Here is a 242,714-nt window from a genome sequence, read left to right on the forward strand (position 1 = left end):
ACCGTCCCTTATGGTGATTATGTTAGTAGCTGCTTTAAGTAGTTTATCAACAAATGTACGATTCGATTTCATATGTTAATTTTGGCTTATTTTGCAATTGCCAGTACCCTTAAATCGATGTATCTTTACAGCAAGGCTATGCATCATACGCCAAAAAAAACTATTGACAAATGCTTGTAAAGGGGGCATGTATTTAATTTAGTATTTGGAGTGTTTTTGGTTTTAGTATAATGTTTATCAATTTTGAGCCGGGCTGGCATACAGGATAAGATAATTCAGAGGGTATAAGGCCCAAGTTAGAAATTCATTCCAGCTCCTTTTGACCAAAATGACATGGCGTAGTATTGAGCTCACTGCGGTTCTGGTAATTATACACAGTTAATTATTTTTAAAATACTTTAAAAATACCAATCATACATATATATATATTGCAAATTTCGATATGATGTACACGATTTTCAAGGAGTAACCTCTCACCAGCAGCATTAAAATCATATGTAGGAAGATCTACAATGCAGTATCTTTAAAAAAAAAAAGATAGCCGACGCACTAAAGTTTTGTTCTTATTACTAAATAATTTTCTACATTTTATTCAAGAAAATAACACATGGCACGCAATTTCGATACAGTTTTTTCGAACGCCATTAATTTATCAGTATTTGGCCAATCGGGAAACATAATTGCGATCAGGTGACTTGTGTTTCCATAGAAGAGCGTCTTTAAGGTCAAAGGTTAAAAAACTATACCGACTGCGTCGGAAAAAGAAATGTATACAAAAAGAAATACTCAAAACCAAAATTATCGAAATAGAAAGCCAAATTTATCACTGAGATATTCTACCATGTGCTATACAAGAACGAAGCCTCAGTATTTTAATGTATTTTGAAGTTTTGTAAAACTGCAAATTAACCTCCGTTTTACTGATAGTTTATCGCTGTGTTTAATATATAATTACACTCAAGAACAAAGATATCAGGGAGTTATATACACATAAGAACCTGGTAGAGAATAATTACTCTGGAAAACTTGAGACTCTAACTACAATGTAATATTTCAGTAAACTTTGTGTAAGCTATTTAGCTTGTTTCTGAATCCTGGTATTGGTTTTGTATGTAAAATTTGCTTATGTATTTGCATGTGTTTACCTAAATAAATATGCTTAAACTAGTATTTCGGTATGCATCTTTTGTTGTAGGTGTTAAATATTGCCATTTATGATACATCCCGTAAACGTAAATGGCAATTTAGATATCGAGATGTCACAAAATTACACACGCACACACACACACCACCAACAGATACATATAGAGTTGGTACGAACAATAGATAACACGATATGTGATCCATCGGATCAAAGTGATACAGGTAAGATATAAACGTATAGAAAGGTACGATGGAGCAGTGTAGTGAATAGAGTCGTCGCATTCTGAGACGTTTGTATAATATTGATTTGTTGTGACATGCATCATTAATTTGATCCTCTCTCCTACATAATAACATCTAAAATGAACTGTCCCGTACTACCATACATCGTGTACTAAGTTACAGCCCTAGATTAATCCTACGAGGAGGAATGACCCGGCCAGCAAAAGCTATATTTAATATAGCCTAGCTGGCCGAGTGGTCTAGGGCGCAGGACTTTGTACAGGCGGTGTTGCCATAGATGTCACAGCGAATTCGAGTCCCGTGGAGGGAACGACCAAAAATTTGCATCGCAAATTTGACAGTTCTAACATCGTTGGGAATTTTTCAGACCTTTCTATACGTTTATATATCTTCCCTGTATCAATTTGATCCGATGGAGCAGTGTAGCGAATAGAGTCGTCACATTCTGAGACGTTTATATATATAGAAAGGTCTGAAAAAATTACACGTTTACGTTTACATATCTTCCCTGTATTTGTATCAATTTGATCCGATGGAGCAGTGTAGTGAATAAAGTCGTCACATTCTGAGACGTATATATATATATATATATATTAATAAACGTCTAAATATGTTTAACATTAGATTAGACGTTTATTTTATTTATTGTTATGTTTCGCATCGTTTTTAACGATCCATCACCCCGTAAGAGTGATTGTTGACTATTATTTAGACGATTATATATATGTACAATTCAATGTGTTCAGAACCATGAAGTTTAAGACGGTATCCGAGTTGGAATGTACCCAACTGCAATAGTCGTACATACAAAACCATTTAACATTTTGACTAGAATCTTTTGGACCTATTGTTTCGTTGTGTATCCTGTAATAACTTTGGCCATCTTCTTACAAGACCTATGGAAAATATATTCTTACTTTATTTGTATTCATGGCATCTGCAATAGAACATACTATTCCAGACTCTATATATTTAGCTTTTACTTTGAATATTATTGCTTCAATTTTAAAGAGATAAACAACTTAGGTGTTTCCTGCATCTAAGTCGTTAATCATTGAAGATTTCGTTTTTTAATATTATATGTGCATCAAATTTAACCTGCAATATAGCCTTTTCATTACATTTGGTACGAACAATAGATAACACGATTAGTATTGCAAGGCTACGTGATATTACTCACTATAGTGCTATGAAAAGTTGTGGGCATATCATTTTAGATATGCAAGTAAGTGGAAAACCATAAATCTGTACTATCCACTTTTGGTCTTTCTACCAAAGACGATGATTGTGATTTACCGTCAATGTACTGGATTCCTAAACTCCACAAGATTCTATACAAACAACGATACACAGCTGGATCTGCAAAATGTAACACCAAACCTCTTTCAAAGCTTTTAACTTCTCTACTCGCAGCTTTCAAAGAAGGTCTCAAGTCCTACCACAACACTCGTTTCTTCTGTAGTGGTATTAATTCGAAAGATCTTCTGGAAACCGTCAAGTCAAGATTATTATCAGAATATAATAAAAGCATTAAAACTTATGGTAGTTGTCCAGTGTAGTGGATGCGTTTTTTAACAAACGGTCGGCATTCAAGTGGAAACAAATCGTGCTCCTCTACTTGCTGAACTGTTCCTTCACTCTTATGAGGCTGACTTTATAGCTGATCTGATCCGAAAAAAGAGCATCGTTTAGCAAGATCCTTTTTATCTCAGTTTCCGCCATATAGATGACGTATTTTTATTAAACAATCGAAGTTTCCGCGATTTGATACATCGCATCTACCCCAAAGAACTTAAGATAAGGGATACTACAGACACTCTGAAGTCAGCCTAATATCATGACCTACACTTAGAGATCGATGGTAAACTATTGACCACACTATACGACCAACGTGATAACTTTTCATTCAGTATTGTCAACTTTCCTGTCATCTGTGGCAACATCCCTTCAGCACATGCGTACGGAGTGTTCATATCACAACTCATACGTTTTCCTACAGCTTGCCGAAACTATGCAGACTTTTTGTATCGCGCTAGACTTCTTACAATTAGATTTTTGAAACAGGGTTATGTTGCTACACGATTGAAGTCATCACTACATGAAGTTTTATGGTCGTCATCATGAACCGTAGAACGTTACGGTGTATCCATCTGCACCATGACAACTGACTTGTTCAACGTGTCATAGTTTTCCTTTCCTCTTTCGTCTGCCCCGTTTCTAGAAAAAACTAAGGACGCTTACCCTACCGGTCACTAGGTCCATGCACCAAGTTTTTGAGGAGTCCGAGTTGCTCATTCACTTTTGTTCCCTTGATAACTCTTTATTTGTTTGACATCTGTTCGTTCCTCGATTCATCATGAGCCTTTGTACATGTAAGACAACACCAAGTGGACATGACTTGGAATAATTAACTTTTTTCAGTGAACTCTGCATTTATTTTACATTCGCAATGCCTTGATATTAACAGAATACACATTATCTTTAACGATTATTTTGGTGCATCTCTTTATTCTTATTCAATGCTTTTTAGTTGGTCTCTTTTGTTATAAACTTTTTCGAATATAACTACCATAAAACACTGAAACGTCAAATAGACAAACAACGTACAATACCACACGATAATTTATTAGAACATCTGTTGATGTTTCTTTTTCCACTTAACAGATGTACTAGGTCTTAATAAAGCTCAGCAATAAACTATACTAATTGATTTCGTAACATAATTAATTCTTCAATAAGGGGCGTTAGTACAAAAATGTGCTGTATTTACAAATAACAAGCCAACAAACTGAAACCTGTGTGATATCACATGGTGTAAGTGTGACAGTTGTTACATTAATTATCTGATGGATTCATGTAGACATCATTTATGTTATAGTGAAACTTATTTTGGATCTATTCCTGTTAAAGTGGACGTAGAAGTAATCTGACAGTTATACTTATAGTAAATATTTATTACCTAATTATAAGGTTTTATCTTGTTTATTAAATATACACATATTTTTCTCTATTTTCAAAATTTATTCAGGACAGGGCGATCTATTGCACTGTCGATGTACTATTGCACGGTGCAACAGTCTCCTTGAAGAGTCTATTGCACTGACCCCATAATGACCTTTATCTAAGCCTTTTGATTGGTTGAACTTTTTTAAGCGCTTCATTGAATTGGAATTTATACACAAAAAACTCGTGTGTAAAAACGTAGATTTGACTCTCGTCTGCCAATTCGTAAACATGATTTATGATTTATTCCACTTCGTCCATGGGTGGACATAGAGCGACTACAATTTCTCTCCATTCGCTTCGGTTTTGGGCGATGGTGTTACAATTCTTCCACGTTAGTCCTACTCTCTTCAGTTCAGAGTTCAAACCCCTCCTCCAGGTGTTCTTTGGTCTTCCTCTTTTTCTTTGCCCTTGGGGATTCCAATCTAAAGCTTGCTTTGTAGTGTTTTTATTGTTCCTCCTTAAAGTATGACCAATCCATTTCCATTTTCGGGTTCGAATGGTGTTTTCTATTGGTTGTTGTTTTGTTCTTTGCCAGAGTTTCTTGTTTGTTATTTTTTCTGGCCATCTGATATTCAGTATATTTCTTAGGCACTTGTTAACAAAGACTTGTATAGATTTCATGGTGTTTTCTGTTTCTCTCCAGGTCTCGCAACCATATAACAGGACAGACTTAACATTGCTGTTGAAAATTCTGATCTTAGTAGCCGTTCTCAGTGTTCTACTTTTCCATACTGGCTTTAGAATGGAAAAAGCCTGTAATGCTTTCATCTTTCTGGCTTGTACATCTTCGTCAGTGCCTCCAGTTGTACTCATGACACTTCCAAGGTACGTAAATTTATCTACATTCTCTATCTGTTGGTTATTTACCAATATTGGATCCATCTGGTTTTGTTGGATTCTCATGGCTTTGGTTTTGGCTGTGTTGATATACAATCCTGTTCTTTTAGCTGTTTCTTCGAGATGGTTGACCTGATGTTGGGAATCTTGAAGACGATGCGATAGTGTGCATATGTCGTCTGCAAATTCGAGGTCTTCTAGACGAGATGTTAGTGTCCATTGTATACCATGAGGGTCGTTGTAAGCTGTTGTTGCTATCCAGTCGATGACTATGAGAAAGAGAAGGGGAGAGAGAATGCATCCTTGCCTTACTCCAGTTGTTACAGGGAAAGGATCCGTCAATGTACCAGCATGTATGACCTGACAAGAGAATTCTTCATACAGTAACTTAATCATGGAAATAATCTTAGGTGGAATCCCATAGTGTCCTAGAATGTTCCAGAAGACCTGATGATCTATGCTGTCAAATGCTTTCTGGAAGTCAATAAAGTTTAGATATAGGGATGACTGCCATTCGATCGTTTGCTCAATAATTATTCTGAGTGTAGCAATCTGGTCGACACATGATCTTTCTTGTCTAAATCCAGCTTGTTCATCTCTCAGCTTGCTATCAATCTCTTCTTTCATTCTTTGTAAGATTATACTGCATAGGATTTTACTAGGAATGGACAAAAGAGTTATTCTTCTCCAGTTGTTGCAATTGGATTTGTCCCCCTTTTTAGGTAGTTTTACCAAGAGTCCCTTTTGCCAGTCTTTTGGAATTTTTTTCTTTTTCCCATATCTGGTTTAATAGCCCAAGAAGATATTGAATGGTAGTGTCATTCATGGACTTGAGGGCTTCTGGTGGTATGCCATCGATTCCCGCTGCTTTCCCATTCTTAAGATGTTTTAGGGCTTTTCTTACTTCCTTTTCGGTAATTTTGTCAGTCTCTATGTTAAGTGTTGGACCTTCTTCAAGTATTGGTGGATTTGTTGGTGGTGGTCTGTTCAATACCTCACTAAAGTGTTCTTTCCATCTGTCAAGCTGATCTTCTAGCTTTGTGTGGGTATTGTTGTTTTTATCTTTGACTGGTAAATTTTCATTTTGAGAGATCTTTCCACTGAGTTGTCTTGTGATGTTATACAATGTTTTGATGGCTCCTTTTAAGCAGGCGTTTTCAGCTTCTACTGCTAACTTTTCAGCATGGTTTCTTTTATCTCTTTTACAGCTTTTCTTCACTTCTTTGTCTTTTGCGCTGTAAAGGTCTTCGTAAACAAGGAGCGGTCAATTTCCTATTCGTGGTCGAATGGTTGTCTCTTTGACATATTCCCCATGTCCATTCTTTATTATATCTCATAGACAAATTAGGTAATAAAACAGTTATTAAATGGGTTGGATACAATAGACAAGAACATTTGTCCTTTGGTACTGAGAGTGATCAAGTGTTCTCAGTACCTCAGGACAAATATTCTGGTCTATTGCATCCAACCAATTTAATAACTGTATAATATTACATTATAAATGGATCTATCATATAATTATACCACCATATACATGTATCTGTTAACAGTAGGAAACGTCTGTTGAGAGATGGCGTAGAAAAACCTATGGATCAGATGATGCTTTTTTGGTCTACATGATTCTATATATTAATGTGACAATAGTCATTCCTGTATTTAGATCTGTACTTTTGAGAAAACTATACTTCAGTCCCCCACTAAAATCAACCAAATCAAATCAAATCAAGAACAATAACTCTTGCAAAGTGCTAATTTCATGTACAATCTATATCAATTTTATCTCAAAAGCGCAACACCCAAATATTTGCTATTGATTATCATACATCAGTAATTCATTACAACATTTTATCGACGACTTTGTATTTACATGTCATACAAATTTAAGGCGAGATGTTCTAATTGAAGGGTAATAACAAAATTACCGAACTTATAAAATCTAGGCAATAGTCAAAAGGAAAGTCTGTATAGCAAATGGCAATAACAGGTTAAAAAAAAACAGGTAAGTTGGAAACAATCGCAATGGTCCTTGCAGGCATTTCCAATTTGAAAAGAAAAGAGGACACGAACAATAAATAAAAATTAAAGGAACTGAGTACAATTAAAATTATGTAAATCCAAATCACGAGATTGAAAAGAAGTCGCCTCAAAGTCAAGATGAAAATAATAGCTAGTAAAAACTACAAAAAATGAATTTGTTGACATTTTGAAAATCCATCATCTATAAACAGAAGATTTCTAAATAAGATCTTGAAATCGAAAATGAAACTTTTTTTTAGCAGCGTATGTTTTATTATAACAATGGCCCAAAAGCCCATCTTTCAGGCAATGATGGCGCATAAAAAAGTTATAAAAGTTGATACTAACTCTGGCATACCTTAACAACTGAGAAATATAAACACCATATGCAGGTGAAGCTGGTATATTATCGCACAAAAATGGACATTTATAATATCAAAATCAGAATAGTCTCGTATGCCATTTATTTTTGTACTGAGATGACTGTTCTCGTCAATTTGTAGGTGAATGTCTTGAAATGACGCGGAGGAGTAAGTTCTGGTGGATAAATAAACGCAAGTCATTCTCCAATTTTTGGATTATAATTCGAGAGAATAAAAGAATTTAGCCCTTCTATCCTTTTTGTCTTACACAATATTTTGAAAGAACCTTGATGTTTCTGAATAAAGAAACAGATTAGCTATGGGAGGGGCACAAGTAGTGCCCATATGAATGTCGATATTTTGTTGAAAAAGTGTCCCTACAAAGTGACAAATATGTTGCCAAGGAGAAACTCTAGCATAATGATCACCTGTTGCTCGGTGTGGCAACTGTTTTTCTTTTTTTTCTGTAGTGGTTGATATTACGTACAATGAAAACATGGCTTTTTGTGGGTTTGGAATGGTAGTGAGCTGGTATATCAATTTACTGCTTGTAGTTTTTTGTTTGTGCATTTGTGTGACAAGTGGTCAGTTTCTTAATTTCTATTTAAACAGGGAAAAAGACCTTCTTGGACTGATTTGTGGGTATGTTTGGTTGTGTGTTATTTTTCCGCGGTGGCCGGAGTTCAGGGGTTTGTGGTCACGCCGGGGATACGTTGGTCTCGTCGCATTTTTGCCCCTGTCCCGGGTCGGTAGTTTCTGGTCTCTGAATGTATTGTTGCGTCTTCCCTTTCGGTTTACTTTTGTGTTGCTGGAGTGTATGGGGACAGCTATTTTGGTGCTGTTTGGGGTTGGGTGCGAACTACCCTGCGGAGTTGGGGTTTCGTCGTAGTTCGACGAAGAATCAAGGGTGCCTTGTGCCGACACTTTTTCATCCCGGCGGGATTAATTTTTGTCTGTTTAACATATTCACCATATCTATTCTCGTTATATTATGGAAGTTACACTTTACACAATTAAGTACATGTATATACCAATGATGGCCTGCTACTGCCTTCCACATACACGGTTAATGACTTAACCAACTTGTTTGCTTATTTTTTGTCTTTCAAAACTGTAATCTAAATATAGTATATGATAATTTCACGACCTTATATCTATATTAAATTTTTACACGACCATTTCATAATGTTGCTGTTCTTTTATTCCTATCTAAACTTATTTCTCTGGTTATTACTAAGTTTTCCCAACCTCTTGATGTGTATGAGAGGAGAGAAAAGAGACATTTTTGTTTAATCTCGGCAGATGATAGGTTAGAATTTCATTGTGATTTGGCTTTATTTTGTGACGTTTGACAAGATTAGTTACAGTGATTAAGGACCTTTTACCGCATTCTGTTAAAAATACATTTCTACCATCTCGGCAAACCTCACTGAATTTGAAAATTTAGCTTGTTTAACACTGGTTGCAATTTAAGATCTTTTATGATACACGACGCTCGAAGTGAAACCGGGTCTGACAGTATTGAGTATATATGTTTGCACGAAAACGACAACTAAACCATGAAAAGGTGCAGTCAGCTGATTGTCAGCGTCACTCATTTCGTGCAATTGATTGACTAACACTGTATTACGAAAGATTTTTAGGAATTTCAGTGGTTTTTATCCACGAAGACAGTAAAATTATTTGCTAGAAGCAACGATGTACTAGCTTTATGATGCACGAAATGAGGTGTGTAACTGATATACAGAAAGTGCTACCTTTTTATCGTTATAGTGTTATTTAATAAATGAAAATATCAGTATAGGATTATTAAATATTGTTTGGTTGATTTTACAACGTTTGCACAAGACTTCCGTAATTTAAATGCTGGATTATTCAAAAGCTTGTTAATGGGATGGGACATCATAGGATCTCGTTGCGGGTTTATTTACGATTTTGTAGTGAATGTCCACGGTTTTGGTGACATTTTAGAATTAATTTTCTCGCCTTCATCCATTCGATATTTATACTTAGAGGCATGGAATAATCAAAGTTTATAATTTATTTTTTAAAGCATGCTATATACCTTAAAATTTTGGTGATTGAAGGAAAAGAAAAACAACAGTACTGATACGGTTTCAATGTATCCTTTGACAACATGCCATATGTTACAGACAGTTGACAATGTTTATATTTCAAAGCATGATTAGGTGTGGTTTGGTGATACTGAAAGATAAAATATGCTCTCGTTAACTCCTTAACACATTTCATAATAATTAACCTTCAATATTTGGCAATGATATTTAACATTGATTGTAATCAGAAATACGAAATCAAAACCTTCTGCTTTAAAATTCAAGTCACCTGTTCGACGTTAATTTAATTACAACCAGTGTATTGTCATTCATACCTCTGGAAAGCTCGGTTTGCAACAACTTGGTAACAAATCAATGCATAAAAAGGGAGAAATATAATAGCACAAAGAAAGAACGGTAAATCTTGAACAATTTGATCATGCTTTCAATCTAGGTATTCCTACAGTCATTTATACTATTCTTTGATTTCTTCGTATAAGACTTTTGTACAGAAGTTATTAGGTAATTAAAGATTGACTTACTACAGAATGGACTTTGTCCGTTGGTTTTAAGATAAAATGTTCCTGTTCGTGTTGATTTATCTGCGTCGTATCCCATCGAAGGACATGGTCCAGCTCCACATCCCATGCAGTGACCAGCTTGGAAATCGTCAGCAGTAGTACATGGCACAGCAGTGAACTTACAGGAACTAAGGATTGACTCGGTGAAATATTCGTAAGATCGTTGGTGACTACATGCTACTGTCATGAAGGCCTCTAAAGAAGAAACCAATTAAACTAAAAATCAAAAATATAAATATTTGTTTAGGTTGTTGTGATGTTTTGTTGACAAGTTGTCATGTATTAGTGTCTGAGTAAAATTTTAAATTCAGTATATATTTGTACATTTACCAGCGAAGTGGAGAGTGAGTAGTTCCTCAGCACTCGCTCGGTATGGAGGAGGACATCCTGGCTGGTGGTGACCACTGTTTGGGAAAAAGTCGATATGTCCACATGGTACCTTGGTTCCAAATCCTGTCAAGATTATTTGAGAATAAAGTTACACAAGCCATGTTTAGTAAGGGTAAGAATGTACTATAAAAGAAGCTTAACCAATCGAGAGAAAAAAACAACACAGCTTAGAGGAAATGAGAGATTTGTTATCATAAGTTAATTATTATTTTATATGCTTAAAATTAAGTTGGAGTTAATTGAATAGTCTTACCAGTTTCGGCTAATGGGACAGCGTCTGTGTGTATAACATCAACAAATTTAGCATCAGATTTATCTAACTTTACGTCGTCGCTGTAGCTCTCAAACAATGGACCCGCTGGATCCATTCCTGAAAAAAAAACAAGTACGCTTTATAAATCACATAAAATTCTTATATAGTTAACCATTATGTGGTTGGTAATGTAATCTTGATCTATGTCTGGTGTGCCCAAATTTCTGTGGTGTCTTTATATAGATAAATAGTTGGGTTTATAGGTGATAAAATGTGATAAATAGATAGTCAATCTTCACTTCTAACCTGTTATTCTACCTAGACCAGGAACTCTCTGGCCTATGTAACCAGAAGTCTGTGCTCCAAGACTATGCCCAATGACATGGATAGAATTTGGATCACAACTAAACTCATCCTTAAGTACATTCAGCATACGAGCGATAAAAGCAGCCACAAGTCTTGTATTTGCCGTAGCTTGGTTGTAAATCTTTCTAGCACCAATTCTCCAATCAACCGTCATCACGTTCATGTCTCCCTGTAAAAAAGTCTTCAGTGTCAACAATAATTATGACATTTCATAAACACTTCCTATAAACAAGTAAGGTGTATGACTTGTTTTTCTTGTGTTGTTTTGATTATAAAACATTATGGGATTTTGTTTTGTTGTCATGTATTTGTTGATGACAATTGAGAATGTTGGGTTTTGATTTTATTTTCTTGTATTTGTTGTTGATGGTAACCCAATATTATATTTTGCTTTTTTCTCCTGTTTGTTGTTATTGTAAATTATAGATATTGAATGCTTTTCTTGTTGATCGCATTCCAATCTTGGGTTTTCAATCATACTTCTTACTGAATTCTAAATCTGTTTCAAGAACACCAATGTGGCATTTAACCAGAATGAACAGAAAGTAATCTGTGATACTGATTTTGTGACATTAGCCAACCAAAAGCTACTGTCATATAAATTCGCTTCGTAACTAATGCTTTTTAAACAACACCTACTTTTTGAAGTAAAGCATTTTTCATGTTGATGACCCAATCAGCATCTCCTTGACTCATATATCCGTGAATCAATACTTTTAGAGGCTTGTTTGAGTCATATCCGGATGTACGGACAGTCTGTGGGTCATTGTAGATAAGGGGCATTCCCTGTGTTTTGTGGCTTCGTGTGAATAACAGAAGTTTAATCTGCATATCGTCTGGTGATTCCGGTAATGCACCGAACGAGTTAGTAAAGGGTGCATCTTTAGAGAAACAATCAAGATCTTTATAACACACTCTAGAGGAACCAAGGAAAAAACCTGTAATATATGAGAACTAAAATATGTGTGTTCACTAGAATTATGAAATGGGATGTTTTTATTGACATTACATACAGTAATATTTATAACTGTCTCAAATGGAATGTATGTTTGGACACTGACATAAAAGAAAATCGTGTTTTCGGTATATTTTGCAGATTTGTGTAAATACTGTTCTGTCTGACACATAATGAACTTCAAAGATATTTGCCAAACCATAAGAGACTATCAGTACAGTGTACATTGCTATTTTTGAAATGATCTATGAATGATTTTAGGCTACACATACTACACAATTATATTATCTGGGAGTGAAATAACAATTTAGTACTTTTTAATGACTTCGCTCTTTTATGAGGCATTCGTTTCAATTCCGATTTGTATAAGTTATAAGCAAATCATCAAGTTTTAATAAATGTCCTAACCTTCTACTGTCAATACTATAGATACAAGTCCTAGTACTGCTAAACTCGCCATTGTATTCACTTATGAAAAGTGTTTGTCAAAGATAAGACAGAACTCTTACGTCAGTTGTCCTAAATGTTGGCTTTTATAGCATGTCCTTATTTCCACTACAAGTAGAACGTTGATCAGGTTATAGTAGAAATAAAAACATTACCAAACGTCTTCATATTTGACTAGGCATTTCAGTCACACTTGGTGAGGTATTATAATTTTTTTCAAATGGTAGTAGAACACTTTTTAAAAGGACAAACCTTATATATATATCAAAGTCTGAGATTTAGAACTGGACATTTTGTCAAACATGCAGATGTCATCACAGCATTTCTTCATTCTGCGTTCGTTTCATTGTCGCGATGAAAGAATAAGTAAATACAATATAACTCCAAATATTTTTTTTAGTTCATACTTAATCGTAGTCGACTGCTGCATGTATACACTATAAGATCTGAAAAGATCATATGATGAAGTTTATTGCTTCGCAAAGGGCACTGACACTGCTAAATTTGGTCATTACTACCTCTATTATTATTATAGAAAACTAGAAAACCAGAATCTATGATTGCTTATGTTTATTTTTTATTTATAGATAGTTTTCTTGAAGTAGTGCTCCTTGTGTGTTTAGAAAGAAACTATGCTTTGTGGTTTTTGTAGTGATACAAAACAGGGCGGTTAACAGCACCATCATATGTAATGATCGAACTTCATAGATAATAATTCTGCTATCTATTTAATAATGTCCTTATTTTTTTTCTATTTGTACATCCTTGATATTTACGTTGGGAACTTTTTTTTCAAATCGTATGAAAGTCCCTCTTTTTACCGGACTTGAGTTTTAACGAAAAGCATGACAGACAGTTATTGAAATCGCCCTCATTTTTATGGGAATTCGTGCTGTTCATTTTTCTTGATGTGCACTTGTTTTGTTTTCGTTTCTTTTATGTTGAACGAGTTAAGTTGATCTTCGTCCTTTTGTTCCCGGCGTTGCTTTACATGGATTTATAGTGTTACACATGATCATTAGTAACAATGCAATACATCATATTTCACATGCATCATTCTCCAGCCTTAAGATACTATTTTTACAGGTGAAAGCCATAATAACAAGTAAAAGCTTTCCAGAAAAGCTTGCTCACTGTTATCATTTATTCATTTTTTGTAGTGCCGTCTTTCAATCAGACTGGATGTTTTTGTCGTAGATCCTATGAGCGTTAGGTCATTCAATTTCCAAAATCAAATATTAATATTCTCATCTTAACATAGTTCATGAAACTCAGTTTGCTTTGTTGGGAAATATATTTAGTTTTCATCGTTGTTTACATCGGCTCCACAAAAATGTGATTTACAAATATTAATGAACTTTATTCATTGGGAAAGTGATGATTTTGAGTTATATGAAAGTAGATGGCGTCACCAGACGGGTCGCTACAACCGAAGAAGAAGAAAAAGCGGACAAAAAGTAAAAAGGAAGAGCAAGGTCAGGCAGGTGTGTTCGATTGGTCCGCCATTACTGTACCGGCTATGAATTTAAATATGAACGGTCAACCTTACATGAACAATATGTCGATGCCAATGGTAGTTACCTCTCCAACCCAGCAAATGCAATTTGGGGGTTCTTTTATGTCCTACCCTTCAGCCACGCAGCCAACCTCCACGGCCACACCCATGTGGGTTAATGAACTTATGTCAAAATTTGAGGCCATATCTGTAAAAATTAACACTATTGATGAAATTAAATCATCTGTAAACAGTATTGACACAAAAATGACCGCGATGAGACGTGATTTAAACACGCTTACAATCCGAGTTAATGAAGTAGAAACAAGTCAATCATTCATCTCAAAAACATTCGATGACCATTTAAAAAATACAAAGGAGACTAATAAAACGATTGAATCCGAGATGAAAAAAATAAAGTCAAAATGTGTTGCGTTACGTACTGAAATTGCGTCAATGAAAGCAGAGACAAAAATCATAACAGAGTCAAAAAAGGAAATTACAAAAATAGTGAAAGCGAACGAAAGGCTAAATAGCGATATTGAAGTTATTCAGAGAGAATCAATGCGAGACAATTTACTTTTTCATGGAATAAAAGGATCAACCGATGAAGATTGTGTTGCGATTGTAAAAGAAATTTGTCAGCCAAAGCTTGAGATTGAGGATGACTTTAACATCAAAATGGCATTTCGTCTCGGTAAAGTTAAACGCTCTGAAAATGAGGATACGGTCAAAAACAAAGAACTAAGCAGGCCAATTCTTGTGAAATTTAGTGATAGGCAGAAACGTGATTCGGTTCGTAGAAAAAGTTTCAGGTTGAAGGGTTCCGACATCTCAATAACTGATCATTTCCCCAAAACGGTGGTGGATAAAAGGCGTTCATTAATTCCGTTACTGAAGCAAGCTCGGAGGTTAAAGCTGTTCTAATACGTGATAAGTTGTTCATTGGAGGTGTAGTATATTCTGGTGGTCCAATCGAGGACGCGATTAAAGAAGCCACAAGTCGAAAAATGAAAATTGTTGATAAAAATAATAATAAATCCCATGAAAAAAACGCAAGTGATGCTAGTGGGGACACGGGCGATCCTGACGATAATGCGATGACATAGGATTCGTCGGAATTATATGCTACAAATCTTAAGTGTTTAGCCTGGAATATAAATGGTGGTTTTGAAAATAAAATAAAAGATATCAGATTTTAAAATTTCTGAAGCACTTATGATATTGTATTTCTCTCTGAGTGTTGGATTAATGATACTTGTGATGTAGAAGTTAATGGGTATAAATGTAAATCAATCCCATCAGCCAGAAAAAAGTATAAACAAGGATGTAGTTTATTTGTTATGATTAGAAATTCACTTGACAAATTTGTTACTATACTTGATATTTTTTATGAAACTATAATATGGTTAAAAGTATCCAAGGAACTCACAGGCAATGAACATGACTATTTGTTATCTTGTGTGTATGTCCCACCGCAAAGATCTTCATTCTATAAGATACACGATATAGATTTGTTTAATGAACTAGAGGTCCAGGTTGCAAGATACTCTGATGTTAGCCCAAACATTTTTATTATAGGTGATTGTAATTCTAGAACTGGTAATTTATGTGATTTTGTTTGTAATGATGTAGTACATGATAATGTTTTAGATAGAATATGTGAATGTTTTACTTACGTTGCTGACGAGACTCTGCCTGACAGGAGTAATCCTGATTCTGCGACCAATGACTACGGTATACAGCTTATAAACTTATGTAAGAGCAGTGGTTTACGAATCTTGAACGGTCGTCATGTCGATGGTATGGCAAATGACATTACGTACAGTGGTCCTAGAGGTATGAGTGTGATTGACTATGTGCTATCAAAACCGGGTAACTTCAAGTTTGTATCACAATTTATAACTAGTAACTTCACAACATTAAGTGATCACGCACCTTTACATATTCAATTAGAAATAAACTTTTGTACAGAAAGTGTTAATAACGAACATAGTACTAACCCAGGGAATGAAGCTGTGATTTTCAAATGGAATGATGATTTTAAGGACCCGTGCCTTAATGCCCTGTTGGTTAATTCTGATATATTGAATGCAACAATTAATCATTTTGAATTTGCTTCCCAGGAACAAATAGACTATAGTATAAATCATTGTTCAGAGACCTTTGTAAATGTTATGTCTCCATTCTTCAGACAAAACAAAAGACAGAATCGTAAACCTGATACAATCCATGAAGATAAACCGTGGTTCGATCGAAGGTGTAAAGAACTTTATTCAAGCTATCATTCAGCGCTGTTTATATTTAACAGAGGCAAAACCCGTCTCAATCATAACGCTTTCAACAATGCTAAAAAAGAATACAAAGTCTATGAACGTAAATGTAACCATCTTTATAAACGACAGCAAGGTGATATGCTCAATAAACTGAGGATTAATAATCCAAAGCTGTTTTATGCAAAATTTAGGGAAAAAAATACTAGGAACTGTGATTTGAATGCAACTGATTTTTTTGAATATTTAAAAAATCTAGTTTCTGATGTATCAGATGGTGATGTTGATCTGGAGATGCCCGACAATGAATGTATTTTCGAAGTCTTGGACTCACATATTTCTTCTGATGAGATCGTCAGCGCCATTAGACAGTTGAAACGTGAGAAAAGTCATGGCCCTGATTGTTTCTTAAACGAATTTTTCATCGAATACAAGAACATTATGTTACCATATTTATGCACTATTTTTAACGCAGTGCTTGATTCTGGTTATTTTCCGTCATCATGGACTGATGCTATTCTTGTTCCTGTTTTTAAATCTGGTGATGTCAATGATCCAGGAAACTATCGTGGTATAAGTCTTGTCAGTAACCTAGGTAAATTGTTTACTACAATATTGAATCTTAGATTGCTAAAATGGGCATCGAGTAACGATATATTAACTGATGCACAATTTGGTTTTCGTAGTGGTTATAGTACTGCAGATGCAATATTTTGTGTATATTCTGCTATAGAAAATGTATTGTGCAAAGGAAATAGATTATATTGTTGTTTTGTAGATTATAAGAAGGCGTTCGGTTCAATAGATCGCATGTGTTTATGGTATAAAATTGCTAAATTGGGAATTAGAGGAAAATTACTTACAGTTCTGAAATCCATGTATAATAATGTTAGAACATGTATTCGCTATAATGGGTTTAATTCTGATTTTTTCACCAATAGTTTAGGTGTCATGCAAGGTGAAGTTCTTTCACCTATTTTATTTTCATTTTATGTTAATGATTTTGAGCTCAGTTTATCTCAGAAGGTATAACACCACTAGAATTTCAAAATATTGCACTTTTCTTATTAATGTATGCTGATGATATGATTTTAATGTCTGAATCAATTAATGGGTTGCAAAATATGCTTAACACTTTGTCGAACTATACAGAAAAATGGGGTCTTACTGTTAACATAAGGAAAACTAAGATAGTTATATTTCGTAGAGGTGGAGCTGTTAGAGCTCAAGAGGTTTTATAATGGTAATAGATTGGATATTGTAGACAAATTCTGTTATTTGGGTGTATTGTTGCATTACAATTGTAAATTTCTTATAACACAAAGGCATTGTGCTGAACAGGGTAGAAAAGCCATGTTTGGCTTACGGAAAACTACATCATCTTTATTTTTGAATGTTTTTACTATGCTGAATCTATTTGACACTTACGTAGTTAGTGTATTATTGTATGGTTGTGAAATATGGGGTGCACATAAAGCCCCAATGGTTGAAAAAGTACATTTAGATTATTGTAAGATGATACTTGGAGTGAAAAGGACAACATGTAACGTCATGATTTATCATGAACTTGGAAGATATCCTTTACAATATGAACGTTATTTTAGAATGATAAAATTGTGGTATAAAATTTTGAAAAGTGATAACTGTATTTTGCAGTCTTGCTACAAAGAATTGATAGATAATTGTGCCAATCATAACAACTGGACACGATGTATTAAGCAAATATTATATCGTATAGGTTTATATTACCTGTGGGACAATCAATTTGATATTACTTCAGATACGTTTTGTTTATATGATATCAAAAAACGTTTGTTTGTTCATGCTCAACAAGATCTTTACTCTGTATTAGATGCTACTTCAAAAGGTAGAATTTATAAATACGTAGTTTCTAATGTTGAACTTCAATTTTATTTGAAAAAAAATGTGTTATTCCAGTTGTTTATCGCAAATATATCACTAAAATCAGATTGTCTGCGCACAATCTGCTTATTGAAACAGGGCGGTATTATAATACTAGTAGAGATACTAGGTTTTGTAATATGTGTAAAATGAATGTAATTGAGGATGAGTTTCACTTCATTTTACAATGTAATTGTTTATTGATTTACGTAAAAGATTTATAAAAAAGTATTATTGGTCTAGGCCTTCCGCCTTTAAACTTGTTCAACTATTAGCTGTTGAAAACACAAAAGAGTTATGCAACTTAGGCAAATATTTATGTCATGCATTTACAATAAGAAACGCATTTATATAATATTGTAACAATAATTTCTGACGTCTATATGTCATTATATATTTTTTTTGTTCACTTTATACTGATAAACTGTAAAGTTTAAAGTTAATAAAGAATTGAAAATTGAAAATCTTATTACCAACCTCCTTTTCATACATGCAAATGAATACTTGTTAATTGATAGTACATATTAACAAGTGTTAGGCCATGATAGTCATGAAACCAAATTAGGCGCTGTTGAGCAATAGATTTGGCTTTCTCAATTAAGTGTCTCATTACCGGACTCTTATTGATCATACATTTTTGTTAATTGATAGTACATACCCAACATAACTAATCGATCAAACTGATCATCAATTATTGGTCACAAATCGAATGGTAATTGATTGATTATCTCTGTTAATCGAACACTTATCGATAAAATTCCCAACAGAGCTTGATTGCTGATACTGATGAGTAAAAATTAATCGATTTTTATTGATAAGTGATCTCTTACAGTATTTATTTTCTTTTTTCGAAGTGAGGAATAGTCCAAAATGTCCGAAAAAATATTTGTCCCCTTTTAATGTAATTTAATCAACAAAATCAATTTACTTCAACGATTTTTTTCAAAGTGTGATTGACAAGTGTTCGATTAGTTTAAACATATTTTATTTCATATAGTCGTAAATGTGATAACATACATATATAAGATATATAGGATCCAGAAACAAGCGTAGTTATGCTTACAAAAAGAAATGTATATATTGGAATAATCAGTTAATTTCCAAGAGAAAAAAATATTATAATTTTTCCCAATAAGTAAATAAATGTATGAATGTATGAGTATCAATAACAATTAAGTTATGTTTTAAACCTTTTACTTTTCAGAATGAATTTCTGGAAAAGCTTAAAAACCATAGAGTTTTGTTCATCTGATAGCTGCATAGATCCAAAGATAAATAAGCTCGTATCAATCCTAACATTGATATTACAATCTGTCATAGCATTAAACATATCTTGTCTTATAGTAGCATATATTTGACAGTGTAAGGTGATATGTTCAACTGTTTCTATTTGCCCACAAATACATCTTGGTGAGTCAGATAAATGTTTTAGGAAAAGATGCTCATTTAAGGAACTGCAATGCATTCTGAGACGTGCATGTAGGATATGACAAAGTCTACAACCAGAGTAATAGTAAGATGGGGTCTTTCTATTTTGATTTGACAACTGACGTTTAAAGGAGGCAACTGATTCAGTATTTCGTAACTCGGAAGGCAAAGTATTCCAGTCTTTTACTGTAGACGGAAGAAAATAATCTGAATAAAAATTTGTTCTTGTTCTCACTTCCTGAATATTGTTAGTCTGACGCATGTTGTGGTTGTGTAGAACTCCAACGGTATCTGGTATTAGATCTGTCAGATATTGCGGTGTTTTCCCATTTAACATCTTATGGAATAACAACAGTCTGTGGTTTTTCCGTCAGTCCGTCAGTTTTTCCCAGTAAGTTTCGTTGTACAGATTTTGGTGGGAGGTCAATTTGGTCCCACCTGTAACTATCCTGGCTGCTTCGAGTTGTATATTTTTTTATCTATCTGACCTAATTTTTTTGTATCCCAAATTACATCCGCATACTCTAGGATGGGGCGAATAAAAGAGATATAATTTATTTCTAGTGTAAACCGATTAAGCAAAAACTTTATATTTTTCAAAATATTCAATCTCCTGTAGGCTTTAGCAACGACATAATCTACATGTATATGACTGTGCTATAGACCATCACTGGAGAAAATGACACCGATGTGTTTGTAACTAGAAACATTTTTATCTGTGGCGAAAAGTGTTCGATTATCAGAGCTAATTACCATTTGTGACAGATGAGTGATTGATGATCAGTTTCATTGATTAGTTATGTAAGGTCAGTTAAAGTTGTTGAGTATTTTATCTCATAGTTGTGGTAATGAACGTGTGTGTGTGTGGCGCCGCTATTTCTACGTCGTAATACCATCGTCTCTAATTTTGTTTTGCCATTTGAATGACATTTGGGATTTCTTGATGTAAAACATGGTCTTGGTGCCCAATTAACCATAAGTACATGTGACGATTTAACCAAGTGCCGATTTGACTTGTTACCAACTGGTTCTGGTGCGGTGAAGGGCTGAACAAATAGATACGATATTCGGCAGGGAACTACTGCACGATGTTCTTGAAAAATATAATACCAAGGGAAACTATATTTACAAACCAACTCAAGGTTATAGTTTGGAAGAACATAAAATAATAAAATCCGATCAATGAAAAACTATTCTTCAGATTTGTTGGTAGATGAATTGAAAATGTTGATGATTGGGCAAAATGTATTTAGGGTCAATCAGTAGACGATTGTTTGAATAGTTTTAGAGTGTTATTCACTGGTGTTTTAGATATTGTATCGCCATTAAAAGAGATCAGGGTAAAACAAAATACTGAGCCCTGGATGACAAATGAAATTTTAAATATGATTAAAGAAAGAGATCTTTTTAAATAATACATACAGTTTTCTAGATCTGAAGATTACAAACAATTTTGTCAAAAAAGGAATTAAGTTCAAAGAGAGGTCAACAAAGCAGATCTAATTATTTTTCTGACAAAATTGAAGAAAATAAAGATGACACAAAAACAGTTATGGAAACAATTAAAAGATTTCGGATGTAAAGGGAAAAGTCAAGAGTCTAGTATTGTTCTTAAAATTGAAAACGATCTTTGTCACGACTCAAATACTATTGCAGACTATATTAATATTTTTTTAAAACTACTGTTGCATTAGAACTTGTTAAGAAGTTAGCTACATTTTTGGAAAGCAATAGGTTTATACAATGTCACCTCTCAATTATTTTTAGATTTTTATAAGAGGAGAAATCCAGATAACAAAAAAAAACTTTCATCTTGAAACGCTTCAAAAAGCACCGGATTAAACGAAATCCTGCCAGATTTATACGGGATAGTGCTAGAGTTTTAAAGTATCCAATTACATAAATAATAAACAAATCTACATCTTCTGGGGTTGTTCCCCTGAGTATGAAATATGCTAAGGTCAAACCTCTCTATAAGAAAATTAGTAAACTAGAAGTTGGAAATTATAGGCCAGTCAGCATTTTAAGTATTGTATCAAAAATTCTAGAAAAGAGTGTTTACAAACAACTCGTACAATTTTTACAAGATAATAATTTGTTATATAATTTACAATCTGGCTTTAAGCAAAAATATTCGACGGATACTTGTCTTATATATGTGTTAGATTATCTGAGAACAAACAATGTCAACGGTTTATACACTGGTATGATAATGTTGGACCTGCTAAAGGCTTTTGACACTGTCGATCGTAATATATTATGTTGTAAACTTAAAGTTATAAATATACAATTAATCGATTGGCTTCATTCATATTTGTTGCAAAGAGTACAATTTGTGTCTGTAAATAACACTATGTAACCAATGAATGTAATTGGTGGTGTACCCCAGAGTAGCATTCTGGGACCTCTGCTATTTTTAACTAACGTGAAGGAATTGTCAATAAGCATAGATAACAAATGTAAACTAATTTTATATGCAGACGATAGTGCAGTATTATTTCCACAAAAAGATCCAAATGTAATATCAATCAAACACATTAGGAAGTGTGTGAGAGCAGCGTTCAGACTGGCTGATTGATAATAAATTATTATTACATTTAGGTAAAACAGAATGTATGTTATTGGGTCCCAGAAGAAAAATCAAACAAATCTCAAATTTTTCTGTTAAATGTTATGATCATGTAATTAAAGCTACAGATGTTGTCAAATATCTCGGAGTTTATATTGACAGTAATTTGAATGTTGAAAAATTAGTGTCAAATATTGTTTCTAAAGTCAATGGAAGACTGAAATTTTTATATAGAAATGCTAAATGTCTTGATTCCAGATCGAGAATAACACTGTCAACGTCTTTGATACAACGCTATTTTGATTATTCATGTGCCTCTTGGTACAGTAGTTTAGGGGCAGGATTAGCCAAAAAGTTGCAAATCTTGCAAAACAAAGTTGTAAGGTTTATTCTCGGCCTGGGACCCAGAACAAGCGTAAATTTTGTAAAAATTGACAGTGTAAATATGCTTTCGGGGCCAGATAGAGTGAACCTACTTAGAATTGACCATGTTTTTAATATTTACCATGGTACTGCACCTGAATATTTGTGTGAAAATTTCAAAATGAATCAAGGGTACTTCAAATTTAAATTATAGTATACCTAATTGTAAATTATGTAGTAAAGATAGTTTCACTTATCATGTTATACAAACTTGGAACAAATTACCACTTACTGTTCAAAATATAACAAACAATTTTTTTTCAAACTGAAGTTAAACTCTTTATACAGGAAGAAGCCAGAGGGAGAGAAGAAAATGAATTTATTTATTTTTAACTACAAAATGTCACTTTTTAATATTATAAATTGTATTTACATAAACTGTTAATATTTTTAGCAAATGTGAAATGCTTCATGAGTAGATTCAAGTATTTTTCATGTATTCTTTTCTTTTTAAGGACCTCATTGGAAATAAGCCTTTTTTTTTATAAGTACGGCTTTATGGGCTATCCTTGAAGAGTTTCAAGGTAACATATAAATGCTAATTTTTATTCATGCCATGTCTTTGTCTGTGTACGTTTATGTATATGTATAGTTTATGTCTATATGTATATTGTATTTTATGTTTGTATTATATGTGCTTGACTATAAATAAATAAATAAGCACTGACAGCCTGATTCCAGTCAGGGGTGTAATGTAAAGTCCCTGTTCGGTCTGATACGAAGTCACGTCATACAATGTTCGGTGTTTTCGTATCTTTTTCACTAAAATGTGTATACTATATGGTCTTCAGTAATTATTTAAACACAGATACTTTTTTTTCGTTTCCGCCATAAGAGTGGGCATTTCTAGTCAGAAAGTACGAAGTACGAACGCTAAGTAATTTTAGCAACAAAAAATGTCAAGAAGCGTCAAGAATCACGTGTCAAGAATTGACAAGAAACATCAAGATGTTTAGAAAAATAGGGACAAGAATATTTCCCTATATATTCAAATTCCTTCTGTTACAGGTTACACCTGCCTCATATTACCTTAACATAACTGAATGTTTAAAGTGCAATCGGAACTACTCTACCTTTAAGTGTACATAGCGGAAATTACCGAGTAATTCCGATTGATCAAAGTGGTCGCCATTTCCCATTTCTACTACAAAGCAACACACCCAATAGTAACTACTTGCAACCATTTTTATCAATTTAGATCGAAGATCAGAATTGATATAGCAATCGCCAAAGTCTTCAGATTTGTAAAGCCTGTTAGCAACTGCAACTATCACACACTAACGCAGGAAAATCGTCCCACTTGCATAACCCATTAAGGTTCAAATGCAGAAAGTTAGGTCCACTCTATAGGTATTTCTAATATATCATATTTAATTCGATCTCGTATACGCCAATAAACAAATAATACAATAAACAACGTTTACTGCCAACTAAATATGCTGATTAATCTGGCCCGGTTTGTATTCACAACGATCCAATAAAAAATAGTTGACATCTAACTTTTTATCAGTTTTATTTAAATGCGTGTACCCGAATAAACCAATCGTTCACTGTCGATGTATCCAATTTGCCTACAAATGCTTTATTCTGCGCTATAGACGCATAACTAACCATTTGATGTTTAACTAGATATGAAAACACTGCGAGATTGTAAATAGTCATCAATCATAGGAATAAAATATAAAGAGGAATGCTTAGTACCAATAGGAAGCGCTGTGTTGAAGTGTCTTTCGATATTTCATGCAGACCCCGGCGGATCCATATATTTACCAAAATGGGACAGTGGTTCCAATCAAGAAACTAATAAAAAGAAAGAGGTTCCAGGCAGGGATTCACGCCCTGTTTCAGGCTTTTATCTGCTGCTCAAATTGCCAAACTTTCAATAAAAGGGTGGTATAACCCCCGAAACGATCCTGATATATCACTCACTGTATCGTACATATTTATTATGATTACCGCCTCGTGACATCGGAAGCCCGCAGATGACAAATAAAAATGAAACTTTGTTTAGACGAATTTCGGAAATGGTGTCAGTCTGTGGTCTGGTGGTATTGCTTTTTGTAATTATCATTCTATTTGCCTATTTTGGCCATGTGTTATTACAATAGAGCTGTTAGTGCTCCAGGGACTTACAAATGCATGGCTAGTGATTCTTGCACGAGACATTATTGTTGAAATTATATTCTAAGACTTTGGCGTTTATTTCAATATCAATGTACGTGTCGCTGGAACTATTCATTCAGAAAGACACGTAGGTGTCTATACAAAAACTTACCAACTGGGAAAGGCCAACTAGTAGTTAGTGGTGTAATACCACTATTTCGGGAACCAGTCGCCTGCCCATTCAAGAAAGTAGTTCAGAATGACACGAAGTAGTCCCAATATTGCACCATATCATTCTCATAGTTAAGTAGAGGTATACAAACTTAGTATCATCTGAAAGCTGAATTAATCAACAGTAGCCGTAAAAACTTCAGTTTCTGTTCGAAGTGTAGGGTAAGATAATTCTAAACAAAAATATAGGCCCTTGATATGGCTCAATTTTAAAACGAAAGTAGTGATTTCTGTACCCGGTTACATTCACGATTTTCCGGTTCTTTCCTAGGCAAGTAGTGTCCATCATGGTGAAACCGCCCCAGCATCATTTGTCCTCATGTAAAATTTGCTATGACCCTTATAAATAGCTGGATTTAACAGAAAGTAATGGGGACATAAATGGGTGCTATTACATCTTGTTCTATAACGCAGTATGTCGGAGTTTTATGTTTATCTATCAATGAACCTGAATATAACGCCAACTGGCGCACTGTTACGATGCACCATGAATTTCGATGTGTTCTCTTTTTTAAATGTCCTTCGTAGTCAGAAATGTCAATTTAAAAATTAATCAGAGTTCAATTTTGCAATTTGATGATGATTTGAGGCCTAATAATTCAAACGATCAATATAAATTGATTCAGTACACGGGTACTTTGATTGCACACTAAAATCATATGAAATGGATATGTTGCTTTAGAAAAAATGTTATTGGAAAAAAAACATGTTTTTTTAAAAAGACATGGACCAATATCCAAAGGAATTAGTTTCAGAAGTTGTTAAAATGCTCGAACTATTTATTGAAATATGTAGAAACAATCTTATTGTTACTATGTTTGTGAAAGATGAAGTTGACGAAAAGTACAAAAAATATTCACAAAAATAGTTTAACGCGTATGTAAGACATTTTGTTTAAATTTCAACAGATTCAGTCGGAATATTTGTAGCCATTACAATGTTTGTTTTTGTTTTCATTCTGCGGTACACAGTAGTTTCGGGTGAAAATATTCGAATAAACTTAATTTCCTATAGTTTTTTTTACAGTCGCCCTTTAAACTTAAGGTACAGTTCTTTAGTTCATACTTTTCCCCCTTTTTATTACTATAGAATTCAATCGTTATAATATCATGTAGTAAATTCAGTATTTAGTTATTTTTTCTGCTTCCCCGAATACTAGTTTCGCAATTTTGTTTGTTTGTTTGTATTTTATATTTATTATAATTTTTAAATGTTTATTGTGTTTTCTTTGTCTGGTTTATTTGTTGGTATGTGGATTGTGGATTTTTTTATCACTATAAAATACAAGAACACTTCTAAAGCATGAATTGTTACCTAGAATTGATAGGGAAGTGTAATTCGAATGTTAATCCCCGGTACTCCAGTCGGAAATGTCTAATTATCGTGACCCACCACTCAAAAACTAATCCGCAGTTGGCAAAGGATCTGTCGTGAAGAACAGATACAAATATGCTCGCCCAGATTTTTTGCTTACTGTTAGTTGACGTTGTCAGTGCAAGTGAGTATTTAATTTCTTATTTTCCAAGGTGTCTGTATCTTATCAACATGTTTTTTATCAATAAGAAATGAAATTTGTTTTCACTTTGTTTTCAGTTGGCATATTTATAATGAAAATAGAGGAAGATTAATTTTGATTCATCATACAATATTGGCATAGTAATGTTCGATTTCATATATTTTATCTTGTTTAACATCATTTGTATGTATGTGTTTTTTTATTCTCTCTTTTCAATACTATTTCTTCGCACAGGTGGCTGGTACAATGATTTGTTTTGGTGGTTAGGAGACAGGCGTGTCTGTTACGACGAACTGGGATGCTTCTCCACTAAGCATCCATTCTCTAACTCCGAGGGCCACCTACCTCAATCCCCAGAAACACTGAATATCAGGATACTTTTGTTTACCAGAGGACAGGGAGAAGCGGGATTCGATGCTACGGATAATGTTGGGCAAAATTTCGACCAAAACAAAAACATCAAAATGATTATTCATGGTTATTTCAACAATTTGAACGAAACATGGCTTAATGAGATGAAGAATGCTCTGTTAAGAAAGGTATTGTTTTTTGTATATTTTACGTATCTTATTATATTGAAATGTACATTTTTTAACGCGACCTTCTAATTATCTTTTACGATATGTAATATTTGAGGCAGGTACTTCACGTTGGACTTTGAACTCATTAGAAAGAATATACATGTATGAACAAATAAAACATGTAACGGGATTTCTTATTTCGTATACTCATTTGTCCTTTTTGCGGACAGGGGTTCATTTCTCTCTTTACTCTCGCACCTCTCTCCCCTTTTCTGTCCGCCATGCCATATCGAAATATTTCAATGCATAAACAGAGTTTAATGAAATGACAAAGATCTTGTAAATTTCAATATAATAATAATAATTTTTACATTGACAAAACATTTTGCATGTAATCTTTAACTCGGCTAATGATACGTTAATTGTATGATTATTAAGGAAGATGCTAATGTGTTTATATTGGATTGGAGCAAAGCTGCCGGGAGTCTAAGCTATCTACAGTCTGTAGCCAACTCTAGGCTCGTTGCGGCAATAACTGCTAGATACTTACAACGACTGGTAGATGATCGTCAAGTCGATGTCGCTAACATTCATCTTATTGGCTTTAGTCTAGGAGCTCATCTGGCGGGCTATATTGGCAATGCTATACCAAATGTGGGACGTATCACGGGTGAGGTCTTCCGTAAAACGAACATAACTGTTATAAAATCACCATTAGCTTAGCCTGTGGTCTGTTGAAATTGTTTATGCTTGATTTTTGTTTTGTTATTGTTTTATTTTTTTGGTTTTTTTGTTGTTTGTTCCCGGATCGTGAATACTTTGTACCCTGTTTTACTCAAGGTATTCACCCTCAGAAACTTTTAATTTGCCATAATCGACGAGCACTTGTTTACATTTTGTCCTTTTTTAAGGAAAAGAGGTACATATAACTATAAACGCTGGAAACACTGAGACGATCTGTTTACCTAGTCAAAGGGCATGGTTATGATTTTCGCGCTAAAAATTATACTCCAGCGTAATTTCATTTCTCTATGCAATTAAGCTATTTAGCAATTTCTGATGCAAGTTACTGCGGAATAAAAGAGTAATCAAGGGGACCAAGATTATAGCGGAAATCAAAAGAATATAATCCAGGGACAAAGACCAGACATGGAAAACAGACAAAAACAAAGAAGAACATAAAGTGACTTAAAATAATACATACAAAGTAACAAAAGCAAATGAGCAACTCAGACTCCACTAAAAACTGGGAGCATGGACCAGGTACACCGGTAGGGTAAGCGTCTTGTGCTTTTCTAGAAACACCCGTCGAGTTGCTCATAAAAGTCAAGTCCGAGGTAGACGAAAGAGGAAAGGAAAACTATGACACGTTGAACAAATCAGTTTTCATGGTGCAGATGGATACACCGTAACGATCCACGAGTTCATGATGATGACCATAAAACTTCTGTAGTGATGACTTCGAACTTGTAGCAACATAACCCTGTTCCAGAAGCCTAATTGTAAGAGGTCTAGGGCGATACAAAAGTTTGAATAGTCAGGACAAGTTCTGGCATAACGCAAGAGTTGTGATAAGAAAACACCATACGCAGGTGCTGAAAGAATGTTTCCATAGATGAAAGAAAAGTTTACAATTCTGAATGAAAAGTCGTTACGTTTGTTGTAAAGTTTGGTCAATAGTTTTCATTTACAATCAATTTCAAAGTGACTTCATGAAAAAAAAAATGAATGCGTAATAAAAAAAATGAGTTGCGTAAAAATATTGAGTTTAATTTTGAGTACGGAATAAACATTTTGATTGTGTGATTTTAAACGCATAATGTTCCCATACGTCTGACGAGAATGGTGTGCCATAGAATTTTATTTCTTTCACACAGTAACCACAAATACATTTGTCACTCTTAATTCATCATATGAAGTAGATTTCATGTTTTTTGTCATTACATTTAGTCGTGAATGAACACTCAAAGCAGGCATGGCACAGGTTCAAAATGAAGACTTGGAAATTTGTTTTATCCATGGTTATCATCAGTTGGACACAGCAGTACCGGTACGAGGATCTATAAACATAATTCAAGTGAAACGAGTTCCTGATTTTCAAGATATTTTCAGAATGTCTGATTTTGAAATCATAATTTTTGTTAAATTTAGGTCTTGATCCTGCAGGACCTGCCTTCGAGGGAAAAGATCACCGCGTTCGATTGGATGATACAGATGCAGTATTTGTTGACGTCATACATACTGACGGAGACACGCTGTTCAATTCTGGTTAGTAAATCTTTTCTGGTAACTCTAATAGGAGACATGTCCAACCTTAAATGCTTCAAGACTGAATATTTATTGATTGGTTGCCGTCTGTTTAACGTCCAGTTTCAACTACTTGATGCACGATCTGGACGAGAACAAGTTTAACAAGGATAAGTATATAAAATATAAAATGACAATATGATGAAATTGGAAACAAGAAAAAAGAACAGTTTATTGTAACCGGGGAATGACAGAATTAGGTAGGACATTTTTTTCTTCCTGCAGCGGTCCAAATGAGCCATCTGTGAAAGAGCACTACATGTGGGGATCTTTCGTGTTCATGAAGCGTGGCGCTCAGCACACGTTGGCCATAATGGTCCGCAGTCAGGCATTACTCTCATTACCAGACAACCCCAATGCAAGGGCTCCCCCTTACAGGAAACACCATGTTCTTTTAAGTCCTTGGAGTATCTACACCTCTATAATCATACATTTAGTTTTTAAATTACAGTTTCTTAACAATATGTTGCTTATGTCACAAATGCATGTTTTTGAACTAAAATGTAATAAAAGAAAAACATGACATATTTCGCTTAGCTATAGAACAGTAAAAAATCTACGCAATAATCCGAACTGGTATATTTAGAAGGGTTGTGCCGTATTATAATATATAGAAAAATATTGAAGAGACTGTCCTGCAATTAGAAACAGTTGATTCCTCCTTTTCATAAAAAGGCATTACATTCGCCAGTTTCCAGTCAGCTTTAGATATATTACACCACAGAGTAAAAATACATGACAAATAGTGTCCACCTGTTCACGGTCATTCTTCTTGCTCGACTGTGATGGGTGTGATCGAAATAACAGAAGTTACGGCCATCATTGATATTTTGTGTCATCATATCTTTGAATTACGACCATCATGGCTCGTGTTATTTTAGAGCAAAATGAACAACTTCGAGTTAAATGCATGGAAATGATGAAATAAACTGGCCGACAGAAGGGGTCGTCATGTGGAGAAATTTCGGTCACGACCATCTACTTTCTCGGTGTTTTACTTAAATTTTATTTACATGCAACATCTGTGAATGCTCACACGAGCAAAGTCAACGTTCGAAATAAGCTTTGTAGAAACTTACGACCAATCAGCAAATTTGTTGCAATGCTAGTAAAAATTATCCTAGTTTTTTCCACATTTACCAGAATCTTAATCAACATGTGAAAAGGAAATGATTGCTGCACAGAAACGTTGCAGATGTAGGTAGAATTATATCTTTGCTATTTCAGAATTATCGCCAGGTTTTGGAACAATACAAAGGATGGGCGATGCTGATTTCTATGTAAACGGTGGATCTGATCAGCCTGGCTGTGCTAATCATATGAACCAACACCTACTCGACATTCTCACAGGAAACTTTAGTAAGTTCATAATGGCTCAATCATTGGAAAACAAGGTGGCTACAAAACGATGAAGCCAATGAATAAATGATCGGAGTCATAAATATAAACCAGCTCTATAGATTAGTAAATTGTCTTTTTATATTAGGGTTAAACGTCAAATGGATCAATAGTGCAAGAATATCATGACTCAAATTAAGTTTACCAAAACAGTGACAATATAATAACTTAACCAGATAATAGTACAAGATTGTATACTTATTATATTTTTCAACTTATAGATTACAAAGAGAACTTCGGATGCAGCCATTTAAGGGCCCTGAATGTTTTTATCGAGTCTATCAATGCCGACAGAGACTGCTCCTTTAAATCGTGTCCTTGTGGTGTTGATATGTTAGAAAGTGGACGGTGTAGCATCTGTGAGGATAACGCTGCTAATTATCTCGGAGAAGGAGTCAATAAGGATAGACCAGGATCATTCTATACAAGAACCAGGCGTTCAAGTCCCTTTTGTTTTAGTTAGGAAAAAATACTATGTAGAGTAGATGTTTTTATTCTACATTATTAATTTTTAATGCTGTTGTCTTTTATATTCTGAATAATTTCCACAATTTACTTGTTTTGAATCGTGAACAAAGTTACAATATTTTGGCCTCTCAAAAAGTTACATATGTCATTTATTTCTCAGTGTAACAGTATGGCGGAGAGGTATTGGTATCAAAGTAATATCGACCTTGACCCCTGACTCTACCATTATATCCCATGTCAGCGCATCCATTATCACACTCTAGACACTGTCCGGATTCATAATCTGTTAATGAGCTGCATGAAGTACCAGTAAATACACAGTTAGAATTGATTGATTCTGTGAAGAGATCCAATACTCGCATATGACTACAAGCTATCGTGTTGGATAAATCTACAACAGAGTAAAGTAATCATTTTGATATAATTCCAAAATATATCGAATTTTGTAAGTTTCTGGGACAAGCATACTTCAGTGTATAATGGTAGGCTGGTATACTTCACCTAAAACGTTTGACATTTCATGCAGGTTCTAAAGATACACCGAGAATTCATTAAGCTTGAAACATATAAAGGGAATGTAAAATTGACATTTTTACGTTTTTTCATTTTAAGCAATATATCCCCTAATTATACATATAACATACACCAGTAAGGCCGCTTACCTCCTATTCGGCCTTGGATCAGCTGAAGAAGTTGGGTTCGTGAATTCCGTTCACAACCAGGCTGGTTTTGTCCTCCATTGGGGTAAAAATCTGCATGTCCAATCGCTTTTTCCAGTCCAAACCCTGCGAAACATTTATATTCATTTGATACATTACTTTCCATTAAATTGTTATGCATAATAAAATGAATACAGGAATAACACCGCTTTCATTTTAGTGATTATTATTTAACGCTTAAGAGTAATTTTTACAAACATTGTTAATAATAATTATAAATAATTATAGCTTTTGGCTTTTTAACCGCATTTTCCGAAGTAAAACTGGCGATATACGGCGGTCGGGCGGCTTCTCAACTTTGTCCATTTAATAAGTTGAAAAGTACTTAGCCGATTACTTTCAAATTCTTTATGAGGTTTGGAATAACAAAATAAAAGTCCAGTACGATTTTCACAAATCTCGGTTTTTTCGTTTCCATGCGTGGGTAATTTTTGTGGCGGAAATGGGGACTTGGAATCTGGAGCCATGTCAATAAAGTATATCGTCAAATAGACAGTAATCACGGGAACCAAGGTTATAGCGGTGATAAAAAGAATGTAATCCAGGGACAAAGACCAGACACGAGAAAAAGACATACACCACAAAGAACATAAAGTAACTAAAAATATACATACAAAGTACATGTAACAAATGCAATTGAGCAACTTGTACTCCACTAAAAACTGGGAACATGGACCAGGTGTACCGGTAGGGTAAGCGTCCTCTGCTTTTCTAGAAATACCCGTCGAGTTGCTCATAAAATGTCAAGTCCGCGGTAGACAAAAGAGGAAAGGAAAACTGACACGTTGAACAAATCAGATTTCATGTAGCAGATGAATACACCGTAACGATCCACGTGTTCATGATGACGACCATAAAACTGTAGTGATTACTTCAATCTTGTAGCAACATAAATCTGTTCATCCTAAGTTTTAGGAGTATCTTAAGATCATCTTGGGAGACTTACTTTAGGATAAATGTTAGGACGTATCTTAAGTTAAGAGACTTTTGTTGTGACGAATTAAGAAATAAAAAGATGTGTCCTAAGACCACCCTCAGACTGACACGTCCTATTCCTAAGAGCTTCATTGACATGGCCTCTTGTCCTATCAGGCATTGGGACTTTAAATTACTAGCAGGTTTTAGAAGAAAATGCATCTAAATGGGAAAGACTCTACATTATTACAAATAGTTCAAGACAGTTTCTGGGTCACTAACCACTATTCTAGTAAATATAACCATCGAGTTGATATTAGTGCACCAACTTACAGGGACTAGCATATTTGTGTAGGAAAATCCGGTTTGCTGTCTGCTTCTTGTTTCTAATTATAATCAAGTAAAATAAATTACAACATCCGGGTCAAAATTCCGAGCCGAGTTATCCGCCTAAAGATTCGAGTATCCTAAACCGTATATATCGACAGTAAATTAACTGAAATCCATATCAAAAATAAAAAGTATGCTATGACGTTACCTAGAGCTGTGAGAGATTCTTGGTCGGTATGTATTGCCTCCACATACTTTGCGTCAGTTGGATTCAATCGTGCTTCAGGCTCAGAGTTTTCGAATGAAAGCCCTGCAGGATCTAGACCTATCATGTAAAACAGTGATTTTAGGAAGGCACGTAACATGCATAGTAACATCAAAATCTTAAAAAGTACAGGTCAGAATCCTTATGATTGATCAAGGTCCCAACCAAGAATTCAACAGAGTGTTTAAGACTTCGTCACTACCTTCAGTAGTAACACATCGTGTCTAGGTTGTACCTTTTATTCTTCCAAGATGAGCTTTTGATATTTGGCATTTTGTAGACAAATCGTGATAATGTCACGTACCTGGTTTTTTCACCTATTACCAACTTCACAGTTGAGAGAAATTTTGTGTTAGCGGGAACTTTTTAAAGCTGCATTAGCTGCCAAATTTGTACAGATTTGATTCTACTGAATTTTGCTGATTCAATGAAACAAGTTTGTATTGGAGCAATTAATATCTACAATACCTATAGAATATTGTGAAAACAACGATTTTTTAACCAGAGAAGATCGATAAGTCTGATCTAATTATTTTTTGTCGTTGCTTCCGAAGATTGCCGACAGGACATTCACCTGGGTTAAAATATTTAAACAGGGGATATCCTTTAACCTTGTTAAAAAATAATAATAACGGATACGCAGGCAAGCACGTGTCTTGTTTTCATTTATTTTAACTATTTCTTGACAAGTTTTCAAATAAATAATGATCATACTTGAACCGCATTATATCACAATATAATCGTAAATTTCGATAGGATCTTTGCGTTATATTCGAACTTTTTTTCTTTTACAGCACGAGTCCGTTGGTCTTGCTTGCCGTTGAAAAACCACTTTCGGTTTGCAGTCAGATTTGTTATTAAAGAAGCGACCCTTACAGCACATGCGCGGATTAAGGTCACCAGAAGTCACATGCATACGAACTTGTCTAGGTCGATTTTTTGTCTTGCAAGGGGCAATAAATATATAGACCCCTATTTCATGTATCTAATGCATTTTATTTGTGGATATCAAATGAAACTGCACAAGAAAAGTACAATTTAGTAGAAATAATTCAAAGTTGAGGTATATTTCAAAAGAAACGAAAATGACAGCTAACGCAGCTTTACTCTAATAAGTTGTTTGCGATGTAACTGCTTTGTCTTGTAAAATTTTGACATTTAGCATGCGGTTTGACCAAGTTTTTCGTAGCAGGTTTCAAGGACTTTGACCATAGAATTTGACACCGAGATCAGATTTTGTGATTAGAACCATGCGGGATATGTGGGTAAAGAGATCAAAATATTTCGAATACGTGTTGAGAATGCTTTTCAAGTTTTTAAATTTAAATACAATTTAATTTCTTGATTTTTTTTTTTTTTTTTTTTTTTTTGGTTAGTTTTTAATGTAGTTTCATCGTTACAAAGACAATTACACGACATAAGCATTTTTAACTGTGTGTGTTCAACGTTTCACATGTCGATATTTATCAATTTCTCGCAGTAGACTTGAGAAAGATCCCTCAATAAAGTTCAATCCACAAAAAAACTGAATCAATGATTGTCTCACGTAAGCCAGTAAAGACACTACACCCACCTTTGATGATGAATGCCAGGATCTTTAGGAAGTTAAATTCCACAAGCATCTTGGTATCATTTTTCAAATAATGGTTCTTGGTATGACCACATTGATTACATAGTAAAAAAGGCTTATGGTAGGGTTAACATCTTACGAAATATGCGTTCCATTCTTGATAGACTCGCATAAGAGAAAATGTATTTTTCTTTTATACGACCAATTTTAGAATATGGTGAGGTTATATCTTTTTGTCTTCAGTTAACAAGCCAAGCTAGAAAGGGTTCAGATAGAAGCCATGTAATAGTGACGTGAGGGACCAAATTAACATCTATCAATAAACTTTGAGGAAACGGGATGAGAAAAACATAGAAATGTATATTGTTATGACAGATTATCAACAAGGAAACGCCAGAGTATTTGCAATCGCTAATTCCAAACTCGGTAGATTCCCTGCACGGGCATTATACTAGACAATTACAAAATATTTTAGAAATTCGCACTAGTACTAACTTCTACTCGGATTACTTCTTGTCACCATCAATTGAACTGTGGAACCAACTGCCGCAGATTATCAGGAGTTATAACTCCACAAACTTTTCAGAAAAAGGATTCAGGGACATTTGATAAAATGCCCGAATCTTTACTCTATTGGTAGAAGACTAGGGCAAATATTACATGCTCGATTGTGTATAAACAGTGCTTCACTCAACGAACATCTGTTCAATCGTAACCTTGTAAAGTTCCAAAATTACACACGTGGTCATGTCGAATCAACTTCCCATTTCTTACTCTTTTGTCTAAAATATACTCCATTACGAAGTGAAATAACATTTTCTATGGCACTTGATGTGCCTATTATTGTAAACGTATTGTTGTATGGCTCAAATGTTCTAAATTCTTAACAAAATGTAAAAGTTTTTCTCAAAGTTCTGAAGTTTATTATCTAAAGTAAAAGGTTTATAAATGAACTGCATCTTCACTAACTTCATTTTCTCTATTCCTTTGTTTTACTTACTAGTCAGTTAACAAAATCATTCCACACAGCATTTTATTTATAAGCAAAGACATCTTCTTGCAAATTTACTCTATAGGAACCTCGTATAAACTATTAAGCTTCTTCCCGAATTGGATCCCACCATGAGTTTTGTATGTAAATATGTATACTGCATTTGCTTGTGCTTATAATAAAAATGTTTAACCTAAAGATATATATTTCACATTTCTTTTCACTCACCATTGATACACATTTGTTTTTTTCAAGGTTTTGTTGTCGGTTTCCGTCTATACTGACCATTTTTATTGACGACCCATGGGTGGCCATGGCTGAGCTAACATTTTTCATCCTGATGGGGTTATCTCTTTCACATATTCACCATATCCAATCGTGTTATATGTGAGTGTCCCCATAAACAATTATTTGAATTCGGTTTTTGTATGGGAGTGAACCATTGTTAGGACATTAGTAGAACCTCTTTTCTTGTCGAATGTACGAATATACGCTTAAACTGCTTGTCGAATGTGCGAATATACGCTTAAACTGCTTGTCGAATGTGCGACAATACGCTTAAACTAAAAATAGCCCTAACACATGAAACAAGGAATCGAGTCATAAAAAGGATGTGATTTATTAAATCGTTTAATTGTTCAGATTTATAGGGCAAAATTTGTTTCATTAACTTAACCTTGTTGTACATAGTACCATCGTCAGTTTTAGAGGCGAAAACAAAACTTGCTATAACCTATTGACCTACGTATACCCACCAAATATTCTAGCTATTGTTCCGTTGACATATGCTCCAGCATAACCTGCAATGTGTGAACCAAGGCTATGTCCTACTAAAGTGAACATATCATATGATGTCGGACCGTTGGACACTAAAGTACGTAATAACTGGGCAATCGTTGCTCCTACTACACGCGTGTTGGCAGCAGATTGTTGGTATATCATACTGTCTGCTCCCTTCTCCCAGTCAACCACTATCACATTCAAGTCGTCCTGAAACCAAGACCAGATAATGTAAACCCTTGCCCATACACTGAAGTAAACGCACAATGTACAGAATACCATTAATTTTACAAATTAGTCGTACTAAGAATCGTCATTTAATTTTTAAGTTCCCGGTATATTTAACACTAATAAAAAAATGACAAGCTATGACGCGTTAGGTAATTTCTTTCTGTGAATATGAAATTTGTAAACCTAACAAAAACTTAATTCATTGTCTCTTCCATTTTGCCCTTGAAGACTGATCTATCGAATATCAACTCAATATCATCAAGTTTTAATTATATATTTTTTTTTGGTAAAATGGCCTCAAATAACCTTTGTAAGAAATTCCTGGGTCATACGTCGTTGCCAACTGGATGAACTTGGCGCACCACTGTCAGAATAACCGTGAATGACGAAGATCGACGGCTTTGTCCCGTCGAAGGTTGACTGCATTATACTGTCAGGACTATAGGGATCAATAAGAATTGGTATTTCCTGGTTATGACGAGTAAACAGATAGAACTGTATCTGTATATGATCCGGAGACTGTGGGACCCGCATCCCAGCTCTATTGAAAGGCGGTCTATTACTGAAGCATCCTATGTGGTCGTAACACTTCTCGGAGTACCAGAATAACCAACCTTAAAAGAAACACCAAGTCATATTGTTTTAACATAAAAAGAATCAAATTCAGTTCTAGTTTATTGATACTACAATACATTGTCGTTACAAGTTTAGTATTATTAGAAGTATATACTGTCTCATTTGATTTTTTTTAAGTACTCGATATTAAAGATTTTATTGACTTCAGTACTCTGTAAATCATAAACATGCTGCTTTTGAGCAACCTTAAAGATAAATACCTGACACTAAGGTTCTTGAGTTCACTGCTAGTATGGCAAACACAACTAACCACATCTTGTCAGAATATTCAACTGAATAGACAAAACACATTGTTATATTTATTCAATACAAGGATAAATATCCCTTATTTTTATCTGAATTTTATAAAACCAGAGTTATAATGAAAAGTTGATAATTTTGATACCTATTGTTTGGTCTTGTTTCAAAACTCAAGCTGCTGTATCTTTTACCTCAAATTACCAGGAGTCGCTTAGTACGAATCAAACTCCGTATTGAAGAGTCAACGGTGGCCTCTTTTTATTCTTGTTTATTTGTATTCTTGAATGATTTCAGAATATCTTAGACGAACTTTAAAAGTATTTGAATACACATACCACGGGGATGGTAATAAGTACAAAAATACAAAGGACAACATACATATTTGACATATTTATGTGTCATCATAAACTTTACACACATGTGAGCTTAATTTCCCTGCGCATCTAGCAAACATTAAACGCAAAGCATGCCTTTCCCCGTTTGTCTACCCCGGACTTGACTTTTTATGAGCAACTCGGCGGGTGTTTCTAGAAAAGCAGAGGACGCTTACCCTACCGGTGCACCTGGTCCATGCTCCAAGTTTTTAGTGGAGTCCGAGTTGCTCATTTACTTTTGTTACTTTGTATGTATGATTTTAGTTACTTTATGTTCTTTGTTGTGTATGTCTGTTTTTCATGTCTGGTCTTTGTCCCTGGATTACATTCTTTCGATTACCGCTATAACCTTGGTTCCCTTGATTACTCTTAGATATGAAAAATACGTTAATTAGATCTAAATAAAACTCCGACATGGTAATGGTAAAGTGATAGTAGTGCTTAAAAACCGAACAAACATGCGGTTGTTTTTCGGTCTCCGTATGCTATATTTGTTCAGAATTACTCCTTTCCAGATACAGATATGTATATTTTAGAAAACCTGACATCTCCCAAATAAGACAAATATATTAAGAACTACTCTTGCAAACTGTATGTTTCATACATAGTATACATATTTCTTATCTAAAAATGCAACGAATAAATGAGAAATTAAGACTGGTTGTGTGGCTTATAAAATTCTTAATTTAATTTAGTTCGTTTTTGACGCGTGTGATAATATATTTTTGCATATTTCATATTTGTGAATATTTTATGTTAAACATTTTGTTAATTTTATGAAATCAATTGTATAAATCAAAGTTCACTTAAAGATTATATCTTCTCAGGATTAGAAAGCAACTCAAAAAGATTTTATGAAGACGTCGATTAAGGAATAAGATTATCAATTAGTAGATATTAAACGGGATGCAGATACAGAGATAATTCGGTGTATAAAAAGGTGTTGCAGCCAGTTTAATCACTTCTGGTTCGTAATAAAATATATATCGGATTCTCTTCTCTCTCATTTACAGGTATATGATGGACTTTAATTCAAATAGATTTTGAATTCCTTTTGAATAAATTCATATTATTACGATTTTAAAGCAAAGCAAATTTAGATTTTATTCAGTAAATTCATTTTATCAGGAAAACAATTTAACCTTTTTTGCTTAGTTCGTTGGGTTTTATATATATATTGTTATTTTATCAATGACGTCTGGTTTGCAATAAAATATATATATATATATATATATATATCGGATTCTCTTCTCTCTCATTTACAGAGTGAGCTAGTTCTACCCAAAGCCTTTTCGGCAGTTTTGTTTATGCTTCAAGTCCAAAAACAAGCATAACACATGCATGAATCACCTCCTGTCTGATTTTTATAAAGATTGCTATTAAAATAATATGTTGTGCACAAGTGACTACTGTCCTTTTATTCACTGGCATTTGAACTGGAAAATAGCTCAACTTTATATGTAGGGAATGTATTTACATGTAACATCTCAAAATGTTTTCTATACTTATTTTATTTTGGCACTCTCAGCAGAATTGGTAAAAATGCATGTGGGAAATCAAGTTAAAATTTATACATTTTAAAATAGAAAAGTGTTTAAACAGACCATTCCGTACATATATAATAAGTCCGTTACGCGTATTCGTCAAACGGTACTGACGACATACGTATTGTCAGCTGCTATTTTTCCCTTTATGGCATAAAAAACCCTGTGTTTATTGACTTGTAACGGTCCAGTATACCATTTACATAGGTTTTCAGTCCAAGGGGCGGATTCATTAAATTTCAAACGGGGGGATTTACCAAAAGTACTAAAGGAACCCCGAGCCCGACACAATCATGTTAATATTGCTGAGCAATATGCCATGTTGTCATACGAGCAGTCGTTTTCCTCATCTTTAGCTTTGGAATAATACAAGGATTTATAGCTTCATGTGTAGTCATTTATTTCACTGTTGAGAAATCGAAAACCAAAGTTGAACTTACCTCTTCCCCGTCAGCTATACGACTGGATCGGTATTCGCTAGATACCCTATTATGTATGGGAACTGCACGATTATTTTTCTCCCGCCAAATGTACAACTGCGTCAGATCAAAACTGATCGATGAAAACAGTTCAATCTGTCAAATTACCTGTGATCACATGTACTATTTATAAATCTTCCAAAAAAAGTCTTAATTTTAACCTAGATGCATTGTATAGCACATACAAGCTTTGAATTTCGTTTTAGAATTTTATCTGAACAACCAAAAACAATCCTATTGGGCTTAATGTTAATTTGATTCTATATACACCTGAATTATAATATATCTTGATTTAATTTTTAGATGGACAACAATTACATGTAAAGGAATGGCAAAGTCCGGGATTTGTTCATACGATACCTAAAAACATTAAGATTAATTGGAGTTGTAGATATTCAATACTTATTGAAGATTCTGTAAGTTTTATTAAATTCCATTTAGTGATGTAATAGGAATAACGGGTAAGAGATGTCCAGTGTCCCATATATTTAGTGATGTAATAGGCATAACGGGTAAGAGATGCCCACTGTCTCATACATTTAGTGATGTAATAGGAATAACGGGTAAGAGATGTCCAGTGTCCCATATATTTAGTGATGTAATAGGCATAACGGGTAAGAGATGCCCACTGTCTCATACATTTAGTGATGTCATAGGAATAACGGGTAAGAGATGTCCAGTGTCCCATATATTTAGTCATGTAATAGGCATAACGGGTAAGAGATGTCCAGTGTCCCATATATTTAGTGATGTAATAGGCATAACGGGTAAGAGATGCCCACTGTCCCATACATTTAGTGATGTGATAGGAATAACGGGTAAGAGATGCCCACTGTCCCATACATTTAGTGATATGATAGGAATAACGGGTAAGAGATGCCCAGTGTCCCATATTCAGAAAGTCAATGTTTTACTATAAGCGCTAATGATCAAAATATAAAATAAGAGGTCTACAATGAGAATATATAATAAAGATTTCGTGAAATTTCATTAAATTCCATTCTTGGGTGAAGGAGGACTAACTGATTGGAGATGGCACCCCGTGTCCCCATATTCATAAATGGCATTGTCCATGTATTGATATGTGAAACCTCGAAATTAATTTGGATTAAAATCTTTTTTTGGAGATGCACAATTGAAATGTGTAATAAAGATTATGAGAAAGTGTCAAGGAATTCCATTCGACAAGTGCCCGTGGGTGTAGACGAAGTAACGGATACTCCACTGCGTAAGGAAAAGAGAAAATTACGAACTGACGAAGTAGCAAGTGGGGATATAAATTTGTAACTAACCCGAATAACATTGTTGTTTCTTGAAGAAACTAGAGCTTGTTAGCATTTGGTATATCTGTGAAATTAACGAATTTACAATAAAGAATCGTTTTGTTTACTATTTTTTATGGAATGCAGAAGGGTGCTGATGCCTTTGTTGTAAAGTAATATTTTCCGTGTCCTTTGTGAACTCCGTTAAATCCCATGTCTGCACAGCCCAACCCACATCTAGAACAGTGTCCAGTCTCAAAATCTTTCTTAGAATGACATGGGTAGCCGCTAAACAAACAGTTAGAGTTAATAGATTCCGTGAAGAAGTCAAGAACTCTCATGTGACTGCAAGCAATCGTCGAAGTGAATTCTGGAGAAAAAAAGTGTTAAAGATGAACATATCTATATAGAGAGATATGCAACCAAGCGGTCCAATGTCCGCATTTGATAAGTAGATAAATATTTATTATTAATTAGTCTATTGTTGACATATTCAAAAGGCTGTTTGTAGTTACATGCATATCAGAGTGAGAGTGCAGAGTGATGTTATTTCTTACGTTCGATTTTTCCCGTAATCAACTGAAATAAGTGTGTTCCAACATCGCGCTCACACCCTGGCTGATCATCTCCTCCATTAGGATAGAAGTCGGCGTGACCTATTGCCCTCTCCAAACCAAATCCTTAAAAATAAAGAAAATTCGGTAAAGATTTTTTTAAAACATTTATTGATTTTTTTTTCAGGTTTTGATAAAAGTTGGACCACGTGTTTTTGGTAATTTGTTGTCTTTTTTCAAGGAATTGTTCAAACCTCGATGGTGCAAATGAGAGAGTAATCAAGGGAACCAAGGTTATAGCGGTAATCAAAAGAATGCATTCCAGGGACAAAGAGCAGACATGGAAAACAGACATACACAACAAAGAACATAAAGTATCTAAAATCATACATACAAAGTAACAAAAGTAAACAAGCAACTCGGACTCCACTAAAAACTAGGAGCATGAACCAGGTGCACCGGTAGGGTAAGCGTCCTCTGCTTTTCTAGAAACACCTGCCGAGTTGCTCATAAAAAGTCATGTCCGGGGTAGACAAAGGAGGAAAGGAAAACTATGACCCGTTGAATAAATCAGTTTTCATGGTGCTGATGGATACACCATATGAGGAATACATTAACATAACTTCCGGCTAAGTTATTACTGTTTTTCTGCACATGTAATAAATCTACTGTTGTTTTTTTTTTTAAATAAATAAGTACCTGTATGAGACAGGGGATAAATCGGACTTACAACAGTGCTCAAAACAAATGATACAACTGAACAAAAAATGGTATGACTATAAATGTTTGAAAGGGTCTTAAATCCAGGTAATTATTCTTCCAGCTATTGGAAATGTGGCTTACACATATAGATCTAATCAGTGACTATAAGTGACAAAAATATATATGTAATGAAATACAGAAATTCTTTTTACATTTACTTGAGCAAAGCTATTACTCTTGTGTCATGGATATTTACATTTATTGTTTTATTAAATTGTTTTAGATAATATGCATTTCTATTTAAAGCCATAAAAAGTGAAATCAGTTATTACATAACATTTTCCATATCTCTTGTTTCAGCCATCGGGTATTTGCCGGTGTGATACGAGAATCCTGATGATACAAGGGGCCCTAAGGAAAATACCCAGTAATACTGTAATATTTTAGTTTCATGAAACCAGTTACAATAGAATAACACTGTAACAGTGTTGTAAGCCATATTCCAGTTTAAGTATAACTTCCCTTAAGATATCATTACTCACCAAGTTGTAGAAGAGAATCGCCATCTGAATGTATTGCTTCTACGTACTGAGCATCAGAAGGATCTAACCGTACAAGAGGTGCTGCATTCTCAAATAACGGTCCTGCTGGATCCAATCCTATTGTTGTAAAATAACAATAATTGTCAAAAAAAACGAAAACAAGCAAATAGTACATGAATACAAGTTTAAATATCATTTTATAAAATGTTTGTCTTACGTTGGTTTAGAATAATCAATACAAACAAATGAACAACGCATAACCTCTACTCAAACTTGCCAGTGATTTTTGCCACTGCACCATGTACATAAGCACCAGCATAACCAGATATGTGAGATCCTAAACTGTGGCCAACCAGATGAAATTTGTTGTAGTTTGAGTGACCAGAAGAATGTAGGACTTTCATTAGCTCCCCAATAGTTGCCCCTACCACACGTGTGTTAGCTGCAGCCTGCATGTAGTTGATGTTATCCGCACCTTTCTGCCAGTTAACGGCAATAACATTCATGTCACCCTACAGAATGAAACCAGCAGCTTCCGATTTACTGATTTGATTACTTTTATATCATTCTTTGGTATTTGCAGAATATCGATATTGTCAAATGAATGGAAGTTTGATACATTAATACAGAATTCTTTGGAGCTTGTGTTGTAAAATAGTCGTAGTTGTAACTATGTTTAAAGTGAATGAACAATATCTTAAATTATGCTATATAAAGTAACAAAACTTTCAGACCTACAATCAGAACTATACTAACGTAGGACATTTGAAGTAACAACCAACCTTTTTTAAGAATTCCTTGGTCATTGTTTTTATCCATGCAGTTCTTCCATCGTCCTGGTAACCATGAGTTATAAACACTGTGTTCTTAGTGCCATCAAAGTGCGAGTGTCTGATGGAGGCTTGGTCGTATGGATCAAGAAGAAATTCATGGTTAGGATTTTGTCGTGTGTATAGGAGAAATTGTGTTTGAATATGATCTGGAGATTCTGGGAGTTTCCCCTTGGCATTGTTAAATGGGGATCCGTTACTGAAGCATCCAATGTGATCATAGCAAACCTTTCGGCTGAACAGGAAACCTAATGGAGAGTGTTACATAGTTATGAAAATTATGTGTTGAGTCTTTCCCAAAAATGCAGAGCATTATTTCTGTAATTTAATTCTTGAATTCATGAAACTGCTGTTGGGAAATTTATAAAATATTGAGCTACAAAATATAAGAGGTTTGAATAATCTAACATAATAGATTTATTCGTATACCGTACTATAAAGGATACAATATTCAAACTATTGTCTATTGTTTGAACCTTTTTTGACCCTAGTTGCCTCCTTACGTAAAAACTAAGTCATTTTTTAAGCCGCAAAAACGAAGTTTTACGACGACTTATTGTTTTTGCTTTTTCTTCTGATGAACGTAAAGATGTCCAAGCGATTACTCCGGAGACCATTTAATTCATACCAAAATGGCCGCCTAAACGGGCAAAATTTCAATGGAGATTCATTTCTAGAGTGAACATGACATTCCGAATTCAATGGCGGTTTCAGATTTCGTCAAAATGCCACCAAAATCGTCAAAATTTCAACATTGTTCGATTTCAATGAAAATTTATTTCTAGGCTTCAGAATTTAACTAAATTCATTTTCCGGTTTTGGCGACTTCTGTGTTTTGCTTGCAAACACAGTATCACTTTTTAGTATTGCACTACACCTATAGTCTTGCCTATTTAGTATACTTGACCTCACTACTCTGAATACAGACCCCTGTAATTGAAGTGACCGATTATTATTAATTCTGGTTGTTTTGATGGTGATGTCATTCTTTAATATGTTCTGAGCTAGTTTGCAGCAACTGCGAGCATCTCATTTTGACTATATGGTGTCTGTTGAGGTATTCCATGGAGAGAATTTGATGTATTATTGAGTGAATATCATTGTATGTTTGTCGTTTCAGTTCATTTTTTACATTGCATTGAAAGACTGGTAAAGCGAGTCTTATATAACTAGTTTAACCCTACTGCAAACACGTCCATAGTCAGAAGATGTTGGTAATTGATATGTTTTGTGTCGTTATTTGACTTTTTAATTTATTTGGAAAAAGTGTCATCGTTCTGTTATCGTTGATTTTATTACTTATGTTGTCAGGGCCTTCCAGAGCTTACTTAAGGGTGTGTTTATACTTGTTGAAGATCTTTTGATGATCTCTGATAGTATTTACAATTTTGTATTTAGTTTATACGCTGGTGCAATTGTGTTTCACCACATCTGTTCTTTTGTTTCTAGTGTAGGGGGCGAAGTTCTCATAATGGCAATCAATGCGAACTTAACCTTTGACCTTAGAAGCACTAAGAGCCTGATTTCAGTCTGGCAGGAAGTTAACTTGCAATACCAAGGGTAATGCAAAGCAATGATCGTTTCAGTTTCGCATCTTTAACAACAATCCGGAAAATAAATCCTAGTTGATATGAAACTGCAAAAAGAATTATCATTATTTTTTTTCAATGGCATCATATTCAGCTTTGCCCTTTTATAGATTATACCTGCCTTATATTAGTCGAAAACAATTTCATTTTGTCCCTGTCCTATTTATTACAAAGACTGCTATATATGTAATGGTGTTATATCTAAATTCATGCGTATAATTTAGAATGCTTGTTTGTTCACTGTGCATTATAGTGTTACATCGGTGTCCTAAATTTAATCAACTCTCACATATTTTGTCGGTGTCATAAATTTAATCTACTCTCACATATTTTGTCGGTGTCCTAACTTCAATTTTGTCATGTTATGAGCAACTATCTGATTTCAATACCGCAAGTTTAACACGCTATTTTAAAATTGCAAAAGTTTACCTGACACAGAGACTGCAATGTTTAGGAAAATCAAACTAGTTGCCACCGACCGCATTTTGAAAGAAGAATGCGGTCGTTATCAGGAAAGTCCGGAGTTGGACACGTTTTGTTACTAGAACAAGGACACGTAAGTTTATGATAAGTTTAAAACAATGACCAAATAGTATAGTATTCTTAGATTTCAATTAGTTTGTCAATAACTAAAACTATATGCCTTATATTGTAATATTTTTGGTGGATTGCTTGGACCATATCCCTTTCATTTGCATTATTTTTCAAGTGTTCATTTCAGCGACTACAAAAATAAAGTAACAAGATATGAGGGAGAGAGTGTTGTTCAGTGCGCTGTAATACAGCTTTTCAACTGATATTTGGAATCCACGGCCAATTTTTGCAATGAAATCTCATGAAAATTGCAAAACTTTTTACTGCGCGAAAATTTAGTAAGTAAATTGAGATGACTTAATATACAGCTTTGAAGAAGGCTAAGTCAAAAATCAGGCGAAGTCTGAAAGCACATAGTTCCAGTGACAAAGAAAACACGAACAGTCAGAACAAAAAACTGTCAGGATGAACATACTTAAGGGAGACGAGTTGTTATGCGACCGTAAAAAATGTATCACCCTGTCGTCGTCATCTGTCAACTTTCGTTTATTTACGAGAATCTTATCCGGTCTTTTTAAATCTAACCACATTGTTTCTAGAAAAATTGCGGAAGGCCCTATAGATTTCGGAGGTTTTTGCCCAACCTGTTTAAAATAAGGGTCTGAAACGGGGGAAATAAATGTAATCATAAGAATTGATAGAAAAAATACTTAGATTGTTAATCTGAATATGATGACTTTTTTCAATGTACTGATATTTCTTTACTATTTCAAAGTTATCTACTATACCTAGTTAAAAATGAATGGCAATATTTGTTGACAAGTGACGCGGAATCGTGTTATTGTTGCTAGAGTTTAATCCTGGTTTGCCCACTTTTAATTACCCTAATTATCAATCAGTTATATGAACTACAAAAAGACAAAGGGTTCACTGACCATGAAGTTATATAGTCTAATCCAAATTTGTAGGTGTCATACATGTATCATGTGTCTATTTAGCATAATCTAAATAATCATGTAACAGCATTAGAAGTTCTATTGAATAAACTCCTATAATCAAACTTTCTCTAAAAAAAACTTATTCTAGGAGATATGAAGTGCTTAAGTAATTGTAGTTAAGCATTTGCCATACTTGGATTCAATGATTAGAACCTAATACTTATAATGCTTTGTGTTAAGAATTCATATCATTTTCAGAAGCAAATCTTGAATCTCAGCTTGGAGTTTTAATATTATTCACATTATGTTAATTACATGTATCAATCTTCAATGAGTATGTTAGTTTAAAAATACTTCTTATTCTTTTAGAAAGGAAAATACAGTAGAATACTACAGGTAAAAACGAAAAAACTTGGCCTACACTTATTCAGATATGGAGGAGCCACATGATGGAGTGAGCTGCCTGACAAGATCCGGAAAGGAACCAGTCTTGTACAATTCAAGAGTTATATTAATTAATAACTGGAATGGCAGCTTATGCAAATGTGGCTCTTGCAGATCTTACTAAGTTGGTTCAGTCATCTGTATTCTTATACAATATAACTAAATACTTAATTACAACTATAAAAATGTCTAAATGATACAATAATAATTCCATTTCATCTTTTAAGTTTTGTGCATTTAGCTTAATTTTGTAACTATTTTATCATATCTTGGCAAATTTGTTGCATATTTCAATTAAATAGTGCACATTTTGGCGAATTAGTTTGAAACATATACTTATACTGAAACAAATTTGAATAAATTTTGTCTGTTTTGTTTTTCATAATAAGCATTATGAGTTTAAGATTTATTTTCAAATGCACATTCCTCTTAATTTAATAGTAAATCATAGAATTACAGGTAAAATATAGGGAAATATCTACATTTTAGAAACAAACTTAAACCTAACCCACTATGTTCATTTAAACCTTCAATCCTGGATGACACCTTGGTGTCTTCCTCCAATGCCAACATTTTATATGTTACCTATTCCTTGAATGCCAACAAAAATATTTCACTAGATGTTTATATTACAACAAAAGGTGGTTTTATAACAATTAAAATGGTTTTATAAGTATTTAACTGTTGAGATTAATTAGTGAAGTAGATAAATGGAACATTTTCTGTTGAGATTAATTAGTGAAGTAGATAAATGGAACATTTTATACTTTTTTTTTATATGGAAAACAGCAGATTTTTAAAAATATGTAAGAATATGATAAAATTGAATTATTAAAAGTTTGTAAAAATATAATAAAATTTAACATTTTTTAACTTTTATTTTAAGAAATGTATAAATTATATACACAAATATTAAAGAAATTCAGAAATTTAACATCAATAAACATTATTTCAAACTCTGAAATTATATTAATGATTTATTTCATTCTTTATCATTCTAACGTTTTAACTAATTGATTAATTAATATGAATATATTTATTTTCTATTTTTTATGCCTCAAGTTATAGTAATAGGAGTATAGCCCTTCGACCACTTACATCAAGAATGGATTTTCTACATTGTGTAGCAATTACAAATATTTCATTACGAAACCAGGCTGGCGGGATACGGCCGCAAACTTTACCGAAGAGAGAAAAGTTTTAGTTTACATGTATCCCTACTTGGATTTATAATTTTTTATTGTAAATCGCCTGAAGCAACACTACATCAGACATTTTATCTTCCTTAACCTGTATATTACATCGTTCGAATGGTTCAACTGATGGTACTTGTTACTGGCACTAGTAATGATCAGCGAGAGGACGGATCTCACCAGTTTTTTTATGAAATTCGAACAAAGGGACTAATTCGTGAAAGTATGTGCTTATGGATATGGATATGATTAATTCGAATTTGTGAGTTTTTGCGCTCTATATAATTACTTTATCACGATTAAAGTAGGCATTACACAACCATTACAACTGCATTTCACAGCCAGCGATTTAAAGTTAAAGTCACCAACAACAAAGTAGCTCTCCAAATGTATTCCCGTATCAATACCAACCCCCCCTTTCCGGCGCCCCTCCCGCACATTTCAACCAATTTCAACCGCCCAGTTGGCCTGCGGTGTCAACCTTCGATAATAACATACTCAGTCAGCTTGTGTTCAAAATGACATCAACTCACTCCCGATTTGTTAAACTTGAGGAAATTGACAAAAAGTTGGACAAACTAGATGGGTTGTGTGAGTCTGTAGATAAGTTGTTCTCCCGCATTAAGATCTCTGAAGTCAATATCGGGAAACTCGATGATCAAATGTCTGACGTAAAAGAAATATGCGACAATCTGTCAACTAAATTTGACGAATTAAACGCGGAGAAGGACTGTTTATAGATAGTCGTGTCTGCTGGGGATGAGGTTAGCTCAGGAAAGGGATCGGCATTAAAGAAAAAAATAGAGGAGGTAAATAGACAAAATGGAGAATTGAAGTCAGCGGGGTCCGACCTACACTACGAATAGACAAAAAATAACTTTTTTTATGGTATAGTGGACCGTCCAGGTGAGAAAGTCCAAGAACTTTTGAAAGGTTTCATGCGTGACGAATTGAAAATATCTAATGAAATTAAATTGAAATTAAATAAGTATTCGTCGCATAAATAGCAACTCCAAACCTAGACCAATAATCCCGTCATTTGAAAACTTTAAATTGTAAAGTTTCCTGCGTATAAATCGAAGGGATCTCCTTTTGGCTTCAGTGAACAATTTCCCTCTGATGTAATCGCTAAGCGAAAGCATTCACTTCCGATTCAAAAAGAGGCACGTAACAAGGGCGCAAAGGTGGCGATGGTACGCGACAAACTTTATATTAATAATGAACTTTATGATCCAACGAAACATCACGAATTTGTGGTTGCCATAAACTCTAATAAATAACAGCAAACGAGACAAAATGACAACGATGAACTTAGTACTAACCCATGGATGATGACTCAGAACAAACTTACGTGAAAGGGACAGACACTAACGAGGGAAGGTAGTGTTTTTAAAAACTAACACAAACTATGAAAAACTCAAACTGTTAGTTTGGAACGTGAATGGTAGTTTACATAAAAAAAATAGAAACTAATGTATTCTGGAACCTTATTTGCACATATGATGATATATTTTTGACAGACAGCTGGTTAGACACAAATGTTACAATCAACATTCCAGATTTTTAACGTTTTTTGTTTCCTAGACAGAAATCAAAATCAGTTCAAGGAGGGGGTATGGTAATTATGATAATAGAGTTTTTTTTAGATGTTGTCACTGTTGAAAATAGTATCCACGGCTGTGTAATATGGTTAAATATCAAAAAGATTGTTTTGAAAAGGGATAAAACTATGTATTATTGCTTGTGTCTATATCCCCCAGCTAGGTCTACATATCACAAACTGTATGACTGTGATTTATTTGACGAATTAGAAAATGGTATTGAACTATATTCTTCACTAGGCGATGTGATGCTTGTAGACGATACGAATAGTCGAACTGGGGTATTAGATGACTTTGTTAGGGATGACATTATGTATACATCGGTAAGTGATAGACCCGGTAACATTTTTGAATACTTACCTGATGCAGAACTGTGTATTAGAACTAATCCTGATAAGAATACAAACTCTTACGGTCCGAAACTTTTGTCATTATGGCTAAAAACCACTAATTCCACTTCCCATAGGCTTCTATGCTAATTTCACAATATTCAATGGCTTCTCTGGACTTTACCTTAACTTTAACCTGCAGATGACTATATATCAGCATGATTCTACATATGTCAGCTCACAATCCTCAGAATGGCATGTGGGGTTAGCAGACTTGCAGTGCAGTACTGGTCACCGGAAGTGAAGGGTCTATAAATAGCATGGGAAATCCCAGTGTTTTCACAAGATAGGGGTATATTTAAAAATCATTATGGAGATTAGGCTTCACATCACAAGAAGCAAAATGCACCTATAAAATGTACAGAAATGTTTTTCCTTTCAGAAACTGTTTAAATTTTTTAAATAAGATGAGAACTTTTTTCACAGCACTATGAGGAACAGGGGTAATTTCTGCGTAGGACTATTTTTGCGTACGTTCCAAATGCTCATTGGTTGAATTGGTGGTCTGTAACCTAAATTATGTACAGCAACGAATTTGAGAATTTGAACGGTAGGCACAAAAACGGTTATGCGAATGACTTAACATTGTGGGGCAAATGGAATGAGCGTAATTGACTATCTCTTAGTACCAACTTCATTGTTTTCAACTATGCAACAATTTATTGTTTCTAACTAAGCGTTCTCCGACCATGCGTTTTTGCACTTTCATTTAAATCTACTGTGCAATGTGAATAAGCCTAATTCTCAGCCGGAAGATGAACATGGAACATTTCAAAGCCAGGATAAATACATGTGGAATGAAGATTATAAACAGCAATGTGCCGAATGCTTGCGATTAAATTCTGACAAGATTAATATTTATCATGGTCGTATAAACTTTGACAGTCAGATGTCGTTCGATGATTCTTTGGCCGAACTAACAGATGCATTAAACCACATTATGTCACCATTTTTTAAGAAGAAAAATCGAAGACGCGTCGCTGATAAAAAATCATACTGTAATGACAAACCTTGGTTTTCGGATCGTTGTAAGGAACTTCATCGTCAATATATAAACTTTTTGAATGTGTTTGATAATTCAAAAACAGACAATAACCACAGTAATTTAATTCGAGCGAAAAAGGAATATAAATCACTAGAAGTTCGTCTGAAACGTGAATGTATGAGGAATGAATATTAGACTCACTAATACTATCAAACCCAAAACTGTTCTACAAAGCCAACGTTACCACTGAATGCGTTTTATGATCACTTTAAGTCTTTGTGTTCTAATGATGTTGTACCTGATGATTCTTTTACAATGAATACTGATGGCGAATGTGTGTTTGAGGAACTCGATAGGGATATAACTGAAAATGATATTATACATGCAATTCGTAATTTAAAAAGCAATAAGAGTCATGGACCTGGTGGAATGCTAAACGAATATTTCATTGAATACTGGAAAGTGTTTATGCCAATTTTATCATCCTTATTTAATTGCATCCTACGATCTGAACTTTTTCCAACCGAGTTGTCAAAAGCTATTCTTGTACCTATTTTCAAGAAAGGTAACTCGAACGACCCGAACAATTATCGAGGCATTAGCTTAGTTAGCAAGTTAGGGTAGTTATTTACATCCGTCCTTAATCAAAGCTTAATTGAGTGGTCTGAATCTTTCGATATTATTACCGATGCCCAGTTTGGCTTTCGCTCCAGACTAGGAACAGCTGATGCTATTTTTGCACTTACATCCATTATTTTCAAATCTTTGTCAACGAAAAAGCGTTTATATTGCTGTTTTATAGACTTTATCCAATCGTTTGATACAATTCAAAGATATATGTTATGGTATAAGCTATCTAATATTGGTATTCAAGGAAAACTATTATCTATTTTTAAATCTACGTATGCAAATGTTAGCATATTAGTAGATAAATTTAGCTATCTTTGTATTCTTTTATATTAATAGTGTACTGAGTTATGATTGTGAAATGCTTTTTTCTTAATTTTTTATCAAACAACGTTTATATGATTGTAAGAAACAAGAGTTTGATAGTCTCTTGAGAAGTTCAAATGCATGTATTAGTTATCAATACATGGTTCAGAATTTATGCCTCCAATCGCATCTATGTAAACCTATACCATATGTATATAAAAATGTATTACTAAGTTGAGACTTAACAGTCATTATTTAGCTATTGAGTGGGGTCGTTTTACCGCAATCCCTAGAAACAATAGACTTTATTTTGTAAAGATGACACCAAGGATGAGATGCATTTTATTTTAAAATGTCCTCTCTACCGTGGTTTTAAGTCATATTTTATTAAACCTTATTACTGGAAGAAACCATATATGTTTAAATATGTTCAATTAATGAGTTCTTGTAATGTTAAAGAACTTTGTAATTTTGGTAAATTTATATATCGATCTATGAAACTACGACCAGACATGTTATAACTTTTCTCAACATTACCTTCTGCTTATTATTTAATATACATAATGTAACGAGTCTATTCGCTACACTGCTCCATCGGATCAAATTGATGCAGGGAAGATATTGTAAACTTATAGAAAGGTTTGAAAAATTCCCAACGATGTTAGAACTGTCAAATTTGCGATGCAAAATTTGGGTCGTTCCCTCCGCGGGACTCGAACTCGTACCGCTGTGACATCTATGGCAACACCGCCTGCACGAAGTCCAGCGCCCTAGACCACTCGGCCAGCTAGGCTATATAAAAATATAGCTTTCGCAGGCCGGGTCATTCCTCCTCGTAGGATTAATCTAGGGCTATAACTAAGTACACGATGTATGGTAGTACGGGACAGCTCAATTAGATGTTATCATGTAGGATAGAGGATCAAATTAATGATGTATGTCACAACAAATCTATATTATACAAACGTTTGATAGTTCTAACATCAGTTTACATTATCTTCCCTGTATCAATTTGATCCGATGGAGCAGTGTAGCGAATAGAGTCGTCATAATCTGAGACGTTTGTATAATATTGATTTGCATTTTACGGAGAAGTCGTTTTGTACGGGTCTCCGAATGAGACTTGATCTTTTTGTAATCAAAATCAATTTTGTGAGACAAAAGTCTATTTTGTAAAATTCAATTCTTTGAGACAAATTCAATTTCGTGTCACAAAAGTCAATTTTGTATACAAATTAGTTAGTTTAGTTGGATATGCAAATGAATTCAAAATGTGCAGCATCATGTACACGTGTATTACAAAGCATTGAAAGCATTCACTGCAATACAGTGGATAAGGTACGAATCTGCACGGTTATAATAAAGCACATAAGTGAAAGAAATATCGGATATCGTAATACAAATATTTTATTGGCTCAAACTAAGATATAAGAAATGGTTAAGGCCCAGTATATGCAAAGATATATATATGTGACATTATCAATATACATATATAATGTTGAGACTATAACAATAATTTGGCAATTACAATGAAATGTGAAATAATTATAATAAATTTTTCCTTAGATCAAGACATTTACATATGAAGAAGGAAGACATTTTAAGAACAGTAAGAGAGTTGCTATTTAAAATTAGATTTACTTTTATGGTTACATCTCTATTATTAAAATTTTTAAAGTAGTTGTAAATTTTATTTTGAAATATATTTCTTTTTGTATTATTTGCACTACAACTAAATAAAAAGTGTATTTCATCTTCAATGTTTTCACTATTACAAACTGGACATAATCTATTATTTGTAGGAATGTTCAAATGTCTTCCTTTTTCAATCATTAAATGATGTGCACTAATTTTTAGTTAGCACAGATTAGATCTATCAGATAAACAAAGATAATTTGTCTACGTAAGCTGGCCTTATACCCATTTCATAGACTCTTTGGAAAAATGACTATTTGGAAGAGCTATATATTCTGGAATTTTGTTCTTGGGTACACTGGTCAATAATTCTTTGTTTGATTTGCTCCAAGTGTAGCTTAAGCAAGCTTTGTTTATTTATTAAGTAACTATATCCCAGGGAGTTTAATAATCCTTCAATTTGTTTTGTCCATAAATTTGACAATCTGGTTGTATTATATATTTCATATATTAGAGTGTTTTGATCAGATAAAATGTCATTCAAATACCCAATAGCTGCAATGTTTATTTTACTTTTCAGGGGAAGTCTACCCGATTCAGCTCTACAAGGAGTGTTGTTTTTTTAAGAGTTTGTAAAATAAACCTATCCTCCAAATGGTATCAAATGCTTTCCTTAAATCATTGAAAGCAGCAAATAGTTTTTTGCGTTTTTGTTTGAAGTTGTCGACGATGGTTTTTAGTGTAAAGATATGGTCTGCTGTGCGACTTTTTTCTTTAAAGCCAATCTGATTTTTGGTAATGAGATTGTTACTGTATATAAATCTGGACAGTCTATTAAATACTATTTTATTAAAAAGTTTGTCTAAATTGGACTTAATAGAGATTCCTCTATAATTACTTGGGTCTAGCTTGCTACCTTTTTGGTATATTAGTACTAAAAGGCTTTCATTCCAAACTTTTGGGAATAGACCATTTTTTAAGATTAAGTTAAACAGTTTTTTTAAGTGGTTTCAACAAAACTGGAATAGCATTTTTCAGCATTTCATTTGATATCATATCTGATGAAGAAGATTTTCCATTTTGTACTGAGCGAATAGCTTTCAATATTTCCTCTTCTTTAATTTCCTCATATGTTGATAGGACAAACTTAGTGTTTAAATATTCAAATAAAGACATGAATTCTTTATTAATGTTGGTTGGTTCGAAAAGCATTATTTTTATCACATGCTTTATTAAGCTCTTTGTAAAAGTCAATAAAAGCATTATAATTGATGTTTGTTTCATTAGATTTAGGGTTTTTATTTTTATCAAGTTTATGCAATAAGTCCCAAAAATCTTTGGGATTTTTATTGATTATTTTATTAAGCTGGGTACATACAGAGGTCCTATACTGTTTTTCTTCAAACTTACATAACCGTCTCAATTTAGACCTAAGTGAATAAAATTTCTTTCGATATAAATGATTATGAGGAAATTTGTTTACAAGTTTTTCATAATTTTTAACTGACCTATAGAGATCTCTGCAGGATTCTGAGAAAGTTTGGGACAAATACATTAATACAAATTATCTTGTCAAATTTTAACAAATTTGGTTGCGATTAATAGGTCGGGCAAAAGCATTGTATAGTTGAATTGAAAGATGTCTGGAAATGATCATGTGATTCACCAGGGATAATCCCAATAAATCGAAAGTAGAAAAATCGCGTATTTTAAACCCTATTTTATCATACAAATCTGATAGTAAACGTATAATAGCAATTTTAGTAATTTCAAAACAGTTTTACTGTAGAATGCAACTTAAAAGATTTTTTTTTAATTTCACTTTAAACGGCCTTAACCGTCCTGCGTTGCTCTACGTAATCGGAAACATGTGACTGCGAGACCCGCGATTACTATATCCAATGAGAAACCTTCTTACAAAATTGTGACGAGAGAATTCATTTGCATATCCAAATGATTCTGTAAACAAATTTGCATACAAAATAGACTTTTGTGGCACAAAATTGTCTTTTGTGAAAAATTCAATTTTGTGACACAAAATAGTCTTTTGTGAAAAATTCAATTTTGTCTCACAAAAGTCAAATTTGTAGTATGTTATTAATTTTGTTAATCAGAATTCATTTTTGTTGAACCAAATTCACTTTTGTCTGTACAAAATTGAATTTTGAGTACAAAACCACAAGAGTCCCATTAGGCGCCCCGTATTTTGTGATATGAATGAGCAAGTTATTTAACACATTTTAAATATCGGTAGGTGTCAATAAAACTGTAGACCAGTTTTTATTTTAAATTTGAATGATATGTTGTATATGTGATGCCGAGTATAAGTCATCAGTATCTAGCCAATCGGAAAACAGAATTGCAATCAGGTGACTTGCGTTTCGATAGAAGAGCGTCCTTAAGTCAAATCGTAAAAAGCGAAACTATACCGACTGTGTCGGAGAAATGATTTTCCTATATTCATGTTGGTATTTAGGTGGACTATCGGTACATGGTAAAATATCTGAATTTATTTTAATTTCCAAAAACGACAATTTGTTCATGCAGTTCAATGACAGCGGTTAAAGGTATTCAATAGGCTTTTGAAAACGGACAATATCCTTAAGGTACAACTTCTTAGCACAGTGCAGTACCCACCATATACATCCATTACAACTATCTGTTTTATGTTCTTGTATTTCAGTCGATAAACCTCGCAAATTTTGTCTGGACTTCAGAAGCTGACAAAAACACATAACTTTAGACTTTGACATATCATTGCACATTGTGATAAAGTTTTTGTACGCAATTCTTGTATCCTTTTTATATAAGAGTCACTTAAAACGATTTTATCTTTCCGAACAGATAATGTTGCATGCCGAATACCACATAAATTTGGCGGTATAAGAAGCAGTGGCGTTATCATCATACACAGCCTCATCATACAGACATTACAAACACTTAATGTACATTCCTTATTGGGCATACTAATCGAAACATTTTATTTGATAAAGAAATCAAATATTCATTATCATTTTGTTACATTAGTTGATTTGATCTTATATATTGCTAGATGTATGTGATGTTTTATCTCCAGAGATTGTTCATAAAAGTGCCTGTAACTGAGAATTAAGAAATGACTCGACATAGGGAAAATTTTTACACACATTAACATGATCCCCAGATCATCATAGTCAATTTGAAACGTAATTAATTATTCATGTTGTACTTCTAGTTATTTACACACAGAACTTCCTATGGGATGCATTAATATGTATGTTTCCTTTTATATTATTCATTTTGACTACTGCCAATATTTTATCAGTTCGGTATTTTTGTTATTACCTTTCATTTATTGCAACCATGCCAATGTCTCTGCTGGTGCAATTACTCCCCCGAGGTCATTGCAACTTGGTAGCTTGACTTAAGCAATTATAAATAGCAGAACTATAATTTAATTACAATATAATATAATATAATATATTACATATATATCCAATCTTTTGACCCTCTGGACTCAGTGTACTAAAGAAAACGCAATTTACGGATTAGAGTGTACTTCCTGCGTTGATGAAATCAAACAAATGTTGGGAAACATAATGAACAAACATAGGTATGATGCTAAAGATCCACAATACAGGATTCAATATATCTATTTCAAATTACCAAATCAAGACCTGTGTTCGTCGATGAAAGTATGCATCATTGAGAAAATTTATTATCTTACCAATAGCTCAACGCTTAGTACACCTCTCTGTACAGAAAGAGAAAGTTGTTAGATAAGGGAGCTAGGTACTGTAATCCCTTACGTCTACAACGATAAAATCAAAGGTGTTGGAAATCTGTCAAGTACTCAATGCAGGGACAAACCATCTTCATGGTCGAAAACGATGTCAGCAACCTGGTGTTCGAAAACCATCAAAACCAATATTAATCTTTGACGACCTTCTTTCTCTTGATTACCCTTCCACCTACACCACTGAATGGAAAAGAATAATACTTGCACAGAATCTTAATTAAATTTTCCCATTGTGCATCTATTTCAGAATTTGATTCGAAATCAATATTGGGGTTTCAAATAGCAAAGAGTAATCAAGGGAACCAAGATTCTAGCGGAAATCAAAAGAATGTAATCTAGGGACAAAGACCAGACACGGAAAACAGACACACACAACAAAGAATATAAAATAACCAAAATAACACATACAAAGTAACAAAAGTAAATGAGCAACTCTGACTCCACCAAAAACTGGGAACATGGACCAGGTACACCGGTAGGGTAAGCGTCTTGTGCTTTTCTAGAAACACCTGCCGAGTTGCTCATAAAAAGTCAAGAGTAGAAGAAAGAGGAAAGGAAAACTATGATATGTTGAACAAATAAGTTTTCATGGTGCAGATGGATACACCGTAACGATCCACGAGTTCATGATGACAACCATAAAACTTCAACATAATCCTGTCCCTGAAACCTAGTAGTTAGGAGTCTAGCGCAATACAAAAAGTCTGCGTAGTTACGTCAAGCTCTGGCATAATTTTATAGGTCAGAAGAGGAGCACAATTTATTCCCATTGGAATTCCGCCCGTTTGTTGAAAAGTGCACCCACCACACTGGACAAAAATGTTGTCGATAAAAGATTTCAGCATTTTGGAAATATCTTCGGTATATTTGGAAGATGATTTGGAAATTTTTTTATAAAGTATGAGGAATCTCTATCAAGAACTACATATTTGTATCTAGATGTACCGTCTTTTGTTTTGGAGTAACAACGATATATACGCATATGCAAAAGTATGGACGTGTATTTATTTTGTGGATAATATTTATGAGAACATCATAAACTTAATATCAATGCAAAAGAAGACCAAACCTGGTAGGAAACGTAAAAGATTTAGTCAGACACGCTCCAACGTCGAGCACGAAGAACGCCTCGATTATCAGACACACGAGAAACAATCTGAAACGACCATGAGTAGTACCAGTAAAGTCTGAATTAAAAGACGAATAAGGTAAGTAAATGGAATTAATGCAGTTAGTTAGAATTAAACGTCTCTCAAAGAGCATTTCTAACACTAGTTTCACTTAGATTAGACGTAACTTATAAAATGAAAACAATGAAAAACGGGGTTAATATTGAATTCGAAAATATGGATGGAAAAATTAAAGAATTACAGGAAAAGATTGAACTGTTGGAAAGGGACAAAGAAAACACAACCAATACACGTCAAGTTCACACACCCGATAACACAACTCAAAACAAATTGGTATCTAAAGGTGTATCGCAAAGGACATAGACGGTGTTCATGTCCCGAGGGATTATGTGAACAGAACTATAGAAACGTTAGGACTCAACTTTAGTATATTGGCGGTGGACATTCTCGGTCAAACAGGTGCAGATCAGCCACGATAAAAACGTTTGATACTAGTAACACTTGAAAATGAATTGCAGCATAGAGAAACGAAATCTGGAAGACCACGAACAAGTTAAGCATATATACATAGAAACCGATAAATCTCTTCAAGGGAGAATTCAGGAAGCCAGTATTCGTCGCATAGTCCCTTCAATGCCCAATCTTCAACTTCGTGGTGGCCGTGTCTTGACTAAGTAAGATTTCAGCCAGCTTTTAGAAACTTAAACCCGAAAACTGGAATTGTAAGGGGAGGTACTTATCAGAAAAAAAACTGTTAACAGTAGAATTTTACATTCACTTACTTTAGACATTATTTGATTGTGTGTGACACATTTATCTAAAAAAAATATCGTTGAACTTAGTGGCTACAAGTGCTTTGAAATAATAGGAAAAACATTTCTGCAAATGCCTAGAGGGGCTCCGGGGGTGTTGGGGATTTAGTCTAAGATAAAACTCTGGGAAACTTTGATTGTGTTGTACTTAACGACGCCTGTGACGATATTCTGTGGATTATACTTGCGAGTATAATAATCAATTCATTGTCAGTTTGTTTGTAGTGTATCTACAACCCGATGTTCTAGCAGAGGAAATGTCGCTCAAGAATTTTTCGACGTTCTTCTCAAATGTACATGTACTTTGATGCACCAAATACATTTCTATGTGGAAATTTAAATGCCCGAATGAGTCATTCTAAAGATTTTCATGATTACATTGACCTCATTCCAAGAGAGAACAGCGTTGATGATGTAAAGAACAATTTTAGGCACTACTTAATCGACTTCCTGAAGTTTTTTATTCAAAATGGTAGAGGACCTACGGAAAATGACAACTTTACGCATGTGTCAACTTCTGGAAAATCTGTAGTGGATTATATGATAGTACCATATACCGAGCTCGGAAAATATTCAAACTTTTCAGTAAGCCTGATATCTGACGTAATCCGTATTCAGCCTGTTGATGGTGCGATAATGCCGGACAACTCCGTGCTCATGTGTGAATTGTTCATTACAGAATATTACGGACACATTAAATACAACTCTCGCCCGACAAGTACGACTTTGATGAGGAAAACACGAATTTACGACACTTGAAACATTCCGCACGACGTACTGAACAACGAGAGATGTAGAAATGCTCTCTTGAATGTTATTGACTCCATCAAACATGTAACATTGCATCAGAATCTATCGACAACGTTTACAAAAAGTTCGTTGAAACCTTGCATGACATTATGAATAATAACTTGCGTTATAAAGAGATGACGAGAAAAATACTTTGTGTGACGAACAAAACGGGTTCCGGAAATTAAGATAATGTGTTGATCTCATATTTACACTACACTTACACAAATGGTGACGTTGTGGTGCAGAGTAGTGAAAATGACGTGAAAAAGACAGAATACCGTTCAAAACATTATTATGGGAATACAACTTTTCCGTGAATCATAAAGATATATTGTCTAATCAAGTGAAATCGATTATGGATTGCAGTGGTCTCTATGGAATATTTGCACCCAAGACTACCCACGAATTGAGTGATACATTTATAGTTTGTATTGTCGAGGACTCGATGTTGCGCGAATATCGTGTTAACTGGTGTGAAAATCTGGAAAATATGCCGAAAATCAGAGCCTACAAATATTTGAATACTACGTACACTGTGCAACCATACGTCCGAATTAAACTATCGAGACAAGAAAGTTCAGCTGTGGCAAGATTGAGATGGGGAGATTTTCCATTGGTCGCTATCGTGGTATTCCAGCTGATAGACGATATTGTAAATTACGCAACTCTGGGCTGGTAGAAGATGAGACCTATTTCATGTTAAAATATAGAGCTTATTCAACAAAAAGGGACATTGTGTTAACTGACTTCTCGGTCCTCTATAACCTAATCCTCTATGGCTTTATTGAAACAGAAAAACTTGAGACATTGCTTCATGTTGATGTAAAGAAAATTGCGAAATATATCATTGACATCTCGAACATTCGATTTCAGACTCTATCTCTAGTTTAATTATCTTGCTCATTTAAATACTTTTGCACAAGACATTTAAAGTACCTCCATCTTTGTTTGTATTTAACATTCGATCTTTAAACCTTTAAACTGAAAGTGTTTCATAAGCCTTTTAAAGCTGGCTGATTTAAACTTATTTTAATTGTACTTTATTTGTAAAAGGATGGTAAAATTTACATTGAATATTTCGGATAACCGATATCCTTCTTCAGCATAAAATTAATAAAGTTCAAGATCAAAACATAGATGCAGAAGCTGAATAATGCACCCTCTGGGTGATTGTACCTTTATCAAAGGGACACAAAAGCAAATGATAAGGAATCTGAATGAAAACGAGAAATGGGGTATTTTTACCAAAAATTAGAAATGAATTAAGTGTGGAAAACAATTAAAAGAAAAGTCAAAATATAGTAGTACGGCGTATTTATGTATAGCATGTAGTGCTGTACCAGCCTTAAACCAAGACCTAAAAATAAATTAGTTGCTCTCGATTATTCCATCTGGAGAAGTTGTTTGTAATTTTTTAATCCAAAAGCTTTCCCGAGACACTCTTTTACATTTTGACCAGTTGTTATTATGTTCTATGATCGTAACAGCAATGTTGTGGAGATCCTCCTGGGTGTGTCCGGCAGATCTAAGATGGCGACTTAGAGGGAGGTCTGGTTTACATTTGTAGTCGCCCCGTGCAGGTCCGGGTGTTAAAAGAATAGGCCTGCAGCAGCGCTAAGCTTGTCGTACAAGGCGACTAAATAGTGCTCAGAAACCTAGCCGGGGGCTAGGCGCTCTGCCCACAGAGCAACTGGGATGTGTGCCCCAGGTGGTGGAATGGGGTACCCCTGGCGTGTTTCATGCTGGGGTTGTCAGGCTATAATACGGAAAACCTGACCGCAAACCATAGTGGTGCACCGTGTTGGGAAAGATGCCACGTTCCTCGCACGTTAAAGAACCCTGCTGTGTATTCGATAGGAGTAGGAACCTTTGCGCTCCGCCACAGGAGGCTAAATTGTCCGACCTTACCCATACCCCCTTTTTCCAGTGGCAATCAAAATTTGTCAACCCTATTGTCCTTGTGTCCCATCCTTTTTTTCATTTCATGTTCATTTTATCATCCATTTCATGTTCATCGTCTGAATATAGCTGAAATATTGCTGATCGGACGTTAAACCCCAACAAACAAACAAACAAACATTTGTAGTCAGTACTATGACCATTCATGCGACTGTTGAAATGTTGTTCTGTTTCGCCAACCTCTTTTTTTAAATAATTCATCACATTTATGTTATTGTTATATTGACTTGAAAGGTTTCTCATACTTTTGATGTTGTCATTGCACCCGTAAGGTATTTCAGTGCCTAGTCTGCCTACCCAGTACTCCTTTCTTTCCCTGCCATAGTTCGTCGATTTGCAACTCAAATTATCCTAGCATGACTACTTGTATGAAATGTTTTGTTCGTAAGTGAGAGTTGTAAACAATGAACAGTAATAACAAAAATTATTGAACTGATAAAATCTAAGCAACAGTTCGATGACTTTTCATTCCATATTGTCAACTTTCCTTTCATCTGTGGCAACATCCCTTCAGCACCTGCGAATGCAGTTTTCATATCATAACTCATACATTATGCCAGAGCTTGCCGTAACTACGTAGACTTTTTTTTATTGCGCTAGCTTCTTACAATTAGGCTTCTTGAACACGGTTATGTTGCTACAAGATTAAAGTCATCACTACATTTTAAACGTCGTCATCATGAACTCGCGGATCGTGACGGTGCTCGTTTTATAAAAACTGACGTGTCATAGTTTTCATTTCTTCTTTCGTCTACCCAGGACTTGACTTTTTATGAACAACTCGGCGAGTGTTTCTAGAAAAAGCAGGTAATGCTTACCATACCAGTGCACCTGGTCCATGCTCCTAGTTTTTAGTGGAGTCACAGTTTACTTTTGTTACTTTGATATTTTTGTTGTTTTTGTTCTTTGTTGCGTGTGTCTGTTTTCCATGTTTGGTATTTGTCCCTGGATTACATTCTTTTGGTTTCCGCTAGAATCTTGGTTTTCTTGCGGGTGTTTCTAGAAAAGCAGAGGACGCTTACCCTACCGGTGCACCTGGTCCTTGCTCCCAGTTATTAGTGGAGTTGCTCATTTACTTTTGTTACTTTGTATGTATAATTTTAGTTACTTTATGTTCTTTGTTGTGTATGTCTGTTTTCCATGTCTGGTCTTTGTCCCTGGATTACATTCTTTTGATTACCGCTATAACCTTGGTTCCCTTGATTACTCTTACCAAACAAAACATACCCTTTTGACAAAAAGAACGCAAGATTTCAAAATAATGTGAGTTTAATTAATCCATTGCATTTTGATTGATCTGCATATTAATGAAGAACTAAAGAACTTTGTAAAGTATAAAATGTTTGCCGATTAGATCTTATTGATATTAAATAATATCGATCCCTTTTCAAGTTATTACGGCTGCTGTGTTATGTCTGTACACGAAGTTATCTTACGTTTAAATTTTGCTTTTATTTTTGATATTCAATAGATTCCCATAACAATAAAGTATTTGATATTAATATCATTACTTTATGAAAATATATATATAGATGATTATTAAGACCACAAATGATACGTTTTTTTTTTCTTAAATCGCACTAGTCAAAAATCCTATTCCCGCCTGAATGAATTTCCATAATGTCTGAAAATATTTCGGACATACAGCGTCCTTTTCTCGTCAATGTATCTGACGATGTATACATTTCTGAAATAACTATTTATTATTTGTGTACAATAGTTGCTATAGTATGTTGTAGGAATGAAAAATATAAAATGCTTTCAAATTTCATGCAGAGTTTAAAAAAGACAATTCAAATTGCTTTACATTTAGCTATTCTGTTATAAATGTAAATCTACACCAACGTGTTGTTTTACGTTTTTTTTTTTTTTTTTGTTGCTTGTTTGTTTTGTTTTGTTTTGTTTTTGTTGTTGTTTTTGTTGTTGTTTTTGTATATTTTTTTGACAAAATAATCAATATCTTCGCATCAACAGTTCGATATGGAAAAAATTTAAAAAGGATTTTTCGACAAAACTACATTTTTAAAAGTAATCATAAAATTTAACGCTTGACTACAGGGCAATACTCCCATCTGTAGTCCGGATCCGTTGTGTAACACCATGGCGTTCCACTACCAGTCGATGGGTCACGGCAATAGTTTGTGTTAATGTCCTCAGGGCCAGGTGTATAGTAAGGAACATGAGGAGTCGAAGTGTTCCAGTATTGACAGGTAATTCCTGAATTCGTGCAAGATATTTTACCCTTGTAACTAGATCCCTCTGTGTAATAGTCGTCGGCTGCAAGAAAAATCTGGGTTTTATTACAGCTTTCGATTTTTTATCATTATCATTTATTTCTAACTTTAAATGAGAGTTCAACATTCATGTGATTCCATATATTTTTTATAATTTCTGAAAAGATACAGGTGTTTTAGAATTTATTTTCAAGTGTAACTATTTGTCTTGGGCATCTGTTCTGAAATGTGTCAATCTTCTTCTGGTCTCGCTCTGTTGTTTTCAAAGTTTTGCTTCAGTATGTAAGGACTGACACGACCAAGCTGTCAAATAATTGAATTTTTGTTCGGATTGAAAATTTGGTGGACTCTTAATTCTCTATAAACGCCTGAATTGTACTTTGGTTTCTCCTAATCTATTGGTAATGTCCTCATCGCAATTTCCGGTTGATGTTACATCGCCATTGAGGTAAGTAAATGTTTCTACATCCGTATATATTTTTTGGAGTTAAGTATCATTGCTTTAGTTTTTGATCTTGAGGTCTACCTTGTTTACATGTAGTCTTTGTGTCTTGGTTTGTATATCCTGGTATTTTGATGATGAAAAAGCCAGATCGTCAGCAAAGTCTACATCTTCTAATAAATTCAATGAATAAAAGGAAAAGAAATGCTGAAGTCTATGATGCTCTATCAATTTTGAAAACAACTACTTATTGAAAATGAAATGTTTTTTAAATTGTGTTATAATACTTACAGTAACAAGAAACAGTATAGTCTGTTGTCCATTCATTGTTTTTGTTACAAATAGAAACAGGGCAGTGGCTCTCAGACGTACCAGCATTGTATGACGTACATTCAAACACCGCTACTGGCAGATGAGTTACAAACAATCTAACACGTGTATTTTCTGGTTCAACTGGTAGATTTTCAGATACGTTACATGCAAAACCTGAAAAATCATGCACCTATTGGGATATTGTTGCGAAAAAAAAACGAATTGTAATTCTGATTTGTTTGTAAACAAATTAGTCTGATGTCATTTATCACATTAAGGAATATGTTAATAGGCTTCAATTTATTTTTGATAAACGACGTTGACTACTAGTATTTCTACCCAATACAAAAATCTGTATTAGTGTGAAGTCCTTTGTGAACAAACTCTCAAAGTATTAGTCTGCGAGTAACTTGGCCCAGTTACCAGTAAATTCCTTTAAAAGTTAAAATCGCGTTTTATATTTTGATAGTTTTATTCACTGAATCATTTACCTATCAAGCAATGGATAGGAATTCTTTCAAGATCAGTCAAGATCTAGAGCGCACACAACGCACATAAGATTTCCGATGCACATATTTTTTTTGGTGTTTTAGAATTTTTCAAATAATAGCAAGGCAGGGGAAATATATATTTCATTCTAAAATTTGTGTGACTGTACTGTTTCTTTGACATCTTGAGAAGATCCTCTTAATGTTTGTTTTATGGGGGAATACATTTAAGTAGAAATAAGTGATTTTCAAGCATTTCAAGGATCTCAACCAGATTTTCTTATACTCTAGTTCTCCCCTTGACTTGATTGAATACTGATTGTATTTTGATATGGTAAGGTGATTCATGGTATAGAAAAATCCACGGAAAAAAAACATGCATTTTTGGTCTATGTATGCTTTATATTTATGTGACAATAGACCTTTGTGTATTTACATCTGTCCTTTTGAGAAAACAACATTTCAACCTTCCACTAAAATCAACCAAATCAAACCAAATCAAGAACGGTAACTCTTGCGAAGTGCCAATTTCATACACAATCTATATAACTTTCATCTCAAAAATGCAAGTACCAAAGAAAAAATTGAGACTGGTTATGTGCTCAGAAACTGTTTCTGAACAAGTGAGATGGGTTTTTGACATGCCTGGATCACCTTTTGTCTGTTTTTTTTTTTTTTTTTTTTTTTTTTATATAAAGATTGATACTTATTATCGATGTTATTTTACTACACTGCAGGAATTATTAATTATGTTTTAATACAACTTTAATATTTTAATATATTATTTTCACAAAATTAAAAAAAAAAACAATGCAAACCATCGGAATCTACAAAACATAATATCATGGGATAAAGATAACATATACAGTCAGATTAATTTTGAATAACCACCTGATCAATGTAAATGAACTTCAATTAGAATTGAAAAACTAATTCATCAAAATTAAAACTATGAAATTAACATTCATGTTTCATGTCCTACAGGGGAATGAAATATGTTATTATTCAAAGGTTGTACCGTATAGTAAACGTTAAAAAGAGTTGTGGGAATGTTAAGTTAAACCACGACCAAAAACAGCAAAACTCTTATCAAAAATACAGTGAACCATTTAGCCATTAACTTTTGAATAAAAGTAAACGATATCGTCATTATCGTACAAATCATTTTCTGTTAACATCATTCAACAATAAATGAAAAGCAAACCGGGTAACCGAATGCTGGAAGAGACCTGAATCATGCGCCTGGATTTCTGGACATGAGCTAAAAACTCCAAAAAATCATTCTTCGCTTTTAATGAGCAATAACTTTTATAAGTAGTCGCCGTGCAACTTCAACTGATCAATTCATCGGTAAAAATAAAATGTTTCTTGTTTATAATAGTTTGTTTTTACGACACTTGTTACTCCTGTAGTTGTGTTAATTCTATGCGGGTCCTTGAAAAATTCGACAGATCTTCTAGAAACCCTCATTGCTAAATTATAGCATCCAGACCTGTGGTTTTTTAACTATTAATAATACTTTTCTCCTTACTTAGTTGAAATCCGACACAAAATCAATATAAACCGTTGTTAATCTGAAACCCCCAGACACGTATTATTTAATAGAGATTTTCACACTTTGTAAAAACGATGCCAAATCATCTTCTAAATAGACCGAAAAAAGATGTTGACGAAATGCTGGATTTTTTTTCATTGAAAACATGATTGTTCACTTTGATGAACGTGTTTTACAACAAACGGACGGCATTCTAATGGGAACAAATTGTGCGCGCTACTCTCTGTCTATCTTTTTGATCTAATCCAAAAGAACAAACATTGTTTAGACAGATTCTTTATCTCCGACTCAATTTCAGCAATATAGATGACGTTTTGTCTTTAAACAATCCTAGATTCGGAGATTTTATACATCGCATCTACCCCACATATTCGAGATAAAGGAAAACTACAGATACTATAAAGTCAGCCTCATATAATCATGACCTACTTTTAAAGATAAGTGAAAAGAGAAAATTCATTACCGATCTAAACGACATACTCGATGACTTCTCATACCGTATCGTCAACTTTCCTTTCATCTGTGGCAACACCCCCTCAGCGACCGGGTATGTTTTTTTTTTTTATAAAACTTACTTAAACCAAAGCATGCCAAAATTACGCGGACTTTTTGTACCGTTCTTAATTTCTTACAATTGGGTTTCTGGAAAAATGTTATATGGCTACAAGAGGAAGTCAACACCACACACATTTTTTGTATCATATATACTACTCTTTACTTTAAATGATTAGACATCAGGGTTCCGTTGAAAAGCGTGGAATAACCAATAAATGGTTTTTTTTTTGTTTATTTTTGTTTTGTTTTTTTTGTAAGTTAATTTTGTTGTAATTTTTGGTGGTCCTATATTGAAAAAAAAATGATGTAAAACATCGAAAAAAGTATTTTTGTGTATGAAAACATTGACTGAAAAGTGAAAATGACATGATAACAAAACAAAACAGATGAAAACTAAGTATATGATTCTACGTAAAACTTGCATGGAACAACAGGACAGTACTGCCATTTGTAAGCATTATTGGTACTAGTGGTATAGCACCACACTTCGCCGTCAATTTCTGACGCCCGACAATAGTTCGTTGTATAGTCGGCTTGATTGACTGGTTTTCTAGTCACCGTCCATGGATTATTATCATCCCATCCTTGGCATGTTAAACCTGTTATTGTCTTAGAGGCAGTACCAGCATAATTTTGGGAGCTACCCAAATAACAATCACGTGCTGAAAATAAGTGTATTAAATGCAAACATCTATACTGCTCCTTATACCAAAGGAAATTATATAGCATCAATTTACAAGTTTTTTTTTCTGTACGGAAGAGAAGTAATATTGAACTATTATTTCCAGTTGTTCAAAATACTTAGCAGTTTTGTAATTAATTATTTGTTATTGTGTTGGTTGCTGTCGATAATTTGGAAATTTGAATACTGTTAAAATCATTATTTTTGCTATTATTTAACTTAAATGCTTGACTAGCAACTATTTGTACTTTTAGATAATACCAATATACCAATTTTGAATCAGTGTTCATCAGACTAGAGGGGATTCGGTTTACACAAGTCATATTATTTGATGCGGGTCTTCGTTTTATCATTAAATTATAAATCTCGGGCAAAGAACTTTTAATTACGTTGCAATTAAGTTACCTCCATGCTGTTTCCAAGTACTGTTATATTGAAGTACGTTTACATCTGAAGAAAATAATAGAAGGTTCATTCAAAATCTTAGGTATATCTCTGCCTCTTTAAGATTTAAAGACATTTAAATTTAATAAAAGCAATCGGAACACACAGAAAGCAACCAAAATTATATGTTAGGCCACACTACAGGTAACTTTCATCTCCTAAGTTCTTTCGTTCCTTGTTTCTTGTGAATTAAAATCGATTTAGACTATGTGTACCAAACAAACCGGAACCCTTAGGTTTATATTAGCCGAACACATCAGGAATAAAATTATTTTAACCAAAGTAAAAGGTTTCGTCAAATTCGTAACTGTTACCTATTAATTATTCCAGTTTGCTTAACTCCAGTTCCAAAGGAATGCGATAGCCGAAAAGTTCAGTGTAAAATAAAAGCTGCGGTTAAGCTACATACTGCATAGCGTGAAAAAGTTCAATATCAGTCAAAGAAAGGCTTAGACAAAAAGTCAGTGTAACCATCATCTATGTGTCAGGACTGTTTAGTACTCCTTTAGCCAACGAACTTGGTTTCGAAGCTGTGACAGTGAATTGTGGTCAAATTTGGACTTGTACGTTATTTTCTCTTTTTCGGTGTTTATTTTGTTTGTTTGTTTGTGTTGTTTGTTTGTTTGTTTGTTTGTTTGTTTGTTTTTTGTTTTGTTTTGTTTGTGTGTGTGTGTGTGTGTGTGTGTGTGTGTGTGTGTGTGGACGATCATACTATTAAATTGTCACTTCTTAATTGTCCGTTATTTTTCATTACTTTTTTTAGTACTATTGTATATTTCAGCAATTTTTTTTTTGTTTTATTAATCAAAGATGGCTTCAGTAACTACAGGAAAATAATATGTCTTCGTATTCTACTATTAATAAAAATCATCGGTTTAAGGAGTCCAGCCTAATAGTTGAGTTACCTTTTATCTAAACAATGAAGCAGTGAAACGAAGTCAGCTTTATTAGGGCGATGGGAGACAAATAAACTCGCGCATAATTAATGAAATGAAATATGATGGATCATTATTACAAGTCCTTTCATTAATCAGTGACAAAATAATCCACAATGATTAATAATTTATTATTGACAACTTTTTCCTATCTTAGCAATTCGTTTATATCAGCGTGCAAATCTCAATCATTAAGTTTTATTAATGCGATATCTTTTTTTTTTTAATTTTACCCCTGTTATTATTTAAATTAAGTATCGATTTCAATTCCAAAGTATTAAATGTTCTCTTTTTCAAATAATTAAAAAATCGCTTGAAGATGGCAGTCTGTATATAAAGGATGATAATTAAGTTTTAAGTTTCACTTGAATTCATTTGTACTCTTTTTTATCGATAGTCTTACACAAAATGATGAACTCTATACCCGTCTAATTGTCTCGCATTGTTTTTTTCTGTACTTTCAAACTCCATTTATGTAACATTTCCCTGTTTGTAAATATTAACTTATTTAGATGTTTGTTTGTTTGTTTGTTTTCTTTCCTTATGTTGCTTCTTATTATTCTGCACGATTTAAGATGTCAGCGCGATAAACTTTTTGTTTTCATACAATGCAAAGGAGTTTTATTGACTAAAAATGACAGGACACTAGAACACAATATATTTTGCTAATGTGAAAACCAATCATATTTATATTGCAAATTTTGGTATGCTGAATACACATAAGTAATATTCGAAACAAATACATAAGAAGATGTAAATAAAGAAAAATGTTTTCAAGAAGTAACCAAAACCAAAAATAAAAAGCATAATTCAGCATCGAGAGATTCCTCCATGTACAATACAAGGAATGAGCCCTCGGTGTTTTAAGAATTTTATCATACTGTAAATTTCGGTAGAATAATTACAAAATAAATCGGGTCAGAAGACATCTATAACATAGGTTTGGCATTTATATTTTCATTTAACACCTCGCTGTTGCTCGGTGTTAAATAATTGAATATAAATGCCGTACCCATGTTGAAATGAGTACAAATCCACAACCTCCACGAATTATTTCTTAAGTATAATTATCATAAAAGGAATAATCTAAGACCTATAGAAAATTTGAATGAGCTTTTTTGTTATTTGAAATAGAAGGTTGCAAAAACGAAGGAGTGACATTTTCCATGCCTAAAAATATGTGTAAAAACAATTTTGTCTTTCATTGTTTAAAAGTGTTTTATAAAAAAAAAGTTCTGCAAATTTTCTGTAAGTCGAGTACATTCGTTTTGTGGCAGTTTTTCCTCTATAAATATATCATCAATAATTTTTAACAAGAGTACCGAGAAAGTTATAACTAGACGGGACATTTGATATTCCTTTCATAAGATTCATAATTTCTTGCATGTGTACAAAACCTTGTATACACATGGGCATACTCATAAAGGTATATTATGTTTCTTCTCCGTTTTCATAACAAATACAATTATTCGATGCTATATTTTATTAGAGTACGATAGTTCCAATGGCATTTGGAGTTGGTATTTTCTTTGTAAAATATCAAACATAATTTCATCACATGTATATACAAATAGGAAATAGCAAACTTGATATTTTTGCTAAATAAAATCGGGATCCATATATAAACCTATCTGAATAATATTTTTTAATTCGGTTGCCGTAGATATATTTCTTGTGTCGTCGGTGCCTATCAGAGCTTATATAAAGGTTTAAGCGGCCCACACTCCTAGCAATTTTATTAAGTAATCCATTTATGATTTGTTGTAACGAACCTGGGCTTTGAATACCAATATGTATAGTCTTGGTAGTTCAACTAAAGGTAAATCCATGTCGTATGCCAAGACTTTGAAAGTTATTTCAAACCCACGGATATTATGCAAATGTCTTTTTTGTTAATTATTTTTATTTATAAGTAAATGTAATGTATTCTTGGCAGAAAGTATGTGAAACCGATTAAATTAAAAAGATTGGGGCTTTGCGTATATTTGTCAAGAACGGTAAAAATGTTAGTTATAATGTGTACATGAAGTCAGTATTTCCGATTGTGTTTTGAAACAATCTATAATTTATGTTTCGAGTATTTCATATTTACTTCATTTCGTAGAAATCAATTGAAGCAGCAGTGGACGAGTCCACTTTGATACTTTAAAAAAGTTTTGTTTCATGATTTTGTGAGCTATGTGTTTTCATTATTGTAAGTTTAATTATTTGTTTTGTTTGTCTTTATGTGAAGCTTAACCCTTTTGCATCGCAAAAAAACCCTCAAATAACACTGGAAAAAACACATAGGGAAAGTTGTGATTTATTCGATAAATATTAAGACTTGGGCAGCCCTGATATTCTACAGAAATTAGTACTAGTAATCGCTGTACGTCATGACACTGTTAATTATTCATATCTCAATCGTATTTTGGTAATTCTAGTCGATATATAATTAGTTTGGTGTTCTTAGGTTCAATGACATTTTTTCTGGTTTGAACTAGTTAGTATTTATCATATCCAAAACAATTTCCATGTAAACAGATACACATGATATAATTCAGAAGATAGACTTTCAATACTACATGATTTTGATATGATAATTTATAATTTTATCTTTGCAATAACTTCCGCCCTAATGAACAACTCATTCATAATTTAGAATATTTTTAAAACCTTCAGCTGTTTATGGTCTAGAAACAAGCATAGCTGTGTACGTTATACCTCCCAGGTGACTGTATATGATTATCTACACAGTCAGTAGATTCTGCTGGAAGGTGGGGCGTTAGCTTATCTTTATCATTGGGAAATAAATTAATCTTTGTATTGAACTGTATTTCTTCGAAGTTTTTTTTTTTAGGGGGGGGGGATCATTCAATGGTTACTAAGTAAAATCTATTTTTGTCTTGGCGTCCAGGTAAAATAAACATACTAGCCGGTGGCTTTGTCACGACATTCATGTCAAATTGTTTGAAAGTGCACACTTAGCGTGCGTCATTTCATTGATAGAGCTATATTAGTCTCAATGTCATTCTGCAACTTAGGTTATTATTGGTGGATAGATTTTCCTTTCATGGTCATTTGCATATTGTTCATCCAAATATTTTCATCAATGGCGGATGGATTTTTCTTCATTTGCATATTGCTGCTTCGGTTATTTGAACGAATGATTTTATCCAATCACGAGTGGTCAACACAACGCAAAATCGTACAATATTATTTGTATAGCTGCGAAAAAAGTATATCCAGATCTTACTAGAAAATATTCTGTTTTGGACAAACAGATTATAATAAATGGTGGATTTTCAAAACATCAACAAATTTCTTTTCTTTACCCCCGTGTGGGTCCGGGTGTCAAAAGATTAGACCCACAACAGCGCCAGTAAATAGTGCTCAGAACCCAGGTAGGGGCTGGTGCGCACTGCCCACAAAGCAACTGGGTTGTGTGCCCCAGGTGGTGGAATGAGGGTACCCCTGGCATGCTACGTACTGGTGTCATCAACAGAACCCTGCTGTTGTATTCGATAGGAGTATGAACATTTGCGCTCCGCCGCAGAAGGCTAAATTGCCCTACCTTACCCCATCTACCAGTGACAATCAAAATTCGTCGACCCTAATATCCTGGTGTCCCATCCCATTTTTTATTTCATCATCATTTCGTGTTCATTTCATCACCCATTTCATGTTCATCGCCCGAATATAGCAGAAATATTGCTTGCTGCTTGGGCGTTAAACATCAACAATCAGTCAATCAACTGTACTTTTTTATCTGTATCTTGTCAATTCTATCTTGAACTTGGCGAATTTCCCCCACAAAATTCCAGACTAATTTTGAAGTTAGTGTCTTTTTTTAACTAGTATTTTACTAGTATCAAGTTCCTATTATTTTCACAAATTTATTGTTCATATTTTCTATGATCTTTGACTCTCGAGGTTTGACTACTAATTTTCCCAATTTTGACCGGTGGCAATTTTATGCTGCCCTCTTATATTGCAAATATTATTAAATAACACTATAACAATAAAGTTGTAAATGATAGCATTTTCCTTATATCCGTTACGTCCTTCATTTCATGCATTAGAAAGCTAGAACACCGTTGCATCTAGCAGATAATTCGACTGTCTTTGTGGATATAAAGCACCAAAATCCCTAAAAATCTTTCGTATAGTGTTAGCCAATCATTTACACGATATGAGTGACGCTGACAATCAGTTGACTGTTCCTATACTTGGTTAAATTTTCGTGTTCGTGCTAACTTATATACTCATTACTGATAGACCCGGTTTGCACTCATATGTGTAATACATGACGGACTGAGGTGTTTCTTAACGTCCTTGGCTATCGTTTGGGGTCTCTCATGGACGGTGTAAAGCATCAAAGCGTTTACAAAGTCCCCGGACATAGTCAAGCCCTTGAATGTGGGTCATTGTGTATTCAGGAAAATTAGTTGTCATGTGACCACGTTCATTCATTAAATTCATTAAAATTAATGCATTACCACGTGATTTAATGTCGATCGGTGACCTAGTGATTCAATTTGCAGAATCTTTGACCCAGCAAAATACTTTTTTGGGATAAAAGTAACACTTTCCAGTGCATGTAAGACAGATACTGGTGCATGCCAGTCAATTGATGAGAAATTTCCAAGGCCGAAAAAAATAATGTTATGTTTCCGAGCACTATTCTAAAATTTTGTAGGGTCGGTAGGTAGGGATTTTTATTTTCATTTGATATTTTTGAAATGAAATAAGTCATAAAGATACAATGAAAACCAAATATGCAAAGACCAAACATGTAATAGACTTAGTCGAAAGCCTAATCCCTTTTGGGATTCGGCGCATGAGCAAGTTTTTTGTGTTGACGGAGGTGGTAAAACAAAAAAAAAATATCTCAAGTGCCGAATTCCAAAAAGGAATTATCCACGACCAAGAGCACACTCATGGCATGTGTGTTTTCAATTTTCTTCTTTTTTTTCTGAAAGACAATTGGCAGAATTTTTTCGTTATTTTTTTTCTTCAAAATTTCAAATAAAAACTTATGAGTAGGGGGTCTGAAGGAGGGTCAGTAGGGTGACCGGAAACTTTTTTAGGCTTAAACAGAAGGTCTATTTATTACTCTAGTTGTGCTAGAGATTGTCTGGAAAGTTTTTTTTCTGGCTTGGCTTGGGGTATGAAAGAACAGACACATCAATTGTCTATATATATACAAATAAAGATTCTAAAGAAAAGTTAATGACAGCGTTGTGAAGTGCTGAATGTACATACACGATATGTTGGTTCTGAAACCAAATGATACTGACAGTGCCTCTGGGTATATTTTATACAGCTGCAAAACAAAAAGTTTTTGTCCAAAGAAACATTTTTCAGGCTACAAATGTATGTAACTACTTAGAATTAGATAAAATTGTTTGATACAAGATTTAGTTGAAATATTGATTTTGAAGTGTTAATTGTGAGTCAGTACCGATGGATTTAGCCTTAAAGTCCGTTATATACCGGTATTGCATTTTTGGTTAATAAGAATTTCGAATCTTTTTGGTTGAGTACATGACTGTAAGTGGAAAAATTTTTCATTATGCAGTTTTATTCTCCTTTTCAGGAGAATAGTTTAACTATGACTAATGTAAAAACAAAGACATTATAGATGTAAATTCTTAGCTAATCATACACTACTAATTTTGATATGATTTTACTAATTAATGATTGCTCCTGTCTAATTTTTTTAGTTTATGGTCCCTACCATTTTAAAATTAGGGCCATCCATGTAATTGACAGATACCACACTGTCGGTTTCTGTTAATCAAAAAAACTGAGAGCCCAGAATTTTACCAAGCTAACTTACATAAAGTGAAATGCCCAATCCTTATTAACATGACATAGCATTTTTGATATTAGTAGATATTTAGTAACACATGTTAATATATATTGATAAACATGTGCATAATTCAATTATTGATGTCAGTAAATGGAAGTGTTTTCTGGACGATGAAACACGTTCACCCTACAGGTGCGCCTGGGCCATGCTCCCAGTTTTAAGTGGATTTAACTATATTACATTCCTTTGATTTCCGATAGAATCTTGGTTCCATTGATTACTCTTTAAAGACAAAACGTATGTATGTTCTAGACACATTCAAATTTGCTCTTTGGGCAATACCAGTCTTCGTTCTTACTTGCCCCTCGGGCAATACCAGTCTGTCTCCACACTTGTTAATTAATATAATTTTAATAATTTCATTTTGTCTAAAGAAAGTCACATGGTTCGCTATATTTGGGAGGTTGCTCAGAATTCTTCGAATTCTTCAAAACGGCGGATCAAAAACGGCAGATTGCATGAACATATTGCACAGCTGCTAAATATAGTCGCGTATATTTTTATCGGCTAATCAAATCAGCTTTGTTTTCAGTCATTTCATAAGAAGTTGAGAGGTATAAATCTTTTATAGTATGTCAAAAGAAACAATGATCCATTCAGTATGTAAAAAATACTTTACACTGACATGTGACCGATATTCTGGTTGGGACAAAAGTCTACATGGCTTTCCTAATCTCTTTCATATTTGTGCAAGAAAACTGAAATTTTTATTAATTTGGAAATAATAATATAACAATTGTGGCCTTTCCATTGAGTCGATACGATGTGTATATCGACCTAGAAAAACATATCATCGTATCAAATCACATCGACTTTTGTCTATAGTTTATTAGTTCGATAATTGCGTTACAACCCTTCAGTGTATGAAAATTTCGCTCATATTCATCGTCTATTTCAGATTTTGATCTGAATGGTTTTTTTCAAAGCCCTACATGGACTTTACTTTTGTAAATATAAGTTCCACTTATCTTTTCCGTTACTCGCCCTACATCACTGTAGGTATCAATGAAACTTTCACAGAATATTTATTAAATGTTGAAGATGTGTAAAGTCGGTACATCAGTAGTCCTTATCAAAATCCTATGGACATTCAAGGTCATTAATAAAAACATGTGCTTGTTTCCAAATGGGAAAGTGGGGGTAAAATTTATAGTGAGTAATTTTAATATTCTTGTCTAATTCATTTCGAATTGTTTAACACCTTAGGTAACTTCGGCTTTGTCTTATTTTACTTGTAACAAAAGACAAAATTCAAGTAATATCAACGTACCTTAACATATAATACCGGCAAAAAATACCGTCAGTAATGGGACAATTCGATTGCATCAACATCCACGTACATGACCAGAACGAAAAAAATATGATTTCACTTTTTCAAAGTTCGTTATCTAAAATTTACTCAACAGCTATATGTATGTGCGTATTTGGTGGTCTAGGCTTACCGTTGGCTGTTAGAGCTTCACTTTTTGATTTACTATTGATAAATACATCTGTTGTTCTCCAATATTCCATTTGGAAGAGCTCACACATTAAAGTGTCTTTCCAGAAATTTGCCCCTATACACAAATCATGCCAGCTACAAAGGACTGCACAATAGGGTTTTTCAGAAACAGGAAATGTTCCTATAAGTACGACATTTGATTGTATCATACTATTGTCCCATACTGTATAAATAGTCTCCTTCACTGTTAAGGCTACAGCTGACGTCAGTATGAAAATGAAAGCAAACATAATGCTTAATGTAGTGTTGTCAAATGATTGGATTGCTGGGCTGGTATAAGTATTTATTAAAGCATCGATTTGGAATCAAGGTTTCGAACGAATCATAACTACGTCCTACAAGATTTAACAAGTACACATTAACTGTTACCAGAGGCTGATATATCTCTAATTTTTGCAAACGTCAATAGGTATGACAAGATATCTGATACTTGTGACTCGGGTATTATTTGTGGTATACATGTATGTACACGTCAGGCACACGTCAAAACCATGAATCGATAATTTAATTCTGAAATGTTATGAAAATAATGCTGTAAACTATTTTTGGAATGTTAAAAACTTATTTGAGGTATTACATCGACTTCGTAACTTTCATAACTCGTATGATTCTGCTGACTTCTCTACCCTATATTCAATGCTGCCACATAAAACTTATTAAAAGAAAATTATCATATTTATATGAATGATGCTTTGATACATCTTTCTCTCAATTCATTTTTATGTAATGATACAGAACTGATAGAGCTGAGTATATTATATGATCAATGCTTTGAATGACCTTACTGACAATATTTGTATTAAGTTTGGTAATACTCTATACTTGCATGTTGTTGATATTTCAATGGGGAACAATGGTGCTCCTCTTATATGCGGTTTGTTTCTCTACTTTTATGAATCGCATTTCATGGCCAAACTTTTCAAAAATCCTTCAAAACATTGTCTGTTACATACATTTGATAATAGTTTTAGATATCTTCATGATATTTTGTCCGTAAATAGTCCTAACTTGTTCAAGCTACTACCCAAAAGAACTTAAGTTGACTAAGTCTATCAATAATAGTACTCGTACACCATTTCTTAATTCAGGTATTACACCAGAAGATGGCAATCTTTATACTAAAATTTATGTCAAAACCGATGATTTTGATTTTCCTATTGTTAATTTCCCACTCCTAAATGGTGATATTCCAGACACACACTCCTATGGTATGCATACTTCACAACTGGTTTTGCCAGAATTTGTAATAAAGATTTTAATGAACGCAATAAATTCCTCTCAGAAAAGCTTTTCCACTATGGGTATCAAAATCACAAACTTATCAATACATTTACTAAGTTTTTCACTGTTTCAAAAAAAAAAATGTATAGTACATGTACTTGTAGGTTCTTAACTAAAAATGCTATTGCTCGCCCAGTTTTTTTTTAGAAATTTAGTTTATATAGCACATTCTTTCAAACAAAATCTGATGTGTTTATCGACTGCTCTCCGTAGATTTATTGGCAAAGGTTACGATTTTCAATTACGATATATTCTTTGAACCTTGTTTTCACAAATAGACATTCGACCCCTTATTGCATCCCGACGTAAAAACTAAGTCTTTTTTAATATTGCGCTACATCGAATCTTGCCTAATTAGTACCTGACGTTGCTACTCCAAATCGTGTAGTAACTATTATTTATAATGCTGGTAGACTTTAGTTTATTGTTTTTCTTTAATAAGTTCTGAGCTAGCTTTCAGTAACTGCGAGAATTCTTTCAGTGGATACCTCATTTTATCTAAATGGTGTATGTGGAGTAACTCCATTGAGAAAATTGGATGTATTTTTACATGAATTTTATGGTGTGTTTGTTTGTTGTTTCAGTTAATTTTTGACCTTACATTAGTAGAGATTGTTTAGACCTTACAAAACTAGTTTAACCCCACTGCAGATGTCGACAGTCAGCCTATGCTGGTCATTAAGTTATGTCGACAGTCAGCCTATGCTGGTCATTAATACGTCTTTCGTGCATTAAGTTTCTTCATAGTTTGATTTTAAAGCTGTATCATCGTTCAGTTACCGCGGATTTAATAACTTTTGTTGTCGAGGCCTTTCAGAGCTTTCTTAAAGGTGTTTTTACACTTATTGAAGACCGTTTTGGTGATATTTGAAAGTGTTTACAATTTCGTATTTAGCTTATACGCTGGTGCATTTGTTTCTATTATAACAATATCTTAACAAAAAAATACAAGAAAAATAAAAGATATGTCATGGTGAGGCTCGAACTAAAAACTTTAATTCTAACGAAGAAATACTAAACATTACAACAATTAAGTCAGTAGAGCTACGAGCTCAAAGTTAATATGTCGTTATAAGGTACGACCTCAAAGTTAATATGTCGTTATAAGGTACGAGCTCAAAGTTAATATGTCGTTATAAGGTACGAGCTCAAAGTTAATATGTCGTTATAAGGTACGACCTCAACGTTAATATGTCGTTATAAGGTACGAGCTCAAAGTTAATATGTCGTTATAAGGTACTTAAGGTTTTATGTTTCTGTGTTATGTTGTGTTTTTTTTCTCGTCAAAAGTTACATTTCCAAACATTTTGCTCCTAAAAATGTTATATTTCACTTAAATCAAAGGACGCAAAACCCCAGTACATTTTAATGGTCGGAGTGGTGCTTCTTTGGAAGTTCCTGACTTAAAGTGTTCAGTTTAGCGCAGAAATGTTGAAAATGTATTTTCAACTACTTTTGTTGTTGTTGTTTTAGTTTTTTTTTTTGTAATATTCATCCATCTGATTTTTTCACAAATTTGCATTTTTAGGAACGACATGGGGTTTTTCTACCGATTTTAATGAAAATTTTGGATATTTGAACAGGTCCAAATTTGACTAGGATTAATGATTTAGTAGCGTTGATCATTATCTTATTGTCTGTTTGTACTGAGCGGAAGGTCAAATAACACGGAGTTAAAAACAAAAGTATGGTAGAAGCGATATTCTATACCCTAAATTCAAGTGAAAAAGACTAAGCGGAAAACATAAAAAAATATATAAAAACAAAGCAGAACAACAGAAAAATAAATTTAATGAGCCACACAAAATAAAAGTGAAACAAATTGATCACTGGGGTACACCTGCTGTTTATTATTTCATTTACAAGGCCTGTATAAAAGGTAGTAATCGGCCTATCTCAATCACGTGGTGCACACTAAATAACTCCAGTGTGCACCACAGGTATCGAGGTTATTTCAAAATGGGAGAATCAACAAAATTTAGTTTTGTAATCCTTAGGGAACTACCATTTATTTTTTTTTATTGGGGGAGGGTTTCAGGAGAACTCATGATTAAAAAAAAGACAGATCTATTATGTCCTAATATTTTTTTGTCAAAATAATAAAAAATCCAAAGAAAAAACAAGCATTCTGACAGTATTGCTGATGCAGTACAGTGTCCCCTTTCGGCCTTTGAACTCATTGCCTTTATGAGATTTTTTTTATGTGTGAACTAACAATGGATGGTGTTATTTTTTAACAATCAAGAGAAAATAACTCTTGAACAGCAAAAGCAAATTCCATCAAAATCAAACCTGAGCTTCATTTTACAGTAGATAATAACATTTTTGCACTACAGAAAGCTGCATAAAGACATTCTCTTTCTATCACCTGGAAAGTTGAAAAAAAAACTTCGTTATTATGAATTAAAGGGCAAATAACTCTAGATCGACAGCAGCAATTTGCATCAAAATGATGAAACATAAAATTGTATGTAATTTTCTATGTCAAAGAGCCATAAGTTCCATACAAACCATTTTGCCGCAATAATATTTAAATTTAATTTGTAACTTGTCATGATAAGACTATATCCCAAATATGAAATCAATTGAATGAAGCATTACAAAAAAAGTCCGAAAAACATAAAATTTCGTGAAATTTTCTATGTCCAAGGGCCATAACTTCTGTAAAAATCGTTCAACCATAATGTCATTCGACCTTAACTTGTAACTTATCATGATAAGACTATATACAAAATATGAAATAAATTGGATGAGGCATTACAAAAAAAAGTCCGGAAAACCAAGTGTGCCTGGCGGACTGACAGACAGACTGACAGACTGACGGACAGACGGACGGACGGAGTGCAAACCTAATTGCCGAAAGGGGACAATAAAGCAAGACCTTTTATTATTTTCTCAAAATAAAAAGGCAGGATAAAAAAATTTGATCCACCCACACACAAAAAAAATAAATGATTGCTCCCTCTGAGCATCATAATGACTTGATGGAGGGAATAGCAAGACTATATGGATACGAATATCATCCAAATATTTAATTTTGAAAAAAATGTTGCATTTTTTCCGACGCAGTCGGTAGTTTCGCTTTTTACCCTTTGACCTTAAAGATGCTCTTCCATGGAAAAGCAAGTCATCTGATCAAAGTTCTGTTTCCTGATAGGCCAAATATAGCTAACTGATCAGTGGCGTTCGAAAAAAAAACTGTATCAGAAATTGAAATTGCGTGCCATGTAATATTTCCTGGTGAAAATTTTAAGTAAAAAGAACACATTTTGCTGCGTCGGCTATCTTTGTTTAAAGATAGTACTTGTTTTTAACTTGCCACTGTGTGACCCATTTTCAAACAATACATGCAGAACTGATTAGTATGAAGAGAAAAATTAGATTAAACACAACACAATAAACAAACTAACAAAATCAAACTGGTCAATGACAACATTCCATGTGCTGTGAATTTCATACTTAAAATAGCATCTACACTGCAAACCAATACAGTTCATATTAAAAATAAAGGTTTGACAGATGTATAACCATTTCAGGCATGAGTTGATAACTGGCATTCCAAGAGACTGTATTCTTCTACCCGAAAAGACAGTGATAAAAATTTACAAACAAATTTACAAAACCCAGGGCTGTCAACTTTTCAAGATGCAAATGTGTGAGATTTGGCTTAAGTTGGAAAGATCAAAGGAAAATGCATCCAAATGAACTTCAAAATGTGTGAGAGTAAAGGAAACATATCATGTACATGTACAATATTGGTAAAATTTTATCAATGAACAAACACTAACAGTTACCCCTGTTTGACAGACTCTTACTGGTGTAAATAATTCTGTTCAGTGTCTTCAAATATATGTACATGTATACACTACTTGTGTCAAATTTGTGTAGTTACAATCCAAATTCATGCAATACATTAAAAATATTTACCACTAGCTGAATACTTAAACCCCAAAACTGATGGACTCTGTGCAATCAAGTTATTTAGTTCCGTGAGGAAGATACTGACGCTCATTGAGAATGGAAAGTACTAGTAATCCGTACGAGAAGGTGAAAATAAGTGTTACTTACATGACGGGCCCAAAATCCCGTGTATTTTCGTAAAAAAAGATGTTTCATATTAGGTACCAAAAAAGTTACCGCAGGGATTTAAGCGATTATGGGTTCATTAAAATCTTTTAAATCAGAAGTCTTCATTGCGAATACTCCTTACGAGGGTCACGAAACTTCGTCACTTGGATTTTTGCAAAATAAAAAAATAAAAATTTTGGCACTTAATTTTAGTCAGACATTAAACGATTATTCTTGTGCTCCTGGGTTTATACTGACCTAGTTGTGGCTCTGATGTCCCATGTTATGATATTCTAACAGGCAGATCTGACTTTCTACCTAAGCAGTAACAAACAGACTGGGAATATGGAAAAAGGTGGGTCCCAAAATTTAATAAAAAAAAAACCGCCGCCATATTGGCTTCCTCAGCAACCACCTGTGGTTAGATATTTTCCTACGCAGGAGCTTCCAGTTGTCCCACTGATAGACCGAAAAAATATATAATAGTCATTTCTTATAATTGCCTGACGTCACGGTGTCAGGCATATCTAAGGATATCCTGGTTCCCGGGACTACGTTCCAAGTATTAGCTACTAGCAATACACTCTCACGAGTATATTAAATAAAATAATATTTGTATATGTGTAACGTACTGAATATTGAGATAAAGCATGGACCAGGTGCAACAAGTTCACATGATTCTATGACGATACACGCATGAGTAATTCGTAGTCGAACTCTTTTTTGTATCACCCGATCATGTGACCCGGCTAAGGGTTTATCGGCACCACCGTCTTACAAACGAAAAGAACATAAAAACCACGGACGCCATCTCGCTCTAGTCTGTCAATTATTCGTTTCCAACGGACCAGCCTGTTTCAATCGGCTTCCAATGAATTAAGAGTTCAGTCGGCTCAAAACCGGCGCGCTGGTAACTGGAAAATAATACGTACGGGCAAACCCATTCTTCATACTTGATTGACTGGTAATTTTTGCAATCATATCGATGTTAGGTCACTTTTCATGTTCGACTTGGTTTCTCAGATATTAGCTATGGTACCACCATTGATGAGTCTATCGACATCCCACCTAAAACAGGTCAAATGACCTACAAATAACACTTCATTCACAGAGTCAAGCTTAGGACTAGGCAAATTGTTTACATGAAACTAACTACTTCAACCTTACTTTGAATATTTCCTCTCAAAATAGTATCAAACATACTTGTAGACCACATAAGAGCAGCAACCAATTATTTTACAGATTTATCAGGGCCCCGCCACAAAAAGTGGCGGTCGCCCTATGTTATTGCTCTGTCCGCCCGTCCGTTACAAAATCTTGTACCGACTGTAACTCTTGTCTTTTGAATTAGGCTTTTTACATTTGGCATGTGGCTAGATCACCTCAAGACGAAGTGTCGCGTACTATCGATGATGAACTTCGACCTTGAGGTTAAATTACTGATTTTAAATGGTAATTTCTTGTCCGACCTGTAACTTTTTGAGATAGGCTTTTAATATTTTGCATGTAGATAGATCACCTTAAGACGAAGTGATGAAGGCATTGAACTTTGACCTTGAGATTAAATTATTAAGTCACCGACCACGAAGTGGCGGAGACTTATTGCTTTTACTGTGTTTCTTATTATTATTATTAAGTCGCCGACCGCGAAGTGGCGATGACTTATTGTTTTTACTGTGTTTCTTATTAAGTCGCCGACCACAAAGTGGCGGTGACTGATTGTTTTCACTATGTTTCTTCTTCTTCTTCTTCTTATCATTATTATTATTATTATTATTTTAATTCTCCTGTCATAAAAATTGTTGAAAGTGTCCGCCCTTTTTTTCAAAAGTGGCTGGTTTGATTGAGATGAAACTTTTCAAGATGTTAGAATTACTCTTCGAAGGATGCAGAATCTCTAAAAAAAAATTTCCAGCTGCCGCCATTTTTTCAAAATGGCCGCCCGACTAAAGGTACCCATTTTTTTACACCGGAAATTAGAACATCATTTATCTCGAGAACTGCTGATCAGAATTTAACGAAACTTGGTGTATACATTAAACTCAATAGTCCAAACAAAATCACGAAAAATATTGCGTGCGTCTCGGCCGCCATTTTCAAAATGGCCGCCACTGCGGTCGAAAATTTTAATTTGTCCGATTTTGATGAAAATTGATATCTAAGTTCTTTAAGTCGTCACGATTAAGAATCTGCGCTCAGTTGGAAATTTGAGCTATGTATCGACCGGCATTTTCAAAATGGCCGCCACCGCGGTCGAAAATTCAAACTTTTTTGGTTTCATTGAAATTTGATATCCAGGTTTTTTTTACATTGCCTCGATTAATAATAAGCAGTTCAATTGACAATATGTTTCTCAAAAGACAGATCATGAATCGGGAGGCGACTTCTACACGTTTCGTGGAAACGTAAATTTTAATTATTATTATTAAATCCCTGAACACGAAGTGTCGAGGACTTATTGTTTTTGTACGTTTTTTTACTGATGAACTTGTCCGCACGTTTTCTCGGAAACTACTGTAGGAAAAGCAACGAAACTTTTGCAGAAGTTTGGCTTTGCCCCACAGATGTGCACGGCACAAAAAATATTTGAAAGGAGGGGGCTTTGGCAGAAAAGGGGGATAGGTCATAATTTAGGACATTGCGATATCTCAGAAACCTAGGTGACCAGGAACTTGAAAATTGGTGTGGTGGTAGAGTCTGATATGCTCTACAATATTATCAATAAAAGTGAATCGATATATTTCGTGTTGCCATGGTAACAAAAACACCAAAAATGTTGCTTTTTTTGTGATATTTAAGATTTATTTTTAGATTAGCGTTTCCTTGATGTAATTTGCCGCATGGATGAGTGCTTCTTCTTCAGCCTTGTAGTTGGAGCAATGTAATCCTGTTGGTATTGCCATTGTTTGTTGTTCTCCATTTGGGTATTAAGCTGATTACCCTGAGCTTTGAACATTGACCTCAAGGTCAAATTATTTTATTTTCCATTTCTTTTTTTAATTTCAAAACATCTCTTCTCCACTATCTACAATGGTATGCATGTGACAGATATGTAGTGTCTATCCACCATGTTGTGCTGGGACAAAGACAAATAGAGAGTAGATATTGGGCCCCCACTGGCGAGGCCCAAAGAGATGTCTAGTTGCCTTTAAAAAATATTGTTAACAGATTCAGTGCAAGTACCAACCTAAATTTTAATTATACCAAATTAGCAAACTTATTAACTAATTATCTTGACATACACATTATATATGTGATCTAACATATTTATTAATGACGTCACGGTCACATTATAAAATTTTGTCTATAAGATGATGGACAAAAGTTTTTATCCTATCAGAAAGCGTGATACTTCTGAAATTAGATTATTGGCAATTATCCTTTACATATTTTTGTCAATGAAGCCACGACAATGGCTGAAATTGACCTAGGAATCACATGAAAATCTCGCTAAATATCATAATTTGCGGTAGCACTCACATGCATCCGCGATCAATACCATTGTGAATGGAAAAGAGTGTAACGTGAAATTGGAGTAAAAATAACCATGAAATTGATAATTAATCAAACAGCATGCAAGGGAAATTTCGCATTTTCCATTTTACTTAGAAATCCGTGTAATATTTACGCACTACTTAATGACTTGTTTCTTCGGACTGTTGATCACGTGGCGAAAAACTGTTACAGTCACCGGCCATCTCATGTGTATGAATATCTCACGGGACCTTAGAAGAAAAGTTTCTGAAGCTGAAGCGGACGCCAAACGGGAAATAGTTTGATTAAATAAGGTGGGTTACTGCACGAAAGCACTCACCAATGTAGACACAATTCTTTTATTTCAGGTACTTTTTGCGAACAAGTTTTGATTATCTTGAGGGAAAGAATAGACATTTTTTTCTTTATCTGTAGACCCCGCTAGGACCCTCCCGTCACCCCGCCATCTTGGATTTCTCCAGTTGAGCATCATGACAAATCTAAATATATTCTTTAATTTGCCTGTCAATTTTAGATGTAGACTTAAAATAGCTGAAAATAGTATTTGAGAGACAAAGTTTCATTTATACTAATATTGAAGGGATAATGAATCCTTTTTTTTCTGCCAGCCAACCCGTTAGTACAGTACTTTTGCGTCACCCCGCATGCATCTCCACAGACGAGAATCATGTCAAATCTTCTGTATTAATCCTGTTTAATTTTTTTATAGCACTGATGTACAATATTTGTAAAATGTTCTTTGTACTCTGTTAGTTTATTATAAATAGGTATGAATCTATCATGAGCTCATAGTTCTGATAATTTACCCTTTTTTGCTGTGTAATGCATGATTATATTCATGTTACGAACTTAAGAAGGTTTGAACTTTTTGAATCAATTCATAATTATTCAACAACAGCTAAAGTATATGTATTGCATGCTATACATACATTGTATGTACCAACAGATACTTGTAACATGTATTTTTTTTCCGACGCAGTTATTTCCAGAATGAAATGTAGAAAATTATAAGTAAAAAGAACACATTTTACTGCGTTGGCTGTCTTTTTTTTTTTGAAAGACTTGTTTACAATGTGTTACTTGTAAACAGTACAAAAACCTAGTTTCAATTGATGTATTCATATCATTGTTTGTCATCTTAATGCATATACACATATTTACAAATAACAACACATGTTGAAAACTGTTTAACGTACTTGTTTTTGTCTAAGTTTAGAATAGATAGTAAAAATGTTATTTACCAAAAGTTTTCAGTTTCTGTTTATTTAGAATATTTTGACAGCATTGCATTTAATAGGGATGGGACTTGCTAGTTATCTGATTTAGCCATTTAACAAATATATGGGGTCCATTAGTACTGAAAGATACAAGTTGTTTGAATGACATGAAAATACAGATTGTTTCTATCACAGTCTTGAATACCCTTTTTGCGTCTCTTAGGGCTACTCCATTCTATGTCTCGGTTAGAAACTCTATTTAGTAGAGGTGAAAGAACCTTGGTTTTGGGTGAACTATTATGTTGCTCTGATTGTATGGTCATAATTCATTTTGAAAGTAATTAGACACAAAAAATGGCAAATTTACATGCTTTGACACAGGAACACAGGATTCAACAGTGGTTTAACTAAAGAGTCTTTGTCCATGTATGACTAAGGGAGAACTTGGAGCTGTATAAATATTTGCTTCAATTCTATGATTAAGTAAAAATAAAAGCTATGTAGTGAAGTGATATAAAAAACCAAAAAAAACAAAAAAACCAAATGAAAAACATGGAAGAGTGAATTAACATGTATATTTTAAATGCGTATCGTCAAATCCCAGTGTGTGAAAAGTAAGAAAAGGTTGTGAGTCATTTTCCCCCGTTCGTCTTGTCAACTCAAGAAGCCATGGCTGCTCAGCTAATAAACGCTTTGACAAAAAATCTTTTAAAGGAAAGAACGGTAAAAACATTACTTTCCCCAGTTTAAAATATTACAATCCTATTTTATGATTAGAAATGTGATTGTGCAGTAAGAAACAGAGCAAAATATGAAAGCTTCATTGACTCAGTACTTTAGTACTTTGATTAATCTCATTTATGACGATATAAAGAATGAATGAACGAATGAAGGAATGTGATAAATAAGGGACTTTTAATTACTTTAACTAATTTATACGTTACAGCAGATAAGCGTTATTTGGAACTACACGTAATTCCTAAAATTAAGTTATTACGAGTACTCCCTAACAGGTTTAGTAAATACACGTATTTCCTGATTCTCTTTAGTTTAATATTTCGAGTAATTACTTAAATAATTCGACAATACTAAGCTTGATTAAAAATCTTTAAAATGTCATAAGTTATCTTAACAGTTTAGTTGATGAGTTTTTCTTTATAGCTGATCTGATCCGAAAGAAAGAATATCGTTTGGCTAGATCTTTCAATCTCAGTTTCCGCTATATAGATGACGTATTATCTTTAAACAATCCTAATTTCGGGGAATTGATACATTGCATCTACCCAAAAGAACTTGAGATAAAGGATACTACAGACACTGTGAAGTCAGCCTCATATCTTGACCTTAGAAATCGATGGTAAAGGAAAATTATTGACCAAACTTTACGACAAACGTGATGACTTTTCATTCAGAATTGTTAACTTTCCTTTCATCTGTGGCAACATCCCTTCGGCTCCTACGTATGGAGTATTCATATCACAACTCATACGTTATGCCAGAGCTTGCCGAAACTACGCAAACTTTTTGTATCGCGCTAGAACTCTAACAAATAGGCTTCTGGGACAGGATTATGTTGCTACAAGATTGAAGTCATCATTACAGAAGTTTTATGGTCGTTATCATGAACTCGTGGATCGTTAAGGTGTATCCATCAGCACCATGACTGATTTATTCAACGGGTCATGTTTTCCTTCCCTCGTTTGTCTACCCCGGACTTGACTTTTTATGAGCAACTCGGCATGTGTTTCTAGAAAAGCAGAGGACGCTTACCCTACCGGTGCGCCTGGTCCATGCTCCCAGTTTTTAGTGGAGTCCGGGTTGCTCATTTACTTTTGTTACTTTGTATGTATGGTTTTGGTTACTTTGTGTTCTTTGTTGTGTATGTCTGTTTTTCATGTCTGGTCTTTGTCCCTGGATTGTATTCTTTTGATTACCGCTATAACCTTGGTTCCTTTGGTTGCTCTTTCTTTTAATCAGATTTCAGATTTTATTATATACGCTGAGACACATACATAAATGTGTTACATGAGGTCAATTCAATACAATTTACATAGATACATAATATGCATAAGAAGTTGATTAGTGTACATGTATTGTAAGCAATAATATTGAGTCACATTCATGATGAGTTTCTATATACATAAATTAAGAGAACTAACCCGGAGACAACATCTCTCGAATATGTCGCATAAGTTTACATAAATTGTTGAAAACAGACGGTGATGAGCTCTTCATCAAAGCTTTAAACTTAATAATATTTGGTCTTAAAAGATTTTTTTATGCGAGAAGGATTTTTCAGTCACTATCAAACGATGTGCACTTAAATAATGGAACGCATCCCCAACATCTCTTGAATTACATAAATGACACTTTCTATTTTCTCTACTTGTATTTGTCAACGCCCACTTTCAATGGGAAGGTTCTTATTCAAGGTTCTAAATGTACAAAGATTATTAATATTTTTATCATCTAAAATTCTGAAATAGTTTTTCATTCCAAAATCTTCTATACACAGTCTGTAGTACAGATATTTAGGTGAGTTTTGCACTTTTGAGTTCCATGACTCTTGAAAATGGTCTAAAAGGCTTTGCTCGATTGTCAAAAATAATCCAAGATGCATTATGTTCGTTCCAAACAAAAGACAAACCACACTCATCCAGTAATGATTTAAACTTGTTTACCCAGAATATTCTATCCCCATATTTTTCTAACGGCAAGGTTAAATAAAGCATGTAGCTTTTAAGATTTCCCAATAACTAGTGAAGCAAAAAGTTAATGACCCTCAGTTCAATTTTTATTTTCAATGGATATCTGCCTAGTTCCTGGTAAACAATAAAAACACTTGGTTGACTTTCTGACATGTCTTACAAAATTTCAGATGTACCCTTTCTATAATAGTATTATTTACAATGCCTGTATAAGAGAATAGGTTGTATAACTCGGTCAAATAAATCTAACTGGCATTCTAGAGATAAGTTGTGAAATATGCATTTACGTAGAATATCGTAATTGGCTTGATTTACCTTTTGTACATTTGCCTTTTTGGCTACCTGTTCTTGACAACAATTTTCCTAACTACCAAACGTATCAAGAGATGCATCATTGTACTTAAAGCTAAGATTTTTAGACAAGGAACAAATCGGAATTCTTTCCCATTAAATACTGGAGACTTCATATTTTTGTACATTTTAACAATTACATTAAACATTGGACCATTTATTGTATTATTATTAAGTTATGACCCATGTCGCCATACAGAATCGAAGGCCTTAGCAATGTCAATAAAGGCACAAATAGTTTCTATTATAAATGAAGCGTAAAATGCTATCAATCGTAGAGCATCCTTTTCTGAAACCAAACTGGTTTTTCTTACAGAAGTGAAACTCGAGAAAGTCATTCAGCTTAGTATTCAATATTGCGGTGAATAATTTACAAAAACACCTCAAAATTGTGATCGGCTTATAGTTTGGGTCATTTTTTTATGACCCTTATTTTTGTATAAGGGAATAATATTGCCTATCAGCCATCATCCACCAGAGACAACTACTTAATTAAACAATAAGTTGAAGAGTTGAACATATAAAGGCATCAAAATATTTACCGTACTTTTAATATATTCATTGACAATCAACTCATCAACATTTGCTTTAGAGTTCTTAAGACCTTTGATACATTTAAATATTTCTGTTTCTGAAAATTCTTGATCTATATCATCATTTAATTCACATCTGGGGATCATAAAATGTTTAATCCGAATTCAAAGATTTAAAATACTCATAAAAACATCAATTGACACGGATATTCTGGTTCTATTAGATCTTTAATATATCCCAAAACTCTTTAGAATTAATCGATTTTAAGTCTTTGAGCTTATTTCTCATATGAGTGCTGTCGTTTTTCATAGCCTTGTTCATTTCATGAAAGGAACAGTAATAAATACAGAGATAAATAGAGAGCAAAGGATGATCAAGAGAACCACGATTCTAGCGGAAATCAAAAGAATGCAATCCAGAGACAAAGACCAGACATGAAAAACAGACACACACAACAAAGAACATGAAATAACCAAAGTAATACATACAAAGTAACAAAAGTAAATGAGTAACTCGTATTCCACTAAAAACTAGGAGCATGTACCAGATGCTTTTCTAGACACACCCGGCGAGTTGCTCATAAAAAGTCAAGTCCAGGGTAGACGAAAGAGGAAAAAAATACTATCACACATTGAACAAAACAGTTTTCATGGTGCTGAAGGGATTTTGCCACATATGAAAGGAAAGATGACAATAAATACGGAAAGAAAAAGTCGTATAGATAAGGTGATAAATACATCATAGCATAGCAGATATTTTTAATGAACACATGAAGTCTTTTTAACACATTCAAATCGCAAATAGAGTATAAACCATCCATTTAGTTACGATTTTGATACCCATAATAAAAGTTTTCAAATGCTCAGTCTTAGATATTTAACATTGACATTTTCACAAAAAAAATTCATGGATATCGTCGACAATAGTCTCGTTGCAAATAGAGCATAATCTGTCAAATTTTGGAATGTTATACCACCTTCCTTTTTCAATTGGTAAGTGGTGATTACAAGTGCATATTTTTGTGATCCTAGTCCTGTTATACTTTGGTATTTGATTACATAGTTTACAATACCGAAGGGTGTCTTGAAAAGCGAGCAGAAATTGCCTCTGGGTGAACCATAAATACGGTTATACCAAGATTGAATAATTTGATCTTGCAACACTTGCCTAATAAAGTTAACATTAAAAAATGGAAATTGGGTCACAAACATTTCACTCATACCTATATCATCGCAAGTATTTTTATAAGAATTCAATCCATTTGAATGTAAATGCTTTAGTGCCATGCAGTTAAATTTAGAAAATCTGAATCAAACAATTCGTCTGGCGGTAGAGTTAGAGGCTTTTTTCAAAGCAGAGCGACGTATTGACACAGGGAAAGGGCATTCAAGGGTCACAAAAATGATAGATGGGAATACCGAGACAAATGAGCAGATGTTGTCAATGATGAAATCATTCCAGGAGAAAATAGAAACGCTTCAAAGAGAAATGGATAGTTTCAAGAAGGAACTAATTGGAGGCAGAAAAAAAGAACACAGGCCTGGCTTGACGAAGCGACATAAAGTGTTTCAATTGTCACAAGTTAGGACATTTCAGAAGTGAGTGTACAGAACCGAAGAAAACACAAGAAGTTAACCAAGAAAAAGGAGCTGCTCGCCCGCTACATAACAGGAAACGCAGACGAACATCAAAGAGGCAGATGAGCTTGGGACAGCTTCATCAAATCTATAAGCTGGAGTAACGTAGACAGCAGGTTGAATGGGCTAAATGCCAAAATATTAGTTGACTTTGGTATCTCACCAATTAGCGCCCATATCTGCAAATATTAAAAAAGAGAATCATGTCAGCAAACGGAACAGAGCTTACTATTGCAGGGAAAGGATTCTTCAGCTTAGAAATTGGTGAAGAACAATTCCAGATTGAAGCATTGGTGGCAGATTTATCTATAGATGGTATACTTGGTTTGGACTTCATGAAGCAGCATCAGTGTAGCATTGACCTTCATCAAGACGTGTTAAAATTCCAGAACAGCTCTGTCAAGCTGCAGTTTGCTGGAAAAATGGGGTGCTACAGAGTTTCGGCTGCCAAGGTTATAACAATAACCTATATACAGAGACAGTGCTTTTTGGGATGATAAAAGATTTTAAAGACACTGCAGATGGTCAAGTAGGTATCGTAAAACCGAGTAACAAATTTGTTGAGCGGGACAGTACTCTTTAACCTAAAACTTTAGTATCAGTAAAGGAGTATGTCCCAATTCGTCTGATGGATGTATCAGGAAATGTAAAGATGATAAAGGCAGGGACAATCATAGGAGAAATAACTTCTATAGAAGCCATCGTGAATGCAGCTAGAGCAAACAAAGATTCAAGCGCCGATTTCGATCAAGAATTACAAAAACTTGTAAAGAAAGCTAGTAATGAACTGACCATTGAACAAAAGAAAAGAGTTACGCAGTTAGGAAGCATCAAGCTATATTTGCTCTTTCCGACAAAGATATAGGTTGCAATAATATTGTGCAACATAAAATTGACACTGGGTCTAATCAGCCAGTAAAGCAAACTCCACGAAGAACACCCGTAGCTATGCGTCAAGAAGTCGATCGTCATATGATGACATGTTACAACGTGGTGTCATCGAACCTGCAGATGGACCCTGGTCTTCGGGAATTGTTTTGGTACGAAAGAAAGATGAGTCTACTCGTTTTTGTGTTAATTATCGCAGGCTAAATGATCTAACAGTGAAAGATGCGTACCCACTTTCACGCATAGACGATTCACTGGAATAACTGAGTGGAAGTAAGTGGTTTTCGACCCTTGAGCTATGCTCAGGGTATTGGCAGGTGGGAGTAGAGGAAAGTGACAGACCAAAAACGGCATTTTTAACTCGCACGGGATTATTTCAGTTCCAGAAAATGCCATTTGGATTAGCTTGTGCACCCGCCTCGTTTGAACGCCTTATGGAGAAAGTCATGGCTGGATTGCAATGGAGTATTTGCTTAGTATATCTAGATGATATTATTGTCATAGGAAGAAGTTTTGAGGAAATGCTAGAAAACCTGGAACAAGTATTCAACCGTTTAAAGGAAGCAGGCTTCAAATTAAAACCTAAAAAGTGTCAATTATTTGCAAAGACAGTCAACTTTCTTGGACATGTGGTTAGTCAGGATGGTGTTGCAACCGATCCAGACAGATAGAAGCTATTAGAAGCTGGCCCGAACCAAAAGATGTCGCAGAGTTACGGTCTTTCCTTGGTCTGTGTGGGTACTATCGACGTTTTATAAAAAATTTTGTGCAGACATTTGGCTGTCTCCGCAAAGGAAAAGTTAAAGGAAAAGAATACCGTTGGACGGACAGAAGACTGTGAGCATGCTTTCGAAATACTGAAATCAAAGCTCATAAAAGCACCAATTCTTTGTCATCCAGACTTCAGCAAGACCTTTATTCTAGACGAAAGCCAGAGTTCCATTGGAGCTGTTCTGTCACAAGAAATTGATGGGACGGAAATGGTCATTGCATATGGCAGTAGAGTTCTCTCGAAAAGCGAGCGTAAGTACTGTGTTACTAGAAAAGAATTGCTCGCAGTCGTTCAGTTTGTTAAACATTTCCGACACTTCCTATATGGTAGGAGATTTCTTGTTAGGACAGACCACAGCTCCTTGCAGTGGTTAATGAACTTTAAAAATGCTGATGGTCAATTGGCGCGCTGGCTCGAAGTTCGAGTTCGTATGATATGGATATAAAATACAGAACTGGAAGTCGACATCGAAACGCAGATGCGCTTAGCAGGGTGCCTCGTAGACACCGTGGATTCGAACATGATTGGAAAGCGAAAATCAACGTCAATACTGTCACACCAGCGCTAGACATGACTAACATTACCCAAAAGGAGGCGTCCGAAGGAACGCTTGGACAACTCCGGGAAAAAGACAAAAACTTAAGCATTGTAAAGCAATGGGTAAGAGATGGACACAAACCAGACTTTAAACGCATAGGGAATCTCTGAATGGTCGAGAGATTCAATGGTACATTAGCAAAAATGCTGACTGCTTATGTAGATGAACATCATTCGAACTGGGATAGTTTATTACCTTATGCCATGATGGCCTATCGATCAGCAATCAATGAAACAACCGGCTGCACACCTAACCGTATGATGCTAGGTCGAGAGGTTGCTACACCAGTAGACATTATGTACGGGCTTCCGGATTATATCAAGAAAATTCCACATAATAATTGGGTTTGGGAACTCCAAGAACGCATGGAGGAAGCCCACCAATTTGTCAGCCAACACATTGGTCAGGAAATGGTACGCCAGAAAAAGTATGACAGAAAGTTAAATTGGCACGTTTTTCAAAAAGGGGATCAAGTTTTTATATTCTTTCCTATTCGGAAAATGGGCCAAGCTCCTAAATTTAAATCCTACTGGCGAGGTCCTTTTCGAGTACTCCAGAAATACTCAGAAGTAAATTACCTCGTTAATTGTGGTAGGCGTGGTCGAGCCCAAGTCGTTCACGTTGACCGGATGAGATTGTGTAAGGATCAGCTTTTGCGGGGTGAGGATGCCCAGGATGAACAAAAGTTTGACCGGACTGGTGCATCAGAAAATATTGAGTCGGACTTTCCAAAAGTTCAAATAATATTGACTCACTAACAGATTTAGAGAGTGATCCGCCAGACACGGCACGGCCGCTTAGGTTAACTAAGCAACCGAAGTGGCTTCATGATTTTGCGAGGTATTGATTTCATGACTGCGTTACAGTGTTTAAGGTAAAACTTTGTAAAATATTTACATTTAACTAAGACAGTTAATAATGTATGTACAGTTTTTAGATTCGCTACCTAGTTCGTCCAAAGGGATGTCTACGGCAGTACCATCTAGTGGCACATCTAAGGTGGACCATGTAGCACCTACACAGCTGAGACCTCTTTTCCCTACTGTAACTGTTGAAAGTACGGTTGTCCAAGCTGTAGGTACTCTATCCGGAAAAACTGTCAGCGAGGTAGGAACTCAGGCGAGTCAGAGTAGCCGTCACCACCGTATAAGAAGGAAGCGACATTTCCCGGACCAGAAGGGTATTTTTGTGTCAGAGAGTGAAAAGGAAGAATGGGATGAATTTTGAAACTTATTAGAGAAATTTTCTCCAGATGAATCATTGTTATCCAGCAGGGCAGGACGCTGCAGCTAACTTAGGATGCACAGCAGGGAGCTGTGGCTAGCGAGGAGACAGGCTAGACATTTGTATGTCATTAAATGCGAAGGAATCGCTGATCGGAATTGGTTGTTTGTTTTCTTTGTCATGATACTTGTATAGTGTGTGTGTGTCCTTCGGATGACACGTTAAACCGATGTCCTGTGTGTAGGAAAAGCTACGTCATATTCACGTTAACGACCCCTTTCAACAGCTCTTATGATGGTCCATCAGTGGCCAGTTGTTAGGCAAAATTATTCATCACCGGATTTTTGGAATGACATTTCAAAGTAGCTTAAAAAAATGATTTCTTTGGCATCAGTCGCTTTGGTCTAAATTTACAAAAATACTTGTAGTTTCATACCTTTTCTATTTGAACATAAAGCATTTTTCGAAGGTTTCGTAATGTTATCTTAGTTGAGTGGAAGCCCTGCATGTTTTAGACAATTCAAGTACCATGGCTTGGATATGCCGATGAATAAGCGGAGGTTGCTGAAGAAGCAACTGTATTTTGCTAATATAGGTACTACTGAAGAAACAGATGTTGCTGCACACGCCACAGTTTTCTTCAGAGACGCTGCTGAATAAGCGGAGGAAGTAAATGGTCATGGTATGCACTAACATGTCATGAGGTTAAACATTCGGAACTTTTATTTCAATGGATACCAAAGGAGGACGCATTTCTTGGAGGCGTGGGTGTTGCCTTGTAACTTATAAATTCTGCAAACTTTTAACTCTTTCCGTTTTCAAATACACCTGTTTATCCGTTGCTAGGCGATTCCGGAAATCAAACATACTAACAGTTACATTCCGTAAAGTATGCACTTCCTGTAATCTCCTGGTACGACAGCTGGTAGGTTCCGACATAAATCGGGACATATTATATCATTGGTTTAGAGATTAAAAATGTTTTTGCTTCGAGATTATTTTGGGTATATAAGCTGTGAATTTTAGTTTATCGATCAGTCAGTCTGTAGTCGTTGGATGATAAAGAAGACAGATTTTTGAGGTACGTAGTAAAGATTAGATTTGGAGGGTAATTCTGAAAAAGAATTACAGTGTATAATTCTGAAAAAGAATTATTGAAGTTTTTCTGTGTAAGGAACAAGAAATTAGACAACTTATTTTACCATTGCTGAAGACGCATTGGACACGTCTGAGCCGTGACATAAAGCGTACCTTTATCAGTGCAGCGGTTATTTAGAGTAAGCGACCTCTTTTTGCAGTGGCTACAGAATCGACAACACACCAGTAATTGACCTTAAAACGTTGCTTTTTAAGTAAGCTACCACTACTTAGATCATTAGGTTACGCACTGGTGTTGAACCATTGCTGATAAAACCACGCATTTGTTTTGTGGACTGTGCTAGTCAGATAACTGTACAATATATGACCAGTTCAGGAATGCGTTGTGTCCGTTTCCCATCTCGTTAAATCACGTGCGTTGATCTAAGGCATTAAGTTAAGCATTGTGCAATGGTAATTTTCATTTTACCATACGCTATATTACAATGCCGTCGCTGTATCCAGAGATATAACTCTGGTACGAACCCCAGAGCGCTTTGATCACTTACCCCCGGTATGTGACACATGCGCGGATTGAGGTCACATGCATACTGCAAACATTATCTAGGTCGATTTTTTGTCTTGCAAGACAATAAATACATGTATATAGACACCTATTTCATGTATTTAATGCATTTTATTTGTGGATATCAAATGAAGTTATACAGGAAAGTTACAATTTAGTAGAAATAATTCAAAGTTAAAAAACATTTCAACAGAAACAAAAATTTACGAAAATGACAGCTAATGCAGCTTTAAGCATCAGTCGCTTGAGAGAAATACATAATTTGCTCTCATTTTAAACCACCCTTGTCCAAAACGAAATCATGGGTTTCTTCAGAAATACCACAATCTAGGCATGGAATATAATCAATACCGTAGGAGGGTGCTTCAGGACCACAATCTAGGTATGGAATATAATCAGTACCGTAGGAGGGTGCTTCCGGACCACAATCTAGGCATGGAATATAATCAATACCGTAGGAGGATGGTTCAGGACCACAATCTAGGAATGGAATATAAACAATACCGTAGGAGGGTGCTTCAGGTATACCACAATCTAGGCATGGAATATAATCAATACCGTAGGAGGGTGGTTCAGGAATACCACCATCCAGGCATGGAATATAATCAATAGGAAAATCAAAGTCATCTCTTTTGTTATAATTTTTAGTACGAAGGTTGCCATTTTCTAGTTTTGTATCTAAATCATGAAAAGGCGTACGAGTACAATTATTGTTAGACTTGGTCAGCTTAAGTTCTTTTGGGTAGAATTTCGAAATTAGGATTATTTACGGCCAAAATATTATCAAGATATCTGAGAAAATTATTAAATTCATGCAACAGATTATGTTTAGAATGGTCTTCAAAGAGTGTAGCCATGAAGTGTGATTCGTAATAGTAATGACCAAAATCGCCTTTGGGAGGAGCACAATTAGTACCCATTGGTATACCAACAATCTTGGAAGTTATGAAGTCGACCTGATACCTCAAATGAATTTTTGAACACTACCAAAACAGCTCACCCCATTATTGTCGTAACATTTATCACAATAATTAATATTTTTTTCTTTTTTTTTTATAGTGGTCAAAGTAGAGGTCAATAATTTACAAACATTTGTAGTGTAATAATTGCTAGAAAACGAAACAAAACGTGATTTGAACGGCTTTCTGTGATGTTGGGTCATCCAGTATAAAGCCGCAACGGTCATGTTTGTACACAACAAAGCAGCTGATTTATGATCTTTAGTTGCCAGGGGCGGAATCAGACGCGGTGTGGCGGGCGTGCGCCCCCTAAAATTTACAAAGCATGGATTGTCATGATTAGATTTAGGCGGTTTTAGGTTGAAACTTTAATTTCTCGCTAATTTTACCACAAAAAATATTTACATTGCAACCACTCTAGAAGAATATTTCAAAAATTGAACCTAAAAAATTTTTTCGCCTCGCTCCGCTCCGCGAAATTTTCACATTGCGCCTCCATACTATAATATCCTGGATCCACCTCCGGTTGCCACGCTCTCGGTAGAATTTATGAAATTGAAAGTACTCGAGTTGGTCATTTATTTGCGAAGTACTTCTGTATAGTATTTACGTCATATAATAAATACGCTATTAGCCGCTTTGTCCATCGCCGCAAAAACAAAGCATTTCTGGTTCTAATTCCAGCTTTTTTTCTTATTTTAGATATTGGAAGATTAGTTTCAAAGGATATATAGCTCTTTTCGTGATGTTCAATTCTGATATCTACGATAACCCTTTTTAGAGAGGGAGTTTCAGATTTGTTTATTTTTCAATCTGTTATCAGTTCGTTCGCACAATTCGTAAAGAGTTTTTTTTCGTTTTTTTTTTTTTACTATTCAATAAACCTACGATCTTTTTGTTGGTGTGAGGAGGAGTAATCAAGGGAACCACGATTCTGGTGGAAATCAAAAGGAGCTGGACATTCATAACATAACTCATAACTCATGAGAGGTCATGGTTAAATGCAAGGACCATTATGGACAGTATTATTTAGATTTTTATTCAACCAGTTTCCCTATATAAACACATACCTGGTTTATGTTGTTTTAGTTGTTTAAAGCCTGCATTCTTTTCATGTCCGCATGTCTCTTTCATGCAATGACTCAATAGATCTAGTATTTTTAATTTTAAGTTAATGTGTTTCTGAGATTTTTTGCCCAAATTACAGAGGAACAAAAATCTCTGCACATGCATGCTATTGTTTTGTGTTTTTTTTTTTGTGTCACAACTAGAAGTCTTAATTGAGACCAAGTTTTTGAATCTGTAGTCAGTTATAAAAAGATTGTGCTGACTATTTCTAGCTAGAGTTAAATATATTTGGTTATGCAGAGAATATTGATCATAATTCCAATTCAGTTTTGATGAATACAAGTCTCAGAAACAACTAGTAATCGGTGACATGATTAATTGATGCCAATGTCTTAACTGTACATGGCTGTTATATTCCGCTGTCAACTTAAAGCATTCCTAGTTGAACATGATTATTGCAGCCCGATGAAGTCTTCGACAACAACACGTGAGTGCCAGAGTCGATTGATACATCGTTTCCACAGAACAGCACTCTGAAAAAAACACAGTTATATTTTTGGAATGGGAATGTTCTAAAACAATTTCAATTCTTTTTCATTACAAACTTGTTTTTTTTATGGATGTATATAGAAATTAAATATCCTTCAAAATACTTGTAAAATACTAAATAAGTACTTCAATTCATAGTAATATGTAATGAAAGAACAAACACTTTTTAACATAGACTAGGAAGCGACATAAGATGACAGTACCTCTCATTATTACGACTATCAGTCAAGACAATCATGTTTATCTGAACTCTTCCAGCCCATATCCACGACCATAAATTGCTGTTTTCCTTAAAACCAACGTGGACGGAATTAATAACTGATAAGTGAGACGGAGTCAAAATTAGACCACGGTACACCTGGCCACCTGCATATTCCTCACTGAAAGACAGAACAGTAGAATACATTGGTGTATATGATATAAAGGGAAACTCGTGGTAATTTTTAAAATGTACAGAATTCGTCAAAGCAAAGTATTCATTTCAAGCGTTGAGTAGATTTATCATTATGGTCATCTGAGCTATTTTACGATTGCAGTTTAGATCGCCAGAGGACTGTACTTTAAAAATAGCTTAACTATGTGAATTACGCTGTTTTATGGATAAATCGCCAAACATTTATATCAATTTACATAGTACCTGTAGAATGAATGATTAGCTTGATGCCCGTCTTGTCCAGTAAAGGATAAACCAATCAGACCTTCTGATGGCTGCATTCCATTGGACAGATGAAGTTCTACGGCGTAGGTGTATCCTTCAAATCAATCAACCACTACTAATTACATGTAAGATCCAAAAAATAAATAAGTTTGAGTTTGACTAACACAATTTAACGTTTGATCCATTGGAAAAGTATTCGTTTCAACTCGTTTCAAAGGTTATCTGGATATATAGTGAGATAAAGACCATTTGTTCCGAACGTGTTTTAAAAATATATTATTATTATTATTATTATTATTATTATTATTATTATTATTATTACTTGTTATTTCCTTGTTGGTTTGTCAATAACAAAATAAAAACCAGGAGGTTTGCTTACAGCGTCCTTGAATATTGATATGGTATAAATCTACAGAGTTGACAAGTATATTTCCATTGTTTCAGTTCCCTTCTTCCTTGTCCTATTAAAACTATAAAAATGATTTGGTATGAGTTTCATTATCTCCATTTTCAAGCTGTTTGATTGGTCGAAATTTTAGTTGAAGAAGAGACTGAGGAAAATCTCTATTCCTATTTTTTATGAAACCGGGCCTTGGACAAAATAAAACAAAAATAACGTACCACAGTAAGGATCAGCCTTTCCTGTAACCAAGTAGTACTTCCCGCGTGGTTTTATGTCTGATGTTTGGTGATCATCTGCCTGAAGTCCCATCATCGGACATTGGACATTACCACAACTTATGCAATCTCCTTGTTTAAAGCTACGAAAGTTGTCGCAAGGAAAGGCACGGAACTGACATACGCTGTTGATAGATTCCGTAAAGAGAAAGATTGACCTGCTATGGCTGCAGGACAAGATGTCAGTTGTACCTTTAATAAAAATAAGGTCTGTACTGTGTTACAAAATAAAACATTCAACCATATTACAAAGTAAGTCATCTGGTAATGCAAAAATTAATCAAAAGAAAAAGGTAAAATGAAACTATCAATATGTAACCTGACATGGTACACTCATATTTGAATAGAAACGATAACGTAACCCTGTGTCTGATACTCTCCCTTCATGTTGGGAGAGTATCGGACTCGGAGTTTTGCGTACATGTAAGTACTTTCAGCCGACGAAGTAACATTTTGTTCTTTTTCCACATTTCATTACCGGTATTTAAATAATATCTCATGAGACGCAAATTAAACTTTTCATAAGTTTTTCGCTGCTAGCTACGGGCGCCGAATCGGACTTGATCTTTTTGTAGTCAAAATCAATTTTGTGAGACAAAAGCCTATTTTCTGTCAAAAACAATCAATTTTGTGAGACAAAAGTCAATTTTTTGCCACAAAAGTCAATTTTGAGAGACGACATTCAATTTTGTGAGACAACATTCAGTTTTGTGTCACAAATTCAATTTTGTATGCAAATTAGTCTACAGAATCCCATGGATATGCAAATGAATTCTCTCATGACGAATTTTCAGTAAGGCCTCTCTTTGGATATAGTAAGCGCGGGTCTCGCAGGTTTCCAATTACTTCGAGCAGGGGCATAACATATGGTTGATGCGCTATTCTGCAAAAGTAAGTCGTACTTTCTTTATCATGTATTGCTTACTTTTGCACAACCGCTCTTCGAGACCCGCGATTACTATATCCAATGAGAAACCTTCTTACAAAATCGTGATGAAAGAATTGATTCGCAAATCCAAAGCGTTCTGTAAACAAATTTGCATACAAAATTGACTTTTGTGATACAAAATTGAATTTGTGTTGAATTGCATACAAAAATGATTTTGTTATTACAGAATTCAATTTTGTAAACACAAAGTTGAAATTTGTGACAAAATTTAATTTTGTCATGATATTTCAGTTTTGTATGCAAATTAGTATGCAGAATCCAAACGAAACTAAATTGCATACAAAACTGACTTTTGTTACCCAATGTTCAAATTAGGTAACAAAAGTAAGGTCTGTGATATAAAAATGAATTTTGTCATGACGAAAGTAACTTTTGTCCACTTACAGATTACTTTGTATGACAAAATTTAAATTTGTAGTACATGTATGTTATAAATTTTGTTAATCGTTTTTGTTAAACAAAATTCACTTTTGTCTGTACAAAATTAAATTTTGAGTATAAAACCACAAGAGTCCTATTCGGCGCCCCGTACTAGCGAGGTTACCAATATTTGGCCGGTCGGGCAACAGATGACTTTAATTTTAAATTGCGTTTTCATAGGTAAAATGGGTAAAAATACAGCTTATGAAATTTACTTATGCTAGGCAAAATCCCAAACCTTTTATTTAAAGATTCATTGAACCGGAACCAAAAGAAAACTTGATCTGTACATCGCTACACACTGGTATACCAATAGAATCACCTCAATATCCTGAAGTCCAGCAACCTGTTATTTTCATGGTATCATATTGCCACCACCATCAAAGTCTTAAATGACGTGGCCAAGTTTTAAGAAGAAAATATTCTAAAGATTTTTTAACAATAAAACCTGGACTCGCGCCTTCTTTTCTTTGAGTTTTGATAGGAATCAACAATAAGAATTGAGATTTTTGTAGAATGATATCATGATCTTTACAAAGCAAAAGGAAGGTGTCAGCTCGATAGAGATACATTGATTGAGGGTAGATCTATTGTATGAAATAATGTAAAATAAATTAAATGGAAATCAAATGAAATAAAAGCAAAGAAGAGAAATCAATGTCATCAATCGCTGATTTGTATGTTTTAGGTTATTTTCGTTCAAGAGCTAAGCTATTTTTTGTCTTCTCTGGGTGCAATACTTGTCGTACGAATTATTTTTTCCTACATGTATATCGATTAGTCTATTTTGGTATTTTTTGTAATAATGGATACGGTTTGTATGGACGATTTAAAGGTACATGACGAGGGAACGTTTTGTTTCCTAATACATACGCATTATTCCACTGTGATAGGATTGGCTTAGTATGTTGCTCCAGCTCTCTTTGGTGCAACCTGGTTGGTTTTCCCCTCCGTTTGGATAAAAATCTATATCTCCCATTGGATCTATCAAACCATATCCTAAAATTAAAAATTATATACAATATGGTAGACAGATCCATAATAGTGACTATTTAAACTACATTAATCTTACTGAAACAAACTGTAAAATAGAGTGTAGTTCGGGTTTTATTTCACATGATGCACGGTAATGTAAAGTTTATCAAATATTATCAGGGTTTGTGTCTCAGGGTGATTTGTTATTGAAAATATTGGCTGACGCAACTCCCATTTTAGAAAATTATTGATAACAGATCAGTGGACAATCAAAATCGTACTATTCTAACTTTGGGTCCAGGATTTTTTTAATCACAAAAAATATCATTAAATCATTTTGTTTGCATATTTGAGTTATCATGTGTGTTCTGAGACATGTCCGCTTGCTGTTTAATGTTGTTATACTATGCTCATATCAGAGAAGGAGATGGACAAAAAACTGGTCACAGTATAAACAGCGCTGATTAAACCCAAAGCGGACATGTCTGAGAACTCACATAATTACTCAAATACGGAAACAAAATGATTTAATGATTTAATGATTTTTGTTTTTTGTTTTGTTTTTTGTTTTTTTTGTGATAAAAAAATCCTGATCACAAGGGCCTGTGACTTTTACTATCGTTAACGTTAACATTTTCTCTATAAACACTGAAAGTCAGTCACCTGAAATGTCATCAAATGGCGATCCGTCCGTATGTATGATGTCAACAAATACTGCGTCATTTGGATCAAGGCGTACTCTGATGTCCGTGTCTTTGAAGTTTGGTTCAGCAGGATCAAGCCCGGTTATTCTACCTACTCGTCCACTTAATGCCTCGCCTGCGTAGCCAGACACATGAGCACCTAAGCTGTGTCCTATGAAATGAAACCTCGAAATATCACCATTTGATCGGGATATTAGGAACTCTACCATTTTAGCTACCTCAGCACCGACAACTCTCGTATTGGCCACTGCTTGTGTATATGGCCAACCAGAGCCATGTCCCCAATCAACGATGATGACATTGGTGGGTTCCTGAAAAAAAAAACGAAACTTTTGTATTCTTAGTAAACCAAATATTGACACTCAACTAGGTAGCCTGTCATGGTATACACGTGTCAATGCTTTGTGTTCTGTTCTGTGTATACCTGTAACATATTTAATACATGGATACGATTTTCGACAAACAGATGCACTGCATATAAATTGTTGTGTAAATGTCACCATGAATGTCAAACCAACCTCCAAGTATCCTAACTCCTGGTATCGATAGGCAAGTCTTGGTATTGAAGGAAGATACTAGGGAGTTCTTCGTACATAAAGATTTCTAGTATTTGTGATTTTGGGTTTAGGAGTAAGATCACGTGATGTTCTGTTTTTATGGTGTGACGTAATAGGCTGGAATGAAAACCAAGTTAACACAATATAACTTTATTAAAATAGATGTTTCTTGTATGGCGGCCGTTGTCCAAGTGGCCGAATTTACCAAACATAAAGTTATGTTTTCACTCCAGGTGAGGCCCATTGAAGGAAAATAGCTATATACACAAAAAGCAAATATATTAAAACCCCTTATTGAACCTCTATGAAAAAATATGTGAAAAGCCATTTCATGTCACCTAATCCACCTATGTTAAGTGCTAGGACGCAGTCCTTAATCCGGATATGCTATAATCTTATCCCTGATTTTGTATAGCCTTAATTATACAGTTAATTATCAAGTCTTGGTATCTATTTAGTCTTACGTAAGATATTTACATACTTAAAACATGTTGGCACTACAGCATTATGTTTCTTTTTTAAATATATGTTTATTAAAATACTTGTGAAACAATATTAAGTTTAGGTGACTGGCTTGGACATTACAATGTACAAACATGAAAAATATCAAATGAAACAATAAAGAAAATTTAGGTGACTGGCTTGGACATTACAATGTACAAACATGAAAAATATCAAATGAAACAATAAAGAAAAATATATGCATATTATGTACAAGAAGGGATGATGGCTTGTTTTCCCTATCACAAATACTCCCCTCATTAAGGTTTCTTTGTCCTCAAAGAACAAAGCTAATTGTCAAATAAATAGTAAAATGACTGATCAAAACAACATTCACATCCGATACCATCAGATGGCAAGTCACACGAAGAGGCAGAAGACCATGCCCAACGCATACAATGTTTATATATTGAGAACTTTAGCCAAAGAGGTACGTCTGTAAAAGATCTCCCTAGCTATGTGGTTGGTTTGTAAATTTTTTTTTTTTTTTTTATTTGACTACTTGGAAAAAGTTGTTATGCACTATCAATATATAACAAGTAAATGGTGACTTGAACATGTGTTTTAAGCATCTTGCTTTGATGGGATTTTTTGAAATTAGATCAGGTACATGTAAGGTGTGTTTAGTGTGTGTATTTATAATGTTGAGGCCTGACAATTGAATGTGTAATCTGGTGAAGATGGTGCCGGAGATTCTCATGTTAGAAATATTGTGTGGATTTGATATTTCCCAGTCTTGTGGACATAAAGGTAGATCTATAAGTGGAACAGTTATACAGTGTATACCATTACTGATCTCTAACAAAACTTTGGTACAATGTTTGGTGCAAAATTGTTTGTAAAAATAGTGAATAACACCAAAAAATGCAATAATGGTGAAAGCTGACATCGTGATGGAAGACCATTGATAGATGTGTGGTGTGAATGAAATTTGAATGCTTTCTGTGGTTGTCAGTGGTGAAAACTTGTAATGAAATGTTGGTGGTGTTTGAGGAGTAACAAAAGCATGTGTTGATGGTACTTTTTGCAGTAAGACTAATGCAGCTGTTAGTGCTCTAACCTTGTTAAACAGAATGACACAGCTAACACTTACTAAAAGTGATAAGCCTAGAGCAGCAATTGAAAAAATGCCATCTAGACTTGGCCATGAGTCATTAACATCTATGTCACCTTCCAGCAGAGGCTCTGACAAAGATGTAAATACTTTTCTATCTTGCTTTACTGCTGTGGCAATTCTTTTTAAACTTAAATGCAATTTACTGTCTTGTGCCAGCATGGATGAAAATGAGTGGTTGTATAACTGAATGTTTGGAAGTGAGATGTCTACTGGCTGTGTAAAAGTTGTATCTCCTAAAATGGAGTTGTAAGTGTCTGATGAAAAGAAGTGTTGTATTAACGCAAGGTTTACAGGGTGTACAATAGTTATTTTATCTGTGTGATTCTGACATTTTCCAATTTTAGCAGGAATAAACAATAAATCAGTTTTGACAGAGCATAAACATGGAACCTGTACAAGGCAAAATGCACATCCCTTGTTTATTTGGTGTCCTGAGGGACAATCGAATGAAATAGTTTTTGTTTGATAAACTAACAACATGTCAGAGGTTAATTCTTGTACCTCAGGTTGTATTGTATTTGTAATGAATCTGAAGTCGCATTCTGAATGTACTTTTTGTTTGTCATTGTACAGTAATGCAATTGAACAAGTGGGTGCAACCGAAGATAAAAGTGGAAATGAATTTTTGCAAAGTAATGTTTCTGATCCTTCACATGATTTAACATAGTTGTTTGTGAGCTCTGCAAATTGTCTGTTGTCTGATGAAATTATCAAGTATTCTGGAAGATTTAAAAGCTGTGTGGCATGATTGCTTGAAGTGTTTATAGGTACAGGGTATGTATGTATTTTGTATAATGTAAGAGGTGTTAAAAAGGTTGATATAGGAAATTTGATACTGATGAATAAAAAGTTGTGATGTTGTGCATATAGGATGTTCGCATGTGCATAGTAAAAAGATGGATCTGTGCTTGCTAGAAAAAATCCCTTGTACTTAGAATTCAAAATATTTTGAATATGTTGTAAGGTCATCTTTAGAATATGTGGCTTTAACAAAAATGGTGACAATTTTCCCTTAATTAATTCGTGTATTGCCCACTTGAGTTCTTCTAAATATTTGTTAATTTCTGTTGTTTCATTCATTTGCTTAATCAGAAAGTTTGACAGTTTCATGTTAATTCGTTCGAAATGGGCAACGAATTTAGCTGTTTCTTTTGTAATATTCTTAATACCTTCATAGTTGTTTTCAATACCTTTGATTACATTGTCAAACCTATCATTTGTTTTTTCCATGAATGAGGACAATAATTCATCATGATGTATAAGGTCTTTTGCAAAAGCATTGTTCTTATGGATCAAAATGTTTATGTGTTTAGCCAATCGGTTGACATCATCTACGGTTGCTGTGCCGAATAGAGATTTTGAAATGGATCCTATAAAATCAAACAATCCACGGCGAGTTCTAGATTCAGTGTCAGATTTAATTGTCACATCTGTATGCTTTAACATGTTATGCACCATGTCCACTGTTTGGTTTAAATTTGTCGATACTTGTGTCCTTATCGCTGATAACTGTGACACTACTTGATTTAAGATGAAACAATTGCTATGTATAATATCACACTGTTTAAATACTTCATGTCCTTGTTTTCTTGGTAAGGGTATTTTAAAAGTATGAGTCCAATATTCACAGCTGGGTAGTAGTTTAGCTTGTTTGGTAAAGAACACTCCATAGTTAATACGTTGTAAGCTCTCTCTGTCTGTTGACATACCCTCGACCATACTTATTATCATGAGAAGGCAGGCAAATCTTAGTACTCCTATTGAAAACAAAGATGAAGAAATTTTAAGACGGCAGTGTTTATCGTTTAAGGGAGGATCCATTCCCTAATAGCACTATGTAACATGAGAACGAGCTCATAATTTTGACAAACACTACACTAGAAATCATAGAAGAGAAAAATGTAAGAAGAGTACATAGGAAGTGCCTTACAATCTCACATCTAACTTGTAGATCAAATCAGGCATAGATGAGCAATCAAAAATGAAGTGAAGTTGTTTGCAATTGTTAAATGCAAAATGCTTTAATGTAAAATGAAAACACTTGAAAGTGAAATGCAAAACACTGTAGTGTGAATTGTAAAATGCTTCTATGTTAACTATAACAATAGACATGTAAAATGAAAAATGATTATCCAGTAAAAATGTGTAATGTAAAAATAAATTGTATTCCTATAAATGGCAATATGAAGTTTTCACTATTCCATTTATTTTGCCTTGTGTGTAAGACTCATTTTCTGAAGCAGGGATTTCTATGTGGACGTTTTCGTTTCCTACCCTGTTGTGTTTTTGTTGCATGGTAATGGGTAATGGTATCCTCTGACAAGTTTTCTGCAGGTTGCCATGATGAACCCGTATAACCTTTCCATTTGATGAGGTACTCCTTTTTACCATTGACCGTTTTTGAACGAAGGATTTTTTCTATGGGATATTCCCTGTCATCTATTTGAACCGCTGGCTCATTGTTTGTGTTTTCATTTTTGTCTATGTTTTCATTATTGTGTTGTTGCTGTGGTATGTTTGGTTGTACTGGTCTGGGTAATTCTGGACGTGGGACGTCTGGTCCTGGTGCATTTAAATTTTGTCTGTGATCTGGATCATGGTAATATTTGAGTCTATTTGCATTGATTAAACTCTTGATTTCTTTGTTTGTACCACACCTTCGAAGTTTGTAAGTGTAGTTTGGACCCTTGTCAACAATGTAAAATGGTCCATCTTGTTTTTTGTACAGTTTGGATGAGTACCCTACTGGAACTCTTGGAGTGTAAAGAAGCACTCTGTCATTGATTTTAAAGTCTGGAACTCCTGTGTTTTTGTCATAATGTTGTTTCTGTTGTTGTTGTGCAATGGCTAAGTTTTCAGTTGCAATTGTTTTGGCAATTTTCAAATTGTTGAGAATGTTGTCAATGTGTTTTTTCAAATTTTTGTTTAGATCTTCTCGTGGAATGAGATTTGCATCAAAAAATATGTTCATCTCTTTTCCAAAAACAAGATGATATGGTGAAAATTGTGATGATGCTGATGGTGTCATACGAAATGCCATGAGTACTCCTGGTAATAACTCAGGCCAGTTGGATTGTGACTCATCTACTACAGTTCGTAAGCATTGTATGATGGTTTTGTTTGTGCGTTCTGCTATGGAGTTTGTTTGTGGATGGTATGAACTTGTGAAACTATGTTTGACATTGAAAATGTGGTTAACTGCTGCCACAAGTTTGCTCATGAAACCTTGTCCTCTATCAGTGCAAATAGAGTGTGGACTTCCATAGCGTGTAAAAATTTCTTTGTACATGACTGTAGCAATTTCTTCAGCAGTTTCAGATCTAACAGGATGAGCTTCAACCCATTTACTGAAAGAATCTACTATGATCAATATAAAGCGATAACCTTGTTTTGTTTCTTTTTTGAATGGACCAATCAAGTCCATGTGCCATCTTGAAAAGGTGTCTGTGATTGGCATTGGTGTCATTGGAACTCTTTTTGAGTGTGGTGGGTACTTTGCTTTTTGACATGGATCACAAGCTTTACAGTAATCTGCTACAGCTTGATACATGCCTGGGAAGAAGTATTTTTGCTGTATTGACCTGTATGTGCGATCAAATCCAAAGTGTCCTTGATCATGGTATGCTTTCATAAGATCATTTCGAAGTGTGCGTGGTAATGCAAGTTGTTTAATGAATCTGTCATGTTTTTGTTTTCCCTTGTACCTTGGTTCATATTGGTGGTACAGGACTCCATCGTGCATGATGTACTGATTTGCTTCAATTGTGATTTTGCGTGCCATTTTTTCATCATCTGGTAAGTCTTGTGATTTAAGGTATGTGTACAAATGACAAAAGTCTGTACATTCACTTTGTAGTTTGCCTATGTCAACTGGTATAATGTCTGAAACTGTGACTTCCGCAATTGTTGGTGGTTTTGTTACTGTTGGTTCATTGTAAAGAAATGTCACTTCAAGTGCATCATTGTCTGTACTGTTCATGGAGTTGACAGTGGGTATGCTATCCTCTGGCTCAGTGACATCAACCTCCCGTGTCTCAGGATAGCTACGCCTTGAGAGACAGTCAGCAACTACATTGCTTTTGCCCTCTCTGTACAAAATCTCCATATCATACCCTTGTAACAGAACTGACCATCTAGCCAAACGACCAGAACTTTGTTTGATGTTGTTAAGAAATTTGAGTGCTCTGTGATCAGTGTAAACTTGGAAATGTTTGCATGCTAAATATACATGGTAGTGTTTTATTCCTTCTAGGATTGCTAAACATTCATGTTCACTAGCTGACCATTTTCTTTCAGCTTCTGTCATACTTCTACCACCATAAGCTATGACTTTTTCTTGTTTGTTTTCATGTAACTGTGAAAGGTAATAGCCGATAGCTGTGCCGCTTGCATCTGTGGTGAGAATGAAGTCTTTGGACATGTCTGGGTATGCTAGTATTGGTGCTGATGTAAGTGCATGTTTTAATGTGTCAAATGCCGATTGACATTGCTCTGTCCATTGAAATGTAACACTTTCTTTTGTTAAGTTTGTAAGTGGACTTGCAATTTTGCTGAAACCTTTGACAAACCGCCTGTAATACCCACATAAACCCAGAAAGCTTTTTATGTCCTTTTCATTTTTTGGAACTGGAAAAGATTTTACTGCTTCAATTTTTTCATGATCAACTTCAACACCTTGTTTTGATATTTTGTGGCCCAAGTAAATGACATTTTTGCGAGCGAACTGACATTTGCTTGGATTGAGTGTAAGGTTTGCTGCTATCAATCTATCAAAAACCAGTTGTAAATGTTTTAAATGTTCCTCAAATGTTTTACTGAACATCAAAATGTCATCAACATAGACTAGTGCAATTTGGTAGTTCAGACGATGTAGCACTTGTGTCAGCAGGTGTTGAAATGATGAAGGTGCTGCTGCTAAACCAAATGGTAGACGTTTCCATTGGTATACCCCACTAGGTGTAACAAAGGCTGATTTTTGTGCAGTAGCTGGATCTAATGGACATTGCCAATAGCCTGACAACAGATCCAGTGTGCTGAATATCTGAGCCTGGGAACGCCCTAGGGAGTCTAGCACATCTTCAATGCGTGGCAGTGGAAAAAATTTTGGCTTTGTAACTTTGTTCAGTGCACGAAAATCACAGCAAAATCTAAGTTCACCATTTTTCTTTTTGCACATTACCACTGGAGCTGCCCACTCACTGTTTGACTCTTCAATTATGTCATGTTTTAGCATTTTTTCTAGCTGTTTGTTCATTGTATCTAAGACTGTTGGTGATTGTCTGTAAAATCTTTTTCTGATTGGTGTTGCATCTCCTGTATCTATTGTGTGTTTGTATAGATCAGTTAAACCTAATTCACTTAGATCTCTTGCAAATGCTTTTCTGTTTTTGTGTAAAAATGCTAAAAGCAATGTTTTTTGTTCTTCTGTTAAGTCTGAGTGGCTCAAGTCAAAATCTAAACATGGTTGATCTTCGGTATGATTCATGGTACATGTAGTGTGTTGGTTTTCATCATTTGGTGGGTCTTGTAATGGTGTGATTGAATTGGATTCAACTTGACAGACTGATGCAACGACTACATTTGCTGGTAAATGTATGTTTTTCTTTGTTGGGTTCATGATCCTGATGCATGAGTCACCCGTTTCATCTAGTTTGACTAAGCATTTTGCGCCTGCGAGTGATTGTGTTGGTAGGTTTTGTAAAGGTTCTAGAAGTGCAATGGTATTCTTGAAATGTGACACTTTAATTGGTATATCAACTTGATGCATTGGTTTGATTTTCATGTGTCTTTTTGTTCTAGCTAAGCCACTGTCTAATGCAATAGAGTGTGTGATTGGAGTTTCTTCACTGTCTGGTTCTGGGATGTGTAAAGTATGTGTTGGACAATCAATGTTTGCTCTGTGTTTTGTTAAAAAGTCAAATCCAAGAATCAGACTCTGTTGCATTTTTGGAAAAACATGAAACTTGTATATGAAGGACATGTGTCCTATGTTGAAAGACAAAAGTATGAGACCTATGATTGAATGATGTTCACCTCCTACACCTACAGCATCTTGAACGTGGCATTTTTGTATTTGTGAGAGGTCAAAATTTAAAGATTTGAGAAGGTTGAGGGAACAACAACTGATGGTCGCTCCTGTGTCAACTAATGCCTTAACATTTTGACCTTTGACAGTGATGTGTACTGAATTGCCCCTTAATGCTGAGATTTGTAAAACATGATTTGAATTTGAGATGATTTCTTTGTTCAAAGATTTTGTAATGTTAGTCTGTTTTGTGATTTGCCTTTTTCTGACTAGTCAATTTTGGTTTTGTTGATTTTGTTGTTGTTCTCGTTCTCTTTGCCAGCATACCTCTTTGTAATGACCTAATTTTTCACAATGACGACATTTAACATTGAATGCAGGACACTTTCTCCTATCCCTTACATGTGACTTACCACAGTAGATGCACTTTGATTGTGACTGCTGTCCTGACCTGTCTTGACCCCTTGACCGGTACTGTCCCTTTTTTTCATGTGAAAATGCCATCACCTCTTCTTTAAATGCAGATCGAATACCTTCTACAATGGAAGAACATAAATCATTAATAGAAGTAGCATTGGAAGTATTGTTCGTACATGTATTTTGTGCTGCTTGATGCTGAACGGTCATATTTACTGGTACAGGTGTTGCTGGTGAACACTCTGCCACACTTGTTGCTAACTGTATAGCTTGTCTAAGCTGGTTCATGGTTTTGGGATCTTTTCCCACAACAAACGGTTTAATATTGTGCTGCAATCCATGAACTGTTAAACCTATAATTGTTTCTTCACTCATATTTTGCACTCCATTTTGTAAGTTTTGGACACGTGTTAAATATTGTATCCCAGTCTCATGTGGATATTGCTGCAACCTATACAGCTCAGTGTTGGTATTTCTTTGTTTAAATCTCTCTAGAAAGGAGGCTTTTAAAAGATCAATGTCCTTTTTCGTTCCCTCAGGCAACGAATGGTACCAGGTTAATGCCTGACCCTGAATGTGAAATGGAAAAGAGGCTGCTGCAGCCGGTTTATCATGACCATTTATTTGTATATAATTTTCAAACATGGTCCACCACAGTGATGGGACTTGGGTGGTCTCGTCATGAAAATGTTGTAGAATTATATGCGCCATATTTCGCCTTCTTAAATTATTAATGACTTGGATATTAGAATTTGTGTTACTGATACCACTTGATTCTGACTCTACAGGAGTAGGTTGACTAATCTGTCTAGACTGTTGCTGTTGGTCCAGTGAATCTGTAATTTCTTCGAGTAATTGGTCAACTGGATCCTGGGTCTCCTGGGCTGTTTGACTTCTGGTTTTGATGAAGTTAGTTGGTGTGGCCCCCTGTTTAGCACTGCCTTGATTTCTTGACATGTAGAGCGTCGTACAGGAATCACTTGTTCTCTACCATTTGTGATTTTGGGTTTAGGAGTAAGATCACGTGATGTTCTGTTTTTATGGTGTGACGTAATAGGCTGGAATGAAAACCAAGTTAACACAATATAACTTTATTAAAATAGATGTTTCTTGTATGGCGGCCGTTGTCCAAGTGGCCGAATTTACCAAACATAAAGTTATGTTTTCACTCCAGGTGAGGCCCATTGAAGGAAAATAGCTATATACACAAAAAGCAAATATATTAAAACCCCTTATTGAACCTCTATGAAAAAATATGTGAAAAGCCATTTCATGTCACCTAATCCACCTATGTTAAGTGCTAGGACGCAGTCCTTAATCCGGATATGCTATAATCTTATCCCTGATTTTGTATAGCCTTAATTATACAGTTAATTATCAAGTCTTGGTATCTATTTAGTCTTACGTAAGATATTTACATACTTAAAACATGTTGGCACTACAGCATTATGTTTCTTTTTTAAATATATGTTTATTAAAATACTTGTGAAACAATATTAAGTTTAGGTGACTGGCTTGGACATTACAATGTACAAACATGAAAAATATCAAATGAAACAATAAAGAAAATTTAGGTGACTGGCTTGGACATTACAATGTACAAACATGAAAAATATCAAATGAAACAATAAAGAAAAATATATGCATATTATGTACAAGAAGGGATGATGGCTTGTTTTCCCTATCACATATTAGACAAACCTATAGGTCCATTAGTATATATATATATGTTCTGAGCTAGCTTCCGAGGCTTTCAGTTCTTTAATTTAATAACTCATTTTGTCTATATGTTTTATGTTGAGGTATTCAATGAATGAGAATTGAACATGTTACTGAGTAAATTTTATAGTGTGTTTATTTTTTGTTTCAGTTCATTTTTTACCTTTCATTAAAAGGAGGTTAAGGCCTTATTGAACTAGTTTAACCCCATCGCAGACATGCGCCTCCACAGTCAGAAGATGTTGCATGGTCATTAATGTGTTTTCGGATCGTTATTTGACATTTGTTTGTTTTTAAGAAGTGTTATCGTTCTTTTTACTTTTCCTGATGGTGCCTTTCAGAGCAAACTTAAAGGTGTGTTAAAGGTCATTTGACGATTCAATACGTGACGGTTCACCATATATGTTCCTTTGCTTCTATATATTGACCTTTCTATCGCGGTTAACTGAAGTTATGTGACAGAAACAAGTTATGGGTCGATCAATAAAAAGCAAAATCATATTTTGGGGGAGTTGGGTACCGATCTCTCATTAAGAGTTTTCGATACTTAAGAGATTGGTGGGAAACCACCGTATTCCATAAGTTACATATCTTTCGAAGTATACACATACCTTCAAGATCAATTGTTTTGCCATGATTTTTGTCCATGGAACCATACCATACTGCTCAAATCCGTGTATGATGATTTTTGTAGGTTTACTTCCGTCATATCTGCTTCTCTGTAGTAATTCAGGTGAGTCCCTTCTGATTTGTTTAGGAAACCTGGCGTTTGTTGTTGTGAACAACAGGAATCTCGTTCTGATAAACTTAGGGTTCAATGGTAAGGCGTTGTCAGAATTGTTGAAAGGATATTCATTCGAAAAGCAACCGAGATCGCTGTAGCATTGCGTGCTTCGTTTCACTCGACCTGATCCCCATCGTCCTTGGAATGGTGGAGGTCCCCGCGGCGGGGCTTCACTACTTACAACTGAAATGATTGTTGTTCATGTGTCAGGTTTTTTTTCACTTTTAGAAATCTCTCTTGTTTATGAATTTGCATCATTGAAGCAGAGTGTATCATTCGGTATTATCTTTCACTTTACTTTTACTTTATATGGTGATATTCCAAAAAGTAATGTGTCGAACAATTTGAAAATGTTTGGATAACTGTTTTTGATAAATCATAATATATGGAGTATTTTATTTTCATATCCAGCTAAATAAATGAACTCGTGTAGTTTGAGTAACCAAAACATGTATTTTATCACATTTACTCTTCGTTTTGTAGATCTGGTATCTTGGGATCCTGACACCCAATACATTTGGCAGATCGTTTATTACTATCAAACTTACTACACCCTGAAAATTGTGTTAACCCGTTCGGTATGGTTTACAGTTTCAAATATATATATATTTAGTGATGCTTACGGATTTAATCACATAAAAAATAAATATTTTGATGTTCGTGGGATTAATCAAAGAAGCAGACTTACCAACTACGAACGCAATTAATAAAGTTCCAATAAAAACATTCATTTTGAGAATTCTTAAGGCGTATCTGTGGATGCCTTTATCGATTTTTTTTGTAAATTTGCCAAGGATGAATTTTTGTGTGCGAAGATGTTGATAAAAGTTTGGAAGTTAGAAACTAATCACAGGATATTAATTTACTAGGGAGGGTGCAATCACTGATTGCACGAAGCCATATCTTATCAACTTAAGTACATTAGCTACACTAATTCACGTTGTAACTTGCTAATGTAATAAAACCTACTGGCATACAGCCGGGTTGTCTTAACAGATGCTTGTGCTATCTGCTGAATGATTTTCCAATAAAATTAATTACCCCAAAACTAATAAGACAATGGAAACAAGGTTTGTAAAGACACCTAGTGTATAATTATTTGGACAAGAAGGTAAGGTCGTATATACTTAGACATACTGGTAACTATTTCGTTATTTATCTACTGAATGTATAGTGAGTTATAGGATTAATCACATAAAGGTACCATATGCATATTAAAGGTTTCCTAATAATTTGCTAGAAATACTAAAAAGATAGAAATATCGTGTTAAATGTACTAAAGTCAAGACGTTACCACAGCTTTAGTGAAAAGAAAAGTACTTATATTTGATGAGTAGTGATATGAAATATTAATACCTAAATTTTCAACATTTGTCAAAAAAGATGTCTTATTATTAATGTAATAACTTGCATTGATTCGTGATGATTTGTTTTTCAAACCCATTGTTTTTAATGGTTGTACAATAAATATTTGTTGTTTGTTGTTTTTTTGTAATGAAATGGAGGTTGTAAAAGCCATAGAGACAACTACCGACGATAAAAAAAATATCATACGATATGTTCGACGACTTTAAAATATCATCTAAATAAAAGAAAACTACATCGGTAGTTGCACCCCGCTTGACAAACAAAAAGTAAATATTTATAACATTAAACCATCGAGTATATGTCGATAGCCTACTCCAGCAATGCTAGAGGTTGTCTGGCAAGCCGGTATGGAGGAACGGAATTCCAATCTCTTCGGGACTGGTCATTTATAAAGGTAAAAGTGGGAGGAAATGATGGGGGATGGGTCCTGAAATTTATATTTTTGTACCACAAGAGTAGAGTGTCAATTTTGTTTTAATATATTGTCTATTTTAATACAGTCCATAACAGTAATATCTACAGTGTGCTTTCAGTTCATCAACACAAACTAATTTAGAATTAACTAAATTTTGAATAGTATGAATTATTTAAAAATTTTGTACAGTCTACTGGGAACAGCACATTATTCTTTCTACATTTCAATACATTTTACCAAACATTCTTCAAACGCATAGGCAAAAACATAGACCTGTAATATAGCAATAATTAAATAAGTTTTTAATTTAAGCTTGGTACGACTCTAGCATGGTACGTTTAGAAAAAGCTTGACAAATTTCGGCCCTTGACTGAGAAATGGAAAACAATGGCTGAAAATGGGAATTTTTTAGTTTTTATTTTGATTTTGTTTACTTGCGCCATTTTAATTGGTAAATTACTTTTAGCACTTGCTCATGTTTTCAGTAAATATTGAATAATATTAAATACAAATAGTCCAGTTACGTTAGATTAATATTGATTGTTAATTTCATCCACATTATTTCTGGGAGTGTTGCACTGAAATGCGATACCATCATCTGTTTATATTTTCGTTTTCTTTGGTCGTAGTTTTCCTTCTTGAATATTTATTACTAGGTTTTTTGTTCTATCATTCACAAGATATGTTTGATCTAATTGCGAAGTAGCAACGATCAAATTTCAGGCCTTTCATTAAGTGGCGGTACCAGGTACTTATACCCTCCTAAGCTACTGGAAGGTACCTCCTGAATTTTAAAATTTCATACATTTTTGTTATGGAAAATGATAAAAAGTACCTCCTACAAAACGAAAGGTACCTGCATTGCATTAAGTTAATGAAACCCCTGTAAATTGCAGTAGGTCAAAAGCTCACCAGATCTTATTTTTCTTATGACTTTATGAATTTTATGTCAACTCTTCAATATTTAACCCTACAGTAGAGTCCTATTTTGTGCTCCGTCACTGACTCACTACTCATTCATATTCAATGTTCATGTAAGGGGTTTTAATTCCTCCTTACCTCAACCTCTCACTTCCGAGTGCCATATTGTAAACCACTCCGTCTTTGAAATCTGCAGAATTATAGTGAAAAATTAACCATTTAAGGCATTTTTAATGGTGTCCTTACCCTAACACATGATAAGATGACTAAATTGAAGAAAAACAAATGATCTACCAGATGAGAAAAATCAAGCAATCCCGGAAATCCTATGCAAAAACAGTTTAAATGAACTTTACTTTTGGTTTTCAGCATTTTGATTAGGTATTTCTGATTAACAAACTCAAAGTTGCACGCTTTGGTTTGTAAAACAAGACTTTTATATTAACAATTGAATTACCATTACATATTCACTCTTTACATGTACATGTATTTCCTCTAATACAGAGATTTTATATTTAAATATTAGATACATGCAATTAATTATACATGTCAAGATAGAAAGAAGAGGGAAAAAGAATACAAACACATCAGTACAAAAATATAAACTATATGGATACATCACTGATGCCAATCAAAAAAGTCAAGAAGGAAAAATGCAATAAAAAGACCTGTATCAACCTAAGAACTACCGGATGTAGTTCATGCATCAGCACAACAATGTTATCTTTTCAGTCTATTAAATTCTGCCAAACATTTAATGACTTGTAAATTACAAAAATTGGAGAAGCTGTGCACATCAATATCTTGGGTAAGTGGTTTTTTGCCCAAGAGTACTTGGTATAGCTGTCATACATGTTTAGCTCAACAAATAATTTGATGGTGAAATGTTCCATTGTGATGTCCCACCATATATTTTGTGAAAATTCAGTTCCAGCACAGTTACAGCATGCATGTACAAAGATGTTATCAAACCGCCTTTCACATATAGTACAAATACCAGATGCACTGTTCGGGATATCAGTAAAAAGTTTTGTAATTGCATAACAGTTACCAATTTCAATTCTTGAAGATGCATGTTTCCAAAATGGAGCTATTACCACTGAGGAATGCTTCTAAATCTTGTAAAATCATGGTGTCAGTTGATTTGTTGATTCCATTTGTTGCCTTGGACAGAGTTCATAGCATTATTAACTTCAATTTTTCATGTATTTTTGTTTGGAATGTACCCTCAAACAAAAAGTTTATCATGTGACTATGAAGATCACATTTCAGCAATATGTCAAAAAACATTCATTTTGAGGATTGTTAAGGCATATCTGTGGATGCCTTTATCAAAATTTTTTGTAAATTTGCCAAGGATAAATTTTTGTATGCGAAGATGTCAGTGAAAGTTTGGAAGTTAGACACTAATCACAGGATATTAAGTTACTAAGGAGGGTGCATTCACTGATAGCACGAAGCCATATCTTATCAACTTAAAAACATTGGCTACACTAATTCACGTTGTAACTTGGTTAACTTCTTTCATATAAATGAAAACCCTAAAATATTCTATAACATATATTAAGCATGATACACATTTGCAGTGACTTGTCAGATGCTAGAGGTCAAGATGGCATCAAGTCAGAAAGTAGCTTGCTAGACAGCTGTAAATATGTGAATTTTTTCTTGTTTGTGTTACAGATGCAGATTGCCCATTAGGAACATTTGGGTTTAAATGTCAATTTCAGTGTGGATGTAAAAACAATGATAATTGTAATCCAGTAACAGGAGAATGTCCAGATGGTTGTAAGCCACATTATTATGGACGTCATTGCCTCTTGGGTAAGTTTATGGTGATCACTGCTTAATTAACACATGGATTTTAAGTTTATTAAAACAAAAAGAAAAGATATTGAAAAGATACCCTGGGATCTAAGTAGATCTGTCTGTGAGTGAAATCAGTACAACTATCAGTTCAATCAGTACTAAATAACTTTGTAGAAAAGTGACACATATATCATATACTACATATATTTTCGTACTACTAGTTCCAATTCAAAAATGTAACTTAGCCACATGATTATTTACTGCCTTAACAATGTATGCAGAATGTGCATATTGAGCGGCATCAAATGTACTTCACTTCTGCTTGTCTTTGACCATCTGTAAGATTCACCATGAGTGGTTAAGTTTTTTCATTTCCTATACAAGTGTATGCCACCATGTTATCTTGGGCCTACCTATGTGCCTCTTTCAGTTTGCCTCAGGTGTTCAGAAAAGGGCTGTCTTACAAGGTAAAAATAATATGAAAATAAGATATGTTGTGAAGTGGCTCAAATTAAACATAAATAAGAATAATGAATAAATGGACAATAGCCACGTTTAAAAGCTGAAAAGGAACTACATACAAATAAAATGTAAATAAAATGTTAAAAAATAAAGAATATGGGCCAAAGTTTTCGGCCTTACAGTCTTCATCAGGAGCAAAAAGTATTGATGAGAAAACTGACAAGTGTCAACCAATACCACAGAGACAAGGTGCCCTTCAAAATTAATCTTGATCATTGTGAAGATGTGTCAAGTTCAAGATGAAAAAAAATATATAATTGTAAGTGAGCTTACGAAAAGCAGTTGAAAACTGGGGTATGGTGACTAAATAATGTGGGTTTTGACAGTCATTCCAAAGGAGTTTGCAGTACCAAGAAAGCTGATGATAGTCTGTTCTTGGAACTTTCATTGTTTTTCGCCTGAATATATTTCCAAATTGACAGTTACTTTCATATCATCATCACTGTGGTTTGCATCCAGAAAATGTTCACCAACTAGACATTTCTTTCCATTGATGATGCTTTGTTTGTGTTCTACAAAACAATCACCCAACCTCTGATAGTTCTCACCCATGTAAACCATTTTACAGAATTTGCAAACCAAAGTGTTAGCGATGTTCCTGAGGTACAGGTGAAGTGCATTTGTATAAGTACATTTGCTCCCCCTAAAGCTTTGTGGTTATGCAATTAGCTCACATAACCAAATGGTCGTTAATCTTTTCATGGGTTAAAAATGTCTACAGAGCTTATTGTTGACTTGTGCACATGCGTATTCACTGATGTTAAATATAATTTACCTAACATGTATTCCATATTGAAGCAACATATTCTCAGTGGTTTATTGTGAAATAAGCGAAAATAAATTGGTTTCAAGTATTATGTAAAGGATAAAGGAAGGTACATGTATTAGGGAAATTATTTTATTTTAAATGTTCAAAAACATTTTACATTGAGCTAATAGTAAAACAATCTGGACTAAAATTTGTTTAGGGTAGAGGCAAAAAAATAGTGTAGATACAGGAAACAGACATATAAATATTTTTTGGCCTAACCCAATTTCTGTCAGAGATGCTGTATAGTGCATGCTATTTTACAGTATTTGACCAATATTTCCTGGACTAAAGAACAAGCCTTTTTGCATCTTTAAGACATCTACACTATGTTTTTTACCATTTCAGCTAACATTTTCATTTATGATCCACAAGGAAAGCACTATATGGGTACTATGAATGTAACAAGGTCATTCACACCCTGTAAATCATGGAATAATAGTGTAATAAAAGAATTCTTGGGCTTAAATGGAGATATGTTTGCTGATAGAAAGATTCCTGGAGCTGTATGTAGAAACCCTGATGTTCCAAGCAAAACAAATCCTTCACCTTGGTGTATAGTTGACATAGATACCTTGAAAGAAGAACTTTGTGATTTAACTGAAGGCAGTGAGTATTAGTTGGTTTTTATCATATAATTAAGAATACTGTCACGTGAAATAGCTATAGGGGAATTCAGGGAATTTTGAGGTGTTATATTCCCAAAACTGAAATTTGAAGCTTCTGCTTCCCTGTCAAACAAAAAGATGAAAAAGTGAAGACATTTAACACTTTATCTGAAATTGATGGGTATAGAATGTGATTGTTATACACACTGTTAAATTGTTGAGTTCAAGACATTTTTAATTTAATTTGATAGGTTGTATTAATGGTTTATATGGAGACAATTGCAGGAATGAATGCCATTGCAAGGACCTAAAACCATGTGATAAGCAGACTGGGAAATGTGATCAGTGTTATGACGGATGGATTGGACCTGCTTGTCAGAAAAGTATGTAGAAACGATTGCTCCCTTTGTATCGCCAGTGATCAATTTCATAAAATGTCTCAAGTGTAAAATTTGTTATTCGTTTTGACATCACAATATAAAGAGAATTGATATGATGAGTATGTCAAAAAGACAACAAGCCTACCAGGATGGAAAATGTCAGCTCAAGGCCACCCATTGTTCTTAAATAAAGAATAAGGAAAACCTCATACGACAGGGTAGTATGTAGCTGTTCCCAAAACAACATTATACACAGGTACAGCAAAATAGTTGCTGTCATAGACTCCAAAAAAAAAAATAAACATCAAGTGAGTAAGAAACAAAGCATACAAATGCCAGAAATTTCTGTCTTGGGTCATGTGCAAATATGTGGCAAGGTCAAAGTACTTTGGCGTGATCACAACCCTCCCCCTTTAAAATTTGGCCACTGTGGAAAAAATATTACACAGTCACAAACCTAAAAATCACTTCTAAAAGGTCTGAGTCCCCTGTTAAAACAGAAATAAAGAAACCGATTATAATAGTTACACAAATGTACAAACAAAGGACTACTAGCAGTTAACTGACATGCCAGCTCCAGTCCAGTTTAAACCTACAAATAGTTATATCATCATAATATCACAATACTTTTTTCAAGGTTGATGTCATTACTTACAACTACTTTCTTACTTACTGATACTAGGGAAATAGACTGTTGAGATTCCATTTATATTTATCAATATCCTGTTGACCAAATTGTAGCTATCTGTTGGCTACCTGAAAAAGGCTTCTGTAAATTTACTATAGCTAAAGGTTGAAATAAACAAATAAATGTATTATAATCTATTTTCACAAGATGTTTCATTGTGTCTAGATGACAATTCTTTAATGTTACTTATCCATTTATGCAAATTTGAACTTATCTGTCGGTAGAATGTCAGGCTGGTAAATATGGACCTGATTGTGCTGAGAAGTGTGGTCATTGTAAACAGAGACCATGTGACCATGAAACAGGGTACTGTGAAGGTGGATGTCAGGCTGGATGGAAAGGAAAACTCTGTAATCAAGGTAACAAGAGGGGGCTGCATAGAAAGGAAAACTCTGTAATCAAGGTAACCAGAGGGGGGCTGGATGGAAAGGAAAACTCTGTAATCAAGGTAACCAGATGGGGGATGGTTGGAAAGGAAAACTCTATACCGTATTTTAGTGTGTATACTGCACATTTATGTATTGTGCACATTGCAATTTTGAAGGTCAAAACTTGTGAAAAAAAGTTTTTTAGACATAGATTGCAGTAGAATTTTGTAAGGCATAAGATTGATATTTTGCAATTGATCGGTCAGTTTATTTACTTTGATCAAGTACTTTCTACATAGATGTGAAGGAAAGAAACTTCTATTCACACTTACAACACTTAAACATTAAACTTAGTTACATGTACATAATTTGGATAATTTTAATTTCGAAGCATGATAAATTTGACACAGGATGTATGAAATGGCTTATAAAAAATAAAATAAAAAATTGGACATTATGTAATTTTTCATTTTAAAACTTTGAAGAAAGAAAATTGTTAGAAACAATTTAACTTTCAAAATAATCATTTTCAGCTGTAAAAACATTAGATAAGGAGGGTTTTACAAAACACGACTTAGTTACTTTTGGGTTTTTTGGTTTCATTTTAATCTCTAACCCTGTTTTAGAAGAAAAAAATATTGTACAACCTCTGTCTGAGACATGTTATTAAGACATTTGAACTGGATTTTTCAGTAACATTTCACTTCCTGTTTGTTTGTTTACATTACGCAATCTTTTTTCTCTTATAAAAATCTTTTATTTCTAGGCCAAACCTTATATATTGATGCATTTTACACATCTCCATGCTCTGGAAATTATTTATATGTAAAGATATGTGCATTATACACACCAAAATATTGTAATCAAGGTAATATTGAGGTCTGTATGGAAAGGAAAAACTCACAATTGGGGTCCTTTGGAAATAACAGGCTAAAAGTGAGAAAATGGGTGTTATCATTAGAATTGATAGGGAAAGCTTATTGTTGATCTGATTTTCATGATTCAGATGCCAATCTGTTCCTTTTGAAAGTTTTCATTTACAGGATAGGCTAATCATTAACCGTTTTGGAGTTAAAAGGATAAAAAAAAATGAACTTTTTTATTGTTCGTCCAATTTCAAATTTATTTTATTGGATTCCTTATGAAAATTCCTGCCTGTGCTTTTCAGTCAGATTTCAGATATCTCTTACAGTTTTTGAGTTATAAGGGGTCAAAGGGGCCACACCCTAGAAAATCTTATTTATTTTTGGTTGGAATTTCGAAGATTTTTGTTCAAATTTTAAATTTTGTGTTGTATTGTGTCCAAAGTTGTTGTTGTGTCCATAATTAACTGTAAGTCCTTAATCTTAAGTGTGTCAAAAACTAGCTTTGTTTCCATACTTGACCATCAGTGTTCGACATGCTGTGCTCCATGAAGCTCTGTAATAGTACTGTAATCATTCAGTTTTAACTCTAACATAAACTATAGAAAGGAGTGATATTCTTTTGTAGATGAATTTTGTATAGGCTCAGAATACAATATTCATCTAATGATTTGTCTTAAATATTGACCCAACTAATAAATACAATGAAATAGACAAGCTGTTTAGCTTAAAATGTTATGTTTGGTAGTAACCATTTCACAGAATATAAGCAAAGAAAATTGTTCCTTTTTACAGAATGTTTAAATGGAGAGTATGGGGAGAATTGTTCTGGTAAATGTGGTCAGTGTAGATACAGCCAGCCATGTAATACTCTGACAGGGAAATGTCCAAAAGGCTGTAAAGATGGATATACTGGAACATATTGTAATGATAGTAAGTAACAGAGAAATAAACAAGTTTTTTATAACATGTGTAAATGATTGTTTTTAAAATTATTATAAGGCAAAAAAATTGTATGTCTGTTTCTTATTACCATTCTTATCCATTTTTTGTGTGCCTACCCTAAAACATTTTATTGTTATTTTAGCACCAGCATCATTGAAGTCCAGTGAAATCCGTGACATTTTATACCCTTTGTGAATAAAAGTTTGAAGGTTATTTAGGAATCATCCTGTCTGTCTATCTCTTCCTCCTCTGTCCACATTTCGTGTAACTCATCCTTAACCACTCAAGATATTTTGATGAAAATTTAAATGAATGGTTTGATATTATGATGTGAACATGTATGAGGACATATTGTTGGATTTCAATCGTTAGGTTAGCATAACTTGGCAAAATGAAGAATAATCCTTTCAATTTCAATCTAGTTCAGTTAAAGAAATTATCCTTTATTTAAATGATATTAAGTTAAGGGTTAGTTGAATCATAAACTGCAGTCCAATCAATATTTGTGACATAACAGTACCAAATTAGTTTATGAAATACATATGTAGAAGCAACCAAGAAAAGACTTGTAACAAATCAAATTTCTTTGTCAGCATAATAAGTGTTATGGATATGACATTACCATTGATGTCCTCTGTCTCTTTTACAAAACCTATTTGTCTTTTTCAGAATGTAAATCTCAATACTATGGATACAACTGTTCTCAGAGATGTGGTAACTGTAAAGATGGTGTTCCCTGTAATTTTGTTGATGGCACCTGTCCAGATCAGTGTGACCCTGGATGGACAGGTTCTGATTGTCATGATCGTAAGTTATCTCCATTTATCCAATACTTTAAAAAAAAATTATTGTTTTGGTCAGGAGAATTTATTTGTAGCCTTTTTTTGGATAAAAAAGGTGTAAAATTTTTTTCCCTGACACATCAGTTTTAGTCTTCCCTACAAAACCTAGTAATGTAAGGTACAGAATCTGTAGAAATCAATATGTTTAATGAACTTACATGTTAAGTTCAAAGACTGATTATATTAATTTTATTTCTAATAGATATGTTTTCTTCAAAATTGAATTCAAAATGCAATGTTTTTTTGTTTGATGAAAAAGAGAAACAATTTTACAGATACAAAAATACAGTTTGAAATAATTATCTGCATATAGATAATGTCTGTTGTTTCAGCTTGTAGGCAATGTTTTATTTCTAATGACAGCTTGTGATCATGGTTTCTATGGACAGAACTGTTCCTTAGATTGTGGTAGATGTTCTCATAATGAGACATGTGACAGAGTGACAGGTCAATGTCCTGGTGGTCTATGCTTAACAGGGTATTCTGGTGATTTATGTAAATCTAGTAAGTATGAATATAACACTGTGTACATGGCTTGGATTAGGAGTATTGTGCATGTATTTACATACAGAAGTAAAAAAAATGTCAACTAAATTCAATAAAGTGGAATGTTTGCATTCTCAGACATCAATTGTAAATGTATGAAATATTTGTATAAATATGTTTTTTATCTGCTTTTAAAACACATAAGTAAATTTGTACTACATTTTCAGTAACAATCTTTGCTCCTGAGGAGACCAGTAGTGCAGGAAGCAGTGCAGTTATAGTATCAATAATTATTATCATGGTGTTGGTTTTGATGGTTATTGGATTTATCCTCTGGTAAGTCCTCTCTACTATACACTGTGGTGGTGGAGTCACAATGTCTCCACCCAACAAAGTGGACGCATCATTTGACATGTCTTTAGCTTTCTTTTGCAAACATTCAGATATACATTTAATAATTCTGTTAGTTAAACAATCTTTGTATAGATAAAAGATTTGAAAGAAGTTAAATTGAAATAATATTACCCCAGATTTTTTTTGGTTGAGACACAGTGGAGTGAACTTTTACTGTTGAGAGATACAAATTTATGCTGATGGCAGTGAAATTATCAGTGTTTATTCAGAGAATTATGATAAAGGCCATTCTAGTTAATTTCTTGGTTCGAAGGGCACTTTTCGTGGTAACAAAGTATGTAAGGATGCATTTCAATTTTACGTATTTATTACTTCCAAGAAAATGATGTGGTTGCTTCTTACATTGTTTATAACCAGGACAAAATTTTGTTATGTTAGCATAACCCTACCATAAACTGGGATATTTTTATCGTAGATTTATTTCGGTTTTTTGGCACCTTGCTTAAAAGTGCCGAAATTAAACAAACCTAAATCTAATGTATGCAAAAATTTAGATATATATTGGTGTAATGGTAGATGGTAATAAGAGCAAAATTAATGCTATTATCCCAGGTATTATAGGTGTCTGACTTTACATAGACATTCAGTTTCCTTAACCCTAGACCGATAAATGTTATCAACAATATTTAATTTAAAAGTTGTCAGATTCAATAATTAATTTCACCGACAAACATAAACTGTAAACAAGAACTGGTGCAGATTCACAAGCTAGTATTTTACTAATTATCATCTATGGCTTGGACAATGATACTTATTTTTTTACATTTATCTAATTGTAATAAAACAGTAATGATGGTCAGATTAGCCAGGCCACAGGTGTCAATTATCTACTCAAAAGTTCATCAGTCATAAAATTGGAGCAAATCAATTGTTGTGATTTGAGACAGCAGGTATCCTATGTTTACATTGCAGTTGAATTGACCCTTCACCTGCAATAATAAATGGGACAGTAATAGTTTTGTTTTTTAGGATGAAAAAAAACTTTTAATCTTTATATGTTTCTTACAGGAGACGTGGCAAGTTTCAACAGATTCTTAAGTTAAATGATACTTGCAAGACAGATGATTCCATCACTCAAGAAAAAGAAGAGGTCTCGTCTAAAGAAACAGATCATCTCATTCAAGAGAAAGGTATCTTGGTTACATGACATTTCACTTTTTTTAATTAAAAAAATCTTGAATTGAATGGGTTTCAGTACAATAAGAAAATTAAAAAAAGCTTGATCCAACTTCCTCCATTAAAGCGATTATTTTGTACTGCTAATACAAATGTCACTTTAATTTGTAGTTTAAGGTAAAATCTGTAGGTTAAACCTACTCAATGGTATTATTCACATTGAAATGGTCCGTAGAGAGAACAATTAATCTTGTGAATATGATTATTGTAATAATTATCTATAACAGCATTCTAAGTGATTTATTGGTATGGTAGTTGGCCAATTTTATAAAAGCTTTGAAAATGCATTTTATGATATTAATGCAGTCCATGTGAAATTTTGCAGATGATCCTGAAGTTGTTGGCAATGGTTATGACATTAATGTTAATGAACCCATCTATGCCAATGTTAATACTAAGAAACAAAGTAGTCCTGTACAGGTCCCAGAATTACTTGAGTACATCAGGAAAAATAAATTGAATGAGTGCACTGGCTTCAAAAAGGAATTTGAGGTTTGTATATTGAATTATGTTTGGCGGTGTAGGTGTACATGTAATTTCACTTTCCGGAATTTTTTGTTTATATATAACAATCAAACCCCTCCTGAAAAATTTGTTAGGGATTAGGATTCATTGTCTCTGTTCATCTGTCCTTCTGCCTATCTATGCATAATGCCTTTTTATGTTTTTTTGGCCTTGTTCATATTAATATATAGAGGTGCTTGAAGCAAGCCAATTTATGTAATGGTACTTGCATAGGGAGATACTGCCAATCTAAATTTATAGCCATAAGGGCTTGTCATGTAGATAGCTTGGAAGTGCAATGCCTTCTAGAGATTTCTATAATATATTAATTTTGAAGCATACATGTCATTAATGTTATAGCTAGTTTAAGATGATTGTCTTTTTACAGGAATTGCCCTTGGGCATGTTGGCATTACATGAAGCTGCTAAGAAACCAGAGAACAGACCTAAGAATAGATATGGCAATATTATAGCATGTATATATCTGTAGTAGTGGTGTAAAATATACCATTGTACCATCTTGTGATGAAAGTTTATATTTCATTACAAGTTTACTTTAATTTTTAGTTATTTATCAATTTATGAACGCTAATACAGTCGACTCCACTTAATCGCATATCACTTTATTGCATATTTCGGTTATTAGCATAATTTTCTCCTGCACAAAACCATTTCCTATTATTCTATTAGGGAAAAAATCGCTTATTTGCATAGGCCTTGCAGGTGCCTTTTGGTTTATTGCATAGAGAATTTTCCTCATCCAGGTAAAGACAGGTTTTCCCAAATTCTATTTTAAGCCTTCAGGTAATAAATATGTCAGTCATATTTATTGTTGTAAAAACTAGATTATCATCAATCAGGAGCTGTTAATAATGGATTAAAAACATAATGGACATAGAAGACAATTTAAATGATTTCTAATTACATTAAAATAAACAAGCACCTAGGTGAACAATGACTTCTGACAACATGCCAAACATCACCTTATGATGCGGCTTGGGGTATTTTTTGTCCCTATTTAAATTCTTCCAACTACAAATGATTATCAATGTAAATTTAATTTTCTTTAATGAGCTGAACAGTTTTTAGTGAGCTTGGGTTACTAGGCATAAATATCAACCGAAAATTAAAAGTCATCTTTCATTCAGTACAATGTCTAATGAAATTCAACTACCCTAAGGTGCCCCATACTATCCACACTTCATAGGAATATATCGAGGTCAAGAGGTCAATGACACGTATAATACACAACTATCAGTGTACAATGGTGATTGAACAGAGGAATAAAAACGCACAGACCATTTCAAAAGCCCAGAAACTACAAACATTGATGAATATTACACTGAATCCTGGCTGAAATTTGAAATATGGGATTTTCTTTCAAAGAAAGGTCAGGAAATTACTTGACTATTTATAGATGAGAAACACGTGGTTTTACTTATAAATACACACAACGTAAAGAAGGTCAATAAACAAGACAAACACAATATATATTATTATTTATTGATAAAAGAGCAATACATTGAGAAAGTCTATAACAATTAAATACCAGATCAGAAATGTTGAACAGTGATATCCCTGGTTGATCCTCAGTACAGTCGTCTTACCTGAACTCACACTTCCGGTAAAATCGTAATTTCGGTTATAAAAATAGCCCGGTTATTTGCATAATTTTTACTGGCAAATAGGCTATGCAATTAAGCGGAATCCACTATAATGTGTCAGTTTTCTTTATCAGAAAAGCTTTTAAATGCAAGACATCTTCCTTGGTCTACTTAAATGTACTAAAATTAAAAGAATATTTTATCATGTGAAAAAAGTTTGGTATGAAAGATAAGTTTCAAGTTTTGAAAGAAATCTAAATTTATATTTATTTTTTTGAAAGATATTTATACTTTAATGTTCTATATTTCAGATGACCATTCTAGAGTTGTTTTGACACCAATTGCTTCTGAACCCAACTCAGACTACATAAATGCTAATTATATTGATGTAAGTTCTACAATGGGAGATCTGTTATGATTTTATTATCGATATAGGATGATAACGTAGTGGCTTAAACCAGTTAAATGCCTCAAAGTTTCTATGTTTACAGTGTTCGATACTTACATTGAATTTCTCAAATGGTGTTAAAACATAGAGAAACCTTATTATGTACCTGAAATGAAGTGGGGCAACATTTTGTTTTTTATTCTGTTACTTGTTATTCTTCTTTTCCATATACTTTTGTCCATGTATCATCTAAAAACAAAACAGCCCTATGGATTGGTGTAAAAATAGGTCACCATGTGCAGATGTGATGTGCAATGGCAATCTGAATTTTCAAACATGGTCGTCATTAAAAAATGAATGAAAAACATAAAATATAGGAAAAAAATCAGAGATATATATTTGGTTTAAAAATAGGTCACCATAAGGATATCTGGTAGGCCACGTTGAAATTTAAGAAATGGCCTTAATTCCAAAATTATAATTATGAAATATGAAACATATCATAGAACTGTAGACACTGATTTTGGGAGCTCCTTTGACAATGGGAATGTTTGGGGAACATCTGTGTAGGTATCCAATGCAGTACTAGTTTTTATTTTTTTACTTTTTAAAAATCAAATGTCTATTTAACAAATTCAACAAATGTTTTACAGGGATACAAGAAGAAGAATGCATACATAGCCTCACAAGGTAGTGTTTTAAAAAATTAAAATAAACCTGAAAATATTCACTGTAATTACCAGATGAGTTCAAGTTTGACCATTTACACAGGAAAATGTTCACAAATTACTACTTTTTTTCTTAAACCATTTGATTGCATTCATGAAAAAATTCCTAGTACACTTTAAACCTGCTTGTCTTGTGCTTATAAAACTTGTCAAAAGATTCTATGGTAATTCCATCTAATTTATAAGTTTCTTTGACTAATCTTTGAATTATTGTTACCATGTGTTACATTTTTTTTATTCAAATGTGAGACGAAGTGATATATGTTTTTTGCAGGTCCAATGAAGGTTATGTTCCGTGATTTCTGGAGAATGATTTGGCAAAAACAATGTTGTAAAATTGTCATGCTTACTAATCTAATGGAAGCTTGCAAAGTAAGTAAAGAACACCCTACGTAATTATTTGTAAAAGTAAAGTGATTTCACTGAGTCTTAATTGAGAGATAGTGATAACTGGCAAAGATAGATTTATGCAGTCTATGGGCCTTCAATAAATGCTGAGAAATTTCCCATGCCAGGACTCTACCTTGGCCTGGCCCCTGAAACAACAAATATACCAGATCAATGTCACACTAAACCATAAACATATTTTAACTCCAAAATAACACAAGATTAACAAAGGCTAGAGGTTCCTCACTTGGGACTGGCGCAAAATATGAGGTAGCTCCTCTACCTCAAGCAAATGTAGACAACTAAGTACACAATTAAATTAAATTCAAAAGAGTTTCGAGTCCAATGAATAATGGTGAATAAAAGTATGAAATAGCTTTGTTCAGAAGTGTTTAGCTTTTACATAGTAGTAGCTCTATGCCTTATTGCAGGTTGTATAAGTTTAATGTGCATAACCTTATTTGCAGACTAAATGTGAACAATACTGGCCAGAGGAAGGATCACTAACATATGGGACAGTAACAGTGGAAATGATTAAAACTACAGTGTACACAAACTTCACTATCAGGACTTTAAAGATTACTAATGTAAGTTATATTGATAACATGTTAAGGATTCAGAATGATGCAAGGATTACACTAAAATCTCTTTTCATGTAAATATGATATCATACAAAGTTGTAAAGGCTTGAATAAAAAAGTCTATAATAATGGTGTTTCAGGCTTAGTTGCTGATACTGTGAAAATGTCCATTAACAGATCTGTTATAGTATATTTGTACAAATTGCAAAATAAATGCTATAAATATTATGTTAAGAACTTGTTAGAGTTATCTTTAACTATCAGTGAACTATATTTGTAAAACTTCTCCAAGATTTCATTTTTGGTGTGGTGTAGAATTCATTTATATGAATTTTGTGTCTAATGATTTAAACTTTGAACTATGCTGATTGCTGTACATATTACAGAATGGTCAGAGTAGAGAAGTAAAACAGTTCCATTTCACCAGCTGGTCTGATCATGGTACACTCATCTCTTCTACACCTCTCCTGTGTTTCAAACATAAAGTAGACTCCTACAACAAGGAGAGTACAGCACCCATTGTTGTACACTGCAGGTATGCTGCTATTTACCCATACTGATATGTAGTTGAAATATTGTTTGAGGGGAATCTGTAATACAGTAGATTTTTTGCTTTATGACTTATTAACTGCAAATAACCAAAGAATGTAAGGCATCAATTACTGTTAAAAAATAATTTGTTATTCTGGCATTGGATGAATTATTATTTTATACTGTCATAAAATGAATAGTCCATGTACATTGTAGTTTTGTTCTTTTTGTTCATACTATTTTTCTTCTATATTTCCCTGAAATACCCTTTTTCAGGTGGTAATGCACATGTCCTGACTATCACATAAACAAATACAAAATAGAAATGGTATTAAATATTGACGATTCTTGAAGCTATATAATACTGAAGCTTGTTTAAAAAATGTCTAATAGATATCTCTAATTTTCTATAATTTTTAATAAGTTCATTTAAGATAACAGAGAAGTGTAATCAAATGTACTATGCGTATTTCAGTTAATTGATCAACATGTAAAGTTACATGGAAGAGGTTATGACGATTTCATGTCAGAATTTTACAATATTTCCTGAAAATTTCACATGCTATAGAATACAAAATAGACTTCTATAAAATTGCTCTATTATTTCCCATATAATTTACATTAAAGGTTATTCCGTAGTTCTGGGATGGGAAGATCTGTTGACATTAATGGTTATTTTGTTGTGCTGGGATGGGAAGATCTATTGGCATTAATGGTTATTTTGTTGTGCTGGGATTGGAAGATCTATTTACATTAATGGTTATTTTGTTGTGCTGGGATGGGAAGATCTGTTGACATTAATGGTTATTTTGTTGTGCTGGGATGGGAAGATCTGTTGACATTAATGGTTATTTTGTTGTGCTGGGATGGGAAGATCTGTTGACATTAATGGTTATTTTGTTGTGCTGGGATGGGAAGATCTGTTGACATTAATGGTTATTTTGTTGTGCTGGGATGGGAAGATCTGTTGACATTAATGGTTATTTTGTTGTGCTGGGATGGGAAGATCTGTTGACATTAATCATTATTTTGTTGTGCTGGGATGGGAAGATCTGTTGACATTAATCATTATTTTGTTGTGCTGGGATGGGAAGATCTGTTGACATTAATCATTATTTTGTTGTGCTGGGATGGGAAGATCTGTTGACATTAATCGTTATTTTGTTGTGCTGGGATGGAAAGATCTATTTACATTAATCGTTATTTTGTTGTGCTGGGATGGGAAGATCTTTTGACATTAATCGTTATTTTGTTGTGCTGGGATGGGAAAATCTATTGACATTAATCGTTATTTTGTAGTGCTGGGCTTGGAAAATCTATTGATATTAATGATTACTTAGTAGTGCTGGATTTGGAAGATCTATTGACATTTATCGTTGTTTTTTTAGTGCTGGGATTGGGAGATCTGGTACCTATATAGGTCTGGACTATGGTATAGAACAGGCTAATGCTGAAGGTCTGGTAGATGTACTCAGATGTGCCCAGCTGATGAGATCTAATAGAACCAATATGATACAGACATGGGTAAGACTTTAAATTAGGGTTTGACACATTTCTCCTACTGTCTCACTTTTACATATTTTCAAAACAGATATAAGAGTTAATAGCAGCAATATTTTATAGTTTGATCTCTTAGAGGACACATCTTAAAATATTGAAGGAATGTTTTCAATTTTTGAACAGTTTATTTTGTAACATTCATTATGATTTAATTTATAATGGATTTGATTCATTATCAAAACATTATTTTGTTTAAATTGTGGAGTGTAGACTATTCAATATTAATAATGTCATAGTATTAAACAAAGTTAAATAAAAAAACCTGGTTTCCTCAGAGAATCAACCAATGAGAGAGTTTGTTATAAATCAATTAAATTATCAATTTAAGATGTTTTTAGTACATGTATAACCTTTTTTGTTACAAAATCTTCAATAATAAAGAGATTGTCAATTATTGTTGATAGTAATTTCTTATTACAGGAGCAATACATGTTTATGTATGATGCATTGTTAGAAGCTATACTAGCAGGGGACACTACCATTCCTGTCAAAGGGTTTGAATCTCGATATCAAGAAATGTGCATACCTAAATCAGGCTTTACTCTGTCAGCATTGGATAAACAGTATGAGGTATTATTGGCAGAATATAAGCTTTAGATAGATAAATGTTGTCCTTGTAGTAAAAAATGGTAAAATACACGAATGCAACAAAATATCGGTCCCAATATGTCGTTTTAGTCTTAACAATCTGACATATTGGAATGGTTAATCAATAAAGGTACAATTGTTCCATACTGGTCTACAGCTGTACCTCTGTGATATGGCACGCCTCTGACCAATAAATTAGCCAATAGAAATAGAATATTTGTTGTATGTATTTACAAAAATTAAGTATTTTAATGATTGTATTAAAACACATTATTTATTTTGTAAAATACACAAAACAGTGAAATATTTGTGTATTTAAACATTTTCAGTCATTGTCTGATAGTTCACATATGTTTGTTTTTACTATTTAATAATACAACCTACTGTAGACTTTGGTATTTTTTTATTTTAGATTGCACAGAAATTATTACCTAACATAGAGAATACTGAGTTTAAAGCAGCACTAGCACCTGACAATATAAATAAAAACAGGGTGAAAAATGTTCTGCCTGGTAAGTAGTACCTAATGTTTTATAATTTTTACATGTATTTAGTTCTACATCAGTTGATACATGTATATAATGACAAGCATGCATTGCAAGAAAAATGCATCATAGCGAACATAAGAATTTGGTATATTATGGCAAAGCTGTTTCATTGATTATATTTGAAATCCAAAGAAAATATTACTTTATTAATTTTATCAAAGGTTTATCTTGCATTGAAAAAAAAAGATGGCTGATTCCTTTGTCCATCTGAGGCTCAATGAATTTTATTCATTTAGACTTTCAAGGATAGGTATTTTTTAGAAGTGAAGTATTTGCATGTTGACTAGTTTTCTTCATTATATAACAGACATGATTTTTTTTTCCACTTTTTAGTGGAATTCTGCTGTATCAAATCCGGATTTCACCACTATGATTCTTTTTTACTGTATATTTACTTCAGATTTTGCCAATTTCCGCTTTGTAGACCTCATAAATCATCTCTGATATAATGAGACAAACTTCAATATTTGGATCATATGATGTAATAAATTTTGTATTGTATTAGCTGACCGATACAGACCACACCTGTACACACAAGTTGAGGGGTCAAATGATTACATCAATGCTGTGTTCCTACCTGTAAGTACATACCAGCATTTTCTAACCATGCAAGCTTTTGAAAAAAATTTCAGTGATAAAATTTCAATTTTTTTAACTTTTTTTAAAATATCAAGTGATTCAATATCATGTGTTTTTTTTGGTAAGTTATAGTTTTGGATTATTTCAGGGATACACTCACCAAGATAATTGTTTTTTTCGGGTGAAGTTATGATATTGTATAATTGCAGGGTTACACTCACAGAGATAGATTTATTGTAACACAGATGCCATTACCCACAACAGTAGCAGATTTCTGGAGGATGTTATATGATTATAATTCCAACACTGTCATTATGCTGAATGACTTTGATAGGAATGACAAGGTATGTCATGGCCAAAAGGGGCCAGCTTTTGCTGAGGTGATCTGATAGGAAGGATAAAGAATATCAAGGTGGATTTTTGCTCTTTTGTATTCAGAAAAAAATATGATACATTGTCTGTATTGTACCTGGTCAATATTTCTTAAGGCATGTATATATATATCAGAGCAACATCACTACACTGTATTCTATGATTAATTATTTTTCCTCAGACATGTGCCTTATATTGTCCAGAAGAACATGGCAATAGTGTCCCATGATAATGTTGTTTTTTTTTCAGACATGTGCCTTATATTGGCAAGAGCGTTCTATGATAATGTTTTTTTCTCAGACATATGCGTTATATTGACTAGAAGAACATGGCTATATAGCGTTCTACGGTAATGTTTTTTTAGACATGTGCTTTATATTGACCAGAAGAACATGGCTATATAGCGTTCTACGGTAATGTTTTTTTAGACATGTGCTTTATATTGACCAGAAGAACATGGCAATAGTGTCCCATGATAATGTTGTTTTTTTTTTCAGACATGTGCCTTATATTGGCAAGAGTGTTCTATGATAATGTTTTTTTCTCAGACATATGCGTTATATTGACTAGAAGAACATGGCTATATAGCGTTCTACGGTAATGTTTTTTTAGACATGTGCTTTATATTGACCAGAAGAACATGGCTATATAGCGTTCTACGGTAATGTTTTTTTAGACATGTGCTTTATATTGACCAGAAGAACATGGCTATATAGCGTTCTACGGTAATGTTTTTTTAGACATGTGCTTTATATTGACCAGAAGAACATGGCTATATAGCGTTCTACGGTAATGTTTTTTTAGACATGTGCTTTATATTGACCAGAAGAACATGGCTATATAGCGTTCTACGGTAATGTTTTTTCAGACATGTGCCTTATATTGGCCAGAAGAACACGGCTATACAGTATCCTATGATCCTCTCAGTATAGAGCTGTTGTCTTCCACTGAATCAAAGAACATCACAGAAAGAATATTTAAACTTAGCAATAAAATCAAGGTAACACAAATTATAAAAGATGGTGCACTTGAGTATATATTATATGACCACATAGAATAATGCTAATGGTATAACCCTGTTGTTATCTTCCTCATTGTCTGAATATAGCTGAAATACTGCTGCTCGGAAGTTAAACCCCATCAAACAAACAAACAAACCTTCTCCCTCAACTCTGATTTCTGTGTGCTAACTTAGGCTGTATAAAACTTAAACAGAAGATTCCTTACTACCAAAGGAAAAGGTTGTAATGTTATTGGGAGATGTGGCCAAAATGTTCAGGAATAAGGGGTCAGGAGAGAATAAAAATTGCATTGTATAAAACTTGGTGCAGACTGCTAACTTCTTGACCTGTATGATTTAAAGTCTTGTGTTTACACATATTTTAATATGTATGCTGTGTAGTTAACATCTGAGTTAAACGGATGAAAAATTAAATTAAGGTTGATTGGAAGGAAAGTTTTTTTTAGGGGTTTTCAATATACTTAATCCAGTCATGTATACAGTATTCAGATTTTTGACAAAACTTTGTCCAAGCTTCGTACTTGGGAACAATTTATTGAGAAGAAGACTGAAAAAGCTTTTTACTGTTATTACATGTGTTTTGATGGAATAACATTCTGGATGATTCCTTAAAATTTTGGTAACGATGCATCATTTTTGTTATCTTCCAACTCTTAATAAGAAAAACAAGTGTTTGTTTTAACAAGCACCCAAAAATTGTCTTCATGCTAAAAGGACCACAATTTGACGCAATCTTAATATTCTATGATCTATATTTCTAGAGTGAAGATCGGGCTGTAAAGCAGTTTGAGTTTAACTGGGGAGACAAAAACATTCCATCAACAGCTGATTCACTGATTGACCTACTTACCAAGATAGATGATTGGACAAGCCGTAGTGGAAGAGGACCAATCACTGTTCACTGCATGTATGTGTTCATAAACAAACCTTGTTGAACGACAGCATTTTTTTTCTACAGTTTCTTACAGTTTCTTTCTAAGTTAGTAAAAGCTGATGTTATTACAGTTGGTGATTTTCACTAAAAAATACTTTATTATAAAATCATTGAGTAAATGCAGTGACTGCTATGTTGTCATGGTGATATAAAGATGTAAGGCTGTTAGTCATGAGAAATATAAAATTATTTTCAGGAATGGTGCCAGTAGAAGTGGGTTGATGTGTGCCATAAGTCTGTTGTTAGAGAGAATAGAAATGGACCAGGAGGTAGACGTCTTCCAAACTGTCAAAACGATACGTACAGTTAGACCTCAATTTATAGAGGATAAGGTAAGACCTCAATTAATAGAGGATAAGGTAAGACCTCAATTTATAGAGGATAAGGTAAGACCTCAGTTGATATGTTATAGTGTGGCTTAACACATCCATGATAAGGTTGACCCACAGGTCATCATCTGTGGAAATAAGATAAAAAATCCATTGGTGGATATAAATATTCATGGTTTTGGGAATTTATTAGTTTCTTTGATTGTTGATTTTTTTTATTTCTTGATAGCATCATAGTTTTGTTTATCAATGAAATTTTACATTTTTTTTATTTGGCTGGCCTGTGTAAACTATTGGTGCCTCGAATACTGTATGAATAGAACCCGTAGCATAATGCATCTTAAGATGACAACAACATACATGAATATGTAATGTATGTTTAAAATAATCAGTAACATTACTTAGTATATTTCACTAACAATACATGTGTACATTGTACAATAGATTTGAAAATAATACTTCAGTCTAAATGCAGATATACAGTCCCAAAATAACATATGATATAATTGTATTACAGTTACTGACTCTATACTTGATATCTAATTTATTTGTGGATGATTTTATTGTAGGACCAATACCAGTTTTGTTATAAGGTAGCAGAGTTGTATATACAGTCTCCAGTGTGATAGACTTAATCAAAACCAGGTCCTTAATTGCCAAAGAATTCTCTATTTTTGTAATTTTGTTGATTTATTCATTGTATAGAATCAAATGTTTGGTATGCAGAACAAGATTTGTTATAAACAGCATTGGCCAAGTCTTTCTTTATATCAGTGACTTTCTAGCAAGTCTTTCTGTGTATCACTGACTTTCTCCCTTTTTATCACTTTGGAGTAGTGAAGTTTCTTATAAATCTTGCAATTCATTTTAGTTACAAGATATTTGTTTCTAGTCTTAAGGTTGTAATTTTTGTAGGGTGTGATTTTAATTAACATTTTTTTCTGACTTTGTTGTGACATGTGAATGAGCCTTACAAGAGGTATACTTGATTGAATTCTAAACAAAGATAGCAATACACATTTCAACTATTTAAAAGTATTAAGACAAAATTCCTTGCATGAATTTAACTCATTTTTTATAGAAATATACATTTAACAATTTACTTTGTAAGTTATATTTTATTGTGATTATAAAACACTAAATAAATTATGATTGTTTTTACTGTAGATCTGCAGTTTATAAGTACTAAATATACATGTATTCCAATACATAACTGTGCTACATGTAGCGTTTTAATATGTATATAGTTGTGATATATACCTCTATATTCTGCTTAATAACACATTCCTGTACAATTTAATGTATTCTGCTTTTGATGTGCTTGAAAGACCATTCCAATGTTTTTACTGATATACCATTCATATTCATCAAGATCTGATATACATGTGAAAATTTATTTTTGACAAGTGCAATAACTGCTGGACAGTGATTAAAGTCATACACAGCAAATGTTTGTGTGAATCTCCTTTAAATAGAGATCTTTGTGTACCACCTTACCACTGTAGAATGTGTACAGCTAATGATTTTTTATGTAAACAAATGTATTGTAATTGTACTTTTTTCTTGGAATATTTATTTTTCATGATTTTCAAAAATTTCAAAAGAACAAATTACAAATGTACTTGACAAGTTATGTTTATTAAACCAACCCATACAACTACATAATAAACAATTGATCAGTGATATCAATTCAATCAGAAGATTTTATATTTTGCGACTTGTAGTACACTAAGTGACAATTTGAACCATTATTTTACTTAACCAAGTATCACGATTGAAGTCTTTCAACTAGAGGATTAGCAAATGTGTGTAAATAATCTTTTGACTGTACATTGAAAAACTTGTAATGAAAAATATGGTAATATTTTATTGAATCAATGGTGGGTCTTAAACAGCAATACAGTGGAATGAATACTCATGAAATAGGTGAAAACGATACTGTGAAAATAAATAACAGTGAAAAAAGTACAATAATTATGTCATAAGATGATTATTTCACTAATGATTACCTCGGAAAATTTATAACCTGTATTCTATGCTTTTATTTTTTTCTGTTTTTATAGTAAAAGGTTGTATTTAAGATTAATTAAGGTTGACACAAATTGTAAAAGTTGAACAGAAAGAACCATAGATACTGCTTATAAGCATATCTTGAACTTTTCAAATCATTTACAGAAATTATCAACAATGACTGACTTTGTAATTAATAAAAACATGAAATAATCTTGTGCATGAATTCCCAAGCTGGTATTTTTTTCTATATTTTTTTATTATGTACAGTATTTATGTTTGTATACAACTTCAAGGTTAAATGTGACGTGTTTTAAATAACCCCCAAAATCATGTTTCAGTTTGAGAATTTTTTTTATTACTGGTACTCTGGAAAAATTGCAGCATATGTTTTAAAACATGGAAACATGTTTGGGACCAGTATGGAAATATTTCTATGTTTGCACATTAGAACTTCTGCCCTGATCCAGGTGAAAATATACTACTGGGAAACATTTGTTTATCTATTAATTTTATAATGAAAGATTATCATATATTTGTATTTGATTTGAAAACATGTTTTTCATGTTTTTCTTGGTGGTCCTAAACATATGAAACACACATGAAAAATATGTTGCAATTTTTCTTGTGTGCATAAAGGTTGTTAGACATGAAATTTATCTAATTTTAGACATATTGCAATATAATATATCATTACAGATTATACAACCACAGAAATGAAAGATAAATTCTGCTTCAATGTTTAAGTATTAGTGGTTGTGATTAGAATGTGATATTTTTGTTGATGTTTTATCATTCCAGTGTGTTCTTCATTTTATCATTAATATGGTGCTTATTGGTACAATCATTATGTCAGCCGTTCTTAACCAATAAGTGTTGTGAAGCATTTATAATTTAGAATGTTGTCAAAACCCACTATAAATATCAAAATCAGGTAGTTTATATTTCACTACAGGTAATAATCCTGATATTACATATACCCTATTTTTGATTTTCTGCTTTTTTTCATGAAAGCTAAAGATTTATGAAGAATAATTAATCTATGTTTAAAATATAAAATTTGAGAACAATAAAGAAATTGCTGAAATCTTAATGTACAACTTGTTAAAAAGGTGAATTACTTGAAAGCATTCATATCTCTGCTTTGTATTTACATGAAATATAAACTCTAAAGATAGAACAAATTTGTGTAGAATAATTTTAGGTTGTCTATTGTTAATATTAGATTTTTTTTGCTTGTTACTACCAGTGTTATGTTTGCTAACTCAGTCACAATAAAAGATTATACATCTTTATTTTTTTTTCCTTAGTCCTTTATTACACTCTGCTTTAATTTGAACTTTAACAGGTACTATCTTTAAAAAAAAAGATACCCGACGCATTATTTTTTTTTTCTTTTTACTTAAAATTTTCTACATTTCATTCAAGAATTAACAAATGGCGAGCAAATTCAATTTTCGATACATTTTTATGAACGCCACTATGTTGTCAGTATTTGGCCAGTCAAAAAAACAGAATTGAGGTCAGGTGACTTGCGTTTCCATGGAAGAGCATCTTTAAGGTCAAATGGTACGAAGCTGCATCAGAAAAAAAAGTTGAGATTCTGAGATATGACAGATAACTCCAAAGATGCTATTCTGTATGATTTCTTCAGAGAATTATTTAACTTACTTTTAAACGAAATGGGTTTATATCACATACAAGAAGAGTTGGGTCTTCCCTTGATTAAATCTCCCCATCAATTGCCCAGTTCACTGCTTAAGGATTGTCATTCATTTAAACAACATTAACTCAATCCCCAGAGCATCATTATTGTACAATTGTATGTGCTATAAAATCATTTAAAAATACCTCTCACAGCTCTAATTAACAATCAACCCCATACATATGAAATATGCAGCAGAGAAGCAGTTGTTGAATTACAAAGAAAGCTGACTCCATTACCGTAAACTTTACAACTGGTCATCACTACTTCACGAAACATTAACATGAAAACAGGAGTCAAAATAACATTAGAATTCAGGTGATAGCCTTTCCAAAAGTCTGGCTAAGCTTCTTGGTCTTGTGGATTTAAGGGATAGCTCAATTGATCATGAAATGCCATTTAACTACAATCAACCTATTAATTCACCAGATCAATGACAAGTAATACTGTACATGAGGTGACAGTCTTCACATTATTAGAATGAAGTGAAAAGGCCTCGGTTTCATGAAATATTTCCTCTAATCAAATTTTAATCCGCTTGCTTGAAATTTTATTGTAATTTTGAAGAAAACAGGGATTTGAGGGAATCTCAATTTGAATTTTTTTTTTATGAAATCTGGCCCAGGATTTACAAAACAGTTATTTGTCATGAAAATAGTTATGGAAGATCACATTGCACACTATCTTTCTCCCATTTGTTTCATATAAGTAAGCAAAATGTTTTAAACATAAACTGTTATTTGCATTTAATATCAAGTAGAACAAAGAAGAAACAAACATTTTTCAATATTTTATTAATATCACAGTTACATGATTTATACATCTCCTCCAAGAGTTTCCTTTTAATAATGAATCAGGGTGTAATAATGAAATCTTAACTTTTTCTTGGTTACCATACATAGAGGACCTCTCAATAATTAGCACCTACATAATATAGACGGATCTTTATCAATTATAAAACCATATCGGTAATTTTCTTACTACAGACACATAATTTGAGACAAATATTTAGAAAAATAGGGATATAGAGAATAGAGTATAGATTAGCTTAGATTAGCTTTGAGTAAATTTGAGTGTAATCCATGGGTAAATGGTAATAAGAAAGGATCCTTTCGTCAATAACTTTCCATCTACTTGTAGAGAGGGTAAAACAAACACTATCTAAAATGGTATGACTAAGTGGTTGAAAAAAAAGCAGTCATTAGACTGATTTATTTAAGTAACATTATAATTTACACTGATGAAAATATATATTTACTTGTTTTTCTTGCTAAGCTAATTCACCCTGCTGCTATTACAGTCACAAAAGCAAGCAATGACCTTGAAATGTACTTTATTTGCAATAAATGTTTCATAGTTTAATAAAGTTCATGGTTTCTAAGAAATATCTGTTGAATTATATATAAAATAGTCCTAATCAACTGTCACATTTTACACCAAAATATTGCACATTCTAATGAAATTTTATAATTATACTGTAAAAGAGGAATTTTGAAATTAATGCTGTACATGGAATTAAAAAAAAAAGACAACTGATTTTGTCTTTAATAACATGTAGACTTAATAATTACTTAGGATTACAAAAATTCTTTAATGGCCAAAAAATTGATTTTATACAAAACAATATAAAATGGAAAGATATTCACATTATTGCACCTTTAACATAATTCTGTAACCATTAAAAAGAGCATTTTCTTGTTGAGACAAATCCTTGAAAAACTTAATGAGCACTAAATTTCACTTAAGTACATGTATCCCAATGCATGTTAAGTAAAATGAATTACAAACATAGATTAGAAACTGCTTTGATTGAAAGATTAAAATATAAGAAAAAATAAAGCGCATTTTTAGTGTTTACAAGTCTCCAGCCACCATTACATTAAAGTGTGCTGACATAAAGTCATGTGATACACTATGTGTACAATCAGCTTGAATCACAGATAAATGTAATGTATTCTGTATTTTACAATAATGTACTATTTTTTATTAAAGTGCAAGTAAAACATATCTTATGAGTCACAAACCAGATATCATAATACAAATTACACTTTAAAAACTTACACTTAAATTAGAAAAGTTGTGAAATTTTTCGAAGATATTAAGGTCCCAGTCTATAGTTATTTGAGACAAGATGACAGATTGTTCGATCTGTCACAAAGTTGCACTTGATGAAGAGTTTTTAACTCGCTTTAGTAATGGTCTGTCATAAACCCAATGTTCCCCTTCTTCATGGAAAAACTGAAAAACAAAGACAGTTTAATTAACAATAGAGCTAAATACATAATGGCACATACATGTACATATAAACCTGTAATAAATTAACAGTAGTCTACATCAATATATATACAGGACTATAATATGGAATACTATTATCTGGTATCAATACCTGTTTTTTTTTATTTTTTTGTTTCTTAAAGTACACATTTGTTAAAGTGCAAAATTAATACACAGATAATGATGTAATCTGAATTGATTTTTGGATAAAGTTTGACTTATTTAAGGACACTGGATAGTTATATACATTTAAACTCATGGCTATCATTTTTTGTGGTTTGATAAGAAAAATATCAAGCCAGTTATTAGAATATTCTTGTACATATCAAATAAAACACATAAGCTGTAACAATAACAAAAGTAAAAAGACAAAATTCTACACATAAACAACTGATATTTAATCAACAAGTCGGTGGGAATAGAACAAAGTATAGTATAGATATTGATTCATCATTTTCCCAAGTAATTTAAAAGAAAAAAAAGCAATTACCCATATCTTTACTCATTGAAACTTTTTCTGAGTACCGTATTTTGGTATGTATTGTGCACACTTTTTTACCAGGAAACTAATTTCAGAACATGGGGTGCGTATAATACACCCATATATCGTTTCAACACATTTTTACAGACCTTAGATCGGTCGAAAATTAACGATCTCGAGGGAGTCAACGTCAAATCATAGACCACTTATGAGCTGCCAAAGCATATTTATGGATTTTTCATGAGTATTTTGTTGACTTGTTACCTTTGTAAACATAGATTGTCAATAAAATCTTCTTGAACTGAATCTGGTTTTAATTTATTTCCTCCCAAAAGAACATGGCAGATTATGTTTACAACTGCCATACTTTCATTTTTGTGTGTCGATTAACTAATGTTGTCACGTGCTTATTGAGGCATTGCAAAGGGCATTTAGATGTCACTAATTATGGTTTCACCTGTTAATTTTATATCTAACAAGCAACTGACATATTTATTGAGAGGATTAATTAATCATGACGAAGACACAAGACAATTAGTTACCAGTATTATCAAAGGAGATTGTAAATTGTTTTGCGATGTGTATATAATTATGTCTTTACAATGTACACGACTTGTTAACAATTTGAAAGAAGTAATTAAAATACAAACAAGTTTAAACAATTTAATTACTGAAAAATAAAATCTTGGGCACATTGCTCATAGAGCCCTAAAATATTTCCATTGGACAAAGTAGTCAGTTTTAAAAAAATATCGTTATTTACGCATCATGTTGAACTCTACTTCATAGTTATTGGATACTCTACTTCTTGAAAATATTGGCTTCCTTTTGTCAGTGAACTAATATCAAAATCCTTATCCAACGTAAAAACTAAAATTTTTAAACATAAACCCTACATGTATCCCTGATACACATCAGAGAAAATTCTGTATCTCGTTATCACGCTTGCCCAAGCTATCAACACACATGTCCTATTTGATGACCATCTGCATTGTTTGCTCTGACCCCTTAATTGATTGTAGTAAAAACAGTCTTTCTTCTAGAATTAGCAATCTTTGGAAATTTATTACTCTCAATAGAAACCTTTCAAAGATAATCAAAACATATGTCCAAGCTGACAATTTCAGCTATTGTCTACGTTACACATTTATTACCTGAACAGTAAATGAATACACATAAACACTGACAAAACAGATAAATACAAAAAGTAACAAAAACAATATTCTTTATTGAGAATAAATACACAAAACAGACGAAATGGTCCCTTCTATTCAAAAATAAATTAAAGCCAGAAATGTTCGTGGTTCTAACAAGTTACACTATTTTCACTGCATAAAATACATACATACATTGGTAAAAAAGTTTTTTACATCAACTTTTAAAGGAAAAACCACCCTGCGCATTATACACAAATGCGCACTATACACACCAAAATATGGTACTTGTTTTTGTTACAGGTAAGCTAAAAATCTAACAATCTATTGATCGTACAGCTGATGAAGCTCATTCCAACAGACCATCTATAGATACTACAGCTGGTGAAGTTCATTCCAACAGACAATCTATAGATAGCACACCTGGTGAAGTTCATTCCAACAGACAATCTATAGATAGTACAGCTGGTGAAGTTCAATTCAACAGACAATCTATAGATAGTACAGCTGGTGAAGTTCAATCCAACAGACAATCTATAGATAGCACACCTGGTGAAGTTCATTCCAACAGACAATCTATAGATAGCACACCTGGTGAAGTTCATTCCAACAGACAATCTATAGATAGTACAGCTGGTGAAGTTCAATTCAACAGACAATCTATAGATAGTACAGCTGATGAAGCTCAATCCAACAGACAATCTATAGATAGTACAGCTGGTGAAGTTCAATTCAACAGACAATCTATAGATAGTACAGCTGGTGAAGTTCAATCGGACAGACAATCTATTGATCATACAGCTGGTGATGTTCAATCTAACAGACAATCTATAGATAGCACACCTGGTGAAGTTCATTCCAACAGACAATCTATAGATAGTACAGCTGGTGAAGTTCAATTCAACAGACAATCTATAGATAGTACAGCTGGTGAAGTTCAATCGGACAGACAATCTATTGATCATACAGCTGGTGATGTTCAATCTAACAGACAATCTATAGATAGCACACCTGGTGAAGTTCATTCCAACAGACAATCTATAGATAGTACAGCTGATGAAGCTCAATCCAACAGACAATCTATAGATAGTACAGCTGGTGAAGTTCAATTCAACAGACAATCTGTTCAGAGTACAGCTGGTGAAGTTCATTCCAACAGACCATCTATAGATAGTCCAGCTGGTGAAGTTCAATGGAACAGACAATCTATAGATAGTCCAGCTGGTGATGTTCAATCTAACAGACAATCTGTACAGAGTACAGCTGGTGAAGTTCAATCCAACAGACAATCTATAGATAGTACAGCTGGTGATGTTCAATCCAACAGACAATCTATAGATAGTACAGCTGGTGATGTTCAATCTAACAGACAATCTATAGATAGTACAGCTGGTGAAGTTCAATCCAACAGACAATCTGTACAGAGTACAGCTGGTGAAGTTCAATCCGACAGACAATCTATAGATAGTACAGCTGGTGAAGTTCATTTAAACAGACAATCTATTGATCGTACAGCTGGTGATGTTCATTTAAACAGACAATCTATTGATCGTACAGCTGGTGAAGTCCAATCCGACAGACAATCTATAGATAGTACAGCTGGTGATGTTCCTTAATTCTAGAGAAAACAATAAGTTTATGACCAGTTCTGTGTCTCAAAATACCTGGCATGAATATTAGCATGAATGTTATTCATTTTTGTATGGTGGTTTGAGCTAAAATGAAGAAATAATTAGATCCGTTAGTCCTAAAACAATCATTCTTTCACAAGTTACAAAAAATACCTTAGTTTCTACTTTCAATCCTTTTTCTTTCCTTTCCTTTGCCTCATTTCTCTGTCTTTGTTCTAATCGTTGTTTATGTTCTGTTGCCACTTCAATATTCTTGTTTTTTAAATTGTATGTTACTTCTTTCCACAGCCTTAGAGATGACATTTGAAGTTAGAGATCACATTTAATCTTATAAATACATTCTTGTCTACACATTTAACAACTGGGTCAAAATAAAAAAAAACAACTTGAGAACTTAGTCTGAATTGGCTGAAAACATAGAAATAATTTTAAATGGCTAACTATAGGTGAATTAATATTTTGGTTAACAGTTATTTGATTATCTCCCTTTTTATCTCTGACCAAAAAGAAAAAAAACAAAAACATTGACATCACCAAAACACATTGCCCAATGGTCAATAAATAATGGTCATAATATAATCTTATTTTAGTACTTCATCAAATAAAAAATGACAATTGTTGCATGTCTATTATTCTATCAAAGTCATGTTATATATTATACAGCATAAATGATACTGTAGTATTTTACCTTCTAGATTCAAATTCTGTTTGTTGGTCTGTAGGCTTCACACACTTCTTCATTATTGGCATTTTCTTGGTATCAACAAACACTTCATTCATCTGAAAGAAAATAAAAGTGTTAAAAGAAAGGAAAGATATGTTTTGGATTACTTCCCTTGTCCGGTAAAGTTATTTCTAGAAATCCAACATTTGCAGTCTTTTTCCAGGAACCATATAAATTTATCTATATTAACCTAATATAAATAGTTTTCATACTTTAAAACCCTTAATTTTATCATAATATTTGTACCTTAAAATAAGAATGCAGCTGACCTTTCTCTATGTATTTACTAAATACATTATATGGCTTTCTAACACACTTTAAATCTTGTCATTAGGTAGAGATAATTCTTGCCTGTTGGGCTTCAAGCTCTTCAGACACATGATGACACTGAGATTATGACCTTAATGAGTTATAACCCATAGGCTCCCCTGGGACTTGCAACGCTCAGGGGGTCTAGTCTGATCTCTCTGCCTGATGACTACAGATATACTAAACTAAGGGTAGTGTAGGGAATTTAATGCAATTTAAAATGACATCCTGCCATGTTCTTTATTTAAAACATGATTTTAGGCTAAACCTATGATTGTTTGTTGGGGTTTAACGTCCGAGCAGCAATATTTCAGCTATATTCAGACGATGAACATGAAATTGATGATAAAATGAACATGAAATGATGATGAAATGAAAAAGGGATGGGACACAAGGACAATGAGGTCGACAAAATTTGATTGCCACTGGAAATAGGGAGAGGTGGGTAGGGTCGGGCAATTTAGCCTCCTGTGGCGCAGCCCTATGGTTCCTACTCCAGGAGAATACCACAGTAGGGTTCTTTAGTGTGCGAGAAACGTGACATTTTTCCCAACACGGTGCACCACTATGGTTTGCGGTCAGGTTTCCCGTTTATAGCCTGACAAGCCCAGCATGTAACACGCCAGGGATACCCCATTCCACCACCTGGGGCACACATCCCAGTTGCTCTGTGGGCAGAGCACCCTAGCCCCTGGCTAGGGCTAAACCTATGATGGTGGAAGCTCAGTGTCATATTAAAAGACAACAGTCTCCAGACTTGTGCAATTGTCTACTTTCAGATCAACAAATTTTGTCACTTCCATCAGAATACTTTTTAGCCATTCATAGTTCTGGTCTTACATTCTACATATACAAGACATCAGTGATGCTCTATCCATATAAATATAGGATTTAAAAAGAGTAAAACTCAAAAAGTATTTTTTGGACTTAGCCGAAAACTGAACTTTATTTCAAAGTACTAAACAACTATGTAGTTTCAAAGCAATTTTTTTCATTCATTCTCAAGTAATCTGGAATCATGAGAAATGGCATAATTTGGAAAATATTTTTTTTTTTTTTTAATTTACATGCAAGTTTATCTTAATCTATATTTAATAGTCCTAAACAACTGTGCAAAATTTCAAAACAATTCACTGATTTTTTTCTCAATTATGTATTGGTAAAAAAGGGGGATGGTAAAAAGTGAAAAATGGCATAACTATTTTTGGAAACAGCTGAAATTTAACTTAACCTGTATTTTAGAGTACCAAACAACTGTGCAGAGTTTCAAAATCATTAATTGATCCGTTCTCAATCTATTATCTGGAAACAGTGGGGCATGGACAGACAGACAGACGAACATGCAACCACACAATTTTTCTGAGAGTATCACCTAATACCCAGCCACTACATATGGCAAGGTATTAAAACACTAGGCAATAGTCAAAAGAAGGAAAACAGCGTAGTTTGGTTTAAAAGTGGCTATACTTCTAAAACCCATAAATCAAGAAAGACCCAATTGGACTCAAGTAAACTTACACCAGTATTATATTTAGCATACATAACACCATTCCATTCCCCATCTATGTTGGCAAAAGGCTTCTTCTCATTTGGTTCATATATCTCTGCAGTTACTCGGTGTTTCTTACCACCATAAAAAGGCTACAAAAGCCAAATAACTAATATTAAAATTCAACTGAATTTATGCACTTAAGAGCTTTGAAACACAAAACACAAATGTGGCATCAAGTAAAAATGAATGTTTTCCATAAAGGTGGAGCATTCTGTGGGGACTTTCCATAAAGATGAGCATTGTGTGGGGATTAAGTTGTAAAGAAATTCTGCAAAATTAGATAGTGAAATACACACCAGCTAGTGTGAAAGTTATTCAAATACAAACAATTTACATGTAAAAGACTAGAACTTCTATACAATTGACAGAAAAGCCACATTCATTTTAATACAAATGGGAATTCATGTTTCAGAGATTCAAAAGAAGTAAAAAATTAATTTCAGGGTGTGACAGTGATTCCCACTATGACAGTCAAATTTGACCTATGTGTAAACAGTATAAGGAATACACAGATGAACTTTTATCAACATTTTTTCAATAGATTCACTTCCTAGGACAATGTGTACCAAAAGTTGGGAATGAAGGTAATTTGAAAATAATATTCTTCACTACAGACATTGTCATACATTTACCTTTTTTTACAATATGCTCTAGGTGTTGGGGGGGATCGCTTTTCAACTTGATAGAAATACCATTATCTTTAAAATGGTTTGAATTAAATTTCATTCTGATTTTTACAATATTATGCAGTTAACTAAAATAAAGTTTCGCTTCTGTTGCGTATGAATGTCAGTTTATATTGAATACTTTTATCACAACACATTCATATAGATGCTAACACCTAAATATTTAATGTTCTTGTAGAAATAAAAACATATGTCCAAAGAAAAATATCTTGTGTTCAAGTATTGACATGTTATTTATTCACAGATCATACCCATGCTCCATAAAGGTTACTTACTTAAATGTAGAATGTTGTAACATGTAAGATTATGTACATGTTTTCTCATTGTAAAATAAAAAAAGGATATAGAAAAAGGTAGCAGAGACTGATATGATTATTAGGAGAACTTCAGCAGTATAAAACAATAAAGGGTCCATTTGTAAACAATATCACATTTTAATTCACCTTAGTGTGAAACTCCACTACAGCACTGTATCCTGTTTTAGCACAGCCAAGATTACATTTTCCACCCAACTCAATCCATGGTACTGTTAAGATTGACCTTGAAAAAGTCCATAACTAAACATAATAGTTATTGGTACATAGTCATTCGTAACATCTAGCTTAAAATATAGCAATTTACAACTTTTTTTATTGACGGAATAATAAATAAGTCAGAAATGCCCTAATGAAAAGTTGCCTTTCGCCCATTAGAACTAAGTTGACATTGTTAATCTTTATACGCTTAAAACTACTAAAACTGCTGTTCGTTAGTAGGTATAGTTCTTAAGTCATGCACCTCATGATATCTGGTTCTCAAAATCTATTATTTACATAAAAAATTAAGTTTGAATAAAAGTTTCTGAGGTTTTGCTCAAAAAAAAAAAAACATCTTAAAATGCAAAATTGGAAATTAGTACAGTTTCATTTATTTTGAATGGTATCAATTTTCCTGGACATTTTGTTGTGTTCTAAACAGTTAATTTTTGTTCACTAAGTTAGTTTTGCATCAATAAGTAGGAACTGACATTCTTCTGGCTAGTCAATTATGTCATTTGAAAGAAACCACTTTGAAATAGACCAATAATGGAAAATAAATCTGTGAACTGTATAATGGAAAGCACCCCTTATATTATAGATTAACATCCTTTTCTGTGTTATCTACCAAATGGAACTGAGATTCATATTCTAAGGGGAAATAACAATTTTAGATTTTAAAGTTTCCACATCATGGTTGATCAGCAATGTCACAATTTAGCACCTCTAATCAAAAGACATCCTAGCCCTACTTACCTTCCATAGCCATTAGGGAATGTTATAGTATATTCTTCATCATGATCAATCACAGATATCACAGCTTGGCCAATCATATGTACACCAATAGATAGTCCTAAAAACTTGGATTTCGTCCAAATATAACCATCCAATGATATTTTCTTGTTAAAATGCTCTGCATAAAAAGCTGATACTACAAAACAAAAAAATTGTGTGCCAATGGAGTTCATTGGATAAGAAGCCTTGTCAATGAAGTTCACTGGATAAGAAGCCTTCTTCATCCAGTGATTTCAAATATTGAATTTTATATTTTCATTTCAAATTTATTAAAGGATTGAACAGCTATTTTCGGTCGTTCATGCATGTATGAATGGATCTCAGAGCTCCCAAACTCAATGACATGTAATGTTTGGGGGTGGAGAGATCCCTTCATACATGCATGAATGACCGAAAACAGCTGTTCAATCCTTATAATTCTATCTGACAGTCTAAGTTACCTCAGTCGGTTATATTGATACACTGTGTTTTTACGCTTCAATACACACACATTCCTTTGCACATGTATGGGAGCACGGACGAATATTCACACATAATCGGCTGCACAACACCAGTGAAGGCGGCATGGATAAAGTGATAGTTGGCATTGAAAAATATGAGATGTAAACAATTCAACAAGAATATAATTATTAAGGCAATACAAGGAAGAAGGAAAATTATAACAAGGTGTTTTCAAGGGTTATAAGTTTCTTTCCCCAAGCTGAAAATTACTCTCTGTAAACAAACTTGACTGCTAAAAATTAATGTGCATGCTATATTATGCCGTTCAGTTCATTGCCACACTCTTTCGAACTACAGGGCCACCATATTGGTTTCAAGTTGACTGGCATTCATGCATGTATGAACAATCTGGCAAAGTTCATGCATGTATGAACTTTCTGGCAATGACGTTCTCAACCAATCAAAAACAGCTATAAGCATGAAGAATCTCACGATTAGAATTATTACCAAATAACTTTAAATAAATGTGTAAAAACAATGACATATATCTTTGTGTCTTAAAATAGGAAGAGATAAAAAAACTCATACTTGGAGGATGATGTGAAACTTGTTCTGCTATAAAAGCCAAATTATCTTTCTTAGCCCACGCCACTGGTCCTTCTTCAGCTAATTCCTGAAAATATTGTCAAAAATGTAATTAATGCCATGTGTGGTTTCCAAATAGCTCTATAAAAAAAACTATGACTCTAGAACATAATAACATTTTCCAAAATACATCAGTGTGACATGTGTAGCAGAATACACCAAATACTTTGCTAAATAGACTTATGACTAATTTAAACATTAAGTTTTATTGTTTTGTTTGTTTGTTGCGGTTTAACGTCCGAGCAGCAATATTTCAGCTATATTCAGACGATGAACATGAAATAGATGATAAAATGAACATGAAATGAAAAAAAAAAGGATGGGACACAAGGATAATAGGGTTGACAAATTTTGATTGCCACTGGAAAAAGGGGGGATGGGCAAGATCTGGCAATTCAGCCTCCTGTGGCGGAGCGCAAAGGTTCCTACTCCTATCGAATACCACAGCAGGGTTCTTTAACGTGCGAGGAACGTGGCATATTTCCCAACACGGTGCACCACTATGGTTTGCGGTCAGGTTTTCCATATTATAGCCTGACAACCCCAGCATGTAACATGCCAGGGGTACCCCATACCACGACCTGGGGCACACATCCCAGTTGCTCTGTAGGCAGAGCGCCTAGCCCCCGGCTAGGTTTCTGAGCACTATTTAGTCGCCTCATACGACAAGCTTAGCGCTGCTGCAGGCCTATTCTTTTAACACCCGGACCTGCACAGGGCCATTAAGTTTTAAAGTTTCCATATGATTTATTTCTACTATATGTACAAAATTCAGTTTGACTCACTGTATTGCTGCCAGCATCAGGTGGCTTCCAGAAACAAGTGAAGGTTTCTCCTAATATTGGGTTATATGGTTTTTTGGCTATTTCACTATTTCTACCTGCATGGAATGCAGATAAATACCACCGAACAAGCTGCACCATTCTTTCTTTTGGAGTACTTAAATCTGGAATTCTGAAATTATAGTTATAGAATAAGACATTCCAAGTAAAATTGTTAAGTGGACAATTGGTAAGTAACATTATACAACAAGACCACTCGTTTCATGAGTAATTATAATAATATTCTTGTGGTTTTTTTTTACATTGTGACATTCTTCACTTTACAAACTATGGTATTTAGAAAGAGTAATCAAGGGAACCAAGGTTATAGCGGTAATCAAAAGAATGTAATCCAGGGACAAAGACCAGACATGGAAAATAGACATTCACAACAAAGAGCATAAAGTAACTAAAATCATACATACAAAGTAACAAAAGTAAATGAGCAACTCGACTCCACTAAAAACTGGGAGCATGGACCATGTGCACCAGTAGGGTAAGCGTCCTCTGCTTTTCTAGAAACATCCGCGGAGTTGCTCATAAAAAGTCAAGTCCGGGGTAGACAAACGAGGAAAGGAAAACTATGACCCGTTGAATACATCAGTTTTCATGGTGCTGATGGATACACCATAACCATCCACGAGTTCATGATGACGACCATAAAAATTTATTGAAATGAGGGATTCAAATGGTAATAAGGCCTTTTTCACATGAATTTTGTTATGCTTTGTTACTGCAGTATAAGTTGCACTTCTTTATTATCTCCCTTTTCTAAAATTAAAATTATTGTTCTGTAACTTTCATTATTATAAAAATTGTAGCAACATACCATTTATTATATTAACACTAACATGTGACATATACATTGGTCTTTAAAGAGTTAATAAAGTATTAGGAGACCTACTAATCTATGGAAATTTATACATTTGGCATTTACCATAATGGTTATTATTACCTAATTATAAGAATAAAGTTTTATCTTGTTTATTAAATATACACATATTTTTCTCTATTTTCAAAATTTATTCAGGACAGGGCGATCTATTGCACTGTCAATGTACTATTGCACGGTACAATAGTCTCCTTGAAGTCTATTGCACTGACCCCATAATGACCTTTATCTAAGCCTTTTGATTGGTTGAACTTTTTTAAGCACTTCATTAAATTGGAATTTACACACAAAAAACTTGTGTGTAAAAATTTAGCCTGCCAATTCGTAAACATGGAGTGGTCAATTTCCTATTCCTGGTCGAATGGTTGTCTCTTTGACATATTCCCCATTTCCATTCTTTATTATACCTCATAGACAAATTAGGTAATAAAACAGTTATTGCATCCAACCCATTTAATGACTGTATACTATCATCTGTTTATGATGTCACCCGTTCTTACAAGAGAACAACATAAGGAATGTCACAACCTTCCTTTCGACCAATCAGATTTTATCAACAATGCATCAGAATCACACAGCAGCCAACCACAACAGTGAATTTTTCATATCCCATCATGTGACATAAAAAAAATATAAGAAAAAGTTAAATGATCAAAACATAAACACTAACATCAAACTTACTTTAAAAATAAATCTGGGTGTGCAAAAAAATCAGCATACATTTCTAACAATGATCGTCTTTCCAGTATAAAAGTAGGTAATACAACTTTGGTTAAATCCATTCCTATTCTGACTTGTGACAATAAATGGGCTATAATACTGCCATGTTTTTCTAATGATCCTACTGTAAATAAATATTTTCTCTCCATTAATACATTCTAACTATGTAACATTCATACATTCTCACTATGTACCATTCATACATTCTAACTATATACCATTTATACATTCTCACTATGTACCATTTGTACATTCTCACTATGTACCATTCATCCATTCTCACTATGTACCATTTGTACATTCTCACTATGTACCATTCATACATTCTCACTATGTACAATTCATACCTTCTAACTATGTACCATTGAAACATTTTCACTGTGTACCATTGATACATTCTCACTATGTACCATTGATACATTCTCATTATGTACCATTAATACATTCTAACTATGTACCATTAATATATTTGAACTATGTACCATTCTAACTATGTACCATTAATACATTCTAACTATGTACCATTCATACATTCTCACTATGTACCATTTATACATTCTAACTATGTACCATTTATACATTATCACTATGTACCATTGATAGATTCCAACTATGTACTATTTATACATTCTCAATATGTACCATTGATACATTCTCATTATGTACCATTAATACATTCTAACTATGTATCATTAATACATTTTCACTATGTACCATTGATAGATTATAACTATGTACCATTAATACATTTTAATATGTACCATTCATGCATTCTAACTATGTACCATTGATACATTCTCACTATGTGCCATTCATACATTCTAACTATGTAACATTTATACATTCTCACTATGTACCATTTGTACATTCTCACTATGTACCATTCATCCATTCTCACTATGTACCATTTGTACATTCTCACTATGTACCATTCATACATTCTCACTATGTACAATTCATACATTCTAACTATGTACCATTGATACATTCTCACTGTGTACCATTGATACATTCTCATTTTGTACCATTAATACATTCTAACTATGTACCATTGATACATTCTCACTATGTACCATTTGTACATTCTCACTATGTACCATTGATACATTCTCACTATGTACCATTGATACATTCTCATTTTGTACCATTAATACATTCTAACTATGTACCATTCATACATTCTCACTATGTACCATTTATTCATTACCATTTATACATTCTAACTATGTACCATTAATACATTTTAACTATGTACCATTCATACATTCTCACTATGTACCATTTATTCATTACCATTTATACATTCTCACTATGTACCATTGATAGATTATAACTATGTACCATTGATAGATTCTAACTATGTACCATTTATACATTCTCACTATGTACCATTTATACATTCTCACTATGTACCATTTATACATTTTCACTATGTACCATTTATACATTTTCACTATGTACAAATTATAATATTTTATCATTTATGATGTAATGTTTATTTTTATGATTGGTTGTTTGCTGTTTTTTTTCTGGTTTTTTTTCTGTCATTTTTACAAAAAAAAAAAACCACTTTGACATTTCAAATGATATCAATATGATATCAAACAAAACCATGTTTCTGTTTGTAACAAGTGAGTATAACATTCTAATGTCATTCAACCATGTTTCTGTTTGTAACAAGTGAGTATAACATTCTAATGTCATTCAACCATGTTTCTGTTTGTAACAAGTGAGTATAACATTCTGATGACATTAAACCATGTTTCTGTAGAATGAGTACAACATTCTGACGAAATTTTTAGCTGTTCTAGTTTAATGTTATCGAAATAAAAAAAAAATTGTATTATATATATTAATCAGCTGTAACATAATAACTTACAGTTTTCTACATCTAATTCATCGTACAGTTCTGAAAATAAGAAAAAAGAAACATATACATATATGAACTTTATCTTATTGTTGATTGCATCTTGCTTATAGTTTGGAAAAGATTGGTTGATTGGCCCAGTCAGAAGCCAAATAAGTATGTGACAGATGAATGGGTATCTCAGACTTGTTGAGTCTATAAGTTGATAGAAAAAGCAGTCTAAAATGAAAACGTAACGACCTTAAAAGATTTTACATCTGCAGGTACTGCTAAGTGTATGTACTATGTTTCTTATTCCTTTACATACCATCATAATAGTCATCATCAGAAGCAATCACTTGGGGTTGGACTATTTCTTTATTATCTTCTGAACTAGGTGTTGTTGATGGTGTGTTCCCTTTCCTACAAGAAAAATATATACATTGGTATATTTATTATTGAATTATTGTAAAAAATTGTACTTTAGAGGTTACATTACAACTATAGTACAATGCCATCATTCTATACTTTATTCATTTCTTATATTTTTCAAAGATTTAAAACTTACTACATATTTATATTTTTTTTCTTATAATTCAGTTATGAATAAACCAGAAATCTGTGAGTGATGGCTCACAAGTGATACTCCTGCTTTCAACCTCAATATCCGGAACAAAGTCCTTGGGAAACAGGAAGTTGTTGTTGAATTTTTTCTAAAAATGGATCCAACTATATGGCATACCTTCAGGAAGATGTTATTAAAATTTCAAGCCTCTGTGATGAGTAGTTGCTGAGAAAAATGCACAAAAATTTTAACTTTCAAAATATGTCAAAAGTAAACAAAGTGTTTGATAAACAAGAAGTTTCACTTAAAATTTTTCCAAAAATGTATCCCACCATTTCACATACCTACAGAAAAATGTGTTAAAATTTCAAGCCCCTGTGATGAGTAGTTGCAAAGAAAACTGTGATGAAAAAAATTGTTGCCATAAATGGACACAAGGAAACATAGAAACAGGAAGCACAGACACATGGAAACACAAACAAGGGTAAAATAGTATAACCCAAACCTTCGAAATTTTAATTCCAGCAGCTATGATAAAAAAAATGATGGCCGCTTATAAATAAAACATAAAACACAGAACGTACTGAGGTGTTGATGCAGCTGACTTGTATTCCTCAGCATCATAAAAGTCTTCATCTTCACTGCTAGAGTATGATCGTTCAGGAATGGTGTCTACCTGAGATACTGAATCCTCTTCTGTAAAGAAAATTCCTTGTTATCTAATAAAAGGGGGTAAACTATGATAGTAATTTACTTTTTTTACACCTGGAAATTTGTTCAAATTACATAAAACTATTTTGCTACCTTATTACCTGAAATACATTTTATAAAGGACTGAAATATATTCTTAATTTGACATTTTTAAACTTAGTTTTATTACAAAAAATCTATCAAGGAGATTGTAACCTTACAAGTAATAACAATTATAACTTTATAGTTCTTTAACACCACTACTGAAGAAAATGAGTGATAATCAAGAAAAAACAGGATACTGTAAACATATTAATTTTTATGGTTGTTAATTTTCATGGATTCTGTCAAGTGAACATATTCGCAGGTATCAATTTTCATGGTTTCATAATATGATAGACGTGCTATGGTGTTAAAACTCAATTAAGCGGGTAATATTTTTCACGCTTTTCTACACCGTGAAAATTAATACTTTTACAGTATTAAAAAGAATGAATCAGACAAAAAGATAGAATAAAGAGCTTTGCTGAGCACAGCATATGACCCCAGCACGTTGAACTCTATTCACTTCAGACAAGTGTGGACACTACATTAGGTTATGACAAACTAAGATAATAGGATGGACACAACAACTGGTCTAAACACAATACTGATATAAAATCAATTAAAGTTGAAAGAAGTTCTGCTTAAAGGTGCTCATCAAAGAACTTGCCCTTCAATACCTTAAACTTGAAATTTGTAAGAGATATCTGAAATCTGATAAGGAATCAAATAAAAAAGAATTCAAAATCTGACCAAAAGTAAAAAAAAAATTACAAAAAAATTATTACAGAAATCCATTAAAGCCCTTATTTTCAAGGAAGGAGAAAATCTCAAGAAAACTATAGGGCCCAATGTCCCAAGAAACAACGTGTTTAAAATCTCAAAAAAACTATAGGGCCCAATGTCCCAAGAAACAACGTGTTTAAAATCTCATAAAAACTATAGGACCCAATGTCCCAAGAAACAACGGGTTTAAAATCTCATAAAAAACTATAGGACCCAATGTCCCAAGAAACAACGGGTTTAAAATCTCATAAAAAACTATAGGACCCAATGTCCCAAGAAACAACGGGTTTAAAATCTCATAAAAAACTATAGGACCCAATGTCCCAAGAAACAACGTGTTTAAAATCTCAAAAAAACTATAGGACCCAATGTCCCAAGTAACAACGTGTTTAAAATCTCAAAAAAACTATAGGGCCCAATGTCCCAAGTAACAATGTGTTTAAAATCTCAAAAAAACTATAGGACCCAATGTCCCAAGAAACAACGTGTTTAAAATTTCAAAAAGATTCAATAATTTTTACTTAAGATAACATAAAGAAACAAAAGTAAATGAGAAGCCGATGAGAACAATGACACTGGGATACCATTAAACAATCACAAAAATTTTGCAGTCTTCTGAAAGTGAAAAAGGTGACACATGATGTCATAGATAAAGAATAAATTACTTGTTTGTTTTGTTATACTGGCAGCACGTAGAAGCATCATGCAACACAATATCAATACAAACAAAATTTGCACGCTTTGAAATACCACATAAATACACAAATTTCAGAGCAAATAAAATACAGCTAATCTTCCTCATTTACCATGCAAGACATACATAGTATGGCACAAAAATTAGCAACAAATAGTTTTACTGCATTATTGCATGTTTAAAAACAAAGTAATACCAACAACATTACATGCACAGCTTACAATATGCAACAAGACCCAATCAGCATGCACTTTATATATCTTGACAAATATGACAAAATTTCAGCCATTTCAAAACTTGTTGGGCAGTTAAAGTTCTTTGCCTGTAATAATTTACAACTCTGAAATTGATTTAATCAGATGAGAACTTTAATTTAAAAAAATCGCTAGTGGACAATTTTAATTCAGAATCTACAGCGTTTTACCTAAGCAATTCAAACAGGTCATGCTTATCAAGATATACGACCTTTGACCTACCAGGGGACAAAGTCTGCACTGATGGTTTCACTGCTATAACTTTGCTCCTTAAACCTGAAGCATATATAGGTATATATGTAGACTTAACATGATGAAACTGATAATAGATCATGATTTTCACAAAACTTCATGTACCTTAACTTTGAAATTTTGGGGGGATGTGAATTGCATTATATACAGTAAATTTGCTTTACATGTGTAAAAAAGGAACAGACTGTAAGATTAGTTCTATTATACTGCAATCTAATTAGAGTTAGACAAATTAATTGTTCCATCAAGTCTAACAACTTTCTATTCATATGAACTTTTCAGAAACCTTCCATCTTCCCTTTTAATACAATGTCCACAATCATGAAATCTGAAATCTAATTGTCTGATCAGAAAAAATGATTCCACTTCATGCAGTGACAGAATGGAACAATTAATAGGTGCAAACATATGTAATTTTAATTTAAATTTTCGTTAGATTAATGTTAACGCACTGATCTACATTATCATTAAGTGCTACAGAGAAACTTATTTTCTTGCTGGTAGTGGGCTAGTGATATTGACCAAATTGGGTGTTTCAAAACAGATTAAAATCTAATGCAGAGTGGAAAGATGATGAACATTGAAGTGCAGGAGTGGTCACACCAAGCAAAATTTGATCTTATGTCAAAGATGTTTTATTGAGTGAATTAGAATAAAAACTGTTACATGTACTGACGTGATTATACATGTAAGTAGTAAAACTATCATCTATGGTAACCCTTATTGGTTTTGAACCTGACTCACTGTCAGAAATCAGGGCTGAAAAACATTTAAATTTAAACAGTTTACATCTAATAATAAAAAGTCTAAAAATAACTAGTCCTAACATTCTTATGCAGATATGTTTTACATGATAAACTATGTATATGACCTGATGCAACCAGAAGTTAGTAGAAATTGTTAGTACCACACACCTGGTTTTTTACCTCCAAAGTAATCAAAGTCAGCATCATTGGTCAGGATACTTTCATGGATAGATCCATTCATCACAGGACCTTTCAAACTCTCCTATATAAAAGACAACATCCACATTACAAACGATCACCTACAGTGAAATCGATTTATCAAAAGGGACTAGAACAAACAAAAACAGTACATGCGTACTGACCATAGCATAAAAAATTAACTCAATTAAATTCACATTTACTACAGGGTCCATCTGAGTTAAACATAAATCTGCTATAATTATGTTTCTGTTGAAATTTCTTGATTTTGAAAAAGTTAACAATTTCTTCCATTTATTTTTTCACGTTGAAAGAAATATAACCATATCAATGTTTAACTTTCTTTTAAATTACCTTTGATATTTGTAACATGACAATAGCATGTTTAATGGCTTCTATCATAGCCTGAAAAATAGTCATAATTATCACATCTGTATATCATTTGGATTATTGTAAATGACTTATATTTCTTCTATATGCTATATGTAAGTGTAGCTACTGGAAATAAAACCCTGTATAGGCACTGCTGGATTATATTATGGGCAAGGGCTTGATTGTTGAAACTGACAATGGAGTTTATTGAAACAATGAAAAATGGCAATACAAAATGTAATACAAGAAGTCAAAAGAAAATGAGCAGCATCATATGCAAAATACAAGGAACCCATTAAGATTGTCAATATTTACAAATGCATTCATCTTTAATGGACCATACATACATATATTTATAAAGTATTGTATGAACATGAACGAACTTCTTGATGGAAAAAAAATCAAAAAGTTTACTGTTAAATACTTCTTCATTGTTTATATGATAACTGTTATCTATATTTACTTAGGTCTATTTTTGTCATTGTTAGGAGAAAATGATGAAGGGATAATTCATATCAGTCCAGCATCCTCTGATCAATATCAGCTCTAAATATTTCTGGCTGATATGGCGGGGTCTCAGTACGCTACATGGGCCAATAAGGACTTGCCAATGAATTACCAATGATCTACAGGTATAACTTAGTACTAAATTGACTTGTTCTGATTTTACATTATCCATTTTAAAATATTGTGGCAAAAATATTTCATACTAAAATCTTCATATAAGCCAAGAAGCACTAATTTTTAAATGATCCAAAAACCTTTTAAGACTTCAAAGGAAAACTTTAAAAAGTAATTGTCTGCAGATGAAAAGAACGATAAACCAACCTCGGCTGTGACCTTTATTACATTATATCTCTCCCTTGTTGCTTCATCTTCACATGCTTCAATTCTTTCCTCTAATGTCTATAAATTAAACATTGCATGATATATATTTGCAAGACTAAACAACTATTAACCTAAAATATCCTTGTAAAGCCTTCATATTTTTGCTTTTTTTTTCAAAACATTAATTAAAAATATACTCGGACTCCCAATTTTATTTTGTCAACACAGATTCAATTGTAAAATACCTCACTACCACTTACTTTGGCTAAGCTTGGGTTATAAAAAATACAATGTAACTAATCATTAAAAAATTTCCTTTTTTTTCCTTCATTTGTTGCATGTCAATGCTGTATAAAACTCAGTCAAAGTTGGCTTCAGAACAGTAAACAAAAGTAAAGATGCAAAGGGTTGCAGAGTTAGCCAGCAAAAATATGAATTATTTTGCATAAAATCTAGATTCCTATGCATCATAAAACCCCCAAAAAATGGTTAACTGCTCAGCATTTTTAAACAATCCCCCCGCCATTTTCTTCTAACCTGAAATCCTGTATCCACCCCTAAACTGAGTGTTTCCTTCCAATGTCTAATTTTTCAAGACTTCATAAAATCTTTATAGTTACCTTGACTTGGTCAATCATTAACTGAAGATATGCATCAGTTTCTGAGAGTTTGTATTCAAACTCTGCTTCTGTAGGAACTGCAACAACTTCTTTCCTCTGAAATTTAATCAATCTTAATCAATATGCATGAATATACACCCATTAGTGATACTTGTCAAACTTGAAGCCCAAAATCAAATTCATGATAAACATGAAGTTCAATACACTGTTGTGCTAGGTAAACTTCCATTGAACGTCAACTGAAATCATATGCCCCTTTTATATATTTACTGCCCACCTGTATGCATAGGAAATCTCAAATAACTTCTCTGAAAAGTTCCCAAGTTTTGAGTTATAAAAATCACTATGATAGATGTACACACAAATAAACCCACAGCTCTCAACACCTTATATACATGCAGAATGTCAATGGTATAATACCAACACCAGAAACAGATTTATAGCACTGGTGAGTAGCTGTCCAATATATGCTTACATTGTATTAAACCTGGCACTTAGAATTTTAAATTGCAAATTAAGCCATTTTGTTAATGTTTTTGAGATCTATAATAATATTATGTTTAAATAAACAATAATTAAATTCTCTATATGATATAACATATGATACCTGGTGGTCAGTAGAGTGTCGTAATATGGCATTCTCTAGTCCTTGTATCCATTTCTCTCTCTCATCTCCATCTCTTGCTAAAAATGAATCATATCATAGTAGATCATACCTAATATTTTTAGATTTAATAGTATACTTATTAAACAGGACAGTACTGCCTGTTTTGTTGAAAGGCATGAACAAAACAGTGATACTGAAATGCTATCCAACAAACATGTAGAAGAATTTTTTTTAAATATGGTCACCTGTAATTTTGTTTCATTATGACAGTGTTGGTGATCATTAGGCTAACATCAACTTTTAACAAGACTTCAGTTTTTTTCTGTCAAATTCTGTACAATATGGAGTTAATGCAAAAAGATGCATTTTTCATGACTTCAGATTGAATAAAATACAGGAAATTCAATACTGCAGTATGTCATACCAACCTTGGAAATGGAATGTTTTCTGGTCAACAGATAATGTAAATGTACTATCATCTTCATCATCTATCCCTATTACAGCACCCTGAAAATAAAATATACATGTTAACTAATCATCCTGAATTCTAAAATTCAAATTCCCATAAGCCTAAAACAAAATATTTTTTTTACAATTACATGAAACAGAAAAATTATGATGCTATTATGTTATCTTATTTTCACCTTAATATGATTTACATGTACCTTTCATTGATATTAGAAATTACAAATACTTGTCTTTTCTTGTCCATAATTTTTTGTGGAGTTCAATATTTAACCTTTTCACCATAATAATGTATTAACAGTAACTTCAGTAGGAATTTGAGCTATAATAGTCTTCACATTTATATCTACATGTATCTTCATTGTAGAAATCTCAGGATGCAATGAAAGTGAACAGACCTTTAATCTAACACACCCTCTTCTGGAACCTCTCATCATTTTCTCTTTGGACTGAAAAAGAAAATTAATGACAATCTTGAACTGCTTGTAAAAAGCAATATTTTTATTTCATGTTTTTTCAAATTCAAAAATTTACTACAATTAGATAAATAATAGATCACCATGATTATTCCAAATTTATTTAATTTTTATATTTTTATTCCTGAAAAGATTTTTCAAAATTGTATTTATAATGATCTTTTACTGAAAAAAAGAAGGTTTTGAACTCAATATAACATTAAGGTGCTGATATCTGTTTTTTTTCTCTGTGGTTTGCTAAACTTTCTTTGTTCGTAAAGTTTGAATAGAGCCTGTACTTTTTCAATTGAGATTTCACATTTTGTTGGTAATTTAAATTCATGGTTTGATTCAACCACTAAAATCACAAAAAAATGATAACTTGCAAACAATAATTCTTCCCTACTGACATGAAACTGAAGAGAGCATATTATCAAAAACACAGTGTTCCATCTACAAATTTGTCACATGGAGTCAAATTTGCCCACAAGCTTTTTTGTACATGTATATTGTATTGTGAATCAATATCCTAAAATCCATATACTTTAACTGAAGTTTTGTGTTTAAAACCTTGTAAATTTCTTAAGCAACAAATTTTAGAGTTAAAGCCCAAATTTAAGTATCTACGGGAAACAATGACAACATTGTCATACTATTACATTACCACAATTTTATTTTGGTGGTCATATAGAGGAGACAACACACATAAAATGGTGGTACGGTGAAAATCAGAAGATCAACATTGTCTCATGACAACGTGTGTCTTTCTAGGGTGTGCATGTATTTTCTGAAAATGAAACACCAAGCAAAAAAGAGGATTTTTACTACATTTAATGGTTATACATGAACATGTAAAAGCTTGAAATCTTATCAATAAATACAATATTAGAATTCATTATAAAAAGGAACTTCTCTCATATCCACAGGCTTCATACAGAATTCATAGATTAGGTTTCAAGATTCAAAGGCTTTAATGCACAAAGGGTACATATTTGTCATTTTTCATTGTCATGCTGATAAGGCATGCTGCAGATATCCAGCTTTTGCATTTATGTCTAAATTATTTAAAACGAATATGTAATTGAATAACATATAGGACTTAACAGATGAACTGTTTGACCGGTCCCAAGTTACCTTGAAGCTTCACAATCTGACAGTGTGAATCTGATGCATGTACATCAATACATGTGATGTATTTATCATGTAATGATGTATGATTTGTAGATTAATTCGGTAATTTTAAAAAGAAAGATAACTTACGGTGTAGTATGACAATAGACCTGCCGCTTCATCAAGAACAAACCATCGATACTGCCATCCTTTCATTACATTGGTCCACTTGCTTAGTGGACCTTCCAAAACACCACTTCCAGCCATTTTTTTAGACCGGAAGTGGGAAGAGAAAATTTGTTCCGAAGCCCCTCGGATCTTTTCGTCATTTGTCAGGGTAAAAGTCTGTCAACAAATGAACAGCCAATCAGTTCAGAGAGGTAATTTCAAATGAAGTATTCACAGGTGCTTGTTTGTGTATTGTGTTTTCCTTAAACTTTCGAGAATGCCAAAGATGAAATCGAAGTAAAAATGGACTCAAAAAGTAGCCTTGCGGATAATTCTGTGCCATACACCGGTCCATATAGGGCTACAAAACTGGTAAGTCATCAGTTAGTGAACACTTCAGATTAAAATATTTCATAATGTAATATTTTTGTAGTTACAAGAACTACTCTACTAGTCCTAATTAATATGGGTTAGGCATTGCTTAAATCAGCGAACACCGTGAGCTTTTCTATACATGTACCGTCTTTGTGAGACTCGTCAAAATAATAATGGACATGACATGAAAGGGTGGTCGACCCGGATGAAAATTTTTGCTTCGCTAATTCAATATTTTTATTTATATTTATATTTAAGCAGCAAGCGAATATTTTCATTTGATGTTGGATTTTTTTTTCAATAAATGAATAACTCGTGAAATTTTTTGTCTCCAAAATTCCAACCCTTTCCCCTTTCTCTGAGTCTGAAAATGGTCGATAACTTTATTGCACTTCGCAATACTTTACTTATTTTATCCCTTAATGACATCTCTAGCAACATCCTCAGGAGCGGATCCAGGATTTTAGATTAAGGGCACACAGTTAAAATTTCGCCAAGCGGAGGAAGGTGAAAATGTTTTTGAGATTAAATTTTTGAAGAGTGGATGCAATGTAGATATTTTTTGTGGTAAAATTAGTGAGAAATTAAAGTTTTTAACCTAATACTGCCTAAGTCTACCCCTGACAACCCATGCTTTGCAAATTTTAGTGGAGGAGGCATTCCTGCCACACCCCCATCTGAATTCCTTTTCAGTTTTGGCCTGTCAGATCAATCTGTACAGATACCAGAAATATTGCAGTTCTCCACAGATGGTGGGAATATTTTACACAAATCATGTGACATAAACAAAATTCAGGCAATAGCTCAAATTCCAAACAAGAAAATGATTGCCTTTCCTATCTTAGAAAGCTATGCTTCGATTTGAATAAAATAATCAGAGTTATATTTTTTTCCAAGGTGGGTTAGGTTCTTGACAACAGCGAAGATCCACGTATGTGCATCCACATGTTTCACGAACTTTTTAATTCGTAAAAAAAAATAGAGAAAGACTAGAAACCATCAGAAAAGATGAATTTATTTTTACTGAAACGTAATCTTAACCTATGTATTTTATTTGTTTTGTTTAAGGAAGCGATGAATCTTTTCCGTAAGGATAGTTGCTTTTTGTTACTTCCGGGACATGACTTTTTTTCGTTAGTATATTGAGGAACCTTAAGGGAAAGTTAGATAACACATGCACAATGTAATAACCGTAGAGCTCACACTGCTTCACAGTGCTTGCTATAAGTATGCTGTCTTGAGAGGCTAATTTTTATTTGGCTTGGTCGCCTCCCATTGCATAAATATCAGATTTAAAAAATGCCTCAGTAAATGTCATGATTATCTGGCCTCTACACTTCTAGGCAAAATAGACATATTTGCTCTTGTTGATGCCATTGAGGAATATAAAATATTTTCCCATTGTTTTCATACTGAATTCTCCTTCATCTTATAGATTATTATGGCACTATGTGAAATTACATCGTTTATCTGGCCCCGTGCAGGTCCGGGTGTCAAACGAATAGGCCTGCAGCAGCGCTAAGCTTGTCGTAAAAGGCGACTAAATAGTGCTCAGAAACCTAGCCGGGGGCTAGGCGCTCTGCCCACAGAGCAACTGGGATGTGTGCCCCAGGTGGTGGAATGGGGTACCCCTGGCGTGTTACATGCTGGGGTTGTCAGGCTATTATACGGAAAACCTGACCGCAAACCATAGCGGTGCACCGTGTTGGGAAAGATGCCACGTTCATGGCATGTTAAAGAAACCTGCTGTGGTATTCGATAGGAGGAGGAACCTTTGCGCTCCGCCACAGGAGGCTAAATTGCCCGACCTTACCCATCCCTCCCTTTTGCTAGTGGTAATCAAAATTTTCGACCCTACTCTCCTTATGTCACATCCCGTTTTTCATTTCATCATCATTTCATGTCCATTTTATCATCCGTTTCATGTTCATCGTCTGAATATAGCTGAAATATTGCTGCTCGGACGTTAAACCCAAACAATCAATCAATCAATCAATCATCGTTTGTCTGATGTCAAAAGGTTATTCAGAGACAAATCTGGGATCATTCAGAGCAAAAGGAATAGACCAAATTATTCTGTCATCTGAAAGCTCATTTAACATTTCATATTCATCTTTTACCGATCTGATGTTTAATTTTTTATTTTTATTACAGCAAAAAAATGATAAAAATAAAAATTAAAAGTCAGATTAATAAAATATGAATGTGAAATGTTAAATGAGCTTTCAGATGACAGAATTATTTGGTGTACAAAAGAACAAATGTGAATTCATGTACATTTTGTCTGTAAATTGTTGAAACCTTGCAGTTGCACATGTAACACTGAGTTGCTGTATCACCTCATGAAGGCTGAGACAATTTTCACTGTGCAGTGGAAGATCCTGGGAATCACCTAAGTGGGCCCACAAAATATATATTTTAAACTCTGTTTTTGCTTGTATATACACACAAAAAACAGTGTTTTCACTAAGTTTTAGAATAGCTGGAATTTAAAAATGAATAGCCCCCAAGCGGGTCCAGGGGGACAAAGCCCCTAGCTGAAGACGAATTTAAGCTTTTTCAGTTCATTTTTTTTTACCTCTTATTAACTGGGGTGCCTCTAATCCAGCTTGTGTTTTTTTCTTAAAATGATAGATATTGTAATAGCCATAATGTATATTCACTGTAATCAGAAACGTTGTGTGTTTATAATATTCGAAATCATTGGTTATTACCCTCCACGTCGAACAGTATTGCCGAGATGCATGGCTGATTAAACACAGATCTGTATCTGGATTCAAATTCCATCTTTACTAACATTGGCCAAACAATGTTTTTTTTTTATCCGAAATTTCATAGCCAAAAAAACTCAACAACCTTTTTTTTGTTTTTCACAGGCTCTACAAATAATTTATGAGCCACTAGTCAATAAATCCATCTTGCAACTGTCCATTTCTAATGTTTATTTTAACAAACTTTTTGTTTTTATTTTCAATTCGGATTCAGAATTGTCATAAATTCCATAAAACTATGCATTATTTTTTTTTTAAATAAAATGTTGCGAAAAACATAGCAAAGCTGCGATTTTTTAAAAAAAATGACTCTGTTGATAACTTATCATAGATTTTGATTCTCTGTTGAGAGTTTCACTTACGATTTTTGTTTTTTCTTATTCATAAAATTGTGTGTCTACAGCTAAATGTAAAAAAAGAACTCTTGTATAGAGTTAACTATGATTGAATATAAGCCTCACAATCAGCATTTATTGACACAGAAAAAAACACCAACAAAAATGCTGAATGTATGCAAGTTGGAATGCTTGTAGGTGTAATTATTGTAGGATTTGATGTTCGAGTAGATCAATTAACTGTCTTGACCATTTATTTAATTTTGGGTTAGTTCTCACAAACTCAAGATAGAAACAGGAAGGTATACCAAGCCTTTCACTTAGATAATAGAATATGTGAAAATTAACACCTTAATCAAATTGAAGTGAACTCCATTTCTTTGACTCTTGTCCCTAATATGAAAATATTAAGAGAGCAGATTTTTTAACTTAATCATTAAACTAACAAGAACTTTCTTAAACTTTCCTCCTTCAATAAACTCTTTTGGATTATTAATTAGGAAAATTTTGAAATCCTTTCCTAATTTGGCTTTTATTACTTTATGAAGTCTGGTATCATTTAAATGTCTTAAGTCTAATACTTATATCATGAATGATATTTATGTTGATGCCCCTTGAGAGCCCTTGATTGAAAAAAAAACTTGTATTTCTGGTATTCATAGTTAAGAATTAAGACTGACTATCTGTTCTTCTAAACTGGAACTTGACCAGTGACCACTGTGATGTTTAAATAATTATAGTTTTACTCACATACACTGCATGACATAATATCTAAATAAGGAAAACCCATACTCTTAGATTCTCTAGATTTTTTTCAGATTTAAGTAAACTCACAAGTGTGTCAGTAGTAAAGTAAATGTGTAGGGCAAATGTCCATGAGACAGTTAATGAGTATATTGGCCATGTGCAGGTCAGCAATCTGTTACAATTAAATCAGAAAATCTCACTGTATCTAAATGAGCAATTTTTTACTGAATACAAATTATTATAATTGTTTTCCTTTTAGTGGAATGAAATAATATCAACATTTAGAAATGGCATGCCCCTAGGAAGGCACAGCAGATTTATGAAGACTTATGATAATTGTTTCTCTTCATCACAAGCAATTGATTGGTTACATAACTACCTGAAATCAGACAAAAACTATGGACCAGATGTGACCAGGTAAGTCCAACACCTTCCCCGAACAGGGTGACAGCACAGGTGAAAATAACAATTTCTTCCCTTTTTGTTATTTTTATTTAATAGAGCAATTATCATGGTGTTTATCTAGTGAAAAGGTAATTTATTGGCACACTCCAAAATATAATCAAACTTAATTGATCCTCAGTGTCCTATGGGCAGAGTAAACAGATGTTTGGCAGTTGGATTCTTGTCAAGTTGTCAAAGACATACATTAAAGGCAATTAAACTTGCTAAATTGACCATTACTCAAAGATTCCACAGGATATATTTTTAATATAATACCTTTCATTATTTATATATTAAGATAATACATGAACAATGATGAAGCCATGTATTTACATTCTTTTTTGAGAAAAAGTTTATTTTATGATGCATACATTTGTACATGTAAATTCTTAGTTGTGGTTTTGATGGTTTCCATTAAATCAAGTTTTTGAAATTTATTTCAATTAATTGATGCAAATTACCTTTACTAAGGGATATTGTAAATATTTCATCACTTTTAGTTCTTTTACACATCATTACCATTAGCAATGATGACATTATCAAATATTCCTCTTAGTAGGGGTCAATCTTATATATCCTTTTCCTCCTCTTTATGTATATAATTTTAAATAAATTAAAATTCAACTAATGTTTTGTTTAATGAATTTTAATGGGTCAGAAATCATGTATTTTCTCATTACCTATGAAGCATGTTTTATTGAGGTTAATATATCTCAGTTATAATATTACACATTTAGGGCGCAGACTACCCTGTTATTACAGAAGCTACACAAAGCTCGTGTGATAGAAGATGTACGAGGCAATAAACATACGTCTGACATTAGTGACAATGGCAGACTTTTCAGGTTAGATTTATTATGTTTAAAAGCATGTTAGAAAGTGACTGCTGTGAAGATACTTGTTGATGGGATGATCAGTTTTGTGGTTTTTTAACACTATGTTAGTTTGTGGGGTTTCTTAAGGTCATCACAGTTTTTTATATTAATTGAAATTTTACTTTGGCTTCCAAGGGAATTTTATTTTTTGTTTTGACTGAAAACATGAGAACCAGATAACATGGTACATGTACTACATGAAAAATAATTTTTTTTTATCTCTATATCCCTGTCATATTCATTATGAGAGCATCATGGTCCCAATTAATGAAGGAATAGATCTGTCCCATACTACAACTAGTACCACTAGATAAAATGTCAATGTATTTGTACCTATGGTTAAAGAAATTAACAACCATAGGCTAAAAATATTAGAGGCTTTAAGACGTTGGTCAAATATACATTACCGCTATAACTTTGGTTCCCTTGATTACTCTTTCACACATACCAAAAATAGTTTGATATCTCTAGTTTCTTTTAAAACACATTTGTTTTGTTTAGGGTTTTGAGATTTTCTCTAGAATCTGACATGATTTGTGGAATAGAACATTATTCTGAAGCATCTTTTTAACAATCTGATACCACTTATAATAGTTTTATGTGATTGATTTGCATGTTTAATATGGCTTTTGTAGATTTGTGCATGCATCTCCAAACAGAACTGTGCACTCACGAACACCACTCACTAACAGGCATGATTTGATCAATAAGGACCAGGGCCCTATAAACCTGGACCTTGATCATGAAAAACCAGCACAGATGTCACCTATTAAAGTCCTGCAGGACTGCCATCTAGTCGCCAAGCATCTCAATACTGCTGACATAGAAGATGCATGGAAGAACCTGATTCTTGACAGGTAATTTTTGTACATGTACTTAGAGTTATAAATGTTTGATGATGTGTATATGTATCTGATTATGAATGTTCAGTAATGCCAACTTCCATAGAAATTTTTATATATTGTTACTTAAGGTACATGTAAGTTGAAATTCAGAATTCTGTATGTTTTTGTCTGTAATTGTATGGTAGATGATACCACTATCAAAAGTTTATTTAATTATTAGCATATATCAATGTTTCATGAAAATGGAAGTTTCTATTCTTGAAATATTTATGGAATTCAAAGAACAAGAAATAAGTAGTTTATACATATTATTAGGTGTAAAGACTAAACAATTAAACCTACATTTGACTGAAGTAAGGTTTGATGAACATATTCACTTGCCACAGATGTTTACTTTATGTTATATAACTTTTGACCGTTGCTTTTGTTTGTTGCTGTAGTTGATTAAAATTCATCAAAAGTTGATTGTATAGTGATGTAATCACTGTAATGTTGTAGGTTACAAGATACACTGGGAATAGATGATATGGCTAATATACTTGATAGTAATTTTGTATCTGGTAGGAATATTATGCACAACTGTGTATACCTCAACAAGAATGGAATTGTAACTAACATTGACCAGAAAGGTAAAATACATGAGTAGATGCTAACCTATACCTATACCTTTAACTTTAACTTATACAGCACTGCTTTCCTAATGTTATGAATAAATCAACCATCCCTGCTAAATTCTCCTAGTAAGAATTTTTTTCTGGTTCAAGTATTTTAAACAGGACAGAAGCACAGACAATTCTTGAAATTAATAGTTTATTTATCAGTTATCAGTTATGATTGTTTTTTAGATCAGCTTCCTCACTGGGCTTTATCAGCTATGAAATGCTTAGCACATTGTAAGTATGATGGTTACATCAACTCAAATTACAGAATTACCAAACACTAAAAATAGCTCAGTTGACTGTGAGTAGATGCTATTTTTTTCATTTTGAATTGTATTTGAATTATTTCATATTAATCTATGACTAGTATTTAGGTTACAATTTAACACATGTCAGTATTGAATGGAAAATGTCAACCATTTCAGTAGAGTGTCATACGAAGAGATGAACCAATGTTAGAAGTCATATGAGCTTAGAATTTAATGTAGTTAGTATTTGATTGTATTTTCTAAAACATTATAAGCATGAAGTATTATTTCAGGGCCAGAAAGAGAGGATGACAACCTACCAAGCTATCCTGGGTTTGAGAGAGATGTTTTTCTTGTAGTTAAGGATTATTTCTGTAGTCTGTTAGAACCCCTTACAACTTATGATATGTATGAAGTCATTTTAAATGTTTTTGGTAAGATATTTGCCTAGAGTAATTGGATCAGGAAAAAACTATATGGTAATAAAATTTTGTTTCCTTTTTCAAGTTAAAAACTTGAAAAGTCTTACTGTTTATCAAACTGAAAAAGTAAATCAATTGATTATAAATATTCAGGTAATATTTTTATTGATCTATTAAGAGTATTTAGTATGATGTAAAATGTTTGGTTGTATTGTCTTCAATGACTGGATTTCCTTTTCCCTATCAATTTTTAGTTATTGCTGAAGGACTTATACAAGATGACTGTGATAATGATGAAGAAATTGCCATTGAAAACAAGACCTCACCATCAGCTAGGAGTACCAACTCATTTGAGTCAGTAGAGAATCTTCTTTTAAATCTTACAAGTGTTTGTAATACATCAGATGTGGGTGCAACACCTGAGGTGAGGTCAACCCCTGAGGTTGGCATACCAAGGGTTTGTAGTTCTTCTGCTTTAGAGCTATCTCCTATTTATCCTGTTGAGGATGGTCTTAAAAGAAAACGTCAAAAAAGTGTGTCCAGTTCTAGTCTTCCTGTGGCTGCTAAGTATGAAACTGCATTTGGACCTGAGAATAAAACTGTTACCAAAGTTTACTATAGAGGGGGTGTACAGACTGAGTATGGATTTACAAATGGACCAGAAGAATTGTCTCAGACACCAATAGAAACTCATTTTAAGACTTCTCAAGAACTACCAGAGTTTCCTGATTCAGAAAACTGTTATGATTCTTATGCAGTTAATTTTGCAAGAGTCAGATCTATGAAGGAAAAGAAATCAGAGACATGCAAAAATACAATCGATCAAAAGCGTAGAAAGAGTTGCCATTCAAACTTACAGAATGTTCTTCCTGATGGTAGTAATAAACAAGACAGTGTCAAAACCCATCATTACACGAAGAATAAACAGCATTCCCAATATAGACGTTCCTGTAGTGACTCATCAAACCGTCCTACACCAAAATATGTTGAACCTCCTCCTTATCATGATTTGTTCCCTGAGGGATACAAACCGGTGATCAATGGTGCGTCACGAAGATCTTTAAATAGATCAGTTTCTAGTCAAGCTTTACATTTGTTAAACTTTGCATGTGAAGATGAGGATGGACAACAAAGTCATCCAGAGTATACTCAAACCTTAGGTCGCATTCCTATCCGGGGTTCATTAGATAGCAACTTGAATAGTAGAACTCTAGGAAGGCGACTTAGTCATGGTGCTATAAACAGTCAACCAGACACTTATGGACAGAAAATTAACAGTTGTGCAAAATTAAATAAATTTGAAAGTCACGAGTCTCTGAATGGTAGAAGTTTGAGTCTGAGTGATCTAATGCATGGTGAATACAGGAATAAACTATGTCGAAGCCGCAGTGATGCAGGTTTGTTGTTAAATATAATAAATTTTGTTTCAGCTTTTAAAATGTGAAATAAAGAAGTATTTACACTGTTTGTCAACTTTGTCTTCAGAAATTAAGATAAATGCAAAATTTTGTTCCTGTTCAAAGTCTGGGTGCTAATGTTCATTTATAAACTGGTTTTCATTTCATCTTAAGTATTTAAAAACAAAACTATATGAGAAGTGTTTTGTTCAAACTACATGTACATAACCACTTTTATTTGAGGTCAAATAAAATAGATTTTTTAATATATTAATCATGGTCTATATTTTTAACAGGACAAGTAAAGAATATTGTAGAGAGAATTAAGCAGTCCTTACAACTAATCTTTCTGCTGTTACCTCCACCAAACAGAAGAAAACTTCACATTCTACTAAAACTGATGCACAAGATTGCTAACAATGTTGACTTACAGCTGGATAATGATATCAATACAAGAACTCTGGTATTCTATGTTATAAAGATTATAAATCTGGCTACACTTAAAATAATGTTTGTTTCCCCTTACGGTTACCTGACCTACCTCCTTGCTTTGGGTACATGAAGGTAGGTGGGGAAATTTTTACCCAAAGTTCATCTGATTCTGTAAATACCATGATCGGAGAAGTCAAAAATGTTGTTTGAATTCCCTTTTTTTTTTTAATCTTGTCAGAGAATGGCAATAAAATTATTTGTGGGACAAATTTTTATGAGTAGGTAGGGTGAGGGGAAACAAACCTAATTTTAATTTTGGCATCTGTACTTTTATATAGTATTTTTGCGAATTAAGATGAGATATAAACAGCATGTGATAAATCTTCTGGATATAATATAAAGTCTTAAGTTTATTTAGAGACTGCAATTATCAGTATTTCTCCAAGAGTTTAATACATGGGCTATACATGTTTTTCCTTAAATGGTTAGATAAAAAATAGAAAATTCAGGAATCATAGGTAATAATAATGATTGATAAGACCGACCAATGTTGTGTTGATTTGGGTGGGAAAACTTAGGAATATTCAGATCATTTAAGATTATTATCAATCTCATAAAAATCCATTGGGCTGTTCTAACAAAAATTTCAATATAAAACACTACTGGTAATGAAGTAGGATTTAAAATTAAATTGAGCTTTGGAATACTTCTTAACCAACATTTATCATTTTGCCACAGTTGCTGGAGACATTTTACAGATCTATAATCAGTTGTCAGGATGAGGCAGACATGGAAGATCTCCTGGTTATGAGAATCATTTCTTTCCTGATAGATCATGGAGTTGATATAATGATGGTTCCAAAAGACCTAAAAATAGCTGTTGATGAAAAGTTGTGTCATATGTCAAAAACACAGGTAGCAACATATACAGTATTCTATATCATGTTTGGCACAATTAAACATTTATATTCAGCTTATAACTTACAGAGCATGCAATATATATCATTCATTTATATGGTTGTTTCTCCATAAACACAGATTATTGTTAACGTTCTCAAATCATATCATTTTACACTCATTAGATTTTTTTTGGGTTATCTGCAATGAAATGAACATACTTAAGTTTAGAAAGGAATATCTTTTTTTATTGTTGTTGAAAAGATCTTTAAGTTTTTATAACTCTGCTCTAAGCATTTGTCTAAATTAATCTTTATACTAATGACAAAACCTGTAACATGGTTAAATATGTACATACTAGCATGCTCTTTCTTCATATTGTAAACTTATATTTAATATCTTGCATGTGTACTTGGTGATGGCTTGTAGATGCTTTTCTAGTCTTTGTCTTCTATCAATGTATCTATGCTAGCATGCTCAAATGATTCTGCTGTAAACTAAGTCATTGATTATGGCTTATATTTGCTAGATCTATGAGCATAGTTGATTTTGCTTGACCACACACTAATTTTGGTTTAGACATCTCGGCTAAGTCCATGCACATGATGATTTGGCTTTATCCTCATGTTTATTTTCTGCATTTTGGCTGGGGCTACCAATGTGGAACATGAAATTAGGCTTGTAGTTAGATAGGCTTCAAACCTATGCTTATATTTATACCTATTTTGCTAGAAATTTGGAGTTTCTGTTGTGTCATTTGAGCATGCCATTAAAATCTGAGGTCATAAACATAATCTCTTAATTTATTTTGAACTCAGATTGTAGTGAAAGCAAGTCTTTGAATTATTTAGGTACAAGGAATCTGGAATGACTTAAAATTTACCTATTCTAGAACCATAGATAGGTATGTGTTTTTCTGTGTAATAGTATATTTTCTGTAATAAAAGAGAAATAAATTTTCCATTGTAAATCAATCTCAGTACAACAAGATAAAAATGAATTTTAAAAACTAAAGTTTAACATTTAACAAATCATATCCTTTTTCCATTTAGTTAAATTTATAAAACAATGCCTTCTTTCTTTATCCAAATTCAATCTTCTTACAACCTGATAAAGAACTGATTACTTTTTATTCCCTTATTATTTTCCAGTGCAAAAAGGTTGTCTTCTTTGAATTGCCTAAAACTCCATCAAATTTTAAAAATTCTTAATCTTAAAAAAAAAGGACACCATTAACAAAAATGGTTAAAAAATATATACACTTGCTTCTTTTTTGCTCTTGTTTTATAGCTCAGCTGGATAATTTGTTAATGTGAACTGTTGCCTTTACTTGGTGTCTGTTGTCATCATCATTGTTGATTATTTTTTTCAAATTGAATAATAATAATTTAATTTGGTTGTTTATTTCTCATCTGGGCAAGATAGGTTATTTTCCATAAATAACTAGGTACTGTGATGTCGTTAACGTTGATTGTTCTGCAGTCTATAATTCAAATAATTACAAACTAAAGAGGGCTTTGATGAAGGGACAAAAGTTAATTTTGTCTTTAATTGGTCAAAAATTTAATACAAGGATTGTGTTTAATTTTTTAACCAGGTTATGCTGGCATAACCAACTTTGGGTCAGTTAGCACTTGTTCATAAAATGATTTGTGGTTCATGATGCATGAATTGTTCCAAAATTGGATATTTGGCATAATCTGGTCAATAATATAGTGTTATTGCATAAGGTTTTCCATATTGATCCAATTTAATAAAAATTCAAGAAAGACAATGTGTTTATATTTTTCATGGTGGTACAAGTGGTATCCTTTTGTTAGCTGTGCTCACAATATATATATATTTGAAATTCATTGTGTCCTTTAATTTTCCAAACTGGTTTTTGTTTATTATAAATTGAATTCTTGGGATTCTTTGATATGCTCCCACAGGGAGCGTTTATGGTTGTATTATCAACTTGGTTCTGTATACTTACGGCAAGAAAAGCATCAATATCCGGTTTGTACCTGCATTTTCAGGAGCTGAAAAATAGCTTAATGGCAGCTTCATTTGCGTATACTTGTACATGTGGGATTGAGAGCCAAACCAGTCTCCAAAAATATTTGCTAGTTTCGATAATTAAATACAAATCAAATCATAGCTTTTCCAAGATAGGGTTGACCTTATAGTCTGCAGTATGGCGCCCAGATGTTTACAAAAATTACGTAATCAATATTACCCATAATTCTCGGGTCGTGAAAATGTGAAAGAAAACAAACCAAAATGAAACGAAAATAATTGATAAAAGAAAAAAATCGACACAAATCAATTTCGATAAAATGAATCAAACCCTAATAAAAACATAATTAAACTATACAAAATGAAACAGAATGAAGTGAAACTAAATACAATAAATGATATCATTTAAGATGTTTCACAAATTATAAGAACCATAATGTTAACCAGTACAGGACCATTCGACCCAAAGACATTTCGGATCATGACAACCAATAATTCCTTATGAATGCCGGACATTTCAGGCAAAAGAAATATCAGACCATGACAATTAGTATAATGCTTTAGGATAAACATATATCATTACAAAATTTACCAAGCTTGAAGATTATAAGTATAATATATCAAATCGTGCTGACAAAAACTATCAAAGTTGTTTTTAATTAAAGTTTTTTTCTGGAGAGTTAAAAGGTTTCACCATCATTACATTATGCTGAATATAATACTTTATTTAAAGTTTCATTTTTGACCTCATTAGGTAAATCAGAAACAAGTTCCATGACAACTTTCCTTTTGTGTCAAGAACCTAGTGGTGTCAAAAACTTAATCATAATTAAAATTTAGATTAATTGAACTTGAATGCAGTGTTCAACCTTTGTGGTTATTTCAAGCTGCATACTGCTGAGCATTTTCTAATGAAAACTGTGTCACCAATTATATGAATTAGGATTCGATATAAGCCAGGATAAAGACACTCTATTGCCTTTTCTTTTTCCTTTGACTCTTTGAGATAGTTTCAGCAATAAAAGGCTTTTTGTTGCAATTTAATTTTTGATGAAGACTTGCTTTCTTATGGCATGCATGACATCACAGCTTCTCTGCTTCTTCAATGTTAGTCACTTAATTTTCAGATCGTGTACTCACGTGACGATATATCGTCATATAATTATTGCAAACAGGTGACAAAGGAGGACTATGAGACTCAGAGAATGAGTAATTCACAGAAAGCCCTAGAAGATTTGTTGGAGGAAATTATCAGTGATAAAACTATGTCTGCTCTCAAACGGAAACAGAGACTGAAGAAGGTAAGGATATTATCAATAATAAAACTGTTTTCTCTCAAAAGAAAGCAGACTTTTGAAGGTACATGTAACAGATAGAGCACCAAAATAAATACATTTAATTTATATTACTTAACTAATATGTTGTTAATATTGTAACATAAGAAAAGGTAGATCTAAACTTGAAACTTGTTACCTTCACAAAGTTTAATATGTTTTAGTTTTGGCTACATGTAGTATATGTATTCATAGTTAAAACAGAAAGCTCTTTTTTGTCTCCCCTGCAACAAATGCTGCAAAAAGTGAGAATAAGGTATTACTTTCCTGGCATTAAGTGAGAATAAGGTATTACTTTCCTGGATTATCATGTAGTTTTCTTAAGAACCACTTGTGCTAGGTCGATGATATTTGGTACACAGTTGCATAAGCATCACTTTATCACAATTATGTATCCATTTCATGCATATCCCCCCCTCCCCCCAATCATGTTTTGGCTGAAATTTCTTGCTTAGATTTCTGATAAGGTCATTTAAATATGAATCACTTGTACTAAGTCAATTGTATTTGGTAGGTTGTTTCATTAACATCACTACTTCACAGTTCCATGTATGCAAACAGTCAACTTTACCTAAGAAATCTGTCCACTTTGGTTTTACCGAAGGAATCTAAGGAATCTGCCCACTTTAGTTTTACCTAAGGAATCTGTCCACTTTAATTTTACCAAAGGAATCTGTCCACTTTAGTTTTTCCTAAGGAATCTGTCCACTTTAGTTTTTCCTAAGGAATCTGTCCACTTTAATTTTACCAAAGGAATCTGTCCACTTTAGTTTTTCCTAAGGAATCTGTCCACTTTAATTTTACCAAAGGAATCTGTCCACTTTAGTTTTTCCTAAGGAATCTGTCCACTTTAGTTTTTCCTAAGGAATCTGTCCACCTTGATTTTACCAAAGGAATCTGTCCACTTAAGTTTTACCTAAGGAATCTGTCCACTTTGTCTAATTGTTGTATTGATATAAATTGTCCATTATATATAAAATTAGAAACAATGTTACCATTAATGAACAGTGTCCATGTGTGACAGGTGAAACATATCTCTGTGATGACAGTTTATTTCATACATATCTAGATCAGTTTGTTTCTTTTAACAGTTTGAGAAAACTTATCCTGACATTTATGCAAGAAAATTTAGCTCTATAGAATACAACAAGAAGGAAGAAAAACCAAAGATTAAACAACCATTACTGATGAAACCATTGATGATGAAGATTAAAGGACTTAGAATATAATGATATCTATGATGCTTTATGTCATAAAATATTGAACTGTTAATTATCATTTGAAAATGCTCAAGAAAGCAAACTTTTCTGAAAGAATTTTTTAAATTGAACTGGCAATTAAATTATTATGTTGAAAAGAAAGAAAAATTGTTACACTTTATTTTTTGTAATACATGTATTTTTTTGTCATAATCAAGTGTAAGACCTGAGTAAACAACATATATTGAATTAGTGTTATCAGTGTATTGTGCTGTCAGATTCTCACCAGAGTTTGTATTACAAAGTTGCTTTTTAAATCTTTTAAATACAGGTATATCATTTTTAATCTAGTACTTCATGGTATTTTAACTTATTTAGTTTTTGGTTTGACTTAATTTAGATTGAATTCTTACTTCAATTTTTGACATGTTATGAAATGTCTCAAAGAAGACATTTATTCTTATTATTTCTGTTTATTATAAACTATTTTGTACATCATTTACCACCAAAAAATTGTGTAACCCCAAGATAGTTATTGATATAAACTCTAAAGAAGCCTATAATTAATGAAATTTAAAATCTGTGGATTGGACTGATGTTCAAATTAAATCAAAAGCAGTATTAAATAGATGAGGTTTTATAATACTGACCTGCATCTTTTAAATAGATGAGGTTTTATAATACTGACCTGTGTCTATTTTTTGATGTTAATATTAATTTTTATGATTTAGTATTGTTGATAATACCTCATGTATTATAGTGTAATTAATTTGTAAAAAGGATTGTGATATTATCTGAACTACAAGAGAGTTTTATTGTAACCAAAATATTTTAGTCTTTCTGTTATCAATATTTATTATGTATGTATTAACTTGCTTCAAAAGCAATTAATATTTTCCCATTTGTTAAAGGCACAAGCTTTAATTGATGTAACCAAATGATCATGATCATATGCCAGCATCTAATTTCATCAAAATATATATTTTTAATTTATTTGAATTTTGAAAGTTTCTGAATATATAATTTAGTTTGAGTTGCAAGAAGCTATCTGATTGGTTTCCTTTTTTCTTATTATTTTGTATAACCTAAATTAAAGAACAAATTACTGTATTCTATATTACAAATATTCCAAAAAAAAGTTCGAATTTACTGGAAAGTAATCAGAATTATAATTACATGTATAAGGGTATTTTTTTTCTTTGACATGGTTATGCTTAGACTAACACCAATAGAGCTTGTTTATTTACTTCTGTATTATGGTTCATGAACTGTTCATTAAATAGATATTTTACATATCATAATTAAGAACTGAAGACAGTCCTTAAATGAATATTTAACAATAAAATATGACTAAAATTAAGTCTTTGGGTAAATTTTATGGTATCTATGTAAATGAATAGAAGAGATTATTTTTTTCTAATGGTGCTTATTCTATATTATTATTAAATAAAACAGTTATGTTCAAATCTGTCCATATCAACTATTTTCTTGTCTACTTATACCTATGCAATAAACATAATTTAAACTGCATTTCTTTTTAATTATCCCTGTGAATCAGAATGAAAGGTGTAGGAGCCATCCTGTTCATTTATTAAGTTTTTATGTTATGAAGCACATTATATGATTTTCAATTGAAGGTACTGAGAATTTTGAAAAATGTTTATTTGACATTTTGCAATGTAATGTTATAAACCCTCAGTTTGTTTAAATATAATCACATCAGTATGCCTGCAATAAACCTGAGTAGCCTTTCTTCTCAGAATTGTATTCAGTTGTCCCTTTTGAAATCAATAACAATTTAATAGATGTAGGACACATACATAAAACAAGTAGAAAACACTGCAGGCCTGAATGGTTCATTTGGAACTCATATTTGATCCAAGGAATAGAAAAAATATGAATAATAAATAAGTGAACAATAACCACATTTAATAGATAAGAGGGAACTAAATACAAATAAAATGTAATATAACACAGGAAGTTATGCCAATATTTTCGACCTTACAGCCTTCATCATGGGCAAAAAGTACTGAATGAAGACGGGACCACTGTCAACCCAGACCATAAAGAGAAGATCCTTATTAAAAAAATACTTCAGAAATTAAAACATTTTCCCCATCTGCTGTACTAAAATACAACAAAAACTGGATAAAAATACCTTTTTTTAAAAACCTTTCTAAAGCATTTAAACTCTTAACTGTAGTTATTTCTTACCACAACTCAGTTGAATCTTCTGAAAATCTTTTCATCGATCAAAAGAATTATTTACAGGCAAATAATTGATCCAAAAATGTTACCTTTGCATTTCAAGGGCCAGAACTAAAATAGGAGAAGTCCTACATTTTCGACCCAATTGAGACTTTAGTAGGCCTTATCACCATACCTATTCTTTCTTCGATTATGTTTGTTTGTTGGGACGTTAAACCCCAACAAACAAACAAACAAACATAATCAAAGAAAGAATAGGTATGGTGAAGAAACAAACAAATACACCAGCACAAAATAATAAATACTTTCAGAGATCACTATATGTGAACACACTTTTAAGTAAGTTCTGAAAGGCCCGACAAAAAAAATAACAGAAAGGTGACAATTCTTCAAAATCAAATTAAAAAGTAATATAAAGACACGTGAATGATCAACATCTCCTGACTGGACAAACGCATGAAATCTGCCTTCACCATACCCCTTTTAATGTCAGATCAAAAATTAACTGAAACAAACAAACACTATTAAATCACTCAATAATACATCTAATACTCTCCATGGAATACTTCAAGATACACCATATAGACAAACTGAGATATCAACTTTAAGAACACTTGCAGTTTCTGAGAGCTAGCTCAGAATGACAATACCATCAAAACTGTCAGCATTAGAAATAATTATCGGTCACTATAATTCCAGTGGACAGGATTTGGATTAGTAACGTCAAGAACTAAGTAGACAAGATTCTAATGTCCCAACGAATGACTTATTTTTTTATGTAGGGGTGCAATTAGGGGTCGAATATATATTTTTGTGAAAAGAAAGGTTTAAAGAATTGACAATTATTTGAAACTCATATCCTTTACCAATAATTCTTGGGCAGTCTATAAACCCATCGGATTTTGTTTGAAAGAATGTGTTCTATAGACTATATTTTCGTAAAAGAACTGGGTGAGTAATACCATTTTTAATTAAGAACCTTCAAGTGCTATTATATTTTAGTATCAAACTTTTAAGGGATTTATTGCGCTTATTAAAATCTGACGCTTTATTACAAATAGGAGCATTTTCTGATGTAATATCTAAATCTAGAAAAGGTGTGGGTGTAATATCATTGTTAGATTTAGTCAACTTAAGTTATTTTGGGTAGATAATTTCAATACGGTTATCGAAGTTGAGATTATTCAGATATCATCATGATATCTTAAAGTATATGAAATTCGCACAACAGATCATGTTTATATAAGAATTTTTAATATAAATATTAAGCCAAGAACTGCAGTTCATAACAGTAGAGAAACAAATAAGCTATGAGAGGAGCACAATTATTCCCCATCGGGATATCAACAACCTTTTTGTATTCGAATAAAATTTTCGTCAATTGAAATATCACGGCATTCACTATATCTTAACATGCCCAATTCATTTATATATCTCTTCAATTACTGGAAAATGCTTTGTAGTCACAAGGAATGCATTGAGAACCATAGGACCATTCAATTAAATATTACAATTTTTCTTAAATAAGTGTATGTGGCAGCTTTCTGTATAGGGTAGATGGATCGTTTCATTGGTGTCAAGTATCTATTATGGTTTTCAAAATATTGGCTAAAAATGGCAAAAATGTTTTGTTTGTTTGTTTGTTTGTTTGTTTGTTTTTTTTTGTTTTTTTTTTGGGGGGGGGGGGTTTGCATTTCAAGGGCCATAACTTGATAACTTGAACAGGAGTCATCCTACACTTTCAACCATATTGACATTTTTAAAACCTAAACATAAGGAGTATTTAATCGAAAGTTTTGTTTCCATTGTAAAGATATCAAATATAATTTGCAAATTGTCATTTTTCACCTTTCTTGCAAGGAGTTGTCCTACGTTTTTGATTCGAGGAGATGATGCAATGTTATAATGAGCATTTTATCAATTGATTGATTGGTTATTGGTGTTTAACGCCAGGGCAGAAATAATTCAACTATATCTGGCCGATGAACATGAAATGACGAAGAAATGAAGAATGGGATGGGACACAAGATTTATAGGGTCGACGAATTTTGATTACCATTGTAAATAGGGAGATATGGATAGGGTCGGGCAATTTAGCCTCCAGTTGCGGAGCGCAAAGGTTCCTACTCCTAATGAATACCACAGCGTGATTCTTTAACGTGTGAGGAACGTGGTAACTTTCCCAACACGTTGCACCACTATGGTTTGAGGTCAAGTTTTTCATTTTATAACCCGACGACCTCAGCATGAAGCATGTCTAGGGTACCCCATTCCAGTCGCTCTGTGGAGCGCCATAGCCACAAGCTAGGATCCTGTGCACTTTTTACTCGCCTTTTACGACAAACTTAGCGTCGCTGGGGCCTATACTTAACACCCGTATCCGCACATGGCTTTACAAAATTAAAGGGTTTTTTTTTATTTTAGTTTTAGATATATTAAATCAAATCTGCAAAATTCAATGCCATTAACTCCAACAAGAAGTCGTCGTACCAATTCAACTCAAGTAAACTTTTCTAGGCCTTGTAAAAGGGATCAATAAGTCAAATTGAAAGTATTTATTATGGTACTTATTTCCTAAAAAATGCAAAAAAAGCATATTTTTTTCCTAACAAGGAGTCGTCTTGACAACTTCAACCCAAGGAGACTTTTGTAGGCTTAATCATAAGGACCATTTCATAAATTATAAGTTATTACTATTTATTATAGTCTTAATCATATTTTCGAAAAAAAACTACAAACATGTCATATTTCCCCCTTCAACTGAAACAAATCTAACTGTAAGGAGTCGTACCACAACTAACAATCTGCACCTTGGGTTGAAATTGTCAAACATCAGCTAGCTAGAATGTCATTTTTTGTTAACGAAGTGTTGGTTACATTTCAACTTCGGAGTTTCGGAACCACCATAAGGGATCTATACGCATACCGTGAAACTGTCTTGTTATTTTTTTTTCACTTTAGCATAGGACAAATATTATCTCAATTCTGGCATACTCTTCACATAAATGATTTTAAAGTGGGTAAGAAACACCCGGGCCTGAGCTGCGCTGCATCGAAGTTTTTACGATATAAAAAAATATGTATTGAGAAATTGAGCACTGTGCCAGCACAGCAGGGCAACATATCATAATGGTTGACTAATAATATTCCTTTCTAAATGGTCTATTTATTGCTTATCGTGGTTGTTTTTCTTAATTAACTGACCATTATTTTTGTTATAAATGTATTTCTTTGTTCAAATCATTAATGTAGTTCGCAATCAATCGAATTTAAATTAGACCTTAATTGCTCCGCCTTTTTAGCTCACCTGGCGAAAAGGCCATGTGAGCTATTGCTATCACAATGTGTCCGTCACAGAGTAAGTCATATAAAATTTCTTTCATTTCAATAATTAAACGTAGCTATGTCAAAAGCTGTGACAAGATACGTCTTAAAAAAGAAACGGTACAAATGTTTCCGGGAATATGCATGGTATAACCGAAACCGTACAAGTTTTAATAATCATTGTCGATTTCCGGTTTTCAAGATGTCAAATTTTCCACCACTTCCACAGGTTTTAATCTTTTGACAGTTTTCTTCCCCTGCAGCTTTTAAATTATTCCACATTTATAGTCACTCGAAACACACTTTATCTAAAAAAAATATTATTTCGTTCATTGTATTCCATTCAACACCAGAAACTCTAAACCGCATAACTGATTTTGGGGCGTTCGAGACTTCGCAAATCGAAACTCGCCGTCTCAAAATGCTCATGTTGGATCTAAACTTATACTGCTTACTTTTGGTTTTCTGTGAAGCCAGTGAAATTCCTTTTATTTAACAAAGCTTAAAAAATATACTCCATTATGGCATATATATTATTTATACCAGCAAGAAGAAATTTATTACATGAACATGGTCATGGACAACATGAAATAAATCATTTATAAATATACTAATATGATTTAAAGGTCTATGAGGAATGGAGCAAGTTTTACTCAATTCATGTTTGATTTCTTTAATTATGCATAATAATGATATTTCCATGGATGTTCTGCCTGCATCCACTATAGCTTTTTTGGTATGGTATTGCTGTTGTTTTGACCTGCAGGAATATTAATGACTTCTTATCATAACAATTGTTGTGCATCTGCATTATAGATTCTAACAATCACTTCCTAACTGTATACATTATTTACGAAAGATGTCACTTCTGACAAGAATTTTTAGCTATTTATTTTTTTCGGAGCATTCATTACATGTACCTTGAACCACCGTCTCAAAAGTAGTCGTGGTATACAAATATTAAAGAAATAGCATAAACTCATACCTAGATCTTAGTTATTTAAGATTTAACATTTACCTATTTTGATATATATACACAACTTATGTACTTTTTTTTGAAAGACTGGTACTACTATAACATTAATTATCTTCAAATATTATTTGAACTTATTATTTAGTAAACTTGTGGGTAATAGGTTTAATTTATTTACATGCAATGAAATTCAATCTTGCAATTATTGAAATACTGTCATCTAGTGTCAAAATTAATGTCAAGGTATACATGCACTTCAGGAAATAATTGGATGTTACCTGTAATAAATTGAAATACTTATAATCAGATATAATAGAAGTTTGGCTCACCAGTAAGGGATGCTATTTCTTTCTTTTACAAATACTTCATGATTAAAATTGACAAAATGAAGAGTTTTGTGGATGTTGTAACTCTTAAATTATCTTTCGATTTTAATACTTTGAATATATCTACAAACTTCCTTGATTTTCCAAGAAGTGGAAAATTTGCATGTTTGACCAATTCACTTGCATAAAAAGATTTGCTTTAGTAAGCTGGTGATATAATATGACACAAAATAAATAATTGAGGTATTTATGTGGGGTTTTTATAGAAAATATCGACTAAAAATGATAAAAAATGTATTTCATTATTCATTTTATATCATTAAAATCTGAAATTAAATCATAATTATACATGTTGCATATTGGTGTCTAAAAAGTCAAAAAGTGAATTTTATTAAAGGATAATTAAATAAAACAAAACAGTTTTAAAATGAATATTTTTTTTATTTGGCAAGGAAGCCACTTAGTTTCTTAATTTTCTGTTTAAAAGTGGGAGGCCACATCTACCAGAACAAAGATGACAATACCCAGGACCTGATCTGCATAGCGAACTTTCTTTGTTTTACTAATAATGAATGGTCTTTACACAATGCAATGAAAATAGTTATGAGAAAACTTGGCTGCAATTGACATGTGCATGAGCCATGAAACCATAACTATTAGGATGTTAGATGTATTTTGAGGATGATCATGATTTCAAGGGATGGAACATATCAATATTTTTCCTGTGACTATTTTCTTACCAAAATTGTGACTTTTTTCCTGTTACTATTCTCTGTTTGCCGAATGAAAAATACATGGTCAATATAAAATTTCAGTGCATTCAATTTTTCATCTTGTTGAATGAATTGCACTACAAAATTTACACTTTCCATTTAAAGCCTTCCTGTAGACAATGATTTTTTTTCATTTTTAGATTGCTGGATCTCATGGACCAATATATGAAGCATATTACAACCAGGTTAGTTTTTCCTGTATAACGGGTTCCTGACCATATGTGTATTTGGACTGTACATGTACAGTGCGGACCATATGGGTATTTTCTAGGCCTAATTGGTCGGACCATACATGGAAGGTCTGGTATTTTTTTAAACTGCACACTCTTTAACTTGCTTCCATATTTTCGATATCCAAACTTCGTGAGTATTGTTCATATCCAATTAATTCAATGTAATAGTATTGAACAACTCGACGCCAATGCTGTAACAGACTAGGCCTACTCAAGATGACATTACTTTAGTTGGCCAATGCTGTAACAGACTGTAGGCCTACTCAAGATGATATTACTTTAGTTCACCAATGCTGTAACAGATTGTAGGCCTACTCAAGATGACATTACTTTAGTTGGCCAATGCTGTAACAGACTGTAGGCCTACTCGAGATGACATTACTTTAGTTCACCAATGCTGTAACAGACTGTAGGCCTCAAGATGACATTACATTAGTTGGCCAATGCTGTAACAGACTGTAGGCCTACTCAAGATGACATTACTTAAGTTGGCCAATGTTGTAACAGACTGTAGGCCTACTCAAGATGACATTACTTTAGTTGGCCAATGCTGTAACAGACTGTTGGCCTACTCAAGGTGACATTACTTTAGTTGGCCAAAATTATGTAACAAACTGTAGGCCTACTCAAGATGACATTACTTTAATTGATAATTACTTGATACTAAACAGCATAATATCCACCAAAAGTACAGAAAACACTATGACAACAGGAGACGATGGAGTCCTGTCCAACCATGACGAGAGACATTCTGGACTTAAACTACAAAACAAACTGTAGAAAACACCATGAGAAAATTTTGAAAACAAATGTAAAAATTCCTATGACTTAAGTACCTTGAACTCTAGTCCCAAAGAGTTGAAACGTCACACTGGAAAATTTCACTTCACACCACAGCTACACTGGCAAGTTTTTTACTTGCATGTAAAAAGTGCAGAACTAAAAATTGTATATGTAGAAATTCTTATGTCCCATGTAGTATCAAATGTCACCCTGCCATTCTTGTAAAAACATGATTGATGAAAACAAAATTATGTGTATTCCAGATACTTTTGTTCTTATGACTCTATGGTGATGGTTTGAATTTGGTGTTATATAATATTTAATTCATAATAAATACATGTATGTTTACTGAATTTTCAATTTATACAAACCCAAGCACATGAAGGTAATGCTCAAATAACCAACAAACAAACACATATTTGTTTGGTCTAAACACTAACATCATCTGTCTTGTGGTAGACCATATAAGTATACTCATACTTTCAAACCATACATGTACATCTGACCTTATGCGTATGATGCGTATAGTCTGGAGGATATGTATGTAGTTACTTTGAGAATCACACCAGTGTCTGTCTTATTACTTGAAATATATTTTTTATGTCTTTTTGATTAAAAAAAAACATTGAATCAAAGATCTATCATTTCCTCCCAAGTTTCTGTAATTACTTTGTGTTGTAGCATTTTTAATTGCTCCACACATTATAAAGTCGAAAAAAAGAAATACTTTTGTTAATATACTTTTAATATATATTCTAACAAAAAAAATTATTGTGCTTACAAAAATTGAGGAAACAATGTATATCATATAAAGTTCTATGTCACTTTAAATCAGGTAAGCTTATTGTCTATTTAAGGCTGATCCTAACAAAACAGGAAGTATTGGTGCCTTAGATGCTGCAAATTTCCTAAAGAAATCTGGTCTTAAAGATACAGTACTTTCACAGGTTAGTTAACTTCATTTACAAGCTACACATCAAATAAACAGAAGAGAATTATGATGGAAGAACTGCCCTCATGGTCTGGTGGTAGCATGTTAATCTGGAGTGTGAATGGCATGCTTTCCCACAGGCTGTTGCTTCTGTGAGCTATTACATTAAAAATCTGATTCAGTGAGTGAGACAAAGCAGGTACCATTTGATTGATCAAACATTCTTGTCTGGCGTGAAATAACTGCCATTAGACATCAAACCACAATAAATTAATCCATCAATCAATCAATCTTATGTGAAAGTTATTATTAAATGTTTTACAGATATGGGATCTCTCAGATCCAACAGGAAAAGGCTATTTAGAAAAGACAGGATTTTACGTAGCATTGAAGATGGTAGCACTTGCTCAAAGTAGTCAAGATCTAAACTCACAGAGTCTTACCAATGAAGCACCACAGCCTAATTTGGTAAGAAAGAATTGTCTTCATATTCAAAATTTAATGACTTTGAAAGTAAGAAATGTGATAGTCCATTGTTATGTTCATTTGGTTAGGAGTGTCCTTCTTGTTTGTTAAACATAAAGCTTTGCCTTAATAATATATAGATTATGATTAAATTTGATAATAAATTGGAATGAGTGAATAACCAGGCTATGATCAAGAGTGTCAAGGAACACCCAGATTCACAAGTTTGTGGAACCTCCTTGTATGAGTAAAATCTGCAAGTGTTCTTAGCATGAGTAATATATTATGGTTATTCATAATTCTATTTATTATATTGATTTTCTTCATAATTTATTGCCGTTTTCAACATAAATTTTTAATTTGTGATGGATGGGTTGATTATTGTGTTGTGTAGTAAGTCTGAGAGTGAAATATCAGAATTTGATACCAAAATTATAGCAGAGGAAACATTTGATAAACACTGCTATCACTATAATAATATAATTTAATTATCAAATTTCAGGGTCCTGTAGATCTAACTCCCAAACATGAACTTGTAACTGATAATACTGGAGGTATCCCTTGGAAAGTTACTGTAAGTACTCTCTGGGATATTTTTAAGTTAAAGAAGAATCATTTTAAGGTCTGTTAATTAAATATCTTAGTATAATAATAAAATGTTGCCTTCATATGTATATACTAGTACTCCTAGAGAGGGTTGTTGTAGATTTTAGTTCTGTAAGGATTATTTGTTAAATCTGTGGTTATGCATGATTTGGTTGTTATATACAGTTGATAAGAATTTGATATTTTATTTAAGAAGTTGGTTCGGTAAGGGCAGAAATTTGGCCTCAAAAACGAAGTCTACATGAAGAAAATTTTATGTTGTTTCTTCAGCTCTTTAATATGTTTTATAGTTGATTTGATTGGTTTATGGTAATAATTTGAACATATATGGTCATATATGCTTTCTGACTTGGCTGAAATTGGGAAAATCTGTCAAAAAATCTGGAAAACACCAAATTTGGTGCAGTTTTTCACTCTTTTAACCATGGCCATATGCGTGTGGACTCTCATGCTTCATATATTTTGTGTATTATTGTCAGTTACAACTCATGTAAAAATATTTTGAGTCAACAGATGTGTGGCCACTTCCATTTGACACAAAAACCTTTTAAAAAATTGCAGAAATGTTAAAAGTTAAAGGTTTTTGTAAAAGTTACATAAATGCATACTCTGGTTTCTTGAATAACGTCATAAATGTCATCAAAAACATCTTATATTCAGTGTTGCGACCATTTTACTATACTGCTACTACCTAGAAATCAGCTTTAATCAAATTTTCAAAAATGCCCAAATTATGAGGCCAAAACAAATCCTTACTGAACTTTCTCCTTTAGAAGTATTACATCGGGGTTTCTTGGTATAGCATTCTGAATTGATTGATAGTCTATGAATCTATTGACCTCGAATCTACTTCAGGTGACAGTATTATTAGATCACTCTCTAAGTAGCAGTCTACAGTCTATACATTGGTGTTATATTTTTTATCTTCAGGCAGTGGAGAAAACAAAATATGACCAACTTTTTGACAATCTTGTTCCTGTCAATGGTCTTCTGTCAGGAGATAAAGTAAAACCAGTAAGTTTTAGTTATGACTTATTTGTTTGTAGAAAGAGTAATCAAGGGAACCAAGATTCTGGCAAAAATCAAAAGAATGTAATTCAGGGTCAAAGGCCAGACATGGACAAACACAACAAAAAACATAAAATAACTAAAATAATACATACAAAGTAACAAAAGTAAATGAACAACTCGGACTAGATTTGGGAAATATTATTTTGTACTTACAATTGCCACTTCCCCACTTTGCAGTTGGTGATTTTTTTTTATTTATTTATAATATTCTCTGTATTAGACAAACAAATTTTTTCAAGGTCAGTTTCGCGAACTGTTTTGAAGAGAAGTTGGAAAAAGCTCAACAATTTTTTCCTACCTTTTATGGACTCTACAATAATCAGTAAATTCACATTTAGTAGACATAATGGGAGTGTACTGGTAAACCAATTTGTTACTATTTTTTCACACAAACACTAAAATGTTGTTTAATCATGTTAGATGTTGTGAGTCTTAGAATGGTTTCTTTTACAGATTTAGTTTTTACCACCATTATTCATCTTTTTTCAGATGTTGATGAATTCCAAGCTACCTGTGGATATTTTAGGAAATATATGGGAACTGAGTGATGTAGATAAAGATGGATTTCTAGACAGGGATGAATTCTGTGTGGTAAATTTCTCTGAAAACATTGATTCATTTCGACAATAAACCTTTTATGAAAAGGTTTTAGATTCTCATGGTGATTTTTTTTCAAGTATTATTTGAAGAATTTCTTCAAATTTTATACATGACATTTACTTACAATTTTATAATTTGAAATTATTTCATTGTGTAACAGTATACAGATCTAATCTTTGTTATTAGGCTATGCATCTGGTATACAGGACTATAGAGAAGGAACCAGTACCATCAGTATTACCACTAGCCCTCATTCCTCCCTCTAAAAGGAAGAATAAAGCTGCTCCTGTTGGAGGTGTTCCTGTTCTCCCTGGAGGGGTACCTGTACTACCAATGACTGTAGGGGGGAGATCTACACCAACACAGAGATCAGATTCTCCTTCGGTAAGGTTAAAGTTCAATCTTGTACCAACTGTTTACTGGTTCCTCTGAATGGTTATATATAGAATATCAAGTTACTATGCCCTTACCATCAAAGTTATTAAAATGAACATAGTGATGTCTATGGTCCTTCCTTCATTATTGGTGAACAACATTCTTTAAGGTATCTGAAGCAAACATAGAGGTTACTTAGTCATTAGTAAAATGTGAACATTCTTTTTCTCAGTTAAAACTCAGTTGCATGTTGAGCTTAATTGGTGACATTGAATTATCCCTATTACTGTTAACATTAAATATCCTTGTTTCAGTTAAGTAGTCAAATATATCATTAAGTATCCGTGTTTCAGTTAACTGGTCAATGGGTTGTCAGTGCTGCTGATAAGACAAGATATGATGCCATGTTTAAGTCTGCTGACACAGATATGGATGGTTATGTTACTGGAGCTGAGACTAGAGATATCTTTCTCAAGAGTGGTGTTCCTAACAATGTCCTTGCTCATATATGGTATGGTAATATGCAATTAACAGCAATAAAATTCAATCTCAGATGCATTATTGACAAATATTTATGTCTCTCCCTCCATTTTGGTTGCAAGACTTATTGTTTTTGCCCTGTCTGTCTGTCCTTCACACTTTTGTAAACATAACTCTTTAAAAACAAAAGCACCAAATTTCATGAAACTGTGTTGGTAGTTTAGACATGATAACGGTGAAGACAACAAACTTTAATTTTTTTAAACATTGTATAATTTGAATGCATAGTTTTGGCAAAATACTTAGTAGTGCCTGATTAAAGTTTCCATGGTTCTTTAAAGAACACCATGATGAGAAGAGACCAAACTATTTGTGGTACATGTACATAGGTCATTTTTCTGTGTACCATTATGTAAGAATTCTTGTCATTCCCTTAAGCACTAGACAATGTTATCCCCATTTTTTTCAGGGGTCTATGTGATATAAAAGGTATAGGGAAGTTAAATGCAGAACAGTTTGCACTAGCCATGTATCTAATAGATAAAAAAATGAAAGGTGTGGATCCTCCAGCCCAGTTAGCTCCTGAAATGATACCGCCCTCATCCAGATGTGGCACAGACACTGCAGCTTTTGGCATTACTGTAACTATGATATTTTAATGTTTAATTATTTTTTGTAGTAGAAGCAACCTTGTGCTTTTTCATACTCCTGCATTTGTAAACTTTATTTTCATGACCTGACAGTAGTTGAATCAGGGATGAAAGTTTTCCGCGGATCCGCAGATTTCCGATTTTTTTGGGCCATTTTGGTCATTTTTGAGATCAGTGTAAATTCGTTGAGAAAAGTTTAGAGGAGGTGAGGGCTGATTTTGACTATTTTTTTCACAGTTAGTCCATTCATACAGTTGGTTGTCTTTCTGATTAAATAAAAATCATCCAGAAAATTATGTCAGCAAAGACCCATTTTCTGGATGATTCTTGGCATATTTTATTCGAACATTCCGTATGGCTTTTGTAAACTTTGTTAACTAGTTCTGTAGCAGATATCCTTATTGGATTCTGGTAACGACTGAATCGTGAACCAGTCTTGACTGGTTTAAAAACGGTAGTTGTTATCTCAGTGGCAAAAGCATTGTTCGTAAAAAGGAACCAGTTGACATTGTATCTGGTAGGATCAACAACCTTTCTGAAAGGAACGAACATTGAAAAATTAGAGAAAAAGGACGAATATCAAGTGAAGGAGATCGATTTTTGTCTTGTTTCTCCAAGTTTCTTGATTTGACAATTATAAAGTGTGTCAGTATTAAAAAAAATCAGTAGTTTGCATTTTCTCAAATAAATGCAAAAAAGGAGAGTTCGCCAATCTCATTAGGGATGTCATATTCATTGATTTGCATATCATTAAGTGCCAGATTGGTTGGCAAATAAACAATTGACAATTTCATGATTAGAATCCTAATTTTCAAAACATTATAACTTGTTATTTTATATCCAATTTTGGTTCTGTAAAATATTTCATTTAGATAAAATAATTCATATTTTGTATGTGGGAATTTATCACACTTTTAGTCCAATTACTGAATATTTACTTAAAATTTCATGGATAAAAAGAGCTTTATTGGCAGTGTAGGGAACCAAAATGAAAAAGTTGAAAAAGAAAAAAAAATGATGACTTAAGGTTGATGCCCCATGCCACTCAATGGATTTTTTGCCATCCAACACAAAATTGACATCACCAAGAATTATCCTATACTGTAAGTGTAAACCATACTCAGCCCCAGGGCTGTGCACTTGGACCCTGCTTGGGGGCTTAAGGCAGCCCGCAAACCCCCGGTTAGATCTTCAGATTATTTCAACAGAAGTCACTTTCATCTCTGTTGAATACTTAATGATAGATACATAAGATAGAAATGGCAAGTAGACCTTATAATCATCAATAGTTGCTCAGTCATACTATGGTCTCATTCAGTCATTGATTTAGGAATTTATAAAAATACTCCCAAGAGTTCCTAATTTTCCTATTTTGTTTACAGAGATGCTTTGTTTTAGAACTAGAAATGAAATAAAATGAATATAAAGATTTTTTTAAACATTGCATAGGCAAAATGTTTCCATTGAAAAGAAAATGGTGTCATAAATTAGTCATTTACTCCTAGGTACTATGCAATGCTTAAAGTAATACAGTAGGAGATCAGTTAAATGGAAGTCATAACCCCAGAAATAAAAATATCTGACATGTTGGACAAAGAATTTTTGTAACTATCTCTGAATTTGTTAATGATCACTATATATGAACTTATGGTTTTTTTATTATGCCCCTGACAAACAGACCGTAGGCATATTAATTTACCCCCTGACCGTCCGTCTGTTCGGATTACACATGATCATGGTTTGTCCAGCTATCTCCTTGTACAGTTTTTGAACTACATCTAAAATATTTTACAGGATATTTCTACACATGATGAAGGTGTGCAGGGTCATAGGATCCTGATTTTTGTGAAATATTACGGAACTGGGTAATAGTTGGACTTTGTAATTTTTGTCAGAAATATACCCCAAACAACAAAGATAGGGATTTGTTGTTGGGGGTATTAACATTTTTTTATGTGTCCATCAGTTTTATCTATCAGTCCCTTTTCCTCTTCGTAAGTATTTCTGCAGTGCTTTGCCTAACATACCAAATATTTACTGTATCAACCAACAGTACATAATCTTTCTGAATCTGCAAACCATGTCTTCATACAAAAATAAACATGTTCTTAATTTTGAAAATCTAGTGAGCAGGGGCATCATTAGTGTCTTACAGACACATTTGATTTACTAAAAAAAATCACTACTAAGAAATGACGCGGGGGCTCCTGTGACAAACAGGGCTTGTAGTTTAAAATATTTTTAGAGCCTTTCAGATAGCACCAATCTTATATTAATTTGTAGCCTCAAGAAGTATTTTACAATATGATGACTTTGTGTGATTGATTTATGGATGTTTTGTAATGTGTATATTATAGGATGGTACTAATGCTGGTCCATTTAGTCATGTTGCTGATTTCTCTGCCATTAAAGAACTTGATGTTATACAAAAGGATATTGAGGAAATGAAAAGGTTCACTTAAAATATAGACAGTTAATCATGAAAAAATATTTGAAACATATTTTATATATTTTTCTGTCAGGGTTTTGAAACTGAAGAAACTAGAGTTTTTAAATAATTCACATGCTGCATAATAGGAGCTTTTACTTTATACCAATAATATTTTATTGTACTATATAAAAATATGAACTTTCAAATTAAACATCTTCAAATTTGTCAACTTGTTCACATTGAAATTGTATGTTTAGGGAGAAGCATAATTTAGAGAGAGATGATTTACAGACTGATGCAGATATAAAGATATGTAATGGTGAAGTACAGATGCTACAAAAAGAATTAGATAGTATCACAGCTACTCTACAACAGTTAGAAAACCAGAAAAAAGATGCTCAAAAATGTCTTGATGAATTAGATGAAAAGGTTTTAATTATTTTTGTTCAAATAAAACTTCATAGGTTTTAGATGTACTTAAAAATCTGTGATGTAAGTTTACTCTTTTTAAAACATTTGAGGTTGTGCAAAGAAAAGAAATATGCAATGATTTTATATAACCTTAAATGATATATACATTAGTAACCAAACTTACTACAGTTTTATGTTATATATACCAACATTTTCATCTACTTTATAATATTAATTTCAGAAATCTGATTTAAATGCTAATGTTCAGGATATGAAAGACAAATGTGAAAAAGAGGACAGTGAAATAGGAAAATTAAACTCCCAAATAGACAATCAAGCCCAGTTTATGAAGGTTTGTCAATAAAAGTTATGATATATATTTATATCGGAAAATTATTACATTTGAGGTAGGGGAACATGGAATAGTTAAAAATTACAAGTTGAAGGCTTTTTTCTGTTGTACTGTATGAATTTGTCAACATAGCTTGGTAATAATATGAAATGTGAAATTAATTGAAAATAAAAACATTACTTCTTCTCACCATTTTAGTATTAAGACACAGTTTTCATAATGAAACAAGTACATTAGATAAAATGTGAAGTACTTTATTGTTAAATCTAAATGGTTGTTTAGTTGCCTCAGGATATTTGTATTTGTTACCTTCAATATCTTAACTTTGATCATTCATTTGCTGTACAGAATCAAGAAGAAGAATTAGACAAATTAAAGAGAGAGTTAAATACTTTACGTGAAGAAGAGAACAAGTTAGAACAACAAATAGATGCAGGAAGACAACAATTAGATATGTTTGCTAAATCAAAACAAGAGATACAGGCACAAGTTAACCAGGTAACATACAGTAATACCACTAAATAGCTATCCATCTAAGAGTCAGGTAAATTTGACCTACAGCACTACTCCATAGATAGGCATCCATCTAAGAGTCTGGTAAATCTGACCTACCGGAATACCCCTAAAAAGCCAACCATCTAAGTATCGGGTAAATCTAACCTACAAAAATACCCATCCAAGTATCAGGTAAATCTGACCTACGGAAATACCCCCTAAATAGCCATCCCTCTTAGAATTGGGTGAATCTGACCTACAGCACTACCTCTCCTAAATAGCCATCCATCTAAGAATCAGGTAAATCTGACCTACAGCACTACCTCTCCTAAATAGCCATCCATCTAAGAATCAGGTAAATCTGACCTACAGTATTAACACTTAAATAGCCATCCATCTGGGAATAGGGTAAATTTGACCTACAGCACTACCCCCTAAATAGCCATCCATTTAAGATTCAGGTAAATTACACCCACAGTAATACTCCCCTAGCTTGCCATCCATCTGAGGATCAGGTAAATCTGACCTACAGTAATACACCCCTAAAATGCCATCCATCAGAGAATCAGATAAATTTGACCTACAGCACTACCCCTAAATAGCCATCCATCTAAGAATTGGGTGAATCTGACCTACAGCACTACCTCTCCTAAATAGCCATCCATCTAAGAGTCAGGTAAATCTGACCTACAGGAATACTCCCTAAATAGCCATCCCTCTAAGAATCGGGTGAATCTGACCTACAGCACTACCTCTCCTAAATAGCCATCCATCTAAGAGTCAGGTAAATCTGACCTACAGGAATACTCCCTAAATAGCCATCCCTCTAAGAATCGGGTAAATCTGACCTACAGCACTACCCCCTAAATAGCTATTCATTTAAGATTCAGGTAAATTACACCGACAGTAATACCCCCTAACTTGCCATCCATCTGAAAATCAGGTAAATTTGACCTACAGCACTACCCCCTAAATAGCCATCCATCTAGGAATCAGGTAAATCTGACATACAGTATTACCCCATTAATAGCCATCCATCTAAGAATCGGGTAAATCTGACCTAAAGTATTACCCCCCGAAATAGCAGTCCATCTAAGATTCAGGTATATCTGACCTACTGTATTACCCCTGAAATAACCATCCATCTAAGAATCAGGTAAATCTGACCTACAGCACTACCCTATAAATAGCCATCCATTTAAGAATCAGGTGAATTACACCTACAGTAATACCCCCTAAATTGCCATCCATCTGAGAATCAGGTAAATCTGACCTACTGTAATACACCCCCTAAAAAGCCATCTATCTGAGAATCAGGTAAATCTGACCTACAGCACTACCCCATAAATAGCCATCCATTTAAGAATCAGGTGAATTACACCTACAGTAATACCCCCTAAATTGCCATCCTTCTGAGAATCAGGTAAATCTAACCTACAGTAATACATACCCTAAAAAGCCATCCATCTGAGAATCAGGTAAATCTGACCTACAGTAATACTGCCTGAAGAGCCATCCATCTGAGAATCACTAAAGGTTTCTTAAAGTCTTTTAATGTTAAAAAAATAATGAATTCACTTCATATTTTTTAAATATTGTAAAATATATTACTGAAATATGGTTTACTTTGGCTTCATTTAACAAATCACTGTCCATGCCATTAATTAAATGTCTCAAGCTACCAGACTAAAAAAAATATGTGACTTTTTTTCAAATAAATAACTTTTTATTCTCACTTCACATGTTACTATTGTAAACAGGTACTGTTCACATATTTTTCAAATTTGATATTCATTATTTACTACTATACTCTGAAATCATTGAGATATTTTTCTGTCTTTATTGTTGATCATCATAAATGAATATCTGCGTAATATCCTTTCTAAAGGTCCCAAGTACCGTGAACCATTCTCCTTAATTTGGAATTATAACTTTAAAGTTCTTATGGATGCAGTGGAGGACTACGCAAGAAAATGGATAAAATGAAAACAAGAAGACATTGATTCTCTGTCAGAGTGATTAAAGGCCGTTAATTTTGAAATGAATGGTAGTTCAAGTAGGTCAATGAGTGCCAATGCTACATCAGTTTTCAAAGACCCCGATGTAGCAAAAACATTGTCTACTATACATGACAAATATGTTGTTGTACCAGGAGACAAAGCCCAAAACAACATTGTTTTTGTTGTTTTTGTCTGCAAAATGTTTTACATCCTATGTTTATTATCAGAGGTAGACGTGGAGAATAATAGCAGTGATAAGACCTATACTGCTACCACCCTTTCCAAAGAAGAGATTGTGGTATACCATAAATCTGTTATCCTTTTTCGGTCTCTTTACCAAGGAGGATGATTGTGATTTACTGTCTATGTATTGGATTCCTAAACTCCACAAGAACCCATACAAACAATGTTACATTGCTGGATCTGCAAAATGTACCACCAAACCTGTCTCAAAACTTTTAACTTCTATACTCACAGCTCTCAAAGAGGGTCTACAGTCCTACCACAACACCTATTACTCCCATAGTGGTATTAATTCAATGTGGATCCTGAAAAATTTGAAAGATCTTTTGGAGACAATCAGTTCAAGACTATTAAAACCTATGATTTTTCAACACTGTATACTTCTATTCCCCATACTCAATTAAAATACCGACTTAAAAACATTATACATCGTTGTTTTATCAAAAAAGATGGTACACCTAGATACAAATCTATAGTTCTTGGTAGGGATTCCTCATACTTTGTAAGAAACAATACGAAAACATCTTCCAAATATACAGAAGAAGATGTTTACAAAATGCTGGAATTTTTAATTTGTCCAGTGTGGTGGATGTGTTTTTTTCAACAAACGGTCAGCATTCCAATGGGAACAAATTGTGCTCCTCTACTTTCTGACCTATTACTTTACTCTTATGAGGCTGACTTTATAGCTGATCTGATCTGAAAGAAAGAATGTCTTTTAGCTAGATCCTTCAATCTCAGTTTCCGCTATGTAGATGACATATTATCTTTAAACAATCCTAATTTTGTGGATTTGATACATCGAATCTACCCCCAAGAACTTGAGATAAAGGATACTACAGACACTGTGAAGTCAGCCTCATATCTTGACCTACACTTAGAAATCGATGATAAAGGAAAACTATTGACCAAACATTACGACAAACATGATGACTTTTCATTCAGAATTGTCAACTTTCGTTTCATCTGTGGCAACATCCCTTCAGCACCTGTGTATGGAGTGTTCATATCACAACTCATACGTTATGCCAGAGCTTGCCAAAACTATACGGACTTTTTGTATCGTGCTAGAATTCTAACAAATAGGCTTCTAGAGCAGGGTTATGTTGCTACAAGATTGAAGTCATAACTACAGAAGTTTTATGGTCGTCATCCTGAACTTGTGGATCGTTACGGTGTATCCATCAGCACCATGAAAACTGATTTGTTCAACGTGTCATAGTTTTCTTTTCCTCTTTTGTCTACCCTGGACTTGACTTTTTATGAGCAATCAAGTGGGTGTTTCTAGAAAAGCGGAGGACACTTATGCTACTGGTGCACCTGGTCTATGTTCCCAGTTTTAGTGGAGTCCAAGTTGCTCATTTGCTTTTGTTGCTTTGTGTGTATGATTTTAATTACTTTGTGTTCTTTGTTGTGTATGTCTGTTTTCCATGTTTGGTCTTTGTCCCTGGATTGCATTCTTTTGATTACCGCTATAATCTTGGTTCCCTTGATTACTCTTTTTGTCATACAAGCTTATAATGATTTTACAGAATATACCTGGATTCAATACTTAACAATTTGAACTTATTTTTTAAGCTGAATCATAATTCTAGGGACTTGCATGTTTGTCACAAAATCAGTGAATGAACAGAATGAATAAGATCTTTTATGTCAATGGTTTAACATTATCATGTATGTAGCAGTGAAATATTGAATGTTTTATGTGTAATTATTTTGATAACTCACATAGGAATAATTTCTGTAATTTCTCTCTTGGACTTCAAAATGTCACAACTCTTTTCTCTTGTAATGTTAACATTATATGATGTCACTGATTATTTTAAAATATCAATCCACTGATCATTAAATATATAATTTATTTGAAAATAGCGATAAATGATTGATCTGTAGAGTAGATAGGATAATCAATTGGTTTTCGTTAATGTAATTACTCATGCTGAGAAACATTAGAGATTTAACTATACACAGATCAAGTTCTACGCACATGTGTTAAATCTTGGCATTTTTAAGTGCTCATGATTGTATTTTGGCAACAGGTTTTCATTCTTTCCAATCAGTTACGCTATAATAATGTTATTTTACTCTTCAGTCTGTGTACAATATTTGGCATACTATGAAGTCTAGAGATATTTTTTAAAACAAAGCTTTAGAAGCTTCTATTTTATTCTTGCAGGAAAAAGTTAAGCTTCAGCACTTAGAAGATCGACTTTGTGCTACCCCAGGTGTCAATGGGGAAGTTTCTGGTATAATGTCATCAGATGATCACATGAGTACAAATGCTACTGTAAGATTATTTAATATGAATTTCATTTTGAATTGAATTCTATTAGAGATTAAAGTATTATTTCAAAAAGTCTAATTTATTATAATGTATTAAATCAATTCAAAGTGTATTTTGAAAGTATTGCAATGTAATTGTAGATCTTTTTTATGTACTAAGTAAAATCTATCATTTTGAATTACATGAATAGATTATGAAATTCTTCGTATCAGTGTCAGATAAAGAAAAATAAGTGTAGAATATATTGTTGATTTGTTACCTTTTTTGTTAGATGTGTAAGGTAGTGCAATATCTCATAAGATACATTTAACTTTACAGTTGGGTAGTCCACACAGCACACTTAGTGCATTTAGTACAGGTTCAGGTTTTGAGGAAGATCCATTTAAAAATAAAGATCCCTTTGGAGGAGGAGGAACAGCTCAGGTTGATCCATTCCATAGTGAAGACCCTTTTAAAGAAAGTAAGCAAATATACAAATACCAATTCTTATTTAGCTCACCTGGGCCACATGTCCATGTGAGCTGATGTTATTACTTTGTGTCTGTCACCGTCTGTTGTCCATGGTTAACTATATCTGTGATTATTATATAGATAGCAGTGATTTACCAAATGTTCCCAGTGTAAAAAAAAAAATTCACACTGTGAAATAAAGGTAATTTCACTCTTGCACTTTCTCCCACCAAAACTTCACAACTTGAATATCAATCCACCGTTAACAAAAATAAAATTCATGTTGAAAAAGCAAATAATAATGGAGGAAATCTATTTTATGATAAACAGGATAATTAACCAAAATGTGACCAAGAACTCATAACAAGTTCCACATAAATGTGACCAAGAACTCATAACAAGTTCCACATAAATGTGACCAGGAACTCATAACAAGTTCCACACACACATCAAATCTAGACGTTCTTCGGCACTGGTGATCATATGTTGGTTATTTACTCTTTCCAATTAATTATCCTATTATTATCAAATCCAAAGAAACTACTTGGTAGTTTCCAATCATACTTAGCAAATGATGAATAAAAGGTTTTTTTTTGTTTTCTTTTAAAGGATCCACTTTTAGTTCCACTTTATTGAATAGAGTGACTTCCAGAGACTATTTAACTTTTAATTTGCAAATATTCAAAAATCAATTCCTGAATATTTTTGAAGCCTAATTAGGTTGTTTATTTAAATATCTTTTACAAATGACCTCCTTTTTGGTATCATATTTGGCTTCGTGTCTTGTGCTTTTATGTAAAAAATAACTTGCGTTCAGTTCAGTGCCCAGTGAGTGATTTTAGTTTTTTTTTTATTTATTACCATGCTATTTTGTAGTCAGAGTTGTCTTTCTTGATATTACCAGCTAAAAAAATCAATCATCAGTACTTATGGTTCATTTACTTAATTAGAAAAATGTTTTACCTTACAAGAAAATGCAGTTTTTATTTTACCTTCTTTGTTTCAAAGTGGCACTTAAATTCTCTGATGATATTTAAGTAACTTACCACAATTTTAAATACAAACAATTGGTAACCTGCAAAAGGATTTCAAATTAGTTCGACAGTGAAACACAGGCGTAGGTTTTTAGTCAAATCAATAAAGGCAATCAGCTTGATATTATAGTGTCTGCCTATTTGACAATGTAAACATGGTGATGATGGATTACAATGTCACTTAGTTTGAACCATTCCAATGTTAGGAGGAATGATGTTAAGTAATACCAGACCTGTTTACTCCTACAATTTCAGGGTGTTTCTTTTACAAATTCTGACTTCAAAATACACTTTATGAATTGCAAATCTCTCCATCATACCCTTCTTAAAATAACACAAAGTAAGATTTTACGATTCACTTTCATAAAATATGACTAAAATATGCTTTGTCTTAAAATAGCTTGAACAGGTCTGTAATACTATTAAATGAATCATACTTTATAAGTTTAACTGTAGATGACAAAAAACTTGTTTAACATGTCATTAAAATTGATGAGTTAAAAATTTTGTGACAATGGGGATATTATCTTCTATTTCTTTGTCATTAAAATAGTATGTACTCTCTTTGATTTTTAGATGACCCTTTTAAAGGAAGTGGTTTTTCATCAGACCCATTTGGTAGTGAAGATCCATTTAAAAGTTCTTTAGGAGATTCTTCAACATCAAGTAAAGTAAGTACTAATATACTTATATTTAAGAAGTTTACTACAAGGATCATATTATGAAGACTAGAGAAGTCTATGTTGTGTTCAGGGTGTGCATATTGTCAAATAGAGAGATATACAATGTATAGGTAAATATATTGTGGTTTTGACATTTGAAAAACAGGATATTCACATCATGTCTCGCTGTTTTCAAATAAAACTGTACATTTATCCAACCAAAAGAGAGAAGATATTTCACTCCAAATTACTTTCAAAGCCAATAGCAATTTATCGTCAAAACTCATTGACATTAAGAGTGTTGATTTTGTTATATATATGGAGAGTACGTAGCCTCTGTTGTTATTGCCATGCTCCTTTATTGTTTCAGAATGACCCATTTGATAGTATGGATCCATTCAGTGGTGGTTCATTTTCATCATCATCATCCAGTAGTAAAAAACCTAATGATTCATTTGATGCATTTGGAGGCAATAAACCTTCTGTAAGTCATATCATATTATGTTGACAAGAAATGCAGTGCTGAATTCTGTGTTGATACATGTATACAAGTTTAACATGAAAGATAATGTCATAGAAAGATAATTGTTAACATGACAATATATATTGATATATCATAAAAACATGTAAAGATTCAGACACTTCCAATGGTAGAGGTGATTTATGGTGCAGAAAAATCTGTCTGATCAAACAGTGCTTTTTCCATCTAATTGCCATGTTTTTATGTAAATATAGACCTTTTTTGCATACAGATATAGTCTTTGGAAAAAAATCATTCACTATATATCACTAAAAACAACCAAATCGAGAATGGTAATTCTTGAAAGTGTAAATTTCATGTACAATCATATAGTTTTTATCTCAAACGTGCAACAACAAAATGAAAAACTAAGACTTATTATGTGGTATGTAACTGTTTCTCAATAAAAGTAAATTTGATAGGTTTTTGAAAGCATGAATCACTATTTATCTTAGTAACAATAGTAAGGAAAGTCAGTTGATCTGCATTCAGAACAATTTATAAGAAGATGGAACTTGTAGTAGTTCTATTTATATCTGAATCACTATGCCTCATGTGGGCATTTAAAAAAACACAATAAACAGCTTTTTTTTCTTTTTCTCTACTCCATATCATATTCTATACTTTTGCTTTGGCTCTTTTTAGCAGGTTAGTTTTGTTAGCAATAGGTATGGCATTCATTTTGTTTTATTTGTTTATTTGCAATAATTGATATTATGATGTAATTTTGTTTTGTATGGAAATACAGAAACCAGCAACACTGTTTGGTGATGATGATCCATTTGCACCTAAATCATCTCCATCTAAAAAGAGTGCACCTTCACCTGTTCCTTCAAAAGATAAAAAGAAGCCTCCGCCACGACCAGCTCCTCCAAAAGGTAGAACTCCTAGTCCAAATCCTAATAAAGCTGCTAACTCAACATGGAATGATCCATTTGCTGGGAATGACCCATTTTCAGGGTCAGGGGGTGGAAAGTCAACTGGAAATGATGCATTTGCTAATTTTGCTGATTTTAGTCCTGGAAAGGTAAGATCTGTTATCTAATGCTTTTGTCCTTTTTTTATGGCTTGGTAGATAGGTACACAAGAAGATATTTTTTCTGAAAATTCTAGAAAAGACTTATTATTGACAGAAAGAATACAAAGGCACTCAAAAGATGCAATATACAGACCAAAAACAATAAGTTCTGTGCATATATTGAAAATAAACTCAAGAAAATTTATAAAATAATTTCATATAAATATTGAAAATACCAGGATAAAATGATAACTTTTGTCTTTCTGAGGACAATAATAAAGTAATAATTGTATTGTAATAGATATGTTATATTAGTAACAATGAACATGTTTTTGACAGTTTGATGATAAGAATGCATGGGGCAGTTGAGAAAGGTACAACGTTTAGCCAGGACCTAACTAGACCGTGCTACGTCATGTGCAATATTTATATTATCTGTTGTGTATGAGGTTAGAATGTTTGTTGTGTAACAATTCACCTCTTTAGCATAATTGTACTAGTTCTGCCAAAATATGAAGTTAATAATTATATCAAATGATATTAGTATGTGATACAAAGATGTTAGGCAATCAGTTCAAAGGGTGAAATTTTCCTATTAAGCCTATGTACAACATTTGACAGATATTTGTGCACACATTATATGTTAAGCTGTGAATAAATGTGCCAAACTCATTATGCAAGTTACATCAGATGTTTTAGCGTTGTTATATAGAAATGTCCTTTTAATCGACCAATCTAATTAGATATTGTAGAAAAAGATGTTTACTTGATGTTGTTGATTTCAACATTTTACCATTGATATTTAAAATTCAGCTTTTGCTAATGAACTAATTGATATTATCTCCATTTCCAATGTTAATCAGAAAAAGATGAAGAGTATGTATACCATTTATTACTCTTATTTTCTATTCTGTTATGGGAATTAAAAATTTCAATAAAAATAGCTTTTCTTCTTTTCACTAGAAAACATTTTAAATTATGAATTGCTGAATATGGAATAAATTTTGTATTAACCTTCAACTGGACAATTTAGTTTATTTTTTTTCAAAGTTAATTTGAAAGTAAACAAAATGCTAAGACAACATTTTGTTTGGTAAAGAGAATGAAGGAAATTGAATGGCTAAAGAGGTACATGTTTTCTACTCCTTTATGATGTTTGATTTATATGTACTTCTCATTAATGGCCAAGTGAACTATTGAGTTTGAGCAAACTGGTGCATTTTTTATGAAGAATCCTTGAAATAAATGATGTTTATTCTAAACTTAACCTTAGTACTGTGCTCAACCACTGTTTATTTCATGTAATTTTCCTTTAATGTACAGCCTTGGTTTTTGTTATTCTTTTAAGGTCTGTTGTGTTGAAGGTCACGCTGTATTTTATTGCGTCTTTTTTTTTATCGCATGAAAACAAAATACACAGGATGATTTATATATTTATTTGAGAAATAGAATTTTTTATACCCACCACAGGAAGTGGCAAAGTACTATGTAATATCGAATTTGAACTTCAGTTTGATCATATTATTTACACAAATGTTTTGCAATGTGGCGGGGTATCATTTAATGTCGCATTAGATGCCCACTTTTTTGTATGTTTTTCTGTAACTATGTAACTATCCATGTCCATATAGTCTTGCTATGAATTATAGATACATGTACTGTTTAAAATATGCATTGTATTAGTGAAACTAGTCAATTGTAAATAAAGTCATAAAATGTTGTTAGCAAAATTTCAAACATATGTTGTTAGGTTAACATTATGTTTTATTATAAATTCACAAAATTGTTGCTTGTGTTTATTTGGTTCTTTGGACTGATTTTCACTGGGATCTTGATTCCCATGATTACACTTACCTTCTGGAGTTTGACTGCGTAGAGCTTTGAAGTACTAGTTTTACTAAAAATATTTTTTCATCTTCTACATTACTACTTTTCCCTACAGACACATATTTACTTTCAAATAATTTTCACTGGCACAATATTTTTTGCCAGTTTTTTTTGGAAAAAAATGCTAGGGGCTTTTTCTTCAGGTTTTTCTACTTTCTTTACTGTAAACAGTTTGATTTGCTTATTAGTGCATACATAGTTAGAAACTACAAATAGCATACATAATATATACTCCAATATTCAGTAAATGTTTGTTGTAAGATCTATGAAAGGGTATATAATGCATTGTGATAGCTTCTGGTATATGTGAAAATGGTAGTGTGTGTATTACTTATAATCAATATTGAAATAGTGTAACAAATTTCTTTTTTGTGTCTTGTTTTATTTTGTTTGTTTTTCCTTTGCTGCTAGAGTAATAAAGCAGTAGAACAAAAAACTGATTACCATTATGTAATTGTTTCTAGCTGACCCAATGTAGATATTCTGTTAACAATCAAAGATTGAATCAACCTTTTCACAGTTCATATAAAGACAAGAATGTCTTAATATTAGTATGGTGTCCCTTCAATGAATATGAAGAGAGCAACCATCAAGTTGATGTCCTTTCAAAATATAAGTAGACACACCTTTCTGCTTCGTTTGATTAATGTATCAAATACCCTATTTGTCTTCTTTTGAAAAGAAACATATTTAATTTCCTTCATGAAAGTTACTTGCTAACCCTTAGCTGACATTGGTCAGTGAATATAATTAGACCCCCCTAAAATATACATTGTCATTCATGTCATGTTTTGTTGTGAAGGAGAGGCTAAGCTGAAATCATGTCTATCACCAAGTGTTCAAGTTGAATCGTCATATTACATGTGTCCATTGAGATTTTTATTTGAGAGCTGTGCTTTCACTCGTTAACAATTTTATGTGATATTTACATATTCCAGTTTTATCTGTGTTTGTATTTTAATTGATGTTCATCAAATAAGATTTCATTTGTAAATAGTAGCAATAAATTATACCATATTCTAACATATTATTGGTATTACTGTTTACTTTGGTTGTGTGAGTTTCAGTTGTCACAAAAAAGTTTGGGGAGTATATATGAATCCCCCCATCTGCCCATCTGTCTGTCCACACTTCTTGTAAGTATAACTCCTCCTAAGCCGCTCAAGGGATTTTTATGATATTTTACTTTGACGTTGTGTGTTGTATGTTGATGTGAATGAAGGAATATTATTGCCTTCCAAAGGGAGATTATCCAAATTAAGGGTTTTACATATTACAACCTCCCAATCCCAACTCCTTCTAAACTGCTCTAGGAACTGTGATATAATTTTACAGGAAGGTTAAATATAATATGTAGGTGTGCATGAAGGCATTTGATTACTGTTGGAGGACTTCAAAGGGATATAATCGTAGTTAAGGCTTTTACATGTTATAACCTTGTAAGCACAACTCCTAAACTGCTCAAGGAATTTTGATGAAATTTTATAGGAATGTTGGGTAAATATGTTAATTTGCATGAAGGAATATAATTACTGTTGGATGACTCGAAAAGGAGATAGACTTCACTGCCAATACATGGCTTATCTCCCTTGATTTCAGATACATATGAAATGGATATGGTAAAATGCAGCATATGCACCAGTCTATAACCTAAATAAAAAATATTAAATACTTTCAGAGATCCCCCAAAGGTCTTGCCCCTTAAAGTAAGCTGTGAAAGACCCCTGATGGCTTATCTCTCCATTGATTGTTTTGCCATGCATTATTATCAAGTTTTATTTTTTAAAGTCCATTACTTCACTGAGTGATTTTCCTAAGTATGTTTTTATATCCAGACCGTCATTTTAAGCCTGTTGGCTTTTTATGTGTCATCTTAAGCACACAGAAAATCACCTACATATATCATTCCAAATCAATGCATCTACTGACCAGTCGTTATATAATCAAAGATATATTTGCAGCCCTTTTCATTTTCTCAAAACAAATGCAATGGCACCTCATTAAAAATGTTAAATGCTAAACAAGTATTGTGTAAATTAGCAGGCAAATATTTATATGTGAAATATTTTATTATGATAATCAGTTTAAGTTAAATGTAGTCAATTGCATCATTTAAACCTTGTTATTTCTTTCTCGGTTCAACATGATGATGTGACATCCCCATTACATTGTAAATGTTGAACCTCTTCCATATTGATATCTTTATCATATTTTTTCACTTTCCTGTCATATTTTGATATATCTTCTCTCCTCCAATTAGCCACTAGACAAATAATTAAACACACCATAACTGAAATCACTATGGTAACACTAATACCAAGAAACACCTCTAAAGTTTTGCTTGTCTCTTCAGTAAAAACTGGCTCTGAAGTATAATAGTAAAACAAACTTTAATAATTGAACAACTCCATTATGTAAGCTTGAAACAAGAAAACCATCATTAAGGTACCCGTTTTTTTTTTCAAGGTATGTCTGTTAAAAGAGAGGATTGTACCATTATCATACGTCTGGTATTGTATTTTATCTCTCCACAAAGATAAGTTGCATGACAAAGTATAATTCAATATAATTCGACGTTTAGACTGTATGATTTAAATTGATGTAAAGAAAAAGATTGCCTGTTGGATCATGTATGAATGGCAAATACGTGGTTGCTTTAACTGTTTAGTTTAGGACTTTCCAGCCCAAGTTACCTGTTTTCAACACCTAACCCACCTGTTTGTTCGTTTAATGTACAGTGGGTACCCACATACCCTGTTTGACAACCGTCAGGACACACACCAGTCGTTGAATCACATTCTGTATCAGACTTACAATTACCACAGGTCTCCGAACAATCATCACCATACAAACCAACAGGACATGCTTTCGAAGGTAATTATATTTTATCAGTCAAGTTAAAAATGCACAATTTCTGGTAAAGAGCTGCAAACTACACACTAGCGTTAAAAAAGTTTTACTTGATTCTTGTGGGTAATACCGTCAAGTAAAATAACTGCCTGTATTAGCTGCTTAGTAAGGTCTTAACATTTGAACAAATTTTGTAATTGGTGCTTGAAATTATAAAGTTTCTGTAAAATTGCATGATTTTAATTACCAAATGCTGTCACATTCAAAGTGAATCCAGGGGAAACCGAGATTGACAATCACGTAAATAAGAGAAGAAATCCATAAACACAGACAGAAACTAGGCACATTTTGCGAAAGAAAGCGATCATAGAATTCTTAAGATCTTATGTGCATCGGTGTTTTCCCCAAAACTGGACCACATTTACTGAGAACGAGAGCTTGCTTTACCGGCAGTGTCGTTTATAACCTGTGAAAGAATAGACTTGAATGATATAACAGGTCTTACCGTCAGTACATTTGGTTCCAAACCAACCTGGTTCACATCTCTCATTACATTCTCCACTTGCAGGTTCACATGTGGAATTTTGACAGTGTCCACAATATTCATCACAACGAAGTCCCCAACGACCATATTGACAGACTGAAAATGACAAGAAAAAAAATGGTTATAAACACATTTCCGAAGAGTAATCAATGGAATCAGGATTTGAGCGAAAATCGAAAGAATATATTCCATAGATAAAGACTAGACAATGAAAATAAATACACACAACAAGGACATAAAAAATCCCAAAATAACACGTACAAAGAAATGAAAGAAAATGAGCTACCCGGACTTCACTAAAAACTTCGACAAGAGGTGCATCCGTAGGAAAAGTGTCCCCTGATTTCTAGAAACAACCGCCGAGCATCTAAAAAAATGTCACACCTGAGGTTGACCAAAGAGGAAAAGTGAAACGATGACACAGTGAACAAATTGGTTCTCGTCGTGCATAACAACCCATGAGTTCATGATTACATCCGTACGATTTCTGTAGTTATAATTATGATGGTTTTTATCAATACTTACTGCCCAGTTTTAACCAACATACATTTACAGCAAATCGTCTGCATGAAAGTTTCAAAGTTTACCATATACTTTCCGCCAGAATCTTGGGTCCATTGTTTACCCTTTCATTACCTTTATGGAATCAACCATTTATTACCGATGGCTGGGATTTTTTTTTTTAAAGTAGTATTTCAAATTTAAGACATTTTTTCCTTCATGAACAGACCAAAAAATTAATATTCAATATTTCTACTTATACCACAGGGGCTTGCTTCCACTATCAAATATGTAGCTCGATTAGTGTATGTGTTTATATACAAAACGGGATGGATATTTCATAGCGGAATCAAGCCCATATGATTTAGATTTTTGAGTACAATTTTCTCCGGTCCATGCGCCACAACAATTTTCTAACAAAAACAAACCAAAAAAAACACACACACACACACAGACACTAGAAGAAAAAGGTCCCTGCCTAAGTTCTTTTATTCACCGTTATTTTGCAAGTTTTACTACATAGAAGATCATGTGTTTTTTCGTAACGTGACGTAGCGCCATTGAAATGGTGCTCTAATTTATTTTATCGACCAAAGAGAGGTAAGTCAAAGTTTTCCCAATACTAGAATGAATAATATACTTAATTAAAGTACTAGATATGTACGAGTCAATTCAGGAACATACTTCACCGTAATCTTGGTTAAAGTATATTTACTATCTAAATATAAATACATTTCAGCAATGCATAGATAATGTACCGGGTAGTAGTAATATTTTTATGCCCACCCACGATTATTTCCAACAAAATATTTAACAATTCGTCAATATTTTAATCAGATTTAACTTTCAATGTTATGGTCTCAGTATCGTATTAATTTTCCCATAGACTTCTATAGTGAAGTGCATATTTTTAGGATTTTTAAAAAAATATGTAAATTGATTCAATAAAACTTTCACTTATGTAGCATTTCTAAGGACATGTGAAAAAATAATTTCCCGCAAAGAAAATAGGGTGAGTCCACGAAGATCGGACAGAAAAGTAGTCTCGAACTATAAATAGCCATTTTCCCTACTTTCACTTTCGTTTTGCACTCACCAAACCAACCTTTTCAGTGGAACATTTTTATGATATTATGTTAGATTTTCTTTTAAAAAAGTTCTTCATCTTACAGTGTGATGTTTGCTCTATTTTATAAGTCATTGTTCATATCTTTTGACAAAATATTAGTTTGTAGAGAGGCAAAAAGAAAATGCACTATATTTTTATAGCATCCATGTTTTGACGTACACCTGCTCAGGGATATGCAATATGATACTGGTACCTTATATGTACAAATGACAACATTAGCAAATACAAGTGTATCAAATGAGTTATATGTATGTAATTTTTATTATGTGATGTTTGACGGTGCACCTGGTCCATGCTCCCAGTTTTTAGTGCAGTCCGAGTTGCTCATTTGCTTTTGTTACTTTGTATGTATGATTTTAGTTACTTTATGTTATTTGTTGTGTATGTCTGTTTTCCATGTCTGGTCTTTGTGCCTGGATTACATTCTTTTGATTACCCCTATAGCCTTGGTTCCCTTGATTACTCTTGTTATACATTAAAATGAATCATTCATTTCTTCCTTCGAATTAAACTATACATATATTTCTAGAGAACAGAACACACTTTTCCCTCCGATGCACTTGGAGAACGCTTGAAAATTTTTATTGAGTCCGGTTTACTTATTTACGTTTAGATTTTGTGTGTTTTAAAGTATGTTGTTTGACATCGTTTACCCTGAATTCCGCTTTTATTATTTAAGATAAGATTTGACCTATTGTATTTGTATTCTCTCTGGTAAATTCAATTCACTCTCAGAATTTACTTTCCATTTACAAATTAACAAAACATATCTATTTCAGGATATTCTCGTAGTGTACGTGTCCATTTTTAAATATATGCAGTACATACAAGTATGTATCCTATTAAGGGTTTGACACCTATTAATGTGACCAGAAATATTTTTCTACTTTAATATAAATACTTTGAACATCAAAAGGATGTGTCCCTCTGTGTATACCTTTGTCACACCTGTCTCCTTGTCGACCTGGTTTACATCCCGATGTACATACACCAGTCATTTTATCACATGACCCGTCAAAGCAGTCACCGCAACGTTGAGAGCAGTTTCTTCCGTAGTGAGTAGAATTGCACTCTAAAAAATGAAGTATAAGTTATTGAGGCATTCGCTAATTCTAAAATTGCTGCGAGTAGATAGCTGAAGTAGAAACATAATGATATAGTTACATGTATTTACAAGATAATGCCAACAACCTACGCTTTAGTACTATTAAGTATATGATTATAAAGCTGAACAACAGTAGTGCTTATCCATCATCTCTTTATAACAATCAAGACCACTCGAACAGATTGGTCATACACGTATATTAAAGACCAATATTATTAGTATACGATGTAAAGTATAGGAAAAACGTGACTACGAAATACTTTATATTCACATGAGAAACATATGATTCTATCTAAGATACTACAGAAACTAGTCTACCTTGTTTACATGTGGCGCCACTCCATCCACTCTGGCATTCATTCAAACAAGTACCATCAACATGGTTACATGGACCGCTTCCCATACAATGTCCACATCGGTTATTACAGTTGAAACCATAAAAACCAGACTGGCATTCTGTTGAAAAGAAAATTGTTATTTTATACATGGAAGACCTGACAACAACAACTGAACCCACATTCAGCTCTACACTATCGATGCTAGAGATTGTGCATTCTCTTATTTAGTACCATCCTTACGTTTGATTATCGGGAAAAACAAGGAGTTCTAATCTCTGGCGTTGTAAAAGGAGTTCGGCTTATGGTCCCAATTATGATATTTCAGATTGATGATTGTGTGTCTATAAGCTTGTATACTTGATATTTTTTGCCTTTACTCACTATTTTGACAGTAACTGCCTTGCCATCCTGGTTCACATTTACCGGTATCTGGGCATCTACCAGTCATAGCATTACAGGTCGTTCCATTGTAACAATGACCACATGTATTTGAACACCCAGCTCCGTAGGATCCTACACATTCTGTAAAAATTGAAACCATATAATATGTATATATTTCAATATTTCCTATGAGGAACGAAGCTATGTATACTAACTTAATGTTTTTTTTTTGTCTCAAAAGTTATCGTTTATTATCTATTTGAAGACGTTGGAAAACACACACCGGTATTTCCCGAAAGAATACAGTAATAAAATTGGAAAGTAATAGTAAAATACATATCTGGTGGGTGTTAAATGGCCAAAAGCCCCTTGAGACGCAGCGGTGTTTTCCTAGGAATGCAAGAGGGCGCCGTCTAGCCTTCAGAACAACACACCTGACTCTTAATGTTCCTCCCAAAAAGTTGTACAAAACTAACACTAAGCACAGTACAAAGATTAACACCTTACTGAACATATTTGATAATGGTACATATGAATATATTATATTCAATGTGTACATGTTTATATAAATTAAAAAAATCTAAGACTAACGTTCCGAAAACTGACCTTTTTGGCAGTCAAGTCCAAGTTTTCCAGACCTACAACCAGAAGAACAGGAACCAGTCTGTACATTACACTCCTCCGTTGGATCCATACATGCACATTCCCTTTCACATTCTGACCCGAAGCTGTATTTACTACAAACTTATAAAAGACAAACAACGCCATTTATTTCTCGTTACACACAAAAAAAAAAAATCAAAAAAAACAAAAACAAAAAATCATGAACCACATTTCTGACCACCAATTAAGTTAAGTTTGGGAAATCCGTCGCAATCTTGCTTAATGGTCATGGGACAGAATAGTCAGTGCTGACGACCAACCAAGTTCTTGATGATTATACTGTATGCTTTCTTGCCTTTACACTCTGTATTGCAGATTTTCCCATGAAATGTCATGATTTTACGCTCGCAGCGTAACAGAACATCAGGATTATCAGCGTCGCATACACTGGGGAAACGTTGCTTTTAGCTACTGGGACAATGTTTTAAGACTTCGAAAAACTGACGATCGTATTTTCCATTAGAAACAACACCATCTCAGTGTGGCTTTTGAAGTATATGCTTTTATGTTATCGAAACATACTTTAAAAAAAAAGAAAAGAAAAGAAAAAAAAAGAATGAGGTGACATTGTATTTGATTGCGAAAAGTGAGGACTTTTCTTATATTTGATCTTTTATGCATTTGACCTAAATAGTAACGTCGCTTTGATCAAGATATATTGATCCTTTGGTACTGTCTGAAACCCAATTACTCTATAACAATGACTTATTCTTGCTTCCCACTAAGTTCAGAGTATTTTTCGGTGGTAAGCATTTACCTACCATATACAGATAATTCACAGACAACAACTGGACCGAGTCTATTCATAATGGCAAGGTAACTCCCTTTTATCGGTCGGTCACAAAAAATCGGAGCTGACGAGTCGGATGTCTGTATTTCATTACATCTCTGCATGGTGAATAGATTACTATCATTACCGACCATAACCTGCCAGCCTTGCAGTGGTACATTCTTTGCTGAAAATAAAATGATGCATAAATGTAATGGCATAATATATAGAGAAACAAACTGTACCTACGATATAACCGGTGAGTCAAAGAAAAATATCAAGAAAGCCACCTTATTACTAGTAAATGATGATAACTACCTTAAGAATGTTGCCTTGCATATTGTAAGCTTACCTGTAACCAGGTACATTTTGTTAATGACTCTATGATCCTGTAGTTTAGCCATCCACCAGCCGTTGACGCCATTGGCCGTTACAGAACAGCTGCTAACATTGCCATCTACACCAAGAGATGATAGTGTGGACCCTGTCCCATTCTTATGATGTGTTGATGCATTGAGTGATACATTTTCTGTAAAGATACAGGTGTATATGGGTTTTAGTTGCAAACGAAGGCCAACTATTAGGAAATAGAAAAACGAGAATTGTCTCATTCGTAAGAAGGCATTTACTTTTCTCATATTTAGGTACGAGTTATATATTAGGACAAACGGAACATGTAAATGAAGAAAGTAAGATAGACGATAACAGAAATGAAGTCAAACCAAATTGTTTTCCATAAAACTAAAATCCATTCCCTTTGCTATTAACTATACGCTTTGTGCATAATGTATTAATTTAGAAAAAAAAGTACATTCCATTATTTAACTATTTACCCTGCTGACAGTTGTTACCGGACCATGGGTTAACACAGCCAGATATACAATATCCAAATACAGAAGGACAGTCTATAGGATCTTTACAATGGCACTGGAACTGACATCTTGTACCGAACGAACCAAATGGACATGTACTGTCTGGGTACAAAATCATCATAAGTACGATAATATTGCAAGGCACGTGCAATTATTTATCTTAGCTTTTTTTATATTACAGGAAATAGTGTTACAGAGTCTTCAGATCTCAAGGATGCTAATATAATAGTGTTACATAATAAACAAAATTAGGAAGGCAATGTTTAAAACAAATCTTGAAGATATTACATAATGTTGTTAAAAAGGTATCATATAAAACTGTAATTTTAGAAATTAAAGTGTTTCAGAAAGTAAAAATGGTCATGCAGTCGACGAATTAACCTTTCTAAACGAGTGTTTTCGATTTAAGTACGAACTATAATAATTTGTCCGTTAAATTCTGAAGAATATTTTGCTATTATGGCTACTCACAAGTCAATATGATTTTACTAGTGTAAAAGATACAAGTTTACTTATTTTCTATAAAAATACATTTACCTGTTACTGCAAAAAGTGAAATGATAATGAATCCTAAACGATTGAACATATTTACAAATGTTTACGTTTAAGGATGATACATATAAATGATACATCTTAATGTATACTTTAGTACCTTAATTCATGCAATCCTATTCAGTTTGACAAAATAGGTGTATGTATGTATTCAAGTAGATTTGATGTGCTGGGATGAAGGCTTTAGAATATCAACACAAACTGTAAATAGATACATTAAAGCTAATGATACGTGACATATTTTTATCTTTTCAGTCGTGGACAGGGAAGTCTGAGATAAGAAGATTATTTGTAAAAAGGTCCAAACTAATTCTTAAGTATTATAATTTTGGGGGTCGAACGTTCTCGTGATGACCCGACGCGAAAACCAGATATATTGACTCAAAACAATAAGTAAATACTCAAAATAAGCCGTCACAATTTAAGTATATTGAAATGCTATTCAATCTCTGTTCGAACAAAAACCGGGCCTTGAGACAGGTTACAATATTTTACAACCTTTTCTATGTATTCAAATACCAGGTTATAATGATCTATACAAAGATCAGCAAGAACGTGTGTTGTCGGCGATACACTATTGTTAGGTATTCGGAATCTTAAGTTATGAATCGACAATGGTCAACAAATATTTGCCATTGTCAAATATATCTCCAGATCAGAAGATTAAATTTGGCCATTGAAAGTTCTTTAGGTTGTCAATATTTTCTGTTTATTTCCTTTAACAGGTCAAAATGGATTTCACAGGCCTAAGATTAACTTTTAAAATAAAAGTCAACACTCTTGAAACTGATACAGGCGGTAATGATGATATAACGATTAATCTCTTACTTCAAATCGAAATACAATTTTCTTTAAAATACCAGACCAATGTCCATTATATGAATCCTTCTTTTCGTACACACAAAAAAAAGAGATAAAGTTCATATCCCTAGGTTCTGAGTTATTTTTACATCATTGGTGAGTAATGTGCCAAATTATAGGCACATTGAAAACTTTTGTTTCTGCATTAAAAGACGATTACATGATTTGAAGTTTAAAGTCAATATCACAACCGACATTATGACTTAGTATAGTTGATATAACATTGTATATTATAAGAGAACAGTATAAAGTTGAACGTTACGTTTGACTTACAGAAATTCTTTCATCTGATAACCTACATAAAGGTTGTGACGAAACCTTGCCCCAATGTTACAAAATCTTCATCATAAAAGACCAAAAAAGCTTTATGCACTCTTTTGATCTTCCAAACCGTTTGCAACTGGTAATTTGGCTTTAATTATTTGAAAACCGGATGCGTTTGATGTGCAGCTTAAAGACAATAAAGACGATAGAATTTTATTACATTTTGATTTATATCTTGAAATTGTAAATCAATCTCTAAGGAATATTTAGTGATCAAAGTATGGCGCGTTTTGTTTCTGTTTCTAATTCTTTGGTTTGTCTCTTTAAATTCTCGATTTAATTTGTTTAATTGATGTGTTGTCTAACTTGGCTGCCAATGACATATATCATATAGCTACCTATCTTGAAACTTTGCTGCTAGACTATTACATTGTTCATTTCATTGTTAGCAACAACTTTTGAAGACAGTTAGTGTTACCCGGGTAGTTGTACTCCTTACACAACACTGTGAATCACTGTCAACTATGCACCGTATATTGTTTAACTGAGTCATTAAATTGCAATGGTAAACCCTCTCACAATCACTGTGGCCCATAATTGATTTTTTATCACGCAAAACAAGGTACTTAAGACAAGACATTTTGTATTTTTACATGCAACAGGTGTGAAAAAAGCAATTTTCAGATGACCCTTTCAGACGTTTGAGGATAATAAGTAATCCGAACGTTCGTAAATAGAGATATAAATATATGTTTTCTTTTATACATAGTTATCAGAATAATCAGAACTCATCGATTGGTGCCAGGGTACATTCATGAATGTACTTCGGTAATTAATGAGACATATTGCAGTGCAGTAATTAGGTGACAAGCATTGAGTTGCGTACTTTACAAATGAAATACTATTGTTTTAGTTAAGGACCACGGTACCCCGTTTGTCGTTCATAAGATTTATTATTTCATTTACGGTCATGCAATTATAGATGTAGTCAATAAAGTGCATATCTAATGAATTATTATTCATTAGAATCATATTGTTTCATTTTGAGATCACGACCTTACCGATCCCATTCATAAAAAAAAATTATAGGTTTCCCTAACATGCTATACGCGATGCAAATATATATATAAAGTACATTACCGCGATATCGTTTATGAATTTTTCTTTGATTATTCTAAATTGTATGATAAGTTCAGGTTCTTCAAGTTTTCTCCATTCTAATTTTTAAATGGTTCATGTTGATTTCGAAGTGTTTAGGTTTCAGTTCCCTTATTTTTTTCGGTATTTATATATAATTGAAGATTGTATGTGTAATTCCCTTTCATTTACGGTGCATGTATATTGGAAACCAGTGAGTATAGATCTTGGTACATTCTCGATACTATTGATTTAATGAGATACTGTTTTGTTTGTGTTGCATGTTGTTCTGTGTCTTTCGAGTGGATTTTTGCTGCTTATTTAAGATGTCATATTGTGTTATTCGGTGGTTTTTGGTACATGTCATATTGTGTTATTCGGTGGTTTTTGGTACATGTCATTCTGTGTTATTCGATGGTTTTTGGTACATGTCATTCTGTGTTATTCGGTGGTTTTTGGTACATGTCATCCTGTGTTATTCGGTGGTTTTTGGTACATGTATTGTGTTATTTGGGGATTTAATTGCTGCATGTTTGTATGATACATGTCATTCTGTGTTTTTAGAGGGTATTTTTTTTTGCTGCATGTATTTGTGGTACATTTCATACTGTGTTATTTGGGGCATTGTGTGCTGTATGTTTATGTTACTTGTCATTCTGTGTTATTCGGGGGATTGTTTTTGCTGCGTGTGTTTTTCTGTGTTGTTATAAGGGTATAATTTTTGCCTCCTGTGTTTGTGGTTCATGCTATTCTGTATTATTCAAGGTTTGTTTGCTGCGTGTATTTATGGTACCTGTGATTCACTCCTACTGAGTTAATTATTCTTTCAATGTTGATTTCTATCTGTATATCAATGTTATAAACGGAGATATAATCAATTAGCATTGGCAAGCGATGAAGAAAGTCTTCTTTCATGAATTTTTATGGTGCACCAAATGCTCGTTTTCAAATATTCTTGATTCTATAACTTCCATATTGCATAACTTGGATCAAACAGCAATTTGTTTTAATGCGAACACTATTGCTTTTGTTAATTTTGTTGTCTTTACACTTGTACTTGTTAAATCATGTCAAAAATAAACTCAAGGCAATTGAACAACTAAATCTATTTTTATAGAACTGCTAATCGTGTATTTACACCATAAATTAATCACAGTTGCTGGTACGCATCGGATGCTAAAGGGAAAGTACGGGGAAATGTATTAGATAAGAAAATAGAAATAAATCGGTATCCAGGTTTTCTGAAATACTGAACGCAGCAAATACTCTTTCTTTTTGTATTAATATGATATCGGGGCACAAAATAAATTTTATCCCATCACTTTCTTTTGTTCCCATATAAACAGGGATTTTTCTGTATCAAATGGGGATAACTCAGAATATATGTCCAAAGTTCCCTAACAAATTATGAACACAGTAAAGAGTTATTTCCCTTTAGTTTAATGTTTCTTATGCTTTCTATGTATATTTTATACTCTTGACATTTCAGTAAATTCCAAACCAGCATTCACATTTTTAGAAATCACAAGTTTGTGATTTGAAAAGTTATGAAATATTTATGGAAATGAAATCTGGCATATGCACGTACTGTTTGGGTTTTATATGGTCTCTCTCTTAAATGTTTTTTTTTACACGAATCTTGCTGTTCAGTTGTAAAACAGGAATTTAATATTAGAAAAATGATATAAAAGTGTAATAATAATCTCTTTCATATTTGAATACGCACGTATTCATATTATTCCTATAATCCACAATACCAAAAATAATGATTCCTTTACCTAGAATCATAATATGGTGTATGCCCACGAGATTCGGTACATGTATTTGTAGACCCATAGTTATTAAATCCATTCATTGTTAGGTAATCAAAATAGTAGTCTTCTTTCTCTTCATTTGAACAGAAAGCGTCTTGTAAAATCAGAAACGATGTAATGACTGCACCGATTGCCACAAGCCCCATCCCAAAAGTTATACAGACATCTAGTTTGTATCCCAGCCTTATGTAGAAGTTTTCTGTTGCCTCCATTTCTCTTGCAGGAGCAGAGGGATCAAATACGTAGTCACGAGGAACAGCAAAACCAACAACCATACAAACTAGTCCAAGAATCATCAGGACCATTGGAAGCGCTGTACATCGTTCATCACGACCTGGACAACATGATACATAACTGTCGTCTGCAGTTTCATCATTTCCAAGAGGTAACATTTGGACAATGCATTATACCTGTAAGTATAGTTCAGTTATTTAACAAAGTGCATGTTCATCTTTGAGCATGATATACTCTCTTATTTCATAACGCAGACTTTTGACACTATACTGTCGTGTTTTGATGACACTTATTGTTACAAAAGAGTAACTCTGAAATGGGACCGCCATTTTTATTGTTCTGATATATACATCTTTGTTGAAATTTAATTCTTTTTGGTGAACCTACACACGTGATGAAAACTAATTTAGCTTTCATGCGTTCTTGCTTGTTGCAAAAATCAACAATTAAAAGGGCATCAATATAAAGCTCATTTTTATTGTAAACACTTTCAAATATATCATTTTGCGTTATTCACCCTTCAACTACTATCATTTGTAATCAAACTCGGGTTATTCGTTGCATAATTTAAACTTGATAAAATAATGAAGATAAGCATGTAAAATTATTAGAGTCAGCAAGATTATCGCTTACTCTTAAATTTCATTACGCTCATAGTTTTATGGAAAGATATTATTTTTTGGGGTCTATGAATAAATAACCTTAAACGTACTCAATATGTTCAAACGAGAACCGCGAGCATTGGGGTTATTTAGAATGAACAGACAAAATTTCACAGCCATTCCCTAAAATATGATATCTGTTATAGATTAGTTTAAACATATTTTATTAAGTAATTTGCATATTTTAACATCAAACCAAAACAATATAATAAAACGAACAATATCAAATAATCAAAGGATTCAGAAACAAGACTAAAGTCTTATGTAAATCCGTCTCCAGAAATCATGAATAATAATAATAATAAAAATATCATATAGCCTTGCTCAAGGAAGTAGTGCTTTAGTGCTTATAACGTGCATTTGGTGAGTTAAGTGCAAAGCGAAGAGGTTGCTTGTTAATTTGAAGCGTTTGCTCTGTATCAAAAAGTTTTGAACCTTGGTAAACATTTGTCTCATCAGACATCTCATCTGATCCAAATAGGAGAATATATGAAGTCAGTTGATGAGGTAGTTGAAGTGCAGAGATATATTGTCCCCTAAGCAATCGATATAATGGACAAAAGAGTAAGAGGTGATTCACAGATTCTATGTTGCCGCATTGGTATAATGGGGATGGAATAATGTCTTTGTCGAATAGATCTTTATTTAGCTCGCTACACTGAAGACGAAGTTTGGCATGTAGGATTTGAGCTTTGGGTGATCCGCAATAGAAATAATATGTTTTTTTCGACTACCTCATTTTCGAGGTGAGTATTGAAAATTTTTACTGATGGAGAGGGTCTTAATATTATTTGGTAATGTGTTCCATAATCGAATAGTGGAAGGTAGAAAATAAGTAGAATATTGGTATGCTCTTCAAATAAACTGATAGGATTAGGTCAGAATTACGAGTTGGGTAGTTATGGATTTGATTTACTCTATTAGGAATCAGGGTTTGAAGATAAGGCGGTGTCATATTATTCAAAATCTTGTACATTAGTGTTATTTTGTGCTTTTTCTCACCGAACACATAATTTCTGCCATCCAGTTTCTATATATAATTTTTTCAAGGGTCTGGCTATTCAAAATTACTTAAAATTTTCGTAATATATTTAAACGATTGTATGCTTTGGTTGTAATCAAATCAATATGACTATTCCACCCACCATCATCAGGTATTGTAAGGCCTAAGTGTTCATGCTGCTTAACTTGGGCTATGAAGTCATTATTAAAGTACAATTCTGGGTGATGAGGTTTGTTGGTCTTTCTAGAGACTGTCATGCTTTCTGTGGTCTGAGCGATGGCTTGTCACATTCAAGCCCCGGTTATAGGTTTTAATGACTACATAAACAAAGCCCGCTAATGACGCCCTGGTCACATCGTTATACTAAGTCTAATACTGAAATAATCAGAAGAACACGTCACTTCTGAAATAACGTCATTACTATCAATGTTATCAACAATTGATTTTTAGCCAGCTTATGACATTTTACATGCAATCATACAAAATCTTTGAAAAAGACTTAACACAAATGTTTTAAATGAAGTATTTTTGAAGTGAAAACGTGTTAGAGATCCAATTTTATGGTTTGTTTTATCATTAAAATATATTTTAAACTTTTCTTCATAGGTTTGTTCTGCCTTATGATGCTAGAAACGTGATGAGAAACTAACGGAAGTCTGTTTTAGAGGCAAATGACACTTAACTTGCCGGTTCATCTGGACCAAACTACCATACTAAGTAATTAGTTACTAAGTTAAAGATTTCTATGCGTTTTCTATAATGTTGTAGTTTTTTGTTTTGTTTTTTGCATTGCAAGGTCTCTTTCCATTGAGTTTTTGTTTCTTATTATGCTATAATATAACAGTTTTTACATTCACTTTACTGTAAATTGTGATATGGAGAGTTCATTTACCCCTGAATTTGGAATGATTTTATTTCTGCTAGTTTTGTTTTATTTTAACGATTTTTTTTTATGTTTTATATTTGTCTGAGCAGCCGAGGGAAGTAAAACCAATAACATAAGGAGTACAATAAATTAAATGTTTGATATTTTATACTGCTACAAAAATACCGCATGTCTGGTTATTGTAGTTTAGTGTTAATTAAGTAATAATTGAACTAATATTCATGAAGCACAAATAAATCTCATCAGAAACAAATATATAGATATAACGGTCTGACAAATTCCCAACGATGTTGGAACTGTCCATTTTTGGTCGTTCCCTCCGCGGGACTCGAACTCGTACCGATGTGGTAACTATGGCAACACCGCCTGCACTAAGTCTAGCGCCCTAGACCACTTTATAAAAATATAGCTTACGCTAGCCGGATCATTCTAGTAGGATAAATCTTGGGCTGTAACTTAGTACACGATGTATGGTAGTACGGGACAGCTCATCTAGGTGATGTTATGTAAGGTAGATGATCAAATTAACGATATATGTCACAACAAATCAATATTATACAAACGTCTCAAAATGTGATGACTCTATTCGCTATACTGCTCCATCGGATCAAGTGATACAGTGAAAGCATAGAAGGTCTGAAAATTTCCCAATGATGTTAGAACTGTTAAATTTGCGGAGCAAATATTTAGTCGTTCTCTCCATGGGACTCGAACTCATACCGCTGTAACATCTATGGCAATACCGCCTGCACAAAGTCCAGCGCCCTAGACCACTCGGCCAGCTAGACTATATTAAAATATATTTGTATATATGTTTTGCAATCAAATGAATACTTTTATTTCGAACATTAGTTCAGATTTAGTTCATATTGTCACATAATTTTTGTGTCACCATATCGTTTCGACATCGTTATAGATTTTGTTGACATTGCTAACGGTCATCTTAATAAAACGTCAAGATTGGGACGAAAGGTCACAATTACAAAGGAGGGTATTTCAATAACCCTTCATTGTGTACTCAATCTAAAGTGACTAAACAGTATTAACTGGTATTTTTTTATAATAGGAAAAGAACTTAAGTAAAGTAAGCCCCTCTCGCCGTCTAATACTCACATAGTCGATGATTAAAAGTTCAATCGTAAACTTCAATTTACTAAAACAATTCTAAAATTTTACTTACCATCATTAAAACTTATACAGTTTGAATATAATATGGCGGAGTTAGCTGATAGAAATTTTTATGAATGACGAAATAGTGGCAACATCTGGGTAGTTCAATCAATAAAGTGGATTTTACTGATATACATAGATGAACCGTTATTGATTTGTAAATTAGTATTTCACACTGTATATACAGATAACAATAAATTACGTTGTTTTCTTTCATTGTATTTCGATTGACCAAAACTTTACATTCACTTTTGTAGAATTATTTGATGAAGAAAATGAAATGTATGACTGAATTTGTATCCTTAACTGTCTTGCGGATTTTTTTATTGGATAACACATACATGTACTACATTAAAATGTATATTCATCAACCATACATGTCCAACATTGACCATGAAATAAGATCGTATTTAAATATTAAAAACTGATTTAACTATATACTGGAGGTGAATTTTTCTTAAATTAAGCAGTGAATTTTAGATTATAAATATGATTAGGATCCACCTTTTATAGGTTTCACATTGTTGAAATAATTCATATTTGTTTGATGAAGAGATTGAGGAAAGGTAGGATAAAGTCATTTCCGTCGTCTTCAGATATATTATATTATATGTCTCATATATCATATTTGTCATTGCCCCTCGTGGGTCCTTTATCGGAAATAAAGAATTTGATTTGATTGATTATTTTACACGAAACAAAATGAAAAAAAAAAAAAACATACGAACAAGTTATCATTTTAAAGAAATTTTTTCTTTAGTTTAAGTGAGCTACAGGAAGTGTAATTCACTTAAAAATTTCAACAACTTTTTTCAGTTTGGTCAATCTACAAGTATTATTTTACTTTGTGCACTCTAAGACAAGCATTATTAAGTCAAGTATTTCCAAGCAGCTGTTTATTTATTTATTTATTAATTTATGTTTGACCTTTAACCGACTGATAAGGGTTTTAACGCCTTAATCCATTTCGCAGTTTTTATACCCCATTTATTCTACATCTGATAATCTGCATGGACATCTTTCGTTATATTTCAGTCATACCATTTTCTTTATTCCATTACAGAACTTAACAATAAATCAAAAGGATAGTTTAATCGTGGAATCTTTGCAGGAAATATGTAACAAATTTGATATTTTGAGAGAAGAACGGATTATTTCGGTGGATCACAGAAAGATCACTTGGACTGATCTTTACCGGTAGAATATTGAGTATTTAATTAATACCTTTGATTATCAATTTGTAAAGATTGTTTATCTGTACATAAACAACTATTATCCACGGGAAGCATGTTTATGTCTTATAGAAGGTATATCTGACCGACAGACACTTTTACTACTATTTAAGGGTTAATCGCATTTAAGATCACCATAAAGAGGGATTTTTAAGAATAAGTCATATAAAAAATGATATTCGATTAACTCTTGTAGGGAAAACATAATATATACATGTGTCATGGTTACCAAACGATACCACTTTCTATTGCTTAATGCTTTTGAAAAGAATTTAATTGTTTTTGTGTAGAAACAAATTTCTCAAACTATGATTGACAAAGTTACACGAAAAGGTATTCGGTACCTATAGTTGTTAAATATGAAATTATTGTAACGAAGCTAATTTATAACGCATGTTGTGGTTTCAGTGAAATATTAATAGAAACTTAGATTGACGGCATTAAGAACTTCATCATCCTCGTGCATTAAAACGCATTGATCCATAATACAAAGCATATTTCTGATTCTCTAATGAAGATGAAACAATTTTCAACACGGTAAACTAGATTGCTGCAATTTATTCATTTTTTTTTCTAATTATATTTTCTTATCTTTTACCTGCTGCACCAACGATGAGAGTAGGTCTAGTTGCCGCACGACTCTGTCCGTCCGTTCGTCTGTCACGCGATGGGGTTCTTACTTTGTGTAATCTGTAACTCGAAAAGTTATCAACTTATCATTCAAAATGTGCCATGTGTTTATATACATATAACTCAAAAAGTATAAAACCAATATTATTCAAACTTAACCGTGTCATTATATACACACTGAAAATGCTACGGAGAAGTTTGATAACATTTTTTTATATTTTTTGCATGTTGAACTATTTTTTTTCAGTAGTATATGCTATCAGTAGTACAAAACTTAGTGCTTGAAATTGCTTAGTGTTCATATACATACTTGAGATACTTATGTGCCGATAAATATATGACGGAGATGCAGGTCCAAGCGTGTATTGGCCTTGTTGTTTGTGTGGCTTCTTTTTTTTTTGTTTTATTTGGTATAGATCTGTTATTTGTTAAACATACATTTTGCAGTCCTTTAATCATGTATGAGGAAATTGTCCATCATCTGCAATTTGTTTGAACGGAATTGTGTCAGTGTGTCCGGCCTTTTTATCATACACTACGCTATATACTTTTTTATGATTTAACAATCCTTATAATTTTAGTAACTGTCAAACTTCAATCTTTCCTGTTTAAATGCGGCCAAATATATCAAAGAAATAAAAGTCTCATCTAAATCGTCCATGGTCATCGAGAGGGGTAGACCAATGATTTCACCGTTTCACAAACACAGTGAGTTTTATACTGACCACTTTCCATTTAACACAGTATCATTGTGAATGCTAACATTGCAACATTCCAACTCATGTGCTATATAAGGTTATTTTTGCGTGCTTTAATTCCAGTAGATGATTTTTTAAAAAGTTAGTTTAAACAGGAAAACGCACAACCTGTCAATTCAAGTTCGCCATAATTCTTTATCAACAAAGTTTATCTTGTCTTTTTATTCTATTGACGTGTGTCTTTATTCTTCTTTTTATTGCATATGTTCCCCAAGTATATCTCAAGATATTTGATTTCCACTCTTCAACTTGTGTTGGTCTGTTTTCCATGTCTGGTCTTTGTCCCTGGATTACATTCTTTCGATTTCCGATAGAATCTTGATTCCGTTGATTACTCTTTCAATTCGTTCCATATGTGACCTCATTTTAAATTTCTTCTTATCTAATCATTAAAAGTGTTAGAAACTCAATCAATAATTGATTTTATACATTTTACAAATTTTGCTGAACTCTTTTGGAAATTAAAGGAATATGCAATATCCAATAGAAAGGGTGATTTATTGATGAGAAATGAATACATTGGTTTATAACAGGCTAATTTAAAAAAAAAAACATTTTTGAGGGTCATGTAATTTTGTTGTGTTATCACAGTCGGTAAACCCACATTATTTTCAAATGATAAATGGAACACCTTTTGCATTAACAATTTATCAAATGTTTTGAGTAAATATAAGAGAATTTTATAAACTTCAGAACTGATTTTTCTCATTCGGAAACTTCATAGAGAAAACGGCCAACACACCGTTTTATTCATCGGTTAAAAATGAAGATCTTTGATTATTTGTATTTTACTTTATTTCATTTTTTTTCTCTAGAAAGCAAACACTTTAAGGTGAGAAGGCCAAGTTAAGGCATAAGGACGCTATAATTAAGTGTGTAGCAATTTAAAGTGTTGCCTTTGATCATATATCAATCTAATCTTCCAATAATTCTTTCTTTCACTGATCAATCAAGTTTGTAAATATTTCATTGCTTTGTTATATAACTGCATCTATTCTATAGATTGAAATAGAAAGCAAGAAAGCAATATATTTCACTTACGTAACGTCAGGATTTATGTCTGGAAATGCAAACCAATTCTACTACTCAACCCCTGCCCGATGATAATTAATTTGTATTTATATAAATTTTTATGGGTAAAAAATAAAATATTTACCGAGTATGTGTCAAAATTATCCACTCAAAACAGTATACAAGACTAGTTAAGCTAATAATAATGTATATCATGTTTTTGTATGTCTTGTCATCACATGGATAAGTAAGATTGGTCTTACTTATGAACTTACAAACTTGGTGCAGTGAAAATATTACGTAAACATATTTTGTCAATAATGATAAACAGAAGTAATGTAATTTGTATAACCTTGGTAAACATGAACGATACAGTGAAGACTGGCTAAAATGCCTAAGGTTTTCTCAGAATCCGGTAGATGATTCAAACATTCTATATTCGCTGACCATAAACGATTTATTATAAAGAACAGTGAAATGAAAGGATATATTTTATCCAATACTTCAAACAATTTGTGACCAATTTTTTAAACAAATTGATTAAATACTTTAATAGTCTAAAGAACAGTAGAATGAAGCGGTGGGATAATCATCTTTGCTAGCCTAGGGTCCCGGTTCTGTGCCCCCTTCCTTAAGTGGGCGCTGATCTGGAACCCTTAGCTAGCGAAGATATGGAATTATATATGTCCTCCCTGTTAAAAATCCGTGTGATGATACTAATTTCTAAAATAAACAAATATTTGAAGTATCTGAAAAATCTATCATTTGCCATACATAGACGACTTAGAACTAGTCTCGTAGTTATTCGAATAGGTCCAGTGTTGTCGATGATCTTAAAGGGAAAGGCCACCTTTAAGTTCGGCTCTTATGATAAATCATACCCACGTAAACAAAAATAAATAACCTTTAATGCAAAATACGTTTTTATAAAATGCTCAAGGCTATGCAAAGTTCGAAATCTTTAAATATATGTAAATAGCAATCTCCTTTCTGAAGGAAGATCATAAGCAGACTTTATTGATTTTAACCGAAATCTTCCGATTGGCTCGTGACGTCACTAAGTCGGTTTGGTACTGATACAAGTACTGAAAATATGGAAACTAAGAATATTCCGTAAATATTTCTACGATCGTGTTTATTTAATCACCAAAACATGTTGTCTTGTCAACATTACGATTGCAGGAATGATAAAAGAGAATATTCTAAAAGTTTTTGATCGGCAACACGAACATTCTTTGGAAGTAGATTTTCCTATTACATACTAATCTTCTGGCAGCAAATCCCGGTTTTCGTCAATGTTGTCTGACATTTACTTATATGTTGTGCCTCAATCTCTTCTTCTATTTATTTTGGGTTGAAATTATAGGGGGAAAGTCAAAAATTTGAGATTTCTTCGGACATCGTAATTAATTACCTATTTACTTTCACTTTACAAACCGACTTAGTGACGTCACAACTCAACCGATCATGGTGGCGCCCATAGACGCGGGAAATTCAAATTGCCTAATTTTAAATCGCGATTAATTAATTAAAAAAAGGAAATATTTTGTTTCAGTTTAATTTTCATGAACATTTAAAAGACTAGTTTCGATATTTATGACTTGCACAATAACATGGTCTTCTCATTTCAAAGCTCGAAAGCAATCTGAACAAAACTGATTTTTCAAGACGTTCAAGACAAAAAACAAACCGGACACAAGATGTTGTTATTTTGCGATTAGTATAAGAACATAAGTATCTTAGAATATTGATAAGTACGCAACGAGTTCCCGAAAAATTTAAGTGAAAATTTCTACTGCATTACTTGATTACTTTTTATAGAATCAGAGAAATAGATACGCGATTTTTATGTGAATCAGGGAAACGTGTACATATGGAATGAGAAAAAAAAATAAAATTATTATTTTACAAACATTGTATGTGGACATTGAGGAGATTTTAGTTTTGTAGTTTATACTGAGTTAGATTCTATGTGAGTGATTTTTTTGCCGTTGTTAATGGATCTTGAATTTTTCGCACACCTGTGGAAAATGAAATGCTAGTAAACTGTTAATTTGTGAATGTAAGACAGGAAGTTTCAGTGCATCATTTTACTCTATGAGAATAATTGCATCACCTTCATGAAGTCGGTCGTCTGGTATTTACAATAGCTCTGTCTGGACAGTAACATAGTAACCGGTTCCTAAAATGTTATCTCACATTTTTTTGTTTGTTTGTTTATTCAACGCTACCAATCGCAATAATTCCTATGAATGGATCTAGTAATGTGATACCAAAATTTGAAATCATAGAGTATGCTTGACTAGCAAAATTTTGATATTTAGATGTAATTTTGAAATTTAAAGACTTCAAATTGTGTTTTGGGAACAATACATTATAGTTGTCATTTCCACAATGGATTTTTGTTGAGTAGTTGACTGTGAAAGCATTAGTACAATTAGACTGTTTATTGGTGGGATATCTTGTACCTTAGACTTTTTATCTCAACGTTTGTCACACTTGGTCGTAAATTATGATGTGATCTAAGCGCAATGAGGGAAGAATTTGTAGCATGTCCATACTCTCTGGTAACCGTAAAAAAGATTAAAACCGGTATTACTTACTGAGGAGTAATGTGTACCAATCGGAACTGTAGACCAAACCAATCTCAGAATATTTGCCAGACTTTGACCTCTGTTGATCAACATTAGATAACCTTGATATGGACAATTAAATGAATTCCAAAAATGAAATAAATTCATCCTGGTCCTTTTAAGGGCTGTCTTGTCTTTTCATGCTGGTCTTATATAGATAGCGTCTTTTATCTCTTGTCCTCTTAACCTATATCTTTGCGATCAGCGTACCTCTAGCAATGCTACTTCAAAGAACAGACAACATGCTGTCAGACCACCAAATTTCTAAATAGCGGTGCACCGCACAGAGCAATCATCTGGCTCATTAGCTCTTTGATAATGTACTCTGTGTCAGAGCAACCGTGCTTTATTGTTGAAGCATAATTTATTGCTGATCAAAGCAAATAAATTAGGCTTAATTTCTTTTATATTATTCAATACGTTTTAATCAGGCACATATCAGGTTGGTTTTGATATTGTTCCTCAAAAGCTCAAGCTATATTAACACGCTACGATAGACACCGATGTAAATTATGGCACACGTTTCTAACAAAGGTCCAACTGTTGAACCATAGAGTTTGATATTTTTCTTATTCATTTGTAAACTTTTCTTGCTGCTCGATTTTAATTCTTTTTTATGTTATTTGTAGCTTGGTCTGCTCCTGTTGTGTTTTTGATCTTTCCGGTTTTATTTGGACCAAAAACGTTTTCACGTTTGAATCTTTGGTGTTCCATTTATTCCGTACGGTCACGCAGTATTTCAATAGATCTCCACGTAAATCATATTTATTCTCTGCGTCCTCCCTGTAACACCTGTAATGCCTAGTAGTATAAGGGAGACATTAAACGGTTATATATGTTTTCACGGTGAAGATTGACTGATGAACGAATTTCAGTTGGAAGACATTACCCCTCTGAAATGGTCACTTATATTTTTGGGACACATTATCCCATTCTAATTTAGCTTATCAACCAGATGTATGGTCTTTTGGAAACGTCTTGAAAGTCCTAGCTATATATTGTAATTTTTAGGTTTGCATCTGTTGATGTTTTATCCCTGTTTTTATTTTGTTCGTTGATTAGATTAAATATTTATATTTTTTTAAAGAAAAAAGAGCAGTGTCTAAAACATTTGTTCTATAGAAACTTTGTATGTACTTCAAACGAATGTCTCGACAGTAAATGGTTTACCATGACTTTATTTCTACAGACGCAAAAAAAATTTTTCTCAAGCATCCTTTTTATATATTATGTAATGAATGAGCAAAAGAGTATTTAGAAAACCACAAAAAAGAGATTTAGGTTTTTAAGCTTAATTTAAAAAAAACTCTACTTGCTTACAAGGATGAAAAATCTAGACTTATAGATTACACGTTGATGTCTGTTCTTCTGCCAAATCTTAAAAAGGCTAATTAATTACAATCATACAATTACGGTATGTTAGATTTAATTACACAGTATAATAATCTAAAGATACCCAAAACTAATTAGCCATACGTTTTGGTCTGACACCACATGACGAGGACCTATATGATACCTTTGACGAAACATACCATTTTAATCTAACGAGAACTCTATAGCTTTGTATGCGAGATGTGATCGATATTATTGCTATATCGTCCCTGGGAATTGACGTACTTTCTTAAAGATATTGTCGTAGACCAGTGAATTCAATGTTAACAATATATCGATTTGAATGTTTTGAACCTTATTCGAAATGACAAGGCGTAACGGGAATCGAAACCTTAATCTTTACACAGATGTGTTTCACCTCGCGCAAACCGCATACCTTTTGTATGTACAACCCGTAAAACAGCGGTCAACAATATATTAAAATATTTGTTACATTGTCAACGCAAGAGATCACCAAAGGCTTTAAACCTATAAACTAAAAACCCAATTACAACTGATCCTTGAATGTGCACATATTGTATGCATTTAATCAAAATATTCATTGTCATTTTGAATGATAATAGAAAATGTGCACTTGATATTTCCGTTGCTATATTTTATACAACTCGTGTATTATGTTGGAATTTTCATCGCGTGAGAAGAAAAAATAAATTATATTTTAATGAAGACAATAATATTCGTACAGAAAACGTATCCTAAGTTTGATATTTTGTGATATAATATCATATAGTAAATTACAGCAAACGATATAAGCCAACAAAATGCTTTTGTTTCCCTGATGTCTGATTAAATCTGTCAAGACAACCCTGAGTTCGTCAGGTTTAAGATTACACAAGAGTATTAGAAGAATTGGTCCATCAATGACAGAAGATACAGTTTGTGAAAATGAGTAACCAAAGGGAATGAAATAATGTTTGAAGCATGTTTCCCAGCCAGACTAGACTTTTGTGATTAGGATCTATTTTATGTTACATTAAAAGCAATTAAAACTAATGCTATTGTTCTCCGCAAAATATGCATAAATTATATGGCTACTATTTATCAGATGCTGATTTCATTTTTCATTTTATGTCGTTCTTGCATGTTTATTGTTGTAAACTTGATCGTATTATGATAAATGATTTTATTTGTTTATTCTTGTATGAATTGAAGTTACATTCACTTAAATTCACCTTGCATCCTTTTCTACAATATATACTTAAACTGAAACTATAAATGAACATGCAATCAGTTTTAAAATAGCTTTCCGGTACAAGCTGGTTCGTAATTCAAAATCAGATAAAACCTCTCCGATGTAAAATTTTATGTAACTTTGTAACTTAGCATAACAAATATTGTACCCTTTACTGGAGTTTTATTTAAAATCAAAACAAATGAGTTAAGTTGTTGTGTATTCGAGGACAAAATATAAAACGACCATTACTTTTTAGTCGTCTTTTACAAAACGGGGAGGGGAGCTGAAAACGTTTCTTGAATAAAAACATTATTTTAATAACAAGTGACTCAACCTTTTTGAACTTTAGGTTTGTTAAATTGTGTTATATTTTTTCCCACAGTGGCCAGAATTGAAAAGGGAGGGTTGTAATCACGACAAAGTACTTTGACCTTGCCGCATTTTTGCACCCGTCCCTAGTCAGGAACTTCTGTCCTCTGTCTTGATTGTTTCGTTTTCACTTTCAATTTACTTTTATGTTGCTTGAGTATATGGGGGAAACTTTTTTTCTGTACCGGTGTATACTGTTGTTTTCGGTGGAGATGCAGCCTGCCCTATGGTGTGATAGTTCCACGTCATTTATTGAAGACCCATGGCTGGCCTCGAGCTGTCATTTTAATCCCGTTGCGGTTGCTGTCTCTTTGACATATTCACCGTTAACACTCGGTGAATTGCTTGAATTTGCTTTTGTTTCTTTTTGTTTTAATGAAACTTTGAAGAATGGTAGGTAGGTTATAAGTAATAATGACGAAACTTGTTAGGAAAAGATTTTGTTAAATGCAGTTAAAAAACGGCGAAGGTTGTTTTTGTTTTTTTGTTTTTTGTTTTTATTATTGTTTGTTTGTTTGGGTTTTTTGTTCACCTTGAGCTTCTTTTAAAGCATTGCTCGGAAACAACAATGGGTACTTTATTCTAGTGTCAATGAATACTGCAACGCTTACAATATTGAGAAGGCTTTGGTGGAATTTTAGCTGATGTAGTTAGGTGTTATTCATATTGATCCTTGCATTTGCAACCATTAAGAAATCCATGTTTATTTGGTCTTATCTTTTGTTACAAATGCACCAATGATTATGGTTATCAAATGTTTACATCTAGATTAAAAAGCAAACCAAGTTTTGCATTAACTTATGGACATTGTCATGATGACGGAAGTCAAATTATTAACATATTTTCTTTTTGATTTACATGTAAACAAATGTAATCTAATGCCTGCTGTCATTCATCTTGCATTTGATTATTTAATCATGCATTTAGAATATTATATAAAGCAAATTATTACATAATTAGACTAACAAGACGTTTTTTTAAACATTAAGAAGCCAGTTATTCTTTGTTAATGATTCTATAGAAATGCGGTTTATTGACAGCTTCGTTTAAAAACTTGTAAACGGGCTTTTTTTTCAATTTAATTCATATTTGATGTATTCTTTGATTTTCATTCGAATCTACTTTTAAACATCTGGAGAATAGCTTCCGTTTATTATACCACCAAAACTACACGAGATTTTATTTATCATATTTATCAAAATTTGCAGTATTACAAATTTCAAAATACCTAAATTATTGAGGCTTCATTCCTTGTATTGTCCACGATGATAGATTTGGCATACCATTTAAACAGTTTTGGTTTTGATTACTTCTTTGTTTAGAGCTTCATATACAATTGATTCTAAATGCTGCTTCTGACAGGTTACTCTTGAAATACGTGAACAGCATATCGAGATTTGCAATATATATAATTGGTGTTTTTGTATTTCCCAACTTTCTGTTTTTTTCCTTGATATTGCCATTTGTTATACAGACTCAATTTTTTTACTTTAACATTTCACTATTGCTTATACTTTATCAGTTTAATGTTTTGTAATTACTCTTCATTTTATAAGTTGTCTGACAGCATACACCTTTGACGTGTAAGAAGTATCATAATAATTCGTTATTAGTCTAGACTTATTAGCATTGATCTTGCTGGATATTTGAACTCTAAATTTTGATGTCGATCCATCATCTCATGACCAGGTTGTTAACGGCATTCCCCACAGTTGCCGAATGTACGTTTCTTCCTTGTACGTTTTGTCTAGATCCATCGTCGTATATAAAATCATGATGTCTTTTGGAATTTAATTTAAATTTGATTTTCATTTTGAAAACAGGAACTCGACTCCCTTCCAGATCTCATGAGGTCACCCTTTCCTGTTTTTATTCATGTCCTCTATGTATTTTTTTTATTTTGTTTTTGTTTCTTTGTGGTGTGAACTTACCGTTTGTTGTCTTTTAAACGTTCCTGTTATTAATTTGTTTAATTTTGATTGAACCTTTATATTTCTTTCTTCAGTTCAGAAGTTGGAAAGTCTTACAACTTTGAATACTTTTCTGCTTAAGAACGATTTTGAAATAGTGTTTGACAATAGTACTACGGGGCCTTTCAAAGCTAACTTAAAGGTGTGTTTACACTCGTTGAAACTTTTGCTGATCTTTAAAAGTATTTAATATTTTCGATTTAGGTTATAAACTGATGCGTTTCACCATGTCCGTGTTTTCCATAGTATTTTGATTTTGTGATTAATACACATAAGTAATTTATACTTATAAAGCAAACACATGATTTTATTTTAATTATGTTCAAACATAAAGTTTCCTAATCAGGAGAGAATTTGAAATCTCTGTGGGGAAGGGCTAGGAGATGAATTCCATTATCTGTTTACGTGTCAAAAGGAAGAAGTAAAAACTATATTCATCATACCTAGGTAATATTCCTTAAACCCGACAGAATACAAATCGAAAGGAATTTTAATGTTCTGCGTTGTGAATAATACATAACTTGTCAAATTTGCTAAAATTATGATCCGGTTTTTACAATATGGAAGATCTTGTATATGTATTTGTATTGTTTGTATATGCATTTGTTGTGTCCCCTTGTCTGAGAATTTGTCTGAGATTCATATATAAAATCTTGCCTTTTCTTGTGTGGTCTTGATGTCTGTTATAGGTTTGAATCCTTATAGATCATTCTCCATATTGGTTAAATCCATGTTCTAACTTTAAATCATATAAAATGGCTTTGCATTTAACTTTGTATATTAACTTGTTAGATCATTATTAAAGTAATTGTGATATTAAAGTACATTTGTACACTTGGCTTTAATATAATTATTTTAACATGAGACATATGATGACTGAAAATTACTCGTAATTTGTGGTTTTACATATCTGGAGGATGTATATAATAATTGATGGCTATATCTGATTGTATCAGCCTATAATTATGTTCACATGATACACCTTGAAAACTTCTCATACCGTTTTCAAAAACATAAAAACGCAATAAACAAATTAATATTTAAAAGGTGACAATTGGCCAAATTGATTTAGGACAAATGGCGTGAAATCTAAGATATTGGTTATCAAATAATTCGATTTGACATTAACTATAATCTATGAGTGACATACTAATACCTGGAGGAGCTGTCTGTTATTATAGTCTTCAGTTACCTTAGACTTTTGAAGATATCTGTACAATCATTAGAATAAGGAAAGACAATTGATTGTTAAAAACAAATTTAAATTTATAAGATCAGTCTGTTAAAATGATCTTTCTCCACCCAGTATGACGGTACCATGCCCTACACTACCATGGACAATCATCTCTCTGAAGTCCTATAGAGTTTAAGTTGGCCTTGTTAACACTGGTTATAACACCGCCCCTTTAATTCTCAATTTCTATTACACAATATACTACTGTAATGGACTCCTCTTTAAACTATAACATAAAACTAAAACTATATTTATGTGATCGAAACATTATATTTCAGGTTTACTTTGATCGGTTTTAGGTTTTACATCACAATTTTTACTTTTTTCCAAAATAAGTCACCCGAAGTAATCAGGGTAATATATAAATGAATTAAAGTATTTGTGAATTTTTAAATTTAAACATATTGCAAGCATACACGCAAAAAGAATTGTCCCTCGTGTAACACGTTCTTCAGAATCATTCATAATAGTCTATAAAAAGACTAAAATCCTTTTTATTTACGACTAAATGGGACAGAGTGGTGAGCTGGCGATATTTTATAAGAAATATAGGTCAGATTTTAAGTCAAATTCCTAACTAGTTTTGATACTGGCGACTTTGATCTAAGCGAAAGGACTAAAAATAATAACAAAATTAATTAATCTTTTGAAAGGCACATTTAACAAAGTTGAATAGAAATTTCTTTTAATTTTTAAGTTAAAAATGAAAATATATTTCAGTTAACATCGGAAATGATTTTATTAACCTTTTTATTTCATGTACTTTTGTACAATATTTAAAGAAGATACGAGTTAAACATAACAACATCTATGATTTCTATGATAACAAACACCTTGGGATAGATGCGATGACCATAATTAACAACTCAAATATCTGTGGCAACATCCCTTCGGCTCCTGCGTATGGAGTGTTCATATCACAACTCATACGTTATGCCAGAGCTTGCTGAAACTACGGAGACTTTTTGTATCGCGCTAGAACTCTAACGAATAGGCTTCGTGAACAGGGTTATGTTGCTACAAGATTGAAGTCATCACTACAGAAGTTTTATGGCCGTTATCATGAACTCGTGGATCGTTATGGTGTATCCATCAGCACCATGAAAACTGATTTATTCAACGGGTCATAGTTTTCCTTCCCTCGTTTGTCTACCCCGGACTTGACTTTTTATGAGCAATTCGGCGGGTGTTTCTAGAAAAGCAGAGGACGCTTACCCTACCGGTGCATCTGGTCCATGCTCCCAGTTTTTAGTGCAGTCCGAGTTGCTCATTTACTTTTGTTACTTTGTATGTATGATTTTAGTTACTTTATGTTCTTTGTTGTGTATGTCTGTTTTCCATGTCTGGTCTTTGTCCCTGGATTACATTCTTTTGATTACCGCTATAACCTTGGTTCCCTTGATTACTCTTTCAATGACAACTACCAATATAACAGGAGTTACAAGTTATAAAGACGTTTTCATGAAAGGGAAGTCAAAGGTTGTCCAATAAGATAGAGATTTCAAAATTGATATTCTTTTTTTATATCAAACTTTCCAGTTTTTAGTCCGAGTTGCTCATTTACTTTTGTTGCTTTGTAGGTATTATTTTGGTTGTCTTGTGTTCGTTGTTGTGTGTGTCAGTCTTCCATGTCTGGTCTTTGTCCCTGGATTGCATTCTTTTGATTTCTGCTAGAATCTTGGTTCCATTGATTACTCTTTCAACAGTAAACAAATATACACTCATGCTTCAGACAAATATAGAGAACATAAACTATCATGCCCGTTCTTTTGTTGATACAAGTTGATATTGATGTAAAAATAATACAGTAGTGGTTTCAAACTTTCCGTTTTTACACTATTGTTTCTATGTGTTATTAGGACTTTCATTTGACTATTGTATGAATTTTATTATTTCGAAAATTCTGTTATTTCCCTTCATAGTAACGAGCTTAAAAAAAACATTGATGATTAAGATTATAATTTAAGAACTTGGTTCAACTTTCCATGCACTTTTGTTCATAGAAAAGTATTTATTACGAGTCATCGCTATAAGAAGGCAATTGAAGGAATTAATATTTTAACAAAGATTCACAACAGGGCATTACGTTTTTCAAAATACAAATGGTCCAAAAAATGAAAGCAAGAATTGCAGTATTACAATGAAGTTAAAACAATTGATAAACATCTTTAGGAAGAGGTGTAAACTAAACATCTCTTTGAAGCAGGGAAGT

At 33.2% G+C, this 242,714-nt stretch overlaps 13 protein-coding genes, 1 long non-coding RNA gene, 1 other non-coding gene and 1 pseudogene across 21 annotated transcripts; 7 read left to right on the forward strand and 9 right to left on the reverse strand.

Annotated features, from left to right (window-relative positions):
• Positions 1–9,633: 9,633 nt before the first annotated feature.
• On the reverse strand, positions 9,634–12,755 carry LOC148630094 (inactive pancreatic lipase-related protein 1-like). The gene is made up of 7 exons (XM_088561017.1): positions 12,615–12,755; positions 11,891–12,189; positions 11,192–11,420; positions 10,886–11,002; positions 10,573–10,695; positions 10,204–10,437; positions 9,634–9,812 (listed from the first exon to the last, which is right to left on the reverse strand). The coding sequence occupies exons 1-7, from the start codon at positions 12,664–12,666 to the stop codon at positions 9,793–9,795; spliced, it is 1,074 nt and encodes a 357-aa protein (XP_088417143.1). The 5' UTR covers positions 12,667–12,755; the 3' UTR covers positions 9,634–9,792.
• Positions 12,756–14,055: 1,300 nt separating this feature from the next.
• LOC148630095 (uncharacterized) lies at positions 14,056–15,257 on the forward strand (annotated as a pseudogene).
• Positions 15,258–26,430: 11,173 nt separating this feature from the next.
• Positions 26,431–32,149, forward strand: LOC148630096 (inactive pancreatic lipase-related protein 1-like). Its single transcript, XM_088561005.1, has 6 exons — positions 26,431–26,575; positions 26,828–27,132; positions 27,553–27,784; positions 29,266–29,382; positions 30,649–30,780; positions 31,041–32,149. The coding sequence occupies exons 1-6, from the start codon at positions 26,527–26,529 to the stop codon at positions 31,280–31,282; spliced, it is 1,077 nt and encodes a 358-aa protein (XP_088417131.1). The 5' UTR covers positions 26,431–26,526; the 3' UTR covers positions 31,283–32,149.
• LOC148630097 (inactive pancreatic lipase-related protein 1-like) lies at positions 31,297–40,422 on the reverse strand. The gene is made up of 7 exons (XM_088560992.1): positions 40,323–40,422; positions 37,925–37,996; positions 37,395–37,702; positions 36,833–37,067; positions 33,460–33,576; positions 31,950–32,072; positions 31,297–31,678 (listed from the first exon to the last, which is right to left on the reverse strand). Exons 2-7 carry the CDS (start codon positions 37,977–37,979, stop codon positions 31,437–31,439), a joined length of 1,080 nt encoding a protein of 359 aa, XP_088417118.1. The 5' UTR covers positions 37,980–37,996; positions 40,323–40,422; the 3' UTR covers positions 31,297–31,436.
• Positions 40,423–41,741: 1,319 nt separating this feature from the next.
• Positions 41,742–46,401, reverse strand: LOC148630098 (pancreatic triacylglycerol lipase-like). The gene is made up of 6 exons (XM_088561031.1): positions 46,270–46,401; positions 44,204–44,499; positions 43,699–43,933; positions 43,422–43,538; positions 42,181–42,303; positions 41,742–41,993 (listed from the first exon to the last, which is right to left on the reverse strand). The coding sequence occupies exons 1-6, from the start codon at positions 46,322–46,324 to the stop codon at positions 41,758–41,760; spliced, it is 1,062 nt and encodes a 353-aa protein (XP_088417157.1). The 5' UTR covers positions 46,325–46,401; the 3' UTR covers positions 41,742–41,757.
• A 17,849-nt stretch (positions 46,402–64,250) lies between these two features.
• On the reverse strand, positions 64,251–78,203 carry LOC148630099 (plasminogen-like). Its single transcript, XM_088579761.1, has 6 exons — positions 77,907–78,203; positions 69,637–69,681; positions 68,944–69,211; positions 68,627–68,655; positions 65,931–66,125; positions 64,251–65,240 (listed from the first exon to the last, which is right to left on the reverse strand). The coding sequence occupies exons 1-6, from the start codon at positions 78,193–78,195 to the stop codon at positions 65,005–65,007; spliced, it is 1,062 nt and encodes a 353-aa protein (XP_088435887.1). The 5' UTR covers positions 78,196–78,203; the 3' UTR covers positions 64,251–65,004.
• A 17,421-nt stretch (positions 78,204–95,624) lies between these two features.
• LOC148630100 (uncharacterized) lies at positions 95,625–96,272 on the forward strand. Its single transcript, XM_088579881.1, has one exon. The coding sequence runs from the start codon at positions 95,625–95,627 to the stop codon at positions 96,270–96,272; it is 648 nt and encodes a 215-aa protein (XP_088436007.1).
• Positions 96,273–100,506: 4,234 nt separating this feature from the next.
• On the reverse strand, positions 100,507–117,326 carry LOC148630101 (pancreatic lipase-related protein 2-like). The gene is made up of 8 exons (XM_088560969.1): positions 117,170–117,326; positions 116,309–116,664; positions 105,321–105,672; positions 104,556–104,681; positions 102,257–102,505; positions 101,615–101,729; positions 101,181–101,357; positions 100,507–100,961 (listed from the first exon to the last, which is right to left on the reverse strand). Exons 1-8 carry the CDS (start codon positions 117,210–117,212, stop codon positions 100,856–100,858), a joined length of 1,524 nt encoding a protein of 507 aa, XP_088417095.1. The 5' UTR covers positions 117,213–117,326; the 3' UTR covers positions 100,507–100,855.
• LOC148630102 (uncharacterized) lies at positions 106,878–115,432 on the reverse strand. Its single transcript, XM_088560812.1, has 2 exons — positions 113,975–115,432; positions 106,878–109,293 (listed from the first exon to the last, which is right to left on the reverse strand). The coding sequence occupies exons 1-2, from the start codon at positions 114,933–114,935 to the stop codon at positions 106,910–106,912; spliced, it is 3,345 nt and encodes a 1,114-aa protein (XP_088416938.1). The 5' UTR covers positions 114,936–115,432; the 3' UTR covers positions 106,878–106,909.
• A 1,266-nt stretch (positions 117,327–118,592) lies between the features above and the next one.
• On the forward strand, positions 118,593–143,053 carry LOC148630103 (receptor-type tyrosine-protein phosphatase epsilon-like). 2 transcript variants are annotated; one of them, XM_088560822.1, is made up of 26 exons: positions 118,593–118,715; positions 120,869–121,009; positions 122,673–122,933; positions 123,184–123,315; positions 124,225–124,359; positions 126,027–126,164; positions 126,846–126,983; positions 127,382–127,522; positions 127,732–127,840; positions 128,927–129,048; positions 129,420–129,586; positions 129,987–130,074; positions 131,514–131,590; positions 132,244–132,280; positions 132,593–132,690; positions 133,173–133,292; positions 133,673–133,821; positions 135,206–135,341; positions 135,798–135,947; positions 136,378–136,477; positions 137,019–137,092; positions 137,302–137,436; positions 138,333–138,464; positions 139,247–139,392; positions 139,616–139,751; positions 140,318–143,053. In XM_088560822.1, exons 1-26 carry the CDS (start codon positions 118,652–118,654, stop codon positions 140,372–140,374), a joined length of 3,183 nt encoding a protein of 1,060 aa, XP_088416948.1. In that variant the 5' UTR covers positions 118,593–118,651; the 3' UTR covers positions 140,375–143,053. The 2 variants fall into 2 exon arrangements, with proteins under 2 accessions (XP_088416948.1, XP_088416956.1); XM_088560830.1 differs by lacking the exons at positions 138,333–138,464; positions 139,247–139,392; positions 139,616–139,751; positions 140,318–143,053 and adding an exon at positions 137,646–137,708.
• Positions 143,054–144,240: 1,187 nt separating this feature from the next.
• Positions 144,241–167,930, reverse strand: LOC148630104 (oxysterol-binding protein-related protein 9-like). 5 transcript variants are annotated; one of them, XM_088560910.1, is made up of 21 exons: positions 167,784–167,930; positions 166,467–166,517; positions 166,032–166,110; positions 165,604–165,680; positions 164,997–165,092; positions 164,377–164,454; positions 163,531–163,581; positions 163,147–163,240; positions 162,203–162,256; positions 160,099–160,210; positions 159,278–159,372; positions 158,983–159,012; positions 157,065–157,227; positions 155,456–155,624; positions 154,614–154,698; positions 153,546–153,720; positions 152,718–152,814; positions 151,555–151,677; positions 149,692–149,783; positions 149,157–149,292; positions 144,241–145,701 (listed from the first exon to the last, which is right to left on the reverse strand). In XM_088560910.1, the coding sequence occupies exons 1-21, from the start codon at positions 167,898–167,900 to the stop codon at positions 145,615–145,617; spliced, it is 2,061 nt and encodes a 686-aa protein (XP_088417036.1). In that variant the 5' UTR covers positions 167,901–167,930; the 3' UTR covers positions 144,241–145,614. The 5 variants fall into 5 exon arrangements, with proteins under 5 accessions (XP_088417036.1, XP_088417044.1, XP_088417063.1 ...); XM_088560918.1 differs by having other exon boundaries at positions 163,159–163,240; positions 167,784–167,927; XM_088560937.1 differs by lacking the exon at positions 162,203–162,256 and having other exon boundaries at positions 163,159–163,240; positions 167,784–167,927.
• On the forward strand, positions 150,055–150,190 carry LOC148630105 (U8 small nucleolar RNA). Its single transcript, XR_015919388.1, has one exon. It is a non-coding gene; the product is annotated as a U8 small nucleolar RNA (small nucleolar RNA).
• A 65-nt stretch (positions 167,931–167,995) lies between the features above and the next one.
• On the forward strand, positions 167,996–184,309 carry LOC148630106 (DEP domain-containing protein 1A-like). 2 transcript variants are annotated; one of them, XM_088560841.1, is made up of 12 exons: positions 167,996–168,173; positions 172,289–172,446; positions 173,211–173,318; positions 173,984–174,205; positions 174,692–174,822; positions 175,039–175,086; positions 175,394–175,534; positions 175,777–176,919; positions 177,216–177,382; positions 178,090–178,266; positions 181,374–181,547; positions 182,672–184,309. In XM_088560841.1, exons 1-12 carry the CDS (start codon positions 168,105–168,107, stop codon positions 182,807–182,809), a joined length of 2,676 nt encoding a protein of 891 aa, XP_088416967.1. In that variant the 5' UTR covers positions 167,996–168,104; the 3' UTR covers positions 182,810–184,309. The 2 variants fall into 2 exon arrangements, with proteins under 2 accessions (XP_088416967.1, XP_088416977.1); XM_088560851.1 differs by having other exon boundaries at positions 181,422–181,547.
• Positions 184,310–188,496: 4,187 nt separating this feature from the next.
• On the forward strand, positions 188,497–211,391 carry LOC148630107 (uncharacterized). The gene is made up of 20 exons (XM_088560884.1): positions 188,497–188,540; positions 190,524–190,568; positions 192,257–192,346; positions 192,655–192,798; positions 193,298–193,369; positions 194,332–194,415; positions 194,962–195,063; positions 195,259–195,456; positions 195,801–195,958; positions 196,397–196,568; positions 198,935–199,029; positions 199,266–199,437; positions 199,661–199,771; positions 200,120–200,269; positions 204,686–204,796; positions 205,112–205,253; positions 206,854–206,948; positions 207,310–207,423; positions 208,208–208,486; positions 208,817–211,391. The coding sequence occupies exons 1-20, from the start codon at positions 188,514–188,516 to the stop codon at positions 208,844–208,846; spliced, it is 2,391 nt and encodes a 796-aa protein (XP_088417010.1). The 5' UTR covers positions 188,497–188,513; the 3' UTR covers positions 208,847–211,391.
• Positions 211,392–212,437: 1,046 nt separating this feature from the next.
• Positions 212,438–220,126, reverse strand: LOC148630108 (uncharacterized). Its single transcript, XM_088560958.1, has 11 exons — positions 220,054–220,126; positions 219,478–219,618; positions 218,997–219,173; positions 218,637–218,831; positions 217,819–217,956; positions 217,213–217,353; positions 216,812–216,949; positions 216,326–216,460; positions 213,720–213,854; positions 213,080–213,229; positions 212,438–212,729 (listed from the first exon to the last, which is right to left on the reverse strand). Exons 1-11 carry the CDS (start codon positions 220,100–220,102, stop codon positions 212,503–212,505), a joined length of 1,626 nt encoding a protein of 541 aa, XP_088417084.1. The 5' UTR covers positions 220,103–220,126; the 3' UTR covers positions 212,438–212,502.
• A 3,295-nt stretch (positions 220,127–223,421) lies between these two features.
• Positions 223,422–228,205, reverse strand: LOC148630109 (uncharacterized). Its single transcript, XR_015918454.1, has 2 exons — positions 228,110–228,205; positions 223,422–224,554 (listed from the first exon to the last, which is right to left on the reverse strand). It is a non-coding gene; the product is annotated as an uncharacterized LOC148630109 (long non-coding RNA).
• Between the last annotated feature and the right edge of the window lie 14,509 nt (positions 228,206–242,714).

Source organism: Perna viridis, chromosome 1 (assembly GCF_037379345.1).
Source record: "Perna viridis isolate PV_CMFRI_1.1 ecotype Kerala chromosome 1, ASM3737934v1, whole genome shotgun sequence".
NCBI lineage: Eukaryota > Metazoa > Mollusca > Bivalvia > Mytilida > Mytilidae > Perna > Perna viridis.

Coding starts and splice junctions, on each gene's coding strand:
- LOC148630094 (XM_088561017.1), bottom strand. CDS start 12,666: ATGGCGAGTTTAGCAGTACTAGGACTTGTATCTATAGTATTGACAGTA. Junction 10,696..10,885: donor TGTCCCATTAGCCGAAACTG/GTAAGACTATTC, acceptor TAATCTTGACAG/GATTTGGAACCAAGGTACCA. Junction 10,438..10,572: donor ACTCACTCTCCACTTCGCTG/GTAAATGTACAA, acceptor TTTCTTCTTTAG/AGGCCTTCATGACAGTAGCA.
- LOC148630096 (XM_088561005.1), top strand. CDS start 26,527: ATGCTCGCCCAGATTTTTTGCTTACTGTTAGTTGACGTTGTCAGTGCA. Junction 29,383..30,648: donor AGACACGCTGTTCAATTCTG/GTTAGTAAATCT, acceptor TTGCTATTTCAG/AATTATCGCCAGGTTTTGGA. Junction 30,781..31,040: donor CATTCTCACAGGAAACTTTA/GTAAGTTCATAA, acceptor TTCAACTTATAG/ATTACAAAGAGAACTTCGGA.
- LOC148630097 (XM_088560992.1), bottom strand. CDS start 37,979: ATGTGGTTAGTTGTGTTTGCCATACTAGCAGTGAACTCAAGAACCTTA. Junction 37,068..37,394: donor CCCAGGAATTTCTTACAAAG/GTTATTTGAGGC, acceptor TCTTGGTTTCAG/GACGACTTGAATGTGATAGT. Junction 31,679..31,949: donor GATCCAAGGCCGAATAGGAG/GTAAGCGGCCTT, acceptor ACTCTGTTGTAG/ATTTATCCAACACGATAGCT.
- LOC148630098 (XM_088561031.1), bottom strand. CDS start 46,324: ATGCGGTCGGTGGCAACTAGTTTGATTTTCCTAAACATTGCAGTCTCT. Junction 44,500..46,269: donor CATTGCAGTCTCTGTGTCAG/GTAAACTTTTGC, acceptor ACTCTCCATTAG/GTTTCCTGTTCAGCCGAAAG. Junction 43,539..43,698: donor TGCAGTGGCAAAAATCACTG/GCAAGTTTGAGT, acceptor TTACAACAATAG/GATTGGATCCAGCAGGACCG.
- LOC148630099 (XM_088579761.1), bottom strand. CDS start 78,195: ATGTTTGCTTTCATTTTCATACTGACGTCAGCTGTAGCCTTAACAGTG. Junction 69,682..77,906: donor TGAAGCTCTAACAGCCAACG/GTAAGCCTAGAC, acceptor TATTTTCTTCAG/ATGTAAACGTACTTCAATAT. Junction 66,126..68,626: donor ATTTTTCCAGAAACCCAATT/GTAAGAAATTAA, acceptor ATGATTTTTCAG/GTTTTGCATGTAACGTATCT.
- LOC148630100 (XM_088579881.1), top strand. CDS start 95,625: ATGGTCGAGAGATTCAATGGTACATTAGCAAAAATGCTGACTGCTTAT.
- LOC148630102 (XM_088560812.1), bottom strand. CDS start 114,935: ATGTCAAGAAATCAAGGCAGTGCTAAACAGGGGGCCACACCAACTAAC. Junction 109,294..113,974: donor ATCAAAGTGCATCTACTGTG/GTAAGTCACATG, acceptor TGTTTTCAATAG/GAGTACTAAGATTTGCCTGC.
- LOC148630101 (XM_088560969.1), bottom strand. CDS start 117,212: ATGAATGTTTTTATTGGAACTTTATTAATTGCGTTCGTAGTTG. Junction 101,730..102,256: donor AAAGGCTGATCCTTACTGTG/GTACGTTATTTT, acceptor ATTGATTTGAAG/GATACACCTACGCCGTAGAA. Junction 101,358..101,614: donor GCTAATCATTCATTCTACAG/GTACTATGTAAA, acceptor TCTGTCTTTCAG/TGAGGAATATGCAGGTGGCC.
- LOC148630103 (XM_088560822.1), top strand. CDS start 118,652: ATGGCTGAAAATGGGAATTTTTTAGTTTTTATTTTGATTTTGTTTACT. Junction 126,165..126,845: donor TGGAACATATTGTAATGATA/GTAAGTAACAGA, acceptor TGTCTTTTTCAG/AATGTAAATCTCAATACTAT. Junction 127,841..128,926: donor GTTATTGGATTTATCCTCTG/GTAAGTCCTCTC, acceptor TGTTTCTTACAG/GAGACGTGGCAAGTTTCAAC.
- LOC148630104 (XM_088560910.1), bottom strand. CDS start 167,900: ATGGCTGGAAGTGGTGTTTTGGAAGGTCCACTAAGCAAGTGGACCAAT. Junction 165,093..165,603: donor GACACTCTACTGACCACCAG/GTATCATATGTT, acceptor ATTAAATTTCAG/AGGAAAGAAGTTGTTGCAGT. Junction 159,013..159,277: donor TGATGATGACTATTATGATG/GTATGTAAAGGA, acceptor TCTTATTTTCAG/AACTGTACGATGAATTAGAT.
- LOC148630106 (XM_088560841.1), top strand. CDS start 168,105: ATGGACTCAAAAAGTAGCCTTGCGGATAATTCTGTGCCATACACCGGT. Junction 176,920..177,215: donor TCGAAGCCGCAGTGATGCAG/GTTTGTTGTTAA, acceptor TATTTTTAACAG/GACAAGTAAAGAATATTGTA. Junction 178,267..181,373: donor GTCATATGTCAAAAACACAG/GTAGCAACATAT, acceptor CTTAATTTTCAG/ATCGTGTACTCACGTGACGA.
- LOC148630107 (XM_088560884.1), top strand. CDS start 188,514: ATGTCAAATTTTCCACCACTTCCACAG. Junction 199,772..200,119: donor ATCAAGCCCAGTTTATGAAG/GTTTGTCAATAA, acceptor TTTGCTGTACAG/AATCAAGAAGAAGAATTAGA. Junction 207,424..208,207: donor TTGGAGGCAATAAACCTTCT/GTAAGTCATATC, acceptor ATGGAAATACAG/AAACCAGCAACACTGTTTGG.
- LOC148630108 (XM_088560958.1), bottom strand. CDS start 220,102: ATGTTCAATCGTTTAGGATTCATTATCATTTCACTTTTTGCAGTAACA. Junction 217,957..218,636: donor CTGTGAATTATCTGTATATG/GTAGGTAAATGC, acceptor GTCTTTTATAAG/TTTGTAGTAAATACAGCTTC. Junction 216,950..217,212: donor AGGCAGTTACTGTCAAAATA/GTGAGTAAAGGC, acceptor TCTTTTCAACAG/AATGCCAGTCTGGTTTTTAT.